The sequence below is a fragment of the Chamaea fasciata genome, unplaced genomic scaffold (genome assembly GCF_029207755.1).
Source record: "Chamaea fasciata isolate MVZ Bird 193981 ecotype frontalis unplaced genomic scaffold, bChaFas1.0.hap1 SCAF_11, whole genome shotgun sequence".
NCBI classification, from domain to species: Eukaryota; Metazoa; Chordata; class Aves; order Passeriformes; family Sylviidae; genus Chamaea; species Chamaea fasciata.
Window position 1 is genome coordinate 10,726,194 of NW_027094096.1, and position 261,002 is coordinate 10,987,195.

A 261,002-nucleotide genomic window follows, 5' to 3' on the forward strand; every position below is an offset into this window, starting at 1 on the left:
CTTTGATCATCTGTATTTTGTTAATTTTCTGACAGACTCATAATATTCAGTGTATCAAATTCTGGGTTACCGCTTTTCTCTTCTTCTGCTTTTTGTAAACACTGTCACGTACTGACAGTCTAGGAAAGCCACAGTTCCTTTACCATAACTACACTCTGACATTCTTCTTACATTTTCAGGCTAGTCCTAACTAGTTCCTTCAAGATTAACATAAACAGTGTTTCAAATGTGCTGCTATCAGATTCCCAGCATTAATTAGAAAAATAACCTTCAGATATGGATTTAATTTGCATCCATGCATTCATAGCAGGATGATTCTTTGCAATTGTTAGATGCTGAAAAGCCTCTGTATAACCCTCAGAAAAAGTGAGTATTCTGAGATCTGCTCTATTGCTTCTAAAACATGTTTAAACCTTGTGCCATTAAGCAAAGATCTCAATGTCACTTTTTCATTATGGGTCAACAAATGACTAAGCTGTATGTTTACACTGATAATAGCTGTATGATAAATATTTACATGGATTATAAAGTTAGCAGTAAGGCGTAAGCAGTGCTGACTGTATGCGTCACTCCCGTACCAGGAGTACACGGGTTATGAAAATGATGGGTTTGTATTTTACTTCTTTATTTTCCTTCCAAGTATTGAATTCTCTTTCTAATCAGGCCAGACATATCCAGGAAACAGAACCTATACTGTTAATAGTTGCTTAAATGGAAAGGGATATTGTCTTAAATTAATTCAACCAACTTTTCATGTGTCAGCCCTTCAGTTATTCTTACTCAAGAACATTATGCATGTTGAGGCAAGCTGAGTAATAGCTTGTATGGCACACATATATCAAATGTAGAATTTGTAAAAAAAAGAGTTGTAATATGTGAACAGTGTTTCTCATTTCATTCAATTTTATTGGTAAGAAAAATTAACATTCAGACAAAAAAGTAAAAGAAATCCATGAGGTGAATGGTGGCGTGAGATTAAAGAAAGAGAGAAGCAGGTGTTTCTTTTTTTCCTTCTAACCAGCTATTTATACAAGTATAAACTAACCCAGATGATCTGGCAGGATATTAATACAATTTGTGTAGAACAAGGAAAAGAACCCCAGGTTTTAAGGACTTAACGGGAATAAAGTCCCACACTTGGGTAAAGAGTACAAGAACAATGGTGAGTTTTTTAAAAAACCTAGCTACATATGTGGTCCATTAATTAAAGCATTAGAACATATTATTCATTTCCTTAGCCTCCCATTGTTCCTGTGACTTTTGTTATCCCTTTTTATTATTGCCATATCATTAAGGCTCTGAAAATAGAGAATAACAATACAATTGCTCAGATTGACCCACAAAGAGAACTACGATCTTCTAGGTCCCAGAAAGGAACCAGAACCTCAGGACTTGCACATCCAGTAATAAGAACTGGGCCTGTATTGAGGCAATAAATTTGGTATCATTAAGAATTATGGACTGAAGTTATGATTGCCTGAAAATGGAATATGCTGTTACAGGAAATTGTGCCAATTGTAGAAAACCTGGTGTATGATAAAAAAATCTATCAGTTCAGGCACTTTTAACTGACACATCTTGAGATTTCTATGAATTATAATGATTAGCATTAACTGAGGTAACAGATTTAAATGTGCCAAAAGTCAGGAGCTTAAGGTAATGTGGCTAAATGGTGGTACACACTGAGCCTTGCCCGCCTCTTTTGGCTTCTGTTTATTCTTGGAAGAGAGAACTATGCTGAAGTTGCTTGTTTTGGCAAAGCTTGCTCCTTTAACTTGATCTCCACCCTATTTCTAGGAATTCAGCCCCTTTCATGCCTGCCAGTCTGCTGAGCTGTGTGCTGTTTTTGGAAGGGCAGAATGCAATTTTCTTATAAATTCTATGACATACTTGTACAAGTTGCCAAAATGTTCTATGAAACCTGAGTGCCACATAAATGACAGCAAAATCAGGCGGTTTACATGTAGCTTTGGCTATGGGTTTTGTATGATTCATTTCTAGCCACATATTTGCACCATCAGCTTGCCAACATTTCTATGAGAACCTATTATTTCAGGCATTTATAATTTGCTCAACGCATTCCCTACTGAATATTAATAACAAAGCTCACTGTCTGAGTATCTGTGTTAAATTTGGGGAATAATACAGTGACACCGGTGCCTAGTACTCTACAAAAGTGAAACTAATACAGTATTTAGCTGCACCAGGGGAGGTTTATGTTAGACGTCAGGATGAAATTCTTCACAGAAAGGGTGATTTGACAGTGGAATGGGCTGCCAAGGGAGGTGGAGTCGCCGCCACGGAGATGTTTAAAAAAGACTGGACATGGCACTGAGTGCCATGGTCTGTTTAACACTGTAGTGTTTAGTCTTAGGTTGGATTTGATGATCTCAGAGGTCTTTCCCAACCTCGTAGATTCTGTGATTCTGCAATGTCTTCATCTAATTGCTTTTAACGCTTGAAGAAAAAAAAAAAAAAAAGTCCTCGAACTATTAAACTTACAGAACTTGTTACTGTTTTGCATGCGCAGTAAAACGCTTTCAAAGGAAACCCGATTATGTATTTTAATAGCGGGCAGTGCCAGCGCCCAGTACCCGCCCCGAGCGCCGCCGCAGCTTCACCCTCAGCGCTCAGCCCGCCCGCGCACAGCGCCCCTGGCGGCGCGGCGGCCCCGGCGCAGGGCGGAGCGTTCCCCGGGCGGGGCCGGGGAGTGGCGGCCGCGGGTCACGTGGGCCGCGGGGGTTCCGGGTGCCGCCGCCGCCGGAGAACGTGAGTGCAGCGGCGGGGGCACGCTGCGGCCGCTGTCGCCACCTCCTCCCCGTCCCTGCGCGGCTCCTCCTGCCGTGTGCTCCTCTCCTGCTCTCTTGCTCTCCTCCTCTCTCGCCTTTGCCGCCGCCTCCCGGCGGAGAGCGGCCCCCCGGCCGTGAGGGGCGCGGCCCGCAGCCGGGGAGCGCCGCCCTGCTGAGCGGGGGATGCCCGGTGCGAGCCCCGACAGGCGGGGTCTGGGCTGGGCGATCCGCCTTCCAGCTGCGCTCCCTGGGGAGTTTTGCTCCGCCGAGCTTAGCTCCTTCTCGCCGCTTCAGTGAGCGGTGGTGGGAGCTACGGGAGCGCAGCGGCCGGAGAAGCGGCATCCCCGGTATTTCACGGTGTCACAGCCGTTATCTCCGGACGCACGCCCGCCGGCGTGTCTGCGGGACTCGGCTCCCGTGTGTCGGGAACCCGCGGGGCTTATCCGCAGCCGCACCTGCACTTGTGCTGTGCTCCTCACGGCTCCGCAGTTGGGGCTTATTGCTGTCATTTACCCCGTTTTCTGCAGTGGTGTGTTTTATAAATTCTATGAACAACTTCTTAAAAAAAAAAAAATCAATAACTGGCCAGGACTATACCCCTTTCTTTGTTAATACTACGAAACAAAAAAACTACCCCCAAAAAACTGCATATAAATTGCAGTTGTATCAAAGAAGAAGCGATGGCAAGTATATCTTAACTGTATTTGGTAAGCTGTCTTACAGCTGTTAAAACACCGAGCTTAAGTAATTCAGCTTGTCTGTAAAATGTAATTAACAATATCTGAGCTGGTTTGATTTCCTGAAATACCAGAGTGATGTTCTTCCTTGGAACTGGTTTTTTATTGACATAGATTGGAGGTGTTGACAACAGTAGTGTAATGCTAATACTAGAAAGCATGTGTTTCTGAATTGTTTGTATCTTTAACCGGTATTATTTACAATGGATTTCTTCAAAAAGTGAGTTTCCTCACTTCTTCCTTTCTCCTACACACTGCAGGCAAATTTTCCCTCAAAGCTGCCAAGGAGTGCTAAAATTGTATGGGCTGTTGTGCTTCCCACTTCTGAAGTGGAGTCAGGCAATCTTTAATGGTTTAATTTTTCATAATACTGAGAAATTCTTCAGGTAAAGGAGGATGCTCTTCTAGTATTATTCCATTGTTTTAACATTATTCATGTGTAACGGTTGCAATCAAGTGGGGAAAAAAACCCCAACAAACCCCAACCGAAACCCAGATCCCCGATCCTGAATTACACATCTGTGAAGCCAAAATTCAGCTGTGGCCTAATCTGAAGTTCACAGTTGTTTTGATGTATTTTATTTTAAGCTGTGACATCCCCTTACGTTTACCAGTACCGTGATACTAAATATTTATGACTGTTTCACTTCTCCAGCTTCAATTAGTGTAGATGAATCCTGGTGTTTTGAGAGGCAGTTACTAATTACTGTCTGTTATGAGAATGAGTTGACCTAGCCCCTTGGGTTCTTTCCTGTGAAAGCTGTCTCATTTTGGGATAAGGTGGCTAAAATGATTCTTGGCATGCGTTGTTCAACCTGGATATTTTATTGTGAACAGTAATTGTTGCACCCTTCAGAACACAATTTTCAGTTTAAAGTTGAAGTTTTTAGTTTACAAGCTTATTTTGTTAAGGACTTACGCTTTTGGTGGTACCTAATAGGATTAAAAACCTAGAAAACATTTTGTTTTCATGCTGAAGCAGATATGAAGCAGAAGAACTTCTTTATTCTCACAGAAAACTTCAAATGCAATTTAAAATATCACATAATAAAAAAAGACTGATATAGCCATTTATGAAGTCATTGAATGTTGATGTTTAACTTTGAATTGTCTCAGCAAGGGAGTTATTTGCTTAAATTGTTTTAAAACATTTTTATTACAGATGTGTGACATCTCTCACCAAATTCTGAAATGCTGTGTCTTTTCAGTTCACCACTCAGTATTCCTTTGTGAAGGAAAATCCTTTAAAGGCACATCTGATGAAACCAGAAGTTGTTCTTTGTGAAGTAATTAATTTTATAATTAAGTCAGAACCTTGTCTTTGCTGTGAACTATGTAATTGACTGAACATTTCAAAGCTTATTGTAGCTGACAGCTTGTGGCTGACCTTCTCCTTGCATACTTATTAAATGTAAACAGGATGATTCATTATGTTTCTAAGTTTTGGTTTTATTTTTCCTTGAATTGGTTGGGTTTTTTTCTGTTACGCCTTTCCCCTACCCCTTTGCAAAGTTTGAGAGCCACAGTAAAAGTGTTTACAGTTGGCTCCTGCTTCTTTTGCCCTGAAAACAGAGTCTGCTTTACCTGGGGAAGCCGTTGTATCCTGAGCCTGTATCTTCACAGACAAGGGCTGTGGGCCTGTCGAGGCTTATCTGTATTGTGGAATGCTTTGTGCTTAGAGTCTGATCCTCACCCTTTATGTTTCAGGTGGTTTTGACATTGCTCTAGCTCTAGTCTGGAGATGTAGGCTGAATGCACTTTTTTTTTTTTCCCCAGAGTGTACTTGGCTTTGCATAAACATAAATCAGAATTTCAGGGTAGTTGTGTCTGTTTTAGGGGGAGCAAGGGTACAGGGAGATTCTTTTCGTCTAAATTCGAATTACAGCTGTAGGAATAGACCATAGAACATTTCATTTTAACTGGTATTTACTAAAATGTTTACTTTATTACATGATTTTGTTTTAGTAATGTGAAGTCGTGGTATTTTATGGTGGCCAAGTGAGGGGCTTGTCACAGTAAAAATAAGTTTCAGTGCTTTTTACTTGGTTAGTATAAAACAAACAAACAAATTCCAAGAATGTTTAGTTCAGACATTTATCTTGAGTAGGTGACAAAAATGCAGACACGTGGCAGCCTGGATGCAAACAAATGTTCATTTCAAGTCTGTTCTGGAAATTTGTACATTTTGAAGTAGGTGGCATGTTTTCAAAAACAAAAAAAAAAGTGCTTCATTGTTTCAAGCCTCATTGGACTTTTAATAAACAGAGAGTAGAGGCTGAGGAGGAATGTTCAAACCCATGAAAGCTCTGTATGTTTTAAGGGAGTTGAATTCCAGAAGGCTCTCAAATAACTATGGTTCTCTTTCTTGTATCTTTTTCCCTTTGACTCAAACACATAATGTGTTTTGGGTGACATTTTTGGTTGCTCCCAGTGATGGGAATGGTTTGTGATAACTAGCACTGCTGTAATCATGATGGAAAGCATTCCCTGTTCCATGATTATTGTCTGGCTATGTGCTGGATGAGGGTTTCTTTTCTTAGGTGCGTGAATGTTGAAAGTACTTAAATTGGGAATTTAAGAGTATCACAAGGAGAGATGGAAACTTTAAAACACAAGATTATTTGACAATTTGAACAACATGGTATGGCAAGATTTAGACGTTTCCACATAACTTGCATTTGAAGGATGGGCACTTTTAAATTGTAAGAGTTTCTGTGTCGACTGTTTTGTGGTGAAAGATATAGCTGTGTATGCGGTACAAGAAAGGCCAGAGGTCTGGGCAGAAGATTCTGAGAATATTGGGGGATGTTTGTCTACCTGATCTCAGAGCTAGTGTGGAAAAAGAGAATGACATTGATTAAACTTTGGATTAACTCTTTTTTTGTGGTGATATTGACGTTAAAGTCAAAGACTGACAGTGTAATTATCTGCAATGACCAATTTGCAGTTTAGCAGGTTGGTTCATTTGAGCTTTGTGAGGGCTGCAGCTGTGGTCTCTGCAGTTAAATTGTGATCATTAGAAACTGGGTTTGGAAGGCACCAGTGTAGGGAGTTACATGTTCAAGAGGCCTGGTATAAAGCACATTTCTGTTGTTTTCACTCTGTTTTGGACAAAGCTTAGGCATTATGTAGCATCTCCAAGACAATAACGTGGGGAAAACATAGTGACTTTCATTGTAATGTAGCAAATATATTTTACATGCATTCTGGTTTACTGCAGTTGTTTTCAAGATAAAAAACCACAACCAATTTGGTTTTTTCTTCTCTTAGATTGCTATAATTAGCTTAAATGTGATTTAAAGAGAAATACAGAGACCAAAACAAAAAAAAAATAATTATAAGAAGTGTCATTAATTACTTCTGTTTGTGAACTAGCATGGAACTGTGTGCTCCATCACTTCAGGATAAGCAGAGAAGGCGGCCTGGCCCCTACCTGGTTGTCTTTGATGTTCTACCCTGTGCAAGTCTCCCAGGTCCTTTTGTTGTTACAGGAACATGATCCAGAGGTGTTTTCCTTCTTTTCCATGTGCTCACTGACTTTGTGGAATGCAGTCCAATCAAATTATTAAGAATGCTCCGAATACCTTAATAAAAATGTTATTGAAGTGTTTGCAGGCGTAGCAATGGTCTGTAGAACTGTGACACTTAGTAAATCCTAACACGTAATAGGGAAGGTTACATTTTGCAACTTGAGCTGTCCTTTATAAATGCATAATTTTTCCTTCTGTCCTCTAGAAGAATTAGGTGGTTGCTTGTTTTTCTAATGAAAATATTGAAGGAGAGTAGTTTCATATGAATTGAAAAGGCATTTAAAAAAAAAATTAATTAAATTAAAAAATTGTGAATATGATTTCCCCATATAGTTTTCTTGTCTCCATTGCTTACTTCTAAACTAAACTCTTTATTCTCATCCCTGGGAAAGCAGTAACAATTTTCAAATTGCATCTAGGACTATTTAGCTGTGTCTCTGTTCCTTTTTTAAAAATTGTAACTTTTTGTTTTCAAGCTTAGCTTGTTTTGAATATTTGTAAAAATCGCGAAAATGGTAATTAAAATAAATTAAATATGTGGCAAAGGTAGGAATCCTGGAAACTGAGACTCTAGAGAAGAATTTTGAACTGTTTTCCTTCCTGAAATCTTAATTAGACTGCTCTGAATTAATGAAAACATGTCTAGAATGCCCAAGTATTTTAATGGATTAAGTACAGCCTGTAGAGGGATGTGAAAGAGGTTACAGACTGCTTTGTCTCTCAGTGCTTGTCTGGATTTCCTGTGTGGATCTCTTATTTGTGTTTTGTATCAGTTTACAAATTCTGGGGTTTTTTTCCTCTCTTGAATTTTTGTTCCGATATATAAAAGATCTCAGCTGATTACCTTGATGAATTTGTGTTTAAAAACTCACAGAAACCGGTGATGTGCTTCAAAACATCACAATGTGCATATAACAAGTCATCTTTTTTCTTTCAGGATTTCCAAAACTTGTATGGTTTTGAAATTGAACAAAAGACTGGAAATCGGAATAATCTTCACATCTCTTTGAACAAGAAGTAACAATGGAACGAAGGCAAAGAGGAGTCAGTGCTGGACTGCTTTTGCTGCTTTATCAAATTTCTCAAGTTGGACTCCAGAACATTCCTTCTGTTACCCTTGGGGTACTTGGACTGAATATTTTTCTCTTTCTGAATCCTTTGAGGCCACTGGCTGAAGCGTGTCTCAGTGTAAATGAAGCTGTCCACAGAAGGAGCTGGCAGCGTTTGCTGCTTGCTCCTTTCCACCACGCAGATGATTGGCACTTGTATTATAACATGATTTCCATGCTTTGGAAGGGTATAATGCTGGAGAGAAAGCTGAAGAGCATATGGTTTGCCTACATAATTACAGTGTTTTCAGTACTGATTGGAGTAGTTTACATAGTGCTGGAAGTCCTGCTTGTGGTAATTCTGGATGATCCTTCCTATGGGATGAATTGTTGTGTAGGTTTTTCAGGTAAGACACAGAGTTGGTCCAATTTATGTATGTAAAATTAATATGTATAGGTGCTGTATGACAACCACTGTTAATTGCAGAGAGAGGGCAGGTGTACATCTGTATATCTGTATGATTGTCATGTCAGTATGCTTATTCTATTTTTCAATTTAAGGCTTGTACTGTGGGCATGAACATAAAGTAATTCAGTTCATATTCTTGTGCCTGACAGGGACTTTACCTGAGAACATGAATATATCATCATCCTGGTAGAATTGTGGTTTCTGTTTAATGTCACTGGTTAACTGAAATCCGAACTCTTAATTTTCTGATGTTATAGAAGCATTTCAATAATGCTCTTTAGGTGGCTTCTAGAAAAGCCTGTCAGATTAAAATGACTCCTGCCTGTCTTAGTAGAGACTACCCTAGATTTGCTTCTGCTGGCAACATCCAAACACCTGATTTTGGTCATCTTCCTTCCAGTAATGGTCTTGTCTCCTCCTTTAGCAGATCACTTTCAAGTCAATAAATTCCTTCTCTTTAAAAAAATCTGCAGTCGAGTGGAAAAGTAGCCGTGCATTTCTGGATAAGTAGGGGATTTCCTTGGTGGCATTGGGACCTAGCCTTAGAAGGCAAGCCCTCTTTTTCAGCCTTAAAGAAAGTTGCTTCAACACCTCTGAGGTTTTGTTGGGATATTCCAGCTGGAGCATCCTGGGAGTTGCTCCTCTGGAGCTCCAGTTATTTTCTGGTCCCCCCCTTTGGATACAAGACATGCCCAGTTCCAATACCAGCCTTTCTGGGGGTGGAGAGGCCCTGAGTGCAGCCCCTTTCCCTGAATGCTTTGGCTGCCTGTGCCAGCCTCCATGACAGTGGCCATGTGAACACTTTTACGTGTTCCCTTTTCAGGGTTTTTCAGACCACTGTGAGCTCTCTCTGGAGAGGAACTTTTTCATAAACACTTCCAATAAGTTCTCTGAATTTATTCCATCATATTGGCTGGCAGTTGCATGATATAACAGTTGCAGTCAGTTAGAAATTAACATTATTTACTGTGATTAAAGGTGATTTATCTACCTTTTTTATTTCAGAAACAAGTGATTCTGAAATATGTGTAAGATGACTTTCCATTAATTCAGAATTTGAACCTACTGTTTTGCTTTACATATGATCGTTTGTCTTGTTGTCAGTAGTGGCTTTTCTCAAGTCACAGAACATTTTTTTGAGTTCACTAACTTTGTCAATTATTGCAAACATTATAAATTATGTTTGTATTGTTTTGAATACCTGAATAGCTACAGTGAGCAGGCACATTAAAAAGCTGCTTAGACTTGGCTGTTATACAAATGTGTAATTTTTGTATCTTTTTTTTTTCTTTAAATCACTGAAAAGTATCACTGAAAGGACAGAACTGTTCTGGCATGCAGCAATATCCTTCGTGGTGCTTGGAAATTCCATGATACTTCTAATTGCTTGCATTTCTTGATTCTTTGTGCTCAAGCATTTCTCTCTTCATGGGATTTATTCATTTGCAGGAGTCTTGTTTGCTTTGAAAGTTCTGAACAACTATTATAATCCAGGAAGAGTGAGCAGTGTCTTTGGACTGCCCATATCCAGTAAATATGCTTGTTGGGTGGAGCTGGTGGCTATTCATTTAATCTCCCCAGGGTAAGTGCATTTAATATTTCAAAGCAAGGAGAAGAGATTTGGGCTATCTGGAGTAGTTTGGAATGTCTCATGAAGTGTGAGTAGTGTTAGTTGGTATCTCGGTGCAGTCTGATTTTTCTGTAAAACCCTCTATTTTGAGTACATCTCAAAAACCTGAAATACTCTTCCCAGGAGGTGTAACTGAGTATTTGAGGGAAGATTACAAAAGTTGATGGACAAGGAAAAAGGCTGTGCCTTTTCAACAAAGTAACTTAACTACTCCACCATAGTGCCAAGGGCTTCATTAGCTGAGCAGCATTGCACTGTTTGCTTGGCATTTCTGTCCTAGCCCACTCTGGCTTGGTCACTCCTCTGACTTAGGATCAAATTATCATCCAGTATTCTGCCAATTTTGGCACTGTCACTGTCCTGCAGTGCTGCTGGTCATCTCCCTCAGTTTCCCTGGGTGCTCTGTGCCAGCACAGTTCATCTGCCCCTACCTCTGGGAGAACATGGCCTTGCTCTTCTTTGGAAGTTGATTTTTGTAGTCCTGTTTTCACATGAGTAATTTTCCTATGTAATATTTTGTACCTGTGAGTCACATTGCTGAATATATGCAAAGTACAGACACAAAACCTATAAACTATCAAATTACAGTTTATGTACAATTTCCCACTTTTCAGAAAGATTAAAAAAAAAAAAAGACCTCAGTAATACTGAGATACTTCTTGTCAGATACTATGATATAGCTGATAGAACATTTCCTAGCACAGAAGGAGAATTCAGATATTGCTTAGGTTAAGCACTGGTTTTATTGCTTTATGCCTGGCTGCTCAATTGACTGCAGTGAGGATTAAAGACAGAAGAGTGCTCTGCCCAAATGCAGTTTTATTTGTGAACTGCATGGCATTGCTGCAAGTATAAAACTAAAGCTCTCAGTGAATTAAAAACATTTTTCTGAAAAACATAAACTGCTGTTTTAGCTGAACATAGGTTTTGTTTGGTGATATGGTTAACGATACTGGTTTTAATTGAAGAACAGTGGAAGAGCATTATGTATGAAGTAAAACCGTATCGTACTGTTTGTGGTAGAGGAAAAATGTGATTTCAGATATTGTGTGCTGTTCTTTTTCAGGTGCATTACTGTAGAAATGTCTTTGGATAGAGGGTGGGTAGGAAGTCCAGAAATAATATCAAAGAATATTTTATCATTTCATAGAAGTTTAGATTGCTGCCTCATCTAAACTTTTACAGTGACCTCTACAGAGGGCAATTTCACAGCACTTAAATGATAATGGGGGCTACAGAAAACAAGTAGTGATCTCCAGAAATTGATGTCCTAGAACACAACATGTTTAATTAGTAACTGCCAACTGCCTTGCAATGAACCATAGCAATTGTAGCTCTCACAGCATTGCTCTTACATGCTCATCTGTGTGCTCAGGGCAGGTCATAATATTTGAAGTCTGTGTTTGGCTGGTTCCTTTTGTAGACCAAGTTGCATAATTTAATTGTGAATAGATCAGAGGTCAGTACCCAGGGCAGAATTCTGTCCAGTCAGAAAGCTGTGTGGTAATTTTGGACCTGCATTATTGGACTGATGTAGAAGGTTCACCTGAGAATCCGTAACAGTGAAAGATCCAAAAGTTATATTGAGTGTTTTGAAAACCTTGATTTGTGTGCTGGGAGAGGATTTAGGGAGTCTTATTATTTTCTTTCTCATTTGTGTTTTTGTTTTGGAAAAATTTTAAACTGCATTCAGTGTTCTTTTAATCTTCACCTTCCATAAAGAATACTGAGATGTAGACTTTGTTTAGCAGTCCTTGGGATTATTTGTTTAATGGAAGAACAGACATGTGAAAAGTTAGTTTCTGTTTAATCTGTGCCTCTTTCAGAACTGGGCAGATATCTTAAGTCTTAGGTGAACCAATATGTTGGTGATTTCTAGAGTAGGTGTTTTTTGAGTGGTTTTAATTTTCTGAGGTCACACATTTTCCAAGTCAGGCATGCATTTTTCATAGATTTGGAAAATCTGTTCCAGAAAATCTGTTTGGAAAATTAGTTCCTTATAGATATTTTGGTAACTACCTTTCATCTATAAAAGTTCACATCAGCATTTATGTTACTCTTTAGAGGGTTGTTGGTTACCAACGAGAGAGAACTGCAGCTCTCCATGTCAGGATACCAGTTTGTGGTTAAGTGGTGGCAGAGTGAATTTAGATTTGATCTTTACCTCCCTCTAGTGACATGTACATTTTCCTGTCTCCTTTTACCACTGATGCCTGGAAGTTGTCTTGGCTTGAGTGCTTCTGCCATCATCTGTGTAACTCCTGTGGATCACTGACCTGACTGTAAAAATTGACGCAAACATTACACTTGGTACATTAAACAGAGGTTCCATTTCTACTTTACAAAGGAAAAAAAAATCTAATTTTAGCTCATATTATTTAAATTTTTGACAACCAGTATAAATTAATTATTTCTACATACAAGGAGATTTTAAAGTTTAGTGTATTGGCTTCTGTGACTTCATAAGAGAGGTGAAAAATTTGCAAGTAGTGTTTATACCTGCTTGAATTCAGAAGATTTTCTCTTCATTTATGTTTGAATACAGAAGAGTTTAACTCATAAACTGAATGCTGAAAATTGATTTTTGAATTTATAGAATACCCCATAGTCATGTCAATAACTGGAGCAAATCTCCTATTTACTGTAAACATATGCTTCTGGGTTGATTTCTCAAAACACTCCAGGGCCTTTTCATTCTGTATACAAATGGTAATGATACTTTTGAAAGAAATTGTCGGTATGCATAGAAAAGAATTTGGATCTCAGCATTTCCATTGTTCTTTCAATTTTGAAGGCCAGTGTATTACAAAGATTGCAGTGGATCTGCAGTCATGCTTGTTTCAGACTAATTGCAGGATTGCATGGATAGTGCAGTAGAAAGTATTGTGTTTGTGCTTTCACTCAGAACTCTACATGATTTTGGTAAGATCTATCCAGACGTTACAATGTAAGTGACTTTTCTAAAGCTTGAAATCAGTTTACTCCTTTGGTAAGTCTTTAAAGGCTTTTAGGGAAAACATATTCTCTAGCAACTAAAATGACCTCTCCAATTAGTTTTTTCAGGATATTTGTTAAATCCTTTATTGTAACTGTGTAACTCCCAATTTGAAGGTAGTTACAAGGAAAGAGAACTTGGCATTATATCCTTGCAGGCAGGTAATGTCTCTGCTTGGTGTCACTCAGGGACTTTCTCAGGGAAGTCTCAGAGACTTTCTCTTTCCAACAAATTCTACCCTCTCCCTTTTGTATCCCTACCAAAAAGAGTCTCCATTACTCAAGATTTTTTTTTTATTTTCTAGGACTTCTTTTGCTGGGCATCTGTCAGGGATTCTTGTTGGATTGATGTACACTATGGGACCTCTGAAAAAGATCATGCGGGCCTGTGCAGGTACAGAACTTTGGTGAATTTACAAAATCTGCATATGGAGCACTTTACTTTGAAAATTCAGTAACTCTTGCCAATAGAAATTCAGCCCATTCCAGCAAATTTTTAGACAATTAAAGATATGCTCATTTTATTAAAGTAGATGCAGAAGAAAAAATTCAATTTTTTTTCTTAAATATGGATAAGAACAATTAAGAATAAATGTGACTTGCAGATATTTTTACTTAGAGGAATACCTTTTACTCTTCTTTTAAAGTATTTATTTACTTTAATCTTTCAATGAAAATGTCACTTCAAATGAAGTGTGGTGAAGCCATAAACTTATGTCAGAACAAAATGTTTCCATCTTGATTTCTACTGTTGTGTCAATTCTAATGGAAGTCTCTAGGGTTTAAAAAAAGGTGGTGGGATGCTTAAATTGTTGCTGTATTTCTGGAACTTTCCAACAATGTGTTATTTATAACAGCTTTTCATATTGCAGTAATAATTATTTTTTAGAAAAAGATTATAGCTTTAGACATCTTTAGTCTTAACAATTGTTTTAAATACAGCCCTGCTAACTTTTAAATGAACACTCCCATAAATGTCAGTGTTTTAACTGGAAGTCTAAGCCCTGACACAACAGCTGTGCTGGGGTTGGTTGGCAGAATATTTGGCTTTTTCTATCTGACTGCTTGATAGGTTGAGGACTTTATTCATGACTGTTCCATCAAATTGAGCATGGATATGGTGTTTGTATAGTGGGGAATTATTTGTTCAAATGTGTGTGCTCTCACTGGGGCTTTGATCACAGTTTGGGGATGGTCTGTAAGTCACGTATGTTCAGCAGGAAGGGAGAAGAGGACACCAAAGCATCAGCTTTCCTGCCCTGCTGGAGGGACAGATGTCAGGTGTCCCCTTAGTTAAAGGTTAACCTTGCATGATTCTGTGCCCTGGGGGAACTACCTGATGACTAAAGAACAGGCATCAGCTCAGCTGCCGGGGCAGCTGCAGGGTCTCCAGCCCTGACTGGGTAACCTGCTCTCATCTCCTCACTAACCCTGCTCAGGTTTGGAGTTGGACTGGGGACCTTCTGAGGTCCCTTCCAATGAATTTCTCTGGGATTCAGTGGTAGCTCCACAGTACTATTAGTGAAACCTGCCCTGGAGACCAGGCTGCTGTGCAGCTTCTGTGGCTGACAGCTGCAGGAGGCAGTGTTCAGTACAAGGGCATTTTTTTTTCTCCTGTGTAGCAAAGCAGGAATAATGCAGTGTTGCTCCAGTCCTCAGTTTTCTGTGCATTAAACACTGTTACTAATGAATACTCTCAGTAGAGAAATTGTTCATTATGTGATCTGGGGAGAACATTGTAGGTTTGTTTGCTTTTTTTCTGGTCTGCATGGATATGTTGCTTGAACATGGCACACTGCTATAAAATCTGAAACCAGCTTGGAATAATATATTCTCTCACTGATGCTAAAACAATCCACAGATACCCATGACTGATTTCCTGCCTGTGTCTTATCAGACTCTTAAAGAAAGGGTGTTTTAAGTTTGAATTTTGTATTCTATAAAGAAAATATGATTATTCTAACAGTATATGCACTATTCTTTTATTTAGCTGGCATTTCTTTCTTCACTGAGCCTGACAGGCCTAGGGACTACTATTCAGGTAAGTACTTTTGTCCACTCAAACCAAAAACTTATTCCAGCTTTAAAAATAGTTTTTTGCTAATGATTAGAAAACTTACAGGAGAGCTATGTAAATGGAAACATACATAATATACAAAATATTCTGCACACCTATACTTGCTAAACTTATATACTTCTGTGGGCATGTCTCATCTTTCCTCTCCAGGCAAGTGCGTGGATGGATTTTGTACAAGAGGCTTAAGCCTCAAATTAAGGTCATGACTTCCTAAAAAGCTACCTTAGGGAAATATCATCCCTTTTGCACAAGGTGTAGCAGTGGAGGAATTGTGTCTACTGAAAGCAGCCCTTTGGACTTTGGTAAATATGCCCTCCTCTGGCAAATTTATCTATTCCATTCTAGGGTGGATTTTCCCTTCTAACAAGGATCTTCTTCCTTTGAACACTCTGTATAAATGAAGTCATTTATGTGCAAAAAGCCCCTCCTCAGCAGACTGAATTTAGGCCATCTCCAGTTTGTAGCTGGCTGGTTGGAATGCTGGCACACTGAGCAGAGCACATTTGAGTCACTTCTCCTGCAGAACATCGAGTCACTGCATGTGGAGTGTACAGAAGTAATAGGTGGAGTCCTTGTCTGTGAGGGCCAGGAGGGGCTCTGGGAGTTGGATGTGAGCTAAGGGATGCATATCCTGGCGTCTTTTATCTCCTGCAGTGATTGATGCTCTTTCCTAGGCATCTGCTGGAAGACCAGGTTACATGCATAGTGATAACTCTCTCAGATATCTGCCAGTGTGCAATGGCTTGTGGCTTAAAGATGTTCTCAGCAGAAAGCTTTATGGGAGAATTTTGTCTTTAATAGCCTGTGGTAGATCCTTCTTCCATCAATTTGTCAAAAGCTTTTTGAATTGACATGAACACTTTTAACACCTACATCATCAGAACAGCCTCACAGTTTGTTTCCTGGTTTAGAATCTGTCGTTTTTTGGTTTGGCTTGAACCTGCTAACTGCTAATTTCATTTGGTGCACATTAATTCTTCTTTGGGGAGGGAGACTAAACCTTCATTCTTTATGTACTTCCTTCCTTAGTGGTTTTTTAGGCTTCAGTCCTGCACTCACAATGATCATCTTTTCTCCCTGCGTTTGGAAAGCTGGAGTCTGGTTGCTTATAAGGAAACTATTTCACACGTTTGATCATTCTTACTGTTCTCTGATGTTTCGTCAGGCAGGGGGTTTTATTTTGTGTAGTCTTTTATAATTGAGATGTGCTTACTTTGAGCCAAGTTTATAGCTGCTTTTATTCTCCCTAATGGACTTTGTCTTCCATGATCTATCTCCAATTTTATTATTGCATTAAATAGTTCCCACAAGCAGGATTATGGGCCCTTAAGTACTTTTGAAACATCTGTTTTGTAATTCCTAAACAAAAGATCTTAGCCTGCTTTCCTCAACAACAGCAGCAAGGATTGTTCCAACTTAAAAGTATATTTACCCAGGATTTTCATTACTCTAATACACTCTCAAGTCAAAAAGCATTTGATCTAAAGGCCAGTAAAGAAATAAAGCAATTACTACTGTGAAGTGAAATGAGATGTGAACACAGTGTGTGCAGCAAGCACAAGTTCCTGTTCCCATGGCTCCAGTCCCAGCCCAGGTAAAGGTGCTCACCCAGCTACGCTCACAGACACTGAACCTTCCTCCAGTAGCCCAGAACAGCAGGGTGGATGGAAACTCAAAAGATTTATACTGGAAAAAATCCTTTAATAGCTCATGAAGATAAGAATTTGTACTTGGCATTTCAACTCTGTGATCTATTACAGCCCCTGTACAGACAGCAGCTGCTGCGAGCTTGGGTGGGTGTGTGAGACCACCCTGGTGGAGGAGCAGCAGAGAGGTTCTGAGCAGCCCTTTCTGTTTGCTTTCCCACCTCTTCTCAAGAAGGGAAAATGGAAAAGATTTCTTGTAGCAGAACTGCCATGATGGGAGGGAAAAAAAGCTTTAGTATGCCGACAACAGGGAAGTCTGGGCTTTTTTTGCACGTTTTAGGCAGTCCCCAAGTGCTGTTACTTTGAGTTCTCTTGGACAAAGGGGAGATGAAGAGAGTTAACCTGAATTTTCTTGTCTTCCAAATTCCTCTTTAGATAAAACCATTTAATTTTTTCTTAGTAGTAAATTCATTTGTCTAAAATGACTTACAACTGCAGTTAAGAAAATATATATTTGTTATATTCATTCCCTGTTCATATACTTTGTAATTGTCTTTCATCCTATTTGCAGAAGGCTTAATGGAAGATTTAACCTTTTGCTTGGTGTATGATTATGGAATAAATTTGGCCATATGTGAATGAAGAAAACTCACTCTAGTGTCATAGGCTAATGATGCATATCTTGATTAGTTTTTCACTTTCTGGCATTGCTGATTTATTACTATGTGCCTTTAAATATGAATTTAAATAGAAAAATAGATGAAGTTATGGTCAGAAAAGATTTTATGAAACAGCACAAGGAAACAGCTTTAAGGGAAAAAAAGGTTTTAAGTGTAATTGTAACACATTTAGTATTTAGTAGGTGAATTAGGTTTTCTCTAAGTGCAGTTCATGAATAAAGTATTAGGACACTTATTTTGATTAATAGGAACACCTTGAACATGTCAATGTTACCAAACTGGTCTAATTTTAAAATAAAAGATTACAGCTTTCTGAGCACTTGCAACTTGCTGGCAGTGTGAAACATAAAACATAGGAAAAATCTGCAGCAGTAGAACAGACCTAAAATACAACATCCTTTTGCTTTCTTCTGATAGTTTCATGCTTTTAGTACCAGGGTTTTTATGCTCTTCATGCATGTAGTTTTGAAGCCTCCAGAAAATAAATTTATAGCTGAGAAAATGTTCATTCAGATTGACATAAAGCAGAGGAGAATGAGGGGAGTATATGAAGATTGCATCCAAAGTGTACAGACATAACAGCTAAATGCTCTCCCTCAGTCAGATTTCACTGCAGGTGTAGGAAAAAACCTTCCAGTGTCAGTTGTGTTCCAAGACAAGAAAGAATTGGAAACAGACAGAATGTGTGTGTATAATGTGTATGTGTATACGTACATCTGTGCACACTTACTTGTGTCTATAAAATCAATGCAGGGATATTTGCAAACACAGAGGAATATATATAATTCTGTGTAGAACTTTGTGCAGTTACTCTGTTCAGTTTTTCCTGCTTTTCCTGTATAACTTTCAAGACAGTATTGCTGGTTTTATTTGTCTAAAGGTTCTAGAGCTTGGGATATCTTTCTTTAGAAAAATCATTTTTAAAAAGAAATTACTTATTTGTCCTCGCTTCATCATCTGTATTTGTTATTAACCACAGAAACTTCACAAGTTTCACCTGGAATTGATAGAACCATTGAATAGATTTGATAAAACTATTGATAGAATTGATTGAAATGAGGGAACACAAGATTATCATTGATGCTAATAATCTGAAGGAAAAGGAAATGGCCTGCTGCACTTGCTTCATATAAAAATATTTCCACTTTACTCATTTTGGAAAACCTTTGTATGATTTTCTCTCAGTTGGAAGAAACTGGCAATCTTTCTATACTTCGGTTCTTCAAAATGCCTTGTTCAGCTGTCTGGAAATGGACACATCACAAAAGCTTTGTATTTTGAAAATACAGAGATGGAACAGAAAAACAGGACTTTGCTCCATAGTTTTGCTCAGTTGACAAGTGTGTCTTTTTCCCATCATTTTTCTTAGCTTAGGTTTTCTCTGCTCGGGCAAGATCAGATTGTGTTGTTAACAGGAAGGGAGTCTTGCTCAATTCTCTAGCCAAGTAATTTTTTTTTCCATTTGAATCCCATGTGTTTGGGTGGATGGTGGCCTGTGCTTGGTTTGGGCCAGCTCTGCAAAGGCCATGGGGCAGTGAGCAGTGCGGCAGCAGCACTGAGGGGGACACTGAGGAGATCTCTGCTCTGCTGGCTTTTTGCAGGCTAGGTGTAGCTGTGCCAGAGCATAACCTGAGCTGTGTACAGCACTGCAGGAATTTGCAGGAATCTTTCCCTGTGACTTCTGTAGATCCAAAGATCACTGGATTTCATGATGAGATTGTTTTATGGGCTCTGGGGAAAAGGGGAAGAGAGGTGGAGAGAAAAAGCCTGAACAGTACCTGGCTTGGTTCTAGTGATAGCAGTAGGGTGTCCAAATACTGACAACTGTTAAAAGGAGATGATGAAAACTGTCAATTTCTGTGTGAAACTTCTTAATAACGGCAGTTCTGTGACACTTACTTTAAACAATTATAAAAGACTGAGATTTTTTTTCTGTTGGTTTTTTTTTTCTCCTGTTACCACGCTGTGGCTTTGTAAATTAGAAGTTAATTCATATATTGAATAAGTAATTGAACCCTAATAATTTTTTTTTCCAAATTAAAAAAAAAAAGTGGAAGAAAGATAGCAAGAAGATAATGTCTGATTTCACACTTGCTGAGTAGCAGCAATTTATTTTATTTTTTGATTCATTTTACAGGGTATTATGGCTATTATCCAGATTATCAATACAGACCTCCAAGGAGCTACTTTGATTATACAGGTGGGCTCACTGAAGAAGAACAGCTTGAAAGGGCAGTGCTAAACAGTCTTAATGAAAGAGGTAAGAATTTTATTGCATTTTCATCTCTTAAGTTATGATTCATACTAAAAGGGACTCAGGAGGGAAAACAAGATGTATTCCTCATGACTTACTTTTGGACATATCTTGTAATTTTGGGAAGGAATCGCTATAAAATGATTTTTATTGTAAGGGATATTGTCTATTTTACTGTCTTTTTAAGATTATATTTTGCATAATTTTTAACATTGAGTTCAAGAAAGAAATCCTTCAGGGCTTTTAATATTTTAACATTTTGAGATGTTACTTCAAAGAATGAGCCATTTTTGTGGCATTTTTTGAAGCTATCAAGGAAACAGAATACAAGTAACAGTGATAAGATTATAATATAAATAAGTAGACAGTATGCACTTTAATGGTTACACATATTGCAGTGAAACATCTGCAGCTTTCATTTGTAGCCTTAAATAATCTCCAACACTCCAGGTAAGATATATTTTTTGTTGGCTTTGCTTTTGAACAAAGGTAAGTTTTGTGCTAGAAGAGGGGATACGTTTTTTTGTGGAGAATGTCCTTTGATGAAACACAGGAATGAATTTCAATGGTACCTCACTTGTAGATTACTGTGGCAAACCAAGTTTCACTTTAAACTTCCCTGCCAAAGCAGTGTTTCTTAACACTCTGGTAGTGCCTGGTTGCAGTGCTGGGTACAGTTTTTAAGCCTCACAGGCAGGTGAAACAGGAAAAGGTATCATCATATATTGTTTCCAGTATAATTTGGTGTGACCAAATATATAGGGATCTTGCTTTATTTTGCACCTCTTTCTCCTACCTGCTGAACACTAGTTTGGACAAGCAAGACCTAAGATTTGAGCTCTTAAAATATTTCTTTAAACAAGCTGTGGAAAGGTTCAATTTGCCTATAGGCAGATGTCTTATTTCACAGAGAACATGATACAGAGCGTGTCACTGATCACACCTGTTTTAAGAACACAAAGGATGAGATGAAATTTGCTGTGCTAATGGGCAATTAGGATATTCTTCCCTGTCAGTTAGTTTGGAAAATAATTGGCTTGAATGAGCACTATCCTTTGGACACAATGCATTTCCCTAAAGCAAGAACATTCAGAGATTCTTGCAATTACATGGATGATGAAACAGGTGCTTAACATGACAAAAAACTATATTAAATAATTTGAAATAGCTTGTAATAGCAGGTACCACAATCAATTTAGGGCTCTCTTATTAATTTTTTCCCCAACTGTGACACTTAAACCATCACAGCTGCTCTGTAACTTGGACAACAGAGTACTCCAATAATTTCAGTTGATTAATAATATCTTTTTCATCCTTATTTGGACAAGCACATTTATTTAATAACATTTATAATAATAATAATTAGAGTATAGTGCAAGAAAAGAAATTGCTAGGCTTCTTTGAGATCTATGGAGGCATCAATTTTAACACTGCCAAACTATTTTAGTGATTGAGATCCCTTTGCTGAAAGGAGCTGCTATGTACATTTTTTCCATTCTCACATGTAGTCATGTTGTTGCCTCAAACAAGAAACCATTTAAACAACATTAATTGGTTTTCTCTCCAGAGTTTGTTTGTTTAGTTTGGTTTGGGGCTTTTTTAAAATTCTTTATTGTTTTTCTCTTAATTTTATATTGGTTTCAAATTGCAATAATTCTTTCTTTTCTTAAGAAAATAATTCTGGATTTAAAAAAGTCATAGCCTTTGATATTTAAACTCCATTTACTATGAAATTCAAATATATGGCTGACATTTTTGTTTAATAATGATATTACCTTAATGTAGCCACCCTAAATGTAACTCCAGTATAACCAAATCTCTGATCTATTGTGTGTGTTGGGGGTGAGGGTGCTTGCTTTTCTGCTCAGAAGACATATCTTAATTAGTGTGGGATGTGGGTTTGGATTCATGTTGTGGTGGCTGTTGGGATTTTTTGTGAGTTGAAGTTCTAGCTGTCTGACTTCCAATGTCAATAATGTTAAGAATCCTTTGCAAGCTGGTGTTTCTCCACAAAAGAATGAGGTTTTTAAACTTGGAGGTGATAATCTTTATAGTTTGTGATTGAAGAGAAATACCTACAAGTATCAGGTAGAGACATTCCTCTTACATTTTATCATGAACTGTCTGCGTTTCTTTGCTTTTGATTTAAAACTAAACTAATAAATATCTCTCTACTCAAAAACTTTTAGCTGGCCAGGTATGGGCTAGTCAGAGTCATTTGGAGCAGTTAGGAAATACCTGGGCATCTGGATTACCTGTTCCCTGAAAGGGCTCCCATGTCTGTTTGCTGCTGCTGAGACAGGACTTTTTGTTGGAGCCTTTGAAATTTGCCAGCCCCTGGAAGATTGTAACATAAGAATGAAATTTATGCGAGGAAACTGGAGAAATGCTGTATATTTTATTTCCAGTGCTATCTGTTCTTTCTGCAATTACAGAAATTCCAGTCATTGCATTTGAATATGGTGGTTTTCTGTAGAAATACCTTAAAGCAGATGATGTGCTCAAATATGCAGGGCATTGTTTCAGATTAAAATACATTTCATGAAATCATACACTAGGATATAGGCTTTGAGAATTAGATGCAGCTTTTGTGATGGATTTCCTTTTGGCTGGGGGTTTTTTTGGGTTTTTTGGGGTTTTTGTTTGTTTGTTTGTTTTTTGTTTGTTTGGGTTTTTTTTTAAATTCATACTGTGGTGCCCAACACACCTCTTTGAAAACCCACTGAGCAGACCTCATGTTCTAAATACCTTTCTAAAACTGCAGCTGTGCTCTATGATCAAATCACCAGCACTTTCTTAAGCAAATTTCTGGGGAAATGAATCAGTGATTTTTTATCATTTCCACACAGTTTTGGTACCAGTATGAGAAGCAGACCACTTGAAACAAGAAGCATAATCAGAATTATTTTAGAAATATTTAATGAATTCTCTTCCATCTGTCTCCATAAATACAGTGGTTGATGTAGGATAAGAGGTTTACTGAAAATTAGAACAAAAAAACCTCCCAATTCTCTTTACAGTGGTGATCGAAGTTCACTGAAAGAGTTAAATGAGCCACTGAGCCTTTCACCATGGGTTTCTCTTTCAAACCACTGCCACAACCAGTTTGCATCTCTGAAGTACTGTAGGGTAAAGGCCAGTTCTGCAAAGCAGGGATTTTTGGAAATACTGCCTAAAGAACTGGCTTCCTTTGCTCTTTAGGCAGCAAGTTGACAGTGACATAGGTTCTTGCAATGAGATAAGAATTTATTCAGAGTTTCATGCTGAAATATATACAGAATGCTGAGTATTTTTGTCTGGGAGTTCCTAAATATGCAAATACCTTTGCAGGTAGTGCCAGTTCTTTTGGATGGTTTCCTTCTTGCAATTGTTTCAACTGCTGATGACAAAATAGGAGTAAAACACTAAATAGTTAAATCTTGGGTGTAGCTAGAGATGGTTTGTGTACATACACACATTACAGCTATTTTAAAAGCATGGTTTGCGTATGGAGGTAGAGACTTCTTGGTGTTTTGATCCAAGACCCAGTGATACAAACGGGAGTCTCTTTCTCTGACTTCAGTGGTCTCTGGACATACATTTTTTTTTCTCTCAGTAATTTGAACTTGTTCATAAGGGAACAGAAGTTGTTCTTTCACAGTGGGTTTGGCAGGGTCACCTTGCTGGAGAACAGCACTTCTGCTTCCCAGCTGCGGGCATCATCAGCCGGAGCTGTGTGTGGGCCGCCCAAAAGCATCCCTTACCCTTGGAGGAAGTGGGAGCTGCTGGGGAGTGGCTCCAGTGTGCACTGGTATCTCCATGCACCCATCTGGGTTTCCCAGGCTTGGCAGTGGCAAAGGGATATTGTTCAGAGCTCCTTTGTTGCTGTGGGTCTTTGTTACGCAAGCAGAAATGCAGTAGCAGGAAAGCAGTGTGGGTTTTTGTATTGTAAGTTTCTTGCAAATGTTAACAAACTTAGTCTGGGAATGTTTTTACTGGTAAGCCAAGGTCAGTGAATATTCCTAATCTTAGATTTACCCATAATTTAACTTTGGTTTATCATTGGATTAATTCTATAGATTATGTATATAGTTTACTTTTTTTCATTGGGACTATTTTAAAAATGATGTTCTGAGCTTTTTTTTTATGTGTGACTGAACAAATTAGTCATTTTCTAAAGAAAAGCATATTTGCAGCTCAAGAAAATACTTCTAGTACATTATGATAAATATACAGCCCACCTGAAATTCTTCTTCTGTGAAGTTTCTCATAGCTTTCATATTCTCAGGAGAGACTGTCAGTCTGTCTTAGCCTAGGGCCTGGTTAAGTAGCACGTAGGGTTTTTAGAGTTGGTTAGTAAATTCCTTTCAGTACTTGGGAAAGAAAGACATAATTAATGTATCAACCATTTTCAGTTAATAATGAGTTTAGCCTTGTTTTAGGTGAACTAATATCTGGAGAATTATTAAATGATTGGGAAATGCAGTGAAATTGTTATGCCATCTCTCCTGTAGTATTTTCAGTATCCAGCTAAATGGTAGCTGGAGGTAGCAGTAAAACTAATCCCCTTAATTCTTTGCAGAAGAGCATCAAGTCCAGCAGTGGTCTCTATCCTCTTACTTCTGCATTGTAGCATTGAGTGTTTGTAGCAAATGGATGATCTGAGTGTGCAGTAAGATTTTGCCTTATGAGGAGATGATTGATGGTTTCTAAATATGTTACCAATGTGCTTTAAACAATTTGTTACTTTAAAAAGAGTTTATTTTGGTGATACTGATACAGGAAAGATGAGATTTTGAAGCATGATTAAAATAATTATAAAAATCCGCAAGTATGAAGGGATTAAAGCTTAAGTCTTTATAGCCATCTCATCTCCTAACCAGAACACATTATCAGACTTTTGGGAGGGAATGGTTTTGTGTATTTCTCAATTTTACCATCTCCTTTTAAAAACGAGAGAGAGGGAGACCGTTCAAGATTGTTCTGGCTTGCCCTTGTAACAATCCAGCTGTGTCTGGATTCATTGTATGTTACTTGCCTTCTGAATTCATTACCCTCAGCTACTTTCCTGCTAATTTGATTTTTCATTTGTCAGCTGTTCCAAAGCACAGCGCAGAAACAGTAGTTACTTCCATTTCTCTTCTTCACCAGTTTATGTTCAAGTCTGTAGATGAGACACGTTTGCATCAGCGCCAGGAAGAAGAGTTTGCTTCATACTATGACAAAATTCTTTTCATGCGCTGACAGAAATTCAAAGAGCTGTGTTAGAAACAATAGCAAAGGCTAATGAATGTGGTCTACTTGGAGCTGAGTAGGAAAAAATGGGGCAGTGATAAGTACTAAAAGCCAAAGCTCTCAGACTGTATAGCATGTCTGCATTTTACAGAGAGAAGAACAGGAAAGAATAAAAGCAGTTTTGCCATTTTGTATTTTTTATTCAGTTGTAGTTTCTGCCTGGCTTCTACTGAAACACAAAACAGTGAAAAGGTTGCTGTGTTTTGTGTGTCTCAGCTTTTTCTGGAAGCCTCCTAGTCCTTCTAAAGTATGAAAGGAGGAAAAATGCCTGCACTGCCTTTCCTTAGCATTCTCTGTATAACTCAGTAAATCATAGGAGAGTTTGATAAAACCTAAAGACCTGACTACTCATTGGCTGGAAGAGATGAAATTAGTAGAGCAACACTGGGCTTTTGACTCTGGCTTCTTGCTGCCCTCCAGTTTGCTGTTTCTAACTCCAAATGCATCAAAAATACCTTGGAATGAGCTGTCCAGGGAGGTCAGGGAGTCACCATCCCTGGAGGTGTTTAAGAAAAGGCTGGATGTGGCAGTGAGTGCCAGGGTCTGCCTGATAAGGTGGGGTTGGGTCATAGGTTGGACTTGATGGTCTCAAAGGTCTTTTCTAACCTCGTTGATTCCGTGGAAGACAAGTGTTTGGATGTTTATAAACTAAGGGAACTCCCATTTTCTCAAATAGAACCCTTTAAACATTGGTATTTTTGCATTAAAAAGCAAGGCAGGGTCAGGCGTTCAGTGTAGCACACTGTATGTGCTCTGTAGCACACCCAAGTGCTGGTTAGTAAACTTTAATTATATTCTGTTGTTAGAACATAGTTAGTAGGGCTATACTATTTATGGAAGAGATAGTTTCTCTAAAAGTAGTATAGATGAAAACCAAGCAAGTGTTAGAAGTTATGACATTTGATCAAATATCCAGACCAGATCTCTCTGTTTTGGTTAGCTGTATGGTCCTTGCTGGGTTCAAAAGAGATTACTGCTGTCTGTGATTATCTTCTACAGCAAAGCCTCTCCAAAAGTAAGAGGTTTTTAGAAATGAGAAGTGTCTGTTCTTTGTATGGGTATTTAATTGTTTGTATAGTTTGGTTTTTGTATGGATACCACATGAAGTAGTGCCAGAACAGATGGTGATACTGAAAATGGTAAGCTGTTAAACTGAAATGTTCTAGATTCTTCTTTAGCACAACTAAAGCTGGCATGAAAAAGAAATGCGGGCATACTGCTTTGTGATACCTCTGCTATTTATTTGCTACACTCCTCTCATAAGACCTAATTGCATATTTCTACTAGTGTGACTTTCACAGTTTGGTAGCTTGATATATTCCTTCTGAATCTTACAGAAACTGTCTTGCAAATCCTATTATCTAACCTAAAAATAAGATCACAGCTTCAGAGAAGAGGAAAAATCAAGTGAGAATGTTTGATGTAACACTTCTGTGGCAGTGCATAATACAGGTTTCGTTACATCTGTTGCAATTACAGTGATTTTTCATGTTTTGGTCCAAAGTGCTTTAATTGTGAACTTAAGTAACAAAAGAAACTCCTACACAGAATAACAGGATGGGGATGGGGGTCTCAGTCTTCTGTATTCACAGAACGTGGTTCCTGTTCACAGTAAAGTTGCAAAATATGCCATGGAAGAATTAATGTTTTGTTCTAAGTTGGTTGTACTGTATCCTTCAGTTTTGTCTGTCATCCAGTGTTGTTGCAGTTTTCCAAATCTTTAAATGCAGTCTTAGGTCCCATTAGTCTTTGTTTTTGTTGATGTGTTGAAAAGCCTGTGTTGGTTTCTTGCACAGACGTCAGGTGGTGTTTCAGTAGTAGCAGTGGCCTAATTACCATTTCTGAACACTGTGGCTCATAAATATTTTGATAAGATAAAGGTGTTATTTCATTAATCTTTCTGCTGTAATTAAAAGAAAAAAGGTGTCAGGGAACTATTTTAGGTAACAGGATAATTTAAATATCTACACGCAGATACAAATGTAGGTATTTAAAACATCCAGCCTTTTCTGTTCATCATACTGTTTGATGTAAAATAAGATCTTTTCTTCAACCTAAAGATTTTCAAAATAATTGTCTAGCCTTTTATTTTTGGGTCAATGTATAAAAGAGCGTTTTTCATCTTTTTTATAACCTCATTTTATTACTAGGGATTATTAAAGCGCACGTATATTTGAAGTGTTGAGCATATTTTATGGGGACTGTGCAAGGACTTGTCTTAACGGTGTAAGTGGTATCTGTTTTCTTAAATAAAAATTAACCTGGGATGCTATAAAGAAAAATAAATGTTTTTATAAGAAACTTTGATATTTAGTTGACAATTTCACTACTGAAAAGAATTTTTTTAAAAATGCCAGTAGTTTAATTATGATGATTTAAAAATCAGTTCTTAAACTACAGCATTACGATGCAGTTTTGACCTGTGTGGGGCAGGTGAAACCTTAAGAAATGCTGAATGTTACAAAGGTTTTATTAGTAATTTGCTTTTTCTTAACCCTGCAATTGTGCTCAGAAGGCAGACTGAGATTTTTGATTCCCAGAGCCCCTCAGCTGAGCTGGTGTGTGTAACCAAGCCTTGTGTTGTTTCTTTGCTGGGTGACTGGATGGGAATTCTGGAGAGCTGCTGGAATTGCCTGTCCTGGCTCCTCTCGGGGTGCCAGGGCCCAGACATGTGGGGCTGGCTGTGCTCTTGCTGCTCAGATTATTTTGTTTTCAGTCTGTATAGTTGGGCTGCCACTTGTCCTTCCCTTGTGAAGCTGCTGCCTGCTGGGGGTGGGAGCTGTGGGTGTGTGCATCAACTGTGGGTCTGCACATGTTGGACTCGGTACTAAAAGCAAACACAAAAGCTGCTTTTGCCAGAAGCAACTGCTGAGGACACTGAAATAGTTTAACATTCTGGAGTTTACTGTGTAAAGTAGGGATCGTGAAAAATGTGAATACTTGTTAATACTTGTATTCTTAACTTGTTAGATGTTCTTTTGGTTGTGGTTTGTTGTTTGGTTTCGTTTTGTTGTTGGGTTGGGGTGGTTTTTTGGGTGGTGGTAGCTTTATTGTTTGGGGGGGGTTTCTGGTTTTGGTTTTTCTTTTTATTTGACTGTCTTTAAGAGCAGTTTCTGGAAGTTGTAATTGCCCTGAAACCATCAGAATTGAAAACATTCAGTTCCCTGTCTCCTTTGTGTTGTGATGCTTTGGCTTACAGGATAGATGTGCATTTTTCTCCTATTACAGACCAAAATAACAGTTGTCTTTCATTGTGTCTTGTAGGCTTTGGTGGAAGAACACACAATAATGAGCAAAGACCTTATGGGTTTTGGTTCCCTCCTGAGAACTCAGAAGAGGACATGAGAAGGCGAAGGCTTCGTAGATTTGACAGATGATGAAGTTGGCAGGTGTTGATGTAAATTGTAAAGTGCTATTCAGACTTACGAAAATATTTACAGATATACTTGTAATCTGTAATTTACAGAATAATTTATAATCTTTCTTCCATTATTTTTACCACTTGTTGCAAAACTGCATAGGATTTTGTGAGTTCAGACTCAAAGCTGGAACTTGAATAAGAAATGTGAGATAAGAATCAAAATGTCATCTTTGGCTGTCTCCATCTTAATGCACCTTAAATGGAAGAAGACTGATGGTTTTACCAAACTGTCTTTTTTTCCTTAAATTATTTTGTGCAGCTTTAAGAATTCCTTGGCTTCTTGACTGCTGATGTTCTCAGACAACAGATTTTCTTCATCCATTGCAGCTGAAATGTTACATTTTCTATGTAACTTTAAAACTATGCAGTTTTTCCTTACAAACCTTTCTCAGTTACCTGTGATGACCAGCTCAGTTTTTGGGATTGCCATATGAAATGACACATGAAAAGACTGGTTTGATGACACTGGCTGGGCCATGTGAGTCTAGGCTTAAAAGCTTTTGAGCAAATAGTTGCAGCTGTCCTTCGGCTGCTGTCCTTACCAAGGAATTATTCAATAGAAACTTCAGGGTTGCAGTCTTCCTCATACCATATTTTCTAGAGCTTGGATGTGATAAAACTGAGTTGTAACTACTTATGTTTTCCTAAACCCTTTCTTTATATTTATGTTTTAAATCAAAAACTGCTGCCCTTTAGAGAGCTGAGATAATTTGTCAGGAGTTTTGTATAAAGGTATGTGGCTATGCCATACAAAGCATATATTTATTTAGTAATAAACTTTTGTAAAGCATCTATTTCCTTTTCTAAGAAGGCTTGGAAATTTTATTTTGTATATGCTGTTCATGCAGTTTTAAAAATTCCACTATTTCTGAATATTAATCTTGTTTGAAGACCAGCACCAGACCTGAGAGTTTGTAGACTTGTGGAGGTCATGCCTAAACACAGGCTACCATGAATTCTTCAGTTTTGAGGATTTCCTTACCCAGCTATAGAGGAGTTGACAGGAGACCTGAGAGCTCAGTTGTCCCTCTGGGCACACCCTCTACACAGGGCTGTCCTGCCTGTGGCACTGGTGCCTGTTCATGTCAACTGATGAACCTCAGGGGCTTTGGTTCCAGTATCTCCCTGAAAAAATCACTCCTTGTCCAGGCATTTTATCCTCAGAATGAAAGAATTTGGGGATGGTCCTCTAAAACTATTGCAGAGAGGTGTGATTGCACAAGAATAATCTGGTTATTGGCTTTTGACACATACCTGTTGGAACCTCTTCATCAGCACTGATGGAGTAGAGGATTAGGATAAGCAGTTTAAGAGTTTCACCAGCCTGTGCTTTATGAAGTTTACTTTTCTATGAGGTTATTTTTTGAATGTAAAAAACAGTGCTGTATATTTCACACAGAAAAATATCCTGAAAGGAATTCTTTTTTACTGTGTTTTTTAAATAAATACTACCTATCCTTTCTGTTTGTAGCTAATGTATGTAGGGGAAGCTCTTGTTTGCTGGGAAAAGCACAATATCAGGATGCAGACTTCAGGCTCAGGGGTTTGGGACACAAGAGGCACAGCTGCAGTGGGACTCCAGGTACAGACAATGCTGATTTCTGGTGTGGTTTTGGGCTTGGTTGGTTTTGTATATATGAAATAGCCATAGAATAAAACAGCAGACACTTTTACACAAGGCCAACTTTTTTATGTTCACTAGCAATAAGTCTCAAAAACCTGCATATTTTTCTCAGCAGTTAATAATTGGATGTAAATGAGAAGGATGTAGCATTGGTTCCTCAGAAATGCTTTAATGCTCTGGTCAAAAGTTGTAGTGTAACTACTGTGTGTGTTAAGTTCTGATATTTTACTTTTTTAAAAGCACAGGATGTGCTGCTAGTCAGGTAAAAAAAGATACTTAAGGAAAATCAAAAACCGATTGCAATTCTGTAAGCACTTGGTTTTGTAAAGAGAGCTTAGTCATACATGCTATTAAATACTCACAGAAATTGTCAGTACTAATAAATGTTCACTTCTTTTAACTTTTTTTTTGTATACAGAATTGAAATAAATATTTTTTTAACATTTAAAGCTGTTTGGTTTTAATTGTAGTAATTAATAAGGTGTATATTTTAAGTAACAGAGCTGCTGCCATATTGTTAGAAAGGACGACTTGTGATACCAGGGGGGTAGATTATTTGTATTGGGACTAGCTTTGTTTCTTTTTTATTTAGGTGAAGTTTTGGAGTTAGATTATTGCAAAGTTCTGCTACTTTCAGTATTTGGAAGGTTTATTAACACCTGCTCGTTGCACTGGATGGGCTCTAAAGGCCCCTTCCAACCCAAACTGTTCTGTGAGTCCTCAGCAGGATTTTTGCCATTAAAGCCCCCGTCAATTTAGGGCTCAGAGCCCTGCTGAGGGCAGATGTGGCAGATGAATCCCCAGTGTGCTCTGTTGCACTTGGTGTCTTCAGGGACAAAAATTAAGGGCAGTTACCCAGGTGGGTGTTGGATCTTGCTTATTCTTGGCCCTGGTCACTGCCTGACTGCCTCAAGTAAGGGCTCTTGAAGCAAATGTAGCTTTGTATAAAATATTTCGGCATCTGCAGTTTGATTCCTTTGTTGTAGGAGCTGTGATTTCTTGTGAGTTTTTTGTACTTCCTCTAAACTCTGATCAGTACCATGTAAGAAATTCCACTCCCTAATTAATCCTAATCAGCAGACTTGTTAATGGGCACATTCTTGAAATTTAATGGTTGAGCGACCTAACATATTACTGTTAATAAATAAGGGTTTCTCACAGCCCAGAATTAAGATGTGATGAAAGAACTGTGTTTAGCTTTTAAAATTCTTTTCCCTCTTCCATCTTATCTTTAAGCACAGGCAAATTCTGTGGGTTTGTGTCAGCGTGCTGTTTTCCCTGGCAGCACCACTTCTCCTAAAGGGAAAAAAATGGCCCTTAAAATACCAAGAAAACAGACATATAGGGTATAGTAGGAGATAGTGGAGGGACTGGCCACTTCAGGCCAGTAGTTTTGCCTTTGTTTTTGCCTGCAGGACTAAAGTAACTTTCTCTGGCCATCCCTTGCTCTGTTTAATTATGATCCCCCTGTGTGCCAAGTGTATATGTGCTGTTACATAATAACAGAAAACTTCTGAACCTTTGAAGCTGCTGCTTCTCTGCAGAGCTGCTGTCCTGAGGTGTGAGCATGGAGATGGCCCAGCATGGCAGAGTGACAGCAGGCATGGACAACTTGGGAAGGAGTTTGGGTCCAGCTGCCCTCCCTGCTGTTGGGAGGGGATGGGAATGGGGGTTGCTGTCATTTTCCCCTCTGATTCCATGGCTGGGGAATTATCCCCATTTTGGTTCAGCACTGAGGGACTGACTGTGGATTGTGCTTCCACACAACAGCTGGCGGGCAGATCTTGGTGTTAATGCTGTGGCTTCTGGAGTGTGCAGACATGAAGGACAGAATCATTGCATGGTTTTATTATAAGCTTCTCATTGTTCCCTATATATATAAAAAAATGGTTCTTTCTTACTAGTTACCAGATTTCAGAAGGCAAGAAAATATTCACACTTCTGAGCTTTCGGTCGTAGGAGCTGTTTCTGAAGGAGTGTCAAGCTTTCTAAAAAGTTTTACAATAAATTCTGATATCCATTTACTCTTTCAGGAGCTGAGGAAACTGGAGAAAGACAGACAGTTTTTCACACAAATCAATTGGGTTAGTGAAAGAGCAGATCAAGGATATGTATGACAGCATTCTTCTGCTGCATGAGAACAGCAGTAACTCAGCTCTCTTGTCTGTTTACCAGCAGAAATTGGCCTAATTTGCAGCAAAAGGAGTGCAAGCAAAAGATTTCTAAACATGTAGATAGTGAACTTTCCTAATAAACTAGAGATATTCCAGAATTTCCTTCTTGTGTCTCTTTAAAGCAGGTTAAACAAGGGGAATTTCAAATCCCACAAAGCTCAAGCCTGTCTTCTTTTGTGAAGCAGTGGGGCAGTGTGTGGTCAAGCACAAGGTGAGCTGTGCTGTGGAGGTGTGTGAGCTGCCTTACGTGGAGGAACTGTGCTTGTTGGACAGGTTCACTCAGAATTATAAATAATGGAGTTGTTTTTACTTTGCACTTATAAAATGTCACCTCTAATTGAACTTCCAGTACCTTCTGGAACATCTGGATGAAGTGACTAGGAAAGGGGAAAGCTGTTAAATATGAATATGGAGCAGCATCTGTTGGAGTGCTGATGGGGATTTTTTTCTCCACCTGGCTAGTTCTCCAGATGGTTCAGGTGGGCAGAATTTCAGCAGCTGTTTTTGTTGTTTGGTCAGTTTGAAAAGGCAATTTCTGAAATCAGATCCAGTCATGAAATAGATCCGCAGCCTGATGAAGCAATTGCTTCACCTGCTGGAAAGTTCTTACCCGAGCTGACAATTTTTTTATTGTTTTGAAGACTGATGGGCTCTGTCCTTGCCTGACTGCTGCTTCTCACAGCTGGCTTTGGAGAGATCCTTTTTCTTGCGAACAACTGTTCCCCATTAGAGCTCCTCCCCATGGCCTTGGATAGTTGTTTTCTGTCTTGCTCAGACAGTTCTAACACGAGTCAAGCCTTAGAAGTCCTCATCTGTGCAGTATTTGTCTGTGGATGGCCACTGAGTGCAGTTACAAGTTACTTAAGGATTGCTTGTCAGCCCTGGAAGGGCTGGGAGTCAGTCAGGGCCGTTGGTCTGAAGTGGCCATGTGGGATAACAGAAACAAACTCCCAGATGGCTCTGGTTTATGCTCTGAATCTGGATGATGGTACAAGTCAGAGCATTGCTGAAGGCTGCTGGTGTGGCCCCACACGCTGTGCTGGAGTGCTGGCACAGTCCCTGCAGGCTGGCCCTGTGTGCCCAGAGCAGGTGTGTGCAGAGCACATTCAGAGTGTGCTTTAAAGCTTTAGGGGGATCCTTTTCAAACAAGTGAACTGCCTGGGTTAATGGATAAAAGGTTTGCTTAATTTGCCTTAAATACAGGAATTCTGTAGGAATGTAGGAATTCTGGGGTTTGACTGTTTTGCTACTACTTTTGTTTTCCTCTGGTATTCATGAACCAGCCAAAGTAGGAACAAGGTTTTTGTGGTTAGGAGTTTACCCTGGAAGAATCCCTGGACCAGTTTTGTTTAAACTTGTTGCACATAATAATGTGATTCTGGAAACCACCCATGGCAGTGCAGGTACTCCCACAAAAGGGCTGCAGCCCATGGAGGAACAATGTCAGAGCACAGGAAGAGAGTGAAAAGGAAGGTGTGACGTGTTTTCTCTCGAATCTCCAAAGCTCTGGCTATCAGGTGAAGGAGGGAACAAACCTGGGACAGGACCAATCCTGAGGAACTAACAGGGAAGTCAGGGACAAACCATTGGGAAAAACAAGCTCCGCAACAAAGGTGCAGCACAGAGAAGCCACTTTGTACCTGGAACAACACCCACCCCAAGAAGCTTGTGGCTGCCCCCTGCCTCACTGAAGGGACTCACTGGCACTTGCTGTGGTGACAAGAGAGCAGAGCAGGGCCTCAAGTGAGTTGACCCTGGGAAACTTGGAGGACAGGTGTGTTAAGGTTTGTCAACTTTTTCCCCAAAACAATAAATTAAATTAAATTCCCTGAGCTGAGTCTATTTAGCCCCCAACAGTACTTGGTAAGTGATTTCCCCATCTATATTCTGACCGATGAGTTTCCTTGCTCTTTCTCCTGTTTCCTCTCCTGCCCTGGGGGGTGAGGCAGCTGGGCAGATGTGTGGCTGCCAGCCAGGGCCAGCTCCCCACCCCTGACAGCTCACAGTGACAAGCAGGGACCTGGGGCAGCGGGGCCTGGCCATGGCCCCTGCACTGCTGCTCTGGGAGGCTGTGGCAGCTCCAGGCCCCAGCCAAGCACCCGCTCTGTCTGGAGCTGAAGCAGCTTTGTTGTCCTCTCATTCCGACAGCTGTTCCATGCATGTGGATTGTGGACTCCAAATCCAGAAGCTGTCGTACACAGATGAATTTGAAGTACTCTTTAAAAATACTATTTTTTCAGCATAGCACCATTATGGTAAAATATAACAGAAGTGATACCAGTTTTAAGTTTAGCTTTAGTCTCCCTTTTGACACACTCTGTGTACACCAAAAGACATTCAAGAGATGTTTTCAGTATTGGGCTTGTGCATCTGCTTCCTTATGAAAAACATCAAATGAAGCAAAAATGGCCACATTTCTTGTGAGCAGATCAGGTTTCAGGCCATGCAGTGTTTTTCTTCCACATGTTATCCTCTAGAAATCTGAGGGACAAGAATCTGCCACCTACCCTGAGGATTTGCCTTGAGTTAGGCAGGACTTTCCCTGTGTCCTGGCCATGGTTTGCCAGGGTGATGAGCAAGCAAATCTCATTGGAAATCACTGGTTCTGAATTTAATTCCAGGGCAGTTCACCCCAAATGGCTCCAATTTCAGTGGCCTCAATGTGCAGCCAGCATCATTTTCTGTGAGGTAATATCCTGCCTGCTGTTGAGGATAATGAAATTCACTTCTTGATTGGGCCTACACAAGATCCAAACTCTGGAATGCCATAGTAAGGGTAATTTGGACTTCAAGGGCCAGCACAAGGCCATTGCTTTTAGGAGTGGTTTTACTCTTAACAGTTTCAGCTATGCCTTTTCACACTTAATTTCATAAATAGGTTCCCTTTGAATAATTTACCAATTATTTTTAAGCTTATAGTCACTGGACGAATGATTGCGGAGTTAAAGCATCTGCTGCTTTATACATTGATCTGTTTTACTTGCTGTGTAATATTAAGCAATTTATCTGCAATTTCATTTTGAATTAGTACAATATTTCTGACAAATGCCTTCTGGAGTTAGCTGAGCATGGAACAAGAATTTACACACTTATGAAATATCTGACCTATCAGTAATAGCTTAAAAATACATTTCCTATATATAGACAGAGCACAGCAAAATGGAAGTGGCACAGTTGCAAAAACTCTGCATCAAATGATACACAAATATGGGGGGGGGTGGTGTGAGGTTTTTAAAGCAAACAAAAGAGCAACATGGTAAAATGCTGTGAAATGGCCTATTTAAATTATTGGGGAGGATTTTGCTGATGTTTTCAAGATTTTTCTGGTGCATTTATTCAAGTTAGGTGAACACAGATGCAATTCCAAAACCCTTTTTATTCCCTTGTCTTCACCTTGTCCCCGTGACCTAGTTTGCAGTAACACAGTAGGTAAGGTTTTGATTGTTGTTTACCTCAGTGCAGTTTATACCAAAAACCCCACTTTGCTTTCCAGGAAAGCCACAGCCCCTCTCCAGAGTTTCTCAGCTGAAAAGAGGCTGCAGATGAGTGATGGAGGAGCTGGTGAGCACTGTCAGGTGAGGCACATAAAGGAGACCCGAGTGTGGAATCAGCTGAATCCACCCAGGAAATGGGGCCATCACCTGAGCCACTGGGTGTTCCTGTGACTCTGAGCAGCTGCAGCTCCCAGCCCTGTGGGGCTTTAGCTGAGGCCTTTTTGGAAACACAGCTTGCACACCTTGGAGAACAGGTGGCCTCAGCACTGGTGCTCCTCTCCACCCACTGCTTTCTTCCTGCAGGAGATTCTGAGCTGTTCAGCACCTGGCAGAGTCGAGACCTTGGGGTTTATGTCAGGCTGGAGAGCTGCTCTCCCCTGCTCATGGGATGCTGCCCGAGTCAGGAGGAGATGGAATTCCTGTGTCCAGGCCAATGGCAGGGATTGGCCCCTGCTCCAGTGTCAGATCTGACAGGTGCAGTCAGGATCACCTGGGAGTGACCCGAGGTGTGCCCTGTCCCAGAGGGAAATGTTCCCTGGCACAGGTGGGAATGGCGCATGCCCCAGGAGGGCTCCTGACCCTTGCCCAGGTGAAAGGGCACAGTCAGTTGACCACCATGTAAGAACAACACAATCAGAGAGGTTTGGTTGGTTGTGTCAGGAGGAAGTTGCACAGTCAGACGTATTTACACTTGACTGGACTTATCCTCTGACTGTTTTATTTTCCTCTGGCTGAGCCTGGAATGTCTGTCTTTCCTGCTCTTTGAGTTTGTGTATCCAGCTTTTAAATTGGCTGATCAGCCTGTTGTGCTCGTGATGGCTTCAGAGGGAGTTTGCTTTGAATTAGGACCCTTGGATGAGGATCGCAGTTTCCTTGAAAATCCTTTTGCTGGGGGCACCTCAGTGAACACAAATTGAAATGAAAAGTGCTGGAAAAAGCATTTGATTCCATTCTAGTAAAATGTAGCTTATTTAAGTGGTAAAAGGAGCATTTGTGGCCCTTCTGCACATGATGGATTCTCCATTTGCAATCTGTGTTTTCAGATGTTTCCCCACAATATAGAACCATTGAATTGTTCTGGGTTTACAGATGAATGGAGGTACAAATGTGTTCTCATTTTTTCAAAAGGTGATTAGTACTTTAGGATATGAACATTTTTACAATTAGTGCTTTAAAAAATAAAAAGGATCTTCAGAGCTGTCATTCCATAAGGATCTTAATGGTGATGGTTCTTTTTTCCATAGTGTATTTACAAACAAAGAAGGAAAATATGAATGCAATTTATTTTTTCCTAACACTTCTTACATTCATCACTCAGATAAGTTCACCTGTGTTATCATCGTATCACTGTTTCTTTTCAATTAATATTAGAAATTGCTTTGTTTCTTTGGCAACTTGGATTAGAGTTTAATAATTTATTGTAACTGGTCTTAGAAATTAATTGTAAATATAAATACAGTTTTTTAAGGATTTGTTATCTCAGCTAATTTTATTTTCCTACATAATCTACTGTTAAATGGATTTGCAGCTTTTGTTGCTTATGAAAGCCCAATTAACAGTTCTTTCAGAGTCTGGTTCAGTACTGCAGCGGTAAAAGACTTTGATCTTCATTGTTTTTATTATTAGATTATTTTTTAACAATTACATTTTTGTCTTCCCTCGGAAACAGCAAGTGCAAAGTTTCTTTAGCTTGGGAAATTTGGCTACAGGGCTTTGATGTTCATATGTTTTCACATTTCTATTGGTATGGATATATATTTATAATATGCCATGTAAATGCACATATTCTTTCTGCTGCAAATGCCATTTCTTACAGGAAATCCATTCTCTTGCACAACAGGTATGGTGTCCTTGGTCTTCCCAGCTTGACTCAATCCTCCAAGCTCACCTTCTTCCCTGTACATTACAGCAGTGGACTCCAATGGGACAGAGTTTCGTCTTTTCTTAATTTTTTGCATGAGATTTTACTGCCTGTGGATGTGTGTACATGGGTGGATGAGGCTCAACATATCCCTCATCTTTGTCTCATTTTTTCATTCCAACAAAGAGAACAGTGCTGCACACTCTCACACAGATTCAAACATGAGCTGCTGTTTAAAACTTTAGCATGTTGCTCATCATCCTGCAAGCCTCTCTCTGTAGCTGCCTGCTTTTGCTTTGCTTCTTAGCCATGCTTCAGGCATACCTGGCATCTACTGATTCTTCTCCTCTGCTCTTGTCCTTCTCTAAGAGTCCCTGACACAGGGGCTGATGCAAACTGCAGCTCAGGCTTCACGGTGGTCAGCCAGAAACTGTATTCATTAGCAAAGAACTGACACGTTCCCCGCTGGCCCTGGCACTCGATGAATGGGGCTGATCTGAAATCTTCCAGGCAGCTTCCGGGTGACATAAGGGACTGTCCACCACCCTGGTCACCAGAGCCAGTGTGCTGGAAAGAACAGAGAGACAACGTGGTAACTGTGCATGAAAAATAGGTAAATTATGTTCATCTGTCTTTTCCCCTACTTGCTTTTAACTGTACTGTTTTTTGTAATCTTAAATTGGAGTAAACTGCTTTTGCTGGAGAAAATCTTAATTTGCTCTGTAATAAATTAATCTCAAAGTCTAGAGCCGGCTCACTAAACTCTCAGGTATTTATCAAGCTGAAGGAAGGAGTAGTCTGGGTTGATTGGGAATGATGCCGTTATCTGAACTGCTGCAAATGTAACTCGAGAATGGCATTCAAAAGATCTGGAACTCTAATTCTTAAAATTATGTCTTTGTACATAAAAATCCTGTTGTGTTTTATAGACAAGGAGGGCAAAACCTTTGTAATTTTAAGAAATGTGTATCTAAAGTCTCTGAATACAGTATAAGTAGCTACAGCCAAGTTCTGCCATTTGGACCTTTGTCTTGATTCTTGTGAATTTTCCTCTTCAACGTTTGCTAGACATTGAATAATTTACTTTTCAGAGCTGGATGAAAGAAACGTATCTATATAACCATGCACCCAACTTTCTTACCATCAAAAACGAGTATCCTATCCAAAGGCTCCTCCAGTTGAGTGGGCAGGGAGGAATGGACTGGTCCTGGCTGTGCAGTGCCACAGCCTGTGCCGGGGCCTCACACACGGCACACCTGCTGATGTAGGGCCGGATCTCCTCCTCGGACAGCGGCGCCATGGGCAGCGCAGCCGCGCTGGACAGCCAGTAGGACTTGTCATTGCGGCTGGCGTAGTAACACACCTGGTTGATGTTGCAGTAGGCAAATGGCATGGTGCTAAACACAGGCAGGCAGGACCCTGCCAGACCTGAAAATAACAGCAAGCGATGCCAATTAGTCCACTTCCTAGGTAAGCTGAAAATTGTGTTCTGGCCAACGTTGCTACAAGACTACGTATTTTAGCAGGACATAGGTGATCCACAGCTGTTAAACCTCCCGAGCCCTTTACCAAAATGTCTACATGAAAAACAGGGACCCATTACCAGTATCTTCCTTTGACCAGTAATATTTAATTGTGTCAATCTGATATTTAAACACGATGTAGTTTGTCACCATGAGAAACAGTTATGATAACAAATTTCTTAGCTGTGCCAACACTGAAAAATAAATTAGGCAAGAGGTGGTGGCTGGTTTAAAAGGAGATCAGCTATTTACAAACTCATTAGGAGCAGTGAGAAACCAAATGACAATGCTGATAAACAGAAACATTTTTGTGAAGTATGACAAGCCATTGCTAGCAGTGCATAAAGCTGAAATGCAGCAGTCCTACTGCCTTTCAGAAAGGTTTCAGACTCCCAAAGTGAAATAAAAGGATCGAGGGATTTTGCAGAACCAATCCTGCAAAATTCTCATCAGGCAGACATCGGTGGGAACCAAAGAAGTGACCAGTGCATACTTCTGTGGTGAACTTCTTCCAGAACTGAATTTACAACAGTTTCATGATGGCCTATTTAGTTGGCAATAATCACTGCAAAAGGTTCTGCCTTGAACTTGGTGTGTGAAGTGTTATTTCTGTAATGCCCCAAACCCAAACACCTTCATTAAAGACATGTGACATTTCTGTACAGAAGCCAGTATTGTTTATCACTGATAATATTCTATTCCAGTACTAATGAAGGATCTGGAGTAGCCGGAGTAGGAAAAATGCCTGCAAAATCACAGAGGAGACAAGGACTCTGTTTTCTTTGAATCTTATTTTCACTGCTGTTATGAGGCATTCTGTTAGCAACTGGCTCTCCTGGGGAATGCCAAACACACAATAGTGAACACATTCTAAAACATTACTGCTGTTCTAAAAATAGCTCTTTTTATTGCTCTTTTAAACACTTTTTTTTTTGTTCAGCTTATTAGGTCCTTGATCTTTCCTCCTCAGAGACTGCTCTGACTCTCGTATAACAAGTCAACAAGAATTTAGGAAACTTTTTCTGTGCAAATTGCCACCAATCAATTCCTCAGGCTGCAAGTTAGGCAGCTTATTTAGACATCTAATTTTAGTCAGAATTGTAGAAGACAGGGAAGAAATGACCCAAGGCACCAAAAGGAGCTGTCTCTGGAAGAAATTTTGCTTTGGATTTTCCATAAAATATTAGCTTCTGATTTTGAAAAGCACAGGATTCTGCTGAAGACATGATGCATAATTTACTTGTAAACCTTACTTACACTGTCCTTCTGTCCTTACTCAACCAGCTCTTTCCTAAGCTGTGTCTACAGTAAAAAAGAAGCAGATCCTCCATGGAGTTATTTCAGAGTAGCCAAATGAGATTTCTGACCTAGGAAAATCTCTCCAGTGACTTCAAAGACAGCCTAAAATGAGCTGGGATAAGTGAAATAAACCACTCATCTCTCCAGCTTCAAGTCAAAATTAGAAAATTTTAGAAATACTAAATAGAAAATTAGAAATACTTTTTCATTCAATTGCAGAGCAGCAGAAAGCCATTTTAAATGGGTGACAATAGGGCAGCATAACCAAGTTCATTATCATCAGTGTAAATTAGTTTTGAGTCTATAGAAAATAGGTGACTGACAGTTCTATAGCTTGCTCCATGTGACTTGTCTTTCCTTGTATAGATAACACCGTATTATCCCTTAGCTGGAGTACAATTATGTAGAATACATACCAAGATCTTGATTATGGGCTTTCTCTTGTCCTTCCAGGTACAGCAGACTATAGCCAGTCCATAACTTTGGCATCCCATGTGGGCAGAGTGGTTCTCTGTCTGACTGACTGTGAAGGACGAGCAAGAATCCGCTTGCAGATCTAATCTGGGGGCCTGGTTGTCCTGGGACACCAGTCTGGCCAGGTGGGCCTTGAAAAAAAGATAAAATAAATTTACTTGTATAACATAGAATAAAAGTTCACACCAGCTGTGTGTTAAACGTTCAGTAAGAAGTTCCCAACTGAATATAATACAACTTCAAGGCTGTCATGGGCAATAAAGACACAAGTAGACTTCTGTTATCCTTCTTCTGGGAGAGAAATGTACTAGATTGCCACTGAATGCTTGGCACTTGGCTTTTCTATTGTGCCTCTGTCTTGTGGTGTATGGATTAAGAAATGAACTGAAGTGGGCAATGATTTCCCAGATTTACTAGGATGAACAGAATGTCTGGACTAAATTTGAATCCTTGCAGTAACAGTCGATCCCCCTTGCTCACATATGTATTAAACCCTTAATTTATTAGAGAGCAGTCACAGTTAAAATACAGCTTTAATTACTGCCAGACAGCTGCCCCATTAGCCCTGGCTCAGAGATGCATGCCTATTGATATATGCTGTCTGAGCCTGGGTGTTTAATTGCCTTTCCGCTTAATAATGGATGCTGAGATAAATTTTCTTTCACCGGGTCTTGTTATGAAATCATTCACAAATGTCACTGTCAGTGCTTGAACTGAGAGGGGACAAGAGGTGTCATGGAATCTCAGGCTAGAGGTGGATGTATCCATGTGGGAATTGGGGGAGCAGAGAGAAAACTGAGTCCGTGCATCATCCCACACACACATCTCCCCCCCCGCAGTCATGCTCCATCCTTACCTTGTGGCCCAGCATATCCTTGCTCTCCTCGGCTCCCTTGCTCACCTGGTGGTCCAGGTGCCCCAGGTAACCCATCCTGACCTGGCAGGCCACATGATCCTTCTTCACCTTTTATGCCTAGATAAATACAAAGTACATGCTTTTTCCTTCATAGGACTGCATTTAAGGTTCTGCACTGTCCAAACACAAAGGGCCAGCCAGCGAAATGGACACCGGGACAGGGAGGTGCAGAACTGCTGGGAATTCTCTTCACCATTTATTCACCCTGTGACCACAGCAGTAGCTCAGAGGCATGACTTAGAACAGCAGTTCCTGATAAGGTTTTCCATCCTCTCCAGAGATCTTGTGTGATTTACAGTTGAAATCAAAGCATTCCCCAACAAACATTATCAGGCAAGCCTCGTGCAGAATTGCCATCAGGATCTGTACCATGGAATGAGCTGTAACTCCTCCTGAGGCAAGCCACGCAGTCAGCTTTGAGAACGCCATTCAGCAAAGTCTTAGAACACATAATGAACTTCCTTTCAAGTAATGGATGTATTGCAGTACTTAGAGAACAGGGAGGGACTGCAGAACTGGACATTTTTAGGCTCCTGATGGCCTCACCTTCTCACATGTCCATGCATTTTATACATTAGCAGAGAAGGTGTGGCTGTGACAGTCAAAGATACATCTCATGTATGGTACAGGTAATAATGGGCCTGTTCACTGGCTACTTAAAACATAATATGAATTGAACAAAGGAACACTTATCAAGCATTGTTGCACTTAGAAGTGGTTTTCCCCTTTTGATAAAAACCAGTTTTCAGACGAGTGTGTTTCTCTAGCACCCACCACAGTTGTTTCTCATTAATGTGTTTCATTCCTTGCAGACTTTGCTATTTAACCTGCAGACTGAGTAATTCAAGGTTGTCTTAGAACATTCAAACTTCCCCTTGTTAATTTTTGGTCTTGTTCAGACCAAGAAAGTCTGAACCAGTCAAAAAAATTAACAGCTTTTCTATGTTGGTTGTAGTTATTCTGCCAAAGCTTTAGCACATTGAGGGGTTTTAATAAAATCTATTGCTTTTGCCAGTAAAACTTCCAGTTTGCCTTCCCAGTCAGAAAAAAATTGGATTCTCCTACCTTAATGAAGGAAAAGCATTACTGTTTCTTTGTTTCTTTCATGAAACCAGTGCAAATATGTGTATCACTGTATCACCTGGTTTTACAGAAACCCTTAATGAGGTATATAATGGAAACCCCAGAAACCCCTTTTAGCTTGCAAATCAACTAAGATACCTAGAACTAGAGAGTTAACTGAAACCTGCACAGTTTCATTTCCTGATGGGAATGACTGCTGCAGGGAATCTCCTGGGAGACAATCATGGATTTTTTTTCTCTGGACACACTGGATGTCCACAGCAGCCAAGACAACAAACTTTGGTACCCCAAGAAGGAAATACCTAAAACCACACAAGGCATTCCACCATCTAAACTGAAGACACTCTGCAATACAGCCTACGCTGTTTTTCTATGAAGGTGGCCTCTCTTTTGGGATCACCAGTACCAGCATCTCCCTTGTTTTCTTTTCATCTGTCAGAAGAATGTTTCAGTCTTTCATCACTTCCTTTTAAAATCTCTTAGGTCAGTTTTCTTTGGTGGTAACTTTTTCATGTTCTAACAGAAAAAGACCTCTATTGTAGCCACTTCTCTGACTTCAGTGTCCTTTAAGGACTTTGGTTAGCAGAGTTTTGGGATTCATTATTGCTAGATTTTAAAGCATGCATATTTTAAATATCCTCCAAATAGGTCTAAACCACAGGGATGGTTTGAGGCATTGCTTTATAATTTGGTGGGGAAAAAGGAAAAATACTACTTGAGGAACTCTATTTCTCAACAGTGCCTTATGCTTTTGCCCTGCTAGGCCTAGGAAATGGGAATGTAGTGCAGGCAGGCTCCAACAGCCTGGTTCAGCAACATTTATTCGTCATCCTCAGACTTAACCAGCCCAATGTGTGTTTCTGGAGACTGTTAGTAAGTGTTTAAGGAGAAGAGAGAGGGTAAAACACAGAGGGGTAACTCTGACACTCTGACCCTTATCAACTTGTTGTTTAAATGACTGAGAAGAACATCCAAGCTTTCAAAACAAGAGCTTACCTTGAGGTCCAGGATGGCCTATTGGCCCTGGTAATCCTGCAGAGCCATCCTCTCCTCTTTGCCCTGCGTCCCCAGGAGGCCCTGGGATTGTAGGGCATGAATCATCTACTTCTCCTGGCTCACCAGGGTCACCTGGAATGTGAAATGGGAAAGCGAATCGCAAGACTGGCTAATACCTCCCATGCAAAAAGTCAACATAAATGTTAGCGGATTTGAGTGTTCAAGAGTATACTTAAAATATTTTAAAATCTTGAATTATTGAGTCCTACTGTTTTTAATTTTACACTTAGTCTTTTAGCACAGTATTAACAGCGTGGCAAGCCACTGTTAGCAAGTGTATGTTAGCTGGGCCGTGATCTTTGCCCTGCTGGGCAAGAAGGCCATTGACATCCTGGCCTGTAGCAGCAATAGTGTGGCCAGCAGGACCAGGGCAGTGACCATTCTCCTCTGCTCAGCACTGGTGAGGCTGCACCTTGAATGCTGTATTCACTTTGGGCTTCTCACTACAAGAAAAGCACTGAGGTGCTGGAGTGTGTCCAGAGAAGGGCAATGGAGCTGGGAAGGGCCTGGAGCACTGAGTCTGGTGAGGAGCAGCTGAGGGAATTTAGTCTGGAGGAGAATTTATTGCTCTATTACAGTTACTTGAAAGGAGTTTGTAGAGAGTCTCTTCTCCCAAGTAACAAGAGGAAATGGCCTTAAGTTTCATCAAGGCAGACTTATATTGGAGATTGGGAAATATGTCCTCATGGGAAGGGTTGTCAAGCCATGGAACAGGCTGCCCAGGGAAGGAGTGGTGCCACCATCCCTGGAGGTACTGAAAAGATGTGTAGATGTGGTACTTGGGGACATGTGTAGGGGTGGGCTTGGCAGTGCTGGGTGGAGTCTGATATTTTGATATCTGGTCTTTTCCAACTTAAACAATTTAATGATTCTGTGTTTCACATATTTGGTATACAGCTTCAGTCTTAATGTGCCCCAAACTGATTTGACTTAAAGCCTAAAGTCTACCTACCCAGTTTCAGTACAAACACCTTGGCACATGGAAAAATTTGCAGTATTTTGCCTATTTTGTTTCTGCAAAACCATCAATAGGCAGGCCAAAAAAGCTAGCCCATAACAGCCATTTCAAGTAATTATAACGCATAATAAAAAAAAAAGAATAGTCACATTCTATATATTGAAAGTTATTGGCAGCTTTTGCCTGTTTGCATTTTGGATCAACATTTAGTCAGATGGAGAGTTGAGTGTTTGTAGTAATCCAGTGTTAGGATTCAAGCTTTTGCTACAGTTTTGGTTAGAAAGCAGCTTGTGTGAAAACCAAAAAAAAAACCCAAATAAGAACTGGAAACAAATGTTTCACAAGTCCAATTGACATCCTAGCATGAGAGTTCTCAGCAGAGTATTCTCATGACATTGGTGCTGTTTATGTGAAATATGTATTAGAACTATGTCGTGCTAGCAGTACCTAATACTCCTAGAAACCACATCAAGGATACCTTCTAGTAAGAACTGAATGTTTCTATACATAACGGAGCTTCCATGAAAAGAACAATAATAAAAAGTCATAAACTTACCTATGAAACCTGAAGGATTTGAAAAATGGAAAGCAGATTGTGGCCATTGAGGTGCAGGTGGTAGCAAGTTTCAGGCATGTAAATTAGAGTAAAGAATGGAATGAGAACTGAAATCGCTTACATGAGGTGACATTAGAAACAGCTCAGAAATTTTTATCCAAATGAGAAATCATTTAGGTTGGCAACTGCAGTGGTCTTTTTTTCTGAGATTGTTTAAATTATTTCCATGCAAGTGAACATTAGTATGATTATATATGAACAGAAGGATCACAGTTACAGCTGAATGACAATGAGCAACAGGTTCATAAATACCTGTGGGACCTCTGGGACCAGGTCTTCCTGGAAAACCTTGTTCTCCTGGTTGTCCTAAAGCACCAGGTGGACCCTGTGGGCCATGGACCCCCATAGGACCTGGAAATAAAACCAACAAAAATAAAATGCAGTCTGGATGCTTGAGTAACAAAAAATGCTTGGGAGTCCTCAACTCTGTTGTGCCACAGAAAGAAATACATATTTCTTCTTCTTTCCCCAATCTGAATCTGACTTAAAATATATGACTTTTCTTTTTGTAGAGATTGAAAGTGATTGGTGTAGATGAGATTTCTCTACAGTGTGTGAAAGAAGCAGAGTATGTAGACTGCTGGTTTCAAACTAAAGAATCTATTGAAAGCCCCAAGCTATTGATATGGGGCAGATGTGAGACTTTGTTAGTTCAAGCACATCCTAATTTTCCATAGTTTCTCGAGACCCCTGAGGAGGGGTCACGGTTTGCTTATCTGGCAAACTCGAATCTTTTACTGCCTTATTGTCAGAGTGGCAGAGGTGTCTTCCAACAAGCTGCTGTGAATGTGAATGTGAATGTTTCTCTACTCTGACCTTCTGCCCAGCTCCATCTCCAATGGGCACCCTTTGGGAACAAGGCTCAGTCACAGGGGCTGGGCATAAGTGGACACAGAACTTAAAAACATCTCTGACCATACCCTTTGGGCCTTCTCTTCCTTGGCTCCCTGGAGGGCCTCTGGCTCCCTGTTGTCCTCGTGGCCCTGGATTACCTGGTGCCCCTCGAATGCCGGCATCACCCGGATCTCCTCGCACAAAGATAGTTTCTCCAGGAGGGCCAGGATTCCCAGGATCACCTATGGAAAACAACTTTATTCTTAATGTATGCACAAAGTACAAACGTCTAAAAATAGCTATGTTCTGCTGGTGAGTTTTTTTTTTTTATTTTACTGTAGTGTGTTGGGTTTTGGTTTTTTTATTTTTCTCTAGGATGTAGGACAGCCCTTGCATGTTTCTGGAAATACTAGTGCTACCCTTTGTCCAAGGAAGACAATGTTAGGAATAGTTCCCAAAGTTATTTAAATTTGTGCAAGCAGAAGAGGCAGCAAGTTACTGGTACATTCATTGAAACACTGTTTCCCTATATTTATATCTTACAGATTTATTACTGTATTGCTTAATCAGGAGAGCTGCATTTTGTCCTTGCTCTACCTAGGTTATCTACCTAGGGTTCACTTCTCTGTGTATTCACTGAGGCAGTGATGGGTTTCTTTATTCCCTATGCACTTCTATACATTGTTTCACAGACAGTAACCCTGTTATTCCTAGTAGTCTCAGGGGGTTTTTTACATGATAAAAGTTGGAGAGTTTAGTTTGAATACCTCTGATGCCGTCTAAACCAGGTAATCCTTGATCACCTGGAGGACCAGGGGAAGCACTATCAGGAGATCTTCCCATAGGTCCAGTGGGTCCAACAGGTCCTCTTCTACCTAAGGGATCACATTAAAAAAAAAAAAAAAAAAAGGGTTTTTTAGATTACAAACAGCAGTTAGTAAGTAAAAGAATGCTGACATGAGAAGTCATGGAGGCAATGTATGCTCCCACTTGTGTACCAAACTAATGAGGCCATCTTGTCAAAGTGAAAATATTCATTATCTTTTTATATTTTTAATTCTTCTCAAAAAATCTATGTAACCTGAAGAATACATCATCACATGTTGGCACATTACCACGGATAGCCACATTTTCCTGAATTCCAACAATGGGAGAAATAGTAATAAGGTGAGTGGGGACTATGAAATGATTCTGCCTGGGGCAGGATGAGTACTCACAGATTGTTCCTGGCAAAAGGGAGTTACACTGATTCCTAAAAACCTCAGTGAACAAGATGAATTTACTAGCCTTAAATGCTTTTTTTTTTCCCCCTAATCTTTAATCTGAATTTTTACACAACAAAACATTTATGCTCTTGCTTGTGACAGGCAGAGCTGCAGGTTACCATTCTCTGCACAACACTTTTGAACAGTTGCAGCTTGTTAACATGCGGGTTGCATTCTGTTGCCTTCTCTTTTCTACAAAACAACAAATCTAGTTTCTTCAGTCTTGCTTTTGACCCCATCCTTCCATTTACTTTCTGGTGAGTTTTCTCTTATTTGTCAAAGCTGGTCACAACCATTGCAGATCTCGCCTATCCTATGTCAAACAGCGTTAGTACATCTCAGAATTAAACCTTCTCTTTTTTCCTCAACAGCACCATTCTTCTGACTCCCCCAGTTCACAAATTAGTAGCCAAACTAAGAAAAATGATTGGGTCTTCATATTAGAGTAATCCACCGCACCAGATTTCACCTCCTGCTATTTTCCTTCCATGTGTTATGTGACTGTGGCAAGGTCTGGCAGCGTAAAGCTGATGTCACTTCTAATCAGAGAATTGCTGAGGCTTGAGTGGGCCTCTGGAGACTCCCTAGACTAACCCTGCCCTCAAAGCAGGATCAGCTAGAGCAGGTTGCCTCAGGCTCTGCCCAGCTGAGGTTTGAGTCTCTCCAGTGACAGACACTTCATAAGTTCTCCAGGCAACCTGTTCCCATATTCAATTCCCTTCACAGTGAAAATAAATTTTTATTTAAGTGGAATGTCCTGTATGTCAATTTGTGCCCATTCCCTCTTGTCCTTTTACTGGATATCACTATGAAGGAACTGTCTCCAGGTCCTTCCCATCAGGTACTTACACACATTAATAAACTCCCCCTGAACCTTCTCCAGGAGCCAAAGCAATTCCCCCTCTCTCAGCCTCTCCTCATAGGATAGATGCTCCAGTCTCTTCACTTTCTCTGCAGCCCTTCTTCAAACACTTGCTTTTTCCCATTTCCGTGCTGTTCCTGTATCACCCAAGCTCTAAAATAACCATTGCAATCTTGTGAAGCAATTCTATCTTGCACTTACATCAGAACAGTTGATAGATTTACTGTAGTTCTGGGACTGACAGATATTCTGCACCTTTTTTCTTCAGGAATTTCTTCCCAAGTGGAAACCCTACTAGAAGTTCTCTGAATCTATTCAAGTCCATAATTTTCTATTTTCATTCTTTCCTATAACATAAACCAGAAATTCTGGAGTCTCTGTATCTCTACTCAGGAAACATCAGCATGTTACAACAGAAGTGTTTTTAGGGAAAGAATCTTTTAATGGTCATATTAACCAGAGTATGAGCCTTTAGAAAAAGAAATTAGGTGTGAGCCTAATTTCAACCCTGCAGAGCAGCACTATGGAGAAAACCTTTTCTTACCAGGAAATCCTGGGAATCCCCTTTCTCCAGGGGAACCTGGAATAGAAATACCAGGCCATCCAGGTTCACCTCTGTCTCCTTTTGGTCCAATTTCTCCTGAGTATCCTGGGGGCCCTGTCTCACTCTGACCTTAATAAGAAAACAATTATGTACATAAAGCTTACAGCAAGTACAAATACAGATGTGCACAACAGAAATACCAGTTGCAGATGTTCCTCCTTGCAAGGGTTGCCTAGTGCTGTTTTTCTGGTTCTCTCTTGGAAGCTGGATAGAGTTTTGTTGAATCTGGCCCTAATTCATCACTTTCAAAGAAAGTAATCTTTTTGCTTGAATGCTCTTCTTCAGGGGTTATTTATATGGTGTCATTATTGTCCGTAACTTGAAATGTAAACTGATTGCATGGTTCTAAATTTAATTTTCTATCAGCATATATTTGTAATCTTTAGATAGATTATATGCATTGTTTTTCAATAGTGCTTCAAAAGTACCTTTTGAAAGTTGCAAATACATCAGCATGAGTGAAATCCACATTCCTCTTAAGTCTGAGGCACAACTCCTGTAGACTTTAAATGGAGCTGGGATTTCACAAGTCTCCTTTTAATTTGTTAGTTTTATCTTTTCTGTATTAAAAATAAAAAAGAAACTTGTCTCGCCTTTGAGTCATCTGCACTGAACTTTTAAATTTTATAAACAGCCTTGAAACATTCCAACGAAACTATGTGAGTAATGGAAGTTTGAAAGTTTTCCCCACAAGTAACTGCAGGTGTGCCATTAAGCATACTTTAGATTCTGTTTCAAAGTTTAGTCTGAGCTTTAATAATATCTTCTGGGCAAGGCAAACATCAAAATAACATGCACCTTTCCCTGCATATGCAGTCATGTAGAAGATTTTCAGTTCCAATTATTTCTCATCTTTACCTGGAGCTCCTGCAGAACCCTTTTGACCTTTTAGTCCATCCAAGCCATCTAGTCCAGGCAGTCCAGGAAGACCTGAGAGGTATTACACAGGTATGACTGAGTACCTCAACAACTCTTTACAGTCACAATTTAAAATCAAGCCTTTTTTTAATCTGACAACACACACTGGATCAGGATGGAGTATTTGCTGAATTTGGTTACTGGCAATTGCAGGTGAGATCACACTGCAGTGCAGTCTTTTTGGAAAGGCAAATGTGAAAAGTTTAAAAATAGCAGTCATAATACAGTTTCACATCAAAGTAATCAGAAAGCACAACTTTTAATCCTTTAGGTACTTTCATCCTGCAGCTAGCAGATTATGAGCTAATCTGTAGAGAACCTTGTGTCTGTGGCTGGCCTGCTACTGCTACACGTGGTTGCTACTCCAAAGTTCACTGTGCTACCACTTCATGGCCACTGGTGGGGATGCAGACACCACCAAAGACAGCTGTAAAGCTGGAACTTCTTTACAGCTTCTTTTCAAAATTGAAGTGCAATTTAACCCAGCTGCACCAAAAAGAGGCTAAATTTCCACCTGGCTTCTTTTCTCTGGTCCTGCAGATTTCACACAGAAAACTATGCTTTTTTGCATCACTCTATTAAAGAAAAAAAAAAAAATTCTGCTCTTTGAACAGAGCAGTACAGAATCTTTGAAGACAACAAATCTATAATTGAAACCACTGGTGACACATGGTAGTATATAGAGCAGCTCTGTCACTAGTGATGTTCGCTGGCACTGGCTGAGTGTCTGGAAAAATTTTAAATCCAGAAAATGTTTTGAAAACCTGCAAAACATTGATAGTATACTCTCTGTGTAACCAACTTTATAATACAGGATACTAGAATCCAACCTGTAATATCTTCTATGACCTTAATTAACTGTTCTTTAACTTTTCATGACACTCTAACTTTCATTCCTGCTTTCTGTAGCTTTCTTGTGCTTTGGACATGTTCCCATTTTAAAATTCATCTAAGAGTGGCTTTTGGGGAGTTTAAGAGTGGTATTTTGAAATTATTAAGAGCTCTTAACTAATTTTGGCCCCCAGGTCACCATTTAAAACTTTTTTGAACTTTGGCTTATTCAGGCAAGATTGATGGCTTGGTTTTACTTCCTTTCCAGGGAATTTCTGACACATTTGCCAACAATCCATTATAATATCAGCACTTGTAATTCTAGATTTTTGGATTGCTATGGTCCCATATTTCTAGGTACAGCTGAGTTGGCTGACCTGAGCATGAACCACTGTTTCTGTGTTGTACAGCCCAATTCAGCTCCTACTCACACAGGTCCTCCTGGTGATGGGCTGAGTATTACTTGCTCCATCAAGGATTACTCACACAAGTAAGGCTTGCCAGGCTAAGCCTTTAACTAGTAAAACTACTGTAATAAAGAAAATGGGATTATGCTGTGATAGATGATGTTTAACTTTTGGGTTGGTTTTTTTTTTTTTTTTAATCTAGAAATTCTTTAAAATCTAAAAGTTCAGGAACAAGACCTTTAATGTAACTGAGAACCAATGCGACTAATGAGGCCATGTATTTGGCTATGAACTAACCATTTCATTTCTAATACTTGCATCAGCACTTGTTGAAAACAGCACCAAAATCAATATATCCAGTTGAACTGGAATACAAATACCAGTCAGTTTCCATTACTGGGTTTCAAAGGTATTAACATTCTTTTCAGCTATGCTGGCAATACACAAAACCCTCAGTTTAGCTGGCAACTCAGTCTCTAATGAATTGCTATTTGGGACTGAACTTCTCCCACTGCAGGATGTGTGTTAATGTTATGTTCCTGTGCAGGACTTGGGATAACTTCTGCACAGTATAGTAAAGAAGTGTCTTATGGCAAGAAGGAAAAGGCCCATCAATTATAAAGAAGATTTCAGCAGAAGAATTTTTTTTTCTTTTTTTACCCCTTTCAGACATCCCTGCCACTGCAGATCTCCGCCTTTGTTACAGCAAATATTGTTTGCAACACTGAAATGTTCTCTTGCACATTATGTGCCAGCAGGGAATCTGTCATGACAGTTTAAATCAGCACTGGTTATTTACCGCGAGCCATCATAAATTGTTTCCATTTTTCATTTGAATTTTCAGTCATTGGTAAGAAACCTTCTCTATTTGTCCTTAAGCTGAATTTGAAAAAGTGGATCTATTGTCCTCTCTAACTATTTTTTATAGCCCCAAGTGTTACTTTACTGTGGTTTCTCTATATGGGTCACTAATCTTCCTGTTTAGGAACTGGTTAGGAGGAACACTCTAACAGACACAGGATACAGAGTTGATAACTTTCTTTATGGAGTATTCATAACTTACAATTTCAATTCTAAGCATAGTAAAAGGTAATAATGTTCTCCAACAAAAACAATTGTATAGGTGAACTGACATTCAATCTAAACACAACGATCATTGCAAGAACTGTAAATTAGGATTTGGAGGAAACACTTCTATGTTAAATACTCCAAAATCAGAGAAGCAGCAAGAAAATGCAACTCAAGTTATGACAATTTGTTAAAACAAATTTGAAAAATAAAGCTGTAATAGCAGCCTGCTGGGTTTATAGAGTAACAGTGGCACTCCATGGTGAAAATGTAGAACACAGCATAACTGAAGTGAAACAACTGAGTTACTGCAAAATCCTTTTTCTTTCCTAAAGTTCTGTTATTGGTTACATCAACTGTTTCTACCTTCCTCCTTACTCATTTTACATTGTAGCCCAATTTTCCAAAGTAGCATTTATATTACTGCTTAAAGGTAATGGGAACTGGCTTAAGTCTTCTAGCAGTTTAAGAGACCACAGAGTCCAAATCCCAGTCACAGGCCTTTTCCATTTTCACTACTGAAAGAGTATTTATGTCTGGCACATACACATTCACATTCTAGTGGTACATTCACATTACCACTAGCATGGCACTATATATTCTGTTTACCTTTTCTGCCTTGGAATCCAGGTAACCCTTGCAATCCTGGAGGTCCCAAAATTCCAGGTTTCCCTTTTTCTCCAGGTTCTCCTGGCAATCCTTGAGGACCTGTAGCTCCTGAGAGTGAAAGAAACACTGTGAATATGCAATTCTATTAAACTGTTGATTTTTTTTTCCCCATGCTATGCAGCACACTGTGTTAACAGCAGTACCTGAAAATGTTTGGGGCTGTAGGAAGAATTGATGGGTCTTGCTCTCTGAGACTGAGCAGACAATTGCTGCTATAGGTACAGAAATAACTTTAAATGCTCCCCTTCATATGATCTCTGATTTCTCCAGCCTCCTCAGAGAGATGCCTCAACTGCCTTCTCCTGTTCCATATCTATTTTGAGCTATTCCATAGCGCTGTTGTTTAAATTTTGGCATTACCTGGTAACCCAGGCAGCCCTGGATATCCAGGGTCACCCTTGGATCCTGGTCTTCCAGGCTGTCCTTGGATACCTGGTAAACCCTTCTCCCCTGGAAATCCACGGAGTCCTTGAAGAAAAAAAAATAACAAAAACAATTACTCCAGAATGGCTCAAAATGCACAGGGAGCAGAGCTCCCTCTGTTAACAAAACTTAGAGAAAATAAATGTTTAAGACCAATTTTGTCTTCAATCAGACAGAGGTACCTGGCAATCCTGGATCTCCTGGAGGCCCTTTTCGACCGTGTGCACCAAGCAGAGGAGCTGGGTCACCTCTCTTGCCTGTTGAGGTACAATGACTTCCATTTTATACAAGCATCCTTTCCATCCACAAAACCAAAGCTGGACACTTTTTTTAAGATGAGGAAAGTCACTAATAGATGTAAACAGCTATAGAAGGGGCTAAGAGAACACAAAATGAAAATTGTTTTGGCACATGCAAGTTATGACAGTTCACTTTGACTGCATTTTCTCTTATTTGATTTGACAAATTTTCCATATCCATAAGAATGGATTTGTACATGGTTTTGATGGAATTTTTAAGTTCTACGAAACTTGACAGGAATTTATCTTCTAAATTAGCAATATCTACTTTTAAAGGAACAAGCTGTTAAAGAATATACTGAAATACAACTTCTGCCTTCAGGTAAGTGAGACTTGTTTCTAATTACATTAATGTTTTATGGGAAAAGAGGACAGAAGTGAAAATAATTTTCTCGTGAGTCTTCACCATCTATCTCACATATATCCTAACAATATTGCTCTTTTCAGACCATGTCTATATAAACTCATTACCTTTACATCCTTTGGGGCCAGTCAGTCCTGGATATCCAGGGTTTCCTGGTAAGCCAGCATCACCCTGATTTTTTTTTTAAAGAAAACAAAAATGTTTGACATAGGATATGTGTAGCAGGAATGATCTGCAGGAGTATTTGTGTCTCTTAGCAAAATTGTATATTAAGCTCAACAAAACACGATCTTGTCTTTGTTACTTGTCTAACTCTGGCTGCCAACAAGATATTGTAGGTTAGACTTGCTAATAATTTTGAATTTGTACTTTTATAGCCTATTCTCATTCTTGGCTCAAACAGCTTAATTTCCCCACAGACGGCTTGAATAATTTGATGCAAAAGGTACCATAAAATATATATCCAAAATTGCTGTATGTTACCCCAAATTTACTATAAACATTAATTAGAAATATTGTGATGTCACAATAAAAATGTAGACTCCCCTATTTTGCCTTTTGAATAATGACCTTTAATCAGCAAAGAAATTGAATTAAACAAACCAAGCAAAAGTATGTCCCTTTACCAAGAAAATAACTGTGCTTTTTTCCTTCATGTAATCTCACCGTCTACCTGCCCAGCATAAAAGAAATTCATAATTATACCTTGCCTGGAATGTTTGTGTGCTTTTGTGTATTTGTTCTTGAGCAACACTGCTCTTGCCTGGGTTCTGCTTGGGGCAAAGATGACTTGCTTTGTCTTGTCTGTTTCCTTGGTCACTTCACACAGCAGGATATGAAGAAGCAGCTACATATTAACTGCATAATTGTGCTGCTGCTGTGTTATGATCTCTGTGCTAAGTGGTTTGTCAATCTGCTCTTAAGAATAATGTTAAAGACTTGATTGTGCGTCTGTTTTTTGCCCTCCTGTTTACTGTGGTGGAGCCTGGACTTCATCCATGTAGCAAAGCACTGCATCAGAACAGCTAAGAGAGGTCCTTTCCTAACTCCCACCACAGTTCCTGCTAAAACGTAACCAAGGCACAGAGGTGTTTCATGAGGGAATTTACAGCTCCTACTACACCGGCTGTCTCTTCAATACAGGCACCCTTCATCGTATTTCTTAGAGGCAGGAGACAAGTGCAAAGTCCAGGACATTTCACTACCACTCTGTTTACCTGGTCACCTGGTTCTCCTTGAAAACCTGTAATTCCTTGAAGGCCCTTTGGTCCAGGCAAACCCCGTGATCCTGGAAACCCCATCACTCCAGTGTCACCTTGGTCACCTGGCAGTCCTGGAACACCATTCTTCCCTGGAAATCCTCGTGTGCCTCTGAAACCAGTATTGCCTTTTTCACCTGAAGTTGATTGCAGAACAAGATAATGACCAATCAGGTCAAGCCAGTGTTTGACACTGATTTTCAATATGGCAATGCTTTCGCTCTTGCCGTGTTGCCTTAGTGATAATGCAAAGAAACTCTGCAGCCAGTTTAGGAATCTGTGAACACGGTATGGCGGCTGGATGTTACTGCAGCCCTGAATCCACACTGTGAAAACCACCAGTGATTTATGTCGGAGGAATGTGTGTGCATGCAGGGCTTTCTTTTATGAACTTACCTCTTTCACCTCTCAGTCCATTCTCACCAGGAAACCCTGGGTCCCCCCTTTGTCCTTTCTCCAGACGGAGGTTAACACAGCCGCTGTCTCCTGGAGGTCCCCTTTCGCCTTGGGAGTAACATTGGCAATGTAAATAGATCCTCACAAGTGACATGTCACTGAAAATCAGTTTGAGTGGTGACTTTCCTAATAGAGAAACCCATCTAATACTAACGTGGTTCTCAGTTTTTTCAGCAGGCTCACTGCTGACAGAATCCTTCCCTTGATTTTTGTTAATTCAATCATAACCCAGGGTGATATTAAATCAGAAGAATTAGGAAAGATTGTGAAATTATGAAAGACAGCAATTTTGATCTGCCTATGATTGCACCTTGCAGAGGATTATTGTCTTTCCTACAAAAATTAAACACATTTTTAATATAGTAGTAACAAAACTGAAAAGAGCAGCAATATAACTACAGAGTGAAATGGATTTTTACAAACCTTTTGTTCCCATATCTCCACATTCTCCACTAGGCCCAGGTAGACCCATTTTTCCTTCTTCACCTTTTACACCAAAAATTCCCATTGGGCCTTGTATTCCTGGGAGTCCTGGGAATCCCTGGGGTCCTTGAATGCCTTTGCTTCCTGGTAACATGAAATGCTTTATTTACATGTTAAGTCTGCTTATACTTTTGCTGTCATATTCTAAGGAACAGTATAAAGCAAAAGCAGGATGTTTAGAAGGACTTCTTAAGAAATCAGCAGAACTAGAGAACCAATAATTAGAGCATGGCTTCATGCCAGGGTCAAACTTCTCTTGAAACCCAGATTCCACTGAAGCAAATTGCCTCCCCCTACCTGCAGACAGCCCCTGGAGATTTAAGCTACCCTTGCTCCTAAAGCAGCTATCCCCAACACACCACCAGACCTTGAATGTGGCTACTGGATTATGGGGGCTTTGTTCTGCTCCTTGTCCCTGCCCTCCAGCTCAGGAGACTGGTACCCAGAGAACAGTTGGGCTTGCCATTCACGACTGAGGCAAAGAAGGCATGAAGTACCTCAGCCTTTTCCTCATCCTTTGTCAATAAAGGATGGAGATTCTCCTTACCCCTCCTTTTGCTGCTAATGTATTTATAGAAGCATTTTCATTGTCTTTTACAGCAGTAGCCAGATTGAGTTCTGGTTGCACTTTGGGCCTTTTGATTTTCTCCCCCCACAACCCTAAGACACCCCTGTCCTCCTGAGCTGCCTGTCCCTTCTTCCAGACTTCATACACTCCCTTTTATTCTGAGTTCAGCTAAAACTCTGCTCAGCCCAGCTGCTCATTCTCCCTGCTGGCTCATCTTTTGGCACATGGGATGGCCTGTTCCCATGGCTTAAAAATTTCCTTCTTGAAGAATGTTCAGTCTTCCATCAGGACTGCCACCCAAGGGATTCGGTTAACCCTAAACATATTCCTCCTTACTCCTATTATAGTGTATTACAACCTATTACAAATAGTCAGGTAATAATATACAGAAATATGTCAGTTTTGTAAAACAAATAAAGCACCAGGATGCACTAAGATGCATCAAACTATATTCATCCTTTTTTTTTTTTTTTATCCTAAGAGAAAGAACAAGGAATGGTTCTGTGGTTATTGACTCTAGCCTGCTGCAGTCTTATTCTTGAAGCTGGAAAGGGAGGTGGGTGCAAAATACTTCCTAACCTTAACAGCAATAAAAAGGCTCCCTCTACAAGAGAATTTATAGGTGAGGTGGTCTGCAGGATATTTAACATACCTGTTTCTCCTGGGAAGCCAATCAGTCCTCTGTTGCCTGGAAGTCCTGGGGGACCTCGTGAGCCTGGAGGGCCTGGGAGACCTCGTGAGCCCAGAGAGCCTTTGAGACCTTTGATTCCAGGTGGCCCAGCCAGGCCCCTGTCTCCCCTCTGACCTTTAAAGCCTGGTAAGCCTGAGAAAGAGAGCTTTAATCTATGTATGTAGATGCAGGCAAAAGTTAAGCAATTGTGTATAAAAAGGAGAAAGTGACAGATTTGGTCTAAATTTGAAGATCATCAAACATGGCAAAATAAGTTGAAACTTTTTTTTACCTATGTTGGAGTCCTGGCCCTGTTTAGATTTTTCAATTGGAATGTTTGTTTTCTTGTATTTGTTTAGTGACAGACAGTAGAAGAGCACTGTGAAAAATCCCTACTAATTTGTAAATACTTTTGATAGATGTGTCTCCTAGCTCTTCCTAAATAACACTTCCACTGAAGAATAAGCAAGATAAAAGCATCACAGTAATGACAGGAGCTCAGTTAAGTTACTCAGGACAACAGATAAGAGACAGCTCTTTGTTTATTACTTACAGTGAACCCACTGTGATTTGGCCAGTCAAAGAGCAGCAAGGGAAGTTGCACAGTTGAGATGCACAGTCTGCATTCCTTGATATAATGTACAGCCCCAGTAATGAGCAGCCCCCATGGAAACATTTGTCATGCCAGCCACAAAAATCATGTGATGAAATCTGGCAGAAAATAAGTGCAAAACTTAGAGCTGTGAGGCAACCTGCTGGCTCTTGTGTACCTTGAGGTCCTGGCAGGCCCATGACACCTCTGAGTCCAGGTGGTCCTGGTAAGCCTGGGACACACGGTGAGCCAGGGAAGCCTGGACAGCCTGGTGCTCCTACATCACCTTCTGGGCCTCTAAAACCTTTGGCACCTGGAAATCCTGGGGTGCCAGGCTGTCCTGGGAAAAAAACAAAAACAACATTGTTAGTTCAATTACTCACTGCCCCTCAAAATTTCTAGTTTTAATTTTGAAATGTACATGTTCGGTGACTGTAGTATCTTACTTATCCTCTAGTTTTTTCATAGTTTGTGAAAAGTGATGCTTTTCTGCAATTTAGAATTGGCTGTTGTGGAGAACTTCTTTCTTTAAGCAACAATTACAAATTCAACCTTCATCTATAGGTACAGAAGATAGTTTCTGATGTGTAGGAGCAGAATGGGAGTAGCTCACTGGCCTGCACCAGGTCCCCAGTACTGGCTCAGTTCTGTAGGTGTTCCCTGCACTGAAGGATGGGTGTATGTGCTTAGGGCCAGGCAAAAGGAACACCTGTCAAAGGAAACAGCAATATCCTCTGCGGGGTGGGAAGGATGTGGTGCTGTGGAGACATCGCTGCAGCAAACAGCAAAATGTAAATGTAAAAACAGGGAGTACTGTTCACAGTCACCATTATGGATCTGAGTGAGAGGAAGTCTTCTCTGAACAAGGAGCACCTTTGCTCAGATTTTGTCCTTTGAACATGTAGAAGTGTTTCATAGAAGCCGGCCCATACCTTGAAGTCCAGGAATGCCTGGATTACCCCTTGCTCCCTGTGCCCCAGGGGGACCTGGCAGGCCCCTGTTGCCTGGGATTCCTGGAGGGCCGTACATGGTGTCACCTGGAAGACCTTTCTGACCATCTGTGCCAGGTGGACCTGGAAGGCCATTTTTTCCATCAACTGTAGATCCTCTTTCACCTTCATCACCAGGATCACCAGCTGTGCCTCGAAAGCCTGTTCATATGATTTTTAAATTCAAATAAAGCTTAATTTGGGAGGTGTTCAGGGTTTTTTATTTCCCCCCCCCCCCAACTGTGGAATATTGTAGTCCAAATTTATCCAGATTTAAATTGTCACCTTGCAAAGAAACATAACATCAGAAATTAAATTTCATGTTTCTTATTTATAGCTAATGATACATGAGGATTGAAGGAGGTAATTCCTGTGGGAAGTGACAGGGGATTTCTTTGGGGCAGCATCTGTCTTGAGTACTGTCACTCTTGTTCAGTTCAGTGCCTTTGTTCTCTGGACACTGAACTACTCATTTCAATTCAATTCTGCTTGACCCTACCCTACCTTTCCCTGCATGTATGCATTACAACTTGACCAGCAACTCTCCCAAATTAGGAAAAGCACAATTCACCTTCTGGCCCAGGGATTCCCGTTCCTGGCCTTCCTCGATGGCCTTTTTGCCCATCAAAGCCATTTGGGCCAGGATGCCCAGGGAGTCCTTTTAAACCCTTTTGTCCTGGAAATAGAAAGGAAATACATAAAAAGGCTGCCAGAGCATTAAAATGTGTGATTTCAGGATTTTATCTTTATCCCATGCAAATTCATACACCTTGAACACAAGTTGATTTCATCTGCTTCTAACACTTTGGGCAAGAGCCACTGCCCAAGTCATAAACAAATGTGTGCTTGCTGTTTTTCTAAATGAACAGGTTCTCTATTTCACTAACAGCAGACTGAAATCACCAGTGTCGATTAGGAAAAAAATATTTCCTACAACATTTAATGTTACAGGCCATGAACAGTGTTAACCTAGTGAATGACAGGTGTCAGCTCAGGATACCCTCTTTTCTTTAATTAGCAACTTAAAACACCATTTCAGTAGAAATCAAAATTTCTACTGTGCATACACATACCTTGAACACCTTTAAAACCCGGGGGACCTGGATTTCCAGGATATGGTGATGTAATGCAGACAGTTTCACCTGAAGCAAGAGTGAGAAGAAACTGGCCTATTTGATTTTACATTAACTGGAGTCTGAGTACTTACTTACTGTAATATTTCTAGGAAAGTGCCCAACCACACGTGAAGTGACTGTTTAGTCACATTGTTATTTCCATATTACTGAAGTTTTGATGGGGAATTTTAATTTTTTTTTATACTTCCTATAGAACATTGGTAATATTTCAAATTGTTGTGGTACAGTTGTATTTTTTAAAGATAAAGGGTTTTTTTTTTTTAAATTATTGTGGCAATTTGTTTTACAATACTCTCTATTTGCAAGAAAGAAATAATATTTTCATTTCAATTCTATCTACAGCTATCAGTGTAGATTTTTTTTTTTTGCTAAGCATTTTTATAACCAAAAACCAGGCCAAGCTTTAAGTATAAATGGTGTTTTTCTAGAAATTAATATTATTTTCACCCTACATGAACAGCACTATATGTATACACATAGATATACATATAGAATAATACATTCATATAATTTACAATACATATTAAACCATGATGGATGCCACCAAACATTCAAACACGTATTTTATAATTTCATTCTTAACTTAAAATTACCTTTCTGGCCTTTTGGACCAGGTGGCCCAACATTACCCATATCACCAAAGTCTCCAGGGCTACCTCTGGCTCCTGGAGGCCCAGGAAGCCCCAGACCAGGCAATCCCATCTGGCCTTTTACCCCAGGAGGTCCTGGGAGCCCAGGGAATCCTTTATCACCCGGAATTGTTACTCCAGCATCACCCTGAAATAAAAATTCTCAGTAAGAAGTAACAAGAGCTGATTTCTCTCCTCTCTTTGATTATGAAAAAGCATGTTAGAGAATTCTCTGGAGAAACACTTTCACAATGGAAAGATTACATGGATGACATTAGTATTTTTGAATATTCAAAGGTAATAGGAACAAAGGGGTTTGTGTATTTTTTGTTTCCCAACTCCATAATATTGACACACAGTATATGCAAAGATTATAATCAGGAAAGCAAAAATAAACAGTAATACTTACAAGAAACTAATCTTTTAATAGATAAAAACTTTCATAACCTTTCATAAGATAACATGTTAACTGAAATGGAAAAAATCTGGGGAAGTCAAACATACCTCAGCTCCTTTTTCTCCTGGCAATCCCAGTTCCCCATCTCTGCCATCAAGACCTCTTTGGCCTGGAAATCCTGGAAGCCCAGTTGGTCCTCTTTCCCCTTTTAAACCTTAAAATATTTTTTGAGGAAAAATATAATATTTGCAGTAATTTTAGGGGGAGGAGGTATTTCTGCTTAAGGAAATGCTGGGTAACTGTTATTCCTATCTTCATGATAATGCCCAGTCCTTGAATTCACATTCCTTAACAAGGCATTTTAGGCTTAGGAAGGAAGTTTGTAGTTGGATACCTGATGGAACAACTTGCTCTCTCTGTAAAAGACGTGTTCACAGGCACCACAAGAACATGGCTTATGTCTGCTATACATAGAGTTAAAATATTTTACTACTGAAACAGGTCACAGATTTATTCTTGATTTTGGTGAAGTCACGATATAGCAGTGCCATATAATGCGGAATATTTGCATCAATATTCCCCAAAGGTTTTTCTTTTTTTCCCCACGTGGATTTCCCTTGCACCAATATTTACGAAAAAGTAAATTTTGCATCAAGGACAGTAAAACTATTCTAACATAAAGATTCATTCTGCTGTATCAAGAAATCCTTTGCAAATAAAGGAAATGTTTTCCTCTGCTCCAACATCTGTAAAAAACCCACAGGCATCCAAAGCTAAGCTAACTTTTCATAAACAATAAGAAGGACAATCTTCTGTGAATAACTATTTTAGCCTTTCTAACTAGGCTTTGCCATCAGATTGCTGTAATTTATTGTTCTCTGTTTCTTCTGCTTTTGCAAATCATAACCATAACTGTGGAGAGGTTTTGATCTATTTAATTACAAGAATTCCAGTTGTGCAACTGGTGGCCTATTGTTTCTCTTCAATGCCCGGTCAAGAGTAATTTTTAGAAATAGGAGAGGAATCTGAATAGTCATTGAGACTGAGATTTTCCCAAGACGGACGTTGGTGGCCTAATCCGAGATAACAGCTATGATATTGGTATATGACACTTCAGGAGGTGGCTTCTGTACAATAATATTTCTTCATGATTACACAGTGTTTGTATTCTGCTTAGTCTTGCCTGTACAGACCTCTGGAAGACCCCAATTATCAACTGCATGATGTGAAAAGCCATTTGTTGGCATTAATAACATGCTGTTTTATGGCTCAACTATAGAGGAAAAAACCACAAAACACTGTGTTGATCTTGTGTTTAGAAAGAAGACTTGGTACCAAGAGAGCAGTTTGGATATATATGCCCTCTAGGTCTCAGTAACTTACTGAGCTAATGGATTTAGTAAAGAGAAAATTAATGTTTTTCTCACACTATTGCCTAGATATCATATAGGAAAACAAAAAGGTCAATGGTAAAATATGTGTTTACCTTTCATTCTAACTCTTCCTGCATCACCCTTCTCTCCTTTTTCCCCATGCTGTCCAGCAGAACCAGGAGTTCCCTTATCATTGACAAAGAAAAGAGTTGTCAGTTATCTCCAGCAAGGAATCAAAGTGAGAATCAAAGGGAAAATTAGGTATCTATCTCTTACATGGTTTCCCCATGAAAGACCAATTAAAGTAACCAAAAGGATGCACTTGTCTCTTTTGATGGTCAAAAAGAGGAGTGTGAATGGCACATGGCCTTTTCAGGCTGATTCTGCCACCTGCAGATACACAACTGAAAGAAATTGTAATGCCAGAAACACTGGGCCCATGGCTGCACAGCTCTGGGACTGCAAATGTCAGAATATCAAAAGAAATGATTCATGAACTCTTCCCACTGCAGACTTCAACCCACAGTGCACTGAGGAAGGGAATCTGGAGGGTGGCGATTTCTGGATGAGGCTGTCCTCCCAGAAGGGAACACAGCATGAAGCAAGTGATACTTTTTTTCTGAATGAAAACCCACAAAGCCATCAATAAAAATTTCATCTAGCTAGGTACATAATATTCTTAGAGGAATACATGTCTTGAAAGGTTTAGAGGAGAAAATAATACTTTCCTATATTTTTATGCTGATTTTTGGTTTCAGCTGTTCAAGCAGGGTGCAATTTTCATCATCATTGGTCAAGGTCTGATCTTGCAACAGTACATTTAGCCATGTGAAATTTAAACAGAAGTAAAAGGCCACTAAGGTACAAAAACTGGGGGATTATTTAGGCACCTTCCTCTGTTACTCAAATTCTTTCCCTTAAAAAAGGTGGAGCAAAAATAGTTTATAATGTGATTGACAATTTTAAATCAGGCAGCAGACTTCTGAAAAATGTGTATATCTGAAACTAGAAGTGACTATTTGTTACAATATCTAGATCTCCAAGTAAGAAGTGATGAGCTATTAGTATCTGAAAAGAAAACGAAATATTTGGGAAGAGAGCAGAAAAATGGAGAAAACGGTCCATTAGACCAAAGCACTTCTGTACTGAAGTGAATTATTTCCTTCCAAAGTGATTACTTTGTCCTTGTTTCTCAATTAAGCAACCCAAGGACAGCAAAGCTCAGGACAAGGCTTCAAGCCTTACTTCGGAGCCACAAGGGCGAAAACATCCTCTCAAAAGTAACAAAAACATCAGGATCTCACATACACCACTCAGGTAATAGGGTTTTAAGAAAAAAAAAGAGAGCAGATGTAAGCCTTCTAATGAAACTATTGGAACTTGAATGAGAGCCATTCCATCTCCTTCTCTGAGACTCACAATGGATTTGTTTGCTTTTCTTTTTTTTTTTTTTTTTTCTCTTTTGAAAGAGCATGATCTGGAAACTTTTAAGCAACTCCCTAAGTGAAAAAAGTTGTGCTATTAAAACAACCCCAAATCTCAAAACAAAACCAAAAACCAACCAAGAACAACAACAAAAGGCACACAAATCTCTCTAAACATGCCCCTCAAATCAACCCAAAAACCCAAGCATAATGCAGCAGTAATAAAGCAGAGCATATCTACCTATACGTTCAAAGAAAACCCTCTCACACACAAGAAGGTGCATTAAAAAACCTTCTATTTGGCATAATTTTGGCATTTGGCAGCATCCTGGATGTACACTCCATATGTCAGACCAGAAGAAGCAGATGAAAATCACAGCAAGACCAATAAATTATCATATAGTGTATTCCTACAGCAGTTAGATTAAGTGGTGTTTTGAATTATTGCACATTCTGGGGAATTAAGATAAACTATATAAAGCACATTAAAGAAAGCAAGTCTGCTCCCAGAAATAAAAGCTTGTTTCACTAGACTGTAATAAGCTAAAGTAGGGAAAAGTTCCAGATAGTTTTCCAGAGCACTTTCTCCACCATTCTGCTTAAATGCCTCCTGAGTTGAGAGTTAACTTGATGTTTTTTACTGAAGCTCATGAAAACTACTCACGGGGAGCCCTGGTGATCCCACTGCACCAGATAAGCCTGGGTCACCCTTTTCTCCGTGTCTTCCAGGGTATCCCATTTGTCCTTTCCTTCCTTCAGTACCTGGAGGTCCTTGCACACCACGGGGACCAGGAGGACCAGCACCACATGAGCAGAGGCCTTGACTTCCTACATGAAAGTGTCAAAATTACATTGAAACAGTTGCAAAATTAATACACAAAAAATAAAGCTGTCCTTTTTCTTTCGTGTGTGAGTAGTGCACAAATCGTTTTATCTCGTGTTATGTCAGCTGGAGAGGATTATCAGACTCCCTTTACAGTGCTGAGTAACTGCACTACAAGGACTCTGCTGACTCAGAAGCCCCAATGCCAATAGAACATGTGACTTTACTTTGATGGGCCTCATCTTCCAAGTTACCATGAACTTCTTTAAATTTGACACTCCTGGCAAAGGTTCCATACTCAAATTGTTGTTAACCAGGCCAACTTACCCTTCTCTCCTTTTGCACCTTTTCTTCCTGGAAGGCCTATCTGACCTTTTGCTCCAGGTTCTCCAGGGATCCCTCTGTCAGTACAGATTACACCTTTGAAAAAACAAATTTTCCAGCCAGTATAAATCTGGTTCGCTCTTTCCACACTTTAGGTCATGTGTCCTCATCTCCCTTCTCTTGCTATTCTCACATGAAAAGTTAGAGATCTTATTAAATGCTTTACAAGTTGCTCCTTATAGATTATACTGCAACAGACAGTGTGGCTAGAGTTCATGTTGATAGATCGCTTCTCATTGCCACTGCTACTTTTTCTACTTTAGAACTTTACTTTTTTCTTCTCTAAAGGATGCAGATTTGGGTTTCCTCCTCAGTATTTTTCAGGTAGTATATTCTTAATAGAATTTTAATATGTGTGTTACTTTTGTGGGTTTAAATCACCCAGAAAACCATGAAAATCTTGAAATCTCACTGATCAAAAGCTAATAGGAAAAATGTTTTCAACATCCCATGTAATCTTTGAACTAGCTGTCAAGATACACTTTTCTCTTCTCTGGATTTTTAGCACCAATAAAAGCAATGGATCTATTGATCTGCAGAATTCTATTCTTGTTATATAAATTGCTGTTGAACCTACTGGGTAGTCCAGGTAAGCCTTGTCTTCCTGGCTGCCCTGGTAGGCCTGGTGGTCCAGGAAATCCCGGTCTTCCTGGGATTAATTCACCTGTCCCAGGCAAACCAGGGTCCCCTTGAAAACCTTGAGGTCCTGGTGCCCCACTTACTCCTGGCAGGCCAGGAAGACCTGAAAAAAAAGACAGGTAAACAGCCCATACAGCATTAATGTGAGATATCAAGGAGGAAACTCCAGACCATTCAGGACTGTTCTGAAAAACAGCTTCTATATAACTAATGCTTGAATCCAAATCCTTAGGTTTTTTAGGATCCACAAGAAAAGAGGCTCCTGCTGTAGACCCTTCAAATGCTTCTTTTCCTCCTTCCCTCCATTATCTCTTTTCCAGACATCCTAACTACTCCAGCTCCTCACACAGAGCAAAGCCATCCTCAGCACATCCCATTATATTTTTATGATGGAGAGCAGAAATTTTAAGCACAGCACTCCAGACACAGTAATACCATGGGTTTACCATCGTAGTATTCTCCTTGGTCTTCTGTTCCATTTCCAGTCATTCCTAATGTTCTGCTTGGATCATTTTGTTTCTTTTTCTGGCTATTAAGTGCTGAGTCAATATTTTAACTGAACAGTCTTTACAGCTGGTGATTTGCATCAAGCAAGAACAAAGAACAGTTTTCTTTCAGCTGCTTTCTTTCCTTCTGGTATATAGTTCCCATTTACCCTTTGCCTCTCTTACTTGTTCCATCATATCCTGGTCTTCCTAGAAGGCCTGAAGGACCAATTGGTCCAACTGACCCCATTTCACCGACAGGACCTGGAAATCCAGGATCTCCTCGTGGACCTAAAGAGAATTACAGAAATGTGTGAGTTGAACACCTTATGGAATTGACAGCTTAAATGTTAATTAAACTGCAACCAAAATTATAATTTGGAAACTACACAAAAGTAAAATCATTTATGAAACATTTTAAGATGTGTAACAATTTAATTTTAAGGTGGGAGGATTTGGTTACTTTTCTATGGATTCCAGCCCATTTCGAGAGCACATTTTTAACTCTTCATCACTTTGTAGAAGTTTCTTTGTGCTACGTATTATTACGTAAAATGGTGAGAGAAATGTTTGCCCAAAATAAACACATGTAGCATTTAAAATAAATATGGATATTGGAGAGAGTCCTTCAGATCCAGCTGAGACTGCATGCATGAAGATCTTGCACACAAACATTTAATCTGACACTTGTATGTCTAACGTAGTTACAGGAAGATCAGTGAGACAAACAAACACAAAAATGTGGCCAAACCCACAAACACAGCCTGTGGCCACTAGGAATTTTTTAGGATTCCAGCCCCTGCACCCCTAATGACCACCTTCACACACCTTGGCAAAACAGGTCCTGCACTACATACAGCACAAAGACTAGTCAGAAATAGATATAACCTTTTATAGGAGGTGGTGGAGTTCCAACAGCTCCAGGAGGACCTGGGGGCCCTTTCTCTCCTGGATCCCCCTGTAAGAGACCAACAATAAATTTTTTTTGTATACAAATATATGGTGTACTAGAATGTAACTGAATATTTCAACAATGGGGAGGTATGTAAGGATTTGACAGACACCACCCAGGAAACTTGATTTTGACACTTTACAGCATTTAAAACCAAGCAAAAATATTTAAAATTATCATTATCTTTCAGGATGCCAGTGGCTAGACTGTAATATACCCATCATACATATCTATTTGACCCTTCAGAACATGTGACTGTTCTATTTGATTCCATTCATTTATTGTAAATATGACTCAACTACAGGAAACCAGTATCCATTTAATTGAGATATTTAAACCACCAATCTGTAATTAAAATCACAGAAATTCTGTATCAGGATTAGGAAATTACTTCTATGACAGATAAGCATAAAGAAAAACAGTTTCACAGTCTAACAGCTATTATCAATGGTAAGAGATACTCAAAGCTCTTATAAGAAGTTTAAAACATCTGCATTAGGGAAACATAAAAGTGCTTACTAATGGTGAGGAAAATCACTTCTGCTTGGAGGATTTCTAAATTAACTTGGATTTTGACACTTAGAATTGCAAGTCAAGTGGTCTTTAGGGACAGCTTTCATGTGGCAAATTGTATTAGACCTTTTGCTTTGTAGATTAGAAATCAGGTCTCTTTTTTCAGCAAATGGGAACTGAGAAAACAAGAATGTCAATGTGGGAACTGCGTAGTGAGGCTGCATTCCCAGGACTGGACTCCAGGGCCTTTTAGGACACAGACAAGGAGAACTGGGTCTGCAAAACTGGAGACCCATTCTTACACAAGTGAAAACAAGGCCTCTATACCTCTTTCTTGGCTTTTTTTTTTTTTTTTAAATAAATGCTGTCTCTACAGTAATGAGACGTCACTGACTGCTGCCCCCTTGATCTCCAGCCTGCTCCTTTGACCGTACCTTGCAGAAGGAAAAAATATCCTTGTGTCATCTTTGGTTTTTTTAAACAGGAACATAAATTTGTCTTCCCTAAAGACACAGAAGAGCCTTCTGTGTGGCAGGAAAGAAAAGTTAAACTAGCGTTTTGCCTCCTCTGATAAATTTAGAAAGGATTTTGAGCTTTAAAAATAATTTCATGATGATAAATAATCAAAGACTTGTATAATAGATGTATTTGGCCCAAGTCTTATATAATTTTCAAGCTGGTTTTAGAATGACACAACCAGAACACAAGAAAGAACTGAAGAGTAATGAGCCAATGTCGAGCACGTCTGTTTTTAGTATCTCAAGTAATAAATTCAGGTTGTGATCTCTGAAAATCTGGTTTTAGGCTAATGACCCTCTCTGGCTGGCAGCTGCCTGTTTGCTGTGTTTTCACTATTGGCACACTCCTACATAATAGTATAGATCTGTTTGGATTGTTTTGTTGACTGATACTGTTTTCTCTTCCCATTAAAACTTCAGGAGACTCAACTTGCCAACAGTTTATTCTTTTTTTTTTTTAAACTGTGTTGCCAGCATCCAGGTTTAGACATCAAAAGCTATGGCAACAATTCCTTGAACTCCACTCTTTGCTTTTAGCAACAGTTAGCAATTTTTAAAGATGAAATCTACTTTCCATCCAACTGGGGTTTCTTTCTGAGTTTCTACACCTTAAATCTGAGTGCATCTTGGATCTTCTGTGAACATGTTTGTTTCAGAAAAAATCTACACAAGGACAGGCTATTCCCAGGAGAAGTTTAAACCATATTTTTGTTCCTTTGGTGCATGTGATTTTTAGTGGATCATAAGCAACAGCTGGTGAGGCCAGCTGAACAGGTGATGCAGTCTGGATAAGTCTGCTCCTTTCAGGAATAATCAGATTTCCCCAATTGTTTCCCAATCAAAACTACAGCATCTGTGCTATCACTCAGGATTCTGCATATCTGTATTAGTTACCCTTTCTTTATTAAGTTGTGTCTATACTTGATTTGATTAATTTTGCTCTGGGCACTAGCAATTGTAATTACATCTTTCTGATTCATTACTGCAGGACTTCAACCCTTTCCCTAGCATAACCTACCAACAATTAATCATGTTTTTGTTTACTGTTTGTAGTGTTAACTGATGGCTACTCAGGCTGTGGGCTAATCAATGGAGTCTGAGGAATGCACTATTCTGTCTATAATGTGACTTGTCTCAAGTTTGTTAATGAGGTCCCAAATTAAAACAAAATGTAACAACAAAACACTTAAGATTTGATTCTCAATTTTGGGAGTATTGGACTGAAATGGATTTTCTGTTTAAATCTGATATGCAATGTTTCAGTTTAATTAGTATCTTAATTGTATCACCGTATTGTGAAGTTGATAATAGCCAAAGGGGAGGAAAATTAACATCTGTGGGCATTTTTTCCCCTGGGTATGACCACATAATTAAAATCTTGGCTGAAGAAGATGGTCTAGCATTCTCCTGGCAGACCTCTAACTTTGAAAGTTAAGTCATGACTAAGCCAGATGTTTTTATTGTGCTTTTATTCATTTAATTTATGTATTTGTCATTTCTCATCTGTAAACACGGTTTGAAAACCTGTTTGTTGCTTTATATTTTTGTGCTTTGTATCTTTAGCTGTATACAGTTTGCACCTGCCACAGTTCACCTCTTTATGTTGCCATGGATTATGTTGAGCATGTTCCAATCTTAACCTTTAGTTCATAAGAGAGGTGAATTTTGTGCAAATCTCTTGAAGAAATTTTACTGGCCTATATGCAGCTTTCAAAAAAATCATTTCAGAGGGAAATAAACATTCCTTGACTTTTGAATTTCAGAATATTTAAGCCAAGTTCATAAGCATCACAATTTCTGCAAAAATGTTTTTTGTTCTCTGTACCGTGGTAGTAACTGTGATGAGCTTTTTCAACCTTGGGGTCTCTACTGATGATTCTGTCATCCACCTTCTGCACTGCAGCATTTCACTTCTCTTGCTCATACACTGCTGACCACTTATACCCTATCCCAGGACTCCTTAGGCCTTCCCCCCTGGCTAGACTCACTCCTGCTTTGCTCCCTCTAGGTTAGCACCCAGAACTGCTTTTTTCTTCTGAGTGTGCTTTAGCATTGTATATTCCACAGAAAATATAATAGTTCCCTTCATTCAAGTCTTCATTGTTACTCAGAATTACAATATGATCCAGTAGTCAGGACTTCATTGGTTCTGCAGGAAATGTTTAAACACAGCTGGTGTGAAGGAGTCTACTTCCTTACCACTCTGGCAAACATCTTGGAATAATTACTTAAGTGAATGGATTGAACACATGCCAAGAGATTTTCATAAATCATGCAAACAGGCCCATCTGAATGGAATTTTGCCACCTCATTTGGGGCCAGTTTTCATACTCATTTATAGGATCATACTATTAACTAAATAGCAGTTTCCTTTACCTCCCAGACCAAGAATGCAGCTCAACCACAAATACCTTGCAGACTACTACAACTCATGGATTAGGTAGCTATCCTGGTATACTTACAGGTAACTACTGGGATTAACAATTCCTATGGTATGTATAATAGAATTCCCACTCTTACATGCGCTAGCTAGGGATGTTTTCTTACATTGCAATTACTGCCACAGTGATGAATAACTATAAATGTCATGAAAACAGTAAATCTGTAAAGAAATTATGACTGTATAAAGGGAAATAACTGGGTACATTTGGGAGGAAATACTGGCACAGAGGGGAGTGGGTGTGAATGTGTGGTCATTTTTTTACCTGTATGCCTGGATAGCCAGGTTGTCCAGGATAACCAGCAAATCCTGTTTCACCCTGGAAAGGATTGCATAAATACAATTTGATTAATCTGTTAAGACATAATTAATTGAGCAAAACCCAGTAAGGCAGTCATACAGTACTGCATGTTATAATTGTGTCCACAGCTTGTTTCAGAGAATTCACTGGGTTTGTACAGGAGGTGGTGTTACACAGACTCTCCTGTGTTGGAAAATTCACAGCATGTATTGCCAGGTTATTCAGACAGTGCTCAGCAGATTCAGTGAAGCTGGGGCACAGAATAAGCTGGAATACATACCAGCAGACTCTGTTAGACTGTCTGCTTAATACAGCTGAAATTGGTTTGCTGCCTGCTGAATGACTACCTTACACTACTGCATGGAAAGCAGCTGCACATCAGTTCTCTTCTCTTTTATGATTTTCTAATACACTCATCCAGCCAGTACTCAAACTCTGTAGGCAGGCAGGAGTGAAAAACAAAGTGAAAAGTATTTTTGCAGATAAAACAGTCACCTGGAACATAACTCCAGAGGCAAATATTTATACATTAATGTGTTTTATGAACACCATGATCACTACCTTAACTAGAGTTGGGCAAGATACAGATCTATATACATACATCTATTTTTCTTTATTCCAGTAAGATGTAAGTTCATAAGTAAAATTTAGTAGACTTAGCATCACTGGAATTTCTCAAGCCAGATACATGAAGAAAACATGCATGCACCACAAAATTATACAAATAATGTCACCATAAAAAACAAAGTTAACATGCTGCATAACTTTTCTATTATGCTGTATGTGTGTCCCACTGACTTTTCCTCCTCCTTGCAACTTCAGATTCCATTAGCAAATTTCAGCCAAATTTCAAAGTGGCAGAAATTCAAAGACACAGAGTTCATACAGCTTCTGTGGCAACAGGTAGCAGAAGAGAAAAGAAGGAATGCAATCTGAGCTGTGAAGCATGTGGAAATTCCAAATCTGCACAAATCCACAGAAAACAAAATCTCACTGATCCCACTGTTCAGGGAGCTGCTTGTAGTTTCTGCCTTCATACCTTCATTCCAGGAAAACCTGCAGGTCCATAAGAACCAGGATGACCCTAATAAAAGCAAGTAGACTGTAAGCTAAAAGAGTAAAAACTTTTTAAAAATTAAACCTATTCAGAACTGCTGACAGTTAATATTACATAGATAAATATTACTTGGGATATCTTCCAACAACTTTGCAAAGTCTTTGCAAATAGTTTCTGTGAGAAATAGTCAAGAATTAGAACTACAGACCAAAGCAAGCCAGTCAGGTTTTCACTTAATTTTTTTTACCATATTGCATCAAGCACAGTAGTGGAATGCTGCTCCACTTCAGCACTGTTAAGCAAATCAAGTACAAGTAAAGGTGCTGTAAAAAACTGTCATCAAGACGTATGGAGAACATTAAAATTACAGTGTTAGTACTGTGCTATTTCAGAGCAGCTTTGAGCTGGTCTAAATATTTAGAGGATAACCCTACATATCTACTTTATTTCCAAGGAAAGTCTGTGTTTAAGTCTCCTCCCAGGGCAAGTCTCCTAAATATTCTATAATGGAAGCATGACAGATCAGTTTAAAAAAATCCTTAAAGTCTTTTTTGAAATTGCAAACCTTAACTGCCTAATTATAGTGAATTGGGGATACAATTTATCGTGCAACTTTCTTACCCGCAATCCAGGGAATCCAGGAAGGCCTTTTTCACCCTTTTCTCCTCTCCCAAGTATGCCCTAGAGCAGTCAAAATAGTTTTGTTAACCAAGATGCTCAGTGAAGTGTGCCATAAATTTTAATATTTGTGCATGTTTATTAAATGATGTATACATTACATCAATGGATCTTGTTTCACTTGCAAGGCTCAGTCACTGGGGTTGACTTCACACAGCATCACCAGCAGTGCCTAAGTAGCTCCAGCTATTTGAGGACCCTGCTCCGGTCTCTTCTCTAAGCTTCATACTATTTCAGCAGTTGAATTTGTACGGGGTTTTTTGTTTTTAAGTTCTGGGCATCATTTGAGCTGCTTCAGTTGATTTCTCTGTTCCTGCTTATGACTAACAAGTGCATGTATGATCATCTACATAGACAACTAGTACTGGAGCATGCATATAAGCCTATCTTTTTCAATGTAAACCTGATAGAAAAAGGTTAGCTTTGTTCTCTTCTCCAGTGCCAAGTAACAGTGGTCTTTTTGTGACGGAAAATGAACTTCTGAAAAAGTGCTAGACTTAAAACTCAGAGATGTGATGTTCATGCTTCTTGTTTCTTCTCTTCTGCTACAAAGCCAAATAAGTTTTTAACATAAACTAGACTGATTCTTTTGTCTCCAATTATCTGTTTTTCTGAGATCTAGCAGCTTCCTGCCTATGGATTTTCCTCGTCTGGCACCTCAATGTTTAAATTGATAATGTTGACAGAAAGAAAAGAAAAGAAAATGTAGAACAGACAGTAAAGAGCAACTCTTTCTCCAGTGGCTCTGCCCTCTCTACCCTTGGGGATATCCAAAGTGTCAAGTTAAAGCCTTTCTTCAACCTTCCATGGTAAATATACATCATGCCCCATTAAGAACACATTCAGATCATCTCTGTTTCTCTTCCTGAGGAAAAATAATTTGTACTTGTATTTTCTTCACAGTTCCAATCCATTGTGTCAACAACTCCACTGGCAACAACACTGACCTTTTGCTACCAGACAACACTCAATAGGTATGCATAAAACAGACTCAAAGATTTTCCAAGGGGTTCTGAAATATTTTTGCTTTCACACCAATTTAGGTGGTGATTAAATTTCACAGCAAAAAATGCTGTGCTTTAGACATAATAACCACAGAAGGACTTTGCCAGCACCATGGGGAAAAAAAAGTCCCATTACTTACTTTGGGTCCACGTGGCCCTCTGTATCCTGTTACCCCAGGTAATCCTTTTTGGCCCTACATATAAAAGGAAAGTTTTGTGTATATTAATATGCAGGATATGGCTATGTGCTGGTTAACTTTTTAAAGTCCTACTCTGAATTAGAGGTTTTAAACAGTATTTTTTTAAGCACTGGGTGTGTTTCTTTAGGTGTCCTAGACACAAAAAAAAAAAAACCCCAAGAAAAAAATGTATGTACTTATCTTTGTTTCTGTTAATGCTGTCAAACCAGCATAACGACTGTGGAGGGAGATATATGTATCTTCCCTTCCAAGCATCTGCAAGTCAGGGCTTTGTTCCTACAAACAGCATGACAGTAGTTCTTTTCTTAATTTGCTGCTGTTATTGGTTTGAAGCAAGTACTCACAAGCATAAATCTACACTTTTGAGCACAGGCCCAGTCTAAATGGGGGACACGGCTGCTTTCTCATGTTGTAGAGCAGCAAATGTCCCACTTCCCAGGAATGTGGGGAATTTATGGAGGTTCTTTTGGTCCTTTCCCTCTCTTTGTGCACCTGTATAGCAGTCGTTTGCATGATCAAAGCCCAAGGTCCAACATACGAAATCTACTGGTTCCCTGAGTTGAGGCTGCAGGAGATGGCAATGCCAACTTCACCTTCTCATTTGGGTATTTGAGCAAATCAGACTTGAGGATGCAGAGGGCTCTGTAACAATACAGGGCTCTGTAACAGAGTTTCTGCTTAAAAATAACAAGGGTTGCACACAATCTAATGTTCTAAGCCACTCAGCTGTAGCTGTGGTAGGTGTGATGTTGAAGAAGTACAGGGTGTCCAGGAAAGTTGTGGATGCCCCATTCTTGGAAATGCTCAAGACCTGTTTGGATGAGGCCTTGAGCAACCTGGTCTAGTGGAAGGTGTCCCTGCCCATGGCAGAGGGATTGGCTGATCTTTAAAGACTCTTCCAACCCAAACCATTCCATGATTCTGTGATAAAACTTGCAATAAAAATTGACCAAAAAAAAATCACACTTAATTTTTATATTAAAAAGAGCACCCTAAAAGGGTTAAGGTTAGTTCAAAACTGTAGACCAGGGTACAGTTGCCAGTGATATGCAAAATTTAAAGTATTAGTTAAGAGCCACAAAGAGATTCAATAGCACAGTAATCAAATTTGCCAAGATGCCTGAAATATGATTTGCTAATGACAAAAAGTGAAGAAAACCAAAGCAAGGGCAGTGTCTCCTTTCTGCATCAGGACAGTCTTCCCTCCAGAACATAAGCTAAAGTACATGCGGGGTGTCCCCTCCTGAAAGCTTGTAGGAAGGGTGCTGAACACAGGATTCTGCTGCAGCTGGTGCTTTCTTACAGAAAGATAGGTTTGTCTTATGCCATCCTTGCAAAAATTGCATCACAGGATTGTACTTGCCAAGTTGAGCACTGTTAAATATGATGACAAATTAACACCTTTTGTCCTTTGAAGAGCTGAGCTCCAGGAGGTCCAACTAACAGCGGTGACCCAGGTGGCCCAGGCATCCCGATGTCACCCTGTGGAAGCCAAAACAACAGCAGAGATGTTCCATGCAGTATTTCAGTGACACTCAGCTTGTTTTCCTGCTGTACCACAGCACTACATATTACTGTACTCACTGAAAATGTACTAATTTAGCTGCAGATAAAGGTTTGCACTGAGATCTGTGAGCCTCTTTACCATCTGCCTAGATGAGTAAAGTTGGCAATCTAATCTCCTATTCTCCTGAGTCATTAAAAATAATGTTACAGCTAAGGAAATAAATGAGAACACCTGGCTCCTGCTCCAAACCTCCTGTGGACACAGTAGTTACAGGACTGTCAAATCTCTTATGTGTACATAGAACCTCTCATGTTCTAGACCATAGCCTTTGAGCACAAGACTTTGTGAAGGTGAAATGAAATTATTAACTTGCTATAGAAAGTTGTGCACAAATTCTGAGAACTGATTGGACCATTTCATAGAAGAAATATCAAATATTCCACATTGGTTCTATATATCCTGAGTATGCTAATATAGGTGGAGACTGGTAGAGAAACTATTATTATGTGCTTCTTGCATGCTTTCCTTGACACCTGCTCTGCACTTAGCTAGAGATGAGATTCAGGGACTGGTCTGGTCCACCCCCTGTCACTAAGTAATCACAAATACTGGTGTGATCACCTAGGCAGTGTCTGTTCAGAGTGTATGTAAATGCTGAGTAACACTGACTGTTGCTTTTCAAAATCTTCAGAATGTGCTTGATTCCTCAATGCAGCTCACTGAATGAATCACTTCTGCTCAGGATTAATTGATTCAATAACTTCTTCTGTTCTAACACGATTAGCAGGAGACAAAGCCACAAATGAATGGGATCCATGGAACCCAACAAGATCCTATTACTCTTCTAACTCTACAGCAATAATATATTTAATCTTATTAGTTTTCTTACCGGCTCCCCTTTTTGTCCATCCACTCCAATCCCTGGATTTCCCTAATTGATAAAGAATGTACAGAGTTTCAGCATGATCAGAAAATAACAACATTAGAGTTTAATGAAGTAACTCTTTTGAAAAACTTGATAACAAATAAACAAAAGGAATATTTTAAATAGATGTATAAATTATTATTTCGCTAACAGCTTCCAAAGTTATTACCTACCTGTTCACCTGGCAAACCAGGGTAACCTGGAATACCCTTTAAAAGAGAATGAATACAAGTTAATAGGTCTGATTTAGAGACAGATTTTGAAAATTATTTCCTCTTGCTTATAGGACCTAGAGGCAGAATTTTCTCTTGGGGTATACCTATTCCAAAGTGCAATTTACTTCACTTGGTCACTGCTTTCAGGAGGGCTGATCTCTGGTTTCCCCATTCCTGTCTCCCACAGGTGGTCATGGGAAAAGGGATTAAGGAGAGAGCACTAGGTGCATTTCTCCATGACCACAGACTGCCAGGATGAAACATGTTCATGCAGACATAGGAAGGAACATATTCCTCAACTTCCAAACTCATAAGGTAAAGCAAAAATCCATCTTATCACTTGCCTCAAAAATCATTTTAGGCTTTGATTCACATTAAGGCAAGTTCTAAAATGGGTAGACAAGAATGAATGCATATCCTAAGGCAAGGCTGTATAACTGTGGTGATCTTACAGGCAAGCCTGGATGGCCAGGGTATCCAGATGGGCCCGTCGTACCTCTTGACCCTCTAGGTCCCTGCAAAAGATGGCAGAAGGTCTTTTTGTGAACACAGAAAGAACTTGCCTTTTTCTACAAAAACACAGCCCCTCCAAAACACCTTGGACTCAGCCTGCTGGCCACTGCATTCCACCCAGGCCCAAAGCTTACACCATGCCTGAAATCCCCCTGAGACTAGAGCAGTCCAGCACCAGTTTCTGGGTAATACTGGACAAGGCACAGTTGTATGTCATTAATGCACTGAGAGTTGACGTTGTCAGCAATTGTGCTGCGGTGCAGGGACTTGATGCAATTCATCAGTGAACACCTTTTTGAAGGGTACCAGAAGAGGAACCTAAAGCCATCAAGAATGTGATTCAGCAACAAAATTAAACTCACTCTCTTTCTTTCATGTTTTTATGGCTGGAATGTGACAGAGTGCTACTTATTCTTGGGAGACCCATCAGATACTGTAGAAGATTTCACATCTTGAATTCCACAGAGAAAATATTTGGGGGTACCAGGGCAACAACTGCTCCACACACAGCTAATACAGGTGAGGACGGCCTGTTTCTACTCCCTTTCAGCCAGCATGAACTGGCCATGGGAACAGACTATACAGACTTGATGTTTCTCAGACTTTATTCTGCAATTTTGCTATTTAAGGCAGGCAAGGAGAAACCCCAAAATTTCTTACCATACTAAGGAGAAAAAACTGAAGACTTTCAAGACAAAAAGCAGTTACAGAACCCACTGACTGTACTTACGGGCATACCAGGGGGTCCAGGATCACCTCTCTCTCCCTGTAATGACAATCATTTAGCAAATGAACCAGTTCATGCTTGTGGGTATTTCCTAACTTTACAGATATTAAGACCATAAACTATCTGTTAGAGCTGTATACATGATTTGTTTGGGGTTTTTTTTACTTAGTTTAATTAACTAGTGAGGAGTAATGGAATAATTACATTCACCATACATGTTTTCCTACAATGGATGATTCTTTTCACAATCAGATACTTACTGGAAGTCCTTTTCCAAAATGTGAAATATACACTGAATTTCCTTTTTCTCCTTTTTGCCCTGGAATTCCCTTTAAAGAAAAAGAGTCTTTTAAAACATGATCTACTTACTGATATCCTACATTTCCATGGAGACTGTATGCTAACTTCTCAGGCTTTGACTTTCTGGTGCCCCAGTATCACAAGGTAATCCACTAGGATCACGAATGTTCATTTTATCTAACAAAACTTTCTGTACAGTTGAGCAAACCAGCTTCCCACAGCTTCTGGACTCCTGCTCTGTTAAGTGCTCCTTAGTACTTGGGTCCTTCAACATTTTAGTCTTCACAAATCTTGCCTTTAGTATCAATATGCCTTCTTTTTCTTTCAGGGAGGCAGTGGCTTTAAGTATTAGCAGTCTGCCTTCCATGAAAATTCATGGTGTGATTCAGAAGAATTTAAAGTGATACTGCATACAAATAAAGAAAATTTATGGACTGTATTAGATGCATAGTAATCAACTATTCCATCTATTAGGAAACCTGTCTTAGTCTATTAAAAAAATCTGATAACTAAGAGCCCTGGATTTGAAAAACTAAGTTCCCATGGTACTTTCTGTGGGGTCCTTCATAAAACCCTGTTAATTGCAGCACCCTCAAAAAGTCAATCTGAATTAGCATGAGCAGAAGATTTATTTTGCAAAATTTAACTGTAATGCTCAATTTACTGTTAAGAGCATGATATCTACATATCTGAAGAACAGATATATGAAGATAATATTTCTGAAGTTTTTCCATTTGAAATCCAAACACAGTGGATATAATTTAACTAAGTTAACCACCTGACTACTGAGCTCAATAAAATGGATGCTGTCAACCACTTTAAAACTGTACTGGTACAGTGTTCATGATACCCTAAATTGGCTGTCCAAATCCTGCAGTCAGAATGAAACAGGGAAGGTACTTCTCCCTGGAATGGTACAATAAAAGGAAGAATTACAGCTGTCTGCAGCTGGATATAGCTACAGTAGATTGGATACAGATTACAGGTAAACAACAGCTGCTAGGGAGCACATTAAACAAATCAAAAGTTGTATTTATCTTTGGTTATTTTACATGTGGTCTCTTGTATAATAAAAACATCTTTGTTAGATTCAGTTTATCTTCTATATGACTTAGCTATGGCCTTGCAGATAGAAATTACTCTATTTTCCAACAAGGTCAATGAAGTAAAGCTGATGAATATGTACACGGTGTTAAATAAAATTACACAGGACAATGTTATAAATAAGAACTAATGTACAGTCAAGTTAGTAACTGATGCAACAAATCGATTTAAAAATGGGCAATCTGCACAGATAGGCTGGAAGAGCATTCTTGCACACAAGCAAATATGGTTACTATGTGCTGTTTTTCTGGCTAGCTAAATTAATTTGCACTGGAATTTTAGTATGCATATCCAAGGCTACATGCCTATTGTGACTCCCTGTTTTTTGTAGGTTGCAAATACTTTTCTAGGCCTGCCAAAGAGCATGCTCCTCAAATTGGATTTATGCTGTAATTTGTCCCATGTCCTGTTTTTCCTTTGTGTCACTTGTCTAATTACAAAAGCAAAACTATTTTGAAGGCTGTAGTATGAAAACACAGGTGAAATTAGAGTTTCAGCAGAAGTAACAAGTTACTTTCAGAGGTATAACAAATGAGGTTATTAGTAAATTTACCATGTTGTGTCTTTCATTGCATGAAACTTTCACAGCATGAAATTTTATTCTAATTGCTATTATCCTTGATAACATCATTACACTCTAGCACCCTCTCCACATTTTTCTAATGGCTGAATTCAGCATTTTATTTCACTCTCACTAAACACATTTGATTTTTCATGTAAAGTGCAGTTGTTTTTATTGTGTAAGAAAATTTCAGGGAAGCTGTTAGACCAACTAATCAGCTCTTATTCATTCAGAACTAAAACTTGTTTCCACAAAAAGTCAGAGACTGGCGACTAGAACTGTTCAGCAAAATTTCTTTAGTGTTACAGTAATTTATTTCCCTTAATGACAAGAATCTTTTTATCTTCAGTAGTCGAGTACTGCTAACACAGCTACTTAAACAATTTTAAAGTGCCTTTCATTTTAACAGAAACAGTAAACAAATATTAAAGTGCTAATTTCAAACATTTTAACTGTGGAGCGATCTCTGCATATACAGATACATGCCCAGGCAAGACTAGGAGTGCACATATGTGTAAAAAAGTGGTACCAAATCTTAGAGTGTAACAGGACTTAGACTTGTTAAACCTTCCACTAATTTTTAAGTCATTTAATGTATGTTCTTACTAGTAATGCTTTTAAGAAATTTCAAGTACTAAGGAATGATACTGTGGTTTCAAGCTAGTCCTTCTCAGCTGGTGTGGCTACATTCTGGGGAAACAAATCAGAATTTAACTCTCAAGGCAGCCATATGTACTTCAGGGATACAGGAGCCTATTTCACATTCAAGCTTAATCTGTTAAGGCAGTGTGTTTCACTCCCATTAACCTGAGTAAGAATTCCTGGGAATTCCCCGTGCAGCACTGTGAAGCTGATGCCACAGTCTAAGAGCCATTTTAAGAGCTGTTAGCTTGGAGGGGAAATGCAGGTGCACACAGGAAATCCCTTTCACATACATAAGGACCCCTTGGTCCCATATAACCGTTTTCTCCTGGAAATCCTGGGTCTCCCCGTGAGCCATTGCAGCCATCCAAACCATGCTTGCCTCTGGGTCCTTCCCTTCCTGGGAGGCCCTGAAAGACAGTTTCATATTTATTAGAAATACACCGTGATTAATGGGAAATTACTTTTTAAATTAACGGAACAGTTCAGAAACAAATATATCTCAGATGTGAACGAGATGACCTCTCACAGTGGTGCTGGTTTCATACTCTTCTGTATTCGAAATGTCTTCTATTCTGAATAGATTTTTTTGTGGTATAGAACAAATGAGGTAAATCTTTTGTTTATTTGGGGGATTTGATGCATAGCAAATACAACAGGGACAACACTGGTTAAGAGGACCAGACTGTGTTCTCACTTGAGTGAAAAAGTAATGTTGTGTCTTCTCAAAGAATACAGACTCTAGCTCTCTAGCTGTAGCCTTTCTTGTGTCTGTAAAGCTGAAAAAAACCCATCCAAAAATTTTTTTTCAAAAAAAAGGTCATCTCGAGCAGCCTCATGTTTTTTAACTGTAAGGATAAAACAAGTAAAAAGAGGACACAGCTTGACTCAGGCACACAGTAGTTACAGAGATTGTGATTTTTCTAACCTAGCAATAACTAACCGGTGTCCAGATAAGGATTAGTTCTACTAAAAATTAGGAACTGGGCAATGAAACAATGAGATTTTTCTTGGAATGATCTTCCTGTTGGAGAAAAAAAACTATTTTCACAGAATTTCATGAGGACTAAACATTAATTTTGGCCCAAAATCATTTTTTTTGGGGGGGGGGGAGGGGGAAATCTGAAAAATCATCAAGAGAGTATCCTCCTAATCATTTGCCTGAAACACTTCTGTCAATTCTACCGTCTTCCTCTTTGTAAATGCTACAGTCTAATTTGTGGACACTGTTTTCAAATTAACATTTTTTTCAAAATGACTATACATTTCTTGGGAACACTTCCCTTTCTTTGTGCCAGATTTTGGCCTTGTGACCTCTACATTATACAGACATTTTGACAACAGTCCCACTGTCAAATGTGGACAGCTGACAAGCAGATGCTACAACACCCACTCAGCTTTGGTTCTGTTTTCACTTTCAAAATTCAACATTTTAACTTTGTTTGATCCATATATAACTGGTAACATCACAGGAATTCCCTTCTAGTAGAGTATTTTGAAAAATGCAGACACTATTTCACCAATTTCCACACTGAGGAAGACATTCATAAAAATACATTATCACAGGCTTATAAAGACATATTTAGAACCCACTTTGCTTATCCAGTCCCTATACAGGTTAAAATTAGTGGAGCAGTGGTTGTAGTTCCTCCTGCAAAAGGACTACAAGCAAAAATCAGAATGTTTGAACAAAAAACTAGTGCATCATTTGAGATATTTTCAGAGATGTTAAGAACGAACCTGAAGTCTGCTATAGAGCCTGAGAGAAGAAATAGACTGCTTTTAAGCCTAGCTCTGACACATGCTCCATGGCCATGGGGAGTCCCTGCCTCCACTGCCCCACTCCTGCATGAAAATTCTGCACTTACCTCATTGGGATTTGGTGGCATTTGTTATCAAAAGGAAACACAGTTGAAGTTAACCTAGTTATTTGATGTTTTTCCAAAACACGTAACTTTCTGAGAGAAATTGTATCAAAAAGTATAAAGCCAAACAATTTAGTGAGTGCATTATTCTATTAGAAGACTAATTTATAAGACCTGTAATTTTTATAAAGAAATATTTGTTTAATACGTACAGGAACACCATCTAAACCAGGAAATCCTGGGACTCCAGTTGGGCCCTAAAAACAGGTGATATGAAAAAAACAAAGTTGATGAGGTCATTAACTCTTAAAAAGAATGAAAAACAAGAATATGTGGTACTATATAGCAAGAAACAAAAAACTAATCTTGTTTGAAATATGAATCAAAGCCTATAATTTTCAGAAATTCAGTATCTGAAAAAAATAACTTCTATGGGCCTAGCAGAAGACTAGTGCCAACAGTTACTCATGTAACAGGGAGTACAGTACAGGACAAATGTCTAATACTCAATAGTCACTCATCCTCCAAAGATTATAAAATGACAGAGAACAGGAAGTTGCCTGTAACCTATAAAATATTTCTGTACATAATTTCACAGTCCTGCTCTTGTTTTGGTAATACCAGCAGTACAATTTTTGTTTACATCACTTACATCTCAGGTGTGCTAGATACTGACATTAGTGATTTCACTCTGAGATCAGTCAAATTAGGCTATTAAAACTAATATGAAGTACCAAGAGCCAAGGATTGTACAGATATGAAAGATATGAATCTGAACTGCAATTTATATTCTCTTAGTGGTAATACAATTCTGTTTAGTGTAGCACTTTTAAAAGCACCACACTGCTCCCTCCAGCCCCATATTTCTACTCCTTTGAGCTTAAGGAGGATGACATGGTGTGACGATCAGAGTCTGTCTGTTCATCATATTTTGTGTCTTCTGACAATTCTAATTTTGCAATTCACAGCAAAAAGTCTCCTGAAATATTTTTTTAAGAATTAATTTTCTGTAATTAACTTCTGTGAGAATTTTATGTAAGCAAGAGTATAGTTTGGCAAATGCTTTTTGGTCGTTCAGATTCTGTTTCACTTATCAACATTTAATATTACATACTGTATACACCTAAAAGAGCTGTCTGTGTTGTTTCCTACCTTATCACCTTTTTCTCCAGTTGGCCCAGGCTTCCCATTCTCACCTCTCTGTCCTTTCTCCCCTGGCAGACCAGCTGGTCCTGTAGATCCCAAGGACCCAATTGGACCTTGAGCTCCCAGCTCACCAGGCTGACCCTGAAAAGAGTCCAAAGAAGTGAATGACTACTGTAGCAATTCGGAGATGACTCCATGGATAAAACAAGGCTTACAATGTATAAATATTCATGATTCAAAACAGCTGCTGGACAGCCTGCAAAACTGTCCCCTGCATTAGGTGCTGTAGGAACACGACTTCAAAGTTTAACAACTTGCTCAAGGTGGTAATTTCTTTTCACCTTCATCAGGTCTGCAAGACCACCTCTCTGAGATGCTTGGGATAACCTGCAAGTCTTCCTGGCTCCACCAATTTAGGTATTACCTTTTGCAAGCCTAGGACTCCAAAGAGCATTGTGTTTTCCCACCAGAAAAATGAAGACTCATTTTAAGACAAAGAGACTTTGCACACAATCAGAACAAATCAAGCGAGTTCCCTCTTTCAAGTCATGATATGCCAATTATCTTAAGTTTTTCTAGCTCACATTTTTCATAATCACTCTCATATCTTAGTGCTCATTTAAAACTTGAGAAGTTTCCTGGAGAAAAGAGTAATAGTTATTAGCTAACATATTTACAGAAAGTAGCCATTTTAATAAATTGTGTTAAAATGGGTTGGGAGGTTGAAGAATATAATTTATCTATAAATGGCTCTAAATTGAGTATTTGTACCTTCATTACCATACAATCTCCATAGACTTCTATTAACTTTTCCAAGGTAATATACATTCTTCTGAAGCAAAATTACCTCTTATGCCAACTGGCCTTTTCAGTCTATACACTGGTGTGGAGTTGTTTCAGATGTGATGCAATTTTTGTTCTGTGCTGCTCAACAACCATGCAATCATAGATTCAAAGTGCTGAATAAAACAAGCTTTCTAACCAGACTTCACATGTGAGCTGTCTACACTTCCACCCTACAAAAATCTATGTATTTGCAGGTCTTTATTTCTTTTACATGTCTTTTTCATTTTATACCATTATCCTTGTTTACCTATAACTTGTTCTGTTTCCAAACTGAAGACTGTTTTATTTTCTTTCCAGACTTCATCCATTAATTAAAATAAATTATTATAACTATAATTCATTGTATTAGTTACACAGCATGTATAATCAATAATTTATAATATTAAAGAATTATTATAACTAATTATAATCCACTATTTTAAAAGAGAGCAAAATCAAACCCCATACATTCCTGAGAAAACCAGGGCCACTTGAGGGCAGTAAAAGATATTTCAGTATTCACAGAAAAAAACAGACTATAGCTTTACTTTTATGAATGGATTGAGGGAAGAAAAAAAAGATGGAAGTGAAAGATAATTGTAAGAAGATATGTAGCTTCAGGAAGCAAAATAACTGAATGCTTGCTTCTCAGTGTAAACACTTCAGCAGGCTGAATCTGTCTGGACAAAATCTTATGAATTACAAGCAGGGACTTAAGCTTCTTTTACTTTTTATTTATTTTCTAATTGTCTTTTTAAAATCAGTGTGATTTGGCAGTTGGACAAGAAGTGAAAAAATGTATGGTATGCTTCATTCAGTCAAATCAGGAAAGCAACAGAGAAGGTAACTCACTACATGTTTGGACAGGCACGTACTATAGGCTCATGTCACAGTGGAATTAGGGCTGGATAACCACTGGCCCTTAAACTAAGAACAAGAACTTAGTCCAGAGGCCGGGGAAAGAAGTCCTACACTTATAAATAAGGGCCACCTGAAAAAAGAATCCTCATATGAGTCATGTTCCATTTCTCTTTACTCTCTCCTCTCACTTCAGCCTTAATCCCTCCTCCAGAGAAGTCACTGGCAAAAACTGCAGAGCAGAAGCAATATGTTGTGTTGTCTAACAGTTACAATTTTTGTGATACCACAATTTCAGCAGTGTAAGATAATATGCAAATTAAGGGCTACTGGTATTAAAAGCTGATAATTTTGCTTCCTTATTAACAGTGAGTGGACAGTCAGGATTCCAGGTGTTGAGTGTTTACATGAACAGTTTCAGCCTGTCTACTGGCCATGCCTTGCTCATTCTAAGTTAGAATGAATTTATTAATTGAAGTACTTCTAAGGCAGCTTTTATACCCATTAAATACTTGATTGAAAAAAATAATTGGACAACCATTTTAATTAAAGCATTATTTTGAGTACAAGTGAAATGAACCAGACTAATAATATAATAAAATACAACTGCTTGAACCATTAACTTTACTGGAAGTGGTATGGCTTTTTACTTCTCTAAACTAGCTATTACCTTGCAAAACGCATCATTCACCAACAGGAAAAGAAAAGCATAAGATGTTTTGCACTATTTTTTAAAGGACTTTGTCTTTAATGCTTTTTGTTGACAACAGGTTTCTTCACCAACTTTAATAATTTTAATTAATAGTGTATATGCCCTGCATTCAAAAGCTGAAAGAGAAAATTTTCAAAACATGTTATATCCTTTGGACAGTTAAGAAACATGATTTTTATTGCACTCAGAAAAAAAGCTGAGACACTCTATGCATTTTATGGTAGTTATTATAATTAACAAATGAACACTTCCAGGATATGTAGTCCTTTAGGTTGATAAAATGTCTTCATTTGCTGCTACCCTGTGAATTTAATTGACTCCATGGTCTTCAGCATAAGGTAGTGAAGTCATAGAACAGAGTCACTGAATTCAGAATTCACAATGGGTTTGGCAGCTGATACAACTTTAGCATGCCATGTGAAGCTGATGGATTCTCTCTCTTTCTTTCAGCTCAAAGACTGATAATGACTGGAGCTTTGTTAAGACCAAACTGATACCATGCCATAACATCTATTATCACATCTATTATTTGTGCCCATCCAATGTGACTACCACAGCATTACAGTCTCAGGACAGCTGTAAAAATAAAGAGGATGAAGGTAGTCATGCTCATGTGGAAATGACAAATTAGCTCAGATAAAATGAGCAGAATATTATGCCCGCTCTGCCATCTAATGCCAATAAATTCTTCTAGGTTTTCAGTGCCTTGCTAATTGTCTAGGTCAGGAGCTACCATGCCAAGACTACAGTCTGTTATTTTAGCATATCCTGGGCTTGACCTGCAGTAAGAAATTGACTTTAAGCAAAACAAGGCTATATTGTTTTTTAATTAACTATGCTTCCTAAGACTAAGACTGCAAATATTTCAGAATCATGCAACAAAACATTTAATACTGTTTAGAAAAGGCAATAGCCAAGGTTATCTGGAATTAATTTTTTTTGATGCATGACACTGAAGAGCATCTGATTTTGAGAGTGCCTTGAGCACTTAACTGTCTCAAGCACAGTGTTTTAAAGGAGTCTTAACTGGGGAAAAAAAAAAGCGCTTCATGCTACTTGAGTGAATTGTTTTGCTTCTTGTTACCAATAAAGTCAAAAGAAGCCAAATTATCACCTTCAATGAGGACAGTACCCTATGTTACAGGCTATGGAGATGTTCCAGTGATTTGTGAAATGCACTTACCTTCTGTTCATAAGAACAAAATGCCCAGCAACTCCATACAGATTGTAGGCAAATAATACAGCAACCCTTTCCACTGTGCACTGGACTCTGCTTTGTAACCAGTCTTACTCATGCCATCAGGAGCAGGACAGAGCAAGAAGGAAAGTAAAGCAGTCTGTGAGCAAGAGAGGAGTGCTCACAAAGGCATTTGGAGAGACGCTTTATTTCGTAATTTGGTTAGTGAAGTGGGGGCATCTGCTGCTGCTCTAAGCTCCACCCATGTCCTCTCCCCTTTCGGGAAGAGCTGGTCAATTACACAGCAAAGCCCCAGCTTCCAGGGGTTGGAGGGGTGTCCATTCCAGGAAGATTCTATTCCTCACTGTGTAAGACTAGAACCAAACTAATTTTCACTGTAAGTCAAGGCTCAAAGAAACCCAGAACAAATCCTCTTCTAAATATAAACCTGATTAAAATAAATCTGAGAATTCACACAATTTGGCATTAAATCCAGTCTCTTGTTCTTCATAGACCAAATTAGATTTCTTTTTCATAGATTTTTAGCCAAATAAAGGCAATAATAATAATACTTAGAGCTTGACTTTTCACAGAATCATAGAATGGTTTGGGATAGAAGGGAACTTAAAGATCAGGTAGTTCCAACCCCCCTGTCATGGCTAGGAACACCTTCCACTAGACCAGGTCACTCAAAACCCCATTCAACCTGGCCTTGAATACTTCCAAGGATAAGGCATCCACAACTTCCTGGGCAACCTGTGCCAGGGCCTCACCACCCTCAGAGCAAGGATTCCTTCCTCATATCAAATCTAAACTCTCTTTCAGCCTGAAGCCACTACCCCTTGTTCTGTCACTACAGGCCCTTTTAAATAGCCTATCTTTCTTGTAAAGAACATCTGAACCATGCTCTAAACTATTGAAAAATCTGGCAACTTATCATACTTGGCAACTTTATTATACTTTTCAACGATGTAATTTGCTACAAGAACAAAACACCTGATGAAGCAGCTTAGTATTGAGTGATACTTCACAGAAGCACAACAAATCACAGTGATGTACTGAAAACATCATTCACAATCTATACTTAGGTTTTAACCCTGGGGGACTATGAAAAGAAAAACTATCCAATAAGCCAGTGGGTGTCACTATTGTGTTAAACAAACTCAACAAACCATGATTTAGCACTGAAACTCTTAACTGCTAATGGCTGAAAGCCATCCTTACAGACTGCAGTGCTTCTGTTCCTATTCCACATTCTGGGTAAGTAGGATCCATTCCCTACCAGTTCAAACCCTAACTTCTGCAGTCAGAACATTGCCTATTCCTCTGCCCAGTTACAAAAGTGGAAAGTGTGGTCTGCTTCAGATATAGATTTTGAGGTCTCATCTCTCTGGGTCTTTTTAACAGAAAAACATAATATGGTTCTCAGTGAATGTAAGTGAAATACATAACTGGCCTCCGGAATCTTCTGCTTTAAAACTTACAGCTAATGTACTGGGAAAAAATTAAAATGATCAACAAGTAGGAAGCAAATAATGGGAGAAATCTGGGTTTCCTCAGATGCTAGTGTACACACATCTCTGATAGTGAATTTGAGACCAAGCAGAAGGATTTTACATATTTATTTCCTGAGTGTGCAACTTGAAAATTCAAATACAAGTACTGGATATTCCATGTGAATGACAGACTGCCACTGCCTACTGACATGCAAAAAAAAAAAAAAGTGTATTTAAATAAATGCCTCTTACTTCTCAAAACAGACAGAATTTGCACAGTTTTCAGAGTTAGTGCATTTTAAATATGTTTACACTGTGCAGTCAATTGAACTCAGATAACCCATGGAACCTACTAAGGAAATTTGGCAACTCACAAGATCTACTAGGGAGACGTTACAAGAAAAGTAGTGCCAGAATATTGACTTACAGGTAACTTTGCTCATTCTTACCCCAGGGCAGTGCATTCTTGCCCTGCACTGACTGACACCAGCTGATGCTTCCTAACTTACCTGTGACACCCAAGTGACTCAGCATCTCTTGTGAATGCTTACTCCTTACATCTGAAGTGTCAAAAAGTGTAAAACCCTCCTCTTAGAATCCTGTTTGCTGCATTCTCCCCTACACTAGGATAAAAATAAGCCTCTTGCTTCATCTGCAAAAGAACGAACATTGGTCCTGCTGAGTTATACTTATCATTCACTTTGATCCAGGCATTTCACATGACCCCATAGAAGCCAGATCAGGTTGAGTCATGAATAGACGCTTGCTTCCCAAATCTACTTAACTAAAAACAAAGCCAACGGAATTCAATAGGATCAAATTCTGGGGTCAGCACAGGACAGGTTTACAATTGGTCAATGCTAACTGCAAACATTTTCTCAACTATCTAAATTCTATTAGAGGAGCCAGCATTTTTGGAAGCCAGTCATACAACACTAGAAGAGGAGTTTTCTAGGAAAAAACTTTCGGATGTAAAAAAAGAGGATGAAACGGTGGAAAGGTTTTACTGTGACTTTAATGAAAGTTGAAATCCCAGACTTTACGGCCAACCAAAAAGGGAGAGGGAAAAAAGAATCTAAGAAGTCAGGTAGAACACTTACTACCATATATACTTTCATTAATGATGTTTGGCCTCATTTATCTGTTCTACAGTTCTGAAATGTCTAGGTATTATAGCACACAGCATGGGCAAAGAGGTTTAGCAGCACAATTAAATGGTGTCCTGTTATGTGTAGGTTTGAGACAGATTCACAACTCGAGTCCAATGATCACGAGACAAACAGCCAAGAGTTTATTATGGCAGCTCTTTTTATAGGGGGGTTTGGATTTTCCAGGTTTAGACAGCTGATTGTTTTGGGTCTTAACACCACCCAGCTCCTTGAGCAGTGATTTGTGTATAGATGTCTGCCCTCTAGATCTAACACGATTGGGTGAGGTTCCTGTTTCAGTTAAAATCGACCCTATCATTGTTCACCCAGGGACTTGTTCTACTTCTCTGCTAGAACAAACTAGGCTAGCCAAATTTGGTTTATGTTATGGACAGATTTATCATGTTCAGCTACACACCAGCTGTACTGTGATGATGTCTTATGGAAGAAAGAGTCCTTTTGAGTTGTGACATAAGATCAAAAGATAAACAGCATCATGTAAGACGAATTCCAATAAGACTGTAATCCCAAGTGAACAGAAGTCAAGATTTCATAGTGATGTGAACAATTGTAATGATATACTACTAGCAGTAGTGACGAAAATGTTTTTTCAGACAGTGATTTCTTGCTAATGAATAGGAGTGCAAATATATTGATTGCACAGAGTTATATATGTATAAGAGAAGTAAAAATCACAGGTACACAAGCTCTTCTAAAACTCAGCAGAGCAATTGATATATAGCTATAATGGTGTTGTTTAAATATTAAATGAAAGTTCAGCTATTTGCTTCTACTTTTCTTTCAACTTGCCCAGTAACAATACATTCAAGTATGGCCATGGCAGTTTCATTTTCTAATTCTCATGGTCAGCTTTTCTCTAGCAAAACCTTATCATTATCTTGTCCACCTAGAATAAAGAAGGTTTTTGATGTTGAAATTTAAAATATTTTCAAATGGGAAAATAGAAGGCAAAGTCCTAATACCAAAATTTCTGAATATTTAGGCTTGTGAACTGTACAATGCCAGAGGTTTTTAATAACCATTTATTTCTTACAATTTCAAGACAGGATTGAGGAAAATGCAAAACTCTGAGAAACCAGCCTCAGAGCAGAATTCAGACAGAAAAGCAGATAAAGCAGATGTTTTGCATTCTAGAAAGCTAACAATAAGATAAACCAATCTTTTATTTTGTAATGGGTAGTCTCCACAAAAGCTCAGAGAGCAAACTTTGTGTGTCAGAGTGTAAAAGCAGAACACAGCAAAGTCTAAAAACCGAAAGAATTGTAGTATGAAAGAAAAGATCACATAATCCTATAGAAAATTATTCATCACCACACATTAGTATAGAAAATATGTGCAGTAATCTATGTGAAGCAGTGTTTAGTTAAGCCATGTCCCATGTACGGTCTGAAGAGTACTTCTCTTTCTAGAATATTAATATGAATGACTGCATGAAATATAAATTCATATAACATTGAAGACACTTTATCCATGATCCATCAGGGTACATGTACATCCTTATTTCAGAGCTTTTTCAGAAAACAGTACAAATCTCAGACTTAAAATTGCATAACAACATTCAATTCATTTTGAAATGTTTATTACACTTCTATTTGGCACTTAGGTCCAGCTCCTTGGAATTATTTAGAAAACTAACTGCAAATGCATGAATCATAGTACAGTTTACTTGTGATGAGGACAGCCTAGGAAAGAGCCAGAACAACTGCAGGAGGTATTTATTACTGACTGATTATGGGCACGTAATTCAGAACTTCCAGGCTACTGAGTGAGAACCCAAATCAAGAAAATTTCACCTAGTTTGAAAGTCAGTTGTTTTTAAATGGCACTTCAGATCAGGTTTTTGGTATCCAAAACAGTCTGTTCAGTAGCACTGAGAGACACTGCAGTGGTACCAGTCAAAATACTTTTCCTGGGATGCCCTTTTGTTAGCACAGTGTTACAGAGATATACGCATCCTAGGCCTCTATTATGAAAATCCTACAGCATGGGGGACTTTCACATAGACATAATCCTGGAGGATTAGGATAGGATCCAAGGACACCAGGGCAGTGATCATGACACAGTAAAGCGTGCAGCTAACTGCAGAAGCACAGGAAGAAAAAGGTGTGTCTTGCTTTTCTGGCAACTCAGGTTGTACACACAAAGAAATGGTTCTTCCAAAACTGATCCACCGTATTCAGCCTTCTTAAACCTAAACTTAACCATAAGTATTTTGGTGGAAAATAATTTTCATCACTGACAATTTTCAGTAGATCACTAATCAGGACATACATATACATGTGTATATAACTTTTGTTTTTTCCTCACACAATGTTTATGTTATTTGCTATCTCTATATAGAGATGTATTCTTAGAAAGAATAGCCAAGACAAAGTAGTCATCACTGGACATATTTCAATTAGCAATTAGCAACAGACACGGTTAATAATTTTAGTATGTAATGTGAAAATGCCTTATAAGGAATAAGTTCTCATAAAACTAAAGAATGCCATGGACATTTTCTTTCAACCAGCCTCTCAGTAGAAAACAAGCATAGACTTCTACACTTTACATGTATTAGAAATTACATCTGTCTAATTCCTAGACTGATTTCAAAGAATCCTTAATACAAGAAACATGATTAGTACAGACCCAACTAGAAACAGAATTCTTTACAAACAGTCTTAGGCTTCCTCAGTGACAGCTGGACTTGACACCAGTGACAGAATTATGCTAGTTTGTCAGATACATTTATGCCTGAATATTGATCAATTGATTTATCAACCTTGTTGATTTTCAGGAACAGCAATGTGCACAAAATGAACAGTATTTACAACAGCAATTATCATTAGTTCTAACCACAACTTACCCTTGATCCTTTTTCTGGAAAGCACCGACAAACTGAACAATCCTGTCCCCCACATGGATCAATATATGCATATCCTCCCTAAAAATTGAAAGGCTACGGATTGATAAATGCACAACAGACAACAATTACATCATCAAATACTGTCAGCTGGACATATTAGCTAATCAGATGATTTTCAAGGCAAAAGATCACTCATCAACATAAACATGCTGGCAAGATAGAAGTAGTAAGCAAAAGCTTATTACTTGTTGCTGTAGAAGGTGGAAGACCTTAACTATAAGTTATGTTACATAACACTAAATATTACAGCCAAATATAACCTATGAAACCAGCTGCACCTGAAATAAATTCAACAGAATCAGAATTTAATATTTGCAATAATGTAAAATTTTTAATCCATCACATTATTTTAGGAGATTGCTCATCTACAACGAAATTATAAAAAGCAAAACATGGTGAAGGAGTAAGAAGTTCACTCAGAGATAAAACCTTGAATTTAATTCTTGTCTATTAAATGAAACTAAGTATATGCATGGTGTAATTATGCATTGTTTACTATTAATTTAGTTATGTCCTGTATTAAAAATTTCTATTATTGTCCTTTTAATAGCAAAAAAGTGACTGCTTTTTTCATCAAATTGCAATGAGAAAAAAATAATATTCAAGGGGAAATAAAAACACACCAAAATATAAATTCAGCAGATTTTCTGTGTGGTAAATGAACACGATTTCATTGTTCTTTTCTATTTTTTCCAAATGCAGTAATAAACACACATGACATGCACTTTTAAACTAAGTTGGAATGTCCACTAAGTAACTTTTTTTTTCAGTAAAACTGTGTAAATTATCAAAGATATTTTAAAAAGAATTTTAACAAGGAGGTAAAAGATTTACGAGTAATGTAGGTAAACAAGTAAATGGTGATAAAACAAATATTTCCTCTGTGTGGGTTTTCATTATTATCAAGGTCAAGATTGTTTTGTTACTGGTTTTAACACCAGAAAACAGAACACTATAGGCTCATACTTCAACATTTCAAGGAGAAAACACTGACAAATATTAGATAAGGAGGAAAAATTCTGTTCTTTCTATCTGTAACATTTTTAGAATATCTGGAATTCCCAAACCTCAGAACAAGAGGGTATGATGGTCTCTCTCACAGACTACTTGTCTTTCACGCACTGCATTTCCCACGAAATTACCTAATCTACTCCACACTAGTCTCTCACGTAGTTGTTAGAATATGGCCTCTCCTGGAATGTCAATAGAACACAAGTTTCCAATAACAGAAGTATTACCCTTTCTTCTGACTGCACAGTTATTTAAAAAAAATATTTCCATCTTCAACAGCTTAAATAAAAAGGGATGAGTTTGAGGATTAAGAAAAAAAAAAAAAAAAACACTCTACCAAAAAAGAGCTTCTAAATATTGAAAGAATACAAAGAGGATGGACTTGAAAGAAGTCTCAGTGAGGGCATTGCAAACATAAGGGTAATATGAAGACCAGTACAGAGAGGATAATAAAGTCGATATTGAAACTATATTATATGTGAAATTTTGGCTTCAGAGAGATGGGACTGTCCATAGAAGCCAGCTTAAGATCTAGGCTAACATACAGAGCAGAATGGAAAGCTAGAATTGACGTGTGCCATAATGCAGAACCATTAAAGAGACTTCATGAGGAAGGAGACAGACTCAGTGAAAAAGGGTTTTCTACGTGTACCTTTCCAAAATCACCTTAAGAAGCCAGAATTAGAATCTAGGAAAATCCAGAGTGTAAAACTGCAAAATATATCAGCTGAGTAGCAGAAAGGGAAGTCAGAACTGCAGAAATGTGGAAAAGAACATTACAGTTTTTCACAGAACTATTGGTCATTTGGATGCATGTGGTGCTATTTGCTTGAACTCCACCATTCTCACCAGCCTAAAGTAAATATTAATGTCACTTACCCCATCAATTCCTTCAGCTGAAAAAACAATCAGCAGCCACCTGATTTAAAAGGAGAAAACGAAATTAAAACTACACTCACAACATCAAACCGTCACAAAAATTTAGCCTGTAGAAAGTGAGAAACGATCAAGTGTGCACATGATTAAGTCCTTTTTGGGGTAACTACACAGTATTTTTATAAGGGGTGCACACCATCAAGAAATGGCTTCCCATGCTGTAAATATTTGTCTTTTTGGATTTGTGAGACTGAAGACAGACAGGCATGAATAAGACTATGTAAAAGGCATTATAACTCCGCCTTGTAACCTATTTCCAATCCCACAATGACAAAGGGCCAGAGAGGAACCATTTCAGACAGATTTCTCCATGGACACCATGAGGTGAAGACTGAGTAAAGATGGGAATGATCTGCATTTACCCTAAAATAAGTTAGCTGGTGCTGTTTTCTTTTGCTCAGAGAAAGAGGGCAAGAGAAAGTAGAGAGCAAAGCCACATTCAGAATAGCCACATGATTCCAGAGCAGCTGCTGGGGAAGCCCAGCTCCATGCCAACCATTTCTAGTGATGACTTGTAAAGTTAAAAAAAAAAAAAAAAAAAAAAAAAAAAAAAAAAAAAAAAAGCTAGTCCAAAATTTCTGCAGCAATACAGAAAATAAGCATTCTTTGAAATTATTATTAATACTAATATTATTTTCACTAATAACTAAGGTGCTTACTAATTATATGAAAAGATAAATTAGCTACAGCCATAGCATACAGATTGCTGTGTACTATTCTACAGGCTACAGTGAAGCCTATTTCAAAATTACTCCAACTTTGCAAATACCTAGGCATTTCTTATTACTGTTAAATTGATAGCTAAGAATATATCTCAGTGAATCTGGTTTAAAAATGTAGTGATCTGTAAAACTCACCAGGCAGCTGTGATAAGCCACTTAATCCGTTCAAATGAATCCTTTGTTATTGCCATTCCTGCTGATTGAGGATTTGTATATGCAGCACTTTTTTTTTTTCTTTAAATGGCAGGTCTTCTCTTTCCTTCTGTTTGTGGATGGTCTATAAACACTGTTCCATACTGGTGTTGTTTTCCCCTCTGAACCTGTTTATATAACAATATAAATCCAATGTACACATGAATAATTACTGGACAGCCAAAAATAAGTCTTGGCCATTTGTATGTGTTACACTGCACAGCTTTGTGTTGGCACTACATTATGTTCTTCCTATTCAGGCCACATTTTATTTTATCAGCAATCCAATTATTTCAAGGGGACTATAATGAAACTGCAGATCAACATAAAAAGGCTTCAGCCTAATAAAGATCGTCCTCGTTCTGTGTTTAAAAAAATGAACAAAGAGCATTTTGCATCATTATTTCTTAAAAAGTTTTCATAGCCACCATTTTAGTTGAAGGCATTAAGACAAAAGATGCAACATTCATGTATAGTAAAAAAAACCTAATGAACATAAAAAAAACCCCAACAAAACCTCAAGAAAGTATTTGCTATAGTTTTAAGACCAGATTGAGCAGTAGCATCTTTTGCAAACTGGGCTGGACCAGTCTGTGCCAGCACCTGAGCAAAGGAGGACACTGAATGCAGGAAAAAACATACTGCATTTCAGCTAAGGGTTCTACCCATATGCAAGGACAGTTGAAAATCATTGGACACATCACCGAGAGTTTTTTAGCTTTATTTTTAGAATATTTTTTCTACAGCTTTTGGAGGATTCAGGAAGCTGGAAGCTCTGTGTGCAGTGGCCTCCACCATCCCACACAGTCATATTTTGCATACATAAATTGCGTATGTAATACATAATTTGCATACATAGTGCAAATGACTACACATCCTGACCTTTGACTTAGGTCCAACAGCAGTTTTATTTGCTGCTTCAACCCTTTTGGAAACTTGAGCTTCACAAACCCAGAGACATGGCCAGGTCATGTGCAAACTTTTATATCCCCCAAATAAAAAAGAAGCTGTAATCCTTTGTAATAAGGCATGTCTTGCAAATGAGCCACACTGGTTAATTCAAACTGAGGGTTTAAGGGCTGGGTTTCTCCTAGGTTAACACAGACTTATTACAGGCTTCTGCTTTTTAGCCCTCTAGTATTCCAAATGTGGGAAATAATTCTGAGGAGACTGAACACTGGCTAGAGTGAATGGACAGGGGTTTGCTTCCTTTGGAGAAGCCTCCTGAGTAGGCAAAGACACTCCCTGAGTAGGGAGTAAGGATGGGAAGTGCACCAAATTGACTGCTCCCTGATAGCTGTTGAGACAGCAGCCATGTGTTTGTTAAACACACGAGGCTACAGTTCCTGAAACATTACTGGTTTGCTTTCTATTGTTTGGATAGTGGGGCATCTTTCTAACCAGAACTAATCTATAAATAATATTGACTCCTGTGGGTATGCACAGTATATCCAGATCCCACAGTACTAAGAGGAGACTTTGGGTGTTGCTGTGCACTCAGTGATGAATAAATAGCCTAAAGGCAGCCAGTCCATGCTGCAAGATTGCTCTCTATATGTATTGTACAGTACTCCGTTCATCTGTCAAATTCTTAGTCTTGTTGTGCCCCAGTTCCCCATCTGTAAGAAAAGAAAAAAATAACAACATCCCTAATAAAAAAAATTTATATTCCAACAGCATTCTTACCTCACTGATTTTTTACATTAGTAATATAAACAATATAAGCAAAATTGTGAGGCAATACAATATTGAAGGGACTGATTGCCTCAAATGGAAAATCCAAGCCAGTCATTAAGTGTTAGACTTTGCAGAAATGTGCTCCTGTTGCCCACTATCCATCTCATTATTTAATTATCCAAACAGCTTCTGAAAATTAAGAAGAAAATAAAAAAAGAAAATTATATTTGGTACATTTGCTTTGTATTAGCAGCAAAACTTTTATTTTCAAATTAAAATCCATTTTGATCCAACCCATTGACACAGTTTGAAATAATACTTAATGCATGAGTGGAAGACTTGCAACCCTCTGCTCGTTATTTGGTCATGGCTATCTAAACCCCACCATTCTCCGTACAAGTTGAATTGTTCAGCAGCTAATACAATAACAGAAAGAATACAAGGTGTTGTTTAGATTGATGTGTCAAATTGATCTCATTTTTTATGTTTTTGAAGCAATCACAACAGTTACCTCAATAAAATATCCCCAAGATAGCACACTCACTGCCACCAAAGGAATAGGTTTCATGTGAGATCACCAAACCTCACCTCAACTACAGAAAACAGAAGGGGGAAAGCTAGCACTATAATGTAATCTCGATGTTTAATTTCTAGACAAGAATCAAGAAGCCAGGTAATTTCATTCTGCTAAAGAGCAGGGGACATGAACCATAGTTTGAGGCAGACACACAGCTACAGCTATTGAGGTTTAAAAAGCTAGAGTAGTCCTAACTGTATTTTCATTACATCCAAGGAAGCAACATCATGTGCAACAATAACACACAAGTCGCCAAGTCCAGAAACTCTAACACCGGTACTTCTCATGTTAAGTTCCAGTAGTGGGTACTATTTTTTCTACATGGTCACCATCAATCTGGCCTGAAAACAGGGGAATTCTTTTCCTTTCTCTCCATACCTTGTTGTCTGTACCAGCTTAGTCTTTACAGATGTTGGATATTTTAGAGTCAAGCTGTTTTAACATGCTGCTATGTACAAGATCTTTGGTACTGAAGATAATGCTCCCCTCCTCCTGAGGCACGTTCTTACTGGTACTACCAAACTTTTTGGAAAAGCAGCTTCTGCTAACCAGCTTTCACAGCAGATTTCATAGGAGGTTGACAGTATGGTCTACTGAGTGGAAATCCAGCTCTACTCTGGTGCCTGTCAGAGCAGCTGGTTTACAAAGCTCTGTGGCAAGCTTTCTGCTCAAGGAAGACTGTTACTTTGTATTTCATGAATACTCCTAAGTTTATATACATCTACTGTATAGCTGCTTTTGCTGTATCACTTCTAGTGTAAATAAAACCTGTAATGTGGGATTTCCTGTATAGGATACATGAACACTATAGACAAGATAAGGCTGCTGTGGCTGGCACTGCCAACATGCTTTTTAAGTTTGCACCTTCCCAAAACAGCACTCTGGACGGTGAAAGGTTACCTTGAGCATGCAGCACTTCTGTCAATAACAGAAATGTGATAAACGTTATACATTGCCAACACCTTCCAAATCACAGTCCCATTCGCGAAAGCTTTTTATCATATTACGTGGAAACCCTCGGGAGTAAGATTTCTCACTGCTTTCCATTTACGCGGTGGGGCAGCACTTTGTCGCCTCTGGGAGTTTCCTCTGTTTCATTATAAAGCACTCGAGGGAGCGGAGAGCTGACGGAACTCCAGTGCCCGGGAGCGCTCCGGCAGCGGCGGGATGGCCCCGGGGGCCCCGGCTGCTGCCGCCGCCTGTCCCGGTACCGCCTCGCTCCCGCCCGGTTTCCCCGTGCCCTTCTCCCCGCCGGGACGCAGGGCCGGCCCGCTGCGTGCGAGCGCGGTCCGTGCCTGGTTCGGGCGGTGCCCGGGGCTGGCCCCGGCCCCGCTCCCGCCGCGCAGCCCCGGGTTCGGGCGGGCCCGTCACCTGCGCCCTCGCGGCGGGCGGGCGGGGGACGGAGCCAGCCGGCAACCCGGGACACTCCCGCCGCCCCGGGACGGGGCTGCCCCTCAGCGCGCTGCCCAGCCCCGTCCCGAGGAGCGCCAGGTGCCCCCGCCCCGGGCTGCCCGTCCGCGGCGCTCACCTCAGCTCCCAGGCGGGAAAAGCCCCCGACACCCCGCTCACTCCATGCCCGCCGAGGACGGACGGACGGGCGCCGGCTGCCAGCGGTGCCCAAGGCAGGACACGCCGGGGGGGTGAGGGGGTGGAGGAGAGGGGTGGCCGGGGCGGGGCCGCGACCCGGGAGAGCCGAGGCGGGTGCGGAGCGGGAACCCTCAGGCCAAAACCCCCGGGAGGGCGGGCGGGGGGGGCAGAGTCGGAGCGCCCCGGGACGCCGCGCAGGCAGCGCCGAGGGGGGGATGGCCGGCGGGGGCTGCCCCGGCCGCCTGGCGCCGGTGCTGCTGCTCGCCCTGCTCTGGCCGGGCCGCGCCGCGGCCGAGGTGAGTGAGCGCCGGGACGGCGCGGGCGGTGGCGCGGGGTCCGCGGGGGCTGCGGCGGGCCCTGGGGCACAGCGGGCTCGGCCCCGCGCTCCCCGCTGCCACCGCGCTGCGTTGGCCGCTGCTGGGGAAGGAAAGGTGAATGCGTGTGTTTCAAACGATGCGGCTCGTATGCGCGCCCGGGCAGGGCGAGGCGAGGTGAAGTACATCTCGCCCGGCTTCGGGGCACCGCTGCCCGGACACCGCTGCCGGGCGGGGATGAGGACGGAGGGAAGGCCCTGCACGGGGCACCGCGTCCCCGCTGGCCTCAGGAGCTTCCCACCCCTCCAGCTGAGGGGACGGCACGGGGTGGGATGGGGGCTCCGTCCCGCCGCCGGCACGGGAAGCGGCTGCGGAGGCCCGGCCTGCGGGCACCGGGGATGCGGACGACCAGGAATGGATGGATGATCCCTGAGGCAAACACCTCCGCAGCGGCACTTACCGTATGGACCACCTGTGACACTTTCATGACAAAATAATTTTACGGATTGTCTTTCAGGCTTAATGACGAGTGTCCATCAGCGTTTGGTCAATAAATTGTCCTAGATCCTAGTGTAGTCTTCTCTGTGCCTTCTCGTGTCTGGTTGTAACATTTGGACTGTACATTCCCAGCTGGCAGAAGAGCAGTCAGCTGTGGGGGCACACGGGTCGGTGTAGCTCTCAACACTCCTGGCAGTTACCAAACTGCAGAAAACTGCCGATTTCGGTAAATTTCTGGTGGACATCAAACACCCAAAACTGACAGTTTTAAAATTTCTGATAAACCTAGAACACGGGAAACTGCCAGTTTTAGTAAATTTCAGGTTCGTTCTCCTGTAATAGTCAAAAATGTTAATTTTTCCTTCCATATATGAGTAAAGCTCTAACACCGTACATGAAAATCTTTACTTCCCCTCAAACATTTTGAAGTTCACCTTTATAAGGAAGAAATGTGATCTTGTACTTTACTGTTGCTAAAGCAGAGCCACATTCTGCTATAATTATCTGAAGCAGTCTGATTAGTAATGATATTTCTTCTAAACTCATGCAGGACTTTCACTCACCCATTCTGGGTAGAGTGTCTGGAAACAGCGTAAGTGCCTCACCCAATATGTTGGGTTTTTTCATGGCACTCTAACTCGACTGGCAATCAAGTTTAGTCATTTAACAAAGATTTAATTGTTTTATTTGTAATGGAATTAAAATACTTCTTAGTTCTTATGTAGAACAGAGGTACCAGATCTATTTGCAAAGTCCGTGTTTTCTGCAGAGTTGTTTCAGACTCCATCTAGAGTTGATGCTTACTGTAAAGCAAGATGTGGGAGATGAACAACTCGAGACCTGTCTCTCTCTTCTGCTCAGTTTGCTGGGTTTTGTTCCGTTGTCCTCTTCTTCTGCTGATGGCTGCCATCCATTGCCCTTGTTGCTCTGAAGAGGTGGATATCATCCTGTGGGCTTCTGGATGGCTTTTAGCAAGCACAGGCTGCGTTGCAGGAATGCGCCCCCTCTCCCGCAACACACACACTTTGTCTAAGCCTCTCTTCTGGCAGTTTTATCTAAACTCCTAATTAAATATTAGTGGCTACTGTAACTGACATGAGGTAATTGGTGCATCGTTGTATCTTGGCTAAACTGTTCATTGCAAAGAAATAGGTATAGCTGATGTTCTAAAATCGTGCTACACTTTCATATGAAAAGAAATTGATGTCTGACCTGAAAGCAATACTTTTGCTGTTGGCATCAATTAAAAGTGTTTTAACATAGAAGATTTTAGGTGTAGTTTATTCCTGAAGACAGGAAAGCAAATTACTCGTTTGTGCCTGCTGCTGTTTATAAAGCAAATTTTAGTCCTTGCAGCTCTTCACATAGTCCAGACTTCTCTGCTCTTAAGAAGCTGAACTTTCTGGCACCTTCTAGGGAGTATTATTGTCTGCATTCTTGACCACTGACATGCTCTAATCACATCTGAAAACTCAGCAGATGTAGCATCTTCCCATGTCAGAAGCTTTTCAGCTTCTTTGATGAACTTCTTTCTTCTTCCTTAACTTCAAATACTGGTGTTATAATTCTTCAGATTTTTCCACTGTTCATTTAAATATTTCAGAGTCGTCATCATCAATATGGTTTCACAGGATACAAGATTCTTGCTATTCTTCATCTTTCTTTCAGAAAAAAATGGATTTGCTTTTTCATTGCTTAATTTTGTCTAACAGCACCTGGAACTGATAGTGTCTTGATGCAAATTTACAATTCAATTCAATTTCCTTGAGTGTGTCCTTTTGATACCATTTATGTACGTCTCTTATATCTTCATATTAAACACTAATCTAAAAATGTTCCCTGAAATTTGTTGTTTCAAATGACATGTTGTTTCATTTTTTCCTATTAGGAAAAATGCCTTGGTCAAGTTCATTAGTGCTCAATCAATGTTGTGGCATTGATCATTTTTTTGATGGCATCATGTTAGTATTTGTTCAGAACAGGATAAAGAGAGTTTCTGCTTGAGCAATATTACTTGCTTGCAAGTTAGCTGCACCTCATCTTACTAGCACTTTTTAATTTGTATTTTAAATGCTTTTGTAATGTCAGTTAGCTCACAGGATATTAGGTGAGCTAATAGGTTAGCTCACCTAACCTAGGTGCACCTTGTTATGGTTTTGCCTCCATCATGACATTTCATATTTTTCATCATGCACTAGTGGCAAAGGAGGGGACATAACAACCTTGGTGACTGTAAGACTTGGGAAGATCTCTTTTGCATCCTCATTCATGCTGTTTGTGACTAGATGCAAGTGTTCATATTTCACAACTAATTTAATTTCTCACAAATGTTAGAATTTGTATGCAAGTACTTAAAATGAATCTTCTTTGCTTCTTAATAGCAGTATTTTTTTCCTAATTATATGCAAGCTATATTGCTATCACAAATAGATCTTAATTCATGGTTCTCAAAGGGAAAAACAATGTTCTCACTCAGCCCATGGCCATATCCAAGGCTGGTAAGAATGACGTGCAGGCTTAGTTTAACCAGGAATCAGTGTTGGAGGCACCAAGTGTCATGGTGAGAATATTCCTTGCCTGACAGCCTTTGGAAGCACCCAGGTTCTTTGCTGCACAAGCAGCTGAAAAGGGAAGATGTGCACCTGAATATACAAGAGAGTTCACAGAGCATGTTAGAAAAACAAGTCCTTTGTGAAGTGCTCTCTTTGATTTGGTTAATGTGATCCCAGCTCTAAAGTCAAGGAGGGTGTTACTCTGAGAACTGGGTCCAACTTCTCCTAGACTGTTCTGCTCATGATTGCCTCTACATTTATTGTAATTCAGCCATCACCTTCAAGGAGAAACAGGCCAATGTCACAGCACTGCCAAGCAAGGCTTTTCCTACTGGGCCCAGAGAGGCAGCATAAATTAGGAGAGTTACCCTAATGTTTGTGCATCAAAATTGATGGACTTCTGCTGGTTTTCAGCACATTGCTCTCATAGCCAAGAAATGTGAAGTGTCCCTATGCGTGTGCTGCATCATACAACTGAAAGATGAACCTTCTTAGGTGACCTAAGTAAACACCTGTAAAAATTGAACTGTTGACACTTGATGCCTTTTCTAGAAAGCCCACAGTACAAATACACGTTTAAGCAAAAGTCTATAATTCAAGTTATTTTGCTGGCTGAATAGTACCATGAAAATTGTTAGAGTAGGCAGGCAAGGCAAACACTGGTTCTTTTTTCAATGCTTTTTATTTCATAGAGACAGAATCATTTTATTTATGATCTCTGCTAGCAGTCTCCTGCAATACCTAGAGCTGATTTCATATAAGAGATCTTTGAAACAAAATACTTTGCTGTTAAGTGCAACTAGTTTGGGATGTCCGGTCATCTGTTTTACTGTCACATTCTCACCTTACTGCCTAACAAAGTAATACTAGAAGTATGTTGGCATGGATTACAGGAGCCTAGGAGTAAGGTGAAATACAAAAAGACTTTTTCCTTAACTGTTTGCAGCCCCAGTCTCTCACAGTCACACTGAAAAAGTTCCATTTTGTCACACCTAATATGTTTTTAGTTCCATTTTCATTATTCGTCATAGCAATTTTTTGATAGGGTACAAATCTCACAGTTTTACAAGTTTTCCATTTTGCCTGGTTTAGTGAAGACCTTTTAGCTAGGGCTTTGTGCCGCATTTTTCCACAGATTATTTTGGAGAAAGCTGCAGGAAAAAGTGACCTTTAATTTTTTTAAATCTGTGAAGTCACAGAGCCTTTCAAGTAAGGAAAAACCAAAGCATGTGCAATAAGCCTTCCCTGAACAAGCTACTGTTGCTTTCATTGCTATTTGCACCACTTAACAGAAGATGCACACCAGGAATTTTATGAATATACAAATATACAGGCCTGAGGAGACAGAAGTTTTAGTGAATACCATTCCCACACTCAACAGCTGGGAAGAAATACAAAATATGTGAGTTAATGCTAACCATATTGTGGTAGGTAAGCAAAAATTCAGTAGTTAAAGGGTGTGTATTCTTTGTTATTAGATTGCTCTTTTAAGGTGATTGTTAGGAAGGAAGGGCATGGATGAATAAGCTGATTAAAAACTCTTAAGAGTTTGCTACACAAAACAAAATTGTGTGACCTGGATTGCTTAGTCTTTTTTTCCTTGGAGAAAAGAAAAATATTTATTTTTGTTGTCCCCATGTTCTCTTCAAGGTCAGGAGAAGAAACCAACTGCAGAGATGAAGTTTATGGCTCCATCTTTGGAGATTTTGCATATCTGAATATATCAGGAACAGTTTGGTTCCATTTCTGATAGTCCTTATCAGTGACTTCCACCCTAGTGAGATGATTTCTGGAGTAAGGTATTGGTCATTATAAACATAAATGGCAAAATATTCTGTGGTGTAGAAAGAAGAAGGAAAAACATCATACTCTGTCTGAAGAGAGAGAAATTCTCTATCTTCTCTTTATAGACCAGAAGTAATTTACACACACACACACACACACACACACACACACACACCTGCCCCAGAATAGGAGATTTTAGCATCTCAGCATACAGTTTTCCAAAACTGCACACAATATATCAGCTCTACTTGTGTAGATACTGAGTAGTTTTAGGCAGTGTCTACAAAATAGGCCTTAGTGGTCATCACTACAGAGTTCACAAATCATTTGAGTTTGTGAAAACTTAGTGTGTTTGTTTTTTTCTGCATAAAAGCATTCTATCTCTTTTATCTTAAGGCAATTATGAAGACATGGGCAAAATGAAGATTGCCAAGTCCTGCTGTTCTCACACTTCCTCCCTGATAGTGAGTTGGAGAGAAGGGAGAACCCAGTAGAATTAATTGTGCTGTATCTGCTTGAAGAAGAGTATGGTTGGCACCATGGGAGTTGCATGTGGAACCCACTCCCAATGACACAGTGCTGTGTTTTCCTGTATGTGCAGCTATGTTACAATGATTTCTTGGAACTTCTCTACTAACAGGCTCATTCACAGAAAAAAAAAAATAAATATAGGTTATGCAGTAAGTATGTCAACAAAAAAAGAAGCAAGAGATACCAAAACTCTGAAAATGTTGTTTTCATCTGGCTTATACTGTTTAACCTAAGGTGTAAGTTATTTCTTGTTTATTGCGTCTAAGTGTGGATACTTACGAAAGATTTGCCCAACACTACAAAACTGCTGTTATACAAAGTTCTTAACCAACAGGATTTGCTGTAGAAAGTAAAAGAATTTTTTCAAAGTGGTTTCAATCTCTGAAGTGGAAAAAGGGGTTCCTACACATGTTCCCCTTGGCATAATAGAAGGTTGTATTAATGTTCCCGTACTGAAACTTCTTCCATTTCTCTCTACATGTCATTTAGTTTACTTGGTTTGAAATACCATTATAAATAGGTCTTTATATTATGTGAATCAGCAAATCCCTTCCAAGAGAACTCATACCAGTTTAAAATTAAGGATTCAAAGTAAGGACATTCTTACCAAGTTCAGATAAAAATGTGTGTTAACATCATATGACCATGAATTGTGTGTCTGTAAGTTAAACACAAAGTCTGGCTTCTGTGAAGTGTTACATTTTCCTATGACCACAAATGTTTAGGACTTCTCTCCTGCCCCTGAAAGTGGCACATAACCAGTAATACAAGGGCTGTGTCACCAACAGGACATTTTGATTCAATAGTATTCCCTGAGCAAGGCTCCCATTACAGGTGTTTAATGGAGCTTATTCAACAACTGCACTGCCTGCAGCATAACAGTTGTCTCCTGCTGTGTCTTTCAGACCCAGGCTCTCTGTGTTGGGTGCTATTGACCAGGCTGTTTATTAGTTAAGTTACAGGTGTATTTCTTTATAATGGAAAGTCTAAATGAAACTATTTTTATCCTGTGCTAGGTATTCAAGTGGTAAGCAAAATGCTGTGAATTGTGATAGCATACATGACTGTTAACAGGAGTCTTCTAAGGTAGGAATGTCTGGCTGCCTTCCAGTTCACAAGTGACTACACAATGTCAGGGTTTGGGAACTGACATATTTTCCTTCATCTCATCATCTCCTATTTCTGCTCTATGTTGTCTATACTTATTGAAGGCTTAATAATTTGGTTTTGTTATACTGGTCCAGCAATCACTAAAAAAACACAAAGTTCTTCGTGGTCTTTGATAATTTTAATGAATTCATGTTTGATGCTTAGAATGCATGAAAAACTTTTAGTATACAGATTCTAATTGTGAGACTGGTATTTTGTTTTGATAGCAATGTTTTGGAGTGAGGGGACCTCATTCTCTAGGACCTTGCACGCTCCATGGTGATTTGCAGTTGTGCAACATGAGGAATATGCTGCCAGGGTCACGTATCCACTAACCTTGTCTAACTAGAGTTCCTGACTGTGCTACTCTAGATATGAGTCTTCATACAGGTGCATCAGAAGAAAAAGATTTTCTTTATATAGCTTTTCTCACAGTGGGAACCTTTTTCTGTAAAGCTCTGCTCTTGGATCCTCTTGTGCAGGCTAGGATAAATTCTCAAAACCGTAACTGTACCCAAGCTAGAAACTTTAGCTCCCACCATGATGTTCTCCAGAAAGTGCAGCATTTAACATATGTGCAGCATACCTGCCCCAACACAAATCTGCAGAGCAAAACTTTCCACTTCCTCTAATCACAATGTATTACTCCCACCTTTATTAGATGAAATAGAAAACATGTAATAGAGAATAAGTGAAATGGGCCTTTTGAAGTTTTAAGCACTATAGTAGCATCAACTGTTGGAGCAGAGTTATTCTATGTGCTCAGTTGTGATTTATAGACACAGCTGGGATGTGTAAAGTGATTGCTCTGCACTGAGACAGCCCAGGAAGAATTCAAAAATCTCCATGTGTCAGCAGCCATTGAAAATTCATAATCAAGACTTAAAGGAGCTGGCTCACTGATATGTAATTTTAAATAAGTATTGGCATTTAAGAGAAATTACAGAAAAGTTGAAATTAGCTGATAAGTTACTTCCACTTAGAAAAGGTCATTGTGATGATGTGCATATTTTTAGGCTGCTCAGGATATCATTAATGGAAGAAAGATGGAAAAGAATAAAAAAGTGGCTTCACAGAAAAATAGATATTATCCAATAAGTCTTGTTTCACATAGTGATCGAGTTCTAATTTACTGATTCTGTAACTTAGGAGATAAAGACCTAATGGCAGGATAGGTGAGATGCTAATAAGTATCAAGTTTAAATGAAAAATTAGTTAGGCATTTTAAAAAATAAGTCTGATCAGCTGTTAGAAAAACCAGTGAAGGAAAGTGACAGCTTCATCACCCACTTGAGGGAAGACACCTGGGCTATTTTTACTGTCCACAGTAATTAATGGATATCACTTGCACTGCTTTTAATTCATTTTAAAATACCTCATGTTGCACAGTCATCTTTCATTTACATTAACCAGAATTTACTTCGGGCATCAGTGGAGTTCACCCATGAAATTAAAGACCAGTCAGGCCAAAAGTGCAAACTTAAGCCTCACTTCAGCCGCTTTACTATATTCCTACCCAATACATTTAATATGATCTCAGCTTTCATCTGAATGTCTTTATTACTCATCCTGTGTGGTCCTGGTCTGAAATATACTTAAAGAATATGGTGCTTGTTTCCTGCAGCAGCACATTTTGCTGCCTTTCTGTCCTAGGTGCAGTATTTTTAATACAAATATGTATTTTGAAATTATAACTGAGCTCCTCTGATTTTCTCTGGATCTGGAAAAACAAAGAAATACTCTGACAGTTCTGTCATTGTATATATTATTCCAAAAAACAGATCAATGGAGAAATACTGGATCATCCTCACTTTGGCTCTGTTTTTCTGTACTCCACCTTCCTACCTTTAAAGCATTCCCAGTAGGACTGTGTTGCCCCACCAATGTGAGTGACAGCACTCAGAGCCTGTGCTAGTGACAGAATAGGAATGCTGGCATTGCTGCTCGTCTCCTTACATTAAGACTTAGTCACATCCTTTGGCATATTCAGGTTTGATAACATCCCAAAATACATTCTCTGACATTCTTCATGTAACCAGTAGCACTGGCAAAATGCTGAGGACTGTGTAAGATTCTCTCCAAATTCAGTGACCTCCACTGCAGTGGTCGCAGTAGCAGTGCCATGCTCAATCTACATTAACCTTTGTATGGATGACACCATAGTCTGCAGTATGTTATTTCTTCCTTTCTGTGTCATTTCTTTGAGGAATTCTGTGAAGGAGAGGACTGGAATACTTTCTAAGCAGTTGGTTAAGTTACTCTCTGAATCAGGAGCAGGAAGAGGTCTGAGGCCTGTAGAATCCAACCCCGTAGTGTAGGAAGGGCAATTCAGAGTTTTAGATAGGGTTGCACCCACTGAGCAAAACATTAACCACTGCAGTAAATGTGCTCAACATGTACTACTGAAATTATGTATCTGTTTAATATATACATGGTTTCTATCACTAAAAAACACTTGGGAAAAGAACTCCTATGTAAATTACTCCAAGTGCTGTGGGATTTTATTCTTGGTTCATTGGTAAATTGATTTGATTTGATATTCATATAATGATCTGACTGTATCCTTTGACCTAGATTTTAGATCAAAATTATTCTTCATCTAAATATTTGAAAGAAATGTTAATTATTATTATGAAAATCAGAAAACCAAGGAAAATGCAGTAAACCTGTGGCTTTGGTTACTACACTTACAGAGATGTTATTGTGAGAATTTTGAGTAAACTGTTAATAACTAATATTCAGTTTCCTTATTTTATAACCTGGCAACATCATTTTTTCTTTTTTTTATGATTGATCCTTTGAAAAAGGAGCTGCAGGCATCTTGCAAGGATGTGAAAGCATCCAACAGTATAAGTGAGCAATGATTTTTTGGTTCAAAGCTCCTGTACAGAAGGCGTAATCTAATCTTATGTAAAAAAAATCATATGCCAAAACATTTAGTATTATCCAGCTAACTGAGTGTGTAATGTTAAATCATCTTTGGTCTTTTCAGTTTAGTTTAAAGTGATATGTGTACACAAAAAGACCTAAATAGATCTGAAAGCTTACTAATGGCAAATTAAGCACATTCTAAGCATTCTGACTTCTTGAAGAGCAAAGGCTCTCTTTCTTTCAATAGTTTATTAACTTAGATTATTGTACAGTGTCATAATTTTCTACATGTTCATGCATTTCTCTTCACATTGGATTGTCTTTGATTATAAGATAAAAGAAAATGGTTTGTTCTGTATCTGTACACATCAAATCTTCTGCAGATTATACCTGTTACAGCAGAGTAACTTCATTTTTTGATTTCGCTACATGTCCTGAAAACTGCTTTGCATGCTGATACTGGAAAGAATCTGCTTCTAGTTTGCTTTCACAGGCAGAAATAAGGTACAACTTCATGAAGGTCTAAAGAATTAGAGTGGTATATATACCTATGTATATATCTTGCCTTAAGCAACTCTCCTTTTTATCTAGCTTAGCAGACCTCTACCAATAATCAGTTTTGAAGAGAATGCTTTGGGATGCAAGGTAACAGTTGTAGAATAAGGAACAAGAAAAGCAGTTGTCTTATAAACTATCCCAAATTTATTTGGAGAGATAGGTCACTTTATCCTCTTGTATTGATGTTTAAAGGCTTAAAATATGTGTCATATAACTGACATGATGAATTTAGATTATTCAGTATCAGACTGATTGATCTCACCAGGGAGAAATCAGGATCCTGTTTGTTGTTAATTCTGCACTAGTGCTTATTTTTGTGTTTCTGGTGATATAGTCATATTGATTATGATTATAATAGTAAAGGTAGCATAGTTACATAGTTTCTGTTTTCCAAATTTGTGATGCAGTACCACTTGAATTCTAGCTGTCAGATCAGGGTAAAAATGAGTCTTCTTTAAATACGACAAAGAATTAACTATTTAATGTTTGCAACTCTTTAAAAATCCAACTTGAAACATCACATAGCCACTTATTGATCTGTCTGTAAATCAGAGGCAGACACAATAATTTCTTGAGGATTTGCCTTTCATGGCCTACTGATTTTAATTCCTGCTTTATTTTGTAGATAAATGTTTAAGTATCTGATCACCTGAGGAATGCTCCCTGCAGCTGTTTTTAAATTTGATAGATGGCATCATCTCACCTAAGTTCAGCCACCTAAAAGAGAAGCAGCAACTGTCAGGAATTGTCAAGTCCATAGAGAACAGCAACTACTTGCAGCATCTTTCCTCCATCATAAAAGAAACATAGAAGTTACACATTTGAAACACGGTGACTGTTGCAAAATGAGAAACTAGGGATTAGTTAATTCTGTCTGCAATATCTCTCTAATGCTCTTAATTTGTCTCAAAAGACAATACAGAAGAATTATGAGCTCTTTGCCACTGTTGAGAATTGCTTCTTCGCGAACATTTTTTTTAAAGTTGTATTATCTGTGAAATAATTACTTCCTAAAACCACTGAGATCTTACTTGCCTCTCTCCAAACAACTCAACGAGAAAAATAATTGCATTATAAAGTTTGTGGTTTTATTTTTCAGAATTGTGTATGCAAAGGTAAAAGTCCCTGCTTTTGTGACAGCACAAAAGGTAGTAAGGTAAGAACAGATACATTTTCCTTTTTTAGTATTAGCTTATATACCTGGAAGTTGTTGATAGATTACTTCATTTGATACAGTGAGTGAATTTAGTGCGTGATGGTATTTTGTCAACAGAGTCTACAGAGAATGATTACCTTACAAAATTCTGTTAACTTTGGGGAAACTGTTTAACTGAGGGTCTTCAAATGATTTTTTTTACTGCATTAGTATTTTTACAGCACTGTACATGTTTGGACACCAGCAGAACAACTGTCCAAAGCACCAGGTCTCTTTCACTAACTCCTAACAAATGCCATTACCTTGGCAGCTGCTCTCCTGTTACAAATTTCATAATGCCATCAGGAGTCTCATGTTCAGTGCTTCCCTCTTTCCATCTCTGGACCCTGCCCAGCCCCCTTTGCCAGTTCCTGAAGGAAAGCTGCACACACTGGCATCAAACAGATAAAACTCTTGTAGATCAAACAGGGGATGAGATTCTGGGTCCTAATCATAAACACCTTGCCAGCAAATCCATCAGCAGTAAAAGATCCACAGCTCTGCCTGTTGCCAATAGCAGCTTGGCAGAGGCTCTGAGTGGCTTTTAGACAAACCTGAATTACACAAATGCCAAAAATTCTTTGAAACTCCTGCTCACAGTTGGAAGAACAAATGATTCACAAATGAAAGGGGCATTATTGAAGAAGTCATGGTTGCGATTTAGGCAAGCCATGAACACAGAAGTTCCCATACTAAACCTAATCAACAGATTCCAGACATCTATCTATAAAGATCTAGGATTATGATTAGTCCCACTGATTGGTCCCACCTGCTTTTAGGAAGTTGGAGAAAATTTATCTGGAAGTAAATATGTTCATTATTAAAATGTATATTAATAAGTGGGAAACGAGAATACTAATATTTTCAGTAAAATCTCCCTGTTTATGTTTCATATTCCTAGTTGGTCTAACCTGGCTTTGTCCTAAGCAGTGAAATTGAAATCAGTTGAAAACCTAGAAAAAAATAAGCTGCCCACTAAAAGAGAAATATTAATAAGAATGGACACCTGCAACTTGTCTTTATCAGTTCCATATAAATCAACTGAGCAATTTGTGGGTAAGAGTAAATCATTATTTAGACTGGTGAAGATTTTTGTGCAGAAAATCAGGATAATGGCATTAATCAACATGTTTTGATAATTATTCAGTGTTTAGAATTCTCCAACCTGAAAATCCTCTGATCTCGTTGATCTGCTAAGAAGCCAGTGTGGTTAAAATGGCCTTTTCTGCAGAGAGGGCAGTGAAGCTGGCAGGAGAGCTCACTGCTGCTCTGGATTCAGACAGCACCACATGGCTCTGGCCATGGGCAGGCACGTCGAGGAGTTTGGTTTTCCTGTGAGCTGGTACCGACCCCCCTCCAGCGGCTCATCCCGGGATAGCATTCATCCATCCTCCTATCCTGGGATGCTGCTACATGAAAGAAACGATTTTTTATAAAAAGCTATGCCGATTTATTCTATAAATCACACAGACACTTAAAAATGCAGTTCTTATTTTCATATGTGTTAAAATATTATGAGATTACATTTTATCTTGAGAGATATATATGATTACTATTTTTTAAATTTGTATTTCATTCAGAAGCTACTTAGAATCTGGTGAGTTTGTGGGATTTTGAGGAGTGAGAATTGGTGCAGGGAAAAGCCAAAATATTTTTGCTTCCCAGAGACATCTCTTGTCTCCTCTCTTGTGCATCAAATAGGATACTCAAACTTCTGCACAGCAAAATTTCACATGCTTTCTTTGTACAACTTTGTATAAAGCAATAGGAAAATTGGCTCTGAGAGAATTGATAATCCCATTCTCTCTCTCCCATGTCATGCTGTGATGTAAAAGGTGTTGACCTGGCAACACTTCACTGATGTAAAACTGAAGATGCTAAATTGCTGCTGTCTGAAGGGCTGAAAAACCTTTTCCATGAGCTTTCAGGCTTGAAGCACTATATTTAAACCAAGTTAAGATTTGGATCTTTTGTATTTAATTTAAAAAACTGAAAATGCCCCTTTTATTAGCTTAGCCTACTGTATTCTGTTTCCATAGCTTCAATTTTGTTTCCTTTACATAGTTTACTTTTTTGAATTTGATCTTAAAAAGAGAAAAAAAATCCATGAAAAAGTAATTTGGTGTCTTAATTTCTGAGATTCAGAAAAATTTAAGGTATTTGTCACATAAAGCAAGGGGGTTTTATTCTGTCTGAATGATTTTGTTGCATTTGACTCCCACTGTTTTCTTCCTTGACTTTCATGAAGAGATATTGATGGTTTGGAACTGACCTTGCTGTACAGCAGCAGTCATTATGTTTCTCAATTTGTGTTGCTAAACACAATACAGAAGTATTAACCAGGAATACAAATCAGCTGCTTTCTTAAACTTTTCATGCTGTCAGCTAACTTCTGTACTCTGCAAAATCCTGAGTACTGTCTTGTGCTCTGATAATTCAGCTGGACTTATGAGCACGTGGTGCTGTGGGGCCAAGGCAGCCCAGAGATGGACCACAAAAACAGGTCAGTGTGGACAAGGGCAGTGATCTGACACAGCGGCAGAAAGCCAAGAGGTACTGAAAGTAATGAACGCCTTAGAAGTAAGCTATCAAAGGAACAGTTCGTGGGTATTTGAAAACTTTAACTATCTTAATGTTTACAGGGTGAAAAAGGCTTTCCTGGTGCTCCAGGTCCACCTGGTCAAAGAGGCTTTCCTGGTCCAGAAGGACCTCCAGGACCACAGGGACCTAAGGTAGGTATGTATGTAAGACAGAGAGATACACACAGAGAAATGACTCTGCTTGACAGTCAAAGTTGGCTATGGCTGCGTAGACAATTGTTTTACAAACCCAAACCAATCCAAAACCTGTCTCAGAACTTCCCATTTGGTAGGGATGTTGTTTGGTCACCAGCTGCAGGGGTCATTTTGACTGCAGCATGGAGGAAGTGGCTTCAGTGACCTGAGCTTGCTTGCTTGCTTTCCTGAATGCCTAAACTGAGGCTGAATGTGGATTTTCAATAACTCCTGCCTAAGTAGGAAAAACAAAAAATGGTGCATTAAAAGCATTTTATGCCTATTTGTCTTGAGGAACAGTAATCTTGCTGTTATCAATAAATTAGGTCTGGTGAATAACTTAATTCTGTGTAAATATGGTGTGAACTCAGCCACAGTGTAAATCAGGAAGGTGCTGCCACAATCAGATTATGTCTAGGACCTGCACTAATGTGGCTACAGCACTTAACTACACCTTTGAGCAAATGGGTTTTATCGTTTTCATTTAAGTATTGTTGCATTATTGTGTCCTACCTTATTTTTACAATACTTCCTGGAAGTGACACTCGTAGATTTGATACATGTAGGCTTTTCTCTGAACTCATTGAAGTGTTTAGTATAGCATTTCCCTTCTAGTAAGTGATAATAATTCTGCAAGAGTGGCAAAAAGTAAGGCTAGTTTATCTAGCAAGAAGACCTCTGTTAGCCTGAATTGCCATGTGTTGTAGTGTGTGCCAGTTAGCCTCTCCTATCCAATGCCTCTACATTATCTGAAATGGAATATGGCCCGGGATTTTAGAAGCTATACTGTTCTTCACAGTTTCCATTTACTTTCTGGGAATGGTAAAATTTTCTTGCTAGTGCTAAAGCTCTAAGTCTCTTGAAAGAATTCCAGCAGGTTCTGTGCAGCCAGTGCAGTGTCACTGGCATTCTTTGCTGTCTTTCAGCCTTGCTCTCCCATCCTGCTTATCCCCGTTTTAGCTTGCTCCTGGTCTTCCTTTCCATGCCCCGCAGTACAGGTGACACTACATACATCTATCTGATCATTATATGGACATCACCCGTATCTGGGAACTGTCCAGCTTTATCTTCACAGGGAAGCACTTCCAGGTCTCACAGTTTGACCAAATCCATAGCAACTGCTTTCTCAACACACGTGGTTACTTGTTTTGACCTATGATGAGGTGCAGGTGTTTTTTCACTATGAGGATAGGAGGGTGGTGAGACGCTGAACAGATTCCCCATCCCCGGAAGTTCAAGGCCAAGTTGGATGAGGCTTTGAGCAACCTGTTCTAGTAGAAAGGGTCCTTGCCCATGTCAGGGAGGTTGGAACTAGAACATCTTTAAGGTCCCTTCCAACTTGAGCCGTTCTGTGATTCTATGTTTACATTCCCTGTAAACACTGGAAGGAAGGGCAAGACACCATCATTTATGCAAGTTGTAGGAAATGCTTGTTTCCTTTATTGACTGCAATAGGCCAATCATTTATTTATTTATTTATTTATATAGCTGGTTTTGTTTGCACATGTTGGTATTGATATTGAAAATATTGCATGTCCTGTTGACATTTATGTGCACTTTCTCAATTGAAATGTATTGAAAAACATTGTTTTCCATTTGTGATCTAGGGTTCTTCAGGGCTTACAGGCTTAGCTGGACCCAAAGGTATACGAGTAAGTGTTTGTATTTTAAACAATCTTACATGTATTAAATGTCATGCTAATTGCCAACTTGGTTCAATCATTTGTGAAAATAAAAGCAAAACATTATGTTTGATTTCAAAGTACGGTTAAAATTTAGGACATGGTCTATGCACAAGTATTTTTAGAACTTTGTCCTTTTTGCTGCACCTTACATCCAAAGTTGTTGCTGTATATTTAATATTTGGGTGAGCAGTGAAAAAGTCACACTAGAATACCATGAAGAGTTGTTTGGGTTTTTTTCTGTGGGCAAAACCAGTGTGTGTTACCTGTGTGTAACCATTATGCTTGGTTCACAGTCAGAAGAGTTAATGAAGTAATGATCTTTTAATAGAATCATACTTGCACTCATTCTTATTATGACTAATCAAAGAAAAATTGCCTAATGAGCTTTTGTTTAATATTCATAATATTATTTCTCTGGGTTAATATCATTAGGGAGTCGCAGGAATACCCGGATTTTCAGGTCCTCCAGGCCTTCCTGTAAGTAAAAATGAAACTGATTTAACCGTTTCTCTCTTACTTCAGTCTTCAGTGTACAATTATCCTTAGCTCAATGTGCTCACTCTAGTCTCAACATCAACATTGTCTCTGTCAATTGGCCTAGAGATAAAAATCTTGGCATCAGCAATTCTTACTCACTGTAATGATTTAAGAACACATTGTAATCTGTCAAGTCTTGTGAAACATTGCTCCAACATAAACTCTTTCAGTGTTACTGTAAGGCAATATGAATGTGCAAAAACAAAGCTTGTGTCAATTTTGTGCTTCTTTTAGGGTGAACCAGGAGCTGTTGGTCCTCCTGGGCTCCCAGGTGTTCCAGGATGCAATGGCACAAAGGTATGCTGAGTGTTCTGGAAATTGCATTTGACTGTGCTTGGGAATGGCCAAAAAGTGTTCCAAATTTCCCCCAACATACAACAACTTTGACTTGTTTTGGTTTGTGACTTTTTCATCTAGAAAAACTTGTGTCATGGGACCAGAGGAAGGAAAAGTGCTACCTTTTTGTGCAAAATAAATACTTAAATAACACATTCTAATGGCCTTTGCTAAAAGATAAGAATAATGTTTAATATTTTGGCAGATATTACTTTTTTCATTAAGTCCAGAAGACCTAATCAGTTTTGTCCAATATGTCCTTTTGTTGCAATGGGTTATGAAGGAGATAGTTAATTCATTTTATTTTGCCAATGTCTAGCTTGCAGTTGACAATTTATAAATCCTGAAAGTAATTAAGAGAAAAGGCTCAATGTTAAGTTAAAGATTTACCAGGTTTTCTTTGCATTAGGAACGAGGGAGTCAGAATGATGCCTACTACAGAAAATCATAGTGAAACTATGAATTTATCTGAACAGTCTAGGTTAGAAGTCAAGCTGCATCAAATGGAATGATCCTCTTCTAGTGAAATGTGGTGGTCGTGAACTCACAGTGTGTTTAGTGTGATAGCATAAAAAACTCCTGTAATCACATTTGCCAAAATCAGGCCAAATAATAAACCATAATATGCATTAACAATCACTGTCACTACTTTCAGGGTGACCAAGGATTTCCAGGTCCTCCAGGTCGAAGAGGTTCTCCAGGCCTTCCAGTAAGTGTAAAATTCATGACTGTGTGCATTCCCACCACATAAAGCCAGTCCCTGAAGAGTGTAAAGCCTCATGTTAGCTCATACTGGCAACAGCTGAAATCTAAATATATAGGTATCTCTATCTTATTAGTATGAAAACTCTGTGAGAAAGAGACCAAAGTTAAAAGTAATGATTTATTGTCTGCATGTTGGGCCTCAACTTCTTAGTTAATGACTCCATGAAATTCATTGACTGGAGTTGGCTGTCATAGGATACTCATGAAAATTTACCACTTATATCCCTAAAGGTGGCCAAAATGTATTTAATAGGTTGTGGCTTCAGTTCATGCCTAAGTATCTTTGAGAAAATAATGGCTTAATTAAGTCAATAAGAACCAGGAATTAAATGCAGAATTTCTCACTCTGGGTGCATTGCTTTAATCCTAGGATTTGGGTTTTGTCAATGTAGAGATGTGTTTGAAAAAGGAACTTTTAAACAAATGGAAAAAGGAATGCTGTCTTTCAAGTTCCAGTGGCTTCAAATTTAATAACTTCTAAACATGATCTTTATTTTACCAGCTCTGAGGATTTTTATTTATTAATTTATTAAGGTCAGGCTTCAAAGCTGTTCTGCCTTCACCTGTAGAGCTGTGCCTGTAAGATTGAATATTTTTTAACAATATGCCCTTTCTTCTTAAATTGAAGGCTGGCCCAGTAAACATGAACCTGGCTATGCACCTTCTCCGTGAAAATAAATCACCTGAAGAGCACCAAGCTTAGACAATATTCAGAATGTGTTATTTCAGCACTCTTTTATTTGTCTGTTTCAATATGATTGTTCTTCTTCCTAGGGAGTTGCTGGTATCAAAGGAGAGAAGGTCAGTTATTTGCATCATATTACATAAAGTATTTATTGGTTATCAACAATTTCTCCATTCATGGGAAACACAAGGTTTACCTTCCAGAAGTAGCAACCACAAAGTTTGGTGCTTCCTTTGTCCTAGTAGCTTTCACCTCAGGTGGCAAAATGGTCTATAATTTTTGAGATTACTGTTACTACTGTTACTGCATGGAATGAATTTAACACTTACAAGCACAAAAAGAACTAAGCTCCTCCCCCAAACAGTTTATGAATTCATATGGAAAGCTGCAGATGCACTAAAGCATATTTTAAAGGCATAAAAAGTAACAAAAATAAATTGAAGGCAAAGATTTTGCATGAGTAACGTAGGTACATCTGAAAAGAAGACTGCTCCTAACAGAGAACTGGAAGGCCTGCAAAATGTATGTTTGGTTTCATAAAATCTTTTTTAAAGGTAGTACTATCCATAGTGGACAGTTTCCATCATTATGCAATTCTGATGTTGCTTTTTTTCTGTACAAACTGAAGATTTGTTGCACTACAGAGTTCTACAGCATAACTTTTTTATATTTCTTTTTATTTTATTGTCCAGGGGTGCCCTGCAGAGGGATATAGCCAGGAGTATGGTGCAAAAGGTGATCCTGGATTACCAGGAATGCCTGGTCTCCAGGTAACTCAAAATAAAGGGTGGTAAGATATATATGTTTAAAAATACACAGTAATATGTATAAAAACGTTCTATATAACATGACTATGTATTAAAATTATTTTGTATTTCGCATAATTTAAGTGTATTGTTTATTTTATATAGATACAGTATTTTTTATGATTGTGTCACTGATTTCTAAACCAAAACCAGTCAGTTTGCAGGCCAGATTGCAGAAAAACAGTACTTCAGGTATGGAGAAAAACTGGTTGCAGCTCTATGAGTTTACCACTACACATATAGAATAGAATAGAATAGAATAGAATAGAATAGAATAGAATAGAATAGAATAGAATAGAATCATTCAGTTGGAAGGGACCTATAATGGCCATCAAATCCAACTGCTAAAATTCTCATTGAAGTTAAAGTTGAACAGGTTAGACCAGCTCAGCTTCTGGAGTACAAAGAATGGTCCATATTTCAAAAATTAACATTAACAGGGGAAGACAGGGCTGACATTTCTTCTGACTATTGGAATAACCAGCATTAAATTAAAAAGAAAATAAAAATGTTCAATTTTCCATTTCTTTGGAGAAAAAAAGCTTTAAAATATAGGTTTTATTGCGTAGAATATTTGAAGGTTTGAAGGCTTATGAGAGGCATTAATAGGACCATAATCCATAAATGGATTATGAGTCCACACTTCTCAGAGGACTTATGTCCTCGCTTGGCTAGTTTAGTTTTAGAACAGATGTTTTCTCATGTTTCAAGACATATGACAAACAATAAAGCTGTGAGGAAGAATTATACTTCTGTGTTCTCCTGAGATAGGAAAAGGAAATTCAGAAACAGAGCTGCTCCTCTGTTTCTTATTCAGTCCTCTGAATTTAGTGTTGTGTTTTGCTGCTAATCTTGCCAGGAGATTTATTCCTGTTTCCTTTTTTATATGCAGGGTGCCCAGGGTGCTCAAGGATATCCTGGGGAACTTGGACCACAGGGCCCTCCAGGACCTTTAGTATGAATTTATGTCTCACTTGTTACTTTGACCTTTGATTTTCCCTAAACCCTATGGAATTAACAGACACAAGTACTTGACTCTCCCAGACTCATTTGAGGTCTAGACACATGTATGTGAAAACTGTGTTCTTCTGCACAAATCTGATTTTTTTTCAGTTCCTTTGATTATTTTTATGCATGATAATTTGTATATTTTTAGAAGCATCCCTTGTCCATGAAGGCATGAATTTTAATTTTCAAATGACTACCCATTAGTTCACTCTACATACTAATATGCACAACACTGATAGATGTATATGTTTACAGCAAGACTGTGTAAACAATCTGTCACCCACTGGCAATGACTTGCAGTTCAAAAGGTGGAAGAAGGAGTCAAAATATTATATAAGTTCTGTGAAAGTTGAGTACTTCAAAACACCTGTGTCAGAGAAAAAGATGGTGTTTTAGCTGAGGATTTTTGTTTTCCTTTTTCTAGGGCATGCCAGGGAAGCCAGGACCTCCTGGACCTAAGGTAGTCTCAGATTGGTAATAAAAATAAAAACTTCTGTTATGTGTAACATAAATTAACCCATGTTTAAGTGTTTGTAAAATAAATAAATAACATTAGGGGATTTCTTTTCAGGGTCTTATGGGACTGAAAGTAATAGGAGCCAAAGGAAGAAAGGTAATTTTATTAAAAGCTTTAAGCATTTTATAAGCTTTGTTTCTGTTTTCTGCATTTTCTGATACTCTATGGTGAAATGTTTGGGAAAGTAAGTACTGTGAAATGCAAATATTCATTATATATGTGGGAGTCTTTTGTTGAAAACTGGAAACATGGCAATGCTAAGGTCAAAATGTTTTCACATAAGAGCCAGTGATACAAATGTCTAGACAGAAGATTAGACACTGAAGAGAAGCCAGTAATTAATATTTACTAACACATAGCATTAAATTATTATATATAATTAGTGTAGTGCTCCTAAATACTTATCTAAGCAGATAAACCTTGGTAAATATATAGCATTTGTAGCATTTGTAGTCTCACGACTTCTGGCCAATGTACTTTCAGTGTCAGCCCATGTCATGGGAGAAAAACTCCAGAATCTGAATAAAAAATTGGATAAATTTGTCTTTCCTGTTCTTCTTTGCATTCCATGTAACCTTAAAACAGGAATTACTGCAAATGCCCTCATTGTCTCTCAGCACCCAGCCTGCAGCTGCAGGAGCAGTGTAGTCAATGTAAATACCCTTGCAAGAAGTCAGGGTGTCTCACAGTTCTGCTGATTGACCTGTACAGTTGCAGCTTTGATTGGTTTAAGCGTTGTAATAACTACCAGGAATGTGCTAGGAGTTTCTTGGGGGAAAAAAATGCCTATTGATCTTGTTTTTCTTTAGCAGTAGCTCAGGTGACCGTGGAACATCTTGTTTCCGTACGAAAGGGCAACACATTCTTGGTTTTTTGCTGCAAATTTGTGCAAAAGCATTCCACTGGCTTAAAATCACTGGAAATTGTGGATATTATTTTGTTGAGCTCCACAGGAAAGATCACATTGAGGACTTTCCTTGTTCAGAAAGATCTTCAATGAAAAAGTGCACTTCACTACTAATGTTGTCAGTTAAGGACACGTGGAACCTTGTTTTGTCTGTTAGCACCATGATGCTGTGATCTCCCTGGAATACCCAGACTGCAGTTTGGAGGATGTCACCGAAGACAGTTCATGTAATTTACTGATTGACAAAATTTAGAGAGAAATATTGTAGTCAAGGAGATATTTTTACTTGATTTAGAGTGAAAACAGTTATGTAACAAACAAAAAGCATTAAGAATTTAAATTGTTTCTAGAAACTCTAAAGGAAATCAGCATATTCATTTTTATATTAATCAGCTAGGGGAAGGTTAAATCTTCCATCTATCTTTTTTACTGTAATACAAATAGCGAGCAAAGGCAAAGGGAAGTGTTAACTGGATTAATGGCTGAGTGTAATGACAGAAGAATTTTCACAATATCTAAGGTATAGCTGTAGTAATTTGCAGTAACAAAAACACACTGCTTATAATTTGCTCTATTTTTGTTTTTTCTTTCAAGGGTGACACTGGGTTAACTGGACCCCCTGGGCCCCCAGGAACTGTTATTGTGACATTAAGCGGACCAGACAACGTGACGGTCAGTTGTTAAATATCACATTCAGACCAGCCATCTGACTAGGTTTTACTTTGAAAGGATGTTTTCTTCTTCACTGCTCTGATAACATTTCCTTCTACCCATCCTAGTATTTCTCAGACTTGCTTATTTGGATTCTAAGCTCTCTTAGACTGTCTGTGTAGAGCCAGCTCAGCTGAGTCTGTGTGCTCACGTGCACATCTGCACATGCCAATGCAATGCTTCTTACTTACCAGCATCCCACCTGCTGGGGATCTCTGAGTACATGAAGATGAATCACTTCTGCTTCACCAAATCCACTTGGATGTTCTGAATGGCTACCAAAGCCACAGCTCAGTTGACCTCTGGGCCTTGGCACTGAGAATGTCAGACTCAGAGCTGCCAGAGTTTCACAAAAGCTTACCGTATGTTCATGTACATTTTGTAGTTTGTTTTCTCATTAATTTTACTGAAACATGAGTAATCATGGAAAGTGTTGGAAAGACTATAAATACGGAAGGAAATTGGCTGATTCGGCTTTAAGTATTGCTTTGTGAATTAAAATTCTTGCATTGTATCCTTATGTAGAAATTAAACAGCAGTGGTCCAGTGGTGCTACACTGTAGCAGAATCTAGTTTTGTACCCACAGAGACCAGGATGCCATAGGTAGCCACTGCAATTATGTCTTGAAAGTAACTCTAGCTCCAGTGAAGTAACTAAGGTTTATTTGGGCTTTTGCTTGTTTCTTGTTGCCATTTGTGGGGATATTTACTACAGACCCTTTGCATACAATCATAAAGGTAGGTTGCTTTGACCTAGCTCTATTGTGAAATGTGCAGAAACAGTTTCTTTTTCAAAAATCACAGACTTAGGTTAGAGCACTGATGTGAAGTTTCTGTTTCTAAGTCAGTTGAGTAGAACCATCTCTGCTCAGACTCTTGATGGTGACATAAGCATTTCTCATTTGTAGAACCAGACTGAAATGTTAAGCATAGAAAAATCCAAGACACCACAGTAAGCTCTTCTTTTCTGTGTAATAGGACTTGAAAGGAGAAAAAGGAGAAAAAGGATCCAGAGGACCCCCAGGGCCAATGGGGTTTACAGTAAGTGACCAGAAGTAAAACCCTTAAATCCAGATGCTCAGGCAGCATCACCTAATAAATGCTATGCTTTAAAGACCAGTATTTACACTAATTATTTCAACCTTTACTGACAAAAATAGAACTAATGAATAGAATAAAATACCTATTAATAGCATTCCAACTGTAGTTTTTAAAAGATAAAATATTATAAATATATATTTTACTCAGAAAATGTGAGTTTCAAAGCATGAGTATCTCAGTGTGGTTTTGTTCCAGGGGCCGGTTGGTGATTCTCAAAGTGAAAAGGGTGACCGAGGAGAACCAGGAGCACAGGTGTGTGCAAACAGTTGAATACATACGTGTTAGTCCTTTCTGAAAAACAGTTTTGAACTAGTGTTGCTGTCCAGTTTTTGTCTCATTGCTACTCAGAGCAAATTGCTTAGATTCAAAAGCTCTTTCCTGCAGTAAACTAGACAAGAGCTGGAAGTGAAGTGACTGTACTTACTTGAGTACTTGGAGTGAAGGTCAGTTGATTGTGAGTACACTTCTGGTTTTTTCTATAAAGGTTCTCCAGTTAAAACTTAATTAAAAAGTGCTCAGCTGGACATGTACTGGCTTTATAGTGCAAGGGTATAAGTAGAAAACACCAGGTTTACTTAAGGCAGCAGACTTAAAATTAGTTTGTTCAACCAGCAGCTGTGTGGAGACATGAAGAAAGTTGCCTATGAGTTACTTCATTAACAGCATAGTATATGAGAAAATATTTATTTAAAAAAACATGGATATTAAAATATAATTTACCTGATTTTTTAAAGACAATTAAGGGAAAGCTATTATTTTCATTCAAATGCCTTTCCAACTTTCAGATAAAAACTAATCAGTGACAGATGCAAGGTCTTAGTAACTAAAACTACTAATCATAACAAATTATTGATGTATAATCAGGGGAGAACTCTAAAATAGTCCAAAAAATCAAAATGTTTTGTGACATTTTCTGAATAGGGATTTTGAATACATTAGGAAAGCAATACTAAGAAAAATAATTTTCACAAAAAATAATTCAAAAATATTATTTTTTCAAAAACTAAATATTTCATTCAGTCCAAATGTGTGTATTTTTGAAACGTCTCTCATACTTCTTGGGGTTGCAATACATTTTCTTCCACAAGGAAAGATAGCAAGACAAGACCCTGGTACTACCTGAGGACTGTTCTTTCTTCAATTGTACGGTGCTGTCAGAGAGCAACATGATTGTAATTTTTATTATTCCTATACATAATGAAAATTTCAATTTGAGTGACTAGTGTGAAGTTCTATAAGTTCTTGCTCTCCAACATGTGTTATTAATCCTCCATCTTCTGTGTTTCTTCCACATTGTCTGCTGTTCTCAAAAGCCTTGTTCTGTCATGCAGTATTTTTTTAGAACTCTTCTTAATCGACTCCTCCGTGTGGAGGAGCTGGTGAAGCACCCTTGCTTTTTTTGTGTATTGATGTTGGAGAATGCTAAGGAGGTATTGTTAAGACATTGATTGATTAACTGTTCTAAAAAGACAACAATACATTTTTTTGAAATTGAAATTACATCAGTGAGCACAAAATATCAAATTGCTGTGAATTTTGCATTCTAGGAAAAAAAAATTGCATTATTTTGTGTGAGTTTTGAGCTTGTGGGGCCATCATTCCATTCACCTTCTTATCTTTTAAGTTCTGACGTCTTTTTGCTGTTTGCTGATTTTTCACCAAGCTTTCTGCACTTGCCTGGCACTTTGTACTGTTGGAATCTGGCACAAATAATCCTCCACAGGAGGAGGAATGTCAATGGAATATCTTACTACCTGTTTTGTAGAGTTTTAATAACTTTAGTTATGATTAATGAATACTTTAAAATAAACTTAATGGCTTTTTACAGTTTACACAGTTTACAGTTATGTGCACAGCATTGAGTTGCTATGCTCTTTGACTGCAATATCCTCACTTTAATTTTTTAAATTTTATTTTACATTTTTCCTATGTAGGGAAAGCCTGGAAAAGAAGGTGCCCCAGGTCCACCTGGCTTACCGGTAATGAAGGAAGTCTTTTAACTGTTTCCTAAGTGATAGTCATCTCTTTGTGACAATTCTATCTTCCTGTCACAGCCTTTTTCTCATAGTGGAGTGTATTTCAAAATGTTGACTTGCATGCACTGAAACATTTCCTTCATGCAGCTGGCCTTGGAACATACACGTCCTCACAGATTTATGTGCAGGAGACAGAGGCTCAGTTCATAGATGTCATAGTTTCTGTATCAAATAAAAAGACCTGTTGCTTGCTGGTGACTGTCTAATGAGTGTGAGACACACTCCAAGTTAAGCAAAATGAATTCTACTGAGTTTTTTCTGGTTAGTCACATTGAAATTTTTGTTAAAAAGTTGTACCTTCTCTTTAACATAAATTGAGAAGACAAATGAATAATTTTTATTCACTAGGGTCAAAGACATTGTTTTACGAAGAGAAGTTATTGTCAGGGTCATGGCTGTCTTGGCCTGAAACAAGATGACTAATAGCTATTAAACTATAATTTTTTCAACATATAGTTCGTAAAATTTGCTATTTTAGAAGCAGAATAGTCTCATTTGTATACTAATTTTAAAGTTGGAGTTGTTCAAATGTGTTTGAAATACTGTGTTCAGTTGCTTAAATATCAGTTCTTTTTACTTCATCTCTACTTTCACAACATCATTAGAATCTCAGTGACCTTATAAATATCTTACCAAAATCCTTACTGCCAGAATAGCCAATTGCACATGTATCTTCTATAACATCATCTTTGTCATGCTAATGACCTTCACAGGAAGCCTAAACACATTCCAGTCTGACAAAGAACACTGAATGACTGGCCACAAAGCTCTACTGCCTCAGCTAACAGAAAGAAAACACTCTGTCATGACAAAGACATTGCTCTGTTCCGATTTCAGCTTTACTCACTAGCAGTGCATTCAACTGCACAAGCCTCCAAGAAGTCCCTCTCCCTTGCCTGTATCCACTTGCAGAAGCCTTAGTCTGCACTGTTTTTCCTCCTGGTGCTGCTGGCACTTCTTGAGATCAGCACCATCCTGCAGACTGAGCGGGTTCTGGGGAAGGGTGTTGAATGGGAGAATCTTGCATTGTGTCCCATTTATTTCAGAAATAGGTTGCAGAGGGAGAACGGATGGGAGACTCCTACACTTGTGCCATGCAGAGCAGCTTCCCCTTGGGAGTGTTGGAGTGTGCTGTAATAAATGCAGGTTTGGACGGGACACCTGCAGCTTTTCCTACAGACATGGAGCTGTACCTCAAACTGGGTCTTTCACTGCAGTGTCTTCTTCTGAGCAAGTTGCATTCACTTTGCCATCACCATGAAAGATTAAAGCTTTACATTTTAAATTTTACGGTTGGCAGTGCAAAAATATTAGTCCTTATAAAATTGTGTATTGTCACCTGCAGGGACAAAAGGGTGAACAGGGCAAGCCAGGACTGGCTGGAAGGCAAGGTGCTAAGGTATTGTCCAATGGTTTTGTTATTGCTTTTGAGGATGAGGATAAGAAATGTTTGGGGGTTATTATATAATTTTATTTATCACTGTGTATAGTATGTTTCACTTGGCCTAAGAGATGACAAGTAAGGGTATCATGGATTAGGGAATGGATCAGCTGAAACAAACCATGTATTTGAACTGGTGTCCATCTATGTCCGCTGATGAGTTCCTGTAGGTTTGGGTGTATGCAGCTGAATTGTTGTGTAAGGAACAGTGATGGGGTGGTGAAGGACTGGTCAGGAACAGTTGTTTTTCTTTAATATTTTGAGCAATGTACTGAAGTAACAGTGGGTAAATGTCATTCCATATACTGTTTTAATAAAAAAACCTATCTCTGTTCTCTGATGAAGGGGATGAAAGGAAACCCTGGACCACCTGGAGCTTGTGGTCGAGTAAGTGTAAATTACCTTCATAAATCATTTTTCTAAAACATTAGAATAAAAATAATCCAAATTGTTTGCATGAGGCAATACTGGATGTCCTGTGATGCTCTAATCACGCATGGCTTTCACAAAATGCAGATATTGCTGGGATTCTCACACAGATGAGATCTTCCTTCATATGGAATTTTATACAGTATCTGTGCCTGCTTAGACCTCACCTGGATCCACCAATTTTGGCAGGAGATTGGACTGCCAAAGAACAGTTACAAAAATTCACAGGAGTTAATATTTAAACCAATTTCTAATCACTTCAGAACAGGGGACCTTAATGTTAAAATCCTAAGAACACCCCTTAAAGAAAGCAAGAGTTGATATGAGTACAATTTCCCTGTCTAGTCATGCTGTCTCCCTAGTGGCTTTCCTAAAGGCTCCATGTGCACCTAGTGGAACCCTTCTGCACCTAGTGGAACCCTTCTGCCTAAATTGTTCAGAAGAAATAGATTTGTAAAAAGCTGAAGGGTTTGTGATAATGACAGAGTACTAAAAAACCACTGCTGCTAATAACAGCTATGATTTCATTTCTGGTTGCTTGTAATTAGTAAGGTCTTGTGGTGTCAGAACATCAAAACTATGAATGAGATTCAGTGTGAGATACTGTGCTTCTCTCTTCATTCTTGCAACTCTCTTTTCTTACCACCCTTCTCTTGAGACGGAGTATTACGATTACGTGGTTGGTGAAAAAGGGGATGAGGGACCCCCCGGACCTCCAGGACCAAAAGGTCAACGTGGCATGCCTGGTGAGTAGGACATCAAAACTATAATCCTGTAGCAAGAACAGTCCACTCAAAGGGCTTATTGCAAACTACATTTTGAGCAACTTTCTTCTGCCTTTAAAAGAATATTTCCTAAACTCACATCTAATTGCTGACTTAATATGTGTCCCGAGACTTTGATTTATAGCATTATTTATCCTTAAAAATAATTGCCAGTATGCAACAGTCGTATGAGTGGTAGATGCCTACTCAGGCAAAACAAAGTTCTTATTTTAACTTCTAAGCTTAAAATGCAAAAGACAAAAGGTTGTATTCGATGCTATTGAATAGTGACTTTGTAGAGTATAGAGTGGTTTAACTCAAGTTTTTAATATCTTGATTTTGCAGGGCCACAGGGTCCTCCTGGAGCTGCTGGTAGACCAGGTATATGCAATAGTAAAATACACTGTTCTTTCTGTCTGTTGCACTGAATAGGCTTTGTCAAATATTAATTTCTTTAATATTTAAGATTTTAAAAATATCTCTAAGTGCTAAAATATTGTCACTCAAGAGCTCTGATGGGTCATGTACATAGGTTAAAGATAATTTTTAAATGTCTGTAGATTTTCACTTTGATTAATATATTTCAAGATAAAAAAGATTTGTGGAATGAACTCGGTGTTCTGTCACTTTGTCACTCATCCAACTGAGTACTTACTTAGCTTTGAAATGCCATTTTTTCTTTAACTCTGTTTTTGTATTTTTTTCCCCTTTGGTTAGGTGTGTCAAGACCTGGTCTGAGAGGTCCCCCAGGATTTCCTGGGCCAAAAGGAACAAAAGGAGAGAAAGGACAAACTGGCTTGTGTATTGTAGGCCCTCCAGGGCTGCCTGGTATTGCTGGCAGGCCTGGTTCTGTTGGATTACCAGGTCCTCCAGGAGAACCAGGTATTTCTAGTTGCAGGTGTTTTGGGTTTTTCCAGGTAGCTCTCTCTTTTAAATGAATTGTTGAATATCTCAAGTTGGAAGGGATAAGGATCAGAATACTGTCTTGAGCTCATCCTTGCAACTTTTTTCTCCCTTAGCAAGTAGAGAATTGTCTGAATAATCTGTGATGTAATGGTGCCATGCTCATTTCATTAACAGGTAGAGTAACATTTGGAACTGGCCTACCAGGACTTCCTGGAGAGCCAGGGTGTAGAGGACCCCCAGGACCTCCAGGGGATACTGGCATGAGAGGTCAGTTTCAGATAACTGTCACTCAGAAGTAGATGGTACAATCCTGTAATCTTCGTGGATCCTCATTAGATTTTTTTTTTTTCAATTTAATTTACCTCTTAAGTCATTTGCTGAGTTCAAAGTTTTAAGAACATTCATTAGGGATAGTGAGATGTCTTCCTCCCTTTAAATCAACTAAAAGAGCGGTGATGTGCCAGTGCTGCACAGCAGTTGTACAAAATTGTGACAGGGTGCTGATCTTCTCTGGAACAAACAGTTACTGCAGTTTGGCATGGCTTTGTACTCTCCTGTTGTTATGTTCTTGCTGACAGTTCGTCTCCGAAAGAATCTGCAACTTCTACCCACAGGAGCTGCTGAGTCTCTTTGCCCTTTGCTTGTCATTAGAATGACCCTGAATGTTACAGAGCTCTGTTAGTTGGAAGCGTATGTCCCTTACTTCTTTTGAGAGAATTTGGCTTGTTAGCAGAGTGACTGTATCCAAATTATTTGCTAAAACTTGACTTGAAAAAATCAAGAGTTTTAAACCAAATTTTTCTGACCTTTCAATTAATTGTACTCAGTTCTGATTGACTTTCTGACCAGAGGTGATTTAGTACTGTGTTGGAAGTGATCTTCCAACGAAACTAAGGTGAAATTAAGTGATCTTCCAAGGAATTCTACCACTCCTGGCCAAAAAGTATTAGCTCTAACAAACTAAGTAGCACATTAGTCGAGCTTGAAAATTACTTGCTGTAGAGCAACTAATGATTTCTTTTCATTCTAGGGGATGATGCTCTTGTGTGTACTGACTGTAGCTACATTCCGGGAGTGCCTGGTCTGCCTGGTTCTCCTGGGCCTCGTGGTCAGGATGGCATGCCTGGTAAATTATCTTGTTCCTAACAGGATAGTAGGAGTGCAAATGATTTTGCTTTTAGCATGAGAATCAGGTGTGGGCATGTCTGCAGCCTGCAGTTCTTGAGCTTGCCCTGAGGTGGTGGTGAGTGTGAGAGCCTGGTGCAGCTCCCTCTGCTGATATGAGCACAAGTCCTAAAAGATCAGAGCTCAGAGTGCTGATAGGCTTCAGGTGCAGACTGAAGCCAGCTCAGTCGATGAGTAGTCAATGTAACAAGAGAAATATTGAATGCTGGGTGCAGTTATTGGAGCTTGTCAAAATCCATGTCCTTGTTTTCATTTTTCTTTACAAAATATAGCAGTATTACTGTTACAAAATATTACTGTTTCTTTTGCAGGTAGAGAAGGAACAACAGGTCCAAAAGGTTCTCCAGGTTCTCCAGGAGCACCAGGGTTTCCAGGGGCTCAAGTAAGACTGGTTTTTCAGATAAACATTCAGATTTCACAGGGATTATTTCAGAGAAATCTCATGACTAGTGTTACATGTAGTGTCATATTGGGCGATCTCAACAGGTTTTTTCCTGTAGTAATGAATGTGTCAGCATGGGAGGCAAGGCAGAGAATGTGATGTATGGCTTACACAGCTTTACCTGAGCCTGGTTGCTCAGTGCAGCAAGTTGGCCCAGCAGTGAGGCAGGTAAATAAATACCTGTGTGATTAACCTGTGCTGCATTTTGTGGTGCTGAGACTGCTTGTTCTGTCTGGTATGGGTAGTCTATAATTCCTTTATATAATTCAATAATCATGGCAGTGTCCGTAAAGCATATGTAGATTTTTGTGTGCTGTGATCTTTGTCAGACTTCTTACTTCACTTGTTTCCAGCATACTCAGGAGTCCTAAAGCCCCAGAGCTGCAGAGAAAATGGCTTCTCATCATACCCTCTTTCAGGGGTGCAAAGGACACTCCCTCCTAGGAAATGTTATGAAGAGGGAAGTCTGCCACCTGCTGCCACACACATGTCATTTGGCTGTGCTGACTTGTGCTGTAGTAGTAATGATTTGTGGGAAAGTACAGCCAGTGCTGTCCAATAAAAACCCGTGCACAAGTATTCATTGTGGTGGTAGCTATACAGATGCAGAATGAGTCTGCTGACAGGCTTTGCCAGGAGCCCCCTAAGAGCTCATGAGCCCAAGATCCCTAGGGCCCAGTGTGCTTTCAGCAGGGATAGTGTACCCACTTTGTAACCTGTGGGGAAGAGAAGGGAGAGGGAAGTTAACTCTGAACAGAGGCAGTTATGGCACTTCGAGTGGCCCTGGGGAAATATTCCCATGTGGAATATTTCACATGGGAATATATAACTAGGAGAAATATATAACTAGGTCTTAAAGTCCTTCTTTTTGTGCCATGATCTTACCCATTAAATTATGCTACATTATTCTCGCTTGTAGTAGCACAAATGAAATGTTAGTCTTGTCAAAAGAAGTAAAGGCAGGATGAAAAGACATAAAAACCCAAAACCCTGCGTGTTGAATTATGCTATTACAGAGAATAAGAATGAGAACAGGGAGAACCCCTCTGAGGTATTTAAGAAAAAGAAAACTTGAAAACAGATGACATACATCTAGCACTGAAATTCTTTTGATAACTCTATTCTAGGGACCTCCAGGTTTTAGAGGAGATCAAGGACGTAAAGGATCAAAAGGTGAGCCAGGATATGTATATCCAGAAGGGCCAAAAGGTGAACGAGGAGACCCAGGAGCCAGGGGAGACAAAGGAAGAAGAGGTTCAAGTGGATTTCTGGGAAGACCTGGCCCTAAAGGATCCAAGGGTTTTAAAGGTGAAGAGGTGGGTGTGCACTTTTTGCAATTACTATGTAAGTCATGTAAACCTAAGTCAGTATTTTGTCTTGTACAACAATCTGTTCAGTCTATTTAGATATTTCAGCTTAATATCCCCTACCTGACTGAGGGTACTGTCCTCAACTGTAACAACCATATACATGAATGAAGCAAAGGAAATATTCTGATGTAATACCAGAGAGGGATGAGGCCAGTGCAGGTACACATTGCTGAAAAACCTCAGCAGTCTAGTAAGGTGTTAGTTTGGATATTGATACTGGAGCACTTTGTTGGATTTCTGTGATGGATAAGATCTTCTAAAAGTATTTTCCTTACTACTTATAATGCTTAATAATTCAGATACTTTGTGTTCAGTTTTTATGAGTTAATCTTCAGTAAGAACTGACCATGAAACTAGAATGGTTACAGCAGAGCTTAGCAGGAACAAAAACTAACAATTATTGTTGTATTACGTTGGCTTAGAAGCTGTTAACATTATTCAGATATAACTGTCTCTAAAATCGACTCCACAGTACACAAGGAGAGTCAGAGTGAGGTAGGTTTGAGTTTTTTGCCAAATGTTTTCTAGAACAGTAGGAAAGTGTACAGTGCCACAACACAGTGATTGGAAAAAATCAAGCAATTGTATTTATTTGTAGTATTTCCCTCTCAATAGCCCTCTCTTTGTAACCATCGATATTCAAATTTATATTAATTTAATCACAGGTAAATAAGAGAAAAAATATTTCTTAAACTATCAGAGTTACTCTGCTACTAAAATAACACAAGATTATAGTCAGTGAAATGGGCATTTTGTTAAGAAAGCTGGTGTGGAAAACAAGTAATGCTTGGTATACACATGTAATCATTAGGGATTGGCTGGATCAAAAGGAGATAGAGGACTACCTGGATTGCCTGGTAGACTTGGGCTTCCTGGAGAAATGGGGCTTCCTGGACTGCCAGGTTATGGACCACAAGGAGTAAGAGGTTTTAAAGGCTCTAAAGGAATACCTGGACCACCTGGATTACCTGGAGAAGCTGGTTTGTAACTTCCCTGTTTTACTGTGTTTTACCTATGTTAAGGAGTACTTGGTTAAAATTGCAGAGATAGATAGATTGAAATCAAAGACTTAATTTATGAAACATGGGAAACTTCCTCTTGCCATGGGACTTCCAACAGCGTTGTCCCAACTTTCGTATGTCTGAAGATAGTAGTGAAAGTCTTAGGGTGATAAGATAATTGAGGTTGGAAGGGATTCTGTGCAGTCTGAACTTCACCTCAGCACAGGGACAGCTATGATATCAGACCGAGTCACTCAAGGCATTATCCAGTTGGCCCTTGAAAACCACCAAGGACAAAGACAGCACATTATCTCTGGGCCATGTGTTCCAGTGCTTGACACTGTGGAAACACAAACTATTCAAATATGCAACCAGTCGTCACCGTTAGTGTAATCTAAGCAGGGTTAAATATAAGGGGAATAATAATTTTTGAGTGCTGGAAACATATTTGTGGAAGAAAACTCAGCTGTGTGGCAGAAATAGTCAAGCTTGCTTAAAGGTATTGTCCACTGAGCCTTTATGACTTGGAGTTGAAGATTTAAGCACTTCTCAGTTGCATCATTTTCCTGGTGACTTTGTGCTTCTTTTTCTGGGTCTCTACTAGACTGCAGGAGGGCTGAGAGGAAGACTGCAGGTGTCAATAAAATGATTTTACTTACTTAAGGCAGGATGTGACATTTTTGATTTTTCAAAACGCGTTGGAGTTTCAGAAATTTGGCATATTTTTCAGAAATATGCCAAACTATATGCCTTTGTAATATTTTATAATGTATTTGCTGAAGGTCTGAAAGGAGAGACCAGAAGGGCAACTCCATTACCTGCATTGCCAGGACCTCAAGGACCACATGGTTTCCCTGGACCCCCAGGAGTGCCTGGTGAGTACAGCACTAAATCAGTAAAACAGTTAAAATCAGAGACTGGTTAACTGTAAGGAATCTTTGCTTGGGTTTTGTAGAACAATAATCCTTAAAACTGTCCTGAACAGCACAGGAAGTTTTTTGACAGTTTTATGGTAGCTTCTGTTCTTATAGTTGCTTCTGTTTCAAACCTCACCCCTATAAAGTGTGTTTGGAACCTTTCAAGAAGTGGAAGATTCATGTCTGCATGGAGCTGTTTCTAAGAGTCTGGAATTTGGTCAGATTGCATAAGAATGTAACTCACAGACATGTAAATGTTTTGATACTGTGAATGCAATTAGCATTTTAACTGTGAAAACCTGCAGTGGAGAAATTGTGTCTAAATTCTAATATCATCTACAGTTGCGTACTTATTAATAATGATAAACTATAACTCACATAATACTACAAGTTGATGTTCTGTCGTAAGATAATTCAGTTTATTTACTTTCGTTGTGCAGGTAGGGTTGGAGCAAGAGGTCAGCCAGGTGATCCAGGACTTTCAGGACCAACAGGTGACACAGGCTTTCCAGGGCTTGGGTTTCCAGGAAACCCGGGTCCAAAAGGTAAAATACTCTTTTTGATCTTCAACTAAAATCAAACCCCTCAAAAAATTTTAAGTACACCTTAAAATAAATAGCAAATTAAAAAAAATAAATAAATGAACAGACAGATAGGTATTTTTTAGCAGTCTTGTAATTTACTACCTTAAGTTTTAGAAATTGCAAGTTTGAACTATTTTGAGGAATTTCTGAGTATCAAGTATCAAAGCTGACAGTAGGGAAATATTTTAAAAGACATTGATGCTTTCTGGAATACTGCCCAAACAGGTGCAGGTATCTCATCTGATTGCTGCACTTGATTCAGATGGATTCTCTTTACCTGGATATGTGTTACAGAGACAGAGCTTTATGAATCTCAGTACTTTTTTTTAAATCAGTTTTGGTTATGTTCAATGCAGTACTTACTCTATTGTGCAGATAATAGCAAACACTTTCAATACTGTAAATCTGGCCATTCCTCATGCAAAGTTATAATTCCCTTTCAACACTAGAAATACTATGAAATTCTCATAATCCTGTAAGGACAGGAGTTAACAGAAAAAGCTCAGGTACTAAAATTTGTACCAAGCTGCTTGTTAAAGAGAACAGTAGGGAACTGGCATCAGAATGGGTTCACTTAAAAAAAAGAATGGTGGCTTGCTTCAAATCAGTTAATAACAGGTAGGGTTATGGTCAATTTTGACTGAATATGTGAGGAACAAGATGCTGTGTGTCACATCAACTCTGAAATCAATATCAGAATCAGAATCACAGGGTTGGAAGAGACCTTTAAGATCATCTAATCCAACCCATGCCCTAACACCACTAACTAACTAAACCATGTGGCACCACTGAGTGCCACATTCAATCTTTTATTAAACACATCCAGGGATGGTGACTCCACCACCTCCCCAGGCAGACCATTCCAGTACTTTATCAATCTTTCAGTAAAAAACTGTTTCCTAATACCCAACCTATATTTCCCTTGGTGCGTCTTGAGACTGTGTTCACTTGTTCTGTCAGTTGCTGCCTGAAGAAAGAGACCAACCCCCATCTGATCACAGCCACCTTTCAGGGAGCTGTAGAGAGTGATAAGGTCACCTCTGAGTCTCCTTTTCTCCAGGCTAAACAACCCCAGCTCCCTCAGTTGTTCCTCACAGGGTTTGTGTTCCCAGCCCCTCACCAGCCTCATTCCCTCCTCTGGACGTGTTCAAATGTTTCAATGTCCTTCCTAAACTGAGGGGCCAAACTGGACACAGCACTCGAGGTGTGGCCTCACCAATGCTCCCTTCATCTCATGTATGCTTCATTAGTGTCAGAGGCTCATGACTGCACACATGCAAATACCCCTTTGTAAAATAAAGCATCTGCACTGCTGTTTAATTCCTTTTGCAGGAGATAAAGGACTTGCAGGAGACAGAGGGCCGCCAGGTTGTGAAGGAAAGATTGGAGATCCAGGCCGAGCTGGAAATCTAGGACAACCAGGACAAAAGGTTTGGTTAGAAATACAGTACAGGCTTTTCCAGAGGTCCCATTCATTAAATTTTATATTGAGTGAATAAATAAAAAATTGTAAGGAATGTAGGAATTCCTTTATTTCTTGACTAGTTATGCACAAACTGTGAAATTAAATTCTTTCTATAAAAAGGGGCTCAAGCAAAAATTTAAGATCCAAACACAAGATTTCAGAATTCCAAGTGTTTGGGATGTTTTCCTACTTCAACCTTCAGACCACAAGGAGGATATTGCATAGCTTACAGCAAAAAATAAAGGCCTCAGCTGCTGAAAAGATGCCTGTTCAGAAATCCAATTAAGTATATATTTGATGGAGGTCATTGACATGTAAGTATGTATTTCATTTAAGCAACTGCTCTGTTGAATTGAAGCATGAAGAAAGTAGGTTGGAGGTAACACTGCAGCCACCCTTACTGATTAACAGAAGCTAATCTACTGATTCTTGACTACTCTGTAATTAGGATTTCATTTTGAACAAAATATTAACACCTAAATTATTTGAAAATGTGGCATTTCTTTTTGTCTGTGTGTGCCCATATGCGATTCTTTTGTGTATTTTTTGATGTGATGAATTAAGAGGGTTGAGGTTGTGAATATTTATTTTTTTAATATTTAATCTATTTGATGCACAGAGCATCTGGATGTGAAGTTGCCTCTGTGGTCCAAGTATATCATTAGTGACTGGTATAAGCTCAGGTCTACTGACCTGCTTTATGGACATATTGATTTGCCGGTACTCAAAACAACCAGCAGTTCAGTCAGCTAAAAAAACCTACTAATTCAAACTTTCCAGTCAGAAAATACACTTGGGACTCTTGTGATAAAACCAGTCTTCATGTAAAGCAGTGAAAACCCCAACACCTGACTGAGTATTCTGAGACATATCTGGGTGCTGACCTTGATCATTTAAGTAAATAATTTGATTAAAAATATTACCATGATATGAAAAGAAAAGGTTATATTTGCACAAACTATACCCCCATTTTCAGAAAGATATCCAAAACTTTTCACAGCTACCGAAGGCATGCCAGCGCATTAAAGACTAAATGGATGGAAGTGTTTTGCATTGCTCAGTAGCAACTTCTTAGGGTTAGGAGACAAAGTTTAAAAGCTGTCTGGATGAATTCCTCAGCTGGCCAATAAGGAACATCCCGTAGTCTGCTGAGTTGAAGCCATTAGAAATTATACGTGAAAGATCCAAATGGAATAAGGAGAATTACCCTCATAAAATAAGGTCATTGTTCCCACAGTGGAGAAAATATTTTGGCAGATTTGCAAAGCAGAGAGGATTGTTTACATTTCTCTCTGTGTTGCAGGGTGAGCCAGGCATGGTTATTCCTGGAGAGCCGGGAAGAATGGGTTCACCAGGAGGTCATGGCAGTCCTGGCTCAAAAGGTGAAGGTGGACTTCCAGGGCTCCCAGGCCTGCCAGGGAACCCTGGGCATGATGGTGAAGATGGCCTAAGAGGTAATGTTGTCAGAGAAGCTCAGGGAGCACAGCAAGTTATTTGAAGGAAGACCAAGTCAAACGATGTTGACTCAAAGCCTACAACTTAATTTGGCTGTGAATCCATTCTCATGTCTTTTAGGAGATCGTGGCTCACCTGGAGTTCCTGGAGACCCAGGTTTTCCAGGGAGACCTGCTGAATGTCTTGTTGGCGTACCAGGCTTGCCAGGTGGCCAGGGAGCTACAGGCCCACCAGGTAGGACTTTCTGGCCCAAAAATGCCATTTGGCTGGGTGAGTGTGGCTTTTGTTTCTGCCTTTCTGCCTTTCTGCCTGTGGGAGCTGAAATTGTTTCTGGATATTGGTTATAGAGTAGTATGCAAGAAAACATGAGTTCATTTCAAAGATGCTCTTTCTGTAGATGGGAGGAAGCACATCCACTGATAAGGATGGATTAAGATTCAGATTTCACTGGACAGTCTAAAGAGTAATCACAAACCGACCCAAATTCCACAGGAAAAAGGATATTTCAATCATGTCTCCCCTGTGGGACTGAACTTAGATTCTGTGGTGCTATGGGATTGATAAAGAAATAAAAGAACAGAAGAGCTCGGCTAGATAGGAAAACAGTTTAGGATTCCAAAAGTACCTGCCAGTACTGCATATGATTTTCTTTAAAAAAAAAAAAAAAACATGCTTAGATATGCAGCACATTCCTTCTCCTTTATATGATCTCAAAAGGATTTTTAAATTTTTTTTTTAAGAATGAGTGCAAAATTGGTGGGGTTTTCAGGTTTGGGTTTTTTCTTCTTTTTCTGAGAAAGAACAGATTTGTCTACTCTCACTTTTTTTTTTCCCCTCTTTTCAAAAAACCCAACCCACAGCCCTTGGAAGATTTTCTGAATGTGTCTGTTGCCTTACAGATCTCATGTTTAGCCTCAAACAGGCAAAGTTCAAGAAGAGTTTCATGCTTATGATGTAAGGATAGAGATGAAGGTTTGTTTTTCAGACAGATCTACCATACTACACTGTCCTGCACTTTTCTTAGGAGGAAGAGGTTTACAAGGTTCAAAAGGAAACCTAGGTCCTCCTGGTTTGAGTATCCCTGGAATCTACGGCCTGCCTGGGGAACCTGGATTAATAGGTCTTCAGGGAAATACGGGATTACCTGGTCCCAAGGGACAGTCTGGAAGGCCAGGAATCTCTGGTTTGCCAGGTAAGGATCCCCCAAGTCTTTGTTTTGATGTAGCAATTAAGCAAGTCTTTGCAGAAAGGTGTTTAGCAAAGGTCATGTTTCTCCAGACTGAAGATGCTGAAATATTTTTCCCTGAACAGTATTCATTTATCTTTGAGATTTTATGGAAAACTAATAAATCATTCTTCCTTAAATGATGAGCATCTCTTGAAGCTCTCTTGACACAGTGTGGAATTTTCTGTAACAGTCTTCTGAGAACAGCGTTTTATGTAGTTTTTTATACAGTAATGTCCTTACAGTAGGACATGAAATAGTTAATATTCAAAGGAACTCCCCCAGCACAATGGAAATGCAAAGTGTTTAGTTCTTACTCAGCATCCCTTTTCAAATAGTTTGTAATGCCATCTTCTTTGTCTTAAAATCTCAGATCTAGAGTCTGACAGAGTTCAGTCAGATCAAGCTCTGTCACTAGCCAGAGCTAACTTTAAGTAAGCTAAGTGGTCCCTGTAGGGTTGATTTTTTTGGGTTTTTTTTTTCAGAAATGTGTTGAAATTTGTTTTGAAGAATAAAATAAATCAGTCATATAATGGTTCTTATTTCTAATAAAGATTTTTCTTTAATATCGAATCATTACACTGTGGGGAGGAGATGCTACATGCCTTTTTATACTGAGAATCTGTAAAGCTTTTGATAAACATGTAGCGCTTGACTCAGTTATGCAAACAAAGACTTCTGGTGGCATTTGAGGGAGTTAATTCCCAGCTGGTCTTGGACTCCTGAGCAAGAAAGGAATGTCCTTCCCACACATCTCATGACCCATCTCTCATCCCTGTGTGGGTGTCTCAGATGCATTATCCTTACTGTTAGTTATTTCATTCATTGGTAGGAGCTGTTGCTGCTACTAATATAGGCAATTGGGGGTTATAAGTCATGATCCTGTGGTTAAAGATGGGAAAACCAGCTTGGACAGTTAAAGAAATGGAGAAAAATTAAAATAAGCAATTAAACACTGAAATGACAGGCATATGTGTAATTTTCTGAAGTAATGTTCTGTTTAACTGATCTTATACTAACAAATATGTTCCTATGGCTTCAATCCCACAGGTGCAAGGGGAGATCCAGGTGCAATGGGACTGTTAGGAATTCCTGGACCCCCTGGCGTGGTTGGAAGACCAGGCAGCCCTGGTATCAGAGGCAAGTGACCACTTTATCTGGCTTTGTTATCATTTAGAATTCAGGAATTTCAATTCACAAGTCTTTTGATCCATTTTTGTGTGTATTATCACTCATGAGTACAGATGTGTACTGGAATTTCTCTTAGTCTTCGTTCATCTCTCTTCTGTATATGTGCAGTCTGAAGGCTGAATGGCATCATTTCTTTTTAGCAGTTTTGACTTGACACCTTTTTCATTTTTTTTAACTGGCCAGTGATTTGGTCAATAAAGAGCAGAGAGCCTTTTTGCTATTTTTTTTTCCATCCTGTGTAGATACCATTATTATTTATTTAACAGACACAAGATTGTATGTTTATTCACTATAAGAAATAATTTCCATGTCTTGCTGGAAAGACAAGCATTACTTACTACAAGTAATCTGCACTTGTAGGTGTTTTATTGATGATTGGAGCAGCTAAGAAGCTAGCGTACGTTGTTGATTTGCAATGTATATTTACATATGTAAATTACAATTGCTCTTGAAGATTGGCATTTTCTGGTTTCCTTTATTATATCATCTAGTCAAGTCTCTTCAGAAAATTTCACTCTATGTTCTTGCAGGTTCTCCTGGCTTCCCAGGAATAAAGGGAAGAAAAGGATTCATTGGAGAAAAAGGTGAACCAGGTGATAAAGGTTTTCCTGGACCATCTGAGACCTTGGTTGGTATTGGGGACAAAGGAGAACGAGGTTTAAAAGGTACACATTCATAGTTTTGTCATTAAAACTAGTCAGGGTTGTCATCTGCTTTGCAGTTCTAGTGGACTCTAAAATATGCAATAAACTGACTCTACTGCTGAGAGTACTCATGTGGTTTTGAAATAATTTTTGCTAAACACTAGGACTGCCTTCTTATTTGTGGGATAGTTGGATCTTACATTGAATATTCAGTTCCATTTTAACAAGCTCTCATTCTGTCCAAAAGCTCTTAATGCTAAATAATATATCAGTAGTACCCGGAGGCTTATATACTGTATGCTGTATGCATATATACTTATATGCTGTACATTCATGTTTTTACACATTTAGTATCCTGTGAGCACAGAAATGACTGCACTTACCAACCAGATGCTGGATTGCAAAGACATTAAATCTACTTAGAAATATTTGACTGCCAGAAGAACTTCTTTGTTTGCAATGTTAATATGAACTCTCTATATGAACTGTAAATGCTTAACTAATATTATCTAGGTGTTTGTATCCATGTTTTCCTATGGAAGCTTTCAGGAACTTCCTATTGTCTGCGCATGAAAAATACAGATGCTAGATAGGAGCTTGTGTTTTGCCTATGCGTGTTCAGAGTGAAAATCCTATACTCTACTTATGTTTCATTAGCCTAAAGAGTTATAAAATTTTAAACTTTATACAAAAACTCATAATCTAAGATGTTGTTTTGTAATATTTTTAAATTTTTCATTTTAGGAGTTCAAGGCCAAATGGGTGTAAGGGGAGCAAAAGGAGATGTTGGTGTGCAAGGGCCCCCAGGTGTTGATGGGTCTGAAGGAATTCCTGGTCTACCAGGTATGGAATATGTATGTTGAAAATTACTGTGCCATGTGGACAGGGACATACTGCTGCTCCTGTGCGCATCAGCTTGGCTGCAGAAGCAGCACTGCATTTTCTCTAGTAACTCCAAAGCTTTTCTGAGAATTCAGAAACTGAGCAATTTCAAAAGCTGCTATTTGAAAGTCATAGCAACTATCACCAAATGATTCTTTGTTTTCTTTCAAATATAGACCACTGTTTGGGATGACAAATAGGAAAAAATATTAAATCCTGAATAGCAATACAGTTCAAAAGCTGTTAAAGCCAATGAATAAAAATCAATATTTCTAAAAAGGAAAAAGTTTGAATTTGCAATATTATTTAAAAATTAATTCTAGAGTATTACCAATTGGCACAAAAATATTTGAGGATTTTTTTAACTTCAGATGAATTGTATTTCCCTTTTCAAAGCCTACATATTTGACTTGTTTTTCAAAAGTTAGCAGATTTCCAATGAAAACCAGACTTTAAAATGTCAGGTATTGGCACACTGGAATTTAGAAAGAATGTTCAGAGAATGTTCTAGATGCATCTTTTAGTCATTAAACTGAGTTCTAACTTAGCTAAATTAATTTCAAGGTGAGTGGGGAGAAAAGTGGCCACACTCAAGAGCTTTTTATTATATACTAGTCATGAGAAATCCATAATGAGTAAATAATAATGTGATTGTTCCATGCACAGAAATTAAACTGGAGTTTGAGCAATGAAAGGAGAACCCAGTGGATAAATACAAATTTGTGATCTTGATCAAATTCAGCTAAAGTACATTGCAGTGGCTGCCCCTAAGTGCTGTGGTCACAAACCTTAATTTTAATGTTGATTCATTAAATTGGATTATTGATGAATTTAATTGATTAAATTAAATTATTGATTAATAATTGATTAAATTATTGATTTTCTGAAAACAATAATGATAATTTTATCTATGTCTGGGGCAAAAGGGTCCACGTTGATTATCTGTAAAACAGTAATATAGCAAAAGAAGGTGTGTGGTAGAGAATTTTGTATTCATGATAGCTCTAACATCCAGCCAGTGTCTAAAGCAACCATGTGAAGATGACATTTATTTCTTCATCTTGCAGGAGCCAAAGGATTTATAGGTCTTCCAGGGATTCCTGGAGGACAAGGATTCCCAGGTGCTTATGGAGACAAAGGCGACATGGGAATTCCAGGTCATTTTCTTTCAAGACATATTACAAATTCATACAAATTCATGCATTTGCACAGGTCTGAGCTGATACTGTAGGCACACCACACAATACTTAGACTGGGATTTATCCTTTAGTATCTGTAGCCTTATCTTCACCCCAGCATTTGCTTGACTTGCAGAATGCAATTCTTTTTCTCTATCTAAATTCTTTAATTTATATATTGTTACATGTAAGAACCTCTTTTTAGAAACAAAATCAGAATTTAAATTACTTCAATGAAGAATTAATATCTGTATATATAAGCAATAGCTCACAAAACATGAAGTGTGAAATACAATTAGGATCCTTTTAAGATTGGTATCAGTATTGTTATTTTTCCAGGTCCAAAAGGCCAGAAAGGATCTCCAGGCTTTCCAGGACCATCAGGTGACCCTGGTCCACCAGGCTATAGTGGCTTTCCAGGTGACAGAGGAGATCCTGGGTACCCATCTGCTGGACCTCCAGGAGAACCTGGTCCAAAGGTATAAAGGCAGTGGAAAAAATTTCCTGTTAGGCAGAGCTTTAAACTGTAGAAGCAGAACAACAACATGTAAGCAGGAGCTGCAGAGTTTGCAGAAATAAATGATTTGATAGTGGTAAGAAATACAAAAAATTCTATTGTGTCATTACTCAGGAGAAATCCTTTATTTCATTATATTTCACTTCTTTTGTGCAAGAATTTCTTATTTATAAAGATGAAATATCTTGGTGTAACTTGCTTTCTGTAAAAGTTCCTAATTCATTAAGAGCAAATGTGTTAAAAAGTACATCAAAACCTCATCTTAGCAAATGCAAAAGTTTTGTAATCTAAACTTGTACTATTTGGTTTTAATAGTCTGGTAATATCCTTGCACAAGGTATTTTTTTTCTTAGTAATGTGTATTACATTTGGTATATATTATATTTGGTCATATATATTGCTAAGAACAAACCAGTATTTTTAAGTTGGATCAGTTGAATAGTTTAACTCCACATGTTCTGGTTATTCAACAACTGGAAGTCTTTTTACCCATGAGATTATCTGAATTGCATGGCTGAGGCTGTAAATTCCTCTATAAATCCTGTAAAGTGTCTGAATTATTTGTTTATTTTCAGTATCAGCTGGGTAGCCCTAATGAGATTACTGTCAAAAAAGTCGGTAGGAATTCAAAGAAAAAAATTATGCATTCAGTATTTTGTATAGCTGCATATTATCTAAGGAATGAATGTTTGGATCAAAAGAAGAGCTGGTAGAATAAAATTGAAGGGAAATCCATGCCAGGGAAAATATCTAAAACCAACTTGGTTTGTAAAGGTTAAAAATAGATCTTAGCTATGTCTAAAAGATCTGTGGTATTAGAAGAAGACCTTGCATTTCATCTGCTTTGGTTTTTGTCTGAAAATGCTAATGAAGCATGATTACATGTACTTAACCTGTAAAATTGCATGTGATTTTTCTGTTCTTCACTGTGATTCTTTAGCTGTGTGTATGCAACTGTTTCTCAGGGAGATCCAGGTCCCCCAGGAGTTCTTGGCAGCAAAGGAGAAACGGGCTCTGAGGGTCATCCAGGTCTTACTGGAGTACCAGGACCACAGGGGATCAGAGGGGAAACTGGAAGTGCAGGAATCCCAGGTATGGGGTACCTTTGGAGGGATGGTGAGCTGGATACATGCTTGTAGAAGAAGAAGAAGGAGAAGAAGATAATTCCTCGAACAGGGTGCCTGGGGTGGCACATTGATTTATACTGACCACTGTAAACCTCAACAGCTCCTTTGCGGTCAGGCCAGTTTGTGTCACCTGGAGACCTTTTGCAGCTGACAAATGCAGAAACAATAGCAAAGCTCTTAAACTGAGTCTGGATCTAGGGGTGATGCCTTTTCCCCTCTGCCACACTTTTTCTTCTTACAGGAAAATGTGGACCCCCTGGAGATATTGGTGTGAAAGGATGCCAGGGCCGCCCAGGACAGCAGGGAGTTCCAGGCCCTCCTGGTATGGTATAGAGCATCTCTCCCAAATCACTGCCCTGGGTTTGGGATTTAAGTTCAGTTTGAAGCTTTGTTTACCTCCTTTTAATAGAGACTTTTCAATGTTATCAGTTCAACTGATGCAAAAAGTTTTAATTTTGTTTCACTACTGGAAAGCTTTATGCCCTTTTTTATGTAAGTATATATCCAGGGGTCTCAAGATATGATATCCCCACAATTATAAGGAAGGCTTAAGTTTTTAAGGTTCTACCTCCTAAAAGAGAATAATAAACTAAGATATAGGTAGATGAAGAGAAGAAAATTAACTGGAGTAGAAAGAAACAGAGTTGTAGTTGTCTGCTAGAGCAACAGAACTAAAACAGAATTTAAAATATACCTCATGGACAGTGTGTATATGCAGCAACAGAGAGGCATGTATGCAGGCTTTCTTATGTCTGTGAAAATAGTGGGGGTGTTAAATCCACTGAAGTCCAGTGAGCTCAATGCAAGCTATATGCTGCTCTATACTCACACAGTCACACCTGTCTTTGAAGTAGCTAATTAATTTTTAATAAAGGAGAGTAAAATCTTCTCACTGCAGAATTTAAAAATTATATTGTGGTAATTCACAGGTGCTGTTGGAGTTGCTGGAAAACCTGGACTTGTTGGTGAAAGGGGTACTCAAGGTCAGGATGGTATGCCTGGGCCCCCAGGAGTAAAGGGAGAACCAGGTAATACCAGTGAAATATTTTCATTCTACTTTACAATTTTTTTTTTCTGTAATTACAGTGACAAGGATTACTTGGAAAGGATTACTAAGGAGCTTCGGTGGAGCCAAAGCTAAGTTTTTAAGTAGAAGGTTATATTTGTTTTTCTGTGTAATTTTTGCACATGCTGTCAACAACCCAGGTGCATTATAAATGCTCTATTCTACATGTGATTTGTCATAATGTCACCTAAAAATGTTCATGTCTGCAAGAGTCAAAGTACTGCTGTTAACAGTTCTTCTGGGTTTAATCTCAAAGAGATTAAAAGAACCTAAATCCTTTCCAAGGAGTCCTCTGTCTTACGTGGATATAAAATAAAAGGAATCAGTGTTTCCCTGCATGAATAATGCAAGTTTCCATGACCTAGACCTTGGGTTGTGAAACCTTTCATTTAAATGTCTCTCCTGATGTTATCAATGTTTAGATAGATTTAGTGCTATGCTGAATTCTGACAGAATTTTACACTGAAAATATTTCTTTGAATGTCAGTATCAAGAAGATTCTGAGAAGACATCCATAGTATTTAGAAAGCTTTTTCATATTAACTTTAAAGTAATCACTGTTAACATGTTTTCTTCTGTAGGTATTTACATTTCTTTTTCTATTTTATTAATAACTAAATTAAATGCAGATTTTTTCTGTTTTTTTTCTCTGAAAAAAGGTTATTTATGTAGAATGTACCTCAAATATGATTGACTAATAAGAGTTCCTTCTTTAAATAAAAACCTAAAAATCTAATTCGTGTTTTTGTATAGAAGAAATAGAATAATATATTTTCTTTTACATAGAACTAAACTCTGCCTTTTGATTCAGTGATTTTTGAAGAAATCCATGAAATGCTAGAAAACTGTGATGTTTTCTAAAAATTATTTCAGACCTTGAGTGTAATGTGACCTAATATTTTGCAGGACCACCAGGGAGAGGGATCCCTGGTCTTCGAGGTATTCCTGGACGCAGAGGTGAGTTGTCTTTTCAAAAAGCAACAGCTTAAATTTTAAATACCAAAACCATTATCAACTCCCCTCCTGCTTTCAGATGCTTGAAAGAGCCCTAAGAGTGTCAGAGGAAATCAAGAGTGATTCTGTGCTTTTGATCAATGGTTTGATCCTAAATATTAAAAGACAAAAGTTGTTGCTTGTAAAGAGCTGTTGCTTCTCTGTGCTAAAAACAAGGGCTGAATTCCACCTTTGCCATATAGGAGATGCATCATATTTGGAGTTGTCACTGTCACCTCACTGTCTTGACAGTCTTCCTCACATGTAATATTCACACTTTGCAGGAATCAAAGGGGACATGGGACTGCCTGGTTTTCCTGGGCCTCCAGGTGTGAAAGGTCTTCAGGGGGATCGAGGACCCATTGGACCTCCTGGCTTAGTGGGGTTACCTGGATTTCAAGGCACCACAGGCGTGGCAATCACTGGCCAGAAAGGGAACAGAGGTATTCCTGGAGCACATGGAAGACCAGGTGTGTTGTTGGAACTCCTTATTTGTCTGAAAGGATGTATCGATAATTGAAAGTAAAAGTCAGCCTGTCCAGAGTTCAAGGTTGAAAGGGATATTCCCACAAGAGAGTTTCATAATTAAACAGTTAGCAGTTAATGCAATATTACCATTGCAAACATGATCTATGCAGTGGCATTCAAATTAAAATAAGCACTCGAGTCCACCTGATTGCATTATCTTGCTTTCCTCCCCTGTGGTCTGTAGTACAGCTGAGATCCAGCTTTGACAAAGTGAGATAGCATGAGTGGCACTTAGGGACATGGCTTAGTGAGGCCATGGCAGTGTTAGGTTTACAGTTGGACATGATGATCTTAAATATCTTTTCCAGTGTAAATGATTCTGTGATTCCAGGCTTAACTACAACTGGAGAATATTCAAAAACCTGTAGTGTTAAAGGGTACTGCAAGTTCTGATCTCTGATTAAATTAGCAGGCTAGGGAAAATTGGTTGATTTTTTTTTAAAAGTGTGTGTATTTCCTTGGAAATCACCGAAGTGATAAACACGAGTATTATGGAGCCACTGAATGTTGCCCTGTGTTGTAATCTATGTGAAAAACTGTTGGCAGTCGTCTTCACTTACTCTGATGTTTCTGTTTAGGTGCTCCTGGTTTTCCAGGCCTTCCTGGTCTTTCCACTCTCAGTGTGAAAGGAAGCAAAGGAGTCTCAGGGGCGGATGGAATACCAGGGCCAAGGGGCCCAGCCGGTGACATTGGCCCTCCTGGTCCCAAAGTCAGTGAAAGGAATATTGCTTCTTTCCTACTGCATTGGTATTCTGCTCTTACCATGAAAATAATACCCATTTAAAAACCCTCCAAAATCTCAAAACAAACAACAAACCCCAACAAGCATCCCCTCCCACCCATTTTCACAAAAACACCTCGTATTAGAGGAAATACCAAAATGGATATGAGAAGCAGGTTTTATGGACTTAAGTGGATCAATAAGAATTGGGTTTTTTAATTTCCTGGTATGTCATAATTCTAGCTGCAGCATATTCTGTGAACATAATGCTTTGAATATTCTGAAGAAAAACGAAATATATTTCATTGTGTGAAGATGCTGCTTCTGTTTATTACTGATGTTCTCTGTTTTGCAGGGAATAGAAGGTCGATCAGGCTATCCTGGTGCTAGAGGGGACCCTGGATTTCTTGGATTCCCAGGTGTAAAAGGTATTCATATATTTATTATGTACACTCCTGTGTGCTAAATACAATCATTTATATGTTGAGTTATAATAGTATTTGTGTATAAGGGCATCCAGAGACATGAGGTTTTGCCATGAAAATCTGGTCTAAATTAAAGCATTCACTAAGAGAGTTTTCACTGACGTGAATGTTCTGGCTGTGTCCGAATTTGAAATAAGTTTGTCCTTAGTGAGTGATGAGCTGTAAGGACTTTGGCACTGAGTCTGCCAATTGGAAATCCCACCGTGGCTAGAAAATGTGACTTTTCAACAGCCTCTTAGCTACAGAACTCGAGAACATCTAATCATAATTACATAAGTACACTGGGTCCTCTGTTTGCTGTAAGAATAGTCCCAGTTATAGTCTAATTTACAGCTTATCAGCAGATGAACTGTTAAATGTATTGGCTTCAATAATTTCATATTCCTGAGGGTAAGTTGAATCAGTAACTGGTTAAAAATCCCTTTAATTTAGACAATTTTCTAGTGATTTAAATATAATGTAGGCCTGCATTACTCCAGTATTCTCCTTTTTCAATTGCACAATTTACAGTCACACAGAATTGTCATTACCTGTTTAACCCACCTGTTAATGATCCATGCTAACTATTGTGCATTTTAAATTTGTTCTAATTGGCAAAGTCACCACACAGGGAGTAGTCTTACTTTCTTAAACAACAAACTCTCATTTCACGTATGTCAAATTTCCTGATGTGGTATTAAAAATTCTTTTTAATTAATTTTTGTTCCAAGCAGAACTGTGGAGCATGGTCTGAATGTAACCTCATAGTGAGCACAGTGAAAAGACTCACTTATCAAAGTTCTCATCAAGAACTTTACAACTTCAGCATAACTGACAGTAGGGTTAAAGGGACACGAACTCCACTTGAAGGCTGCAAATCCAGGGACAAAAACATGTAAGATAGAAAGGACATAGTCTAAAGCTGAGAACTCAAACTAGGTTTAGAGACCAACCTTCATATAGATAGGCATGACAGTATCATCTTATAAATTCAGTGCACTTGACCTATAAATCATACAGTTGCAGCAGAGGTGAAGAAACCCACTGTCACATTTCAAATGAGTCTACAGGCTGTGTTACCCTTTGGGAACTTTGCATGGATTGTGCAGGACTCTTCAATAAACCTCCGAAACTTTGACAGTTGCTTGGACATTTTAAACCAGACAATGTATCTTCAATCTTCTCTTTTAGGAGAAAAGGGTAATCAAGGACCCCCAGGACCACAAGGTGCAGAAGGGCCAAGGGGACCAAAGGGCCAGCATGGTAACCAACCCTTCTCCTTCCAATACCAGCTGACTTAGGTTGATTTATTTAGTTTGTTTTGTAGTTTGTTTGCTTTCTCTTAATGTCAAGCAAAGTCAAAATCTTCATTATATTTTTGCTTCTAGGCCCACCTGGAGTCTCTGGAAAAATATTCTCCATCCCAGGAAACAAGGGTCCTCCAGGACTGCCAGGAATCCCAGGTACACCAGGTGATCAAGGAATTCAAGGGATTCCTGGACCACAAGGTGATTTATGTTTTTACCTCTATGCACATCTGTGTGTACTGCTTAGTAGAACATTTTCGTTTGGTGGAAAAACTTCTGCATTGAAAATTAACATGTCTTTTTAAAAAAATCACCATATTTAAAAATGGCTCTTTGTACCTTGTTATCACCCTAATATTTATAAACTCTCCCATTCCATCTGCCCTCCACCCTTGCAGTGAGTCAGTGAGTACATCCTTCAACATAAGCCAAAGGAATATAGGATGAAAACAATCCCCATTTTCATACAACATTTCACCTTCATATGTAGGGAGGAGGGAATTACCACCTGTAATAGAAGTAATTCTAGATGTGCTTCAGTGTGACTGTGTCTGTCCTGGTCTGGGGGTGGGAAAGAAAGGACAGGCTGGCTTCTTCTCCATTGGCACCAGAAGTGAAGCCTGTCACAGCTGTGAGGAATGGGGAAGGAAGGAGGTTGGGTGGATATGCAGTGGGTATCTGCCACTCTTCCCAGTATCACAGCTTTGCACCCAAGCAGGGAGCTCTTCAGGGGGCAGGCCTGCTCAAGACATTTTTCTGCAGTACATTCAATATTTCCTTGAAATCTTCCTGATAGGAAAGATGATGAAGTAGTACTATAGATAGTTTGAAAACTTAATATGTTCGTGCTTTTATTCTCACACAGCTAGATTTATGCGGGGATTTTAACTTTATTCTTTACCAGTTATTAAAATCTAGAATAAGTACTGCTATATGCCTCTGAGTTTTTTTGTTGATTGCAATTTAGGACCTAAAGGAGTTAAAGGTCTACCAGGACGTTTTGGTCATCCAGGTCATCCAGGATTGCCTGGTCCAAAAGGAGACAGGGGATTTCCAGGACAAAGAGGTACAGGAAAGCAGAATAATCTGTTTGACTGGTACTATTGAATTTACAGATAAACTGCACTGCTGATTTCTGTAAATCCTTCCTCTTACATGTATTGAGATTCTGTAATTTACAGAACATTCACAGTAGCTTTAGGGACACATGTAAGTACATTCTTAGCTTTTAGCAAATACATGTTCACAACTGAAATAATAATTTACAGAAATATGCCTTGACTGTGCTCTTCTGTTATTACTCACTTCTGTTTAGTCAATTGAAATCCCTAGGTACCCAGGATGTTTTATTATTACATCAAAATAGAACTAAATGTTTTTATTTAGGCATCACAAAATGTTTTTACTTTTAGCTTTTTTTTGTAAAAATGACCATGTTTTTTTAAAATATCTCACTATTCCATTAAGCTATGCAATGTAAAGCTGCCTGAGCTAGGTCTGAAGGAGTTCCTACACCTGCAACAAATATGACCAATTTTTAAGTTGTGTCTTGTTATTGGCAGGTTTTTTGTTAGTTTTCATGCAGTTTCAATAATTTAAAATAAATAAAAATTTTAAAAAAATAGTATTTGCAGACATATTTATTTCCCCTTCACAGGACAACCTGGATTGATTGGCTTTCCAGGTCTGCAGGGTTTACCTGGAACACCAGGTACTGTCATTGCTGGTCCAACAAGAAAAGGATTTATCTTTACCCGGCATAGTCAGACAACGAAGATTCCTTCGTGCCCACATGGGACGTCCCAAATCTATGTTGGCTATTCACTGCTTTTTGTTCAAGGAAATGAACGAGCACATGGACAAGATCTTGGTACTGTATTGGTAACAAATTTCAGATTCTTTTCTTAGAGTCCAGTAATTCTAAGCTGTCATGAAACCAAATTTACAGTAAGTGTCTGAGATAAATATTGGTCTCAACCACCCATCTCCAGAGTGGCCTGGAGTCAATTCAGGAATCATTTAAATCATTCCGTTTTAAAAGGCACCTTTCTTTCCTGCACTCATGTATTCCCTTGTTGATATCCCTAGAGGTTTTTGAGGAGGAGTTCAGTTACTTACGGACAGATGTCTGGTATAAACCTTCACAACATTTGAGCAGGGCTGACGGTAACACCACAGGATGAGAAGGAGAATCTTGTGGATTTTGGAGCCTTAGTGGGATGCTTTAGGGTGTGAACAATGTCACCAGAAACTTTCGTTTAAGCAGCTGAATCCCTGCCACTGTGTCAAGGACTGATACCATTCAAGAAGATTGTATTATTTTAACACATTTTGTTCTTAGCCCTTGTTTATTATATAGATATATTTGTATAAACCAGAAGCATTTTGCTTTCAGATAATTTTACTGTACAGATACTTCTTACAGTTACCAACTGTTTTAATTCTTCCTATAGTAGATTGGGTGCCATCATGTGTCTCTTCTGGTCACTGCACTAAATTTAATCTCCTATCTGTCACAAACCTCTCCTCTTTTGTCTTCTAGGAACAGCTGGTAGCTGCTTGCAGAGGTTCAGCACCATGCCATTCTTGTTCTGTAGCCCCAATGATGTTTGTAGCTTTGCTTCTCGCAATGACTACTCCTACTGGCTGTCCACTGCAGTGGTGATGCCACCAGACATGGCACCCCTTTCTGGCAGGGCACTAGAGTCCCAGATAAGCAGGTAAGAGGTTTAGAATTTTACCTCTTCTGCCCTGGAACTACAGAGACATCATAAATTGTTTTAGGTGGCAAATCCTAGGCAAGACCTGCATGTCTCAGCCAGTACAAGCACTGACTTCAACAGCTTGGTTTTTGATTACTCACCTAAGTATGTCAAATATTCAGTGATACTTTCAGGAAAAGTTAGAATAAAGCTGGGGTCCCACCACAGGGCCTTTTGCTGCAGACCCAACATAAGAAAATGGCACACTGTCCTACTGATTGCAGGGATTGTTTTCTTAAGGCCCTATTATTATGGATATTAGAGACAGACTAAAATTAAGTAAAAACAGGTTCATTATTTAGAATTATGGCACAAATCAAGTTCTGCTTCCAGTTCTGGATGATATATTTACTGTAGTTGGTGAAGAACATTGTAAACTGAGCTGAAGATTCTCAGCTATGAAACACCCTTCTGCAAGTGTGGCCCTTTCTAGTTGCTTAGAATAGCTAGAATAGCTAAGAAGGATGAAGAGCAACTTGAAAGTTCCAAAAGCATGAAAGAGTTCTAGAGCAGCAAAATCCAAGGTGGGAAGGCAGCCTTTGCACTCATCTTCTGTCCTGCCCTACCCAGTGGTTGCAATCCAGTAGCTCAGCTTCAGTTTCCTCATTTAGGAAATAAAGATTACTTTTTCGAATCTTAGCAAATAAAGGTACAGAAGTACAGAACTTTGAACTAAACCAGAACAACATAAAGTAGTGAGCATGGAAAAAAGGTAAAATTTTGCTCATTAAAGGCAAATTCTTTAAACTTCGTTAAAGGCAAAATTAAGAAGCTCAGATGTTCTGGAATTACTTCCCTAGTCTGGTGTTACTAGCAGAGATTGCAAAGTAATTGCAAGGTAAGGTATATGGGTTACCTTCAATTTACTTGCTCCTCATTAAACACAGAAATCTGCGTGAGTAGTAGCATTTATAGCAAGGTGTGCTATGCTTTGAGGTAGCTACCATCCTAGAAGGTAGAAGTTTGTTCTGCTTTCATGTTTTCCCTCATGTCTGCACTGAATGTGCTTTCCTTCACAGGTGTGTTGTCTGTGAAGGAGCTGCAATGGTAATAGCAGTTCACAGCCAAACAACTGTAGTTCCTGCATGCCCAGATGGCTGGATGTCTCTCTGGAAGGGTTTTTCCTTTGTTATGGTAAGAATATAACAACTTGAATTATCCATTTTATGTCCTCTCATTTTCATTGATGTTTTCACCTGTTCATGGCTCATTTGTTTCTTAATATCTGTTAAATTCTTTTTATCTTTTTTTTTTTTTGCCTCTGCCAAAAAGTAGAAAATAATTCTATTAATTCCTATTCAATTCCAGATGCATAGAAACAGCTATTCTGATCTTTTCACAAAAATAGGTGGCAGGAGGAAAAGCAAAAAAGATGGGAGAAGTCCTAAAGGACTTCAGTCTGACAAAAGTAGCTGCAAGCATTCACTTTCACATGTTATGCTAAGATCTAGAAAACAGGTTTGGGGAGTGGAGTGGTTAAACTGGTCCTGAACACAAAACTGTAGAAATAAGTGACCAGCTTCCATGCCAGGAAGTTATTTTTAAAATGCCCTTTCTACTTTTTGTGTTTGGAGAAGTGATCAATGCAACACAAATATGAACACACACCCCCACAAATCTGGTGTATTTTTAAGGTAGTTACTGTTGCACTCAACTGGACAGAAGGCAGCTTTCTAGTCTTTGTACTGGTTAGTCTCATGCATTTCATCGACCTGAAAAAAGCCTTTGCAGGGACCTAAGAAATGCCATAACTCCTTGAATTTTCAGAAGGCTTCTGTGCTTCATTTGAAGCTTTATCAAATGAATCTGCATTCATTTTATTTTGTCCAAGGTGTACCACAGAACATATGATATGTTTTAGAAAGAGGGTTTGTTTTTTCTTGCCTGCAGTTTACTAAAAGCTGATGGACAAGTTCTCATCAAAATGTTTTGGTTGTTACAGTACACAAGTGCTGGCTCAGAAGCTTCTGGCCAAGCATTGGCATCTCCTGGATCTTGTCTGGAAGAATTTCGGGCCGTCCCATTCATAGAGTGCCATGGCCGGGGGACGTGCAACTACTACACAAATTCCTACAGTTTCTGGTTGGCATCATTAAATCCAAGAAGAATGTTCAGGTACACTGTACTTCCCCTGCATCCTAGTGCCTGAGGAGACAGTAAATGCCTGCAAAACCTGTGGGGGCTTCCTTGTAATTCCCTTCAGGTTAGGAACCCCTCTTTGTTAGGTGCAATGTCATTCTCTAGCACACAGATGTTTAAGCCAAGAATTTCAAGGTTGCTGTCAGTAATTCCATATCGAAAGTCACCCATATTGTGTCTCCCTGTTTTTTAAAGAAAAAAAAAATTGAATGTTTTGGGTTTTTTCTTCTAGGAGACCTGTGCCACAGACTTTGAAAGCAGGACAACTAGAAAATATCATCAGTCGTTGTCAGGTTTGCATGAAGAGACCAATCTAAACAGTGGCCACTCTTCACAGAACATGAAACTCTTGATTTATTACAAAGAATTGCCTAAGGCTGAAGAGCTATAATTTATTAAGTCCAGCTGCATCTGGAAAGAAAATTATAAATTGCCAGTGCAGCACTGTGGTGAGGTAGGGCAACAGTTTGACTTTTGTCTTTGGCAAATGACAAAGCACTTTGTTGGAGGAAGCTTATAATGGCATCTGCAGGGGCATCTGCTGAACCTTGTCATTTCTGAGCTGCATCTTCACCATAAATCTACAGCATCACCAGATCTTTAATGAAGGATGTTAATGCTGCCTTGTGTCATGTGCTTTTCAAATGGCAAGACAAGCTATAAATGCTCCTGTATCAGTTACATATGTTCAGTGTTCCAAGTGGATATCATTTAAGATGGCAGTCTGGCACTTAAGAGAGATAGGGTTCAATAGGAAGTCTTTTCAGTGCACTTTTAACTATATAATGATTCATTAAGAGTTGTTTGGTTTGGTTTTCTTGTCTAATAAACAAGTATCTCCCACGTGCCTCACCCTTCCTCTGGCTGGCAACCAGGAGTACAAAGCTTTTTGTATCACTGTGGCCATAATGGTGCTTGATTGGCCAGAGAGGGGGCGACAGCAGGCACTGGGCAGGCAGGACAGTGGTGACAGGTGCTGGCTGTGTGCTCCACGGTGACTGTGGCTAAGGGCTGACTAAAGAAAGTGCTGGAAGGTTTTCATTAGATTCCATGGCTTTTGACACGGATCATGTGGTCTTTGAGTTCTTCAAAGTTGGCAGTATTGGGCCTCTGTTATGATCACATGCTTTCACCTCTCCTGAAGAAAAAACTATTTACCATGTAATTTTGGATTTTGTTAGAATTAACAATCACTGTATGGCTCAAGGGCTCCCATGACATTATCAGGTTATCACACACCCATTTTGATATAACAAAATCAATATTTCCATTTTACAGTATTTCATATTTAAATATTTATCACAAATTGTATTCTGTATTTAAATATTTAGCACACATATCTGCAAATGAAACCACTTATTCCATCCAGATAAATGTATGCATCCAGAATTTTAAAAAGACTGATATTTAAATTGTACCATCTAAGCACTGACTTATATACAAGAGAATCCAACTTTAAATGAACATAAATACTTGAAAAGCACTTTCATTTGCTCATATAAATTATATAAAATTGTAGCTCTGAGGTTTTTTAATATTTATAACATTGCACTTGCAAGGCTATTTAAAATTGTAATGTTGACATTTAAAATGTTAATAATTTTTAATACTTGCACAATTTATCAGAATTTCAGTATTTAGTGTTACCAAAGAAGCCTAATTCATCTGAATAGTTCTGTAAATGCACCATTTTAAATGTAGGGTCTAGCAATTCAGTGAAATAACCAGGATTTCTCATTTAGATATTTTTATAAGCCAGTGAAATTTTATATTGTTTCTGTTAAAATACTTGCATTGTGTTTGTCAGACTGTTTGAATTTCAGTGTTAACCTAAGAAAAGGTTTTGTCTGTGTTCCATGCCCCTTTCTTACGATGGAGCTAACATGAAGATACCATTTACATGAACTGAATGGATATTTTAAAATTACTGTTTGCTTGAACAGTCATAGTAATTCTCTTTGCAAGGCATAATTGTGAATTTACAGGGGTTTATGAAGAATTTCTTTGCAGATGCACTACTGATAAGAAGTATTAATGTCAAGTTAATATTTAGTCTTCCATTTGAATCAAGCCTGGGATTGAGGTTATCTTCTTTAAAACAATCACATACTAGACTTTTCCATCAACTCTGAAGTTTTCTTTAAATACTCAAAGATAAAGACCACACCTGTTGCTTGGTAGGTTGGGGTGCTAGTGGTTTCTTTTTTTCATTAAGGCTCATTGCAGTCATCCAAAGGCATTGTAACAACATAGAATCGGTGACTGTGGAGACTCTCATGTAAAACTTGCTATTAAAATGCAAATGTGAGTACCTGAGGCTGAAGTCTGCTGGAAATGTGTCCAGTAGAGAATAATGTGTAAGGAGAAGAGAATGGATTGTGGCTTTAAAGTCCAAAGGTAAGTTACAGAGAATTATGTCTCAAGTATAGCATATAACTGGAAGTTGTGCTTTGTTCCCGGTTTTGGACTCTGCTGCTCACTTTTTGTGTGGCCTTCAAAAGTTATTAAAGAAAGATGTTGATGAATAGCTCTAGATTTTGAGTGCTCAAACTGAGTCTTTCTCTCAAAGCATGAAATACAACTACAAGGACACGTGTTTGTCGAGCCTGGCATAATACAAACTAGACACTGGAAATGAAAGAAAAACTTGGAAAAAGTTGATGTTATCTTCTCACTGCAGCTGCAGATCATTTTAGTTCCCTACTGCTAATGATTGTTGTGAGAATTAGTTAACTGATGTTTGTAAATGATTTGGGAGCCTTAACTGGAAAGTGCTGGTGAGGTGCAAGCTGTTAATATATTGTACTGAAAGAATGGACACATGAGAAATCGGGAATAATGAGCAAACAATGGGGGGCTGTATTCTGCTAAATACAGCCAAATAAAAATATTTTGACTAAATAAAAGACCCATTTCCATGTTGGTTTTTTTTTCCCTTTCCAGTGCTAATGATCTTGTCCACTACCTGTGCATACAAAAAAAAAACCAACAACAAACAAACACAAAAAAAAAAACCAAACAAAAAAGTGTTATCTGATTAAAACACAGGGTGTAGAGTGTCCTCAGAAAGACACTTGCTCTCTCTGATCTGGACCACACTCCAAGTTTAGAACTTGAGTGTAAATACCCAACTGATTCTCTGCACACCAGCTTTGTTCCTAGATATATTCCTACATAGGATGCTGTGATGAGCTGGGGTTTTTCTTCTTATCAGCTGCTTCAGGGCTGTTCTGGACTCAGTATGAGAATTTATATTGCTGACTGATACTTGATTTTGCTAACACACTGATGGTCAGGTTCTGTCAGTGGTGTTTACTCTAAGTCAAGGACCTTTCAGTGTCCCATGGTCTGCCGATGAGGAGATGGACTGAAAGCTGAGAGGGAGCAAGGCTGGGACAGGTGCCCTGAACTGGCCAAAGGGCAATTTCACACCACAGAACATCATGCCCAGTATATGGACTGGGGAAATTACCTGGAAAGAGGAGGCTGATGGTGGATCAGGGCCCAGCTGGGCACTGGTCAGCAGGGGATGAGTAATTGTATTGTCGTCACTTGCCTGCCTTACTTGGGTTTTATCTCCTTCTCTCCTTCTGTTTAATTACAATTCTCTCCTTCTTTAATTACAATTAGTAGTAGAAGTATAATTATTATTACTACTTTGTTTCAATTATAAAACCATTCTTACCTCAACATGAGTTCTATTTTCTTGACTCTCCTCCCATCCCATGGTGAGGTGGGATGTGGGGAGTGAGTGGCTGTGTGGTACTTGGTACAATCAGACTGTGCAGCAGAAGGAAAAAGGCACAACCTAAAATTATTACCAAGAGGTCAGCATGAAAATAAGGAAGACAAACCACCAGAACTGTGTTGTATGCAACATGTTTAAGGATGGCCTTTTAAATCACTGATCTGAAAATCGATACCTGCAGTGAAATCTGCACACTGGCAAAGGTTACTTGTGCAAGGACCTGTACACAAAGCAAAAAATGGAAAGAACATCCTGAGAGGGGAAGGGATACAGCCTGAACCAATTCATTTTGGGATGGGACAGAAGATGGGGCCATGGACAGTTGTGACCCTCTAATGGTAATTCATAATGTGATACTACACTAGAAATCCTCACCAGAGCTTTTCTGGAGGATTTCCTGTGACTCAGAACAACTCAAGTGACTTGCTGTGACCACTGAATTTATTAGCAAAAGTCACGTATTCAATGGAATAATGACAGACACATAACTGGTCTCAAAATTATATATGGGGAATCACAGGAGAGGAACCATATGCAGAGGAACTGCTTGAAGAACCAGTTTTTAAACTATAATTTTTGGGTGGGGTTTCTTGTTTATTTTAAAGACGAAATCCTCTTGATAGTTTATAAAATGTTAAAGAAGAGGCGAAATTGAGGATTCCACACAGAATGATGAGCATTGCCTGGTAAAGTGTGCTTGAGGCACAGCTCATGTTTCAAGGAGGCCAAGTGTAAGCTCAAACATAAGATCTTAAAGCAACTACTGTATCATTCTCAATGTTAGACAACTTCTCTTTAGTAGGAGATCACATTTCTGACCACTTGTCTCTGTAAAACTGCTGTTGATATTTGTAAAGAGCTGAATTAGCAAGTTGCAAGCCCTTGATCAATATATGCTTCTGTAGTGAAACTGCTACACCTCCAAAACATTGTAACCATAAATCCAAAGATAGGGAAAGCTGTGAGACTCCTTTCTTCTCTTAAAAAAAAAACACCACCTCATATATATAATAGCATCTTTCATTGTCTTTTCCTGTATGGAGTTGGAAAGTTGAGTTACACCATGAACAGCAGCTGCTCCTCGGTTCTCTGAGGATCAGTTTCAGGAAGGCTCAGCCCTTGGAAGCGTTTCAGCTCGTCGGGAGCCAGTGCTCTGTGCAGAGCAAGGCGTGTGCGTTGGGGCTCAGCGGGGCACTACAGGGACGGCTGTCACCCACGCCCGGTGACAATTGTGTGATGGTAACGGGGCGTGGGCCAGGCCGGGCCTCGGGAGCCCAGGGCCGGCCAGACGCGAGGCTGAGCGGGCGGCGGGGCTGCCCTGGAGCAGCGCCTCAGGGCACAGCGGGCTGTGGGCCGGCAGGCGCGCCCTGCAGCGCCCCGGCTCCTACCGGCGCCGGAGCTCAGCACACACCGGGACACGGCCCAGCCGCCACGGCACAACTCCGGACGCGGCAGAGCCCGCCGGCTCCCGCCGGGGCCGCGCCGCGGGTCACCTTGCCGGACACCCCAAGGCGCCTGCGCGGCGCACGCTGCCCTCACTAAACATGGCTGCCCCCGCCGCCCTCGCAGGCGAGGCACCGGCGAGAGGCGCTTCCGCCCGCCTCCAGTCACGTGAGGCGCGGCACTTACGGAAGGCCGATGGGGACGCGCAGGCCGCGTTTGGCGGCTGACCCGCGGAGCGCGGTGCGGGAGCGGTGCCGCGGTGCCTGACGCGCTCCCGGCCCGGCCGGGCTGGCAGCGCTCCCCGGTTTCCTCCCGCCGCACGGGGTGAGTACGGACCGCCGGGGCCTGGCGGCAGCGGCAGAGTTCCGCTCGGAGGGCTCGGCCCGCCCGCGGGGCCGCAGCCGGCCCTTCGCCGCGCTCGCAGCCGGACCCGCTTCAGCCCGTGCGTTCCGCGCTGCCCGCGGCGGCTTGTGCCCTCAGGGCCCGTCCCGCCCCGGCTCCCGGCTGCCAGCGCCGCCCCGGCCCGGGCCCCTCGGGCTGTGCCCCGCCGCCGTGCCGGGCTCGCTGCCGGGCCGTGTGGGAGCGTTCGGCGGCGGGGCGGGAGCCCCGGGGACACTCGGGGGGCGAAGCTCCCCAGTTCCCTCGGGCATTATCGCCTGACCCGCCGTGACGGCGCCCTCATCGAGGGAAGGAAGCACCTACACCCCCTCGATTTCCGAATGCTTTTAATGCCGCCACAGCGCAGTGAATAGTTGGGTGTTCCAGAAAAATGGTTGTCAGAGTGGCGTTTTTCTTCTAACGTTCTCCAGTTCTTTTTCCTTATTTGAAAAGAATTTTAAAAATATTTGTGTTGGAACATTCTGCTGGAGTAAAACAAATTTGAAAGAATGCAGCCTTTAGTGTTTCGTGATCATATAGCCTTGCTCGCGTGTAGTGGGCACGTTTTGTTGATGTCATCCCAGTGCTGAGGACAGGGACCGGTGTATTGTGTAAGTTCAGCCCGTAACTGTACTTGGCCGAACAGCTTTTAGCGTTTAGCCCACACCTGGTGCTCCTCTCCCTCCGACTGTTCCATTCGTGTTTTGTTAGTTCACGGCCTCTCTGATCTGTATTCTGACAGCTCTAGGGTCCTTTGGGTCCTTAATTTGTATCCTTAACTCTGAGTCTTCCTCTTCCCCTTTTTACTTGTCCAAGGATATCCGGATGCTTGCCAAGGGAGCACTTTGTAGCTCGTGTGCACATGAACAGAGGATCTGTAAAGTAGCCACATCAGGAACAAACAGTAATGGAGCTGGAGAAGCTACAGTGTGGTGTGGGTTGTAAAAGCTCCTCTGAGCTCAGTGCTGACAGAGCTATACTGTTACCAGAGCTCATCTTCTATCTGGGGCTCCACACTGTGCAGAACATTCCCGGCTGCAGCACAGATATGGCCCATGTCTGATTATGGCCAAAATGCTGCCAGACAGTCATCCCTTGTATGCATTGCTTCATCCTCATCTCTTCTGTTCTTGTTTAGGAGAGAGAGGCGCTCCTGTGTCTTTCTGAACGTGTAACTGACTTTCTATAACCTTTTTTTTTCCTCTCTTGCCTTATTGTCCTCTGGATTTCCTCCTTCCTTTCTGTTTTTTGTTAAATGCTGTTGATGCTTATTTACACTTCAGCTGTTCTCTGTTTGTATTTGTGATTGGATTTTTATTGTCTTATCATTCTCAGACTTCTATTATCATGCCTCTTTAAGAGGTACTTAGTTCTGTAAATATCAATTTTAAAATCTTCAACCTCCTAATTAATTATTAATGCTTTCTGTAAAATGCTTTGTATAACAAGGACATTGCAGAAAACATAACTTTGTTTTGTTCAGAAGCTTCATTAAAATGTTTTTTCTGTTGCTGAGATCTCACTGTTCTCTTGTAAAAAGGAGTAAAAATTGAAATCACTTTGACAGCAAATCCAGTTCTCAGTGACACAAAGTAGACAAGAAGAGTAGGAAGATATTGAGGTATTGCATCTATATGTCCTTGGCAGGTGCTGCTAAACCCACACAGTGCTATTTCCTGGTGCTGTCTGGTTTTGTGTAGGTTTTGCCTTGCAGCTGGAAAGTATTTGTTGTGCGAGCAGAGTTGTGTCCAAAAGCCACACCAGGCTGTTGGGAAGCTGTGGTGCAAACACTGCTGCAGGGCAGGGATACGGGATCACTGAAACTGCAGCCAGCCAGGTGTTTCAAAATGAGAGTGAGCAAGCAGGGAAACACCTTTTGTCACAGGTGAGCAATAAGTGTGCTTAAAGCTGTTGCCAGTCAATACTCTGGGTGCTGTAAGTTAAAACTTGATCTCTCTCTTGACATGATTTTTAGGAGATCAGGAGATGCTTCACTGATCACCATGTTTAAAATGAAAAGCAACTTTTGGTATGTAGAAGTCTCAGAAGCCTGTGTATTTTGTTCATGTCACTGGCTGATCTAGACAATGTCTCGCAAGAGGGACGAATCTAGTTTGTAAAATCAAAGGGCAGGGATGAAAAAACTCCATGTGAAAAGGTTAAAATTTTTGAAATGACAGATCCTGACGCACCTCTTTAACTGCTATAAAGTGTTTATTCCTAATTAAGTACACTGTTTCACTTTCACTTGATGCAAACAGTGAGAATACAGGTGGATTAAATGTGCGTCAATTCAAGCATTTTCTTTAAAACTAATTTTTTTAAAGTTTACTCAGACCTGTTTTTAAGGTTACACAGTGGCCTTTTTCCCTGCTCTCTGATCACCTGGTCTCCTACTGTGCTACAGGGACGCTTGGAGATTATTGAGTTGCTTTATTTGATCTGTGGCGATAGGAGCCTTGCAAATAACACTGAGGCTCACAGGATGGACTGCCAGGTGATCACACCTTGGGTATCCTCAGTGTGTGTGCATTCCTGTGTTACACAATCTGTGCTTCTGTCCATTGTCTGAAGGTTGTTCAAGGTTTTATTGATGGATGTGGAAGCATTGTTTGTGTGGGATGGTGGCAGGAAGGGCTCGTGGCTCTCACTTGCCCTGTGGCTGCTCTGCACTGAGGCCTTTTGCTCTCTGAGTGCTGCACGTTCAGCTCAGCAAAGTGCACACACAGCGACAGACGTGGCCTTGCAGCCAAAAATAGGAAAGGGATGTAGTTGCAGTTTTAGTGGCAAACCCTGCTTTTTTGCCAGCATGGGTTACTTCATTTAGGGACCTACTTAAGCAGCACCGCTCATAGATTTTATGCTAGGCTAAGCCATGCTTTGCATAGGCAGGTTTCCCAGGAAAGCTATATTTACATCTTGTGTATGGATATATGTGTCTAGAAACTTTGTTTTTCTGTTCTAATTGTAAAAAAACCTCATCATCTCAGTGTGAGCTGTTGACAAGCCCCCCAGCCATGGCCTGGATGAAAAGTTTCCCACAGCCAGTTCCTGCAGCTCAGTGTTTCCTCTGGGAGCCACTTTCCAGCCCCTCTCCAAATGCAGCCTCAGGATCTCTTAACCAAGCCCAGAACCATTATCTGGGTCTGAGCCATCAGCAAGGTCCACTGGCCACTGCCCAGGCAGTCAACTTCTCCGAGCTGTCGGAGGTCCCTTTCCAGCCACCCCCTGGTGCAGCTCTAGGATTTCTTTTTCTCTCAACCTTAAATCTAACTTCAAACTCCAGTTACCTTGGTCTTTTGACATAACTCCCAGCAACTGCACTAGTTAGTTTCTCACAGCCCAGATCTTAGGAATCTCCTCCAATGCTTCATTTGAAATCCCACTCCTTTTCTAGGAAAATGTATATATAAAGTTATTTGCAAACTCTTTTAAGTTTAAATGAAGTTTTGTTCTCTCTCCTCCCCATCTTGTATCAGTTCCCCAAAAGTAAGATGTTAATTTACAGGAAAATATAGAAGTGAGAAGTTTAAAGAATTGCTGCACTTGGGAAGGGTTATGAATTTTCTCAGTTTTCAAGCTGACTTGACAGGCTGTTGATAAGGAGCTTTGTCCTTGGAACTTGGGGCAAGATCTGGGTGACTGACAGTGAGCAGGAGGCTGCTGCCCAGGCTGAGTCTTTCCTGTCATTTCCCTGCCTCAACATGCATTTTGGTGACACTTCATCCATTTTCTCAACCATCAGTATACTGGATTTGTGTAAATGCAAATCAATAATTTAGATTTTGCACCAAGGCTGAATAGATTTCCTGTCAATCCTACCGATTCTTTGATGTGTTTGTTTGTTTATGTTTCTAATTCTGCCAGCCAGTGCAGGAATAGTACCTTACCTGCAGAATTTCTGGGTTGGTTTGTCATGGCTCAATTTGAGGACCCTCAGTTTGAGCATTGTCTGCAGTATCACATGGTTCTTTCATTGCCTGCACCTCTCAGCTCTTTGTGACTACACTTCCTATGAATTTTACTGCCTAGTTTGTTCTATTAGACAAAACTCTTCAGTTAGGATCTCCCAGTTCCCTGGTAATCTGAAGCAAGCCTCTCCTTTCCATCCTTCTGCGGTGTTCCTATCCGGTCTGAGCATTCTGTGTTCTCTGTGGCAGGATGAGCGGGGCGGCGTTCCCGTCCCCGGCTGCCGAGATGGCGGAGATGAACCGGCTGCAGTACGAGATGGAATACACCGAGGGCATCAGCCAGCGCATGAGGGTCCCCGAGAAGCTCAAGGTGGCTCCTCAAAACGCTGACCTGGACAAGGACAGCCAGGAAGGATTCCCAAATGCCAGTGTCACCATGCAGGTTCCAGAGCGGATTGTAGTGGCCGGTATGTCTGCGTCGCACTGCAGGTGGAAACTTAAATTAGTTCCCCAGCTTGCTGGATAGGAAAAAATATATATTGATATGTCATTTTTTAAATAACAACCTGTAAAATGCCTTCCGATGTTTAAACAGTTAAAGCTCTTTAACTTGGAAAGTTTTTTAAGGTCTGAAAATGTTTCATGAATAGTTTTGGTGTAGCTTATAATGGAGACAACTGATGAATTAATTATGAACAGAAGGTTTAATTGCTGATGTTTCATCTCATCATGCTATTTTTGGAGGAAAAAAATACTGTTTATTGATTTACACCCGATTTTTAGTAATTAACTGTAAGCTAAAGTAACTATAACAAATTTTGGGGATGGACTTTATATTTGTCATGCAAAATGTGTTTGATTTTAATGAGAATGCTAATTTTGTTAAGAATATGTCTGAATGGACTCTATCAATATTACTTTAGTATTTGTGGTCATGGGCTTTACAGTGACAGATCCAGAACTGCTGAAGGTCTAACAGTTTGCAAAATGTGTGGCATGCATATGTTTTATGCTTTGATGTCCCCAGTCAAAGACATTGATTATAAAACTGTGTCTTGAGTGCTTTCATTTGCATAACAGTTGATTCAGGATTACTCAGGATCATTGTCCTCAGAGAAACTGCTCAAATAAGTATCAACATGGTCTTTATGAACACTTTAACTGTAATTTTTAACATAAAAGACCTGTTAAAGAAGGCTATACTTCATCATTTGTCCTGGGCAGGAGAAGTTACTGCTGTGATGTCCTTTTGAACTTTGGGCACTGATCTTCAGGCCTCAGAGCAATTTGCTTTCAATTGACAATTGATGTTCTTGCAGGTAATAGTGAAGACATTCCATTTTCCAGACCAGCAGACCTTGACATTCTTCAGTCTACTCCATTCAAACCACTGGCATTGAAAACTCCTCCCCGTGTTATTTCTCTTAGTGATCGACCACTAGATTTTTTGGACCTAGAAAAACCTCCACAGCAGACACCTCAAAGTGAAGAGGCCAGTACTTATTTTGCTTTTTCCTTAGATGAGAAGCATTCTGCTAAAGAAAGTGAAATGACCAATGATTTCTCTACTGTGGTGCAGATCAACTTGGTGCTGACATATGCTGAGAAAATAAAAAAAATTTTTATTAGCACTATAGTAGTTCTGTTTAGACTTTGAAGTGGCAGATGGCCTGAGATTGCCATGCTCAGCAAGCTTACTCACTACTTACAAAAATAAAGTCAAAATACATCTAACAAAACAATCCTTGTGATGAAGAGAAAGCTGCAAGGGGTTTTTTTTTTTTTATTTATAGAGTATCAGAAAAAGATTAGAATCTTGTAATGTGTATAGTTATACATTATAATGTATGTGGTTAACTTCTGGACTTCATAGCCAGATGATATAACACCACACAGAATTAATGAGTTTAACAAAACTCAGAGAAAAATCAACTTCAAAGAATGGTATAACATTGGCATCCAGGTGAATAATGGCAACTGATGCTTTAAAAATGGAAAATTACTTATGAAGCTGCATATTCTATAGACTTACAAAATGCAATAGAAATGCATTTATCTCTGGTGATCGGAAGTGATTCCATAGTGGGTAAGGCTGGAAGGGACCACTGGAGTTGATCTAGTCCAGCCTCCCTCAGCAGGGTCATCCCTAGAGCATGTTACTCAGGATTGTGTCCAGAGGGCTTTGTGTATCTCCAGAGAATGTTCAAAATTCTGTTGGTGCATAATTTTGACATCAGGTCACATGGATAGGTAACAGCAGGATTGCAGTGAGTTTGGAGCTGGATTTTACATGTACCAGCACTACATCTGGCATCAGTTGTTTTCTCCTAATCGCTGTGAAACCCATGGAAGTGTGTCTGTGTCTGAGGGCAGGTGTGACTGACAGAGCCCCAGAGCACACTGCTGTGTCCTGGGGCTGCGTGGCTTTTATGTCTGTCTTGCTCCGTGCTGCAGGTGCGCTCGGTGGGGAGGCTGAAGAGGGAGCGCTCCATGAGCGAGAACGCCACGCGGCACAACGGGCAGCTGGCCCGCAACGACTCCATGTGAGTGCAGCCTGGGACACACTGCCTGTGCTCCTTACCTCCTCCTCATTTGCTTTCCCCAACTAATGTTCTGTACGTTGTGGCAAGAGCATCATTTTAACTATTATAACACCGGCCTTTTTCTTCTTTTCTCTGGGTTTTGTTTAGGGAGGTGACTTCTTGCAGTGGAGGGGTGGAAGCGTTTGTGGGCTCACAGTTGGTTTCACCAGTTACCAGGAGCTATTATTTCAGGAGATTTTTCAGTTTCTGAGTTGGTGTATTATCTTTTCCCCCTGAATTTTCAGGAAATGGACTTCTTTGTGCATCAAAATGTTCCCAATTCTCTCACTGTTAATACTACAATGATTTTTGTTCATAGGAGAAGAAATTCTTTTATTTCCTCATAAATACTAGAATAAGTAATTTTTCTGTAGTGTCACTGTGCTTCATGTATTGGAATCTGTGAGTATATATGTCTTAATCTTTTCTGACCAAAATGGCAAACAGCATTTAGAATTGGAAACTTGATCTGTTGTTACCATCCAAGGCAGCAGTTCTTAGGGTGCCTCCTGAAGATATACATGTCTGTAAATTTTTATTAGATATGATAGTCTTGGATTAATCATGGCTTATTCTGAGTGACAGCATCTTTCCATCTGGAAGTAACTGGTTTTGCAATATAATACTTAGGAATCTTTTAGATACGAATTTTAATGCAGCTGCCATTAGGAATCCTTGCCTTAGAAAAGGCTTCAGATTTAAGGTTTGAAAGATGGGATTCATCTGTCCCAATGCAGACTGTATAAAACTAGTGCTAAATCACCATCAAACTTAATTTTCATCACTGGGGGGAAATAAGTGTATAACCTATTTATGGTCTACCTATTTTTAGTCTAAAGCAGATCAAGTGAATTATGCCCTAGAAATGCCTGTTTTCTTCTGTTTCCATCAGAGGCACTAGGAGGTCCTATGTGTACTACATATCTGCCCACCTGTTAATTTGGCTAAAATGAAATATACTCTGATGCATGTTCCGGACACGTTCTACTTCTCCTTCTCTTCTGGATATTCATGGAAATACTGTTTCACATCTTCCCCTTCTTATTGGATCAGACTTCAGGTTCATACAAGTTTATAGATTGCACATGTCTAGGTGGCCAGGTCTGCAGAGTCATACACATTTACTGAGGTGGCAAAACTTAGATTCCCATCTTTAAGGTTCTGATCAGCTCAGTCTCTGGTGTTCCTGTCAGCCTCTTCCGTGTCCAAGTTCCCTGTGGTGTCACTTATCCAGTAATGTCCCATTGGACTGGACACACTTTGTTGTCACTTCAGAATGGCTTTCTCTTGCCCATCTGGTAGTTTGGACACGGTACATGCTGGAGTACCATGGTCTTCATGTGATGGGAACTTCTTGTGGAAATATTTTTCCCTTTGATGCTGCCAGCTCTGCTTTGCCAGTCTTTGCACTTAAAAGGAAAAAAACAGATGGTAAAGAAATTCTTGCAATTGCTTGAAATTGCTTTACACTTGATCCCTGTGTTAGTTTAGTCTTCCTAAAGTCATGGGCCATGCCAGCCATCTGAGAAAATAGTAAGAACAGCTCTGCCTGTAGTTGCTGTCAGATTTCTCACATGTCTGGACTTCTTGAATCTGAAAATCCTAAATCTGTAAAACTCACCCATGTGCTTTGCTGTCACTCAATAGTTATATATAGAATTACTGGGTTTACATGGTCTGAATGTTATTTGCTGTCACAGTATTTTAATCTACTATCAATCCTTCAGAGGCTTAGCAATACAATAAGCACCTGGAATCCTGTAAATTTTAAAAGGCTGTGATCAAGAAACATATAATTGGCAGCTGGCATGACTCAGTTTATCATTTACAAAAGCCAGGAAATTATGATACACCTGGAGGTTAGTTTTTCTCTCTTGATGCCCACGCCAGTGCTTGATAAGATCTGTCAAATAAATCATAGTTCCAGTGCCAAGCACCTTCTATTTTATCTTTTTGATTGATCCGGGATCTCTTCTCTTGCCTATAAGACAAATAACAGATGATATTGAGCCTTCTGAACTATATTCTCTGCTGCCCATGTGGAAGATTTCCTCCTTCATTGCAGTATTCTGCACTTCTGACCTGCAGATATTTTAATAGAACTTCATTTTTCTCTTGTCCTCCCAGGTGCTTGTTTTCTTATGACAGAAGTTAGGCAGCGTCTAGTGTTAGATCATCTGCTTTGAAATCACAGAGGTTCCTGGAAATGGCTTCTTTCTCCGCCATAATTGCTTCTTCTGATTCAATATGATCCAAAGAAAGAAATCACTTTGAACAGGCTATGGCACTCTGATGCTGAGTCTGACATTACTCCCTCATCGGGGTTTTGTCGCTCTCCAAGTGGAGAATGTAACCTTGTACCTGGCTAACTCTCAGGGGAACGTTCTAGGAACTCAGATTGTAAAAACACCATGGTCACAGTGGAACCTGTGTGGCTCCCACAAATGCAGGCAGGCCAAGCCATTTGTACTTCACAGCTTAAGCCCTCAGGACATATAGTCTAAACTGCAAAAAAAAAGACAAGTTTCATGTAAATCTATTCTTTGCACTACAGAAGATGTAATTGTGCAGCTGTTGCCTTATTTATATCACCTTGAAATTCCTTTACCATCTGGAAAAACTAATTTTCCAGTTTATTACAAAAATACAAGAAACTAACTGCTCTTAAAGTTCTTATATCCAGTGTTGTTGGCTGAAAAAGTAGTTTACTTCTGCACTGACAAATGCTGTGGTGCTCTACCTTGACAAAAATCAGCTCTTTCCTTTGTACTTTGCTTTGGTTCACATCTTTAAATAGAAAAGTCCACAGGGGCCACTCAGATGCTGTGATGAGGATTGAAGAGGCGCTTTTGGAGCACTGCCTTTGTTTTCAAAGTATCACTACACTTCTCAAGTTTTAGTCTAGGACACTGTTGTTCTTCTTGGACAAAATATTCAGATGTACTCTGTGAAATTCCAGTGCTTGACTTGGAAAGTGACAAAATTAAACGTTCTGGAATAGATGGTGCAAGTGAGAGTTGGCCAGGCTCCCTATCACGGTGTTCTTGACATGCACAAATAGTGGTTTCTCTTCCATTGTCTTTCTCTTCTTGTCATCCCGTTGCATGCAGAGACAGTTCTGAGGATTGTTTTGGCAGCTGGGCTTCACTAAAGTCAGTAATTCTCTAATGCTCTTAGAAATCCTGGGACTAACAAGTACCTGCTGGTACAATAACTGTCTGTGTAGCAATAATGACCACTCTCTAAATTACAATCCCTCTATTTCTAAGGATGCTTACTTAAGAGATTACAATTATTATTCAAGGTGGCACAGATCAGATACTGTCCCAAGAAATAAAATGCCACGGTTCCAGTCACCTCTTTCGACTAAGGATTGCACGTAAGCCCGAACATTACCTGGTGTATGAAAAGCAAGAGTGTGTTTAATTCTGTAGCTCCCTTCAATACTAATATCCTAAGTACCTATAGTTTAGAATATAAAATTTGAAAAACTACACTGAATGTGTGGTTTTTAATTTTGCTTCAGGGTTTCTCAAACTTGGCCAAATTGTTTCCCTCTGTAAAAAGCATAGGGAAAAACACCTGACAGCCAATGAAAGGGACAATTCAATTTCAAAACAGCTTTAATTGGCTTGACTCTTTGTTCTTTGGCTAGTTTTGAATAGCTGGAGAAGCAAAGCTTCTTGTTGGTCATTGCTAGCCAATGCTGAACGCAAGGATTCCACTTCTGTACTAGAAATCACCAAACCACCAAGAGTGCATGGAAAAGTGAGCAGCAGTTAATTTTCTTTTTGCTCCAGCCTTTTCCTTAGAATAACACATCTTTCTACAGAGTTCAATTTCACAGTTTGAGAAATTCTGTTCTTCATGCAAGTCATGGAGGAAAAGGTGATGGTGTGCTGTCTGTCTATGTGCTTGAATTTGAAGTAACCTTAATTAGTTAAATCTGTTTACCTCTCATTTGATGCTACCAGAACTGCAACTCAGAGAAAGACCTGAAATAAAGCCTGTGTACACCACAAATGCTTTGAGAAGGTTTAGGGGAGATAACTGCCAAGCTAAAAACTGCATATAGCAAAATGCTACTGTGCTCTTTCAATTTCATCTTTTTTTTTGGTTCCAAGCTCTGGAATTGACTGGTGTCTGTAACCGGGGAGGAATAAAATAAGTGGATGGAGCTATATATAAGAGTTCTTTTCAGAGATGAGAAACAAAATTATACCTACAACTACGACCATTTCACTAGGAATGGAGGAGGGAAGGGGGATAGTCACAATGTCTAATGATAAGTTCTTACTCCTTACGGAAGTTTTGGGGTTTTTTATTATGTTATCAAGGCTGATTTGTGTATCAGGTAATTGCTTCATAATATTTCTTCTCCAAGGTCTCTGACATAGTCCAAAGGACTACCAGATGCTTACAGGACAGCAATTTCAAATCCCGACACAGGAAAATAGAAGAAAAATTTTGCTTCTCTCTCCACACCCAGTCATAGCCTTTGTGCCCTTCATAGAATTATTCTCTTTTTTTTCCCCTTATTATGTAACTTCAAATTTAATCAGCTCATGTAACCTAATTCTAGAGAATTCTTTACAGTTTTAGTTAAAACTGGGGGTTTTTTTGTTTTGCTTTTTAATTTTTTTAGAATCATCTTAGTATACACAGAAGTCTTCGTATGCAAATACCATTACTCTAGTATTTATAGTAATGCCATTCTGGACAACAGGAAGCCCACAATGTTTTCTGTTTTGCAATATGTTTAAATATTATTTGCTATCTTTTTTTTTTTTTTAAGTTGTCTTTCACCCTTCTCCGAAGTGATGTACAGGAAAAATTAGTTTTAATGTAAAACATACTGTCAGTCCAAGCCTTAACTCTTCCCTCATTTGCCTCAGTCCAGCAAATCCACAAGGAGTACAAATTCTGATAAACTCATTTTAGTGGCAATATTTTGAACTTGCCCCTGCTGCTTGATATTTTTCTGCTGAATACTGGCATTTCTATTGCAATTCTGGAGTAAAATAATGTGGCTGTGACGACTACTATTGATTACAAAGCAGAAGTCATCATAAATGTAGAAGAAAGGTGGATTCTACAAGTGTGGGAGAACAACAAAAGCTGTAAGGAAGCAACCAGCTATTTATTGAAATGTAGTCTATGGCAGCCTGAAAAGATAGCTGCCCTTGAGGTAACAAACAATGAGCATTATCAGCCAAGGCCCAGGTGCTGCAGCCTGTGAATGTCCCTTGAAGCCCAGGGTGACCGAGCTCTGCTATGGGTGAGGTGACATTTGTGTAACATTCTTTGATTCAGTCTGTGCAATGGAACCTTGTGTTCTACGCAGTTTTGTGATCTTGCTGCCAGCCATGTGCAGAGCAGCTCTCTTCCAAGTAAGAGTAGCCACAGAATTCTGACCCAGCTAGAGATTAGCCAAATATCAAACCAACTTCCAAGTACTCAGCATTAATGTTTTATTAAAATGCCAAGGTCAGAAAGATTGACATTGTAAATCCAAAGCTGTTGTAGCAAAGCACAAGTGGCAAGGAAATATGTCGAATTATGGGTGCTTATCTAGGAATAAAAACTAACCCAAGATTTAAAGGGTACGGTGGCTTGCATTTGGTTTGCATGTGTGTTAATATTTACAATTAAGTTAACATGAAATAATTCCTATTAAAAAAGCATCTCACCTCTAATAAAGTCTCCAGATTTAAAAAAACCCAAAAAGTCTTACTGTGTGCAGGAAAAATGAATAAAGTTACTTTGAATGTAAAGAAGCATAAGCAAATCATAGGCAGTTTATCCAAACTATTTTTTTTCTGATAATCAAGTTTGGTATAATCCAAATGGCCATGTTTGAGGTCCAGTCCTACATATTTTAAATAATATCTTTTGCACCGTAGTCAACAAGTTAGATCATGTAATTTGTTGTCACTGGGATGTGAATTTTGTACTATTTTTGGAATTTGTTACAGTTTGCCTTTAAACTTGTTCATGTGCAAATCAAAATACTGTGTTGATCACAGCTTCCAAAAACATTTGTTGTAGGGGTTCTATGTGAGATTCTCATTATTGAAAAAGGCTTGTGTTTTGAAAAGAGATGATGTGTGGGATTTTCTTAAAATGCCAGTGCTTGTAACAAAGCTCTTCTCATTGATGTCAGTGGGAACTAGAACACTGATCTCAACAGGTACAGATTTAGCTGTACAAGCACTTTCTAGGACTATCTTGTATAACAGATCAAAACTGTGTCCTTATTACTGACTGTGTTTGTTTCTCATAAACATATGTAAATGCAGCTGTAATCCCCACACTACTCGAATTTGGGAGTGTTACCTTACAGTGGTGGGAGAAGGGTAAACCAAAAGCAAGCAAATAAACCTTTTGGAATGGGGTCTATCTGAACAGCTATTTTTTCAATTAAAATCTGACTCGAGTATTTCTCTCTTCATTTACTGTGCTTGTACAAACAGTGTGACCCCATCACTGCAACAGGCTCGTGTCTGTCCTCCCAATATGTTACCTGAAGATGGAGTTAATCTTTACTCTGCTCGTGGCATTTTGTCGTTTATCCAGTCTTCCACTCGTAGGGCTTACCAGCAGGTCTTGGATGTGCTGGATGAAAACCGCAGGTGATTGGTTGTCACTGATTCTGCCAGCTTCTGCTGCTTTGTTTTTCTTTTCTCCTTTTTAGTGGAGTTTGGTTTCTGTTTACACAACGATGAGATGAAATTATTTGCTTTTGCTTTCCTTTGCTTTCACTATTCATAAGCAATTTAAATGTCCAAAATTCACATTTCAAAATGCTTCTGTTTCAAATATAGGATTGTTTTGGTTTCCTTCCAAATAAAAATCTTAATAGGAAGGGTTAGCCTGTGGCTGCAAGGGGTTGTGCTGTTCTGAGATTATCAGTGTATTTTGCAATTAATACTTGACCCTGAGCCTGCAAATTTACAAGCCTTGTCTTCTGCTTTTCTTTTGGTGAGCAGTGGTGCAAATCAATAAGATTGGGTTGATGATGTCATAAAGCATTAAAAAAACATGCAGAAACAGGGTAGAATGTTACAAGTCATTGTAGACTGCTTTGGTAATGTGTCCAGAACTGAAACTGCTACAGTTTATATTGGGAGTAATTCTCTCTGGTGGCCACCCTGGCTGGTGAGAACAAGAAAGGCAGGGGACGCTGAGGAGTTGGTTGCTCCTCTGATTATTGCTGTCTCTGATTTTATGGATAACCTGACACTTGGAGAGTAATGAGCCAGAACAAGCCTCGTGGCAATCCCTGTATAGTTATTTCCATTCTCTTCAGTGGAGTTTTTCTCAGTTGGTGTATCCTTGGACTGTCTGGATTTGGGATTTGGAAGCATTCCAAAAATGGCATGTTTAACACTATAGAAATGTTCCTGAAGACTAATAATGACAATATTCATTTACCAAAAGCGATTTCCAGGTTAGTTGTATGCCAGCACAGAAGTTCAGGTAACAATTGTGCAGTCTCCGGTGTAGGGCTGGCTCAGACCTCCAGGACTTGCCAGGAGGTTGAATTGGTGGAAATAATTGCTAAGAGCACTGGCAGTAACTGCTCATTTCTCCTGCAGCCCTTCAGTGTGGCCTGTTGTCTTGGGTTGCAAGTTCTTTGAAATTTGCCATGTGCCTCTGCTGATACCTTAGCAGCATAGTTACTGTGTGTAGTGTGAAGTTTAAATTATTTGCTTTCTAGTTGTTTTGGTAATGAAATGTGACTATCAAGCCAATCTTACTGTGAATGTCTTTGTGTTCACAGTCACTTTCCAAACTGGCACCTCCTGTAGCTCACCATGTTTGCTGACCTGACAAGATATAAATGACCATATTAACATTCCTAAATTGTAAAGAACTCCAGTCTTGCTGGAGCTTTTAGTACTTAAACTGGGACTCAGAAACACAAACAAAATTAACTGTATAGAGTCCCTTGAAATACTGCGAGTTGGGTGCTTAACTAGTGAATTATTTAATCCTGTGAAATGCCAGGTTGTAGCTGTTGAAATTTTGATGCCTATCTATCAATACTTTTTTTCCTTATCAATATTAAAATTATATAATTATAAATTTTTCTCACCAAATTAAAGCTTCCAGATAAGAAGAATTTGTACTGTCTGTGAGCAGTAGCACTTATGGATCCTGTGCAAGAGTCCTTGTTAAAATCTAGATCAGAACTGTGGCCCTTTTCCCAGTCTGCAGTGAAGCCAACAGGTTTTATTCCTGGCTTCTCTTACGCATGTCCTTGCCCGTGTTTTCTTGGATTCTGGAAAACAAATCCATATACATGCATACACTTTCAACTTAGTTCAATTGTCAGAAAAATTCGAGAATTCTGAATACTTCAAAACTTACATTACTCATCCTGGTTTGAGATAATTTTTGAGGTGTTGTTACTAACCTTCCTAGAAGGAATGGGAAACCTATTTCTAGTCACCTATGAATAAATCAGTGCTAAATAATGGACTTTTCAATAAGGTGAAAGTGTATCCTTTGTGGCTGGGTGTTTAGACACCCACCATTACAGCTGGCGTGGGAATGTGAAATTTGGATGATCCACTTGCATGGTTGCAAAATATTGTTCATTTTAAATTGCTCCAAACCTGCACTCTGTTCTTTTGCTCTGTGTAATGTGCTTTCTATCTCAAAGCCTTACCTATTTTAACATTTTATGCTTAATACTTGAAAAGATCTTTTAAAACTAACAAGATCTGGCTGTGTGTTACTCACTGGAAATATTTTTAACTTGTTTTATAGCCTGTCTTTTTTTTCCCCCAACATTTTCCAATCTACTAAAACTGCTAACGGTAGGTGCTGATGGTACTGCTGCAGATAATGAGTTATGCCTAGCTCAGCCAGCACTGCTCACATAAAGGGTTATTTAAATGAGCAACAATTTAATGATCACTGTTTACTCTTGCATTTCCTTCAGCTTGGACAAGGACAATAGGTCAGTTTTGGTTTCTAGTTCTAACCATTTTTCTTTTTCAATTTCTGTGGAATGACTGCAGGGCCTGCCCCTAGTGTCCTTTAAAGACTGATCTTTCATGCTCTAGGCAGCAGAAGAAAATCTGAAAACAAACCAGCCTAACAAACAAAACCCAAAAAAACTCCATGCATTTAAGGAGATTTTAGTGATGTCTTAAATGCAGGAAAAACAGACTATTTTGTATCTGTATAGACTTGTTTTGAAATCTGTACTTTATCCAAACTTTTCTTCACCTCTTGAGTCAGTACGTTTTATTTAGGAGGAAAGAGCATGGCAGTTTATGATTTCTTTAGGATAGCCCTTTATAAAAAGCCACTGTCCTTTTTAAATGCCAAACTTCACCCACATAATCATATGCTGAGGTTTTATAAGATCATTTTTTATATTGAGAAAGTTAATGATACTTTTCATTGTAGAAATAAAATGAGAAGTGAGTTAAGACCATCAAAGAGGGCAACACTTGACTCTGGCCTGGGATAATAATAGTTCAGAAGGAAATGAGGTGGGTGTGCCGATGTGGAGGAGGCTGGGAAAGGCAGCAGCTCTGCTGTTCTGGAGTAACTGCTGGCAGCACTGAGACAGGCAGGGGGAGCAGTTGGAGCCAGCGAGTCCGGTTTGCAGATCAGCAGCTCACCCAGATCATGTCCACAACACATCCCTTTATCCTGCTGCCCCTTCTTATGGCCTTGCTGACACCTGCAGAGGTGTTTGAAAGGACAGCCAGAGCTGAACTCAGCTGCTGCCTCTGCTGAGCAAAGGGGGTGTGCTGGCCCCAGTCCCCCAGTCACAGGCACAGGAGTGATGATGGAAGCTGGACCCAGGTTCTTGAATTGTCCACCACCTGTTGTTTTCCTCCCCCCCAGACCATGTGTTTAGGTTCGCATCCTCACTGTGGAAGCAGCAGAAGACAGACCAGGTTCAGTTGCTCCTTGCCTTACTGCCTGTTTTCCCACTGGTATTAAATCGTGTTCCTGAGCAGCCCCTTCCGGTTTGAGGTTGCTGCTGTATTTGCAGGGAGTACACGTGACCTTGGTGCTATGGCCTCTTCTGATCGTGCACTAATGTTTAGGGTGGAATGGATAGAAGTAGCCAGAAAATTCAAAGTTCTAATGTTCTTATTTTTTTTTTTAAGAAAGCCATGCATTTAATGGCTTGCTTATATTATACTTGTACATTCTGTATTTACCGAAAAACTTGCTGCTGATTTTGGGGTAATGTTCTCAGTTATGAGGCCACTGTGATCTATACAATCAATTCTCTGTTGATATAAAAAACCAAGCAAATAGAAGAGGTGGGGCAATATTGTACTTTTCCTTTTGGGTCCACCTGTAATGAAATAAAATGTGAACTGTAAAGAAAAGGAAGAAATCATCTGTACCTTCTTAACAGCCTGGCTGTGTTGGGAAGTGGGATCAAAGACTTAAGTTTAAGTTCCTTACTTGCACAGATCCTAGAGTGCTCTGGGTTTGTGCCTTGCTGTAGCTCTCAGCTGTCTCCAAGCCTGTGGCTTTCCTTGCGAAGGGTAGTTGGGAATTAGGATTGATTAATTCTACAACAGCTGTTTTTAAAAATTTGTTTGCCAAAGATAGTACAGTGGCTATATTTTGAGAGCACTTGAGACTGTTGTTCTCATTACCCAGAATCCAAATGTTATCCTATGTCAGATGGTGTGGGAAGTGCCTGCTGGCTACTGGATATGTACGCTCACATATCTGCCAGTTAGTTACAGGTGACTTAAGTTCTCAGACGAATTCTGTGACCTTCTCCATAGCTGTTCTTTGCTTGATTTTTACACTGTCTGAAAGTATTTAGTTGTAGCGTCTGCCAGAGAAGATTCTAGACCAGCTGAATTATTGTCCTGGTTAGGAAAAGGGGTTTTTTTTGATAACTTTCTGCAAGACTTTGTACATTTAGGTAAGAGCATTCTTATATTGCATGTATCAGAAATGGGGCTTTCTGTTTTGTCAAACACATCATGCTGGCCCAAGTGCTAGAGAGGAGAACACTGTGGTGCATTTATGGTGCTAACAGGACTAGGGCCTGGTCCCACTAAATAGTTATCGTAGCAGAGTTTGCCAAGGCTCCTAGATCCTGATCTTTTGAAGTGAAGCTGGTGGCTGTGATATTTTTGCATGGTTCTGGCTGGTTTCAGGCCAGGACACAGTGTTCTCCCAGCCACCTTGGCACCAAAGCTCTGCCTCCTACATGGACCTGCTGGAAAGATTTTCATACCTAGATTCTCTTTGTCTTCAGTTTTATAGCCTGCAGTATCCATGGGTTAAATGCATGGTACAGGTATCTCCAGCTGGCATTGAGAAAATGAAAGAGATTGAAAAGAGATTTCAGGCTCCTGCAGAGTTTGTGGAACCCTAATGCCTCATGACGAGAGTACTGGAAACACGTAATGCCAGCTTGTCAGAGGGTACTGCAGGTGGTCACATCTGCTGTCAGCTGCAATACAAGAACTTCTCATTGCAAGCTTCATGTATATTAGAAAGTTGCAGCAGTTAAAAAAGCTCTACCTTTTCTTCTCCCTGCCCAGGGAGAAAAGGGAAAAGAGCAACACTTGTAAGGATGTTCAAGACATCTGCTTGAAGCTTATAGTTCTTTTTCCCTGGAGAGATCTACCTTTCTTTGGACTGTACATGGCCCTTGGGCTGCCAGCCCAGGTTTTCTGAATTACATCTAGCATGGGTGAATACAGGAAAGACAAATCTCCCCTTTCCCTGCAGGGAGCAGAAGATGATTAAAAGGGCTTTTATAAGTATGTGTAGTACATTTATTGATTTCCTGTTATTGTTGGGTGAGGTTTTAGATTTGGGGGGTATTTTTTTTTTAAACCTGAAGTTTCCCGTGTTTATTTCATAAGGCTGATGATATTCACCTGAATTTCTATTCCCATAGTTTGTCTTCTGTAAATGAAGCTGCTTCATCAAAAATTTGCCTTACACGTCTTAGCTGCAAAAACATTCAGTGTTGATTAAATTTGAATGAGAGAAATCCAAAAGTGCAATTTACAACAAAATAAATTATAGAAGTTATATTGAAACATAGAGTATATCTGGAAGTATTTTGGTGTTCCTTTGTTCTTTGTGTTTTACCTCTTATCTCTTGTTTGTCATTCCCTGTTTCTGTCTTCTGCTTTCAATCTACAAAATCCTGCTGTAGGCCAATGTTACGTGGTGGGTCAGCTGCTACCACTTCCTCTAACCCTCATCATGACAACACCAGGTAAAGAGCATTTTTTTGTTAGTCATGATCCACTAATTCTAGAATTCAGATTTCTGTTTCCCTCTTTCCAGCTATGTTATTTTAAAACACAGTCTTCATTTTTATGCTGCCTTTCAGCTCTTGAGATATTTCCAGCCTTTATTCCTTCCCCATCCAAGTCACCTGATCTCAGTTGTCTGGTAGATACAATGTGCTGCAGAACTCGGGCTCAGATTAATGCCTGGGGGGAGGCTCTTACATTACATGAGCTGTATAGTTTAAGTATTTGCTATTTAATAGGGAGCTTGCTAGAAAGTTTGGCCTTTCCGCTGCTGTCGTCTGGATGGATTGACATCATTTCAGTAGAACTGGGGGAAAGATTGACACACAATCCCATGGTCAGGATGATGGGGAAAAAGCAGTCCTTTCACATCCATTATTCCCATTTGCTATTTAGACTTCAGTGTTTTCATGGAAATGGAGGTCAGATTTGTGTTTAAGTAGCAACTGGATTCAAACAGGTGATTCTTCTCTAACTGAGGAATACATTTTCTAAAATAGTCCAAGAGACATCCCAAGGGGTTTTCTGCTGATTACTCTCTTGATTCAATACTTGGAATGGTTTGGAAATTGTAGAGCAGCAGTGATACACTGTTCGTGAGCCGGGAGGGAGGTGTGTGCATCTCACTGAAATGCTGACCCTCCCTGCCTTTCTCAGGACAGTGTGAGAGACAACTGTGCTGTAGATCTGGTGTAATTTTCTAGTCTTTTTACCATGTACTACTAACAAAAAAAATAGCTACAAAAGGACCCTCATCAGAAATTTCTTTGGTTTTCAGAGGATGTGTAGAGTCAGGAAAACTGTGGTTTTTGGGGGGTTTTTTTGCCAAGCTGAAGGATCTCACTGTTACTGAAATCCAGAGTAGAAGAACTCTCATGTAGAAATAAAAATTCTTATTTAGAAACACAGTATTGATGGGCAGTGATACATGGAAACCTGACAATTTGGTACGAGAAGAGAGGCTGCTTGAGCTGAGGGCGTTCTAGAGAAGTTTCAGGAAAGTGATGGAAGAACCTGCAGTGCAAAAGTAGTTTCTGCACTTAAGAGCATTCTGCAAGCTCCAGGAATTCTATTCATATTCTTGTTAGTTCAAGTTGACAATTAACTGTCATTAAATGCTTAATGTTCTTTTAGGTGTATTTGTTGGGAATTTGGTAGCCTTGACATTACTTTGTTCCATTTAAGCTGCGTGCAGCAGTTGTTCATGGGTCCTCATAAGAAAGGAAGTCAAGGGGAGCTGATATTGGAAACTGAGATTTTAAGACAAAGTGAGAAGTTAGGGAGTAGGTGGAGGATCAGGAACTGCTTTACCTGTTAGTTGTTGGAAATTAATCTGGTTAAGAGCTAGCACTTGGATGATCAAAATACAAACCTGTAGAGACTTTTCTGCCATTTTGAACTGATAATAAATACTCTGTATTTGTTTAACTTGTCCTGGAGTTGGAATAATGCTCTTTCTGAATTGCTGCATTCAAAAAACTGAGTGCCCTGGGAACAAACTTTCTAAGGCACACAAATTTCAGCAAGCAGTGAGTTGACCATGCACTGGGCTTTGTTTGCCAGATTCTCTGCCTAAAATACAGTGATTAATGTGACTGAGGTTCTTAATCTCAGTAAGTGTCCCCTTGGGATACTGAAGTAGGTACTGAGGATAAGACATGTCACAAGTCTCTGGTTATTTCTACTCTTGCCAGGTCTCTTGCAGCTTTGGCACTTTAGGTCAGGCAGCATTCAGGTTTCACGAATCAGTTAACTGGAAATGGTCTTTTGAGGAACTGTGTGTCAGCAGGAAATTTGTCTGTGCAGAGAATTTTCAGTGTGGAGAGCAATCAACCCTAATTTAGTCAAGCACTTATCCACTTCATATGTGTTTGTGCTTTACTCGGGATCCGATTGAAATGCAACTCTGTGACAGCTGCAAAAAAAATTGTAATTCTTGTCTCCGTCAGCACCAAAACATACACCTACTAGGATGTTGATAAAATATGGTACTTGTTGATCTGCATGGCTGAGCCCTCTCCTTCATTTGATAGATACAGTCTGTCCAGCTTCGATACGACGCTGGAGGGAACACCCGATGACATGACAGTGGTAGATGCTGCCTCCTTAAGACGACAGGTATGTAAAACCTCTAGTTGACAATATCAGGACAAAGCTGTAGGGGTTAAATGGGGGAGGAGGTTTTCTTGCCACAACAAGGCAAGGCAAGGGCTCCTCTCCGTGCCCCTGCTGGACTGTCCTCACACATCATGTATTGTTCTGGGAATCTGGAGATCCTGACTCTGTTTCTGTTCCTAAATAATAGAGACTGCGGGATCTATCAAATGTTTAACATCCATCTGCTTGAGATACTAATTTTACATGGTTATTCAGAAGCTTCTAGAAAGTGTGGCAACTTTTAATGAAATATTAAAAACCTTTATTTGTTTTTAGATAATCAAACTTAACCGCCGTCTCCAGCTCCTGGAAGAAGAGAACAAAGAGCGTGCTAAGAGGGAAATGATCATGTATTCCATTACTGTAGCTTTCTGGCTACTCAATAGCTGGCTTTGGTTTCGGCGCTAGACACAGCCCTCAGAAAGATTTACTAGTTGAAAACAAACAATTTGCAAAATTCCTTGTTTCTGTTTCTGATTGTGTGCTGTTTTATAATGAATACACTGGAAACTTCCACCACAGACAAAGGCTCTAGAATTGCAGTGTTAAAGGGACACCTTGTTCAGTTCTAACATATTTAATAGATTTGCATTGCAAATGCTGCAGTATCCTCCTTTGCATGCTTCTGTGTAAACATGGACCAGCCCATGGGGAGTCTGCTTCGTGCAGTAAGCGGTCTCCAGGACTAACCACTGGAGGTTTTGTTGTGGAGCAAAGAGAACAAATGGAATGGGTTTGGAAAACAAAACAAAACAAAACAAAAAAAACAAAGGAATAAAAAGTCATTTTTATTGTTCTGTTGTTAGATGCAATTAAACAATTGCACTAGTTTTCCTTTAGTCCAAGTAGTTTGAGGTGTGCCATAATGAAGGAGTGTGTCCTATTTCATGAGTATGTTCCTTGTTTAAGTACATGTTCAGGTTGAATAATAAAAGGAATTATTTGCTAACATGCAGATTGTCCAGAGGTGTGTAATATGTATTTTTTTTAGGTTTAATTTTGCAGATGTTTTCTATAAACTACATTTTTAAGCAAGATAGTCTGTGAGTGATCAAAATATTATGGAGTATAAGATTTTGGTGTAGTATCTTTAATAAAACTCTCAAAAAAAAGCCCAGCCCCACCCCATTGTTTAATGTCATTTTAAGAGAATTTATGTAAACTATTAGTGTTTGCAGTAAGTAGTAGCAGGGGCCTGAACAGCTCCAAAGCAGCAGGTGGGCACGCTGGGAGCCCCGTGCAGGCTGTCTCCCCCTGCGTGTTGCGGCGCTGGTGTCAGGCTCTGCAGTGGGGATGGGGTGCCCTGATACCGGCGTCAGTTTAAACATCCCCTGCTCAGCCTCCACCTTGTTCGGTAGATACTGTCACAGGGGTGCTGAGGGAGCTCCCTGCAGGCTGGTGGCTTCGTGCCCCTCGCACGGCTGCAGCAGCCGCAGCTCCTTCCCCGGGGGTACGGAACAACTCATCGTGCCGGTGTGCGAGAGACCCGCAGGGACAGCGCTGCTTCAGAGGGAACCTTCCTCAGCACTGCTGGACCCAGAGCCCTGTGCAGGACCCGAGACGGGCACAGCGGGGCGAAGAGATGGGGATGCACAGCGGCTGCAGAGGAGAAGGAGCCGGGGTTTGTTTCCGCGCTGTCCCCGCTCCCCCCGCAGCACAGAGGCCCCAGTGCAGTGCCGGGGCTGCCCCTGCTCAGCGGGACCCAGGGCGGTGCCGGGGCTGCGCACGGGGCCCGGGCCGCGCTGCCCCGGTACGGACCGGAGATCCCGGGAGCAGCTGCATGAGAACGCCTCAGGATTTTGATGCAATTGCTGCCAGTGCCTGCAGGAATGCTGCTCGCATGCCTTTCCTGTGCTGTGGGGTCAGAGCGGGCTCAGTGTGTGGCTGTTGGGCTGCTGTACAGCCTGCCCTTACCTGCTTCCTTGGCTTCTCCCACCGGGCTGCGGCATATGTTCTTTCTGAGCTTTGTTTAATGTGTTCTGTGACTACATCGGGGCGTTTGCTGTGCATGTTTTCTTACCGTGAATGTTGAAGCGTGTGCCTTTGTCTTTTAGTAAAGACGATAAAAAGGGCCAGGCCTGCTTTGCACATTTTCTGCGTTTTCCTGAGTTTTATACCCTGACCTTTGCACTGAAGGTGCACTGTATGAACTCTGATGGTGCAAATGAAGGCTGAGAGATGTACAAAGAACTGTATGGGCGATAGTCAAAAATAAAGCTTCTTCTAAGTGCACAAAACCGGACTTTGTCTTGCACGTGGGAATGAACTCAAAGATTTTAAAACGCCGCCACCTGGGCGGCCCGCCCTGGGGCACGCCCGCCGAGCGCCGCTGTCCCCGGACCCGCTGCCAGCTCCCCGGTCACACCGCGGGGCTGTCCCCGGACCCGCTGCCAGCTCCCCGGTCACACCGCGGGGCTGTCCCCGGACCCGCTGCCAGCTCCCCGGTCACACCGCGGGGCTGTCCCCGGACCCGCTGCCTTCTCCCCGGTCACACCGCGGGGCTGTCCCCGGACCCGCTGCCTTCTCCCCGGTCACACCGCGGGGCTGTCCCCGGACCCGCTGCCAGCTCCCCGGTCACACCGCGGGGCTGTCCCCGGACCCGCTGCCTTCTCCCCGGTCACACCGCGGGGCTGTCCCCGGACCCGCTGCCAGCTCCCCGGTCACACCGCGGGGCTGTCCCCGGACCCGCTGCCAGCTCCCCGGTCACACCGCGGGGCTGTCCCCGGACCCGCTGCCAGCTCCCCGGTCACACCGCGGGGCTGTCCCCGGACCCGCTGCCTTCTCCCCGGTCACACCGCGGGGCTGTCCCCGGACCCGCTGCCAGCTCCCCGGTCACACCGCGGGGCTGCCGCGGCCTGAGCGCTGACGGGGACCCGACCTGAGGATCTCGCCGAAAACGCCCAGGCGGCCCAAGCCGGAGCCCCGGCGCTGCAGCTGTCCTCGCCGTGTCCCCGGGGCCGTGGTGCCCGGCGGCGGCGGCCGCAGAGCCCGTGCCCGGATCCGCCGCCCCGGCCGGCAGCGCTTCCGCCCGGAAGCCGCGGGGCGGAGCCGGCCCTGGCCGCACCCGCCATGGCCGCGCGGCTGCTCCTGCGGGCGGTGCGGCCGCTCCTGGCCGGGGCCGGCCGGGGCCCCGCGCTCAGCGCCGCGCTCAGCACCGCGCCGCCCCTCGAAAAGAAGCGGTGGCTCCGGGCGTACCTGGAGCTGCAGCGGCTGCAGGCGCCTCCGCAGCGGCGGTGAGCGGCGGGAGGGGCGGGCGGGGCTCGGAGATGGGGTCCGACGGCCCCAAAGAGGGGGAAATCAGAACGTTTAGGCCCCGTCTGGTCACGCTTTGGAGCAGGTTGGCATAGCCCGGGTCGAACGGGGCAGGCAGACGGGGATGCGGAACCGACAGTGTCTGACCCCAGGGATTTACAAATACCGGGTTTGGTAGTCAAGCTCAATTTCATTTCTCGTGCCCGCGGGTAACGCGTTCTGTTCCTGAGCTGGTTCCCTTTCCGCGCCCGCAGGTCCGAGAAGCCCAACTGGGATTACCACGCGGAGATCCAGGCCTTCAGCCACCGGGTGCAGGAAAACTTCTCCCTGGAGCTTCTCAAGACGGCGTTTGTTAACCCCTGCTACATCGAGAGCGAAGAGGCGAGGCGCCGGCAGCTGGGGCTGGACAAGGACGCGGTCGCTCTTCAGCTCCAGGACAACAGCGGACTCGCGGAGCGAGGGCTGCGCTTCGCCCGCGCTTACCTGGCGCAGAGCTTCGAAGGCGCCTACCCAGAGCTACCTGCAAAGGGCATAGAAGCGCTGGTTAATTTTCTTACCAGTCAGGAACTGGTCTCTTATGTGGCTCAAAACCTGTCCATACAGGACCTGACACTTTGCAGGGATTTTCCTGCCCCACCGGACGTGCTGCAGAGGACGTTCCTCGCTGTGATAGGGGCCCTGCTGGAAAGCAGCGGGCCCGAGAGAACCGGGATCTTTGTCAGGGTAGGTTCATTGAATGCTGGCTTGTACCTGGATGGGGAGAGATCCAGGGAGGTTGGCAGAATTTGACAATACCTGTAACAAGACAAGTTAACAACGAGATCAGGTAGTGGTGGTGCTTAGCTGGGGTTTTGGGGGTTGGGATTTTGGTGGGTTTTTTTTTTCATTAAGGCCGATCAAGTACATAAAATCACACACTTCTGGTTTATGATGGTGATATTAATATTTGCTGAAAGTTTCTAAGGGAAAGCATTATATTCCATGCACTATACTATCAGATAATGAATTTATTCCATGTGACATTTCATATATATTCAATTTTTAAAAAAATCCGTTTTGTATAAACAAGGATGAGTTCATAGTTTGCATGTAGGAGTGCAAGCCCTTGAAGATATTTCATAAAAAATGTTTGATTGAAATTCAGTGTGACAAAGTAGTTTTAGCAGCTATTGTTGTTTCAGTCATCCTTTTCGCTTATTTTTAATTTTGCAATGGAGAAGTGTTTGTTAAAATGTTCTTCCTTATCCAAGATCATTGAGATGATCTCAAGGGCAAGGAGCTGGTTGCAGACAAGGGGGTGATCCAGACAGGTGAACGACCCGTGGGTTTGCACATTCCCTTGCATTGTCACAGCTCCTCTGCTGTCACAGCCTGTCCCTCAGGCTGGAGCTGTCCCTTCTCTGGGTCTGGGGCTGACCTGGCCTCAGGCACAAGTCTGTCCATGGCTAAAGCACAATCAGAGACTCGGAGCGCTGGGGTGGGGTACTGAGGCTGCTTTACCATTCATTTTAGCAATTCATCATCAGTTATTGTCTCTTCGTACTGTATTTTCATTAGGAGACACCCGAATCTCAAGCCATGAATTGTAACTCCTCAATATTCTTGTTTAGGACTTTTTTATTCCCCAGCTGATTGGAAAAGACCTGTTTGAGATCTGGGAAGTTGTAAATCCTATGGGCTTACTGCTGGAAGAACTGACCAAGAGGAATATCTCTGCTCCAGAACCAAGAATTACCAGGCAGCTGGGAGTCAGCACAGTTCTGCCAGTCTACTTTGTTGGGTTGTACTGGTTAGTGCAATATTAATTTAAAGCTAAATGGGTTTAATTGGAGGAGTGGGAAGGAGGGAAGATGGTCTTTTACTTTTCTACTCGGGCCTTTTGGTTAAGTTGTTCCAGAAAAGAAACCTGATAGTAACTTCCATATAAAATGAGCCATTTCAGCATTGGCCATAGCTCACTGTGGTGATACAGAAACAGTCTCTGATTAAGAGGCTAAACAGGGTGCACCAAAGAACCTGGGTGTATTCTCAGTGACCTGACACAGGAGCTTGGGGAACAGCATAACTGCATGGCTTTGAGGGACCACAGCTGTATCCAGGGCTTAGGCAAGCATAAAGAGACATCAGGGGAGGTGGGATGGAAGAGAGACTCATTTTAAGTTCCAGAGAAGCTTTTAAGTTTAAAAATTATCAGCACTGTAAACTGGGCCACAGCAGTGTCAGTGTCCCAAGCCCAGGAGTGACTTCGCTCCTGTGGGGCAGGACAGAATCCACACCACTGCTGCTTTCCTAAAGAAGCTGCAGATGAACACATGGGGAGGCTTTTCTGTTTTACTCTGCTTTTGTTTCTGTACCTTCTAAGATGTATCTTATAAAAAAGAAAGGAACTTTGATTATTTCTCTTCTGGAATCCCTGGTGTCTCTTCATGAACTGCTCCTATTTAGTGCCCATTGGTGTTTGTTAAACAGACACGAGCAGATAATTCATAACAGAGAGAGCTTCTCTGTCAGTCCTTTTGAAGCAGTTTGAAATGCGTCCTTACCAGAGGAGGAGAAAAGACAAAAGCACTTCAGTTCCTGTTTAAGCTAACCAGAGTAACAAATTTGCATATTTTTATCAGGGCTAACAAATTGAATGCTGTAAAGAATCAGTGCTGTATTAGGAATATAAAAGAACAGAGTGGTGTTCTTCCAGGAAATGGGCACATTTCAGATCTGAGTTTCCATTCCTGAAAATACAATTACTTACCTTTGCAGGAAAGACCTGCAGAAACGGAAGTGTTTCCATTGTGTGTATATAGAAATCAGTGATCACAAACATTGGAGAAAAACCAGTCTTACTCATGATACACAGCAGTGCTCATGGTTTCATGATGGAAATGGTTGTAACTTTGTTTTTTTTCCCCAAGTGATAAGAAGATTTTAGCTGAAGGCCCTGGTGAAACACTGCTGGCTGCAGAGGAGGAGGCTGCACGCGTGGCGCTGCGGAAGCTCTATGGATACACTGAGAACAGGAGACCTTGGGATTACTCGAAACCCAAACAAGGATTGGCAGCTGAAAAGGCAATCAGCAGTAACTAGATGCTAAAAGACATTTCTAGTGTATCTTAAAAATCAATGGCTTCCATGCTGAATATAGGTGTATTTGGAAAAGCAAAATACCTCTTTGTTTTTCTGATCTTCAGTGCTTGAAACTTCCAAATCATATATGGTATGAAATAAAGCCTTTTCCTTTTGCACAATGTTTAATGTTTGCTCATTTTCCTAAATGTAACAGAAGTGCCCTTAATCTGATTTTTTGCCTTTTGGCTGGGAAGTTTTTCTGTTCATCACAGGAGACCAGTTTTGGTGATGTTTAATAACGTGTGACAAAGTCTCACTGTACAGAAACAGCTTTCATGAATGTTTACTTGGAGATTGTTTGGAGAGGATTGTTAATAAGCTGAGTTGAATTAACATATGTAACATCAGCCTTTGGATTGCATCTGGATTGATGTGTTCTTCACCTTGTGAAAGTATCAGGTGTGATGATGATCCTGACACTGTTGGAGATTCAGATTTCTGAGGTCTCACTGCTTTCATCCAAATTTTATTTGCCATGCACATTGGTTACTGTTGTTGGAGTACACTCTGAAAGATTTTTAAGATTTGTAAATATGTCTTTATTTCAAAATGAGAAATAAGTGAAAATAAGGATCATAAAGACCTGAACCTAAAGAAATTGGAGAACATGATATCATGATAGGCTGTAAGATAAGCTTTTTTCCTCTTTTTGGTACTTTTCTTTTAGTCCATGTACTTTCGGTCCCATGACTGAAGTACTGGATTCAATGAAATCAGTGTTTGTTTTGTTTGCAGCATCTGTAGCTGTTTCAGTGTAACTCCAAATGAATGGACAGACACTTAGGAATAACTCAGGTACCTGCATGGTATTTCTGTTAAATGTCATAGAAACTCAGCGTGTCTACCAGAGGGCAACAGATGTGTGAGAACTGCAGCTCTATCAGAATAATTTTCTTAAAAAATGAGTGAGAGTCTGTTACAGATTTGTCTAAGCCCTGCAAGGAAGAAGCTGGATGTAGGACATTTGTTCAGGAAGTGTTTCCTGCTTTATTCCATTGTGAGCACTGATTGTAAAGGAAGACACCAAGTAAATGAATATTCCTTCACTAATAGGAGGGGGGAAATCAGGCCGGTGGTCATTCATCCAAGTTTGACAGTGCTGTCCATTGCAGCACATCCTTGGCCTTTGGCCCACAAGATGGATTTAGGGAAGGACACTTGGCAGCCAAAGGTCCTGGCTGCAGCTGCTGGGAGGGTCTGTGCTGTGACAGTGAGTGCTGGCCAATAAATAAAGAGATTTATTGGTGTTCTCAGGCAGGAGGAGTTTGTGTGTGACCCCTGAGTGTCTCCAGCGCTCAGTGCTCTGCATCTCCCCGGTGTCAAACACTGATGTGGCTGGAGAGCAGAGAGACCTTCCTGCTGCCTCTGCCTGAGAGGTCACACGAGTGAGAGCTGCAATACAAAAAGGAGGGCAGAGGGATCAGCCCAGCATAAAAAATGCATAAAATTGCTTGTGTTAAATGAAGAATTCCAGCTAGGCAGTCTATTACCACTTACATAAGCAAAGTCAATAAGGTCACTATATTCCAGGGGAATAAGAGCAAATTGTGAAAAGCTGGTAAAATTACTCATGCTATTCTTAGTTTCCAGATGAGGTTATTGCTCTTTACCTATTTTAAAAGGACAATCGTGAAGGTAGGTTTTTTACAGCCAAAGTTACCTACTGCTTTTATATACATATTTATGTAATTTGAGATGGAGAAGCAAATTTCAGTTAGTTTTAACTTTAGAAACAATTAAGATCTGCTTCCTTTGGTTTTCTAGTTTGGAATGAGGGAGTAAGTCCTAGGAGAAGTGGATTACTGAATACTGTGCTGGTAAAAGCTGCATGATGCAAGATAAATCCATTTACTGCGTGGCACATGTATGGAATGTATTGAGATCAAATGAAAAGACAATCTGGGGACATGGAAAGAAAGGACTGGGTTTTTATAGAGGTGTGACTGAAAAAGGAATTTTTATTAAAAAATGTGTCCTATTTTCAAGCTTCTAAAGGTCAGAAAAGCATTTTATGTGGTATCTGTGCTTTAATTTCTGACACTCAATATGTATTTCAGGGTTTACATCTGTACTAGTGGGATCACTTACATACTTTGAATTACTAACCTTTTTCCTTGTTTTTTTGAATCAGTAGCCATAAACCACAGCATAGTTAAAAGATTTGTCAGACCTACAGAAATAATTAGCTACGAAGTGTGGTGAAAATGGCAGCTCAGAAACATTGTTCATGAAATTCCATGGCAGTTTTGTCTGAAAAGTGCTTTGTGAGCTGCTTGCATTGGTGCCGAGTACAAGTGCATTTATGTCTCCCAGTGGTTGTTCCTTTCACAGTCACATTTTATGTATCTTTCAGAGAGACAATACATAGAGCAGAGTGTCAATAATGACTGACAGAAAGGAATCAGGACAGTTTATTCTTGTAACCCACTAACGAGCTCAATTATTATTGCAAAAACTACATTTGTAAACTCACTAAACAGCAGGAAACACTAGTAACCTGGACTTGCTTTTTCTCCAAATGTTAGATAAATCCAGTGAATGCTCTGGGATTAGTCTGTTTCTGTCATCTACATCCTTTGTCTTTTTTTTTTTTTTTTAAAGTGTTGTAATTTTATTTTGAGAAAGGTAAGAGAAGTTCTGTTGGCACCAGCTAAGTAATTGGAGAAAAACAACTTAGTATGCTTTCGCACAGTGTTGTTAAGTTGCTTGTGTTCTCAGTTTGTGCCTTTGCCCCTGTGTCTCAGCAGTTCAGTGATGTGACTGAGCACCCAGTTCTATCTCCTTGCTTTCAGCTGCAGCTTCTGGTTACAATAACCAGATGTTTTGCTGCAATTTTCTCTTAACAAAAAACAGTGCAGGAATAATTCTTGTGTTAATTGTTGCTGCAACTTAAAGGCAGGAGATGAAAACACAATAATTTCACAGTTATCTTTGTGTTAATTCAAGAGTTTGAAATTGCTGGTGAAAAGTCGAAGCTTTTACTGGTTTATGACATTTCTTATAACAATCTCTTGGGTTTTATGATAAATCAAAATTTTAAATGAGGTGCTCTGGTGTTATGCTGCTATACAAAGCCATGAAGAATTCAAAACATCAAAAGATGAGTTGTCATTGTGTTGTGCAGGGCAGAGGGAGGGGATGATGCAGTACAGGAACATAAGAAGAGCCCTACTTTTCCTTGTCCTTAACTTTCCTGAGCGCTGTGGTAACTTTAAAGAGGCTCTGAACTATTTGGGTTCTCTTACATCAGAGCTTTGAAGTTTAATATTGAGAGATGCATTTAGTGTTGAGAACAAACACTTCTCAACAAGGACAGATTGGTTTTGTCTTTCCAAATTGATTCCTCAGATGTAATCGCACTAGTTTTGCATTTTTCCCATTTCATCTTGCCCAAGAAACTAAAGATCCAGTGGTCACCAGTTGGTCAGTAAATAGCCCCTGCCATAGTTTGAGGCTGCAGGGTGGGAACAGCTGCTCCATGTGACAGAATCAGAGCATTATTGAAGGCTCTTGGTGATTCCTAAATCACAGGCACAACTGCAATGCAGCTCTTTGTGGTGCACATAAAAACTGGGCTGCTCTTCTTTGGGAAAAGGGTAGCTCTAGGGAGAAGGCAAACATCATCATCCCTTTCTATTTCTGTGTAATAAGTGTAAAGTTTCTGCCAGTCTGTGGCAGCTGTGCTGGGGACTGTGCTCTTGAACTTACAGGTTTATAATCAAACATGTTAATTTTGGGCACATTAAATCTTTTGCTTCTGTTGCTCCAGCTGGGGACAATTAGAGCACCTCACTTTTCTGATACAGAAATTAAAATTTATTCTTTGCCTCTGGAACTGTTCATTGCCAGTTGTGCTCACTTATACCAATGTTCTTTATCAGAAAAAATCTTGATTTATTGATGTGGGAGGAATTTTGCATTTAATTCCAATGAGATTAAAATTTCATTGAGTTTTGAACGTGCTTGAGAGCTCCCCTTTAAGGGGAATCTCAATAGCTCTGCAGTCCTGTGTTTTCCCTTAATTAGTCTGGGATGCTTATATAAATGAGAGCAACATTTGTTTTTCTAACTTGAGTAACTTTTTTAGATTAGTTGTTACCTGACCTTTTTTGTTCAGTACTCTTTGTCCTGAAGGCACCATTTTGGTTTAAAGCAGCTAATTTTGTTACTTTATACAGGAAACGAAAATGAACTGCATCAGTAGGTAGACGTTTCTATTAAAAATGTTATTTTCAATAGTGATTTAAATTACCTGGCCAGTGTTTATGTACCATTTCTGAATACTAAAAATATGCAACTTGCAAAAAACAGTTCTGAAACAATGTTTTGATATCTACCTTCAAGGAAACTTAACAGTGTTTAATGCAAATTGTTTCAGTAGACAGTGGTGAGCTGTAGTCCTTTGCTCCTGGCAAGAGGTTCCATAGTTTCATGATGCCCACATATTTAGCCAAGTATTTAACCAAATCTTCAGTTTGTCACTGCCAGTGTATGTGTGGCTTTTTGTAGGCTGTACCGTGCACTTGGGAGGGGAGGAAAAAGAGTCCTTGGCAATTTTTCAACCTTAGAGAATGGAGAAATTAAATAATTGTGACTGGTACAGGAGATGGGTTTCTGAAGTTGTGAAGTTTTAAAACGTTTTGCTCTTGCTTATTTGACCATTTCTAGAGAATGATGCCACGTAGCAGGTAGTGAGGACAGACTCAGTGCCATGTTGAGACAGCAGATTTGTGGGGATGTACCCAGATCTGGGATAAATATCTGTGAGTTTTGGGATAAGTATCTGTGAAGTAATGCAGGGGTTATTGATAGGTCAAACAATGAAGCCAAGTGCAGTGAAAAATCTGTGCGCTTTCCTCGAGGCTGAAGGGAAGACACGGAGGAAGCGCCAGTGCCCACATTAGACCCAAACCTATGAGAGAAAATTCAGAGTAGCTGGAGTTCAAAGATTCTGAATCAACAGCGTTCTGAAACCTGTTCTTATGGGGTATCTCCTCCACAGAGGCAGTTCTGCAAAATTAAGAAAATACTGTTGAAACTAAGGAAGGGTCACAGAATTAGTCATGTGAGAGGAGGATTTATCAGGGGAAGCATTCCCACCACCAGAGGGCAGGGATCTATCTAAAAGTTCTGGTGGTTAAATAAAGAAATCCAGTTACTTGAGTGGTTATTTCAGTAGCACTAGGAGGCACTGCTTTATACTCTAAGTTACTGGCAAAAGTATCAGTGTTTTGGATGACATCAGAACAAAATAATTTGTGAAAATCAGAGAATGTTCAAGAAGGAAAAGAGTCCAGAGAGAAAATGGCTTCATTAGTTGAGCTAGTTGAATGTTAATGGAAATTATTCTCTTTAATTTCAAGTGATGGGAACTGGATATGTAAATAAATTTTTTTATAGTCAATCAGGAAAAACACAGTTGCCTAATCTAAATATCTGAAGATTTCCTGTTCCATTACACAAACTTTCTGATTGAGCAACAACTGTGGCAATGAGCTTGGGAGAGCTACTTTTATAATTTGATTAGGTTTTCATTACTAGGGAGATGATAGGTTTAGCTTTGAATGATTCCCCTGTCGTTTTCTGTTTATAATATCAGAGCACAGTTCAGTTTTCTTTCATGTTTCTTTTGCAGTAAAAATATATGTTAAATATTTAATTTCTATCTCAAATATCATGTGATGCTATTTCAGCATGTTTTCAGTCAGGCAGTTTTCAACAACCTGTGGCCATTAGGCAATGAGACAACAACTGGAGAAGGAAAAGAAGGATGACATTCATATGGACACTTAGCAGATCCCCCCATGGCAATTCATTATTGCTTCTATTGCTGCTCTGATTACTTCAGAGGAACTGAGATGCCCACGCCCACCCAGTTTCACTTCAAGACCCACAACACTGCACATTTTTTCCCAGCTGCTGGGAATCTGCTCTGACAGTGTCCTGTGACTGCAGGCACGATGTCCAACTTAGGTTTTGAGGATTTCCTTGATTCAGGCTCTGTGCTGCATGACCAGCAGGCAGACTGCTGAAGTTCATGGAAATCTAGACCAGCAGCAAACTGTTGATTATTCCCAGGTTTCAGAATTAGGTAATTTATTTCATAGTTTATTTCTTAGAAAATTTCCTTTCTAACCAATTAGTTCCTAATTGTTTTTTTCAAGTGCCCAATGCAAGCTCAGCTGTAAGATCAACGGTTTGGGATATCATCATGGATCAGGTTGAATTTGGTTGATATCATATATAAAGATAGGCTATTTAAAAATAACCTTGAACTTTTTTTTCTTGAAGTACTATACTCGTCATTTCATAGTAACCAAAATCACCAAGGATTAAATAATAACAACAAAAATAACAAAGTTTGATAAAATTTAGAGTAAACTTCAAAATCTTTTAGAGAAAAACTCCCCCTTGTTGCAGGAAGGATTTGCTGCTAGTGACAGTACACACTGCTGAGTTATCTGACTCTTACTCGCTAATTTTTGAAACCTGCAAGGAATAATTTTATGCTTCAAGGTAATTTCCAGTTTTGAAGCATAACAATACATCATTTAACATGAAGATGTTACTCCAAAGAGCTGTGACAAATGGTTATTTGGATTTCATTATACAAGGGGATGACACTGGCTGTCTAGAGGACTGAGCGCAATTTGGGTATTGCCTGGCAATACTGAGAGGCTGCAGCAAAGAAACAAAACACATGGTGCTTCAGAGCGTACTCTTAACATTCACTGACTTCGTAATGACAAAATACAGAAAGAGCTAAAGCTTTTGGCAGGTGGGTTTGAACAGTGACCTCTGTCCAGGAGTGTAAAATGAGTTTACCCTAGCAAATGCCCAGGTCAGTATCAATGGAAACTGCTCAAAAATTACTACAAACCCTTTCTCTGTTAATTGTTCCTTTGCTTAAGTTGGTTCAGTTTTGAGTGTTTGCACTCCTAATCAGCAAAGTTGTAGTGTGCAGCAATGCACAAAGCTCCCCCAAATCCTCTATCTCCTGCCTGCATGCGTCCCCATGGCAGCTGGGCAGAGATCTGTGAGCACAGAGGGATGTGCAGGGGGGACAAGGACTTGAAGGTTTCAGAGCAGTATTTATAAGCTGGCTATGAATACATCAAACTGGAACAATTGAAAAACTGGACCTTCATTAATAAAGCATTGGGGTCTGAAACAACCACACACAAAGAGGAGCAGGATGTAAAACCTCTGTTTTCATAAAGCGTATTCATACAGTAGATCTTGATAATTAAGGAAAGTCAGGGTAAACTGAGAAGAGAGATCTAAAAAAATTATACTAAGAGGTTTACAAACTTTAACAGTTACAAGAGACTTGATTAAAAGTCCTACTTTGTAGGAAATACTATGCTTCCCTAACAGCTTCTGTATTTTGTTTCCGTATTTGTGATGATTTACTGACTGTCAGGCTCCTTCTCCCCACCAATTTTCCTTTTCCATGGTAGCCCAGAGGACCTTGCTGGTGGGTTTTTTTTCCATTTGTATAAAATTTCTTGGACATCAGGGGTGTATTTCTCAAATTCCTGTTTATGTCAGGAAGACACTACTGTTTCTTCTGCCGTTATCTCAAATTTTTCATTCACTGTGCTGTTTCAGAGTATTTATTAATTCTCTTCCTTGTCCACAAACTAAACCAAGGTTTTGTTCAGTTCAGGCTGTGATAATGTTCTGAACACTCACTCTTTTCCCATTTTCAAAACACAGTACATGGAATGTTACTATGCACAACATGCCATTGATTATTCATTTGTTTCTGGTGGTTGTTTCATTGTTGGGTTTTTGTATTGTTTTCTGGATTTTTTAAATTTTATTTAAACATGTAACTAGTAAATCTTAAATGTTCCTGTCATGTAATGAAAAATGCTTCTTTTTCATGTCAAGACATTTTGGTTAAGTCACATGAAGATAAGCATTTCTCTTTTTCATCTCCTAATTGACAAATGCTTTCAAAATCAACCTTCTCAGTTGAAATTCCCACACATTGTTTCCAAGAGACGTGTCTGTCATTGCCACTTCACCAGAGAATGCATTCTTGAAAGAAGTCTTAATTTTTTTTTACAGCTGTTTGTAACTACAAGTATGGCTTGCAGTGTTAAACACAGTTCAAGGCAAGACACCTATTCTAAACAATTTGAAGGGGGTTTTTTTGTACTTCTGAAGAAAATGACATTGAGAGAAAGTGCTAAACCATTACTAGGTTTAGCATTATTTTTCCCATGTATGGATTGAGATTAAGCTTCTGCAGAAAACCTCCCCTAAGAGGGTATTTGCAGCTACCAGGGATTATCCATATCCACTCACTGCAGCTGCAGGAGCCTGTGCTACATTCTCTGGGGAATCTTTTGGTCTGTTGTGCATCTTGTTAGTGCTTTTACTTTTATCTGTTATTGCCACCAGTCATAAAGCCCTTCTCTCTGCAGTTTGAATGAGACAAATTCTCGAAGATTAATGGGAAAAAAAATCTTGGTGACAACATCTCAGATTTTAAAATTGCAGTAGTGAGAAAAATGACACTAAAGTGCACAGAATCAGTTTTCTTTTTGTAGTTGTCCTCTAAAATACTTTCTTTCAGAAATGGGGTGACTGAAAAACTTAATTTTCCCATATTCACATGACATAGATTATCTTCTGTATTCTAGCTGAATGTCTGACATCTAAGAGCTCTATCTCCTATATTTCCCTCTTTTGTTACATCCATCTCCATTTTTGTACTCAAAGATGCTGTTCTTTTTCATCCCATTTTAAGTCCAAATGGATGTTCCCATGATGTTCAGCTATTCTGACACTTGTTATATTCATTGATTTGTGCAGTGGAGTGTACAAAACTTTGTTTATCCGGCAAGACTCAAACATTACTACATTGGAGTCACTGATTTACAGTCTCAGTGTTTCAGATCATGCAGTGCATAACAGGTATTTCGTGACCTGTCTTGGGAACCAACTGCACTTTTTTTTCTTTCTTTTTGTCCTTTTTCATTCTTTATATAACCAGGTTGCTGAGAAAATTAGAAAGTTATGGACCTGTTTTCTAGATTCCAGTTGTAGACACTGCTTCAGGGTTACCATGAACACCAAAAGATGTCTACTCATAACAGTTAATTCTACTCTAGTGTTCCTCAAAGAATGTTTATTAAAATACAGAAAATTCTAGGGAAGTATGAAGGAGAATGTGTGACTTTTGTAAAGTGTGGGCAAATGAAAGAACACTGGCTGAACATGCTGTTTCTCTTATCTATTTTAATACTTTCCCTCACTGAAGATCTTTGTGAAATTACCTGTATTTCTTTTTGCCTAATCTAAGGCACTTCTAAGACAGCACTAACCAATAGCAGTTTCCACAAATTAGACTGACTAATCAATAATTTAGATTCATTAGTGGAAAGCAACAAAGGCCTCTCTTTACTCCCATGGGAGTTTTACAGAAAACAGGCAGGAAATGCTCATCAAGTGGAAAAGGTACTGAAGAATTGAACTTCAACATTGGGCTTTAAATACAAATCTCATTGGTAGGTCAAAAAATAACTACAATCTTTAAAATTTAATGTGAAAATTAAGTTGTTCCTGCTCAGAGAGCTGGGAGAGCATTTTCTGGTTCAGTACTTTGTGTAGCCAAATACTACAGAAGCTGTTGAGGTTTAGATGTCTGTTTAGATTCTGTCTCTCCTTCTTCTAATTTAGAACCAAAAGAGTTGAAGAGTTGAACTATCTTATCACCATGGAGTTCTGTCTTTCACTTTTGTCTCCTAAAGCTGGGTTGGTTTGGTTTTTTTTTGCATCCTTGTCATTTTGTTCATATCAGTTCCAGAACTTCTTCCTTCTACCCATAGACTGGGCTGCCTTGTGTATTGCCAACATTCCTCTGAGATGTTCCAGCAAATGTAAAATATTATACGACTTACCATTTTATTTCTATTGCTGTGAGAGGATCAAATATGAATGCATTCTGTGGTTTAAAGGGTTCCACTCTCCTCTGGCATGTTCCTCTGAAAGGATGCAGGAAACAATCATTTTACCAAAACTTCTGTGATAGCTTATAAAGCATCATTCACTACAGGGTTTTATAGATTAATGATAAACCAATACAAACAAAAGCCAGTGTTAGAAACATTGGCACATAACCTAAAAATAAATGTATTGTAAAGATGAACTTAAAAATTAAATGCATTTGACTTGCATACAAGATATTCCTATGACAGATATTTTGCCTTCACTGCAACTGTGTATAGGCATGTTCTTTCCACTGCCTAGTCTGTGATTACAAACTGAAATATGATCTTGTGCACTTAAGGCATGATGGAAATTCAAGAACTGTGTCAAATAAAGGGGCAAAGTTGAAATATTGATAAACTTTCAACATCACTGGACAATGTAGAAAGCAGGAAGAGAATCATATGGTGACTGAAAATAATTTCCTAGCCCAGAGTACTACAAATGAATGAGGTATATGTCACAAAAATAAAAGATGACATTAAAAAAATACCACTAACTTGTTCATTACAAAAATCCCAAGCTGATGTGACTGTGCCTTTCTCTTTAGTGTGAGGCCAGTTTCTTATTAACAGCTGTTAAGGTAAAGGCAGGGCTTTCCATCATTTACCTTTTTTTACTATGGTAATGTCATAGCAGTGGGTGATGGGAAATGGGAAATGTCCAAGGGAAATGGCATTGCAAGTAAAGATAATGTTGTAATTCAGTCATATTGGTCTGACCATTTTCTTGCATTGAATTGTCCAGATTTAAATAACTGTCAACAGGCAGTATGATTTATATAACCATTACTATGACTTTCTCTTGTTCTGAGCTCTTACCAAAATGTATCTATTCATTAATAAAAAGCTACTGCTTGAATAAGGCCAGGCACAGATACACTAATTTATGCTCAGTGGACTGAACCTTGAATACAGCGTATCAGTGAACATTCTGGCTGTGTTCTTTCCTAGCATTTTCAGAAAACCCTTCAATATACAAATATTGAGGTAGCAGTTTACCACCGATCCGATGTACCTAATCCCAGGATTAATTCTGTATGCCCATCAGTGGTGAAGCAAGATGGATTTAATAGCCCATTAGCCTTTCAGCATGATAATTTTCACATCACTTATCCTGCTGGGTTAATTGCTTTAAAGTGGATATTATTGACCTCAATCCTAGTGGCAAACAGAGAACGTCTTATTCATCTCCCAAATGTACATTCTTAGACTCTTGTTTCTTTTGGTCCTGACAATAAATCACCTAGATTATGTATTTGTATATTATAATTTATACCCTATTGGCCCATATTTAAGAGCTTACCGAAGCAACATCTTTCAGATATTATTACCCACAACTGGAATATTAAATTCTGTTTCTTATGTAAAGAGAAATGTTGCAAGCATGAAAAATAATTGTTTTACCTCTTGTTAAGAAATTAATTTTTATGCTAAAAGCTGTAGCAGGTGCAGCAGGGATTAAGCACTTTTGGAATAAACAGCTGCCCAGTACATTTCCAACTGCAGAAGTCTGGTCATTAGAAGGAGAGAATGAAGAACAAATTTGGACAGAGAAGCTGCAGGAATGGAAATTCAGATTCTCGAGTAGAGAAACAGAAAAAAATATAATGAAAAGAAAATCCAGGAATAAAACTGAAGAGAAGCATTTTTTTTCCCATGAATATTACTTCTGGATATTTTCCTTTAATAATTTAGAGAAAACACAGGCCAGCTGCTTTGAGGGAATTAATGCTAGCTGTGAGCAGCAAAAAATGGAAAACACGGGTGTGGAAGAGGAGCACAAGTTATGTTATTGCTTGTGAGGAGGTGAAACAGGGCTGGAAATTAACCAGTTTTTAGATCTCTTATGTGTCAACAGTGTTACACACCCAGTTATACACAGGGCCTTGTAGTCCTTAGGCATTGATTCCTGCGGGAAACAGGAGGGTAAGTTTTAGATCCTTGATTGTAGGAACCCAAGGTTTGGAGCAGGTGTGCCCACAGGGTCTAGAAGAACCTGAATCCCACGGATCTCATTTGTAACACAGTGTATCCTCACACACCCCTGAGGTCTCACTCTGTAGTTTCTGGGGTAAATTTGCTCTATAAGACACAGAATGGAGAAGCTTGGAATTTACAACAAGTGGTTTCTGAACCACATTAATGTTAACATAGGTAATTTATCCACTAGTTGCAGCCATAAGATTCCTCCTGAACTTTCTGATTGACTTAAACAATGCTAGGATTTTCTCTGGGAGCTCAGTTCCACATTTTACTGACAATGACAATGTCAATGACAGTGATGTCGTTTTTATTAGCAGCTGTTCCTGTGTGACATTCACGTGAGCACAGTCGTGACACGAGCAGTTGAAGCTGCATGTTCCTGCTTCAGTTACAAACCACCTTTGACTCTGGCTGAAACAAAACCTGGTTGCATGTAGCAACTCTCAGCTGCAGCAGGTGTGTGGCCAATCACTGCTTTCCAAAGGATTTTCCAGGAAAGAAAAACCAACTTGTTTTTTAACCTTCATTTTTTTTCCCCCCTAAATTTAGGTCATCTGCTTTAGGTCATTTCGGTCATTGGCAAAGGTACAATGTTAGCATGTTTCGTAAAAGGCAAAATAAATGAAACCTTCTGAATAACAAGAATATCAGCATTTCATAGAGTAGTGAAAAATTAGAGGAAGCAGTGAGAATTTGGTCCTTAATAAGACTGGAAATATTTCCTGTTTACTCTTAAGAATGCTATTTAAACACTGGTGATCATTTAGTGATTATTTTTCGCTTTGAACAGCTCCTGCCATCTACACTAGGGCAAAAATCAGAGCATTGCCTTCTGTGTTTAAAATATAGAACTGGTTGATCAGCTCCTGTAAACTAGCACAACCAGAGGAATCAGAAGGACAGATTACTGATGCTGAACAACTAGTCCTAGATTTTTAAACTAAAACTATGAGGAAAACACAGTGGATTAGATCTTGCTCCTATGTGTACTGACGTCAGGGGCATAAAACTTGACCCTAAATACATTGTGTCAGGAATCATTAAACCTTAAAAGATTTTAATCATACATAGTGTTGCTGGGTGTTTTGTAAATGAAATCACTGAAACACAAAGTGCATTGACTTTTTTTTTTTTTTTTTTTACATTGATTTCGCACACTGTTGAAAAGTATTCCTTTAGGCACCTCCCTGTGGAACAAACACGGATTTTGTAGATCAGGGGCTGCCTGGGGTTTCCTCTCGGGTACCAGATGTACGTGACTGCTGGCTCTGCTCTCTCCCCTGATGCGGGAACGGCCAGCCGGCCACCAAATTCCCAAAGGAAAACTGCGCATTTCTCACCTCCGTCCCAAGAAAGCCAGACCTCGTGGGGGGGTTCTCCCCATAAATCCGCTGCCTGCTGCAATCCGACTGAGGAACCTCACGGACCCTGGGCCACCAGCCCGTCCCGCGGGTCAACCCCGCTGCCAGTACCCCGGACACCCGAGCTGGGAGGGGGACACACAGCCCCTGACGGGACCGGGAGCGCCTCCGCCCTCGCCACGCCCCGTGACTGAATTTCCAGACTTTTGGGACACGGAGGGACACCGGCAGCGCTGGGGCCGTGACGAAGCCCGCTGCCCGCGACGGGCTGAAGGGCGGCGGGGCTGCCTGGCGCTCCCCCCGCGGTGTGAGGGGAACAGCACGCCCCGAGCACGCCGCGGAGCGGGGAGACGATCCCTGCCTCCCCGAGAAGAGTCTAGCTGCACTTGCTGTTTATCACTATTTTTCCTTCGGGATTCTCCACAGGACTGACCCCCCGGCCCTCTCCCCCCGCCCCGCCGGGTCACTCGGGGTGACTCGGCCCCGCCGGAGGCGCCGCCCTGGGCCGGGGTCGCGGCGTGAGGGGCGGGAGGTGGAGTAGTGCGTCCTCCGACGCGACAGGGGGCGCTGCGGCCGGCGGGCGCGCAGGGCTCCGCCGCCGCCGCCATCTCCTCGCTGAGCTCATAAAGGTGTCGCGCAGGTTCCGCCCGGGCTCGTCATTCCGCCGCCCCGGGCCCGGTGCTGCCGCCGCTTCCCCCGAGCTGCGTCTCCCGCCCGCTCCCTCCCTCGCGGGCCCGCCGGTCCGCGTCAGCGGCCACCGCGCTCTCGCACCGGTCCGCCGGCAGGCGCCGATTGTGCCCTCCCCGCCCCTTCCTCCCCTGTCTTCCCCTCACCCCCCCGCCCGCCCGGCCCCTCTCCCGCCGGCCGAGCCCCGGAGCGCCGCCGCCGCCGCCGGGGTGTGAGCGGGGCCCGGCGCCGTGCCGGGCCGTCCCTCGCCGGCGGGGCCATGGCCGCGAGCGCCAAGCGGAAGCAGGAGGAGAAGCACCTGAAGCTGCTGCGGGAGATGAGCAGCCTCCCGCCCAACCGCAAGTGCTTCGACTGCGACCAGCGGGGCCCCACCTACACCGACATGACCGTGGGCAGCTTCGTGTGCACCTCCTGCTCCGGCATCCTGTGAGTGAGTGCGGGCGGGGACCGCCGGCTCCATCCCCCTGGCAACGGTGACCTCCGCCCCCGGCCGCCGGCGGACCCCGCTGCCGGGGGACGCGTCCGCAGGGCGGCGGCGGCCGGGCGGTGCAGCCCCGCCGCGGGTCTCGCCGCGCCGCCGCTCCCCTTGCGCTCTCCCGTCCTGCTGGGCCACGTCGGAGGGCAGCGGGCGGGGGGCTCTCCCGGGGAAGGGAAGGCGAGGAGGCCGGAGGGAGGCTTTCCCGGGCGCGTTCGCTGGAAATCCCCGTCGGAGCCCCCGGTGCGGAGGTGGCGATCGCTGGCGGGGTGTGCGGGGCTGGGGCGCACGGCAGCCCCGCGGCCCGGAGGTGATCCTGGGCTGGTTTCGCCGGCACGGAGGGGCAGCGCGCACGGGAAGCCGGAGCACCACCACCCCACGGACGTGTCGGAGGGGTGGCTAATTAAACAAGTGTGCGGCAGTGCTTGTGGAAAGGGAAGGGGCACGTGGCTGAGCAGTTCACTGTCATGACAGCCTTTAATATGTGGGGATACTGACCGTGTCGTGAATAGGTTTACAGATACTACTTCAGCGTTGAGTTAAACCACCAGGATAGCTTTGTGTGCATCGAGTTCTCCTTGGTGGTAGTTTGTAAGACAACTCTTTAAACTCTGATTCAGGCGGTAAACTCCAGCCCCAATGGTTTAAGGGACTTGATCAGAAAAGTAGAAGCTGGTTGGGGTTTTTTTTTCCCCTTACATCGACTATTTCCTACAAACTATATCTATAAACCTTGGAAAGGGATTGGCTCTGATAAAGTGATTGCATTTTTCCTGTTCCTCATTCCTGTATGGGCCTCCCCACTACTCCTCCCATTTCCACCCATCCTCCCCAGAGATAATGTGGATGAAACAACGAGTTGAGGTCAATCAGTTGTGTATTTCAGTCACATATCCATAATTTGGGGAAAAGACCCCACTGTCTTCAGTGCTGCTGTCTCCTTAGCTGTATCTGTTTGCTTTTACATGATTCTGTAGCATTGTGCTAATGGAGCAGAAGCAAAGAGTAACCAAAGAAGCAATAAATAGTGTGTCAAAGGGTACAGGTTGGTATTTCTAAGGATTTGAGTTCATAAAAGACATTCAGGAGCCTGAACTATTTTTTGTCCCTGTACTACCCCAAAAAGCCCCTCCAAGTAAAGTCTGGTGGTTTAGAGCAAAGTTGGTAATTATGTTGAAATACAAAACAAAGCAAATGTGTTAGTTCTTTGCTGAATTTACATGGAACAAACTGCCTTTTATACTAATAGCTAATTAGACTTGGGGTTCTTTTACTTCTACTTTATGTAGGCTTCTGAACAGACTTGATGCAAATACAGAAAATACATTTAGGTTGTGTAATTGAAAAGCGACTCTAGTTTTTCACACATACATGCCACTCAGTCAGCCAGCCCTGGCTATTGTTTGCTCTCTTAGCAAACTGTGTTTTGTGCTGGCATGTGAAACTATTTTAAGTTACTGCACTGAGCTTATTTAATGGTTGCACATGTTCTTACTGGGTTAAACTGACAGCGTGGTAAAGCTGCACCATGAGAGTGTTTGTCTTTATTTTTCAGGCTTCTTAACCTTAATAGACAAATATACTGTGAATGCTGCTGAGATGCTTAGCGTGGGCTCAGAAGAGTCTGTTCCTTTTATCTGTTGGCTAGAAGGGATGGACTACTCCAGTGCACAGTCCCACTTACTGCAACCAAAAGTATGTACAGGCAGTGAAGCAGCTCATAAGCAGGGGACAGCTGCCACATGGTGATAAGTTGACCATCATTTGGATGTTACCATGCTTCAGGGAGGAAGACTATCTGCAAAAACATGATTCATGTATTGGTATTCCAATAAAATGCAAGTGTTTGGGTTTTTTTTTCATTCTAAATATGCAGTGTTTTTGTCTTGCTGTAAAAAAGCAACCACAAACAACATGTTTGGTTCTTAAAGCTAGTAACACCTACACTTACAGCTGGAGTAAACAACTGTTAAGAGGACTTAAAGCTTCCCTCTAAAATAAATTTGGACTCATTCTTTCATGTCAACTTGGAAAAACTTCCGTAAATTGTTTTTGCAGCATCATATGCATTGGTGAACACCTTAGGACCTAGCCAGTGGGACGTTTTTGTTAGTGATGAGACTTGGTGTAGGTCATGTCCGTTTCATAATTAGGAACTTAATTTTAACACTGCTGTCAGAATAGTTCTTCAAACAATTTGTTGATTTCCAAATGCTCTTCACTGTAGGATTTCGGGGTGAAGGAAAATGACTTGGGAACAAACCACATAAAGGCAGCTATAAAAGTGCTGCTGCTTCTGTAGTTCTTAATGGGCTGTTTGCGTTCTGCCCCATAATACTTGCTTTACTGTAAGGCTTTAATAATCTTAGTACTTTATCTTGTTTATATGCTGTGTGAATGGCTTGAATTGCTTCTTGCTTTAATTATATTTTTTTCCTAATCTGGTACAGGAAGTATTCTTGGAGTCAAGTAGACTAGTTTTTTCAAGTATGAAGTGTCCAGTGCAAGATTAAAATGCTGGTAGATTAAAGTCTCCTTCGGAAAGGTTTCTCAGTTAATTAAAAGTGATTGCTAACATCAGTATCATCTTAAATAGGTATGTTATTCTAGATACAGTTAACTCTAAACTCTTTAAACCTGTAGTATAACTTTTTCTTGCTAGTTTTCTGTAGTGTTTATTCATTGTCCTGGCAAGGACTGCCTATTCACACACAAAATCTTAATTCTGGATCCATGCTGAATATTGCTTTAGGTATTTCAAGTGTATCAAAAGAGTGATGCTATATATTACTAGATTTAGCTTTGAAAACCTACTATTCCCTCTACTGTTTCCCAAAATAGGATGTCTAGCTTGTTCATATGCTGCTAAAAACAATGACAGAACTAGTGGCTTTGCTAAAAAGATCTGTTTCTGACTGAAATGTTGAAGGTGAGTGTTGTCAAGTCGGAAGTGTGAATGACAGGAGGTTTTTTTTCCGTGGTACCTGGGGTTTAAGTGATCAGATCAGGTTTATCAAAGCAGAAGTTTTGCTGTGCAAAATGGTGCATGCAGGAGAAAGTTTATGCACAGTGGTGTGAATTTGCTTCCTCTTATGATACTTCTGCTTGTTCCCTGTGTTTAAAATCTTCATGTGGGCAAAAAAAGTGTGTTAACATCATACAAGATGATTCAACTTTTTGGTGTTGTACAAGAATATAGGATATCTGGAGTTATACACACAATTTCTGCCCTGAGAGCAGGAGGAGATGCTCTGGAGGAGCAGTGTGCTCAGGTCAAGGATTACAGTCATACACCACGGGAAGATTTCTCTTTATTACAGCAAACCAGCATCTTGGGAAATGTTGGCAGGGAGATTATTTTGGTTTGACAGAAGTCCTTTGATTCAAAGGATTATGTTGGTAGCTATGACTGTTGTTTTCCTGGATGTTCCCATGTGGCCTGCTGACAGTGACATCCTTCCCTTTGTCTTATCAAATGCCTCTGCCTTGTATCTCAGCTCTCTGTGCATCTCTGCTTTCAAGCATTTCTGTAGCACTCAGTCAGCCAGCTCCCAACTTTGATAAAAAGTACATGTTTTTCAGTTAAATGGAAGATAGCCCTGTTTGAGAGTCCACTTGCACATGATTTGAACTATATATTTTTTAATTTAATTTTTACTCTTCTTTTTTGTATCTGCTGATGTGATAATTAAGGCACTCCTATCCTTTCTCTTGCTGCCCTCTTAACTCCCTCCCTACTTACTTAGGAAGTCCCTTGTTCAGCAACAAGTAATGTTTAGAACATTACAGATACTTTGAGAAATGCTAAAACCCCTTTATGCTATTTTTTTTTTACAACTGTTGGCCTTCTGGCTGCCTGTAATGCTCCTAGTTGAAATACTTTTAAAATTTTCATGGGTAGGGGACTTCTGTATCAGCCAGGTGGAAGTATTTGATGGCAGATAGTAACAAACTATAACATCTCTGTGCAGCCGTGATGAATTGTTGACCTCTCCCTAGAAGTTTTGCAGAAATCAAAATAGTCTAAACAAATAGTGCTAGAATGAAGGTGATCATGTTAGCATGACTTCTCAGTCCTTTTTTTCCTTTGGAGCATGTTTGGAAAATGACTCCATGTGGTCTGTGTCTCTGTGTGTATATATATATATATATATATTTAAGGGTATTTTCTGTGTTACTATATTTCTTGTTTTCAGTTGCAGGGCAGGAGAGCAAAGGAAATCTCTATACCACAGTGAACACTGTGCAGTTCAGAAAGAATGTTTGGGTATTTTTAAAGAAAAAAACGAAATTACCCCTAACTCTGCCTCAAAATGTGTGTATGAGTTGTCTGCTATTAAAAATAAATGAGCTTGTGAGATGGTGGAGGGTCTCCAGGGAGGTCTATAAGTATCAGGAATGGCCAGTGCTGCTTCTCATTTGCTAATGACAGTAGCACAGAAATAATAATGAATGCTGTGACATTGGGTTTTCTGGACACCTGGGGATGTGGGGTGCTCTGTGATGGTTTGGTATTTGACTTGCCTCATTAACTTCCTGCTTTTTAGGGGATCAGATTTTGCTGGCTTACACTCGAGATGGTGTTAAAATCTGATTCAGGGGGACATGAGCAGCGTTGAGCAGCCGTCTGCCCACCATTCCTCCCACGAAAGGGACCCTCTGTTCTGCCAGAGATCACTCTTTACGTTTTTCTCCACTCCCAGCCCTGGCCTTTGCAGACGGCTGCTCTGCCAACAATCACAAGTTCAGCTATAATTTGCCACTAAATTATGTTAGTAACAAATATCCACTGCTTGTTGCCTGTGTTTTGAATGTTTAATGTTTCAATTGCCAGACTGCAGAATCCTGTGTCAGTGGCCTTAAAGCTTCCTTTGTTTGTGAGAGCCCCAGTTTAACAATGGCCTCTGGAGAACAGAGGTCTCATGTTCCCTGAAGCTGCCCCTGTGCTAAGCTGTGACTCAGTGAGGGTCAGTGGAGGAGAGTCTCCAGGCTGGGAGCTCTGGTCACAGTGCTCTTGCACAGAAATAATCGTTGCTGAGCGTGAAGAAGTTGGCAGTGATGAGTGGGATCTCTGTGTGGGATGTTCTAGCTCTGGTGTGCTGGATAAGTGCAGATGGCAGAATTGTCTTACTCTGTCATCTTTCCCCGGGGCCTCTTGGGAGGAGAGAGCTGCAGTCTGCTCTGAGTGCTGAGGTGGTGTTTGCTTGTTGTTTCCCAGGTCTGTTGTAGGGAAGGGAGTAATCGCACAGGGGCAGGTTGCAAATACTTGTTCAGGGTCAATTTAAATTTAGGCATGGATAATTTGCACTAAGGGACTGTAAGCCATTCTGTCCCCTGTTAAATAGGGAGTACTGTTAAGCATTAGGACTGTGTGAAACACTTGTCAAATACAAGGAAAGAATAATTTTCCTATAAAAAAGGAGGTTGGTTAATTCCCCATAAGGGTTAATTGTACTTGGCTGTCTACCGATAAGCTTCCCCCATATGTAGATGAGCTGTTTGTGAATTACTTGGGTCATTAAATAATCTCTGTAGGTAAGAAGGGGTTGGTCCTTGAATCCTATTTCAAAAATTCCACAACTGCTCTGTTTTAGGGAAATTCCAAGCAATTCATGGATGTTAGAAAACATAACATAGGGAGTTTGCTGTTCTAGAATCAAAGTAACTTACCTAAGGGAGATGCTGCCTGTGTTTGGGCTGTGTTTGTGTGCAGCTTCTTGTCTTGAATTCCTTCTTCTGGGCTGACTTCTTAGGCTGCTTTAGCGTAAGAGGAAGCTTTACATAGGTTCCCTGCATCCTTTGCCATATTCAATGGACATAAATATGTGAATGTACAGTATTGCAGCTTTATAGTTTACTTTAGATTATGGCTCTTAAAGTTTTGTTCAGAATTTCCAGTCCTCCTGGACCACTGACGTGGTGCTGTGCTCTCTTTCATCCTGCCAGACATCTGACACGTCTGTGTGGTGATCTGATCTTGAGGGGGGATGTCTTCGTTCTTTTAAGCAGCATGGTGTAGGAGAAATGTGAATTCATCTTATCCCATGTGGATATAATGTGTTTATCAGGAAACCTTATAAAACCTTGTGAAACCTTATATATCTGAACTCTTCACTGGAGAGAGAGGCATGGAGGAAGTCTCTGGTGAGATTTAACAAAATCTTATCTAGGCCTCAGCTACATTTAATATTGCTGTTCAATAGAGCTGAAGACACTGAAGATACCAGTGTTTGCCGATGTAAATGCTCCGAGGAGCCCTGGTAGATCAGGGTAGAGTAGGTAGGTCGTAAAGAACTTGTGCAGTGCCTTGAAATTGCCAACACAGGTACAACAGAAGACTTAAACTTTACTTACTGCAAAAAGGAATTGCCAGCAGGAGCTAGTGGGAAAGTTGAGATATACCACCTGTGCTGAGAAACATGTGAATGTGTTAGCGAATAGCTCTGGCTTTTAAATTGCCATTAAATAGTTTACAGCTACCTAACTGTGCTGTTATTGTAATTGCTAGGAGGAGAGTACATTGAACAGACTAAGGCAGACAGAACTGCTTTTATACTTACTGTAAAGGCAAGGGACAGTAATTGTCATATAACATTTGATGGAGCATATCTGTGTGAAATGCCGGGGGATGGCAACTTTGTTTCTGTGCTGTCACTCAGTGTGTGATGCTACAAGTGCCATTTAGTGAAATGTAATTACTTGCACGCACGGACTGAAAGGTGTTTCTTTTAAAACCCAAAAATAAACAAAGCCTAATCCTAGCAGCAGCTCTGAAACAATGAATTTTAGCTGCATAGAACTCCTACAGATTTCTTTTAAATTACATCATCTCAAAATGAGTACTTACTTTAAAAAAATCTTTGGTAATACTATAGTATTTTAAATAAGTGTAATTTATTTGTAATGTAGATAATACAGCTAGATGAAAGATGTTAAATTGGTAACTTTAATTTACCAAGAAATTTAATATTTTGAGAGAAGATAGTTGATTAAACTATCTTAAAACCTCTCTCACCAACTTCAGTGCAACTTCTACCTTGTCAAGGTGCTGAACTGTGGAGTCACATGTCAGCTGCTCTGATTTCAAAAATTTGCTGAACCAAATAGTAGTCTGTAAAACTAATTTTCATGTGCCTGTAGGTTTGTAAATGACTTCTGCTTTTAAGGTGCTCAAAATCACTGCATTTTTTAGCAAAATACAATTAATTGCTTATCCAAGTGTTTCAGACAGTGATTATCTGAAATTTGTTTCCTCATGAAACTTAGGCTAAAGTGTTACTGCTTAGTAGTCCAGCCTGTATTGAACTTCTGATTAAAAATGTGGAGATCTTTTAACACAGGATCAGAATTGTCTTACAGGTACTCTTGAATTTAGGTATGAAGGTGAATTTGCAAGCTAAATACAAAACAGTAATTATCCCATTAGACTTACTTGGGAAACTTCAAGTGCTAAAAATTTTCTGTCAAAGTTGAATATAACGTGAATATTTGGAATATCAGATTTTTTTCATAAGCTGTTCTGATGGATAACGATTTAATTTATAGTTAATGTTCTTGGGGTAATCACAGAGCTTAAAGAATACCACTGGTTGTCCTAAATTAGATGTCAGTGTGGATTTTTTAAATTATTCTTAAAAGCAATCTGAACCAAATTTAGAGTTAAAAGTGTAGGGACCAATACAAGCAATACAGCTGTCAGTTGATTTTCTTAGTGGTTTGTTAGGCCCTGGTAGTACAGCCCTGGAAAGCTTTTTGTGTGCTTTGATATCTCATGGTTAATGTATATTAATTGTTTTTAAAAATGATTAACCCGAGTATTAAACTGGCCCCGTGGTATTGCCTGAGTGTCTCCACTGCTTGGCACGTGTGGGACGGAATGTTTTTGCATCCTTTGGGCAAAGCACAGCTTGGGTTTGATTGGAAGTGTTTGTGGGCAAAAGCAGTAGTTAGCATGTATTTAAAGAAGGAGTTTGAAGAGAAAAGACAGCAAGCTTTTTCTTTCTTACCCCGGTGCTGTCGCTCACCAAGTTTTGCTCTCTGTGCTTGCAGGTTGTGACTGAAGTGGGTTTGACAGTGTCAGGCTGTGGCAGCACAAGTGCCTGGTGTTCCTGCTGCAGCAGCCTGGTGTGGATGTGAGGGTGGTGCCAATCTGGGCTTGAGGCAGAGCTGCTCACGTCTGGAGCTGTGGCATTAGCAATGGTATCTCTCGTTTGAGAGCACACTAAAACCAGCGTGTCTTTTTGCTTTTGTTGTGGTTACTTCTGTAGCGTTCAGGAAGAGGAGTAAGGCCCTGTGAGTGCATGGGCAAAAAGTGAACTAGAAAAAGTGCTGTGAGGAAACAGGAAATATAGGTTAGAGCAAGAGAAAAAGACTGAGCTGGGCAGTTTAGCTTGAAGAAATCTAGTTATTGTGTAGAAGTTGTAGTAAGAGATCAAAGTGAGGAAGGAGTTGGAGGGAAAGGAATCTACAACCAAGGAACCCAAAAGTGAGAGACAAAATATAGAGACCAGGGTGAAGTAGATTAGGATTTTTTTAAAAAAGTCTAATTTTGTTTTCTTAAGTTTGCATAGAAAGTGCCAGAGTGACTTTGCATGAGTGATTGTGAATATTGAAGTTCTATTTTTCGGATTTGTATACTGAGTGTTACTTTGAGAAGAGCTTACACAGCCTTAAGTTGTATGGCAATCCCAAGAATGAGTGTGCTTTACAGAGATAGCTCCTGATTTTAAAGTTGTCTGACTTCTAGCTGTTGTGTTAAATGTCTTTGTATGATGACAAATTTCCCAAATGCTTAATACTTCTTGCTTCTTTCAGGCGGGGCTTGAATCCACCCCACAGAGTGAAGTCGATTTCAATGACTACCTTCACACAACAGGAAATAGAATTTCTGCAGAAACATGGAAATGAAGTAAGTATTATTTAGAGAGTGAAGTGGGTTTGGCACTTCAGTATTAAAGTTGAAAACAGTACTTAAAAGGAAACTTAGGGGTTTTTGGTTTTTTTTTTCTGGTAAAAGCTAGACAGAAGTCCTTTGAAGCCAACATCATTTGAAATGAGGCTTCTGAAGGGCTTGTTTCATTGGGTAGGTGATTATCATAATGTTATTGCTCAATCCAGCCAATCCAGATTCACATGATCAGTATTTTTGAATTGGGTTTTCTTTTGATTTTGCATAAGGCAATATGCAGCCTTTTTTTTTTTTTTTTCCTGCAATCTCAGAACATGAAACTGACTGCAGCAGTATTTCCTGAAAGAGCATACTGTGACAAAAATAAATACAAAAATACAGCATGTAGCTGTATTTCTTCACACTTGGTGTCAGAAAGTCTTCTAGTAGTTTTAATCGCCTCTTTACTTAATAAAAGTATATCCATATTGAATGTTCTTGGAGAGAGGAAGGAAGGGGAGAAATTGTTATCTAATGAGTGGTTTGTGGCAGCTTTGAAGAGGACAAGTTCTAGCATACTGACTTTTTGTTCTTTTTAATACAAGAAATGAGGTGAATACTGGATTGGCTCTGTGGGAATACACTGAGAACTTAAGCTGTGGATGTGGCTATTGCTATCTCTGTTTTGAGCGTGAAGTTTGTGTTTTAATACCATGCTGTAGCCTTGAGGATTTTGCCTCTGGTCAAACTAGATAAGGTTCTGCTTCACGTTGATTGCATCTGTATCCTGTTTAGTAGAACTATTGTTGGCTGGAGAGTGTTTTTGTGAAGCTTTGTGGGGATAAATCCCATCTTTCAGTAAATTGCTGATACTTAACTTTCTTAAAGTTGGTCCATTCATGACTGTCAGGTTGAAGAATGAAAACAGAAGTAGTAATTTCTTCTTCTGCCCTGGTAAACATGGATTATTTGTTGAAATGACTGTTAGTGGATGATTCCTCTAGACAGAGCTAGAACAACACCTGAACTCTCTCTGACTTCATAAAATACTCTTGATGGCTTAGGTTGGTTGGGTTTTTTTAAAATTGTAGGGCATTGCATATGTGTGTGTGTATATGTATAGAGCATATTGCTGACGTTTTGCATAGGGTAATTGAATAAAGAATCTTCTGTGGATTCACATAGAGTGTGTTGGAGGGTCTTTCCACAAGATTAGATTGTAAACTCTAGCTTTGCTCTAAGGTTTACAAAGTGTAAAGGAAAACATGTATTTGTAGCTCCTTCCCTGTATTTGTTTTAATTCCATTTTTTACTGAACTTGCAATGTCTAGAGAGTGCTGTGAGTTTGTTTTCACTGATCTGGGACCTTAAGTGGTCCCTTCTCAACTGATTAGTGTGGTTGTCCTTCTCATTATAGCTGTGACTAGTCTGCCAATCATCATGATTTAGTTGATACATAATTTATTATTGACATAAAAATTCACAGACCTCTGCAGTGCTATTGTTTCAAAAGTGGGGGGGTCTTTGCGCTTGTAGTACTCTTGGTAGAGAATTGCAGTGATTTAAATGAGCTGCCTCATAAATGAAGATGTCCTGAGTTTAGTTTTAGGTTGTTGATTATTACTTTAATTCTTAAGTAGAACTGAATAGACACTTGTAAGTGTGATGGTAGATTCAAGGAGTGCTCAGATATTGAACAGAAATTATTACTGTTTTAAACACTGTTAGAAGTTTAAAACCTAGTTAAACATATTTTCACTTAGTTGTGCTTTGTATTGCAGTAGTTAAATAGGCATTTTGCTTTCTCTTATTGGTATTGGACTTTGGAATACTTATCTGCAGATAAGATAATGTATTGGACAGAGGAAATTCATCTGGCCTCACAAAAAATGTTCTTTTGCTTAGCATGCTGTTCATTGTAGGAGGCTTTTGTGTGTATAGGAAGAAAGAAAATTTCCTAAAATAAGACTTTTCAAACATGAAATTGTCCAATATTGTAACATTAACAATTAAAACAATTGTACAGTGTTACTTTTAAAAAGAAGCTCAACTTTTTTGGCAATCTGTCATGCTTAACTTCCATTTTTCTGCAACTTCTAAAATACTTTCATTCCAACTTTTTTGTTCTAGTCTTTCTCCAACATGGCCAAGGCCTCTGTGATAACCTTTCTTGCTTCCAGATGAGTTGTTCATGGTTGTACAATAGGGATCTTGTTCTGAATACAAAGTGAAATCGCAAGAAAACTTCCATGAGCTAAAGCAGTTAAGGTGCTGAGCAGTTCTTAGAGGAAATAGTTTTCCACTCTCCTTCAAAGGATATTTGTAAGGTGAGTGTATTGTATGAAGTTGAAATCCTCTAAAAAAAACCCAACCACTCAAACCAACCAACCAAACAAACAAAAGAAAACAAACATGGATAAAACAGTCAGTTACTGAAAGGCTTCTGCAAAGCATCTTCTTCAGGGGGCGATTATTAGGAGCAGCTGTTCCTTGGGTGAGACACCATCTTCTTCCCCATATATACACATTCTAAGAAATGTCTTTCTGGTACAGGTAGCTTGAATGTTATTTTAAATGAGTTTTTACTGCTTCAAACAGAGTTTTAAATCCTTATACTGTATTAGAAGACACCTATATTTTAGTTTTGCTTACTCATCTGGAGGTATAAACAGCTGTCCAGACTCCAGTTTTGCTAATGTTGGTATTTGGTCACTGCAGTGAGAATGGAGGCGTCTTCCAGCTGACATTCCTCAAGTGCCTTCTGAAATCCTTTTGAAGGATAAAGGCAGTTCTGACTCACTGGGTAGGGTTTTTCGTCTCCTTGCTCTCTTCATGAAGAGCAGTGTGAGGTATTTTCACATTTTCTTGTAAGGAATAGCAAGGAAAGAGTGATATGGAGATGTGTCTGTTTGAATACTCATCCTCAAATGGAGCTAGTGCTGATTCGGCCTCTGATTCAGTTGTGCAGTGGTAGTAGGAAGTGAACTCGCTGTTTGAAGAAAGTGGAGGTGGTGCTAATCTCCTGTTGCCATTATAGCTGTGAATATTTATTCTGAAACTTTTCCTCTTAGAGGAAGAATAGTATTATGAGGCAAACTGGTTACAGAGTTAATTTTTCTCCAACCCTTTTGAAAAATGACAGTTATTTTATAGCCTTTCCAAATAACCCATTCTAATATGCATATGGTTGAAGAAAGAGATCTTGATGGTCCTGTATTTAGAAAATCTCTGTTACTCTGGGGCAAAGACCATGTTTGCCTGAGCCAATGAGTAGAATACATGAAGGTATACTCAGCTACTTGGAGTTATTTTAATAATGCTGAATTTTGATTTGGTGCCAATTTTCCTGACTCTATAGCACCTGTGCAAGACCCTGTTTCCTTCACTCTTGCAGAACTGGCAGCAATCTGAGCCTGTTTCAGAGCTGGTGCTTCCCTAGAATCTCCTTTACTGTGGAAAGTGGCCTAGAAACCCTGGAGTGGAAGGAGCAGTGCCGAACTGGAGCTGATGGGTGCTGACAGCACGAGCTGTGCAGTCAGGTGTCCTTGGAGTACATTGCTGCTTCTGCTAATACGATCCAGAGATGCATGAGCTGATTGTGTGGAGAACAATGTCTTTGTTAGCAGGATTTACTGCCTTGACTCTGCTTATGAAGCCACTATAACTTCTGGACCCAAGCTACCTTTGAAATCAGTACTCTGTAGTATGACATTCTTTTAACCTACAGAGATTAAGGAATGATATTGAAATATTGACATCAGAAGTGCAGAATTACTAAACAAAGCTATAACTTGCTTGCATAAAGAAACTGTTTCCAAATCTTTCTTCCTGTAGGGTGTTATGTTTTGGAACATAGTTTTGTTGTGTGGTAATATGCAGTTCTTTGCACTGTCAGCATTACATTTGGTAACTGAGGATATTTTATTGGCAGGAAGGGGGAGAAGAAGAAATCTAATTTGGCCTTTACCAGCCTTCTGAAAGGTATTATCTTGTTAGAGCTTTTTAAATTAGACTGACGCATGTAATCTTCCTATGCAGTGGTATGGCTGGGCCTCAAGAAGTGTTGTAGGTCAAATACTGTGCTTCTTCCTAGTTGAAGTGCGGCTTCTCTCACCAAGAGAATGTGTCTTGTGAGAGCTTTTCCTTGCCTTGCTGCCTTCACTGCATACAAGAGCAGGAGGCTTAATGAGTAAGAACTTAACTTTGCTGGTCTGACTGAATTTTTATTCTTCTGGCTAGCATAACTATGCTACCAGGAGTTTTTAAAGTGTGGTGGCTGTGTGTTGTGTAAGCAGAAGGCCTTTGTCTCTCCTATATCCGCATTCCCACACACACTGGAGATCTCTATCAGTGAAATAGTTATGACATGGCAAAGCTTTATTTGGTAGCTGAAATACATAGCTGGAATAGAAGTAATTGAAATCTCAGATTCTCAGTGTTTCTGCAAAATTGGATGGATAATGCTGGTTCTTTTCCTAATTAGCAGTTTCTTAGTGGGCCTGTCCTTCCCCACTTGTCTAACTCTGTAAAAACACACAGGAAAGACCCCAAAGCACGTCAACAAACCTAAAAGCAAAATAAAAGCTAAACTTTTGTGGAAAGTAGGTACATGTATTTTTCTTTTAGTCTTTGAACCCTGCTTGGAACACCTGAAAGCATGAAATCTTACTGGAGGCTGGGTTTTAAACCAGAAACTTTTCTGGTTAACTTTGTTTTATGGTGTGCCAGATGTGCACTGAATGGGATGTGTTCTTTGCTGCTTTCTGTCAAAGCTGAATACAAAGGTAATTTCTCAAAGTATAGGACTACAAATGTAAATAGTGTATGGAAAACCTAAAGTAAGGTAAACATAATTACTCTGGGAAAAACATTTCTCCCTCAGATGGAATAGCTGTGGAGTGCAGATTCAGGGAAACCAATGGTATGAAGAGAAATATAGGTAAAAGCTTTATTGTAACGTACAATACGCACTTGGCCCAATTTCTCCTTTCAATAATATATTTAAGTTACGGCAACTCACAGTTTCTGCCTTGCTACCTCTTGGGTTTTTATCTAGGTCAGGGTGAGTAGGTTGATGCTGGTTGTGATTCTCTTTCCCTCTTTACTTCATGCTATACTTACTGATCTAATTCTGAATGTCCCAGTATCTGGTTGCCATGCCAAGTGTCTAATGACATCCCTTGCAGGACTGGTGTTTGTTGGCAGAGGACAGGTACTATCCTTCCCAAAGCAGTTGGAAAGGGATTCTCATGAACTTTTAAATTCCATGAAGACAGCTGCTCAATCTTGTTATCTATTTATTGTTACCTGACAAGATAAAACTGCTTTGTCTTGATTTTTGCAGCCCCCAGAGTGTTGTAGGGGCAAAACTATAAAGTATTGCTTCTGTCAACCCTTCAACAAAAGTAGACTTTCAAATGCTGCATATGCTTAGTCATTCTGACTTCAATGCTCTCCTTTTTTTTTCTCCCTGCTCTGTTGGTGAACCAGTGGGACATGGACTAATTATACTTTTCAGGGACAGTGGACAATGATTATGGATTGTTGGATATGTTCCACTGTTTCTAGGGGCTTCCACATAACTTGAATGTTTACTCTTGGCTCCAGCTTGTCAGGCTCTTCTCTAAGCAAAGCATTTTGTTTGATAGAGCTGTGGTTATCAAAAGGAGGAGTATAGCAAAGCTCTTGGCGAATAAACAGAGCTTTTGAGCACAGGCTTACTTGTGCTGCTTTTGCAGAAAGAACAATATTAATATTAAATGGCAGAACCAGAGTATTCCCAAGGAGATGGTGCAATGTAGAAGGATTTCTGAAAGCCATAGAATTTTTAGGCCCGATACCTTAATAGTAGTGTTGTGTAATTGTGTGGTGAGTTGGAATGATGCTTCATGTATTATCTGTAAAAGCAAAGGAATGAGTAATTCTGTTAAAATGGGGGTGAAGATGTGTCATACAACTTGAGCAGTAGCATTTTCTGAATGATCTCTGCAAGTGTGATTTATATATGGAACAGTTAGAGAGGTGGTTTGAAATACATGGTCTTTGGGATATCACATTCAAATTCTGCAAAACATGTTTTCAAAATAACCAAAATTTGAGAAAAATTACTTCCTTGGATTTTTTTTTTTTTAGATAGTGAATTTCTATTAAAAAAGAAGAAAACTGTGTTTAGTAGAGCAGCTGCTTGCTTAAGGCTTGGGTTTGTTCAGGTTTACATTTCCTTTAATGCCTTTTTGCAGTTCCTCCCTGCTCCCGTGCCCTGCAAGAGTCAGCACATGCTGTGGATAACTGTGCTGAATAACTGTGGGAGTAACTGTGCTGTTCAGGTGTCCTGCCTGGGCAGCTGTCGGGCCAGACAGAACATAGCACTGAAGCTGATGATGAAGTGTTGGCAACTAAAGTTGCCAGTCTGATCTTTTATACTGGTGCTATTAATTTTTTTGTCGTAATGAATGTTTTGGTACCTGTCCAGTTCAGATGGTGAATTAGTAGGGAGTAATCAGGGTACCAAAGGTATAAATGCTGAGTAATCGTTCCCCACCATAAACAGCAAATTGTATGGCCTAAGTTTCCCTGATACTTATCACAAGAGTAACTTTTGAATAGCTTTGAAACAAAAACCATGATAACTTGACCAATAAACATAAAGCAAAAAATAAAAATTTCTCAGTGCAAGCTTCTTTCTTTGCACGAGATTCAGGACTGTTGGTGACTTACTTTAAAATGACCATGGAAAGAAAACACAGTTACATGATGTGAGTTCTGTCTCTGACAACAGTATTTTTTAAATCTTGTTTTTCGATTTTGATTTCATCCTGTGGTATTGCACAGCTCTCTGCCATTTGTGTTTTTTTAGATGGCTGAAAATTTTGTTTTATGGCTCGTTTAAAGCATAATCAATGCAGTGTTGTGGATCCCTGTCAAGTCAGATGATAGTAGCAGAAGTATAGCTAGACAGAGCACACAGGTCACCAGCAAACAAGGCAAGACAATGGGTCTTTTATTGGGCTCTGAATGCCTGCTTGGAACGGCTGCTGATGTTCAAAGCATTGTGTGTTACTTCAGACAGAAATATGTGCCTTTTCGTGGTTTCTGATGTGGTGCAAAAGCCTTATAAAATATGGCTTTCTAAAGGACTTAAGTCAGAATTGTGTAGGTTGGAAAAAACCTTTAAGATCATGAAGCTCAACAGTAGTAGGAAGACAAAAGAGCCCTTTTTTGGGCATAAGTATGGTCTGAAATGCCCTCGTAAGGATCTGATTTACCCTTCGTATTCCAGTCATGTTTTCCATCCACTTACATACAGTCCTATGGTTCCTTTCCATAATTCCCACTATCCAAATCCGAACTACTCTTATCTGTTCTGGGTGTCTGGTTTTGGTTTAAGATTGTCCATATTTAAGAACTTTTAAGAAATTGTACTTTCTCTGATAACTCTTTAGGTAAAGAAACCCAGGTGAAATTGAATTTGCATCCTGGTGTGGTAAATGTTTTACACTGCATGTGTACAGCTCCTGCAGTCAGACTCTGGTACAATGAGAATGTCTTGCTGAAGTGTGTGTGACTAAGTGGGTTCTTTGGCTTGGTGGTTTTCCATTAGTAAAACTGGTAGTAAAATTGGTTGCCCATTTAGTAAAACTGTTCTCAGTGCTACCAGCAACAGAAGAACACAGAGTGCCTGGCTGTTTATTTAAATTAATTACAGTAGTGACTTAAGGCATATTGCACTTGTTACTTCCTTTTGTGGTTAGGTATTTAGAGGGAATTAGATGCTCCAGGAAACACTTTTGGAAGCCTACTTTCTGAAGGTTTGCAAAAATTGCAGTGCAATGGCAAGAGCTGATGCCTTTAAGAAGCTTGCATCATTTTAACCTAACAGGTGTTTGTTCAGCACAGTCCTCCTCCGTCCCTGTTTGCATATTCATAGAGCTGTATCTACTATAGCTCTGTAGCTGGTAATGATCTAAAGTCACACAGCCCCTCGTTTTTCTCAGTCCTCACAGAAATCACCTGTAGTGGTCACGGTGGCCTAAGACATTGACACAGAGCTGTTTTTTGGTTTGGATTGTTTGTTGTTGAGGTTTTTCGTTTGTTTGGGTTTTTTTTTTTGTTGTTGTTGTTGTTGTTTTGTTTTCTTTCCCCCTTGCTCCAAATGCTTAGGCACTTCAGGGTGAAGATGAAGCCAAAAACTGGGAGGGAGAAATGTGAAAAACTGGGTTGTAGTTTGTTGCTGTGAGTTGATCTCCTCCGAGTTTCAGTGGTACCAGGGACATGGTAATTGTGATGAGTTTCTTTGATGTGACTTGTTTTGGGTGGCAAGAGGAGGAGTAATTGGATGGTTGGATATGGGTGGGGAAGGGGCTCTCCTCGCTCATTTGCAAGCACATTCAGGCTTGCTGCATATTGATCATGGTAGAGCCCCAAGTGTTACAGTGCTGGGTGCAGAATCAAGTAGGGGCTGTTGTAACATTTGTCTTCATGCTTGTCTGAAATTAAGCACAGTTTTTCTTTTCTTCAGTGTTTCCTGATGTTCTTTCCAATATTGAAGTTGAGGTTGAGAGGTGACTGTGTAGATTTGAGCACCACCAACTCCTGCTGCTAGAGATTCTGTAAATAGCCACAAGCAGGACTTCTCTTCCTCCTAGCAATCATATGACTGCTGCTTGTATAGTTATACTCACAAATCTAAGTATGGAAATACTACTGCTGGCTCATCTCAAGACTATTCACTGCAGGTTTAAAGCTACATGCATAAATATTCTGACTATATATTTTGTCACCAAAAAAGTAGTGAAAGATTGGTAGTTAAAACTGATTCTTGATATTAGCTTTTACCTTAGAACAGACTTGCGTCTTTTTTGACTGTTTGTCGTCTTTGTATGAAGAAGTATTAAACATATTAAGTTTCATTTTATCTATTACTATACTGTAAGTGGCTTTAATTTTGAGAACTCAAATCAGTGCATTGAACTTAAGCCTTTTGTTGAGTACAATTGCAGAATGAATGCAGATTTGCTGAGTTTGAGGTAGGAACTACTGATTTTAGCTCTAAATTAGCTATATAAATACTCATTTAAAAATACCTTTTGATCATTAGATCTGTTTCCTGTTGTTGTTCGTCTCTATCCAGTAGATGACATTATTACCAAATAATGTTGGTAATAAGGACTGTTAGGTGTTGAATATGCAATTGGGCTATTTAGAACCAAAACATTAAGTGTGAAATATGTAGTTAGGATGTCTGCCCAATCTCTCTAACCCTGAGCAGTCTTTGAAATTACCTATAAGATTTATCATATTTGCCAACTAGTTTGGGGAAGATGCTGAAGTGGGAGTATCACAGCTTTTGCCCTGATTTGCCAGCTTTCAGAGCATTCAGTTCTGCAGCTCTGGGTTGTTAGAGCCTGTGCTTCTCCTGAAGGTCACGGGGTACAATGTTGAAAACCTGACACTTGCAGGGATAGAGGGCATGTTTGTAGTAGGCATGTAAGAGGGATGGTCGGGGCTATTTCAGAAAGGGTGTGGGAAGAAAGGCTATGCATCTTAAAAACAAAGCTTTTTTGACTCTGCTTCTCTGGAGGAAACCTGTTCTAAAAGGGCAATGTGATTTTTTGAGGGCAGCTAATGTTTGGTGTTACTGTTTGGGTGCATATTTAGGTTACTTGCAGAATAGTCTGAAGGGCTTAAAATATTTCAAGCTAAAACTCCTATGTCCTGTTTAGTTTTGAGAATACATTTACTCTTGTTTTGCTCAGAAGTTGAAGCTTGAACATACTGAGAATTTTGCAAGTGGTTCAACTGTTGCTCACTCACAACTACAATTAGAAAATTGAATTGGAGCAAGAGTATTTTTACCCCTTATCTCATACCATCACTCAAATGTATATGGTGTTGTAGAAACTGCATCATGGTAACAAAGGCTGTTGGAAAAACAGTTCCTGTACTCAAATAGTTATTAAAAGTATAAATGCTGAACCTTGGATCCTTTAAAATCCACTGTTTGAGGCTTTGGGCATATGGAATCTGTTGACACAGTTTAAGCCCTGAAGTACAGTAAGGGAATGTGTAGAATTAGGTGAAGGAGAAGAACCTTAAAGATTACAATTAGAAATGCTTTACGTTTCATGAGTACATTCTACAAGTATTTTATAAAAGGAGTGTTGAATGGTGAAATTGGATGCTAGGATCAGTTTGCCCTGCTGTCACAGGCAACTTTAGGTATTTAGATCACTACGTGGTGCACCAGTCAGTTGTTACAGCAGCTCAGTCTGGAATATAAATTATGCAGCCACGCACTTTAATGGTTTAGTGTATTAACAATAGTAAACTTAAGTAGGTTTTGAGTTGAGGTATTTTCTCTGATCAGTCTGTGTTGTTGTGTTTGTTTTTTTTAAGGTGTGCAAACAGATTTGGCTAGGCCTATTTGATGATAGATCATCAGCAATTCCAGACTTCAGGGATCCACAGAAAGTGAAGGAATTTCTACAGGAAAAATATGAAAAGAAAAGATGGTAAGATACCTTTACTATTATAAAGATTGCCCATATGATGAGAAGTGAAGATGGACTGTTTGCTCTCATTTTGAGTGTGTTTTCCTTCTTTGAGTGTGCTCTCCAGAATAGATTACACAACTCTGTAAAGTGAAATGATTTCTGAACTTTATTTAGAGCTCCTGTAGGAAGCAGAGAGGAAAGAAACTAAAGAAGTTCCTCAGTGTTCATATTGATAGAACAGAAATGGCTTAAGAGGATTTCAACAACAGTGTAAAGTAACAGTTTTACAGTCTATTATATCCCATCCTATTTATTAGTATGGGAAAGACTCATGCTTTGCATTAACGGCTAAAAATATTGATGACTTTAAATTCTAGTCCATTTGAAAAACAAGTCTCTGGCATATTTAAAGAAGATGGGTATTTTGCAAACCACTGATACAATCAATTGCAGGACCGGGGTTTCAGTAACAAAGCTGAGATCTGCCAGTTCTCAACTTCAGGCTTAGGAACTTCTCACGTGAAACTGAAAAAAACCATTGATCTTCTTGAATGTAGGTATGTTCCTCCAGAGCAGGCAAAGGTCGTGGCATCAGTCCATGCATCCATATCGGGGTCTTCTGCCAGTAGTACAAGCAGCACACCTGAGGTGAAGCCACTCAAATCTCTCTTGGGGGAAGCTGCGCCCGCACTGCACTTAAACAAGGGCACACCTAGCCAAGTGAGTAATGACTGCTGAGCAGCACAGAACTGTTCTGCAGTCCTTGTTACTCTTTCAGTGGCACAAAAATTCTTGCAATAACTGCTGTGATCTGTAGAAACTAATATGGTCACTGTATTTCATATATTTTACTGAAGTATGTACATGTTTGCAGATCAGGTACTAAATGAAGTTTGTTTCTATTGATCAAATTGATTTTTAGTGGTTATTTTCGGTAAGTGGAGTTTTTCATTGTGATAGGGTTGATTGATTGATTGATTGTCTTTTGGTCCTTTGCATAAATACCTCTGTAAAATTTGGACCTGATGTGTTATATTTTCATCTTTGTTTTTTCTCTTTGAAAATAAGAACATGATTGATGATGTTAACTGTGAAATTAGTAATAAATATGTGAATGAAAGCATGTCATATTTTCTATTGCTTCCTATGCATTCTGAAACTGGCCTAAGTGGCTTTCAGGGGTCGTTTGTGTGCTGTAATGGAAAGTCAGACAACACTGTGTACTTATGTGGAGGGAAGACAGTTTGTGTGAAAACTTTTGTCAGGATGCAGGCAACTCTTGAATGGACATCTTTTAACTCAAAGTAGAAAACTGCAACTTCAAGCCTTGCTATGAAATTTTTCTCTCCTTATACTGAATTCTAAAGATTTTTTTCAGAATATAATGACTAGCTATTTTATGTCTTGTAAAATTAAGTTTTATTGCTTGTATTTGTACAGTATTTGCAGTTTCAAATACAAAATCTGAAGTTGCTTAATAATATATCACTACTTTAATCTTCCGGGTGCTATTAAATCATGTAAATCTGCTGCAGAGTTCCTTTAAAAGCCAGAGTAGTAGCATAAATATCTTCCTGGTACTATAGGAGGAGGGTGTGTGCTATATTCAGCATCTTAAACTTCAGGAATAAATGTCTTGTTAAAGAAATAAGCTTAGTCTAGGTTTTTAATATTTTATAAATGTCAGTTTGGTAAAATATCAGCTTTTTGTACTAGCTAATTGAAATCTTGTTTGTAGTCTCCTGTTGTAGTTCGATCTCAAGGACAGCAGCAACAAGAAAAGAAACAATTTGACCTCCTCAGTGACCTTGGCTCAGATATCTTTGCTGCTGCTCCTCCTCAGTCAACTGCTACGGCAAATTTTGCTAATTTTGCACACTTCAACAGTCATACAGGTAGGTATTTGGACAACTGTATCCCTTTTAAATGTATAAAATGTAGTTTTAATTTTCATGGCTTTTGACTAAACTTCATGACGTGTATGTAATCTCTGTGCCTTAGTAATGTTGCATTGCTCAAGATTTCTTTCAGGTCTTTATAAAAGAAAGGTTGAAGACATAAAGACAGATAATTCTGCTTTTGGAAGTGGGAGTTGCTATAGCTATTTCCTAGGATATGGATGATTACACTGTTTCTGCCTACTACTAAACTTGAGGTTCTTTGCGGGAGAGCGTGAGAGGATGAGTAACAAAATGTCGGGAGAAGCTGATATTAGACTTTCAGTTTTCTTTCTGAAAATTATTAGGAAGAGCATTCATGAAAGGCAAGTAGATACAGAGACTTTAAAGGAGTTCAGATGCATTGATAATAACTGGCAGTTTGTCAAAAGAAAAACGAAAGCTTGTCCAGTTTAAAGAGTGATTGCCTCTTTTTTGTGTGTGTGTCTGTTTGAAAGCTGAGTACTGCCCATGTGGGCAGTATTCTCTAGTTCAGGAAGAATAAACAAGCTTTGAGCATATGTATTGAGGAAAGGAGATAGGCCTTGAATTGTTAGAGGATGACTTCAGTAAAATATATTGAACCCTTGGGGTTTTTTTTCCCAGCCAAAGACCAAGAGCCACAGAAGTGTGTCCTAAAGACAAAGTCCATTCTGTGGTCACTAAAGTTTGTTGTTGGTAGCTTGCCTTGTAGTTGTGGGAAAGTACCTTTGCCTGCCTGGTCTGAATGGGCTTTTCATCTGGTTGTTCTGAGAGAAACTGTGGTGCTGCTAAGCCACCCAGAATAAGAGAGATTCCTTGCAAATCAGTCCTGAAACTGTTAACAGCCAAGATAAAGTATCGTGGATGGAACTTAAGGTTCATACCTGAGGAAAATATCAAGAATTTATCCAAATTAATGTTGTGAAATAAATGGCTGAATTCAGTAACACTGCAACAGCAATTGTTATTCTGTGTATTCTGTAAAATTCTTAAAATAAGATTTCATGTTAATAATCATTTTGGAGGTATGTTTAACTAGGAGAACTTGTGCTGACTGGCCAATGCTGTATTGTGTTACTGAAAAGGCTGCAGATGGTTAATTCTTTCTAATAATTTCTTTCCAAACTTGTTGCTGAATGATTTTTTTATTTATATACATTTAATTATTGGTGCTTTTTAGGAGATAAAATTCCATTAAAGCAGTATTTCAATACTGTGTTCCAAATCTAGGTAAAATTCCATTGCATCTCGGCTGGGTATTTTTTAAAAGGATAAAAAGCTATAGGAACACTACAGAATAAATATAGTCTGAGGAAAGAGTGTGTTAATTCCTGGTCACAAACTAACCATTGTGGTCATTCCCATGACTTCTTACCATCAGTTTTAGAGCCCAAAGCAGTTTCAGGGCTAGTAAATCAGTTTCTAAAAGACAGAAATCTGATGCTGAGCATGTGATAGCTAAACATATATTGCAGACTTGTTACCTGAGGGTGTCTTCTGACTTGCTGTAGTAAAATGCTTGTAAGGCTTGTCTTGTGTGAAGTAAGTACAGGGTAGTGTTAGTGAAATGAATAACAAAATGTTACAGACTCTGCCTTTGGAACACAAAGAGGGCTGATCAGTCTGCCAGCTTTGGCAAAAATGAGTTTGAAATGCTCATTAAGGAGCTGTATAAACATGTAATTTTTGTTAGCAATTACGCACTGCAGTGGAGGATGGGAGAATTTGCACTTAATCCAGCACTCCTTTCTTGAAATTTACGGTCTGGTGTTCTTGTTTTAGGGCTTGGTTTTAGCTATGTGTGTAAGGGATGGACTTTCTTCCCTTCCTGTACACAATGCTAACTAAAGAAATCACTGAAGAGACCAGCAGACTTCAGATGCTTTAGTATAAGTTGCTGAGTGCAGCAGCTGATAGGAAAATATTAACAAACTTGGCCTGTAATCTGTGTAGTGTAGGTGTAACTCTTGAAAATTTTGCAGGAACTGGAATTTGTGATATGTTTCTGCTTTCCAAGTTCTTTAATGTATTAAACTGGTTCAGGATATTGTTGCTTATTGGAGGGGAACATACAGACCTTATGTTTACTGTCTGTATTTAATTTGCAAAATTCTGTAATTTCTGCAGAACTGAGATTTTGAAAATGGTACATGACTGATTTTTCTGTAGTTTATGAAGTGGTAACAGCAACAAGGATCAAAATTTTTGGCATGTAGATTTCTTATAAACTAATGGAGTAGATGACCTGCGCAAAAGATTTTACAAAGGTGTAGTGACATAGTACATAGTGACTCTATCACAGATAACATGGGAGAAGCAGCTTTATCTAGAAAAAGCAAAATAGTATGAGAGTTATTTTGTAGACAGGTTTGTTGGGTTTTTTCTACTTTAGATATATGTGGATTTTATTTTAGGTTTTTCTGTTTTGCAGTGTTTCATGCCTTTATTGCACACCAGGTAGAGCAAACTCACAGAAGAAACTGCAGAGATTGTAGGAGCAGCTGGCATTGGCCAGGACTGGTGTTGTCATCCCTGGCTGTAGCCAGCTGGCTTTTGTACCGCCTTGTTGGTCTGCAGTGTTAAGAGCAGCTGTAAACCCATGGCAATCTGCAACCCCTGCAGTTTCTGAACTTACTTAGGATTGTTCTTGGCGTTTTGTGTGAAGAACTGAATTTTGGAATTGGCAATCTACCTATTGTCCAGGTGCAGGAGAGTACAAGTCTTACCTGGTCTTTACCTTTGGGCCACATTTACAAAGGTTGAAAATGAAACTTTACTGCATAAAATAAAGCAAGATTACTCTCAGAATACTCTGCTGAAGAGGCTTTACAGCAATACTGTTTGAACATGGGCTCAATTGAAGGTCATACTTTTTGTGTGTCAGTAAAATGAAGTAGTTTTTAGTGTAATACACTCCAGTTTTTAATTTGGACCCAAAAAATATTTCATTTAGGATTCTTGACATAGTTTTCTGTTTTGTGTCAGTGGTTAAAATGAATAATCTTGCCCTTATTCTAGGAGTGACATTTACATACTTAATCCTCTTTGGTCAACTAAACATCAGTCTCTTATCTACCCAAATGATGCATTAGGATGAAAGTATCACTTTCATTTTTGAAGTAAATTCTTACTCTATTCCTATTAAGAAGTTACTGGTTTAAAAACAAAAACAACTCAAACTTTGCAATTTGGAGTTGGAATCTATAAAATGCTGTTTGAAACAATACAGAGGATATAATAGAAGTAATTTTTTGTCTGTTTGTGCCGACTTTTTGCACACTTCAATGGTGAAAAGAACTTTCCCAAGATCTTGCTTTCACTTTGATGTTTTTTTCTCCTTGCTGACTCTCATGCTGTGGTGGGTTGGCTTTGCCTGGTTCCAGGTGCGCATGGAGCTGTGTGTGTTCACCCTCCCATCAGCAGGGTTGGGGGAGAAGACACAAAAAAGCTGATGAGTCAAGAGAAAGGAACTGGGCAAACCAGACTTGACTTAGTTTGCTGACACTTAATAATAGAGTAGGATAGTAAAAAAATAAAACCAAACCCACCTTCATCCCTTCTTGTGAGGCGTAATTTCACTCCTGACCATTTTAGCTCCTCATTGTGAGGGGGTTGGGGGTGGACATTGCAGTTAAGTCATAAGATTTCACCTCTATCACTACTTCTTCCTCCTGCTGCTCCATTGTGGGGTCCCTCCCCTGCAGTGGGATATGGTCCATCTCAAACTTCTTGGAATGTGAGCCCTTTCCATGGATGTCAGTTCTTCCAGAACTGCTCCAGCATGGGTGCTTTCCATGGGGTGCTGTCCTTCAGGCAGGGTCACAGCTCCTGCCAGAAAACCTGCTCCAGTGGGACCTCCTCTCCATTAGCCACAGCTCCTGCCAGGAACCTGCTCCAGCAGCGGCTTTCCATGAGCTCCAGCCTCCTCATACCCTCCCTACCTGCTCTGGTGTGGCTCCTCCACCGGCTGCACTGTGAATGTGTTACACCATGGTCCTTTGTGGGCTGCAGTGGGACAGCCTTCCTTTCATGGCCTTCTCCATGGGCCTGGAGCATGTCCTTCCTTAGCTGACCTTGGTGTGGGCAGTGTTTTCTCTTGCATTTTCCTCACTCCTCTCTGCCACAGCTGCTGCGCACTGGTTTTTAACCCTTTTTAAACACAGCACTGCTGGTGGGCTTAGCTTTGAGCAGTGGTGGGGCAGTCTTGGAGCTGCAGCAGCTGTGCAGCAATGGGGGCAGCTTCTGTTCTCTCCTCACAGGGACCACGCTGGCTGCTCCCTGCTGCCTAAACCATGCTCTGAAACCTAATGCTCATGCACACGGTTTATTAAACGTGGTGTCGAGTCCAGCCAAACCTCACTCTCTCTCCCAGTGTACTCTGGGAAGGAAAATGCATTTTCATTTATATTAGCAGCATTGTGGAGCACAGTAGTTAGTATTAAAATGTCCTTTTAGTTTGTAAATCCTTAGTACAGATGCTTTTGAATAGAAATCAAGCGCAATAATACAACTTTTAATTAGCACTATCAGACTATTAAGTTACAGTACTTCAGCGATTAGCATAATTTATTCTCTTTGTATATACTTAATCTGCAAAATCTCTCCAGAATAAGCTAAATCTAACCTAAAAATATTATGTATTGCCATCTGTTATTCCATAAGGTGTTTTGTGAGCTTTCTTTAGATAGGAACTCAAGTTATCTTTATGAAAAGGTTTGGTTTGCATTTCATTAAAAAAATTCTTTCCTTTCTTGCTTATAACAGAGTTTAAGGGCCTCTCTGGAGCTTACCAGTTAGGCAAGCAATTCCTGTTGAATCTATAGATGCTTGAATGTCCGGCTGGTCAAAATTAGATTAATGTTAACTTCTGTTTTCTCCTATAGTATGGCATGAAAGGAAGGCGAAAACTGAAATTCTGTTTGAAATTTCCTTGGATTTTTTTTTGTAGATACACTCTGTGAATGCTATCTTCTTGCCATTGGTATTGTGTACTCTACTCTGATATAGTTTATTTAAAGACTGAATTTTCCAGTTAAATTAATTTATAAACCTAGTCAAAACTATTCAAGTTGTGCCAACCGAAATTCACCGGAGGAAGTAGCACTTGGTGTATGAGGAATTTGAATTGCCAGTATGTTGCAAGAATACCTGCTAATTTTTATTCAGAAAGAAATGTTCAGTCGGCCCACGAGTTCTAGTTTCAGAAATTAGGTATTATTCTGTACTTTATGGCTCTTTTCCTGAGCAGCCAGCACTGCAAATACTGAAGGTTAAGCTGAAGTGGATTCCATCAGTTCATGCAGTTGTGAGCAGCTTGTGTGAGAAGGACGGAAGTAGCATTAACTGGTGGTACAGCTCTGTGAAGGTGATTTGTGAAAGCTTGTTCAGAGACATCTTTCAGTTGTAGAATAACTTGTAATTTTCTTCATGTCAAAAGCAGTACATGATAGGACATAACCCTTGGAGGCTGTCATGACCATGAATTCAGTTAATACATCTGTTTTTGTGTTTATTTCCCATATCCATTAACATGTTTTGTTCCTTTGCGATTTACAGCGCAGAACTCTGCCAATGCAGGTTTTGCAAACTTTGATGCATTTGGACAGTCTAGTGGCTCGAGTAATTTTGGAGGTTTCCCCACAGCAAGTCAGTCTCCTTTTCAGCCCCAAAATACAGGTAGAACTCCTAGCACTTTTGATTAATACTTAATTGAAATAATCCTTACCTTTATGTTGGAAGGTACCGAAGTTGAGTTTTTCTTGCATCTGCCTGCTTTAATGCGATCAAGCCGTCTGAAGCTCTGGGGAAACTCAAAATGAATTCCTTGTGTTTGGTGTTGATTTTTTTTTTCCCCTAATGCTACTCAGAAGTCTGATTTATGGCACTCTGTTTGTTAGCTCTACACCTGAAATATCTCTGAAAATAATTAACTCAACTGCTTTTAATAAGTATTGAATTGACTCTAAGAGAAGCACTTCAGTAGATCCAAAAGGATGTCACAGTACCAAACAAGTGTGTGTCTATGCATATGTATAGCATCTGCACACACTTCAGTCTGTTTGACTTCATGTGTAGAGCCTATTGCTAAGATTTATTTTGCTTTCCTTTAATTTGATCATGCTTTAGAACTTCTGCTTGAGTTTACACTTGCTGTTTGTCTAGATCTTTGGCTGACTGACTTTCTTTTCCTTTTTTTTTTTTTCTTTTGAGTGTGGTGTTGTTTTAAACTTTTTTTTCAAATTTTCTTTCTCCCTTCTTATGTTAACTTTAACCCACACACAATTTCTGGCTGTCCAGCGTTCAGAACGCTTTCATCTAGCTGCAGTTTTGGTGAATTTACTTCAGCTTTTCCTCTCCAGGCTGTTCACAGTAAGTTCCACGCAGTGGAAAACTCAGCTTGCTTCATTTTATGCCATTGTAGTATAGCACTTCCATTCCTACTGTTGCAAATGTTTGAACTCGTTGCTTATGCTTTTAGAAAGCTGTATTTCTGTTTTAGAAAGTTTTGTAGTATGAGTGGAATCATCAGCCAACTGTTATAAAATGAGATACACTTAATGGAATAACTCATTTAAATTTAAGAATGTGACCTGCCTAGATTAAATTGTCTGGACAATGAAGAGATAGAAACTCGTGGTGTCATACTTGATCTGAAGTTCAGTTGTGTGGACCCAAATCAGATTTCTAAAACTCATTTATGGATCTCTGATGTCAGTGGAGATTTTGTTATAAAAGGGCTGTGTTGTGTCTTCCCCCTGACCTCTTTCCTGATTGGATGCAGTCAAAAACTCTTGAGAACAAAGAACCAAGCTCTGTAAACCTGGGCATGAAATCATACAACTTCTGGACTTTCGGGCACTTTTTTTGGCTTAGGATGATGGCTGACATCTGAAATGGCTAAACATTGAACCACTAAGTAAATGCAAATAGTAGCTATCTGTTAGCCACATCTGGTAGGGAAATGAAGCTTCTGTATTTTGAATATTAAAGATTAAGACAAATATATCTTTTTCTAGGAAGCTTTTATTATTGAAGTTACTTTTAACAACTAAAAATAACATATGATTTTCGGGACTAAATTATGACTGTGAATTAAAGTTTTGAAGTTGGGGGTGTTTATCCCTGATATGCAGTCCAAACAATACATTACATTTTTTTTCTGATGGCCCACTGAACTTTGAAGGAAATGGGAAAGAGTCTTAAATGTTTAGGATGGGGCAGGCAAACATGTTGCCTCACATAACCACAAAGGGAGGGTTATTGTGCCATCAGTTACAGTTGGAGAGACTTTCTAACTTTGGAGCATTGATCATGTTTAACTTAATTTGTTACAGGTGGAGGTGCTGGATCAGTGAATGCTAATTTTGCTCACTTTGATAACTTCCCCAAATCCTCCAGTGCTGATTTTGGATCCTTCAATGCTTCTCAGAGCAACGCCACAGCAACTGCAGCCAGTAAAGCTGCAGTGAATAAACTGAATCTTCAGTCAGCTGACAAATACGCAGCTCTTGCTAATTTAGATAATATCTTCAGTGCAGGGCAAGGTATTAAACTTTATTGTTTGCCATGGTTATTCTATATGTGTATAGTTACCACAAGGATGGCGGTTCTTGTCAAAGTATCATAACATAAATTTCAGAATTTCCCTTCTCTGAGCTATCAGTAGCATTTTGTGTCAATGTACCCTTAGTGTGCAAGATGCGAGTTTTAAAACATCATTCCAAAAGGATGTCATTAGAAGACTGCTTTTTGGGATCCTATTTCCCATTGAGATAAATAATTATAAATTAAAATATCTAAATAATCATTACTGTAATAATACAAATAAAAATACAAATATATATTTTATATTTGTACTAAAACCTATAGTGGATGCTCTGGAATGGAGAGCTACAGTTGTTGCAAAGAGCTGCCAGAGCAACTTTCTTGCCTCTCTGCCATAAAAACATTAAGTTTTTCATAAAATAGTAGCAGTGATACTTGGATTAAGTTGATAGTAAATTAAGGAGAAAAAGGTAGTTATTCTATTACTCAAATATAGTTCTTCTCGAATGGTGTGTTAAAACTTATGCTCATTTGTACTGAGAGGTTTGTTCTGAAATGGATTGTTTGAGGTTAGGTGTTCTGTTAATTTTCTAGTTGAAGACAAATGGATTATTTTTCTAGGAAAACAAAAGCTTTTTGGGGCTGCAGAGTACCTACAGAGGCAGGACATTCTGCTCATAGCTAATGGCTTGTTAAACACTTTTTACTCTATGCCCTGTTGCATATTTAATTTTTAAGTCTGTAACCATCTGTGAACTTTCATTTAGTTCTCAATGTCAGCAGGACAGAAAGTGAAACCATCTTCAGTATGTTTAACCTTCTTTCTTTCTTTCTTTCTAGGTGGGAGTGAGCAGGGAAGTGGCTTCAGCACAGCAGTGTCCTCAGCAGGCCCTGCCTTGTCAGCCCCCAACCAGCCAAGTGCAACTTCAGACAAGTACGCAGCGCTGGCGGAGCTGGACAGCGTCTTCAGCTCCACGGCCACCTCCAGCAACGCGTACACTGCCACCAGTAACGCCAGCAGGTACGGCCACACTGTGGCTGCAGCACACAGTGCCTGCCAGTCACTTCTCACGTGTGTCCTTAGCTAAATGGGGAACCACTGAGTGAGTGAGGAGGTACTACTGAAACTGCGTCTTGTTTTAAAGAATGGCAGTACTGAGGGGATAGCACACTCTAGGAATGGTGTCGGCAGGATGGTCTCTGCACCTTTCTAGTCATGACATGCTAAAGCTGTTAGATGGTAGCACTTTGCTCTGTAGAGTATTTGCATACATACTCAAAATCATAGGATCATCCCTGAAAAAAGAAATCATATATTTTTAATGTCAAACCCATTTCTTTTCTAGATCATTGAAGTAACAAATATCAAAGGCCTTTTAGGGGCCTGGTATTGCAAGTGCCCCTAAGGCTTCTGCTTTGCAACTTTTATGCTGTCGGCCTTAGCTCAGTATTCCTTCTCCTGCTGTTGGTAGAGATGACTTTGCATTGCTCTGCACTAGTGAGAGTGTCTGACCCTGGCATCAGGGAGGTACATTGCAGTCTGCAAACTGCACGTATGTGTTCATCCCCTTTCTTTTACATGCCAGCAGTAATTGTTAATTGTATATAATTATTTAAAAAGCAATTCTGACTTCGCTGAATGAATTGTATAAATTATTTCCAGCAATGCTTTTGGAACAGTACCTGTGGCTGCTACTGCACAGACACAGCCTGCATCTTCAAGTGTGCCTGCTCCATTTGGAGGTATGGAAGTGTTACTAACACCCTTTGAGGACTGTAAGCAAGCAATCTACTAATTTTTACTTGATAATCCTCCACTTTGATGCCACTGATACTGAAGCTAATAAAGGTATTATTAATGAAAAAGTACGCCTGTCAACTGTATTTTTAATCTATCTTATTTCAAATTCCTGATTTTTCCATCTAATTTTAGGTATTTATGTGTCGTTTAAAAGCTGTGCAGACTTCATGTGAGTCAGACTGGCTGTTAGAAAAATGCTTACTTAATAAAATGTCTTTAATCTTTCAGCAACACCTTCCACAAATCCATTTGTAGCTGCCCCTGTTGCCCCAGTGGCACCTTCAACAAATCCATTCCAGACCAATAGCCGAGGAGCAACAGGTTAGGAAAAAATACATTGAGTGTTTGGGAAACTTTCTTTGAAGAATTGCATTGATTCTTTTTTCCTGTATCTGTATAATTTGTTTCTTAAAGATTTTCTGTATTATCTGTCCCTAGTCTATTTGACATGCTGTGTGTTTGCTCAGTGTTGAGGTGCAATTCTGGGATTTCAAATGGTGGCCATGAAAAGTGTCAAAATGATATGTTTGCGCTCTACCTGCTTGTAGTCTATGTATCACCAGCTGGCTTCCTTCCAAGACTATAACTTTGACTTTAGAGTATGCTTTATAGCAGGTAGCCCTGAAATCAGGGATCTTGAAAGCCCTTCTTTTTAATTTCGTTATTTCAAAGTGTTGAAAGGTCTCAAAACCAAAGAGCTGGAGCCAGAACCAGTAAGGACAAGGCCTTTGGGATGTTAGCTCCTCACCAGTTCACTTAATCAGTACATTACATTTTTTAAAGCATATGTTTAATCTTTACAGTCATTTTTGTATTAATTTTCTGTGTGAGGATTCTGTAGAATAATAACTCCATGGACAAAATTTAATCACTTTTTAAGAAAACAAACTTGTACTTTAAAACTATGAACTTGGATTTAGAAGGCTGCTAGGTTATGCTGATTTTCCTCTCCAGAGGAACTGCTAAATTTTGACACTTTTATCTGTTAGCTGGGCTTCAACAGATTAAAATCTGCTGATGTGTGCATTTTGACATTGAGTTGTTGTTTGCTCAATGATTTTAGGTAGGCTGAGTTAAAAAACTGATTTGATGAATTTGTGTCCTCTGCTGAAATTAATTCTGTTTTCCGTCCCTTTTGAGATATGCAGCTAAACTTTGATACTTAATTCCCAAAATATCTTCTTTTCTGTGTATTAATCCTACTCTTAAGTGGGCTATTTTGGATCCTCATTAAGAATTTGTAGCCTCTTTAGATAAATATTGAACATGGCACCTCTATCCTTCCACCTTCTATACAGCTGTCCCTGGCTTGCTGAGGTTCCAAGCCTTTGGCAGCCATCCTGAAATTCCATACTAGGTGACAGAGATAATGTCTAATGTAAAGATGATGTTCAGCCCCTTTCAAGTGTAAGGTGTAAACTTATGGCTTGTCCTTTTATGTGTTCTTCCTGCATGAACTTATTTAGTAACACCGGAGGTCTGTTTTGTAGAGTTTATTTCAGATGGTTTTCTAATACTAACCTATTGCTGGTCATGCTATTAATGAACTGTTTGGTACATATATGTGTATCTATTTCTCTCTCTCTATATATATAACTAAGAAATGACTGTTCAAGAGTGTATAAATGATTTGACATTGTCTGGTCTCTTTGTGGCTTCCATAAGGCCTCTCGGGAGCAATGCACTCTCACATATTTCCTCAGGCTCATTTTGGTAGGTGGCCACATTTGGTATCAAGTTTCTTGTGGCTAATTGTTCTTGCTTGTAAAAGCTTATTGACAGCTATCTGGTTCTCTGCACAAAGAATTGTGGAAAACTTCTTAAAAATGGAGTGGGTGTGGGTGTTTGGCAACTGGGCAGAGGGAGAGAAGAGCACACATAGACATCCTGCTGAGCAACCAAAACAAAACCATTATTGATATCCTCCATGGTCACCATATAGTGCTAATGAGCGACTGTTGAAGTTTCTGCCAACAGTAGTTTGATGCCTTTTGGGATATCCTAAGTCCCCTGCTGATTTTGTTGTGCTTCTGTTTGCTGTTTTAGCCAAGTTTGCTGTCGAGTGGCTGCTCTGCTCACTGTAACTTGAGAACAGTGTTAGTACATTAGTTTTGTGTGCACTTGTCAAGAGTTTGTCTGTATAATGTCTTGCCCTTGAATACTTTTGGGGTAAATATTTCAACTGATAATTGAGCTATATTCATTAAATTTATTTTATTAGCTTTTTTTAAACAGTTGAGTTTACATAAAATGTAGCTTGTAACATTTCAAAAGAGAAGTCCTGTTTAACTGGCACAGAATACCTGGTGTCTGTATTTGTACCAAAAATCTTCCTATACACTTCTCTTTTCAAGAATAACTCCCAAAAGACTGAATAATGGTTTTGTTACTATACTTTTGCACCTAATGTGCTGCTGTTTATTTGCTGAAGGCATGGGGAAGTGCTTATAAGCTGTGTGTTCTTTACTTGAAATATTCAGCAGAGAATCAGATGAAAAGTTTTGGGCTCTTTTTGTTTTAAGTTCCACCTCAGTAGTAAGAGGGTTTGCAACAGGAACTTTGTGTGCAAATAGTGTGCATGGTGAGAATTTCCTTAAAGACATTAAACATGGGATGAAAAAAGGGGATGCATGTATCCCTTTGATTTGTTTGGGGTTTTTTTATTTATAACCTCCTGTAGTGCAGCTTGAAGTAGGAAAATCCTTTTGTGCTTTTCTCAGAAGAAGAAAAACAGTGGGGCTTAGGCTGCCTGAACATGCTTGCTTCTTATGTGTACAGACTTCTACCAGAAAAACTGTGGGGGAAATGTATGATAACACTGGAAACAAAAAATACTTTCCTCATCAGAAAATATATCTGAATGTGCTGGATCTACTCAATTTTAAATAATGCCATTCATTTTTAAAATGTAAAAGCAAATTATGCACCCAGTTGGTGGTGTTCAAAGGGAACAAATCAGTTCAGTGGCTGTAGAAGTTGAACCAAACTTCTGTCCAGTCACGGAGGGCACTAGAAGACTTTTAACATGGCCTTATAGTAATTTATTTAATGAAAAAAATGATTTCTTATAAATAATTGCACGTTGTTTTTTGCCTACCAGCAGCAACATTTGGTACTGCATCCATGAGCATGCCGGCAGGATTTGGAACTCCTGCCTCCTACAGTCTTCCTACTAGTTATAGTGGCAACTTCCAGCAGCCCACGTTCCCAACCCAGGCAGCTTTCCCTCAACAGACTGCTTTTGCTCAGCAGCCAAATGGTAGGTCTGCATGTTTTAGATAACCTTGTCTAAATCAGAATCATGGAGAAAATGGTCTGTCTATAAGTTGGCAATAACGGGTGGATATTTCTACATGAACTTGATAGTAATGTTGGTGAAGGGTTCCCACGCTGTTTTGGCTCTGTAGTTGAGCCTTCTGACTTGGCTGTCTGCAACTGTGTAATGACCAAACTGAAATTTTACCAAAATCTCATACTAAGATGGTAAGTGTTCCCCAGGCTTAAAGGGATTTTAGGCAAGAAGGGCTGTTTTGGAATGTCTGCAACACATTATTACACTTTCTCTAACTTCATAGAACACAAGCAAGAGAAAATTGGAAAGTATTTTCTTCCTGAATTTATATGATATCATAACATTGAAAAAAGTGCATATACAGAAATTGGAGATTGATGAGTTAGGAACAGTTGAAAACGAGCAAAAAGCTCAGCCATAGTGTTTTACAGTTACATTCCTGATCATGTTTAAGTAGGATCAGTCCTGCTGATTCTGCAGTTCAAACTTACACTTAATTTTGGCTGGGAGCTGCAATAAAGAGCTCTTTGAACATTGTTTACTAGTATTAATATTTTTTACTCTTCTTTCCAAGGAGCAGGTTTTGCTACATTTGGGCAAGCAAAGCCTGTAGTAACTCCTTTTGGACAAGTTGCAGCTGTTGGAGTATCTAGTAACCCTTTTATGGTGAGTTGTTGCATGTCAATGACTTCTGTATGTCCAAAGAAGAATAGTCTGTAACACTTAATTTAGAGGTACACAAAGATTTGGGGGTTTTCCTGCTTTTAAAAAGGCAAGGCAGCATGTGACTCTCCTAACTGCAGCTCACTGTTCTGATGATACGCCTTTTGTAAGGATGTTCAGATCAAAGCAGAGGTACTTTCATACTTGTTCCCACAGCAGTGTAATTCCAGAGAAGCAGCAAAAAGCACATTGCAATATGAAACAAAGTATTCCCCAGCAGGTTTTTTTAATATGTTCTGCATTTATGATTTACCGTATGGGAAAAAATCTTAAATACTTGCCTTATTTTTCTTTGTTCCTTTTCCCCCAGGCTGGTGCACCAACAGGACAATTTCCAACAGGAAGCTCATCAACCAATCCTTTCTTATAGCCTTATAGACACTTTACCCAAAAGAACTCTTATGTGGTCACATAACATCTCTGCGCCTCTTGCACTGTTGTCTTGTTTCACTGATATTAGCTTTAAACACAAAAGAAGTCTTTAAGAAGTAAAAATAAAAGCCTGCATTGTGTACCTTTAAAAAAACTTCAAAAAGAAAAAAACACCCGACACAAAAACCAAGAAAACCACCCCCCCACCAGGTAATAACGTGCAGAACAGAGGGCTGTGGTAACATCCTTGAACCTGTGAAGTGGCAGGTAAAAAGTAGCGGTATCATGTGTATTAAAATTGGCTAATAAGTTATTGCAGATACCACACTCATTATGCTGCAGTACTGTACATATTTTTCTTAGAAAATAGCTATTTGTGCATATCAGTATTTGTAACTTTAACACATTGTTATGTGAAAAATGTTACTGGGGAATAGATCAGCCACTTTAAGGTGCTGTTGTATCTCTTGGAATGAATGAGCTGCATCATTTTAACCATTGATATTGGAAGTCACGAAGTTAAATTGAAGGTTTGTTCATTTCTCAAAATGTTTTCTTTTCCTAAGAGCTCTTCTATTTATACATGCCTAAATCTCTAATGTTAGAGGGATACCTGTCTGCATAATAAAGCTGATCATGTTTTGCTACAGTTTGCAGGTGAAAAAATAAATATTAGAAAAAAAACTGTGTAGCATTTTTTCTGTGCAGTAACATTTACTGGATGAAAATGTACACACGGTGTCTTGTACACAGATGAGGTGTCCAAAGCAATGTGTTCAAAGGTGAGATAAGCTTAAAATTTTCTCATGTCTCACTTGGATGTGTTTCTTTGTGTCCTTGTGATGAAACTTGCTGTTCTAGCTCAAGTGTAGTGACGTGTCACACAGGAGAATGTTAGGTGAGGTTTGGATTGTTTGGGTAGAGTATCTGTCCTGACACTGGAATCACTGTGAAGGTTATTGGAGAGAAGGTTTGCAGCAAAAGACACCTTATTATTGGTAACTAATGACAGCTATGAATAAGCCTTAGTTGTGGTCTGACAGAGTGTGTTACAGCAGGCCAAGGGACCACAGATGTAATAGCCCTCTCTTTATTAAAAACTGATACATATCAGTAAGAGTTCCTGTGAAATATTAAATCTGTCTTTTTTTAGTTTACAGAAATATTTCCTACTATACTAGAGTGAAATTTGTAAAAGGAAAAATGTCTGGCTTGTCTTCCTCTGTAACAGTGATAAGGTTCAAGAAAAATATAACTGCATCAAGTTAGTTGGTGTTTTAAACAGAGATAATTTGGCTAAAGTTCAAGTGTAATACTGGAACTAAACAAATAATGTAAGTATATTGTGAATACATAAATTGCAAGCTTAAAGGTTTCTGACCAGCTGGAGAGTAAAATGCTGACAGCTTTCAGGACAACAAGAATAAATAAGGTGAGATTTGAGATAAGTATGAAAATTCTTCAAGGTAAGACATTGCACTTGTAACTGACTGCCTGAATGTCAGATATGTTTTTCTAGGGCATCTGACAGGTTTCACCCCTGTTTATACAAACATTTATGCTAATGCTTTTGACTTCTGTTGCCTGCTATGGGGGTTGTAATTTATTTTGCTTTCGTTTTTAAAACTTTGGGGATACCAAGCAGGAGGCAGCTCATAAAACGTGCTGCCTGTAAGTTTTCCATACTTAAATGTCTGGTTTTGTCCTGTTGGCATATTTAAAACAGGCTTGAAGTCTCTCTTCTGTTTCTGATGGATGCTGCTGGACAGAGTGTGGTGTAAGTTCAGTTCCCAGCATTCTCTGGGGAATTCACTGAACAAATCTCCAGCAGTGGGAGGTTTGCAGGGTATTAGTGACACCCTTACTCTCACCACTGTATTTTAGCACAGTGTAAATAGTTGTAACTCTTACCTGTTCACCAACCTTGACTGTTTTGGATAGTAAGAGGTAAATGAGTGTCAAGAGTGGGGAATTACACGGGTTCAACAGGGCTTGTGGAATACTTAAAAATGCTTAATGCAGAGAACTGGACCAAATCAGAGAGATATCTCGTCAATGAAAAGAAAAGCATTATGAAGGAGGAAAAATTCTGTGCCCTCTTCACTTCCAGTGGTGTAAATTAGGCTTTGGGCAAGGGCTAATGAGATCTGTAGGGATTGTTCTAATCCAAATATTGCAGCTGAATACTGAAACTGATTGGAGTATGCAAGGCATGTAGTTTAGAATATGCTGTAGAAGTAGTGGAATACCTTATTTTTCATAACTAACTGCAGATAAAAGGTTTGCAATTTTTAACTATACACAACATGCCTCTTTAGTCTGTGTTCACTGATTTTAGGTTTGTTGAATTCCAGACAAGCTGAAGATCTTGTATTGTTTTGAATCTTTTGTATATTGAGCATAAACTGACACTATAGGTGTTTTGTTGATTAGGTTTTAAAAATAGCTTTATTTTCAAAAGAATTTTTCACCCCTGATTTTAAATGTTTTTATTGTGGAAATCTTCAGTTGTTCCCATAATTGTTCGTGCAAATAGTGTAGTTGCCTAAAAGCTGTATTTTTATGCTTTAGCATCAAAGCACTTCACTTGATAACTTTAGGCCCCTTATACGGAGATTAATATGGAGACCTAGATTAGACTTCAATCCTGAAACATCAGCTGTTACAAGTGTAAGAAGATGCTACACTTGCAGGACCATCCTGATTTCTGTAAGGCAGGTGTGATATCCAGTTGAAGAAGTGTTAAGTTTTCCAAAGGCCTCCAACAAATTTTCCAACGGGTCATTGTCTGGTACAACTGCTTTAGATTCCCTCGGCATGCCTGATGGTCTTTTGTCCGTGATTAAATTGCCTTCAATTGAAATACTCAGTAGAAGGGAAGGTCCCAGGGTTGTTCGGTGAGTTCACTGAGGTTCAGGCATCTGTATGTCCTTGTGCTTGCTGAGCCTTAATAGAAGTTTGTATGTCAGAGCACTAAACTTGAATTAGAAGACTGTTTGAGGAATGTTTGTATTAAACCGCTGGTGAAGAAAATGGACCCAAATGCATCATCCTGTTGACAAAATGTCTCTGTGCAGTAGGCTCATAAACAGCCTGCTTCAACCTGGACCAGTTTTGCTTGATATAGAATGTTTTCTTTCTCCTGATTTGTTGTCCAGATGATGGAGCCTTCTGCATAGTTGCTTGTAACCATTGCTTTTGTCTCAGTTGTTAAGGGGCAGTGCTTTCAGCTGCCACACTTGTATTTCTGCATTTGATGGAAATTATGGTGTACATGCTTCTGATCAGGAATATTCCAGCTATGACTGTAAAGTAGCTGCCATAAATGAGAAACTGGGAAATGGAGGTGGGGAAGAAGAAAAGTTATCTAACAGCAGAAACAGTTTTTGACTCTAAGGGCTGTCCCTCCACTGCTCCCTTCCCTGTCACCTGTGCCCAGAATGACCCCATCTTGAGAGGATTCAAGAAGTCTGGACTGCTTGACTTGACTCTATAGAAATTCTGTCGTCCTGAAAGGGGGAGAGAATGTTCTGGTGTGTACTTCCCCACATCAGTAAGGGAGGACACTCCTGCACTTTGTTTCTTCTCTAACTAGAGACTTAGACTCATTCAGTGTATTAAGTTTAAACTAATTTTAGAAATTTTAGCAGGGAATTGCAATGAGTTAATTTTCAGAATTACAGTGACTTTAAAGGTACGTCCACGGTAACTATGTAACTTAGAATTACCCGAGCAATAGACCCATAGATTGTCTTTCATCTGGCTTCCTGCTTCTGGGTAGGGTATTTTTTATTATCAACTTGTGAATAGTAAGCCTTTAGTTTAAAGAATGTCCAGAGTAACCTTTCCCCTCTGTTATGTGAACACAGAATATTTTCCAGTCATCCCAGTATTGGGAGGCCTAGAGGACAAGCAAGTTGTAGTAGTTCAAGCCAGTTCACTTTAAATTAACCTTTTTCCTGAGCTTGCACATTACTGCAGGCTAATCTTGGAGTAGAACCACCTGCTTTCAAAGGAGAGTAGGGGAACTAAGCAGTGGGACTCAGTGGCTTACCTGACTGCTGATATCCAGTCCCAGACCTCTTGAATCTACTACAACAACAGTTAAAATCGTCTGAATCACCAGTGCAACAAAGTTGTTGAAGCCAAACATCAAAGCATAACGCTCCATGCTGAGGTTGACAGCAATCTGAAACCTGACAATGAATGCACAGGTTCACAAAATTCTGGAGAGTCAGGATGAATGGATGCACTTCACTTATGGGAACAGTTTAATATGCACAGTGCACTCTTCAAAGGACAGGGTCACTTCAATCTTGGCTATTAAGCTTGAACAGCTTCATTTTGAAAGAAACGTCTTAGTTTTTTCTGGCTTTGTGACTTTTGTGCAGCCTCTTTACCCATGACTTGAGTGAATATTTTGGCCAAATACCTTGTATATTCATTGGATCTCTTTGAGAATACTCATACATTGATCATTGAACAGCCAAGTGCAGAAGCTACCTTGTTCTGGTTGGGAGTGTACTATGGTAATGGCTAGGTCATAAAATTTTACCCAGTTTTTATACAGGCCAGAAACAATATATGCTGCTGTCATAACCTATTTAAATCTAGGAAAATGTCCAGTAAAATACTGATAAATTTAAAATCTGCCAGATTTAAATCAGTTTATTTAGAACAGCTGTGTGTTGTACTTACGTTGCTATTGTTATAAGGAGCATATAGCAACCTTTAAATGCAAGGTAACCAGCATAACATGCCCAGATGTTGTCAGTGAAGTGCATAAGAAGCAGAGAACCAGCATCCAGTGCAGAGAAGATTGCCAAAGCCAGTTCTCCAGAGAGATCCCAGTTTACTTTGACATACCCAACTGCCATGGATGTTGCTGAACCTAAAAATTGAAAAGTAGTAATTAAAACTTCAAAACATTATCATTAAGAGCCATTGCATAACTGTCATTGAATCATGCCAGGAGCGCTTCATTCTTGGTCACAGTGGGCTTTGGTAATGGTGTGGGGTATATTTCCAGTTAGGGGTGTGGGAGTCTTCTGTTAGTTTGGATGTTTTCCTCCTTGCTTAGACCCTTCACTGACTGAAGTGCTCTGAGAAAGTGCCTCATGCCTAAGGCTGGAGGCAGCAGTACACAATCTATTGTTGTTCCATTTTTAGACAACTGAGCAAAGAGAAGAACAGTCCCACCATGCATTTCTGCCAAAATATGTATAATGAGTTTAGTTACTTCATGTGAAGTTCTTTATGGGAAAAAAAATCTGTAGCACCTCGTGCTTTTTTTTTTTTTTTCAATGGAAGTGTATTTTCAGTTTCTGGTGAAAAGCCTTATGAACTGCATTTGTCGATGTCTTATTGGCCATCACATGTAGCAAAACCCTTACTCGAGCCTATTACAGTATAGCAAACCCCATGTTCTCAGGGGGTCTGGGACAAAAATGACTTTGTTTGTATGTGCTCTTCATCAGAATTCCAAAAATCGGAAAAACCAACCCCTTTGGTCCATCCCTGCCATGAGCAGTGGTTCACAGTGCTGTGAGCTCTGTACTCTGAAATTGTGTCAGGTGCCAGAGGGTGTAAGTGCAAGAAAGCCTTTGGGAACACTGTTCAAAGCAGTAGTCAGAAGTTCTGTAGTAGCTTCAGTAAGATGGATTTTCATGCTGCTTGCAGGGAGGAAAAGTAAACTGACAATTCCCTGTAGAAGTGTGGGATACAGCTCCTGGAATGTAGGGGGAGACAGCTGTGTAAATGGGAGCTCAAAAAGGAGGCTGTATTGGTACTGCACAGCTTAGTTTCACTTTACCCATATCCTTCTCTTCTCTGGCTAAAGAGAAATGGAATTTGGGTGGACCAGGTAACTAATGAGAGGCAGAATGGCCGAGGTTGGACAACAGATGGAGATCGCATGTCCCTACTAAAAGCTGAGTCAGTTAAAGGAAGCTGCTCAGGATGGTGTCTAGGCTTTGACTCTACAATGGGGAGTCCATGCCTCTGGCCAACCTGTTCTTGTTTTAAATCACCCTTGGAATTTTGATGTTCTTCTGTGTTCAAGTGGAACTTTGCTTGATTTTGTGCCCCTTGACTCTTGTCCTGTCACTGGGCACCACTGGGAGGAGCCTGGTTCCATCCTCTTTATTCCTCCCCTTCAAGGCTATGCACATTAATAAGATTCCTTGCTTTTCAAGGGTAAAAAATTACAGTGCTCTCAGCCTTGTCACACCACAGTAATGGTTTCACAAAATATTCTGAGTTGGAAGGGACCCACAAGGATCATCAAGTCAAACTCTGAAGTGAATGGCCCCATACAGGGGTTGAGCACACAACCTTCGTTGTGGCAAACTTGGCAGTCAGGATCCGATGCAGTCACAGAATATTTGTTGCGGAGCACTTAGACTGGAATGATTTTTAATTAAATAGACAATTTCACAGTATGCTCTGAGTAGCATTTAGAGCAGTGTATCTGCTAACATGTTCTTTTAATTCTTAAGCCAGCCAGCTTAAGCTGTATTTGAGGGAGGAATATGCAAGATACTGCACAGGATTTTGATGTGCTTACTTGGGATTAAATACATGGTCTAAACAGAGTCGTAAACTTAAAACTCTTGAAACCTGGCAGAATGACTCTCCTCTAATAAGGAAAAGCTTATTTATTTATGTTTTTTAAGACGACTTTTCAAGAGCCCTCTGTAAAAGTTTATAGTAAAATCATGCTTTGTGCAATGTTTCTCTCTCAGTCTGTTTACTTTAGTACTCATAGGAGATGGAAAGGCACCAAACACATTGCTGAAGAATCAGGATGGATTACAAGTACCTGCTAATGATTGCTTACCCAGAAAAGTTGCAATTGCTTCGACAGCTCCGTTGTACACTGCCGAGCTGTGGGAGGGGGCTCGCAGGTCCCACAGCACCTGGACATAATTCACCACCTGGTTAAAGCCGGCCGTGGCCAGAGCCCACCACAGGGACCAGCAGAGGAGTTTGCGGGAGCCGTAGCAATCCCTCAGGTCCCTGCCCAGCTGCAGCAGCACGCCCAGCATGTGCCTGTGGGGCCTGGCACTCCCAGCCCCGGCTGCAGCATCGGGGTTTGTTTCCTCGTGGCAGGGGCTGTGGGCCCCGCCTGCAGCCAGCCCTTTATCAGGCCCTGGCACGGGCTCGGGGGCATCTCTCCTGTGGAAGAACATGCTCCTCTGGGGCATGGGCAGGAAGAACGCGCACAGGAAGGCCAGGGACACGGAAGCCAAGGTGATGGCGTTGAGGTAGAAGTAGGAGACGTGTGCTAAGGACACCAGCAGCTGTCCCAGCACGGCGGCCACGGTGGCTGCCACCAGAGTGACGCTCCTGCAGTAGCTGGTGACCCTCTGGAAGTGTTGGGTGCTGACCACGCTGTAGATGTAGGCGTAATAGGCCACCTCGGTGGCCGTGACCATGCCGTAGAAGAATTCCACCAGCTGCATGGCCGCCACTCCATGTGCAAAGAGCAGCAGGAGCCAGGTGACGATGAGGCTGATGCCCTGCAGGAGGAGCACGGGCTTGTAGCGCACGTAGTCTGTGAGCAGGAACACTGGGAACAGGAGAGCGAGGTAGGAGTATGTCCAAACTGGCAGAATCTGGTTGGTGACCTAGAAGAGAAGAGGAAATGTCAGTGTTTTTATTGTTGAGGAAAGGAACTTCACGTATTTTAAATGCTGTTAGAGGGATTTTTTTAGAAGTTTTTTAAAGCAATTTGAATTTTATGTCAGAGGTACATCTCTCTAGTATCAAATCCTATTCCCTACAGTAGCTGAAAATGAAGGCCTGTTTTAACTTCCTAGGTAAATCATTGTATACCTTTGGTCACGTCTTCCCCTTGTTAGGTATGGAAAAAAAAGCATATGCCTCTTAAAATGAGGAACTGGAACTGCACATAGTGTGTAGCTGCAACTAGGGTACTGCACCTTTTATGTTTTATTCCGATTTAAGTTGTAAGGAGTAAGGAAGTCTTTCAGTGAGTTGGACTTCAATACGTAGATGGCCTGTGAAGAAAGTCTTTCTCTTTTTTCTAAAACAGTTCTGAATTTGAGTTGGAAGGTGCTGTTTGTGGTTGCCACTAAAGCTCAGTGCTTACCCCGGCAGTTTGGGCACACCTGGGGAAGGTATCCCTCTTTTAGATGCACATCACAAAGTGACCTTTTTTTGTGAATCTAAGTTGCCTGTTTTGAGGAGGTCTTGCCCAGTAATTGTGGGGCCTGCTGAGATATCCATTCCTGATCTCTGCTTAAGCAATTAGACTAGAAAGGAACTGTATCAAATGCTGGAGGAATGCATTTTACTTCTGAACAAGTGCTGGAGTGAGTTGCATGGTGAGCAGCAGGTTCACTGTGTCTTTCTGTGTGACTTTTGTTTCTGTGAACTTAGAATTACCTCACGGAATTAACTCACTGGAGGTGAATGTGGCTGAAAGAGACAATATATCTGTAGTATGCTTGGTTTTGAGTTAAGGATTCTTGCTGCAATCAGAATTAAGGCATTCTATGATGCTATCTGCGTGATCTATATAAGAAGTAATGCTTTACTTTGAGGTAAAAAAAATAATAATAAAAAGGGGGGGAGAAGAAAACTCCTTAACAACCTAAACCACAAATACCTTTTTTCAGTAGAAGCCTCGAGTTCACAGTGTGCTGGTAGATTCTGCCTTAACATTTGCTACTGCACATCAGGAATGACTGTTCTTCCTATTAGCTGTATGTGGGTGTAGCAAGCCTGTGTTTTCTAATTATACCGTTAGCTCCATGACTCAGCCACGTGTTCACCATGTCCCCTTTTGCTGAGAGGTGTACTCCTGAAGCAGGCAGTGCTGAACACAGGAGTTGAGCAAGGAAACTTGGAGTGCATGCTTTTGTCAAAAATCCCCAATTTTTCTGAATGTGGACCTAACTTCTACAGGTTAATGAATGCATGAAATATAGGGAATGTAGGAAATAAACTTTACAACTCATAAGGGGACGGCTGCTTATCTTTCTTATGTTTTGAAATGGATGCTGTAAGTGTAATTAATTCCATGGTAAGTATAAATAAATGTCTCCTCTGGGGTGGAGAGAGGAACTGGCTGACCTAATTTTGCCAAAAATATCAACCACCAAAGGGGTTTCAAAGTCCTAAAAATGCAGGGACTTTAAAGTTCAGATCTCCTGCCAAAGAGGTGACTCCTTACTCTTTTCCAGAAGCATCTTAAATGTGGGTCTCTAGATAAAATATTCACACTTCATCTTCCCTTCAGTTACTGCTGTAAGGCCTAATGCTTTAGGCATTTTAGTTACTGCTTAAGAAAATAGTTACATACCTCTTCAATCGTTAGGTTTTTGTCTGGACCTGTTAGATAGGGGGTGAGAAAAGATTCTGATGGCCTCATTGTGGTGAAAAATCCATTTGCACAGATGATCACGGTGGGATAAATCCAGCTGTGGCTTACAGCTCCCTTCCAGCAATCCATAGTCTACCTAAACAAAACAAAACAAAAAAAAAGGGTGGCAAAGGAAGAATAGATGCTCTTCACAGTTGGTAAAAAATTCATTTTCAAGTTTACTTTTTAAGTAAACCCACGCTCACTCCCCTGAGTGAGGGCTGTGGTGGCGGCATCCAGCGTAACTGACCTTTGGGGGACGGGTGGCAGTGTGACAGCCAAGGGCTGCCTGCAGAGGTGACTCAGATGTCTGTCTGGCTGATGTGCAGATGTAACCAAACCACTGATCTCAAGCTCTCCTGCACTGAGATGCATCCTGAATCCCCTCTTAGGCAGGGACGCCTCTTGCACTTACTCCTGAGGCTGAGATTCTTTGCTGCAGCACATTCTTGGTAAGTGACTAACAGTGTGCTCAGCCTTGATACCTCAACTAAGTCATGTAAAGAATTTATTGCACAATGTGTAATCCTTTACACAGAAGCAGTTGACCAAATCTAGGGCTAGGAGTGGGTCTAAGCTGCACCCAGGCTCCTTTCTGAGAGGAATTTAAACCCCAGTGACTTAGCAGGAGGGTCTCTGACAGTTTTACCCGATTGTCATCTCTGCACTAAGTCCCGCACACGTTTGTGTTGAGTCTTGTTAAACCGCTGTCACATTTACCACTGAACTTTGTTATACTGATAAAGGGCATTGTGACTTCTGTCTTGTGAGTGAAGTGGGTGGCTCCAGCTGTGCCACATGCCTAAGCCAATGTTCCCCTCACTGAACCTGCCTGCCATCAAAGCTGCAGCTTGTGAATGAGCAACTGGGATCAAGGTGCATCAGCCCTTGTGAACTCCCTATTGTCTGTCAAAGGTTGTTTGTTGTGATGTGCTTAGGGCTGAGTGGCTGTGCTGTAGCAGAAGAATGAAGTTCCATTACAGTCTCATTTCTGAATAAATGAGTGGTCGAACTCTGAGATTACAGCTCATTCTGTGTGCTCAAGGAGGTTTTTTCTGTTGATTTGCCTCTTGAGTACCCAGTGACACAATGACTGTGCAAGATTTCTTAATGGTAATAAAAGCCATCAGGCAACTCAACCCATTGCAACCTCAGTTTCTTCAAAATGCGTTAACACTCACTGTGTTTCTTGCACTCCAGTCATTGGAGAGGGTAAAGAAAGATGCAGTGTGGTACCTGCTCAGACTTAGAATGGAGAACCATCGACTTTCCTTTTGAAAGTGATGACCAAAAGGAAAAAGAGGCTTGTTTCTTCAGGGTAGGTGGCAGCAAAAAGAAATCCAAAGAGATTTGGGTTTTAAAGTTTATTTTACTTGTTTTGTGTTAAAAAAGTCAATTTCTGTGCTCCTTAAAACAAGTGAAACAATGTTTTCAGTCACAAGCAAATGAAAGCAAAGTGCTAGCTGATGTTTAATCATGCTGCTACAAGCTGTGTACCTTAAATTGTTGAATTCCACTCTATAGCAGTCACTTTTGAAAAAGTGCTTCTACTTGCACTGTGAGATGGTGTTCATTAAAACTAAGTATAAATCATATGTTACAAAGACAATATTTCTGTGACCTCAGAGGAATGTTAGAGAAAGTAGCCCTAACCTTGATTTTTAAAAATTGCCTCTTTTAATTGCCTCAATTTAAGAATTGTCATCTTTTTCTTACAAATAATTATAACTAAAATATAGTCTCTAGTATCTTTAACTCAAGACCATGTTTGAAATTAAGCTCTGGGCTGATCAGTAACATCTGCACAAATCTTGCATCACCTCCAAATGCACTGAGCAAGTGAGTAGCCAGCACACTCCCAAATAACTCCAAAAGTGATGAATTACCTGTCAAGGCTCTGGTGCATTTCCTGTGGATCGAGGTGCAGTTCTTCCTAGGATGACTTTGTCTTGCAGAGAAATCAGAAACCACCCTTTAGAGCTGGTGGTAGTCAGAAATTTCTGTAACCTTTTTTTCAAAAAGTTCTTTATAAACTTGATAAAATGTTATCAGAATTTAAATAATAATAATAACAACTTGTCATAGCTGTTCTTTCTTGCAGAACTTGTCCATGAAGATTGCAGGGAGAGTGTTCTTTACAGGTTTTGTTAAGCAAACTCAGTTCTATTTTTAAGATAAAATAATAAGATTCACAGTAGCTAATGATTAATAAAACCTGTTGTGGCAAGAAAGCAATGATTGCATTCTTTCTGTTAATGAATACCTTTTAAAGCTCTGGTCTCTGATTAGTGGAAAGACAGAGCACCAGTTTTACAGTTTGGGCTAACAGTGTCCCTGTCCTGTGCATAGCACCAAGACCTCTGGGCTCGTGGGGTCTGCTCTGACTGTCCTGGCTTTGCTGGGGCTTTGGGAAGTAGGACATCAAATGCTTCCTACTATTAGTTGGCCAGGAATTACTTGGCCAGGAATTACTTCTGTAAAGGAACAGATCTGTCATTTAAAGACAAATGGATTAAATTAAACTGCTAAATCTAGGTTATAACTAAAACACTAACAGACTTGCTTCAGAGAAAGGCCACTGCTTTACTTTCCTTTACCCATTTTTTTTTTTTTTAGACTGTACTGCCTGCATCTTCCAAGGTTCATCAGAGGCTGGAGTTCACCCTGAAGCCTGTTGGTAGGATGTGTGTTGACCCTGGGAGCAGATGCTGAGGCCCTGGCAGGAGGGGCCCATTGTGAGCTCCACAGAGCCTGGAGTGGTCCTGCAGGTACAGAAGGTTCCCTCAGTGCTCAAGTGTGTGCTGCAGCCAGGCAGGCAAGTGCTCAGGAGAGCCAGGCCTGCCTCTGTCCTTCATCCTCTTCCCTGGCCAAGGGCTTCTGAGACAGGGAAAGAACCTTGGGAAGGGCAGGGGCTGAAAGGGGCTGCTGGCTCATATTTCTCTGGTAGCCCACTCAGTGCTTGGGCAATACCTGCATGCTTTGAATACAACACACTATTTGTTTCTTCCTTTTTTGATCAAACTGGCCTTACCAACTTGCTGGACTGTATCTTCGTGGAAGATTTGTGCCCAAACCCACTAATTTTTCAAAGGTGGTAAGTGGTGTATTTAGAGGTTGCAACTATGGGGAGCTATGGAGGAATGTGCCCAGCTCTGGAGTTCCATGTTTGCATGGAAACCTTTAACACCCTGGAGGAAAGACAATACTAAAAGCTGCTAGGAGAGGTGGATGTGTTGAGAATTTCCTTTTCCTGCAGAACTAGACAGCCTGTGGTTCCAGCATTCCTTGTAACATGCCAAGTCTCAACTATCTCCTCTCCAGAGCGTGTGTGTGCAGGTACACAAACACAGGTACATGTGTACATCTTACTCTTCTAGAAACCTCTGGTTTCTGGGTGAGTTCTGATTTTCAGTTGGAAACCCAGGATAACATAAGGCCTTGTCATTCTCCTCCAAACACTCCTACGACCTTCCTTCTTCCTCCCCTATTTCCCCCATAATGCTTCCTGCCAGCTTCCAACCTCAGACTCATTTTGGAGATTAGAGAGAATAGAAATGGATTCTTTGTTCCTTAAAGTCTTATCTGTTTTCTGAAGATGGCATTCTCTAAAGCTGCGAGCCAAATACATTGTGTCTACTTGGTTCTTTTGCTTCTCAGTGGCATCCTACAGACACAGAGAGCAGTGAGCTGTACACAGAACATAAGAATTTTTATGCTTGGTTGTACCTGGTTTTTTTAGCTCTAGTCTACTACTGGCATTATGTTTTTTAACAACAGCAAAAAGTTTCACATGTTGTTGATTCCATTTGTCAGATATTGCATGAAAGTATTTGTTCATTTTCCGTACCAAAGGCAGTTTGAGACCATGAAGCTGAAAACACAAAGCTCCTCTGTATAATTTAAACACAAACTCTAGTTAACTTCTAGTCCAGGACTGACACCTAGTTCTAAACTGAATGCCTTAAAAGAAGATTGCTACTCACAAGGAAGAATAGTAAAAATAGTCCTTTTTCCCCTGGATTCTATCCCTGTTTCTTCAGGCAGGAGCATCATGCCCCTCAGTTCTGCAGTGAGAAAAGAACTCTCATTGGAGATTAAGTACATCTCCTTCTTTTATGACTGCATTGGTTAAACTGTTCTGCTTACAGCCAGTTTACAACAGAGAATGTCCTCACAATGCACAGTAGTAAAAAAAAAAAAGCCTAAAATTGAGCAAGGTTCATTTTGTCAGATGCTACTGATTCTTCTCTTCAAAGAAATTGCTTCTGTCCTGCCTGCCCTCGCCTCTGGGCCCTTTGGTCTAGTTGCAGTGTGTGACAGTGGTATGAAAAGCTGGGATGTCTGTGCAAATGATAACTTGTGTCTCTACAGGAAAAATGCTATTCTGTAAATGCTTAGTGTTTTTTTATTAGTTAGATGCAGATATTGGAACCTAGAAGCAAACAGCAGTACAGAAATAACTTCAGCATATGGATATAGTTCATAATAAATTAGACATTCAATATGCAAACTCATGTCTAGTCTCTTTTTTCTTCTCCTGGACTGTCTTTTGGACTAAATTAGTTGTAGGACTCAAAGCTTCTTGACAAACTGTGAGATGCTGATCCTACCAAATTCTTGGCCAAGATCAGTGGACCTCCCTCACTTGGCACTCAAAAGCACCCATGATGCTAGCTGTTTGTTTCAGTTATAAATCTTCTTGGATATTCCTGTTGATCTGGAATTTTCCTGTGTGGAATCAGCTGTATTTCTCCACAATGTCCTTCTCTGGTTTTAGTCTGTGCCACTTAAGCCCCTTGATATTATTTCTTTTCCTGCTGAAAGAGGAAGACGGTCAGTCCTGAATTTGATTTTACTGAAAGCACAGCAAAGGAGTGGTGCTCTTGAATTTTGTTTGGACTCTGAAGATATTCTCTTCTTGGCAGAAGTTGCTGTGAAGTCAGTATAGTGTTTGTAGCTGTCAAATGTGGGCCAAGTAACAACTGTGACGTAGCAGTGTTGCAGTGAAACTCCCAGGACAGGTTGTGCAAGGCCTGCTTTTTCCAGCCTGGGTGCACAGAGCTGTGGGATGAGACAGGAGATGCCTGTCACCCATCTGCCTGTCCTGGGTATGAAAGAATAGAATGATGCAAACATGATCTTTTCTTCCTTGGTTCAGAACAAAGGCTGTGCAAAGGGGAGTCAGACCCTTCAGCCACTGCATCAACAAATGTGACAGAAGCAGCTTTGCCAGCATGGCATTCAGGAGCTACAATGAGCAAGGCAGGGTGAACTCTGCTCTCTGCCATTGTGCAAGGGGGAATGCAAAGGTTGTTGCTCTGATTCTGTGTATAAATTACTGCCCTTAAGCTATTTATACGCATGTAAATAAGAATCTAAAGCAATTTATCTTTTATTCTTGGCACAGTGCCATTCTTGTGAGCTCTCTGCTGGCATATGTTGTGCTCAAGTGCTGGAATGATTCAGTGTAGCTTTTCAGGGCTGAGTTGAAGGTTCTTCTTGCACTGCTGTTCTCTGTATGCTGCTCTTCTTCCCTGCTGGGAGCTCTTCTCCCAGGAGAAGCCCTTCTCCAGCCTGCCTGCCTCCTACAGCCGTGTCATGTAACTTGTGACAATCTGCTCTCTTGACTCGTGCTCAGCCTGGTTCAGCTGCTCTGTGCAAGATCTTGCTATTTTCCTTTGACATTTGTATGAAACCAGCACACAAATGCTTCTGATCATGAAAATCCCATGTATGACTACGAAGTAGCTGCCATAAATTAAAAACTGGGAGAGGAGGAGAAAAAGGCAGAACAATTAATGAAAAACATATTTGAGAAATGCTGTTTCTTCTGAAGATGACAGTCACTCTGATTTTCTTGTGTTCTGGCAGTTTCTCTGCACTTGAGATTTTGCTTTGTGATTAAGCAAAATCTCAGCTTTTCAGGTATAGAGCAGATAATTGTGAAATGAAGAACTGCCCCTTTCGTCCATTCCTTATGCCTCTTAATAAATGTCAGATGGGGAGAGGGATTAGAACAGGATTATTTTTCTATTAGTGCAAAATGGGGAAGTGGCTTCATTACCCACATGGTCATGAATAGTCTGCATGAAGAGCCTGAGTTTATCCTTGTTTTGCTTTTGCACATTTCAGTAACTGTCACACCATGGCTTCAGTAAATGCTATGATTTTATATCAGTATTTCCAACAACAGTGGCAAGGCTATTTATGAAGTCCTACATATTCCTGTCCTTAATTTTAAAGATTTAGTATTTGATTCAATCTTTACCCTTTCAAAGTCACTTTTGCCCTCTCTGTGCAGAGTATGAATAGCTTTAGTCTTCTTCGGATCCATTAGAGTAGGAAGCTGCCCCAGCTGAGAGCCTATCTGAGAAAATGCAAAAGTCAGGTTTCAGTTGACTTCCACATGAGTGACATTGGGTTGACTGAAGTTAGGGACAGTGTTGTAAGATAGGATATCCCATCCCAAATGAAGGGCCCAAGATATGGGCAGAAGACTATTTTACAGGTTGAGATACAGAGCAGGTTTTCTCCTGAACTGGAATTAGAAGTTACTTGAGCCGAAATAACTCAAATAATCCAGACTGTGCCTCACAGTCCTGAACTCCCATTCTGCATCTGAAAAAAACAGTCTGAGCTTTTGGGAAGAGAGGATGTTGTTCAGTGTCCTATTAACTACTGAAACTGGTCAGAGAGCAGGGGCTGGTTAATTATGTTCTGGTGTATCTCCCTCTAAAAAGTCACAGACCAGCATCTGTAATCCTAAATGCATTAAAAGGCAAGAGAATGATGACAAATAATGTTGAATGACGATGAAGAATGACAAGGGAAGAACAAGATGTCTGAATTTCTGTAGGAAAAAAACCAATTATGTTGTCCTTTGGCACAGGAATTTTGAAGATGACTTGGCTGAGCAGTAAATAGGAAGTAGGGTAACTGCACTTACTTGAGTCACTATGTCCAGTCCCAGGCCTCTTGAATCTACAACAACTATTGTGAGAATGGTCTGGATCAGCAGGGCAATGAAGTTGTTGAATCCAAATATAAGGGCATAGCGTTCCATGCTCAGATTGAGGGCAATCTGGAACCTAACAGGAAACTGGCAGGTCAGTCACTTCCCACTGGGAAAGCTATTGTTGTCTAACAGTCAATGAAGAGAAAATGATTCATGGAGATGCTGCATCAAGGACAGACAAAATGCTGCTTCGTTTGTTTGTTTGCTTCCTTACTTTTTCTAAAAAAGAAAAGTTGGGGGTACCATAGCGTTTTTTAATGTTTCTTTGAACTGCATGGGAACCCCTGCTTTCAGATGATCAGGGAGAATGTCAGTTCTCTGTACCCTTCCCCTTTGCTCCTTCTCTGCCTGCACAGACTACGCCAGACAGACTGCAAAGGGTCCATGGCTGGAAGCTTTCAGAGACCTGGCCAGGCAAAGCTCTGGCACTGGCAGCAGTTCTGCCCTGGCTGCGAGGGCACTGTGGGTATCTTCTAACCCAGCTTTCTGTGGTGATGAGTCACGTTTTGCTTTGTGATCTGCCAGTGGAGGTAAAATGCTGCTTATTTCTGTCAAGAGCCTGCATATTTTTATTTGCAATATGTTTTTTGAAAATAATCAGAACATCTTTCCATGCGGTACGTACCTGCAAAGTTTCTATACAAACAAAAGGGTGCTATTCCTTCAGGACTCATTTTCAATGATTTTAGCTTGGGATTTTTTTGCAAGATTTTACTTTGTTGGAGTTAAGAATATATTGAAATAGTCCAGGTGTAATTCACTATAATGTAGTAACAATCTACCAAAATGACAATTAAGAGATCACTTGGCTTCCTTCAAGATAGGCATAACCTTGCCAGGCATTATAATGTTAGCAATTTTTAAAAATAATATCTGATTAATTTTGGAGTTTGACACAAAATGCATCCAGTATTTTTGCTAATAATATAGTGTGGTATGTCTAAAGATATTCCAAGCAAGAAAATGACTGGAGCAATAACATTTATTACACAGGATAAAATATTTGTTATTAATATTTATACACTTCAGAATTTCTCACAACAGAATAGCTTGGTCTCCTGCGAGATCTCATCTGAGTTTATATGTCTGATGTTTCCTTTTATTCCTTCCTTACACCTTAATATCATTAATGATTATATGTATAAAATTATATTGGGGAATACTTTATGTGGAGTCTTTTCCTGCATTCATGCAGTTCATGGCATGCTAAAAGGTTTATCAGTAGGGGGTCTAGGCATATGGTCACCCTAAAGGATGGCTGTCAAGATATGCTTGTCCCTATTGCTCACTTTACATCTTTCATGCCAGGAAGGAGGAAAATGGCTTCTATTTTGCTGTTATCATTGCCTTTAGTAATAAAGTTATTTTGTACCTTGTTTAATTTCTGCTTAGGTAAATGTTTGATATCCTTTGACAATTTTTCTTTCCTGGTTGTTTGGAAGAATGAAAACAACATAACCACACATTTAAGAGTCCTTGATCTTAACCTAAACAGTTATGTCTAGCATTAGGTCAGCTACCTCAGAGGAAAAGAATTTCCAAAGCAAACTCAAAGTAGGGTCAATATTCTGTGCATGATGGCAACATTATGATGTTTTGTACTTACGTTGCTATTGTCAGGAGGAGCACATAGCATGCCTTGAAAATGAGATACCCAGCATAACATGCCCAGATGTTGGTCAAGAAGTGCATGAGAAACAGACAAGCAGCATCTATTGCAGAGAAGATCCCCAAAGCCAGTTCTCCAAAATGGTCCCAGTTAATATTCATATATTGTACTAGGAAAGATGTTACTGAGCCTAGAAAAACAGAAAAAATATGTGTAATTATTGTATCTGTTCCACAGCCTGTATGACCAGGTCTTGCCACACTCACATGCTGAAAGGCAATGCTGAATAATGAAGCAGAGTAGTCTGAAGTTTCAAAGCATTTCTGATGACTTCTGCAGCCGTGCAGATGACTGGTCATTTTAAGACAACTGCATATATCAAGTCTCTGCCATTCTGTTCTTAGTGTTTTATTCCACTTCACAGGATAAACTGTAATGCAGAAGATTCATTATTTAGGTGTCTGTGCACAGCATATATCTCTGGGGAGAGAATTAGGAACATGGTTTGGAGATCAAGAAGGAAATTCTTCTACCTTCTCCTAGCTCACTGCACAGCTAGGCTAGTAAACCTTCAATTGTAACAGTTTAGCTCTGTGCACCTCACAGAGGGAGTAAAATGTCAAAAAAGTGACTTTTGAGGCACCAAGGAAGTATATCCAAGGAACAAGAAAGGATAGGCGTGTGTGCTTTTTGTGGGCCTCCTTGAAGATGCATCTGTTGCAAAGTTAAGCCCTGTTAAGTTAACCTGACTGCCCATCTTAGGGGTCCCAGACAATTGAAAAACTTCTATACTTATACACAGAGAAACAGGCAAGTCCACAAGGGAGAGGCATTCATCAAGAAGTTGATACTACAGGAGGGCTTCTAGTTCATTATTCACTTGGTCTATTTAGCTGCCTACTGCGAGAGTAGTATCTGTTTCTCCTTAAAGGGTGACGTGAATGAGCAGGCGTGGTACGTTTTTCTTTCCTGGTAGAAAACACCCCCACATCTTGTGCAAGTTCTTTACAACAGCACAATGTGAGCCAAGGTAGGTGTCCTCTGATGTTACTTTTGCTAACCTCACTTGGCTTGTGTGGTGTGAGCATCTGCTCCTGGCACAAAACGCAATGGTTCATATCAGTACTGTAAGGGTTTGTAGGGTCCTTTTTTCCCTGAAAATCTTTGTATCTTGCAATGACTAAAATTTTTATTTTTGTCTGGTTGCACAAGGGTATTTTACTTGAAAAAAAATCTTAATGAGAGGTTTATGTTCTTTTTGTGTAAAATTTTTATGGAAAAGTTTTCTGATCTGTGCAAGCTGATAGCATTGTTATGGGAACAGTGCAATACTTGTTTTGAGGAAAAAAACCCACCCAACAGACTCATCCAAAGTAACAGGTGCTTCTGAATTGATTTACCAGCTAGATGCAATGTCTGTATGACTTGCACACTTTCTGCATACTGGCAAGATACAGTTATTTGTCTGGTAGTAAAGAAAAACCAACACAACTCACATTTGAACTGTTGTACATCAAAGATCTAGGTCTGGAATGCACAGGGTGTGCACTGACTCCCTGGAGTGCCTGCAACGGAATGGGACTTTGAAAGTTTACTAAAGTGAAACTTCAGAGGCTGTCATTGTGATCAGTGTTTAAACATTGACTTACTCAGAAAAGTTGCAATTGCTTCGACAGCTCCGTTGTACACTGCCGAGCTGTGGGAGGGGGCTCGCAGGTCCCACAGCACCTGGACATAATTCACCACCTGGTTAAAGCCGGCCGTGGCCAGAGCCCACCACAGGGACCAGCAGAGGAGTTTGCGGGAGCCGTAGCAATCCCTCAGGTCCCTGCCCAGCTGCAGCAGCACGCCCAGCATGTGCCTGTGGGGCCTGGCACTCCCAGCCCCGGCTGCAGCATCGGGGTTTGTTTCCTCGTGGCAGGGGCTGTGGGCCCCGCCTGCAGCCAGCCCTTTATCAGGCCCTGGCACGGGCTCGGGGGCATCTCTCCTGTGGAAGAACATGCTCCTCTGGGGCATGGGCAGGAAGAACGCGCACAGGAAGGCCAGGGACACGGAAGCCAAGGTGATGGCGTTGAGGTAGAAGTAGGAGACGTGTGCTAAGGACACCAGCAGCTGTCCCAGCACGGCGGCCACGGTGGCTGCCACCAGAGTGACGCTCCTGCAGTAGCTGGTGACCCTCTGGAAGTGTTGGGTGCTGACCACGCTGTAGATGTAGGCGTAATAGGCCACCTCGGTGGCCGTGACCATGCCGTAGAAGAATTCCACCAGCTGCATGGCCGCCACTCCATGTGCAAAGAGCAGCAGGAGCCAGGTGACGATGAGGCTGATGCCCTGCAGGAGGAGCACGGGCTTGTAGCGCACGTAGTCTGTGAGCAGGAACACTGGGAACAGGAGAGCGAGGTAGGAGTATGTCCAAACTGGCAGAATCTGGTTGGTGACCTAGAAGAGAAGAGGAAATGTCAGTGTTTTTATTGTTGAGGAAAGGAACTTCATGTATTTTAAATGCTGTTGTAGAGGGAAGTTTTTTCTCTGAAGGAATTCATAAAATATATAACCACATTGAATCAGCATGGGACTGTTGGGCAGGCAAATGGATCTTGGATCCATTAAATGGATCTTTTATTTATGCAGACTGCTGAAAAATGTAACCTGTCAGAGCTAGTTAAGGTTGTGCTTTTTTTTTCTTTCAATCTTTTTTTAAAAGTTTAGGCAGTGTTATCACTTTTTATACTCACTACTTCAGTTAAAAGAAATCACACAGTAAAATCATACCTCATCTGCAGTCAGGTTTTTATCTGGTCCTGTTAGATATGGTGTTAGGAAAGGTTCTGATGGTTTCATCATGTAGAAGAATCCATAGAGGCAGAGGATCAGGGTGGGAAAAGCCCAGGTGTTGGTTATCTCTTGCTTCCAGCAGCCCATGGCCTCTACAGCAAAGCTGAGGAGAAAGTTTGTTAGACAAATGATACTGTCCATGCAAGTGCAAAGAGGTCTTGTAATTCATTTTTATTTTGTGGTTTCTAATGCTAGGGACTGCTCTTTAGAGGCTGACAGTTCAAAATCATTTTTATTTATAATGTTAAAGTGAACAGCTATTCCTTACATTTGTCTGCTGCTCTCTTTGTAGAAAGTGCATAAAAAATGAACTGAAAGATCCTTAACTAGGAGACAAACTACCCTGTCATTCCATCTGCACTGACCAAGATAAACACAGGAAAAGCCTTTCTTGACAGAAGTGGCTGAAGACAGCTGAGCACTGAGATTTGCCTTGACACAATGACTGATCACAGCCAAGCACCTTTTTTGAATGACAAGGATAACTCGAGCCTAGCAGATGGGCTGCTAATAAATACAGAAAGGATGTCAAACCAGACTCTCATCTGGAATTATCTGCATGAGAAGGCCATTTTGGATACAGACATCATATTTTCCTTTTATAAAAGTGGTCAGAGAAGGTTAGCAGTCCATGCTAAAATGAAATGAAGCAGATATTTTTGTTCTTGTCACTAGGTGAGGTGATGGAATAAATTAAAAACTGCAACTCTGCTGGACAGAGCCCAAACAGAAGTCAAAATGGGTGTAATGGGGACATGCAAAGGAAATAGACAGGAAGTTAACATCCATATTCATGTTAATATAGGCAATGTCAAGAATCTTAATGTGTGCAGTTTATCGTTTGGAGCCCTTTGGAGTTTGCGTATTAGCAGATGGGATTTCTATCACTCTGCTTTTGGCTTTTCTTCTCCTTTTCTACTTCCCTTCTGATAACTCATTCTTTTTTTAGGCAAAAAATGAATCTTATAAAAATCTTAAAAATGAAGTAATGGTTTTTCACAATTTTTTTAAAAAAAGCTGAAAGAAGGTCTATTCAGCCCAAACCAGTCATGTCCTGATGAGTACATCACTCCAGGTTGGATGGGCAGAGGATCCTTTTCCATAGCATGTGATATGTATAAGGTAGTAGGCATTATGCATCTTCTTTTCTAACTTCATGCTGTGATAGCACATTTTTCTGATAGCCTGATGCATTGAGAAGTGGGTGCAGATCAAAGGGAATTTGAATTATTTCCTTGCTGCATAACGGCTGAAAGCATGGGCATGACAGGATTTCCAGTGGAAACGAACCCAGCTCTGTGTCAGCTCTGCAGTGTGAACCACTAGATGGCAAGGTGACCCCAGCAAGGCAAAAAGAGCCCGGGAGGACTGTGAGACACTGAGTGCTCCAGGAAGGAAGCATTTCTGCCTCTCCTTCCTCCCCGGCTGTTGTAACACCAGTCTGCTGCAAACGCGGCTTTGGCGGGACCAGTTTGGGCCTTGCCCAGGATCACGCTCCCTGAGTCACCAAAACATCCCCTGGCTCTCCTCCCACGTGGTAATCATTAAAGGCATACAGCACCCCCAGTGCCGTGTGATTCTGAGAAAGTCATCGAGAAGAGTGGGGTGGAGAGGATCTCTAGCACTGTAATGAGAAACATTTGTACAAGTCAGCTTTGGGACATAGCCATGGCATATTTTTCCCTTTCCAGCCTAGATTTTCTGCTCTGGTCTGTTTCAGGTCTTACCCTGTTTGCTCACCCACCCAGCAGGCTGTATGACACAAGGGCAGCAAGTCTCGTGCAGCCTGTGAAAATGTCCCACACCTCGGGAGGTGAGTGGGGCAAGCTGCTGCCTCTGCAGGGCTCACAGGGTGCTTGTGCTGCCCCTCGGATGCTGCCCAGGGGTGGCAGGGCTTTGCCATCCTGTGCAGGAATTCATGGTTTCAGCTGTTCACAGAAGAACGTCAGGTGTGACATGGACACTGCATCCCTACAGTGCCAGCATGTGCATTGCTTATGGTTTTGGGCTAGACCTGTACCTCTAATCTGCACTTTTACTCTTTGAGGTGCCAGGGTTAGGCTGGTAGGTAAAGTCAGGTGAGAAAACTCCCAGTTGATATAAGGAGCTGTGCAGAAAAAAAACCTGTTCACTGGTGCTGAGATGGGCAGGGCAGTGGGCTGAGGGCTCTCAGGGCAGCCCACTCTGCCCTTGGGGAGTGGGAGATGGTGTCAACCTCACGTGCCCCGGGGTTTGTGTTCCACTCACATCCCAGCCCTTGGTCGGCGGTGAGCCCCGTCCAGCTCTGCAGGTGCTGTACACCCTCCTTTCTGCATTCAGAACCTCAAACCTCTGACAAGCAGAGCTCTGCCTTGGTGCTTGAGGGGGAAGGATCCAATTTGTTCCCGGTTCAGTCATCCCATGTGGTCAATTTGTTTTTTATAAATCTAGGTTTTTGTTCACTTTTGAAGAGATTTTAGGATGCCTTGGTGTTGTTCTGCAACAAAACAATCCTCTGTTTCTTTTTTCTTTCAGCAATTCTTGGTGTCAGAGCTGTCAGCTCTTCATCACACAGCCTTACACAGCTCCCCAGTTCCCCATTGGATTGCTCTCTTCTTTCCTCCCACTTTCCCTTGTCATTGTAGGATTTCATATTTCTAAAGTTCATATATAATCATACCTTCTGTGCTGGAGATCTTCCTTTCTTACTTCCAAGGGAAAAGCCTCCTTTTAGTATTCCCAGTCTTACTTCTGGTTGTTCTGTGTGTATTGCAGCTACTGGACTCTGTTTGGGTTTTGTGCTTTTCCTGTTCTTCTGTTATTGCAGCTTGCTCTGACGCCTCCTTTGGAATGGACTCCAGCTGGCTTTCTTTCAGCACCTTTAAAGGAACAGCCAGATAATCCTGGCCTGTCTTTGCTTCAAGGCAGCTGTGAATCAAGACCCAAACTACAGTTTAGGGCCTGACTGGCACAAAATCAATAGAGATAGTTCTGTTCCCAAAGAATTTTGGATCTATTTGACAGGAAATGTGGCTTGGGAACCACCAGTGCCTCAAACCAGCCTATATTAAAGAGGGAGCAGTAGCTGTGCGTGGGTAGTTACAGAGGTGAGGGCAAGCCAATACTGCTGCTGTAAGATTGGAATGTATCCACACCACTTACAGGGGGTTTCAAACTATTCTGAAAAATTTAAAAGGTAAAAAGTAAAACACACTGCTCGGGTTCCTCTTGACTTACTTGCTGGCAAATTTGTCAGATCTTTTGCTTAGACAGGTTCTCACAGTGCTGCTGAAGATGGGGATAGTGGCCCTGTAGCCAGCTTCAGAAGTTTCTGTGGGACTCACAACAGTAGAGTATCTCTGTGAAATGTACAGATTTTCACAAAAAGTATGTACACAAATCTAGATCCACTCCCACCCTGGTCCCACAGCATGTGGGTCTGGAATAAGGGATGTAATAATTATTTAAGAATATGACCAATACAGTAGGAAAATTTGTAAATATTTGTAAATAACAGTGAATTATCCAACCAGAGGAAGGCAACATCTTGGTTCACACACAGTAAAATGAAACAGTAACTTTCTGGATATGTACATGGGTATGAAAAAGGTATGACATTCCTTGCTGGGTCAGAGGAGTGTCTCAGGTCGGCCACCTTTGCCTTCACTCTTGGCCAGATTTGGCAGCCTTTGCCTTCTACCCCTCAACAATCAATATTACAGGATTAGTGATGTTAGAGGAGCCATCCCTGCCTCTTGCCTTTATAACTTGTTTGTTGGCCTTTATCTGTGAAACCATTTCCTCCTGCCTGGGGCAGTGCTGCGCACTTACGGAGTCAGAACATTTGAGGTGAGAGGGAGCCATAGGGAACATCCGGTCCCACTCCCTGCCCCTCACAGGACTATCTCAAACTGAACCCTGTGATTCATGGTGCATCATCCAGACACTCCTAGAATGCTGGCAGCTTCTGTAATGCATGTGAAACAAACACATTAAAGGAAGGTAATAATTCCTTTGAGCCCTTTCCCAGCCATGGGTCACTGTCTGACACTGATCCCAGAGTGATCTTGGTTCTGCCTGTACTATTGACCCTGTAGTTATAGGAGGTGACTGTCGCTAGATGGACACGAAAAAATCCACACTCACCTGTCAGGTTGTGAAATGAGAAAGAAGGAAGTTTATTTTGGGATCTTGACTTATATAGTCTTTGGAATTTGATCAGAGATTGGGGGACAAGGTTAAC

General features: G+C 40.0%; 8 protein-coding genes and 1 long non-coding RNA gene across 30 annotated transcripts; 5 read left to right on the forward strand and 4 right to left on the reverse strand.

Annotated features, from left to right (window-relative positions):
- The first annotated feature begins 2,737 nt into the window (after nucleotides 1-2,737).
- RHBDD1 (rhomboid domain containing 1) lies at nucleotides 2,738-29,899 on the forward strand. 2 transcript variants are annotated; one of them, XM_066193816.1, is made up of 7 exons: nucleotides 2,738-2,769; nucleotides 7,994-8,512; nucleotides 10,024-10,156; nucleotides 13,504-13,592; nucleotides 15,189-15,239; nucleotides 19,739-19,861; nucleotides 28,394-29,899. In XM_066193816.1, the coding sequence occupies exons 2-7, from the start codon at nucleotides 8,080-8,082 to the stop codon at nucleotides 28,504-28,506; spliced, it is 942 nt and encodes a 313-aa protein (XP_066049913.1). In that variant the 5' UTR covers nucleotides 2,738-2,769; nucleotides 7,994-8,079; the 3' UTR covers nucleotides 28,507-29,899. The 2 variants fall into 2 exon arrangements, with proteins under 2 accessions (XP_066049913.1, XP_066049914.1); XM_066193817.1 differs by lacking the exon at nucleotides 2,738-2,769 and adding an exon at nucleotides 3,864-3,912.
- Nucleotides 29,900-35,074: 5,175 nt separating this feature from the next.
- On the reverse strand, nucleotides 35,075-99,539 carry COL4A4 (collagen type IV alpha 4 chain). 2 transcript variants are annotated; one of them, XM_066193190.1, is made up of 48 exons: nucleotides 99,437-99,539; nucleotides 97,341-97,520; nucleotides 95,598-95,782; nucleotides 94,684-94,723; nucleotides 92,734-92,811; nucleotides 83,655-83,789; nucleotides 82,715-82,759; nucleotides 80,931-81,047; nucleotides 78,290-78,358; nucleotides 78,033-78,068; nucleotides 77,242-77,304; nucleotides 76,748-76,783; nucleotides 76,539-76,580; nucleotides 75,544-75,624; nucleotides 74,083-74,136; nucleotides 72,882-72,941; nucleotides 72,243-72,287; nucleotides 71,168-71,221; nucleotides 67,368-67,437; nucleotides 66,666-66,770; nucleotides 65,933-66,097; nucleotides 65,299-65,391; nucleotides 64,813-64,976; nucleotides 62,838-62,910; nucleotides 61,459-61,565; nucleotides 60,919-61,102; nucleotides 60,263-60,331; nucleotides 59,761-59,865; nucleotides 59,133-59,351; nucleotides 58,379-58,540; nucleotides 57,591-57,761; nucleotides 56,311-56,454; nucleotides 55,828-55,935; nucleotides 55,390-55,568; nucleotides 54,280-54,343; nucleotides 53,692-53,766; nucleotides 53,447-53,554; nucleotides 53,027-53,134; nucleotides 50,052-50,123; nucleotides 49,134-49,262; nucleotides 47,230-47,337; nucleotides 46,549-46,704; nucleotides 45,881-45,979; nucleotides 43,995-44,126; nucleotides 41,856-41,972; nucleotides 40,942-41,130; nucleotides 38,845-39,131; nucleotides 35,075-38,270 (listed from the first exon to the last, which is right to left on the reverse strand). In XM_066193190.1, exons 3-48 carry the CDS (start codon nucleotides 95,651-95,653, stop codon nucleotides 38,007-38,009), a joined length of 5,037 nt encoding a protein of 1,678 aa, XP_066049287.1. In that variant the 5' UTR covers nucleotides 95,654-95,782; nucleotides 97,341-97,520; nucleotides 99,437-99,539; the 3' UTR covers nucleotides 35,075-38,006. The 2 variants fall into 2 exon arrangements, with proteins under 2 accessions (XP_066049287.1, XP_066049288.1); XM_066193191.1 differs by lacking the exon at nucleotides 97,341-97,520.
- Nucleotides 99,540-99,710: 171 nt separating this feature from the next.
- COL4A3 (collagen type IV alpha 3 chain) lies at nucleotides 99,711-156,454 on the forward strand. The gene is made up of 52 exons (XM_066193192.1): nucleotides 99,711-99,791; nucleotides 110,853-110,909; nucleotides 113,591-113,680; nucleotides 115,330-115,374; nucleotides 115,840-115,884; nucleotides 116,179-116,241; nucleotides 116,936-116,989; nucleotides 117,820-117,846; nucleotides 118,423-118,500; nucleotides 119,429-119,491; nucleotides 119,969-120,004; nucleotides 120,116-120,157; nucleotides 121,563-121,640; nucleotides 122,658-122,720; nucleotides 122,976-123,032; nucleotides 124,715-124,759; nucleotides 126,162-126,215; nucleotides 126,603-126,644; nucleotides 127,345-127,432; nucleotides 127,796-127,831; nucleotides 128,168-128,332; nucleotides 128,531-128,623; nucleotides 129,387-129,482; nucleotides 129,853-129,923; nucleotides 131,111-131,299; nucleotides 132,165-132,333; nucleotides 133,137-133,229; nucleotides 133,712-133,816; nucleotides 135,188-135,285; nucleotides 136,624-136,774; nucleotides 136,896-137,009; nucleotides 137,800-137,967; nucleotides 139,051-139,140; nucleotides 139,722-139,856; nucleotides 140,580-140,678; nucleotides 141,785-141,874; nucleotides 142,235-142,374; nucleotides 143,378-143,504; nucleotides 143,781-143,861; nucleotides 144,469-144,567; nucleotides 145,512-145,562; nucleotides 145,883-146,068; nucleotides 146,705-146,835; nucleotides 147,203-147,275; nucleotides 148,503-148,574; nucleotides 148,700-148,819; nucleotides 149,586-149,684; nucleotides 150,276-150,488; nucleotides 151,161-151,338; nucleotides 152,400-152,514; nucleotides 153,323-153,495; nucleotides 153,752-156,454. The coding sequence occupies exons 1-52, from the start codon at nucleotides 99,711-99,713 to the stop codon at nucleotides 153,834-153,836; spliced, it is 5,013 nt and encodes a 1,670-aa protein (XP_066049289.1). The 3' UTR covers nucleotides 153,837-156,454.
- Nucleotides 156,455-158,874: 2,420 nt separating this feature from the next.
- On the forward strand, nucleotides 158,875-180,971 carry MFF (mitochondrial fission factor). 9 transcript variants are annotated; one of them, XM_066193193.1, is made up of 10 exons: nucleotides 158,875-159,034; nucleotides 163,249-163,466; nucleotides 164,319-164,491; nucleotides 165,454-165,542; nucleotides 168,886-168,960; nucleotides 172,055-172,213; nucleotides 174,532-174,549; nucleotides 177,757-177,819; nucleotides 179,893-179,977; nucleotides 180,293-180,971. In XM_066193193.1, the coding sequence occupies exons 2-10, from the start codon at nucleotides 163,250-163,252 to the stop codon at nucleotides 180,422-180,424; spliced, it is 1,011 nt and encodes a 336-aa protein (XP_066049290.1). In that variant the 5' UTR covers nucleotides 158,875-159,034; nucleotide 163,249; the 3' UTR covers nucleotides 180,425-180,971. The 9 variants fall into 9 exon arrangements, with proteins under 9 accessions (XP_066049290.1, XP_066049291.1, XP_066049294.1 ...); XM_066193194.1 differs by lacking the exon at nucleotides 174,532-174,549 and having other exon boundaries at nucleotides 158,876-159,034; XM_066193196.1 differs by lacking the exon at nucleotides 168,886-168,960 and having other exon boundaries at nucleotides 158,877-159,034.
- Nucleotides 180,972-183,082: 2,111 nt separating this feature from the next.
- Nucleotides 183,083-186,510, forward strand: MRPL44 (mitochondrial ribosomal protein L44). The gene is made up of 4 exons (XM_066193215.1): nucleotides 183,083-183,249; nucleotides 183,523-183,991; nucleotides 184,879-185,057; nucleotides 186,178-186,510. Exons 1-4 carry the CDS (start codon nucleotides 183,086-183,088, stop codon nucleotides 186,347-186,349), a joined length of 984 nt encoding a protein of 327 aa, XP_066049312.1. The 5' UTR covers nucleotides 183,083-183,085; the 3' UTR covers nucleotides 186,350-186,510.
- On the reverse strand, nucleotides 183,882-199,886 carry LOC136295019 (uncharacterized). The gene is made up of 3 exons (XR_010722585.1): nucleotides 199,719-199,886; nucleotides 196,306-196,389; nucleotides 183,882-184,063 (listed from the first exon to the last, which is right to left on the reverse strand). It is a non-coding gene; the product is annotated as an uncharacterized lncRNA (long non-coding RNA).
- Nucleotides 199,887-200,563: 677 nt separating this feature from the next.
- AGFG1 (ArfGAP with FG repeats 1) lies at nucleotides 200,564-236,087 on the forward strand. Of its 11 annotated transcripts, none has more exons than XM_066193204.1 (15): nucleotides 200,564-200,852; nucleotides 209,716-209,809; nucleotides 220,184-220,299; nucleotides 220,839-221,001; nucleotides 222,020-222,176; nucleotides 227,757-227,876; nucleotides 228,498-228,569; nucleotides 229,535-229,744; nucleotides 230,586-230,766; nucleotides 231,409-231,488; nucleotides 231,775-231,867; nucleotides 233,212-233,259; nucleotides 234,647-234,805; nucleotides 235,419-235,504; nucleotides 235,872-236,087. In XM_066193204.1, the coding sequence occupies exons 1-15, from the start codon at nucleotides 200,686-200,688 to the stop codon at nucleotides 235,929-235,931; spliced, it is 1,806 nt and encodes a 601-aa protein (XP_066049301.1). In that variant the 5' UTR covers nucleotides 200,564-200,685; the 3' UTR covers nucleotides 235,932-236,087. The 11 variants fall into 11 exon arrangements, with proteins under 11 accessions (XP_066049301.1, XP_066049300.1, XP_066049303.1 ...); XM_066193203.1 differs by having other exon boundaries at nucleotides 200,565-200,852; nucleotides 235,413-235,504; XM_066193213.1 differs by having other exon boundaries at nucleotides 200,787-200,856; nucleotides 235,413-235,504.
- A 2,282-nt stretch (nucleotides 236,088-238,369) lies between these two features.
- Nucleotides 238,370-252,307, reverse strand: LOC136295020 (thiamine transporter 2-like). Of its 2 annotated transcripts, XM_066193217.1 has the most exons (7): nucleotides 252,268-252,307; nucleotides 247,208-247,301; nucleotides 245,262-245,418; nucleotides 242,772-243,561; nucleotides 240,632-240,824; nucleotides 239,988-240,129; nucleotides 238,370-239,266 (listed from the first exon to the last, which is right to left on the reverse strand). In XM_066193217.1, exons 3-7 carry the CDS (start codon nucleotides 245,409-245,411, stop codon nucleotides 239,144-239,146), a joined length of 1,398 nt encoding a protein of 465 aa, XP_066049314.1. In that variant the 5' UTR covers nucleotides 245,412-245,418; nucleotides 247,208-247,301; nucleotides 252,268-252,307; the 3' UTR covers nucleotides 238,370-239,143. The 2 variants fall into 2 exon arrangements, with proteins under 2 accessions (XP_066049314.1, XP_066049313.1); XM_066193216.1 differs by lacking the exon at nucleotides 252,268-252,307 and having other exon boundaries at nucleotides 247,208-247,722.
- On the reverse strand, nucleotides 250,602-256,921 carry LOC136295021 (thiamine transporter 2-like). Its single transcript, XM_066193218.1, has 5 exons — nucleotides 256,718-256,921; nucleotides 255,595-256,384; nucleotides 253,943-254,135; nucleotides 252,268-252,409; nucleotides 250,602-251,086 (listed from the first exon to the last, which is right to left on the reverse strand). Exons 1-5 carry the CDS (start codon nucleotides 256,919-256,921, stop codon nucleotides 250,907-250,909), a joined length of 1,509 nt encoding a protein of 502 aa, XP_066049315.1. The 3' UTR covers nucleotides 250,602-250,906.
- Between the last annotated feature and the right edge of the window lie 4,081 nt (nucleotides 256,922-261,002).

Coding starts and splice junctions, on each gene's coding strand:
- RHBDD1 (XM_066193816.1), top strand. CDS start 8,080: ATGGAACGAAGGCAAAGAGGAGTCAGTGCTGGACTGCTTTTGCTGCTT. Junction 13,593..15,188: donor GATCATGCGGGCCTGTGCAG/GTACAGAACTTT, acceptor TCTTTTATTTAG/CTGGCATTTCTTTCTTCACT. Junction 15,240..19,738: donor GCCTAGGGACTACTATTCAG/GTAAGTACTTTT, acceptor TTCATTTTACAG/GGTATTATGGCTATTATCCA.
- COL4A4 (XM_066193191.1), bottom strand. CDS start 95,653: ATGGCAATAACAAAGGATTCATTTGAACGGATTAAGTGGCTTATCACA. Junction 67,438..71,167: donor CTGGCTATCCAGGCATACAG/GTAAAAAAATGA, acceptor GGTCTCTTACAG/GGGGATCCAGGAGAGAAAGG. Junction 56,455..57,590: donor TGGCTTCCCAGGAGAAACAG/GTATGTTAAATA, acceptor TCATGTTACCAG/GAAGCAAAGGCATTCAAGGA.
- COL4A3 (XM_066193192.1), top strand. CDS start 99,711: ATGGCCGGCGGGGGCTGCCCCGGCCGCCTGGCGCCGGTGCTGCTGCTC. Junction 113,681..115,329: donor CAGGACCACAGGGACCTAAG/GTAGGTATGTAT, acceptor TTTGTGATCTAG/GGTTCTTCAGGGCTTACAGG. Junction 133,230..133,711: donor TGGACCCCCAGGAGTGCCTG/GTGAGTACAGCA, acceptor TTCGTTGTGCAG/GTAGGGTTGGAGCAAGAGGT.
- MFF (XM_066193193.1), top strand. CDS start 163,250: ATGAGCGGGGCGGCGTTCCCGTCCCCGGCTGCCGAGATGGCGGAGATG. Junction 165,543..168,885: donor CTGGCCCGCAACGACTCCAT/GTGAGTGCAGCC, acceptor TTATTATTCAAG/GTGGCACAGATCAGATACTG. Junction 179,978..180,292: donor CTGCCTCCTTAAGACGACAG/GTATGTAAAACC, acceptor ATTTGTTTTTAG/ATAATCAAACTTAACCGCCG.
- MRPL44 (XM_066193215.1), top strand. CDS start 183,086: ATGGCCGCGCGGCTGCTCCTGCGGGCGGTGCGGCCGCTCCTGGCCGGG. Junction 183,250..183,522: donor CAGGCGCCTCCGCAGCGGCG/GTGAGCGGCGGG, acceptor CCGCGCCCGCAG/GTCCGAGAAGCCCAACTGGG. Junction 185,058..186,177: donor TACTTTGTTGGGTTGTACTG/GTTAGTGCAATA, acceptor TTTTTCCCCAAG/TGATAAGAAGATTTTAGCTG.
- AGFG1 (XM_066193203.1), top strand. CDS start 200,686: ATGGCCGCGAGCGCCAAGCGGAAGCAGGAGGAGAAGCACCTGAAGCTG. Junction 231,868..233,211: donor CAATAGCCGAGGAGCAACAG/GTTAGGAAAAAA, acceptor GGCTTCCATAAG/GCCTCTCGGGAGCAATGCAC. Junction 233,260..234,646: donor ATTTCCTCAGGCTCATTTTG/GTAGGTGGCCAC, acceptor TTTGCCTACCAG/CAGCAACATTTGGTACTGCA.
- LOC136295020 (XM_066193217.1), bottom strand. CDS start 245,411: ATGGATTGCTGGAAGGGAGCTGTAAGCCACAGCTGGATTTATCCCACC. Junction 243,562..245,261: donor AAAACCTAACGATTGAAGAG/GTATGTAACTAT, acceptor CTTCTCTTCTAG/GTCACCAACCAGATTCTGCC. Junction 240,825..242,771: donor AGCAATTGCAACTTTTCTGG/GTAAGCAATCAT, acceptor TTCAATTTTTAG/GTTCAGCAACATCCATGGCA.
- LOC136295021 (XM_066193218.1), bottom strand. CDS start 256,921: ATGGACAGTATCATTTGTCTAACAAACTTTCTCCTCAGCTTTGCTGTA. Junction 256,385..256,717: donor AAAACCTGACTGCAGATGAG/GTATGATTTTAC, acceptor CTTCTCTTCTAG/GTCACCAACCAGATTCTGCC. Junction 254,136..255,594: donor AGCAATTGCAACTTTTCTGA/GTAAGTCAATGT, acceptor CTGTTTTTCTAG/GCTCAGTAACATCTTTCCTA.